Here is a 288,358-nt window from a genome sequence, read left to right on the forward strand (position 1 = left end):
GAAAGAGAAATTAAGGAGTCAATCCCATTTACAATTGCACCCAAAACCATAAGATACCTAGGAATAAACCTAACCAAAGAGGCACAGAATCTATACTCAGAAAACTATAAAGTACTCATGAAAGAAATTGAGGAAGACACAAAGAAATGGAAAAATGTTCCATGCTCCTGGATTGGAAGAATAAATATTGTGAAAATGTCTATGCTAACTAAAGCAATCTACACATTTAATGCAATTCCTATCAAAGTACCATCCATCTTTTTCAAAGAAATGGAACAAATAATTCTAAAATTTATATGGAACCAGAAAAGACCTCAAATAGCCAAAGGGATATTGAAAAAGAAAGCCAACGTTGGTGGCATCACAATTCCGGACTTCAAGCTCTAATACAAAGCTGTCATCATCAAGACAGCATGGTACTGGCACAAAAACAGACACATAGATCAATGGAACAGAATAGAGAGCCCAGAAATAGACCCTCAACTCTACAGTCAACTAATCTTCGACAAAGCAGGAAAGAATGTCCAATGGAAAAAAGACAGCCTCTTCAATAAATGGTGCTGGGAAAATTGGACAGCCACATGCAGAAAAATGAAACTGGACCATTTCCTTACACCACACACAAAAATAGACTCAAAATGGATGAAGGACCTCAATGTGCGAAAGGAATCCATCAAAATCCTTGAGGAGAACACAGGCAGCAACCTCTTCGACCTCAGCCGCAGCAACATCTTCCTAGGAACAACGCAAAAGGCAAGGGAAGCAAGGGAAAAAATGAACTATTGGGATTTCATCAAGATCAAAAGCTTTTGCACAGCAAAGGAAACAGTCAACAAAATCAAAAGACAACTGACAGAATGGGAGAAGATATTTGCAAACGACATATCAGATAAAGGACTGGTGTCCAGAATCTATAAAGAACTTAGCAAACTCAACACCCAAAGAGCAAATAATCCAATCAAGAAATGGGCAGAGGACATGAACAGACATTTCTGCAAAAAGACATCCAGATGGCCAAGAGACACATGAAAAAGTGCTCCATATCACTCGGCATCAGGGAAATACAAATCAAAACCACAATGAGATATCACCTCACACCAGTCAGAATGGCTAAAATCAACAAGTCAGGAAATGACAGATGCTGGCGAGGATGCGGAGAAAGGGGAACCCTCCTCCACTGTTGGTGGGAATGCAAGCTGGTGCAGCCACTCTGGAAAACAGCCTGGAGGTTCCTCAAAATGTTGAAAATAGAACTGCCCTATGACCCAGCAATTGCACTACTGGGTATTTACCCTAAAGATACAAACGTAGTGATCCAAAGGGGCACGTGCACCTGGATGTTTATAGCAGCAATGTCCACAATAGCCAAACTATGGAAAGAACCTAGATGTCCATCAACAGATGAATGGATCAAGAAGATGTGGTATATATACACAATGGAATACTATGCAGCCATCAAAAGAAATGAAATCTCGCCATTTGCGACAATATGGATGGAACTAGAGCGTATCATGCTTAGTGAAATAAGTCAAGCAGAGAAAGACAACTATCATATGATCTCCCTGATATGAGGAAGTGGTGATGCAACATGGGGGCTTAAGTGGGTAGGAGAAGAATAAATGAAACAAGATGGGATTGGGAGGGAGACAAACTATAAGTGACTCTTAATCTCACAAAACAAACTGAGGGTTGCTGGGGGGAGGGGATTTGGGAGAAGGGGGTGGGATTTTGGACATTGGGGAGGGTGTGTGCTTTGGTGAGTGCTGTGAAGTGTGTAAACCTGGTGATTCACAGACCTGTACCCCTGGGGATAAAAATATATGTTTATAAAAAATAAAAAATTTAAAAAAAACAGTGTTCGGTATTCAGCATTCTCAATATGTCTACTTTCACATTCATTTTTCCCATTTGTGACAACATGGATGGACCTTGAGAGCATTATGCTAAGTGAAATAAGTCAGAGAGAGAAAGACAAATGCTGTATGATCTCAATTCTATGTGGAATCTAGAAAAAAAAAAAGAGCCAAACTCAGACACAGAGTAGAATGGTGGTTGTCAGGGACTGAGGGGTGGGGGAAATGGGTAGATGTTGGTTAAAGTGTACAAACTTCCAGTTATAAGATGAACAAGTTCTGAGTGTGTATTGTACATCATGGTGACTCTAGTTAATGATATCATATGATATACTTGAAAGTAGCTCTTGAATGTTCTTACCACATAGAAAAATTTGTAATTATGTGAGGGGACAGATGTGTTAACATTATTATGATAATCACTTCAGAATATATAAATATATCAAATTCTCCTCTTCCCCACCTTAAACTTATACAGTGTTATATGTCAATTATATCTCAATAAAGCTAGAAAAAATCAAATGAGTACAAATTCTGCAATACACAGTACTGTGACACAAGAGACAGGCAATTGCATTAACATACACTAGCGACAAATGCTGGAAACCAAAATCAAAACACAATAACATTATGTTATACACCTGAAAATCATGTGACATTTTCTGTCAACTCTACTTCAATCAAGAAATTTTAAAAAACCACAATAACATTTCTGATTGTTCCAAAGAAAATAAAATAGGTAGGTATGAACCAAACAAAACATGTATAGGGTCTATATGCTCGAAACTACAAAGCATGATGGATGAAATCAAAGAAGAACTAAGAAATGGAAAGACATACTGTGTCCATGGATTGGAAAGATGGAACACATGGAAGTTGTCAGTTCTCACCAAATTCATCTATGAATATAATGCAATTTTGATCCAAATATGAACACATTTTTATAGACATATATAAGCTTATTCTAAAATTATACAGGAAGGTACAGGACTCAGAAGAGCTAAAACAGTCTTCACAAAGAAGAAAAAAGTGGAAGAAACCACTCTAGTTGATATTTAAGCCTCTATGTGACTACAATAATTAAGGCCATGTGTTGTTGGTGGAGCACAGATGCATAGATCAATGGAACAGAATAGAGAAACCAGAAATAAAGCCACACCAATATGCCAAACTGATGTTCGACTAAGGTATAAAAGTAATTCAATGGCAGGAAGATATATTTTCAACAAATCATGCTAGAGGAATTGGCAAAAGAGTGAACCTTGATCTAAGTCTCACACCTGTGTAAAAATTAACACAAAAAAGATTGTAGATTTAAATGTAAAACTTAAGGGGCACCTGGCTGGCTCAGGCAGAAGGGCATGCACCTCTTGATCTGGGGGTTGTGAGTTCGAGTCCTACGTTAAGAGTAGAGATTAAAGGAATAAACTTTTTTAAAAAAATGTAAAACTTAAAACAATAACACTTTTAGAAGAAAAATATTTTTGTTTGAGATATAGGGCTGTGCAAAGAGTTCTTAGACTTCACATCAAAACACGATTTCATAAAAAGAAAAATTAATAAATTGAACCTCATTGAAATTAAAACCTCTTCTATGAAAGCCCACTGGAGGAGAATGAGAAGAGTAACTGTAGACTGGGAAATAGTTTCACATCATGTATGCAAGAAAGAACTAGTATCTAGAATATATAAAGAACTTTCAAAATTCAATTGTGAGAGAACATTCCAATGAAAAATGTGTAAAATGCAACAAAAAGACAATTCCCTGAAGAGGATACATAAATGTCAAATAAATAAATGAAAAAACGAGAGATACCATTAGATATCAGGACAATGTGAAATGCAACCACAATGAGATATCTCTATAAACCTATTGGAAAGGCTAAAATTAAAAAATAATGGCAACAATAAATGTTGACAAGAATGCAGGGAAACTGGATTTCTCATACTCATAAATACAAGATTACAGAGATGGAGAACAGCTTAGAGGTTGCCCGTGAGTAGATGGGGAGAGAAACTAGGAGGGACAGAAAAGAGGAATACTGGGAATCTTTATGGTGCTGGCATTATTTAGTATTCTGACTGTGACAGTGGCCACATGAACCAACACATGATAAAATTTCATAGAAATATACACACAGGCAAATGGGTGGTGTAAAACTGATAAAATTGGAATAAGGTGGATGGGTTGTCTAGGTATTGTACTACAGCTATGTGTGATGTTACCATTGAGGGGGGTGAAGGGTATTTGGGATCCCTCCAAATTATTAAGATTGTAAATCTACAATTACCTTCAAATAAAAAAGTTTAAGAAGGGAGTATGACATGCTCTGTGCTCTAATCCCCACTTAATAGGAAAAAATAAGGCATGGAAATAATCCTTGGTTTAGTTTAAATAAGACCTGATAGGAAGTCTAGGTTTGACTCACCCAAATTGGAGTTTGCAATTCAGAAATCAAGACCAACTAATACAAGGACCACCAGCATTTACGCGAATGAAGAACCTTTCAGAAAATTCTGGCAGTTTTCTTATATAGTTTCTAAGCATAGAAGAGATCCTGAGCAAAAACTGCCCAGTTGAAAAGAGCCATTTGATCGCAATAAGTTGTTTTAAGCTTTTAAAGAAAATTGTTTTAAGTTTTTAAGCCACTAGGTTTTGGGATGGTTTATTACACTGTAATCAGAATACTACATCAAGCACAGGGAGTGAGTAGTTGTAGCCAAACAGACAAGTTGTAAATTTCAGCGAGTCTACTGATTTTCCATGTTAGGATCCATGTTTGTTGTTCCTGAAACCCATTTTCCTGAATATATACTCTCTAGGCATGTTGGCATTGATGATGGGAGTTGGGGAACACAGCTACAAAGGAAATTGAACAACCAGTCCTTGCCTTGAAGAACTCAGTCTCCTGAGACAAAACACCAGCACATTAAATGGCATGAGAACAGTTATAAGGCAACAAATCAGCAAGTTCAAACTAATATACTATGGCACAAATTGAATGCATGTGGCAATGTATGGCTACCCAAACAGCGGGATGGAGCTAGACATTTTGGACCCTGAAGGCAACACTTTAGAAAGGGCCCTTTTCCCTTTGTTAACAGTGAAATAAACATCTCCAGCAAATGCAGGGTTGGTTGGATGATATTAACACTTCTGAAGAAAGAAAAAGGAGGTAATTTCCAGGGACAATTTTTCTGGTTTTACTTTCCTGATATATGATTTTGGGGCAAGCTACAATTTCCCTGAGCATCCATTTCCTCTTCTCTAGGCTGGAGGTTAACAATCAGAGAGTAGTGGGTCGAAAGTCAGGAAACCTGACATGGAATCTCAAATCTGTCATTTACTAGCTGCATTACCTTGGACATATCACTTCCCTCCACCCTATCCATTTCCTCTTCTGTGACATGAAGATGTTGAGCTCCATGATCCAGAAGATCCCTACTGACTCTTTGACACTTGAGGCCACAGATAGTTCAAAGTTGGTAGTAAGGGGTTAAAAAGTAATGATGAAGTATACAAAAGTACTCTGCAAGCCATAAGGATATATAGATGTTAGTAATATCAATATGGTCCAGTTCCATGTTTTTTTTTAAAAAAAAAAAATCCCTGTAGCTCTCCTCCAAATTTACGGGCTTAAAATATAAATGGGTACTGTCTGCCAAGGCAGCACTTTGGGGCTCTTAGAGGATTCTGAGAATTCTTTGTAACTGCTGTCCATCGAATAAACACCTTTGCACTAGCCGCAGTGCTATTGTGATTTTAAGCCTGAGTTCCTGGCCCAACTCAGAATCCCAGAGACTGCTAGAACAGTGGCGTCTGTGGTGGGGCACTCCAAGTTTTCTTCAAGACCCTTCAAGGTAAATACCCTTTTCATGGGGGCACAGGGAGGAAGCAGATTTCTAAATCACCCCTTCTCCCTTCATACAGACACCCATGTCCCCCCCAACCCCCCGCGTGTAAGGACACCAACACTTTGCCACTTTTCTAGCCCCGGTGTAGATTTGGGAAACGTCCCCGAAATTATAAGCAGCTTGCTGGGGCATAGTTTTAGAGACCAGCTCCTCCTGCGTTCAGCGCAGCGGCTCAGGACCGGACCAGGTGCACTCAGAGGGGCCCTGCGCAGGAGGAAAAGGGTTGCGGGCTTCCAGACAGGGAGGTCAGAGGGTAGCCAGGGTCTCCAGCGCCCGCCCGAGGGATGGGGAGCTCCTAGGTGCATTCCAGCGCTGAGGAGGAGGAGGGGCTGGAGGAGAGGTGCGGTCCCTTTAAGACCCCAACGCCGGCTTAGCCAGAGGAGGGGGGTGCAGTGGGGGCGCTGCGTGATGGGAAAGTCGCCGGCTGAGCCTCACACTTTCTCCGGATTTCTTAACTTTGGGGTCCGCAGAGCAGGAGGAAAGCCGCTGTGCCGGTGCGGAGACCGGGCTGCGGGCTGGCGGCTGCTGCGTGCCCGCGGACTTCCCGCCTGCGCCGGGCGGCTGGCCTCTCCGGCCAAGTGGGGAGCGGACGGCGGGCGGCGGGCAGCGGGCGGGCAGGTGGCCCCGGGCCGCCGCGCCCGCGCCTAAGCTCTGCCCCCGGGAGCTTAGCGAGCCACTGCTCCCTCGTGGTGTGAGGGCGGTGATGTTTTTCCTCCCACCCACTTTTGAGTCCTCCCTCCCCCCCTCGCGCGCACTCTAGCTCTCGCCACAACCTGCGAGCCCCAGACCTCGGAGGAGCGCCCCGGGGAGCTTGGAGCGCGTGCACGCGTGGAAGACGGAGCGGGCCAGTGGCCAGGTCAGTGAGCAGTGCCTGATGTCCGATCCCCCTACCTTCCTTTCCAGCTTTTGCACAGGTGGGGTGTCTTCTGTTGGCTCCAGCCGCCCCTGAACGCCGCCCCCCCCCCGCGCGCCCCGCTCTCCCCAGACCTGCCACCCCAACTCGCTGCTCTCGGGTCCAGCTGCCAGGGGCCAGGTTGGAGGTGGGCTGCCAGGCGCCCTACCCGGGCAGGTTAGGGACCTTGGATTTGAACTCACCACTTGCCACTCCCTGCTGGGCTTGCTTATCTCCAGGCTCTAGCGCCCGGGGGAGGCCACTTGGCTAGCTTCTGCAGTCCCCTTAGTTACTGCCTGTGTCCCGAGAGGCTTTTATTTCTCGCTTGCTGAAGTGCCCTGGACCTGCGGGTGATTAATCTGTGCTAAGTTAATGAAACAGGGTAGCCAAGGCAAGAGGCTCCTCTACCCTCTGGACATCTGTCTCATTTTCCAGCCCAGACCACTGGGGTCAGAGCTTGTGATGCTGGACTCAGGAAGCAGCACCGTACTGCCAGAGCTTAGGGCCTGGAAAGCCTGCCTTTCAGACCCTCCGAGCTGGCCCTGCCACTATGAGAATGGGCAGTTGAGTTCTCGAGGCTCCAGGGTGCCCGTTTTGAAGGTGGAGTTGTGGGGAATAAAACGAAATGATGGCTAGCAAGGTGTTTTGTAAGCCAAATGTAAGGCATTGTTTGTCACTCATAAGCGGCAGTGAAAGCACTGACTCTGATTAGAGACACCCCTGGCTAGAACTGCCATTTTCTCAGTAGCCACCCACCACCAGTGAACTGAGCTTTTCTTGTTGGGTGGTGGAGTGGGGAGTGGATCTCAGTGGATGGGCGTGTGCCTGAGACCCCAGTGTCTTCTTGTTGTTTGGCCCAGAGAGAATCACTACCCCAGGGGCTGACCCACAGAAGACAGCAAATGTGAGTTTACAAGGGCAGTCAAGCCTCTTGGGAGGATTAAAGAGACATTGTGGGCAGTGAAGAACTGGCTGCCGTGCTCATCCCTTAGCCAGCCTTTGGGAATGTCTCTTTGGTTCTCTTCTACCCAGGAGACCTCTTCTGAGAAGGTCCGGACTTCTGACACTTGATGGCCCAGATTACCTTGTGATTCCAGCCGGGCAAGGAGACTTCAGTCCCTTTGCTTGCTGCAAATGAACTCTGTGAATGCTTGTTTCATAGAGGTTCCTTAATGGATATACTTCTTTAGGTTCTGACATGTTTCTTGTTCTTCTGTAAGGCCCCCCGGCTCCCTCCCAGTGTTAGTTGCAGGATTTTGTGTTCTTACTTGCTTTCTTGGGTGGGGGCTAGATCCCCCAAAACATGTCTGTGGGCTACTTTTCTAAGTAACCTGTAAGAGAGTCAGTGCAAGTTCAATAGCACAACAGCCTGAGTGAAGCAGAGAGTTAATGCAGAAATAACTCCAGTTAACTGGGTCAAAGTATAATTTGAAAAATTAAGGACAGTTTGGCTCTTTGCAAGTATAAGAGTCGGCATGTTTGCTGAGCAATGCTTGCTTAGGTTTTTTGATGCCGTCGGAACAAATGCTTTGAAACCACCTCCCTCCCCCAAAAGAAAAAGTTACAGGGATCAGGCGACATTGAACGGGGAGGAGTCCTGGGGAGGGAATTCTTCTCAGTTTATATTTCTGCACAGAATACAAAGACAGGACTTCAGATCTTGTAAATCAAAAGTGAATATTTGTAAAGCGATTCATTTTCTGATGTTCTCCATCACAGCCTGGGAGGCCACGCAGACGACAGAAACGCCAAAAGAGATTAATTGCTCTCTCGTCACCAACTTTTCTATTTGCTCATAACATCAGTTGGGACCCAAGAAAAGCAAAAAAATTCTGAGAGCCGTTTTCTTGCCAGCTTGAGTTATGAAGCATTGCTACTGTTCACCGAATCGCCCAACCATTGTACAAGAAAAACAGCCCTGTTGGTTCTTGCATGGGGAGACCCGAAAACTGTGGTTTCAAAAAATACCCCCTGAGATCCGTTTGTGATTGTGATAAATTGGATTTCAGCAGTTAGAAAGTCTTTCTCACTCGAAGGCTTGGGGGATAAGCTTATTAAAGTAGGCTCAGATAGAACCTCGCTGGGGTGAGTAGCTCTGTTGGTTTGCTTCAGGGGGACCTGGTAGCTCTCAGAGGACAGAGACGTGCTGAGCGATTAAAGCTGGACCACAAGCTTACAGCGGGGACCAAGATGTCAGAACGATGCTTTCAGGAGGCTAGGAACGTGTCCTATGAAATTTGGCCCTTGTTTAAGGAGCAGGAAGGATCATCTTGCCTTTTTGGCAGCTCTTTATACTCAATATTTAGGTTGGCCCTTCAGAAACCATCAATGTGCTCAGTTCCCATTTGGGGTTAACCCTAGATTGAAATTTGAAGTGTCTTGAACATTTAAATGTTTTCTAGCCATCCACTGGATGGGTTTTACAAATTCTAAAGTCTATGGAAATGACCTGCGGCTGGTCCTGAGCGATAGCAAACCTTCTGTGTTCTAAGGCTCAAACAGCTTAAGATTTCCACTCCTTAGACAAGAAATGCAAGTCTCACACTTTAAAGAATTGTAGTTGCTTTGATGGTCTTCTGCATGGTGGTGCAGTGCGAACACATTGTCTATATAAATTGGCCTAATGTCCCTTATGTTTTGCAGTGGACTTCATGTGAGAGCAATATGTCTGACCCTTCAAGGTGTTTAATTGTATCCATTTGCTAATTACATCCATGTTTTCCAACAAAAGTAACTGAACTGTAGATCTTTATAGATCTCTTAGAAGATGCAGGAGAAACATTGACTGATTTACCCCTCCTCCCTGAAGGATTAATAGTAGCAGTAGTCTTGAAGCTAAGATGAGTTAACTTGCATTTCAGAAATTGTTTGGGGGCGCCTGGGTGGCTCAGTGGGTTAAAGCCTCCGCCTTTGGCTCAGGTCATGATCTCAGGGTCCTGGGATTGAGCCTCTCTGCTCGGCGGGGAGCCTGCTTCCTCCTCTGTCTCTGCCTGCCTCTCTGCCTCCTTGTGATCTCTGTCTGTCAAATAAATAAGTAAAATCTTTAAAAAAGAAAGAAAGAAATTGTTTGGGTCCCATGCCTATTATTTTTATCTTTGTTGTCAAAGGACCCATTTTGCAAACCCATTTCCCTTTTCTCCTGAAGAAAAATCTCTTGAGAAATCAACTCTAATTCTGTTAGAAAGGATGATTTCAAAATTTTTTATTTTCCTATGATATGTCTATAAGAATTTTGGCCTTAGCATTGGATAGGAATGCATGCTCATCTGCTTGAATTCCCACCCACCCCCCCGCCACCGCAATCTTTGCAAGACAGGAGAGGCAAGTGCTCTTTCTCACACAGGAAAACAGTGCCTACACTTACCATAAATTCTCCAGCATTTTTCCCCCCTGGTGAGTCAAAAGTTTAGGCATGGGTGATCTCCATCAGTTTCTGAGAACCTATGTCTTTTTTTTTCTGCTTTCTTCTCAGCAGCTTCAATACACCAGGCCCTGAAAGTTTTGAGTGGCCTTTTGCAGTGGCGAAGATGAGAAAGAAGTGGAAAATGGGAGGTGTGAAATATATCTTCTCCTTGTTGCTGTTCTTTCTTTTCCTAGAAGGAAGCAAAACAGAGCAAGTAAAACGTAAGTGTCTTGAGATTAAAAAACATGATACTTTCTTGTAATTTCTTTGAAAATGTGCTTATAATCTGTAGGGATTGTGATTTAGTCCAAATGTGGCCATACAGTTATTCTAAGAGAAGAAAGTGAATGTTACTGACTTATGCATGAGTTGATAAAAGAATGGGAGCTCTGCATCGGGCCAACTAAATTTAGGGTTGTTTTTCTGATTTTCATATAGTTTTCATCTCCTAGAACACATGACACATTAGCCTATTTTCCTTTTCCTGTTCTAAACTGTACAAATCTCATTCCATTTTACGTAACTCTAGAAATATCTGACAGATGAGCTGGATTTTTTCCCAAATTTCAGACTCTTCAGCAGAGGTTTTCAGTTTATGAAAAAGAATAACACAGAAAAGAAAAAAAAAAAAGAAAAAGAAAAAGTAAGGCAGGCTCTGCCTATTCCCTTATGCCACAAAACGAAGAAGGAAAAAACCTTCACATGAACTGGATTCAGATGAAAAATCCTTTGAGGAAATTGAGATTCCAGGGACCGTGAGCAAATTGGATGCTGTTTATTGAAAGAACGTCCCCGCAAAGCCAGGGAATATTTCTAGAAAGTCAGCGATCCGTGTGATGGACTAACACATTGGAGAAAGCCGAGTGACAGGAAGGGGGTATAATTACCCACGTTTGGGAGATTGATGTGTAACTGTTGACATCGCTGCTCTTGTTAGGAGCTTTCTGCTGAAAGTACGAGCCTCACCTTCTTGGGGCCACTTGTAGGCCTCTCTGGGATGCACGCTTACTCTGAATTGGAAGGAAAAGCCATTGCTCGGGTTCCCCTCTTTGGCTGCATCAAAAGAAGCACAAAATGGAGACAGGCCAAGAAGGGCATTCTCTGCTCCACTGAACTTATTCATGAGGAGGAACTGTGAAAATCTTCTTGGTAGGAGCTGCAGCAGCATCTGAAGCACATCACGGAAACATTTATCTCCTTGATCAGCGGAAGTCGACTATAGCCGGCGTGAGGCTTGCTGACAGGGAGAACGGTGCCAAATCCATTCCACCATGACGTGTGTTTCTGTCCCCCTGTGCTTTTCATAGTACTCTCTGTCTTCTTCCCGGGAGAAAGGGTGCTTTTGATTAGGCTTCTGAGCACAAGTGACCTGTGGTGATATCTAGCTTGATGGGGACATGAGAAGAAGTCTAATGTCTAGCAGGGCCCAGGTTTCAGCAAGGAAACTCTGAATCAGTCTCTCTCTCTCTCTCCTGTTTCCCTCAAATGACCTCCTTCTGCCAGAAAACTCTCCTTTGAGTGGCTGTGATAGGAAAGTTGTCCATTCATCCTCAGCTCCGGTTACAACCCAGCTGGGCCCAAGATCTCTTAGGAAGAAACTGTTACTGATGGCTTGATAAGGGAAAGCTTGCAACTCTTGGAAGACCATCTCTTCTGGGAAGTCTTCCATAGGTATGAAGACTGGAAGATTACTGTCCACGCAATCTTGAGCTTAATTGACAAACCAAAGAAAAATAGGACTTCAAAAATATTTATAGGCCCCTCCTGCCCATGAATTTGTCCCAAGCCCTTTTAATATTCTGTTGGTGTCAAAATGATTATATAGTAGATGGCCTAGACCCCCCCAGTTCTCTTCTAGTGTTTCTGGGATATAGTCAGATGATGAGGCTAAGGGTATGGTTGTTCCCCGAATGAGCGGTTCAGGGTCATTCCGTGTGGCCATGCCCAAGCTAACTGTCTTGAGGACGTGTGCTAAGTTATTTCCACTCAAGGGGAAATCTCAAAGCATATGCCCTCTGTATGTTGCCTTGATACATACAGATGCACACACACACATGCATACATACAAGGTATGCACGGAGATGTATACTGCAGCTCTAATAGGGAGAAGTCAGAAGCAGTAGAAATGCCCGTCCACTTGGGGTTGGTTACATAAACGATGTATGTAACATACTCTTATGCTACCTTTAAAAACAGTGCATATCATAAGTTTGAGAGCCCCATGAAATGCTTAATTAAGTCCTTTTTAATTTTCTTAAATTTTAAAATTTATTATACTCGTGGTCCAAAATGATCTGAAAGTATCTGGGCTTTATAAAGAAAGTTCGTCCCTCAGCTACCCATCCCCTTCCCAGGGGCAGTAGCCATTACTAATAGTTTGCTATGTGATCTTCTAAACTCTTTTCTCTGTGTCCAAAAACACACGTATTTTTTTTTTCTTTTACGAAGATGGGGTACGACATGTATTTTCTATAACTTTTATTCAGATATGTGTCTGGGGCCTCCTTCATGTCACAGCCCTGCTGTATAACTGTGCCATATTCTTTCTCATGCCTGTATAGTTTCCCATCGTATAAGTGTGCCATGACTTAATTAACCGGTCGCTAGTTATTTATATTGAGGTTGTTTCCAGTTTTTGCTATTAAAAATAAGGTGTTGACGAATACCTTTTGGGCAATTAGGCAAGTATTTTTGAGGAATCATTTGGTCAGAGTGGATGTTGGGTTTTCACCTTGGTGAGCACTGTCAAATTATCCTCCAGAATGTGTTGCATCCATTTATACTTCCACTGTCTGAGGGTCCTTCTCAACCTCCTTTACTAAAAGTATAATTAATCTTTTATCTTGTGGCCCATTTAATGGGGGGAAATCATGCTACAGCTTTGCTGTGGTATTTTCCTACTACTGGCATATCTTTGCAATTCGTTTTGATCCAATTGAATTTCTTCAGTGACTGGCCCATTTTGCAGTTAGGTTGCTTGTCTTTGTGGTCGGTAAGAACTTACTTATGAACATTTTGTTATATCGAAACTTGATGGCGAACTTTTGTATTTAAAATACTATTTTTCCCATCTGCGCTTTGCTTTAAACTTTAAGATGGATTTGCCCATGGGGAGGTTTTAAGTGTTGGTGTCGTCAGATCAGTTATTTATTTCCCTTATGGCTCCGAAATTTCTTCTTCCCAGGGAGGTCCTTACCACTCACTCTGTAATATTTTTTTCTACTGCTTCCATAATGTGGGGTTTTACCCAGAGTTCTCTATTCCATCTAAAATTTATAGTCATGAATAGTGTTCTCCATCTAAAATTTATAGTCATGAATAGTGTTCATTGGGGAGCTAATTTTTTTTTTATCTGTGGGTGATAGGCTCATGACTTCTTTTTGCTCATCTCTGTGCTTGTTTATTCTGGAGTTTCCACATTTGGCTAGTATGACTTTTATGACGGGGATAAAAATCTGGGAAAACTCCAGGAAACCTAGAAGTGTAAAGGTAATACACTGTCATGTCTCTCCTTGCTGTCTGATGCCATTTTACACAAGGGTTTTGACCCATTATGGGTTGATTTCAGTAGAAGCTCCTCTATCAATGCACACACTGCAGTCTGTTCGCTCTCCTGTCTTGGGCGTCAGGGTAGAAGGAGGTGGGCGTGCCATTTGGTCAAAGAGGCTCAATCAGTTGGTGTGGTATATGCAGAGGTCTGGAGAAAGGGCCATATTTGCAGAAGGCTGTTTTCACAAGGAAAGGAAAGGCTGCCACTTGCTAGTAGCCAGTTAGCTGTTAGTTATGTTGCTCTCCCAGGAGACAGGTGGGCTTCTGGAACCTAGGGAGTCCTGATGGCACATTACAATGGATGACAGAGCCATGTGTGGCTTATAGAAAAGTCTGTTACTGTCCAGAAGCAACAAGGTTTGAAGTCCGAAGCGGAGGCAGCTGGGGGGTTGGGGAGGAGGGGGATTCTTTCAGGAACTCCATTATGCTTTGTTGTTGAAGTTGTAGTCAAAGAGGCCAGGAAGCTCTTTTGAAGTTCAAAGGAGCGTAACATTCAGTGCATGATAATTCATGCAAATATGGGACAGGCACACTGAAGAGTTTGCCTCTTTTGGCAGTTCTAACGTGGTTAATGAACGATGGATTAAAGTGAGGTGGAACAAGTGAGTTGTGAGCAATATTCAGTTATGTATTTCTAAAGGACCAGGCTGGGCCAGGTCTGGAAAAGGTTCTGGGGAGAGGGATTGTTCATGTATTTCGTGGAATCCGTTCCTGCTGGACAACGTGTTAGCTGGATCTTCCAGGAGACTAGAATCTCACTCATTTTTTTCTCTTCAGGAGAAAAGCTTCCAATATCTGGCTGAAAACAAACCTGTTACGGAGCCTACACTGAGCTTCTGTCACGCAAACAAACCAGACAGGCTTGAGTTTTCCTCTTCTAGCTTCTTGCTTGGACATTTGAGGTGATTATTGGATGGCAGAAAGAATTGCAAACAAAAGAATAGATTGCTTTAGGGTGCCTGGGTGGCTCAGTGGGTTAAGCCGCTGCCTTCGGTTCAGGTCATGATCTCAGGGTCTGGGGATCGAGTCCCACATCGGGCTCTCTGCTTAGCAGGGAGCCTGCTTCCTCCTCTCTCTCTCTGCCTGCCTCTCTGCCTACTTGTGATCTCTCTCTGTCAAATAAATAAATAAAATCTTTAAAAAAAAAGAATAGATTGCTTTACGTCTTAGAGGCTCTTGTAGGTGGAAGTAGATGAAAGGGAGAACACCTCAACTTTGGATACCTTTATGTTTTGTAAAGTACATTCTTCTTTTTTAAAAAGATTTTATTTATTTGAGAGAGAGTATGAGCGGGGAGAGCAGCAGAGGGAGAGGGAGAAGCAGGCTCTCTGCTGAATGGGGAACCGGATACAGGACTCAATCCCAGGACCCTGAGATCATGACCTGAGCTAAAGCAGACATTTAACCCACTAGCCACCCAGGTGCCCCACAAAGTCAATCTTAATGATTTTTTTTTTATGTGGGGTTGGGAGTGGAGGCTCTGGAGTCAGCTTAGATCCAAACCCCAGGTCCTCAAATTCAGTGTTCTGTTCATGACACTAGTTTGCTTCTAGCAGTTCTCTAAGGGAAGCAAGTTCATGCTCTTGAATGGGCCCTAAGCCCATTCCTTTGCTTAGGGCAGCCACTTACCACATAAGGGATGATCCAAGTGAATGAATAAAGAACTTTGTAACCAGAATTCCTAGGAGAGGCGGTATACTACTGGGGAGTTAAAAGGGACTAGCATGAACGTTATTCAAGAACCTGAAGAAGCTAAGCCAAAGGAAATTTGTGAGGAAGGTTAAAAATATGTGCCTCTGTGTCCATGCTTCTTAGATTTCCCTGACTTCTCAGTAGGATTGGAATGTCCTCAGAGTCTAATGGAAAGAGGACTGTGCTTTAAGGCATGAGACCTGGTTTCTGGTCAGTTCTGTTGCTTGCTATGTGGTATCGGTTGAGTCATTCATGCTCTCTGAATGAAGGATTCTCTCTATATCAGCTGAGAATTCTTGCTCACTGGACGGCAAAGTGAAGGATGCCAGAGTAGGCGGGACGAAGGAAAACGAGGTTCTGGCTTGGGGACCTTGGAGCACACCTGGACTTTTATCACTGTCCCAAGGTCACTGAAAAGAGTGTTATTCCTTTAAGATTTATAGCCTGGCTTCTTCTAAAAAAAGATTAGGTACAGGCTATATAAGAAAGAATAGCTGCAAGCTAACATTTTTAAAGATGAAATGAAATAGAGCACCTCTGAAGAAAGTAGGAAGCAGAGATGTTTTGAAAACCTGCTTTGGTGCACTGCAGCATTCCCCCTCCGAATTTGGCTTGTGCTTCTGAAAAAATAAAAAGAGGGAGTCTGGAGAGGCTGGCAAGAGAAAATTCCAGTTTCATTTACAGATATCATTCTTACCTCCTGCCCATTTGGTCAGTATTGATCATGGGATGCTTGAATAAGGCACATTTGGGTGGCATACAAGGATACCATCTGTAACCTGGGTTTCAGAGAAGAAAGAAGAATAGCCTTTCTTTATTGACTCTGTAAAAGAAGAGCGCAAGTAATAAAGTATGACTCAATAAAAGTCTTTCTGTAAGTGTGAAGGCAGTGTGGTCTAGTTCCTTTTGACTTCGGATGGTCTAGACGTAGATTAGATCGTCAGTACAATCTAATTTACATTAACATGTTTTTTTTTCTGATTTTAAAATAGATGCCAAAATAAAAAGCTAAGGTGCCTCCAAAAAATAATAATAAAATAAAATAGATGCTCATTTAAACATTCAGAAGACACATAAAATATAAAGAAAATGGGGACACCTGGGTGGCTCAGTGGGTTAAGCATCTGCCTTCCGCTCAGGTCATGATCCCAGGGTCCTGGGATTGAGTCCCGCATCCGGCTCCCTGCTCAGCGGGGACATGCTTCTCTCTCTCTCTGTTTCTGTCTCTCTAGCTCTGCCCTTCCTCCTGCTCTTGCTCCCTAGTGCTTTTTTTTTTTTCCCCATGCTCGGCTATGAATATGTAGTATCATACATATACATTATTTCACAAAAATGAAGCCCTGCCTCATAACCAGTTTAGTTTATTGTGTCAGTTCACAATAGATTCTTGAAAATGCACCTGCAATGGTGATAGATCCCATGTTGTTTGAAGTGAAAGCTGGATTTTTTTTATATATATTTATCTGTCGCAGGGCATGCAAAGGTGATCTCACTGTGAAAAAAGCTCAAGAGCACATCTTGAGCTCTTTTTTTTAAGATTTTATTTATTTATTTGACAGACAAAGATCACAAGCAGGCAGAGAGGCAGGCAGAGAGAGAGGGGGAAACAGGCTCCCCGCTGAGCAGAGAGCCCAGTGTGGGGTTTGAACCCAGGACTCTGGGATCATGACCTGAGCCAAAGGCAGAGGCTTAACCCACTGAGCCACCCAGGCGCCCCACATCTTGAGCTCTTGACCAAATGGAAAGCAAAACTCCTTTAGCAGAGACTTGTGCTGCCGAGGTGCTGATAGGAAGAACAACTTGTTTGTTCAAACAAAAGCTTTGATTTTTACCCAAAGTCCTGTGCCAGATGACAAGAGATGATTTTAGCCAGAAAAATACTCAGGTCAGGTCTCACCAGCCAAGCAGCCTTTCTGTGACAGGATCTCCATGTGGCCTCATAGTAAGGACTGATGAGAATACCACCAACTACCAGTTACCTGTGCTAGTGGGGGGCTAGAAAAGCACAATAAATTGAGATTTCTCCAGTTCTTCTCTGAGTCAGTGGTGTGGCTTTACTCACTGTCAAAATGCTTTGAAATATGGACTCTTTTCTTCTCATTGTGTTTGCCCACCTGCTAGTAGAAAATGGAAATAGCCACCAAGGCTCAGGTAGTGAAAAGGCCATGATGGTAGAGGCTGCTCAATATATATGAATCTGAGTTAATTTGGGGCAAATGATCTAAGTAGGAATAAGGTAACTAACCCCAGATGCACAGTAATAAGCTGAATATGCGAGATGGAGACTTTGGCTTTTTCCTGGCTTCCCTAACCTGGAAGTGAAGTCTTAAAGCCCGGAGGAAATCTGATAGAGACTTCAATTGCCAGAGAAATAGGACACTTTTTCATGTGTAACTACTATATCTTGTTTTGCCCTTTCTGCACTTGGCTTCAAGTTTGATAAACGACTGAAGTATTTATGCTTTTTTTTCCCCCTCTGCTTTATTATAGTCTAAAGTAGCCTTTTAAAAAATAATTAAAAAGGAACTTGTGTACTTGATTTGTCCACTCATATAATGAACAGAAAAGATTCATTGCTCTTTTCACTGACTGTATGTGTTATAATAAAATAAATATTATTGTAATACTTGCAGGATGATGTGTCTACAGTAATAGCTCTTATCAAAAACAGTTCCTAAGAATGTTTTCTTGCTTTTAGACTGACGATTAAGTTATTGACCTTTTGACCCAGTCCTGGGTGCTAGATGGTAATGATTGGGCAAAACATCAATGGCATAGTCACATATCTCTGTTGTTTACTTTACTTTTATCTTTTTTTAAAGATTTTATTTATTTATTTGACAGAGAGTGGCACAACAAGAGAGGGAACAAATGCAGGGAGAGTGGGAGAAGGAGAAGCAGGTTTCCCGCTGAACAGGGAGCCTGATTCGGGGCTCGATCCCAGGACACTGGGATCCTGACCTGAGCTGAAGGCAGACACTCAAGGACTGAGTCACCCAGGTGCTCCCGTTGTTTACTTTTAATTATCATTATTTTTGTTAACAGGGGCCCCTAAAGTAGCAGGGATCGCCACTTTTAATTAGGGCCAGATGCACCATTTGAAAATTAGCTATGACAATGCAGGTTGAATGTCCATCTCAAATGTCAGTTGCAGTTACTTTGGGAGCAAGTTCTGCTCACAGATAGCATTAGTTAGTGGTAAGCCATGCATTCTCCAGCTGGTATCTGTCAGCTACTGGCAAGTGATAAGCTTACTTTTTCTTGCCTATATCTTCTAAAAGTTGGCGAGTCATCGTTGTTTTAATAAAATCAGCTCACATATGCTTCTTGTCCAAGATGATATACTGGGCTTTAGGTGTGGTTGATTATGCTGTGCAACTCATTAAATTCTCCCTTTTTGGTTAATGCCAAAAACTTTGTAAAAGTTAAGACTTCTAAACGTGCTAAAATTGACTTTGCCATAGTTTCTTAAAATTGATCATTGTTCAGTGTACTCATCGAGCCATCAGTGGTAATTGTGTTAATCCCAGACTCCCATGGTAAAACGAGTCTTAAGGTTTATAGTGTTTACTTTTGTTATGTGCTTGAAAAAAATTAGAGTCAGTAATTGTAGAACTTTGTTTAGTAACTCTAGTGGCATTACTGTTCCATTCCATGTCTGCCTCCAGTTCCAGGGGTTTGTGGATTTCTATCTGGGGCATAATTGGCCAAATCCTATATTGTTGAGATGATGATACACTATTATGTTTGCAGTTTCCATCAGAAGTTAGTGTTTGAGTAAGATTTTCATCAAGAAGCATAGTTTGCCAGACTCTGGTACCATAATATAGAAGAAATGCTGTGTGAGTATTATTAAGTTTAGAGAGAATGAAAAAGAACTTCCAGCTTGGCTAATCTAGCTTCGCAATTAGATTTTAAACCCCTTGACAGCATGGGTACTATTTTTTTTTGTCTTGTAAACACATTTTAAAAATTACATTATAAAGATTTTTATTTATCTGTTTGTCAGAGAGGAAGAGAGAGAGAGAGAGAGAGAGAGAGAGACAGGCAGGGGGAGATGCAGGCTCCCTGCTGAGCCTGATTCAGGACTCAATCTCAGGACCCTGGGATCATGACTTGAGCTGAAGGCAGACGTTTAACCTACTGAGCATCCCAGGCATCCCCATTTAAAAATTATTGAAGAATAATTCACATACTATGTTTTGTTTCTGTTGTATAACATATTTATTTAATAACCACTGTCAAAAAAATTATGAATTTTCCTCAAAAAATTAAAAATAGAATTACCCTATGATTCAGTAATTTCGCTACTGGATATTTATCCAAAGAAAATGATAACATTAACTCAAAAAGATATATGTATGCTTATGTTTATTGCAGCATTATTTACAATTGTCAAGATATGGAAGCAACCCAAGTGTAGATGTATAGATAAAGAAGAAGTGGGATACACACACGCACGCACACACACATGCTTGCATGCACAAGCATACACAGTGGAATATTACTCATCCATAAAAAGGAATGAGATCTTGCCATTTGCAACAACGTGTATGGAATTAGAGGATATTATACTAAGTGAAATAAGTCAGACAGAGAAAGACAAACATCATGTGATTTCACTCTTATGTGCTAAAAAACAAAACAAGGGTGGATATTATTTTATACTTTGTGCCTTTATCATAGTGATAGGCACTAAAATGCAGAATGAAGCTTTCCAGATGTACCATTTTATACAGTCTGTTAGGTTATGACTTGACTTTATTGTGGACAACACCTGATTCTTTAGAAGGTGATCAAAGCTGTTTCAAAGGTCTTATGGAAGAGTAACTTGAGAAATAGGCAAGAATGTGCGAAGCCTTTTCTTTTCCAGTTTCTTCAAGTAGGTGATGTGTACCTTGCAACTGTGTAGCTGGAAAAGCTAGAATCCTCTAGTGGTTACAGCCCTTGGGTCTGAAGTCAGGGTACTTAGGTTTGAATCCCAGCTCTATAGCCTTACCAGTCACATCAACTTGGGTGTGGTACCAAATCTTCCTTTACCTCAGATTCCTTATCTGTAAAATGGGACTAATAATAGAACCTACCTTATGTGGCTGTTGTGGGCATTTAGTAAATTCGTGTATGTGAAACCTTAGAACCTAGCCTGGCAAATACTAGTGGTGGTTTTGTTATTGTTGCGAATGCTATGACCATTCTCATCTGGCTGTTGTTTAGGCCCTAGTCGCTTTCTACGTTTACCAGCTACGTTAAACTTTAAGCCACATTTAGAGCAGGAAAATCCAGATTGTTTAGTTTTCATATGCTGTCCAACAACACTCTTAGAGACTGACTTTGGGGGAAATGGAATCTATTGACTGAAACAAGTTATTTTTGGTAGATGTGTGGATTTCATGAATACGGGGTGCTCAGTTGTATCGAAAAGACCCATTTAATAATAGTGCCTGTGAAATAACCTACCTTTAAGTTATTTCAGAAATGAGGTGGCAATTTCCTTAATATCAATATGTAAATGATACCCTCCTTGTGGCATAAATGTATATTGTTTCTTTTCTTGCAAGTTAAAACCTTTTAGTAATTTGGATGTGAGTATAAAAAATATGTAAAGGCATTTGAAACCTACACTTTGACAGCTTGTCTTATTTTCGTGGTTCCTTAGTCTTTCAGGGGTCTTAATCTTGGACTTATCACATTTTTTTTCATCTGGTAAGAAGTAAATCACCTGACCATGCAGACGGCAGAGCTGATAGTGAAAGCTCATCCAACTTCATATTTTAAGTAAGTAGATTTAATGTCAAAGTCTGAGGGAGCTAATTCAAGCAAGTACAGTAATCTGTAGTCAAATGCATAATACACAAGGTTCCATTTTTTTAATGTGGATTTAAATCAGCAAACTAACTTTTAGCTTAGCTACATTTATGTCTTAGTGGCTGCAGACTTAGACGAGTAGAATTATTTATGTTAGCCTAATAATGACACTTGAATAGCCCCCTTCATGGATTTGCTTCTAAGTATATACCCAGATTCTTTCTGAAGTGTCTAGATAAGTCATATATGTGAAATGCAAATCACCTAGGTATTTGAGAGTGAGATTATAAATTTACCGTAGAAAAACAGTCACTCCCCTTTCGAAAGTAACAAAAGGTGCCTCATTTAAATGTTTGTTTTGGGAAGTTTAGGATCATTCCTTATCGGTTAAAGATCCTGGGATTGTTAAAATATTTAAAATATTTCCTACTCCCTTCTAGACTATTGTGGATCAAGAGTCTTAACTGGTGTCTATACCAAGAAAATTGTATTTCTAAGACTTGGCTGAGAAGCACACAAGTTCTGCCTGGAAAGTAATTTTGATTTTCTGAGTTCTTTCAGATAACACATGATTTTGAGCACCTACTCTGAGCTTAGAAGTATAGATTAATACAACAATGATATCAAAAATAGGAATATCACAAGTGGGGAAATAAAAATACTTATTAAAATTGAATATATATTCAACCTTCCTGATAAAGAAAAAGACTGGTTCTGTTTTCCACTAACAAATTGGCAGTTTTATTTTATTTTTTTATCAAATTTTTATTTATAATTCCAATATAGTTACGTACAGTATTAGTTTCAGGTATGTAATATAGTGATTCAACAATTCTGTACATTACTCAGTGCTCATCATGATACGTTTAATCCCCTTCGCCCATTTCACCCATTCCCCTCTGGTGACCATCAGCTTCTTCTCTATAGTAACAGTGTTTCTTGGTGTGACTCACTCTCTCTTTTTTCCCCCTTTTCTCATTGTTTTGTTTCTTAAATTTCAGGTATTAGTGAAATCACATGGTAATTGTCTTTCTCTGATTGACTTATTTTGCTTAGCATTACACTTTCTAGCTCCATACATGTTGTTGTAAATGGCAAAATTTCATTCTTCGTTATGGCTGAAAATAAATCCAAATTCTTGGACCTACACCAAATAAAAATCTTCTGCACAGTGAAGGAAACAATCAGCAAAACTAAAGACAACCTACTGAATGGGGGAAGACATTTGCAAATGACATATCTGATAAAGGCTTAGTTTTCGAAATATATAAAGAACTGATATAACTGAATACCCGAAAAACAAATAATTTAATTAAAAAGTGGGCAGAAGACATGAACAGACATTTCTTCAGAGAAGACATCCACATGGTCAACAGACACATGAAATAATGCTCAGCATCACTTGGCATCAAGAAAATACAAATCAGAACTACAATGGCACCTCATACTTGTCAGAATGGCAAAAATCAAAAACACAAGAAACAACTCTTGGCAAGGATGTGGAAAAAAGGAACCCTCATGTGTTGTTGTTGGGAATGCAAACTCGTGCAGCCACTGTGGAAAACAATATGGAGGTTCCTCAAAAAGTTAAAAATAGAACTACCCTACCATCTGGTAATCACACTACTGGGTATTTACCCAAATAGTATAACAACACTAGTTCATAGGGATACATGCACCCATTAGTTTATTTCAGAGTTACTTACAGTAGCCACATTATGGAAGCATCCCGAGTGTCCAAATTGGCAAAGTTTTATACAATTGAATTATCCAGTGTTGGGCATTCTCACCTACTGCAAATGGGAAGGTAAATTAGTATAGCTTTTCTGGAAGGCTGTTTGACAGTACAGGTCAAGAATTTGAATGCATTCAAAACCTTTGACTAATCAATCTACTTCTAAGAATTTATATTAAGAAAATAACCCCTGTTGCTTATAAAAATTTATTTAACAGGTATTTATCATGGAATTTGTTTTAAGAAAAGGAAATGCAAAATCCGAATACCCCCCAAATGGGTGATTGGTTAATGAATTATGGTTCCACAGCGTTGGTTTAGAATCACGACACTAAGCATGGAGTATAAGGGAATATTTAATGGCACAAAAACATCCATGATATGTTAAGTTTAGAATATAGTTTATAAAACATATGACCTATATGTTGTTAATTTTGTGATAAAACTTTTATACATACAATGCACAGAAAAAAACTGGAAAGAGTTTCTGGTTTCTGGTCTGACATGTAAAGAGCTTAGAAGGTGTCACTCCCGTTGTCACACACAAAAAAGCTGAAGGAATGAATCAGTTAGAATCCTCTTGAATCAGTTAGAAAATTGAGGTCACAGGGCAAACTGCCTTATATTCTTTGCTCTGAAATCTGGAAAGCTTGGTGAATATAATCACCACTTCTGAGTCCTGGTAGGAGCAAGGGTATTGCTGGACAAGGAGTATGTCTAGCTTGAGAGAGAACTTTTTTTGTGTGAGTTTTATGAGGTTCTCAGGATGAAGATTGGAGAGAAATTTCTTCCGGCTCCAGGCATAGGAGGGGAAAAGTATCCTGAAATAAGCCCAAAGCTCTTTGTTCTCCTAAATTAAGGCCTTCCCTCAAGGGAGATGATTTTACCAGAGCCTCCCTGATTTGCATTTTATCCGAGTCTAATGAACTGGAAAGAAGGGAAATACCCAACTCCACTAGCCTTCTTGTCTTATCTATACAGGTGGAGGAGAGCAGATGCAATTAGCACGTTTGAAGGTCACAGCTCAGAGGCAAAGACTCACTAAAAGGCTGAGAACTAATCGCATGATTTATAGAATGCTTCTCCCTCCAACCCCTGCCACGATTTACTACGACATCGATAGGGCCCTTGTGTAATAACAGGAGATTACAGGTGAGAAAACTACACACCTCAGACACTATTAAATCTAGGAAAGCCCAGAACAATAGGCAGGGAAATAAACAAGGACATTAGAGCAAATTTTAGCTCTGACATCACAGCTACGGCAAAGAGTACAAGTAGCCTAAATTCCAGGTAGGTTAACATAAAACCTCATGCTAAAAGCTTATTTACCTTAGTTTCTTTTATCCAGTGCCTCATGTCCAACTTTCAACAAAAAATAAAAGGTAGGCTGAAAGGCAAAAAAACAGAGTCTGAAGACACAAATCAAGCATCAACCAGATTCCGTTATAGAAAATATTTTGGAATTATCGGACTGGGAATTTGGAATAACAGTGAGTAGTCTGATTAGGACTTTACTAGGGAAAGTGGATAATATTCAAAATTAGATGGAACAGGAGATGGAAACTCTTAAGAAAGGAACAAAGGAAATGTGAGAAGTCAGAAACACCATAACAGAGGGGTGCCTGGGTGGCTCAGTCATTAAGCATCTGCTTTTGGCTTGGTCATGATCCCAGTGTCCTGGGATCAAACCCCGCATCTGGCTTCCTGCTTGGCAGGAAACCTGCTTTTCCCTCTCCCACTCTCCCTGTTTGTGTTCCCTCCCTCGCTGTGTGTCTCTCTGTGTCAAATAAATAAATAAATAAGGTCATTTAAAAGAATACAAAAGTCCATATAGATTAGAAGTAAAGGGACAGAGAAAGTTATAGCATGCTGACACTAATCAAAAGTAAGTGGGAGTAGCTAGATTAATTTCAGACAAAGCAGACTTTCAGAGCAAGGAAACATGTGTATGCATCCAACAGGGTATCCCAAAGTATGTGAGGCAAAAACTATTAGAGCTACAAGGAGAAACAGACAAATCTACTATTATAGTTGGAACTTTTATACCTCTCTATTAATAATTAACAGGTCCTGAAGACAGAAAATCAGTAAGGATGTAATTAAACTGAACAGCATCATCCATCAACCAAATCTCATTGACTTCTATAGAATATTTTATCCAACAACAGTAGAATACACATTCTTCTCAAGCTCACATGAACCATCTACCAAGGTGGACCACATTCATGGGTCATAAAACACACCTTACAAAATTAAAAGTAATAAACATTATGCAAAATATCCTCTTAGTTCACACTGGAATGAAACTAGAATTCAATAACAGAAAGATAGCTGTAAAATCCCCAAATATTTAAAGATTAAATAATACAGTTTGAAAAAGCACATGGATCAGGGTGCCTGGGTGGCTCAGTCAGTCGAGCTTCTGACTCTTGGGTTTGGTTCAGGTCATGATTTCCTGGTCATGGGATTGAGCCCCGTGTCAGGCTCTGTGTTCAAAGCAGTCTACTTCAGATTCTCTCTCCACCATTCCCCCAACCTCTGCTCCTCTTTGCGTGTGTACTCTTTCTCTCTCAAATAGATAAATAAATAAAATCTTTAAAAAATAACATATGAGTCAAAGAAATAAGAGAAATTTTAAAATATTTTGAATTATATGAAAGTCAAGATAGAACTTATCAAAATTCACAGGGTGCAGAAAAAGCAGTGCTTAGGGGAAATTTATAGCATAGTATTAGTATATTAGAAAAATAAAGATCTAATGGCAATAATTTGACTTTCACCTTAAGAAACTAGAAAAATAGGGGCGCCTGGGTGGCTCAGTGGGTTAAAGCCTCTGTCTTCGGCTCAGGTCATGATGTCAGGGTCCTGGGATCAAGCCCCACATCGCAGAAGCAGAGAGCCTGCTTCCGCCTTTCTCTTTGCCTGCTTTTCTGCCTACTTGTGATCTCCGTCTGTCAAATAAATAAATAAAATCTTTAAAAAAAAAAAAGAAACTAGAAAAATAGGGACACCTGGGTGGCTCAGTTGGTTAAGGGTCTGCTTTCGGTTCAGGTCATGATTCCACGGTCCTGGGATGGAGCCCTGCATCTGGCTCCCTGCTCAGCAGAAATCTTGCTTCTCCTTCTTCCTCACTACTCCCCCTGCTTGTGTTCCCTCTCTCTCTCTGTCAAATAAATAATATTAAAAAAAAGAAATCAGAAAAATAGGAGCAAATCAAATCCAAAGTAATCAAAAGAAAATAAATTTTTTAAAATTAAAGCAGAAATCAATGAAAGTAAAACCAGGGAAATAATAGAGAAAAATAAATGACACCAAAACTGGTTCTTTGAAGAGACCCATAAAACAAACCTCTAACCAGGTTAATTAAGAAAAAAGGGAGAAGAGACAAACTACTAACATCAGAAATGGAAGAAAGGCCATCATCACTATTGATGCATTGATATCAAAAGGATAATAAAGGAATATAATGAACAACTCTGTGTCCGCAAATTTGATGACTTAGAAACGGTGGACCAATACCTTAGAAGATACAGTTCAATGAAACTCACTAAAGAAGGAATAGTCTGAATAGCTCATATCTATTAAAGAAATTGAATCAATAATTCATAATCTTCCAAAACAGAAAGTACCAGGCCGAGATGATAAACTGGGGAACTTGACCAAACATTTAAGGAAGAAGTAATACTGACACTCGTCAGTCTGTTTTAGAACATAGAAGCAGGGGCGCCTGGGTGGCTCAGTGGGTTAAAGCCTCTGCCTTCAGCTCAGGTCATGATTCCAGGGTCCTGGGATCGAGCCCCGCATCGGGCTCTCTGCTCACCGGGGAGCCTGCTTCCCTCTCTCTCTCCATCTGCCTGCCTCTCTGCCTGCTTGTGATCTCTGTCTGTCAAATGAATAAATAAAATATTTTAAAAAAATCAATTAATGTAATCCATCACACCAACAGGCTAAAGAAGAAAAATCACATGATTATAGCACTAGATGCATAGAAACATTTGACAAAATCCACCACCATCCATCAAACTAGGAATAGAGGGGAATTTCATCAACTTCATAAAGAATATCTACAAAAAAAAAACTATAGTTAACTCCACACTCAATGGAGAGAAACTAGGTGTTTTCCCCCTAAGATCAGGAACAAGGCAATGATGTCTCCTTTGATCACTCTAATTAAACATTGTACTTACAGTCATAGCTAATGCATTAAAATGGGAAATGGAAACAAAGGGTGTAAAGGTTTGAAAGGAAGAAATAAAACTGCCTTTGTTTACAGATGACATGATTACCTGTGTAAAAAGTCCTAAAGAATCGATTTTAAAAACCCCTCCCCAAATTAATAAGCGATTATAGCAAGGTTGAAGGACACAAGGTTAATATATAAAAATCAATTGCTTTCTTATATACCAACAATGAACAATTAGAATTTGTAATTAAAAAACAGTGCCATTTACATTAATACCAAGAAATGAAAGTACTTAGGTATAAATTTGGCAAAATGTGTACAAGATCTAAGGAAAACTTCAAAATTCTCAGGAAAGGAATCAAATAAATGGAAAGATATTCCATGCTCATGGATAAGAAGACCCAATATTATCAAGATACCAGTATGTCCAACTTGATCCATAGATTCAGTATAATACCTATCAAAATCCCAGCAACTTACTCCATGGAAATAAAGTGACTCTAAATTTTCCTTGAAAGGCAAAAGACCCGGAATTTCTAACACAACACTGAAGAACAATAAAGTTGGAGGACTGCCACTACCCAACTTTGAGACTTGCTATAAATCTACAATAATTATGACAGCATCATGTTGTTGAAAGAAGAGACAAATAGATCAATGGAACATAATAGAGAGCCCAGAAAAAGACCCACACAAGCATAGCAAACCGATCTCTCATGAAAGGAGCAGTGACATTTCATTGGAAAAAGGACAATCTTTTCAACAAATTGTGTCAGGACAACAAGACATCCACATGCAAAAAAAAAAAAAAAAAAAAAAAGAACGTAGACACTGACCTTAAACCTTTCACAAAAATAACTTGAAATGGATCAAAGGTCTAAATATAAAATACATTAAGTATAAAACTTCTAAAAGATAACATAGGAGAAAATCTCGGTGACCTCAGGTTTGGTAGTGTGCTTTTAGATACAACAGAAAAAACATACTCCATGAAAGAAAAAATTGATAAATTGGACTTCATTAAAAGTAAAAACTTCTGCTCTGCAAGAGACACTGTTGAGGGCTTGAAATGCCAAGCCGCAGACTAAGGGAAAATATTTGCAAAACACGTATCTGATAGAGGACTTGTATCCAAAATATACAAAGAACTCTTTAAATCTCACACAAGAAAGAAAAGGAAATGACCTACGCAATTAACAGATAGGCCAAGAGTTAACCAGACACCTCACCAAAGAAGACATACAGGTGGCAAATAAGTGCGTGAATAGATGCTCCACATGGTATGTCATTAGGAAATTACCAATTAAATCAACCTACCTATTAGAATGGCTGATCCCAGACATACAGAGGACACCAAATCCTCGTGAAGGTGTGGAACAACAGGAACTATCTTTTGCTGCTGGTGGGAATGTAAAATGGTATAGTCATGTTGGGAGACCATTGGGAAGTTTCCTACAAAGCTAAACATTGCCATACTATGTGATCCAGCAGCCATACTCCTAGGCGTTATTTAAGTGAGTTGAAAACATGTCCACATGAAACTTGCACACAAGCATTTATAGCAGATTTATTCACCATTTCCAATAATGGGAAGCCACCAAGATGTCCTCCAATAGGTGTATTGATAAATAAGCTGTACGTTCATATAACAGAATATTGGTCAGTGACAGAATAAATGAGCTATCAAGTAATGAAAAGATAGGGAGGAACTTTAAATGCATAGTTCTAAGTGAAAGAAGCAAGTTTAAAGAGACATCACACCCTATGATTCCAACTATATGACATCTTGAAAAGACAAAACTATAAAGACAGTAAAAAAAAAAAAAAAAAGAATTGGTGATTTTTCAGGACGGGGGGCAGAAGAGGGAGGAGATGAGAAAGCAAAATACAGGGGATATTTAGGGTGCTGAAATTATTCCTTTGTGGATATGTATTATTATACATTTGTCATAACACATAACATGGTGCAAAACAAAGTACATGTTCATGTGCTTTAGTTAATGTTAATATCTCACTAGCGGTCCATTAATTGTAACAAATGTACCAGTTCTTCATTAACTGAAGATGTCAATAACAAGATATTTGGGGGTGGGGTAAAGAGAGCATATGTGGGAACCCTGTACTTCCTGCTCAGTGTTTTGATAAACCTCAAACAGCTATAAGAAACAAAGTCTGTTAATTTGAAAAAGGAAAAAAATGGGCATGACCTTTTTGGAATGTTAAAAGTGGTTATCTTCTGGTAGGGGAATTATATGTGATTTTTCTTTTCTCTATTTTTTAAATTGTTTTATTAAGGTATAGTTTACATGCAACAAAACTCACCCTTTCTGTAGGGTACAGTTTTGTGAGTTTTGACACAAGCATTCTGCCATGTAAGTACCACTGTAATCAAGATAGAAAAATGACTGCATCACCCAACAGATGTCCTCTGTGTCCCTTTGAAGTTAAAATTCTTCCCCCACCCTAGTCCTTGGTAACTATGGATCTGTTTTCTGTCCCTATAGTTTTGCCTTTTCCAGAATGAAAAGAAGTGGAATTATACCACATAGGGACTTTGAGTCTGGCACAATGCCTTTGAGATTCATCTATGTTCATTTCTTTTTATTGCTAATATTCCATTGTGTGGATATTTATAAATTCATCAGTTGGAGGACATTTGAGGTGGTTTTAGGTTTGGGGGACCATGAAAAGAGCCATTCTAAACATGTAGGAACGGGGTTTTGTGTGAATATGTTTTTTTATTCAGTTATGATGAACATTTTATTGATGTAGATGTTAGCAGGGTTTGGGGACAATTTACATGCAGGGTAATGACAGTTGATCAATAATATTTCACCAACAACTTTATTAAACCTGCATCAGCAGATGAAAGGGCCAGAGTTCTCGTGAACTGCATGTAGGTTCTCATTTCACTTGGAAAAACACCTAGGAGTGAGATTGTTGGGTTGTATAGTAAGCATACTGTGTAACTTTATAAGAAACTGTCAACTTGTTTCCAGCATGGCTGTATTCTTTTGTGTTTCCACCAAAGGGGAATTCCAGTTGCTTTACATCCTCACCAGCACTTATTATGGTTAGGTTTTCTTGAGTTTAGCCATTGTGATGGCTTCATGATGAAACCATGAAAATGGTTTCAATTTGCATTTTTCTGCTGGTTAATTATATGTTTGATACCTGTAAATCTTCTTTGGTAAAGTGTCTGTTCAAATTATATTCCCATTTTGTAAAAATTGGATTTTTCTTTATCTTCAAGTTTTGAGATTTCTTTATGTATTCTGGATAAAAGTCTTTTATCAGAAATATGATTTATAAATAATTTCTCTCATCCCATGGCTTTACTTTCTGTTCTCTACACTGTTTTTTAAAAGATTTTTTAAAAAGATTTTATTTATTTATTTGACAGAGAGACAGATCACAAGTAGGCAGAGAGGCAGGCAGTGAGAGAGAGGGAAGCAGGCAACCTGCTGAGCAGAGAGCTGGATGTCGGACTTGATCCCAGGACCCTGGGATCATGACCTGAGCCGAAGGCAGAGGCTTTAACCCACTGAGCCCCTAGGTGCCCCATAAAAGATTTTATTTGAGAGAGAGAGAGAGAGAGAGAGAGCACAATCAGGGGGAGGGACAGAGAGAAAAGGACAAGCAGATTCCCTGCTGAGCAGGGAGCCTACATGGCACTGGATCCCATGACCCTGAGGTCATGACCTGAGCCAAAGTCAGACGCTTAACCGATTGAGCCACCCAAGCATCCCTTACCACTCTTTCAAAGGCAGAAGTTCTTAATTTTGATGAGGTCCTATTTTAAATTTCTTTTATGGATTATGGTTTATGGTGTCATTTCTCAGAAGTCTTTGCCTAACCCAATTACACCAAGATAGCCTTCAACATTTTCTTCTAGATGTTTAAAGATATTAAAGTTTACATGGAAGTCTATGATCCATCCGGGATTAATTTTTGTATATGGTCTGAGTTACAGATTTATTTTAGTTCTTGTTTTGTATATGACTGTCCAAATGTTCCACAAGCATTTGTTGAAAAGAATATTTTTTCTTCATTGAATGGTCTTTGCACCTTTGTTGAAAATCAATTGACTGTGTTAAGTGTGGGTCTATTTTTTGACTCATCATTCTATTCTATTGATATGTTTGTCTAAAATTTGTCGAAAACATATTGCTTTGAAAAATATAATTTTACGTTAAGTCATGAAATCACACCATATATATCCTCCCAAATCTTACTTTGTCAGAATTGTTTTGGCTATTCTACTACTTTACCTTTCCATATAAACTTTTGAATGAGAGTACGAATTTTTACAAAAATATCCTGATAATATTTGGTTTGGAGTTTCATTAAATCTATGTCACTTTGGGGGGAATTGACATTTCCACAATATTGTGACTTCCAGTCCATAAACAAGGCATTTTTTAAGGCCTTCTTTTGTTTCTTTTATCATTGTTTTTTAGGTTTCTGAATAGGGATCTGGCACACATTTTATTAGATACTTTGGTATTTCTATGTTTAGGGGGAGCTATTGCAAATGGTACTTTTTCAAATTTCAATTTGTAATTGTTCTTTATAGAATATATACATGTGACAGGCTTTTTTATATTGGCCTTGTAATCTGTAATCTTGCTTAAATTCTGTTACTATTTATAGTAGCTCTAAATCTATTCTTTGGGATTTTTCTTTGTAGACAGTCATACCATCTATAACAGTTTTGTGTTTTATTCTCTAATATGTATGCCTTTTCCTTCTCTTGCTTACCTAATTTCACTGAGTAGGATCTCCAAAGTGGTGGAAGATATCCTTCCATAACTCCTGATCTTAGGGAGAAAGCATTGTCTTTTTCCATTAAGTATGGTGCTAACTGTAGGGCTTTTAAAAAAAAATGTCCTTATTAGGTTAAGGAAGGTCCTTTTCTGCTTTGTTGAGAGTTTCTGTCACAAATGGATGTAGAATTTTGTCAGATGCTTTTTTGGCATCTCTTGTAATGATTATATGATTCTTCTTGTCCAGTTTGTTGATATATGAGTTCAGTTGACTGAACTGTGAATGTTGAATTAACCTTTAACTTTCAGGATAAATCCCACTTGCCCATAAAGTATCATACTTTTTAATTTTTTTTTATTTTTTAAATTTCTTTTTAGTGTTCCAGAATTCATTGTTTATGCACCACACCCAGTGCTCCATACAGTATGTGCCCTCCACAATACCCACCACTAGGCTCACCCAACCTTCTACTCCCCTGCCCTCCAAAACCCTCAGTTAGTTCCTCAGAGTTCACAGTCTCTCATGGTTCAACTCCCCTTCCACATCCCCCAGTTCCCAACAGTGAACCCTCTTACACTGTTGGTAGGAATGCAAGTTGGCACAGCCACTTTGGAAAACAGTGGGGAGATTCCTTGAGAAATTTAAAATAGAGCTACCCTATGACCCTGCAATTGCACTTCTGGGTATTTACCCCAAAGATACAGATGTAGTGAAAAGAATGGCCTTCTGTACCCCAATGTTCATAGCAGCAATGGCCAGGGTCACCAAACTGTGGAAAGAACCAAGATGCCCTTCAATGGATAAATGGATAAAGAAGATGTGATCCATATATTCTATGGAGTATTATGCCTCCATCAGAAAGGATGAATACCCAACATTTGTATCAACATGGACAGATCATATATATATATATATATATATATATATATATATATATATAGTTGGGTTTAATTAACTGGAATTTTATCGAGAATGTTTGCATCTATGTTCAGGTGAGATTTTGGTCTATAGTACTATTTTTGTCTTTGTAATAACTTTTATCTTGTTTTCATGTCAGTGTCATGCCTAAATTAATAATTTAGTTGGGAAGTAATCCCTCCTCTTGATTTTTTTTTTCTGAAATGTATGGTAGAATGTTTGATAGAATTGACCAGTGAAGCCATCTGGCTCTGGAGTTTTCTTTGTGACCAAATTTTAACTACAAATTCAAGTTATTTAAAAGATATAAAAGGGGCACCAGGATGGCTTAGTCATTTAGCCTCTAACCCTTGATTTCAGCTCAGGTCATGATCTCTGGGTCATGAGATCGAGCCTCATTTTGGGCTATGCACTCAGTAGGGAGTCTGCTTTAGATTCTTTCTCTCTGCTCCTCTCTCTGTGTGGTCTCTCTCTCTCAAACAAACAAACAAACAAACAAATAAATAAATGTATATAGGAATAGTCAGGTTATCTATATCTTCTATACTGAGCTTTGGTAATTTGTGTCATTCAAAGAATTCATCTGTTTCATCTAGGTTGCTAACTTAAGTGGCATAAAGTTATTCATAATATTCCTTTGTTGTTATTCTTTAAAATGCTCTCTGTTGTCTCTAATATTGGGAGCTTGCATCTTCTCTCTTTTTATCCTTGCTACTTTTGTAAGAAGTTAATCAATTTTATTGGTTTTTATTGAAAACAGATTTGGTCTCACTGATTTTTTTCCATTGATTTTCTATCTTCAATTTCACTGACTTCTTTATTATTCCTTTCTTCTGTTTGCTTTTGGTTCATTTTGCTCTACATTTTCTAGTTTCTTGGTTTGAGACTTTCCATCCTTTCTAACATAGGTACTTTAGTAATAAAAATTTCCCTTTAAGTACTTCTTTAGCTGAATCCCAATGGTTTTGATATGCTGTGTTTTTATTTTCATTAAATCAAACTATTTTTTAATTTCCCTTTTGATTTTTTTCTTCAGGCTATTTGTAAGTTACCAGTACATTACAAGTGGTTGTCTCCTGCTGGAATTGTGTATAATGATTTTCATATACATATACATTTATATTTTTATTTTGTTCTTTTTGGAACTTTGTGAATGTTTTCCAGTTTTCTACATTAAGTATGTATTTCTTTTCTAAAAAGAAAATAATTAATACAAAATAATGCTCTACATTTTACAGTACTTTATTTTTTTAAAGATTTTATTTAGTTAGCTGACAAAGAGTGACACACAGAGAGAGGGAACATAAGCAGGGACAGTGGGAGAGGTAGAAGCAGGCTTTCCACTGAGCAGGGAGCCTGATGTGGGGCTCGATCCCATGACCCAATCTGAAAGCAGATGCTTAATGATTGAACCACGTAGGTTCCCCTTTGCAGTACTCTATAATTTACGGAGAATTTAATTTAATCCTCCAAACTCTCCTTGAGAAATAGATAATCTGTATTTCACAGGAATTGAAAGTTAAGGTTAACAGTTTATTTTTTTATTTTTATTTATTATGTTTTAATTTTTTTAGTATGGTTTTTTGAAGTGGGGGGAAGGCTGAGGGAGAAGGAGAGAGAGAATCTTAAGCAGACTCCATGCTGAGTGCAGAGCTCGATGTGGGGCTTGATACTATGACCTTGAGATCATGACCTGAGCCAAAATTAGGAGTCGGTTTCTTAACCAACTGAGCCACTCTGCACCCCTATTTTTATTTTATTTTATTTTTTAAGATTGACAGTTTCAATGACTTGCCCAATGTCACACAGCTAGAGCTGGTTAGAGTTTCACTTATTTGTGGTACATGAAGAATAACATAGAGGACATTAGGAGAAGGGAAAAATGAAGCGGGAGAAATCAGAGTGGGAGACGAACCATGAGAGACCAAGGACACTGGGAAACCAACTAAGGGTTTTAGAAGGGAGGGTGGTGGGGGATGGGGTGAGCCTGGTGGTGGGTATTAAGGAGGGCACAGACTGCACGGAGCACTGGGTAATATATGCAACCCATGAATCATGGAGCACTATGTCCAAAACTAATGATATACTATATGGTGACTAACATAACACAATAAAAAAAAAAGGGAATTCAAATCCAGATTTTCTGACTCCCAGCTCATCATTCTGAAGAAGTTGGAAATCAAGATTTGAAAAGTAAATTGGAATTTATCTTGTAGGTAGCTGAAAAAAAAAATCATTGAGGGTCTTTAAAGCAGTAAGTGACTTGAGACAATGACCTTAATGCAGTTTTAATCTGAATCTCTGATTACTAGTGAGGTTGAACATCTTTTCATGTTTATTGCCTGCTTGCCATTTCTTCTTCCCCCAAATTGTTATTCTTGTCCTGGAGGAATAGATCATTTTTCTGCTGGATTGGTTGGTCCTTTACTTATTAATTTAAATGATGAGAAAGTGTTCCCAATATTAATTCTTTATTTTTTGGAAATATCTTCTCCCTTTGGGCGCCTGGGTGGTTCAATCAGTTAAGTGTCAGCCTTTGGCTGGGATCATGATCCCAGAGTCCTACATCAGGCTCCCTCCTTAGTGGGGAGTCTGCTTCTCCCTCTGCCCCTCCCACTCCCATTCTCTCTCTCTCAGATAAATAAATAAAATCTTTAAAAAATACATCTTCTTCCAGTTTCTTACTTAGCTGCCTTTTCTTTATTTTAAAATTTTGGTCATCAGAGAAATGTGCACTGGAGAGTGGAGAGAACGAACTCGTTTGCTACAAGATGAGTCTTAGTTTGCTTAGACCTTGTGTGATGGGAAGCAGGTGAGATGCAGATGGGATTCGAAGGCAAATCACATAGTTTGGAAATTCATTGACCAGTCATTTGCTAATTGATTACATTTATTGGTTACGGTGTGCTGAACTGAGTGATAAGCTGAGATTTTGAGGAACTTTTACTTTAATGGAGAAATAAGATGTGTAAAGACATGCAAGTAACATAGTGTGCTCAATGAATTTTAGCACAAGATAAGCTGTGCCTATCAACATTGCTCCTTATCAAAGGGGCAGGAGGCATTGCTTTTGAGTAAATTGAAAGTAGTTTAAGTAAGAAAAATCTGTAAGTTGAAGGAGAGCAAAGACTGTGGGTCTTTTAGCTCACCATTCTATTCCCAGCAGTCAGCGGAGGGCCTGACCAAGAGTTGGGTGCCCCAACATTTGCTTCATGATTGGATGATATTAGCATGCATGGACAAAAGCCATTTATAAGAACTTAATACAATATGCTTAGTTCATGACTCCTACACCATCTCCGGGCTGCTCTGAGAAAGTTAGATCAGCATTTCAGACCTGAGCTTGCTTTTCCTCAGCAAGGGAGCACAGCCTTTTCCAGAAGGACACACAGCATGCTCCCTTATCTTACCATTGTAACAGAGAAGTAACCCAGATCTTGGCTTCACATGGGCAAAGCTGGGTTTTGAATCTCCTGTCAGTTACTTACTGGTTGTGTGACTTGATTTCCCTCATCTGTGAAACGAGACTAACAGTGGTGCCTAACCGTACCAGATTATCGTAGGATTTAATAAGAGCAGCATGTGAAACACTGAGCCCATAGGAGGGGTTCTGGAAACATTCTCTATGCCTCTGCTCTTGACGTAACACAAAAACAGATGGAAAGTGTGATTGCCTCTGGATTTTATGACTTTGTCCATGGTGTCTAACAGGCATATTCTCCATCTCCTTCCTCACAGATTCAGAGACATACTGTGTGTTTCAAGACAAGAAGTACAGAGTGGGCGAGAGATGGCATCCTTACCTGGAACCTTATGGGTTGGTTTACTGTGTCAACTGCATCTGCTCAGAGGTACAGTGTGATACCCAGTTTGCTCCTCAGCATGAAGAGGTCCTTCCAGTGCCTGGATGGCCAGGAATCAGGGGTGGTGAAAGCCTAAAAGAAGTTAGGGAGAAGCAGCTCGTAAGGATAAATAAAGGTCTCCTGACTTTTTCCTCTTGTTGCCGATTGGCTGGATTTTTTGTGGGATCTCTAGGTATTTGCTATGGACAGATATTTATGGTCTCCTAGCCAAAAGATATGGGCCGTGGTGGGGGAAGATAGATGATAGCATGAAAGGGGAAATAGAACTCAATGTAATGCCTGGGTTATATGACAAAATCATTTTTGAAGATCATTTTCAAGGCTTGTCTTTAGAAAAGAGATTAGGACAGATCATATACCAGTTCATTGGGAGAGCGTATTTGATGTTGTCTGGGCCAGTAGCGGTAATTAGGATCGAGGCTGCAGAACATTGGCTTGTACCTAGTGACCATTAGCGTTCTCTTGACTTGGCCTTGGCTCCTGACTAGACAGTCAGAAGGGTGTTTGGACACTTATTGTCATCTTTGCAATAGGCAAAAGGAAGTGCTCTTATCTTCTTTCCATGGCCTTGATTTAGGAACACAGCTGTGGTCCATCTTTCTGAAAAAGCCTCTACCATCTTGTATTAGGCCAGGGTTTTTCAGCCTTCGCTCTATTGACATTCAGGAACAGATTATTCCTTGTTGTGGGAGCTGTCACATACATTGTAGGATCTTTAGCAGCACCCCTGGCCTCTGCCCTCTAGAAACCAATAGCACCTGTCCCAGTTGTGATGACCAAAAATGTCCCAAGACATGGCCAAAGTTGCTTGGGGAACAAATGAACCCCTGGTAGAGAACCAATTGAGTAAGGAAGGCTTGTACCAGGCCTTGAGAATAGAGAACTCCCAGCATATAGAAAGAATCTTCAAGACCAGCCTCTCACTTGAGACCTTGTGGAAGAATTGTAACTCTTCCTGAGTGCCCAGGTAGTACAGAAGCAGTCACTTGCATGCCAGATTCTTTTGCCAGTTAAGTAAAAATTAGGACTTTTCGAATTTGAAGCATGTGGAAACCTAACCTTCAGGCAGTAGGAAGTAATGTTAAAAGGCTACTGGGCTCTGGAGTCAAGGCAGACCATGTTTCTGACCCTGGATCTGCTGCCTAGGAGCCATGTTACTCTGGACAAGTTACCTAAATTCTCTGAGATCTCTTCAGCTTCTTTTTCTTTAAAATGGGATAATGATACTATGTATTTCATAGGATTGTGGTAAGGATTAAATTCACTAATACGTTTCAGTCACCAAAAGCTGTGCTTGGTCACAGCCACCCTTCAAGAGATATTAACTGCTGTCCGCAGCTTCATCTGTGCTATGATTACAGCTATATTTTTATTCATCTGTTAAGTCTAGAACAGAATTCAGTTTAAGGCACTAAGGAGGCATCAGGGTAGGCCTCAGCCAGAAGGAGTGGTTTCTCATATGCTTGGTGATTTCACTTCAAGATGATACCACTTGGCTCTGAGGAGGGTGACAAAGAAGGAGGCTTTGTGGTGTTTCCAAATGCAACACTCTGAAAACATATTCTAGAAAGTCCATGAGAAAAGAAAGAGGTTTATGGTAAGGTTATTCAGCCTTGGATAAAAGAAGCCTGCATCTTTAAATGGCTAGGGCAGGTATTAAATAGAGCGTCTGGGGACTGATTAGCTGTCTGGTATGACATGGTTTTGTCAGATTCTTGAGCCAACACATTGGAAATGGAGAGCTAATCCTTGGGGGCTAAGTTTTGCTGTCTTCAGGGCAATGAGAATGTTAATAAGATCCCAAGGTCGACAGTTCCATTGTTAAGCATCTTCTCTTTCCCCATCCTCTTTGTCACCCTCTTCCCCCACAAAAGCATGATAGATACAAGTCACTCTTGCTTGGAATGAATTATGCATGGAAATGCTAATGCAACGTTGATTTCCAAAGCTTTCCTTTGATCTAGCCATGGTTGAGAGCTGTCAGAGCTAGGATTCTTTTAATTGTAAGTTGGGCAGGGACCCAGTCATCCCACCCAGGCATGCTAGGTAATCAGCTCAATTCCAAAGCCAAGCTTGTGTTTCAGAAAGCCTAGACAGAAACAGGAAGTGAAGAGAGAAGGCACCCAGCCTGATGGACCAAGGCAGAGTTATATGGAATCCAGGACCCATGTGCCAGCGATGTCTTCTTGCCCAGGAGTGGCTAGCAGCTCAGGGGACCCATTGCTCATTATCTCTTCCCTTCTGTGGCCTTGGGCAGGTGATCCTGTAATTAGACCAGGCTCCTTTGGATGTGTGGCTGGAGCCAGAAATGGTGGAAACACCACAAAGGTGGGCCAGGAAGGGCCTTCCACAGTTGGAGGGAGGCTTTGAAAACTGGAGCAAGAGTGACCCCAGGTTTAGAAAAATATGCCAGTAAGCTATCAACCAACCCAGCAGAGGTCCTAGTGATGAGAAAAGGGAAGAAAATGCTGATTTCTTTCAGCTTGTTGGGAATGCATCATTTACTGTCTGGGGAAGTCTCTGCATGACTGTTCCCCAAACTGGCAAGGGTGCAGGTAACTTCTGAAAGAACTTAATTTTTTTTTTTCATAGTTTGCCTTCTCTTCCAGAATGGGAATGTGCTCTGCAGCCGAGTCAGATGTCCAAGCCTCCATTGCCTTTCCCCCGTGCATATTCCTCATCTGTGCTGCCCGCGCTGCCCAGGTAAACCAGATCGCCTCTTTCTTTCCTAGCTGGGGCTTTCCTTCCTCCCTCTTCCCCCCAACACACTCCATCTGCCTAATTCCCCAGAAGGGAAACTTCCAGACAGGAATAACAATAGGACACTTTCAGGCAGCCCACACTGGCCCCTAAATACTGTTTATAGCCCAAGCGAGGCCCATTCTAGGCTCTAATAAGTTACTGGGTACCCAGTAACAGGTTTTCATTGGGCTTTTAATCATTTGAAGGTGGCTGTCAGTTGGGGGAAGGGCATCGTGGCCCAGAGAGTTTGTGCCATAAACAGCCTCTTCATACCATGGGCAGTGGGCACCAGGGGAGTTGTAGCATGGCGGCACGTGTCTCAAGCAATTAGTGCTGGGATTGCACAAATCAAAGGAGCTGAACCAGTGAGGTTTATGACAATATAAAGCTGCCTGCCCGCTAAAAAGTCACCTCCTCCAGACTGCACAGTTATTATGTACACATTATTAAGAGCTAATCTAAGGTGAAGGCGGGCAGAGACTGTTTCACGAGGCTGTTAGGATGTCTACTTTGAGGGTTTGCAGCTAGGGTGTTTTTCTGAGGCAGGGGCTCCCTCAGTGACACTTTGTTCACGTCTGACTGGGGCCTGGCTCCCACACCAGAGGCACACAAGCATGGAATGATTAAGAGAATGCCTGTGGGCTGGACAGCAGTCCTAGAGAAAGCTAAGTGACAGCCTCGGGTTCTGGGCATTAGAAGCTTCATAGTCCTATAAGCTGATCCTATTTCCCTCTAGGATGGACGTTCTGGAGTACGAGTCTGTGGGTGGGCTTTATGTTTTCTTTCTGGTGTAACTATGTATACATGTAAATTCCTTTAGAGAGAATCCATAGTTTTATTGATATTTGTAAAGGGGGCATACATGACCCCCAAAACATGAAAAGCCACTAGTCTAGGGCATAGGTGGTGCTTTTTTTTAAGTAGTAAGGAACCTTCGGAATTTCGAAAAGAGTAACCAAAAGTGTCCGGGCAGCAATGGTAAGAATGGAGCTAGGAATGTGGTTCAGTGAAAATTCAGTTAACACTTCAGTTACAGGAATGGAGGTATTTAATGAAGAAGCCCCAAACCATTTTGGTCACTACCTTTGTGAACTATACTTTCCTACCTCAGTATATACACTCTGATGAACACAGGGGAGTCTTTCCCAGATGACAAAAGATCATGTCATGTCACACGTTTATCATTTTGAATGTTGGTAATGATAATATATGCTTCAGATGTAAGAGGCTGATGTGGCACAAGATTTAACTGAAAGTTGGCTTCTGGAATAAATCCCCAGATGAGGCTGACTATTGTTATATGTGTTTCTTTGCTTCTTCTACTTAAACTGGATTATAAAGGAAGGGTTTGGTAGGTGGGAGAGAAATTTCTGGTTTAAAAGGCCAATCTGGAGATTTTTTCCACTTCTTTACCCCCTGGAAGTATCCAACAGTGGTCTAATGGCATAGGAATTTATCTAAACTATGTAGACATTGTTGTTGCATGTGGAGGAAGTTGAGGCATGACCCAGACGCAAAGCACAGAATGGAAGAGTGTAGAGTGCAATACAGCCATCACCTATACCAGCTACAGAATAGGAAGCAAGTATTGAGAAAAAGAGAAATTATAAGCCAGCAGTTCCTTTGAGTGAAAAAAAATAAGTGTTAAAGGAATTGAGATCAGAAATAGCAGAAAAGAGAAAATTGTAAGACTTAGAAACCCCATTTTATGGAGTATAGAAATAACCATTCATTTTCTTCTCCTTCTTGTTCTTGAAAGTGACTTCCTTGTGAGTTCATTTTCCTTCTTGTTAACTATAACTTTTGCCAGTTCTTTCTGTGAGAAATGGTACTAAAGTTTCCTAATCCTTATATGCAAAATGTCTTTATTTTGCCCCCATCCTTGAGTGATAATTTGGCTGGGTATAAAATTATAGGTACATGCTTGTTTGCCCTTAGCACTTAGAAGAAACTAACAAATAAGTCTGTGGACTTCCTCCATTTGCGGATAAGAAATCTACTGTTTGATGGTAGTTCCTTTGTAGGTAACTTGTTTTCTCCTTCTTCTAGCTTTTAACTTTTCCTCTTTTTCTTTGGTGCACATGATGAAGTAAATAGATGTGTAATTTATTTTCATTTAGCCTGCTTAGTACATGATTTTTTCAGCCAATGGACTAATTTCTCTTCAGTTTTACTCATTTTTTTTCTGAAAACTAAATCTTACCCCTCTTTTTTCTTCGTTCTTAAAGTTGCCTTTGGTATACGTTTTTGCAGCTCATTTAATTTATCCTCTGTGTCTCTCTTTTTTTAAAGATCTATTTTAGAAAGAGAGAGAGAGAGAGAGCATGGCAGGGAGGGGCATAGAGAGAGGGAGAGAGAAACTTAAGCAGATTCCATGCTGAATATGAACCTGATGTAGGGCTTGATCTCCTGACCTGAGCTGAAACCAAGCATCAGATGCTTAGCTGATGGCCACCCAGGCACCTATATCCTGTGTCTCTAAATGCCTCCTTTGTATTTTCCATCTTGGTACACTCCCCATAATGATATATTACTTTAGTTCTGTCCTCCATTTCATAAGCTCTTTCTCAAGCTTTTTCACACCTCCTATTTAGGCCATCTGTTTTGTTCTGTTTCTTCTTTTATTTTCAATAACTGTATTTCCCCCCATGTTTTTTGATACATTTTTAAATCTCTATATTTATATTTTATAAACCTTTTCTTTATTTCTTTAAGGTATTGAATTATTTATTTAGAGTCCATTTTAGATTGTTTCCATGTCTATATATTTTTCAGGTGTGAATTCTCACTTTTACTGGTTTCTTGACAGCTTTTCTAGTTGTTAATTTCTCCTTCTTTTCTAAAATCTTTGTTTAAAAGCTCATTGTGTGTGTGTGTAGTGGGGGGCTCTCTTGCATATGTCCTTCCTTCTTGGGGGGAAATTTGTTCCAAGCCATTTAGATCACTTAGCTCTTATCCAGGTTATGTATTAGTGTCTCAGCTTGGGCTCCCTCTTGCTTGGATGGTCAATTTCTACCTCTGTTTTCTTGTACAGTGTTAGTCCCTGATAATGGTCTTGGACTGGGATCTCAGCTGCAGGTGGGCAGAGTTATGTCAGCCCCTATTTACATGTGAGGAGTGTGGTCCTAGTCCTCACCTTTACATGAGAAGCCACTTGGAGTCCATAGTTCTTGCCCGGCTATCTGTATCCAGTCCCAGGTGCCAGTGGACCACATGGCTTTGGCCCCTGTTTATCTCTTTATTTTTCCTTCTGTGTTTTATTTTTCAAGGAGTTTCCTTTTTTTTCTGAGCCTGATTTTGTAGTTTTAAAGTTGTATTTATTTATTTACTCACTCACCCACTTGTTTATTTACTTATTTTTTTTTAAATAAAACTTTGAGTTTTCCATTTCTCCCCTTACTCTTTGGTGGGAAAAGAGCAAGGAGTTCTCACCTGGTCTCTCCCTGCCATATTGAACTGGAATGCAGATCAGCTTTTTATATTGAAGATAAAACAAGAGTAAATAGGTTGAAGGTTAAAACTTCAACCATAGCAGAGAAGAATGGAGTTTGGTAAAATAATGAACTTTGGGACACATTAGCTGTTCAATCCTAGTATAAAGCACTAAAAAGAATTTTAGCCTCTATACAGCATATTTCTGTAAGTAAAAAAGTCCCCAACCATCTGAGAGTTGTCACAGTTGTGCTTTGAGACTGGGCAATGGCTGTGATGACTCCTCTGTACTCCTTCCACCCCAGTGATTATTAGGCATGAGGAAGCTCATGCCTTCAGGGCCACCGGAATGTTTGGTCGAAGGAAGGGGCTTTGATTTTCTGTCTTAACCCAAGGGGAGACACCATGATGAAAATGTCCTCATTTAAAAATAGGAGATCTATAGCCAAGATGATGAGCGGGTTCTATATCAAAAAGAGAAAACAGGCAAGGAAGCCATATGCCCAAGATGTGGGCTCTCGATACTGTCCTATATCAGGGTTGACTTCAGGGAGAATTCACATGGCTAGAGATGGATTCAGTGGGAGGATCCTGTGGGACATACCTACAGCTCATCTTCCATTGGAAGAGATAGAGGACCCCCCCCCCGCCCGCCGTTTACTTCTGTGTTTCCCCTGGTTTTGTTCTCTAAACTTACCACTCCAAAAATTTACAAAGTTCCCACTTGTAACTGAGGTTGTCTCCTATAGCTCCTGTTGAACTATGGCAATTAAAGTTTGCAGACTACTTTTCCAGAATTACCAGAGAGAAATCCATACTGACTCCCATTAGGAGAAAATGAAAATTTCTTCATCAGCACTTCCTTGAGTTTCATGGCAGAAGTAGGGTCTTGGTCCCATATGACAGGGTGCTCTACTAAGCCCAAAGAGGCTTGTGCTCCATAAAGGTTAGAACATTCTTAATGGCAAAGTCAAGACTGCACAGAAGTTAGAAGGGTCACTAAATCCATCCCAATCTATGAGCAGGATCCTCTAAAGTTGTGATAAGGGGAGATTTATGGAATGAAATTCCATATCTTTGTTTGGGAAGCGGAGTGAAAGAAGGGTGGAGAAGAGAAAACATGACTGCTTTCCTTTTGTTCTTTATATATAATTTTATGAAAAGAAGACTCATAGTGACCAGGAGCTTAAATCATGATATTACCTAAGTTTTTTTTTAAGTAGGCTCCACATCCAGCATGGAGCCCAACATGGGGCTCAAACTCATAACCCCAAGATCAAGAACTGAGCTGAGATCAAGAGTGAGATCAACTGAGCCAATTAGGTGCCCCTACCTACCTAAGATTTTTTTAATGGCCATTCGTAATGAATTTGTTACTCAGAATTCATAAATTTGAGTTCCCTTGGGGGTATTCCAGCATTCTTGGGTCATTAAAGTGCTGTTATAAAATTGCCAAAATATCTGATTTGGTCTCTTACCAGCAACCTAATCCACAGCATTCCCTTTTGGCTAGGTGTGAACAAATTTAGTTCTATGAAATGGTTTTAAGGGACAGTGATGGTGTGGTTTTGCCAAGAGAGGCACCCTTTACCATAGTCTTTTAAATTCAAGGGAAGTTAAAGAAACGACCTCTCCAGTGATGCACCCTAGTCTGTATGTTCCTATAGGGAGAAGCTGGAAGCTCAATGCCATTTGTGTCTGGACAGAAGTTGGGTTGTGAGCTAGCTGGCAAATACACACATGTCTGCTCTAATACTCTATATGCATTTCTTAATTTCAAAGAATTTTTTTTGTAAATTTTTATTTAAATTCCAGTTAGTTGACACATGGTATAATATGAGTTTCAGGTGTACAATATGGTGATTTAACAAATAAAGCACCCCATGCTTATCAAAAGTTTCCTCCTTGTGATGTTTTCAGCAGCACATATACAAAAGTGTCCTCCTCCATCCTCATCACCCATTTAAATGATACTCCCACCCACCTCCCCTCTGGTGACCATCAGTTTGTTCTCTGTAGCTAAGAGTCTGTTTCTTGGTCTGCCTCTCTTCCATTTGGGCTTTTTCCATAGTTTGGCTATTGTTGATAGTGTGGCTATAAACATCAGGGTGCATATTGCCCCCTCAATTCTCTATTTTCATAACCTTTGGGTAAATACATAATAGTACAATTGCTGCATGGTAGGGAAGTTCTGTTTTTAACTTTTCAAGGAAACTTCATACTGTTTTCCAGAATGGCTACTATATATTCATTTCTGAAAATCTTCACGTTCTGTAAAACTAGACACTGAAAAATAACAAGGCTTAAGGAACAAATGAGATTGGAGAAAATAACTGGAAACTTACACAACTTTGTAACCAGAGTACTAACAAAAGAACTATCCTAATAAAAGGGCATGTGGGTGACTCAGTCGGTTAAGCATCTGCCCTCAGCTCAGGTCATGATCCCCAGGTCCTGGGATGGAGCCTGAGTCTGGCTTCCTGCTCAGCAAGGAGCCTGTTGCTCCCTCTTCCTCTGCTCCTCCCAACTCGTGCTCTCTCTTGCTCTGTTCTCTCATTTAAAATAAATAATAAAATCTTTTTAAAAAAAGAACTATACTAATAAAAAACTAGCATGATTTAAAAAGGCACATTAGATTCCTAATAAATAAAAGAAAATTACAGTAAGTACAGACTTCACCTTTTTAAGTGATGACACTAGCTTGAGGGAAGAGGGACTAAGGAGGGGTTGAAGCTGCTGAGTTATAGAGAGAGGAGAAAAATGCCCAGAGATCAGAGAGAATCATGTTACAAGCACTTAGAGGCAGAGCATATGGCCAAACTGAGCCAAGTTGGAGAATGTGGGATGAATGGGAATTGGAGAAAGTATTGTATTTTTTCATGGTTTGCTGATTTCAGCTGTGTTCACGTACTTGGCCATCAGCTGCTGTCCCTCTGTGGTGCAGTGTATTAATGTGCAGAGAAACTCATGTAGGAACCAGTGCAGTTTCTACTTTATGCCAATAACATTCTCTTATTTACCACATGCATCCAAACAAGCTAGGATTACACAAATCTATACCACAGTGGAAATAGCCTTTATAAGATGAGGTAAGTTTATGGCATTTAGCCTTTGACAGTTCCCAGTGATTGTTGCTGGTCACTCGATCACTCCAATTCTGGGTTTATTTGTTTTTTTTTTTTTTTTTTTTTTTTTGGTCTTTAGTTGTTGACCTACCTACATGTTGTGTACCTCTTCCTGTTCTATGACTTTTTGTCCATGTCTATGACTTCCACTGTTACAACAATCAAGTTAACGGTCCTGTTTTGCTCTCTCTGAATTTTTTTAAGAGCAAAAATTCAGGAGGGGTAAGATTTCTTTAATTTCTATGGTGGTAAAGTACACATAACCTAACATTTCTGATTTTAGAGTGTACGCCTCTGTGGCATTAAGAACATTCACAGTGTTGTGCAATCATCTCCACTAATGTAGTTCTTGAAGTTTTTCACCACCCCAAAAGGAAACACTCTAAACTGTCAGTATCCCCTCCCTCCAGCAGCCCTTGCTTACCACTAATCTGCTTTCTGTTTCTATGGATCTACCCTCTTCTGGACTTTTCACGGAAATGGAATCATATGGTGTATGGCCTTTTGCATTTGGCTGCTTTCACTCAGCATAATGTTTTTAAGATTTAGTCATGGTGTAGCATGTATGAGTACCTCATTCTTTTTTTTCTTTTTTGGGGCTGCGTAATATTCCAGTGTGTGGATCTGCCACAGTTTGTTTATTCATTCAGCAGCTCACAGACATTTGGGTTGCTTCCACCCTTTGGCCATTGGTAATAGCGTTGCTGTGAACATCACTCCACAGGTTTTTCTGTGGCATAAGTTTTTAGGTATTTGGGGCATATACCCAGGAGTGGCATTTCTGAGTCATGTGGTAATTATGCATGTACTTTATTATTTTATTGTTGTACTTTATTATTTTATTGTTCGTATTCTCACACCAGGTTTTTCTGTGGCATAAGTTTTTAGGTATTTGGGGCATATACCCAGGAGTGGCATTTCTGAGTCATGTGGTAATTATGCATGTACTTTATTATTTTATTGTTGTACTTTATTATTTTATTGTTCGTATTCTCACACCAGCTGTGAGGAATCTTGGCCTGAGTTTAGAGCCACCCCGTTGTCTTTTGGTTCATCTCTTTGAGTAACTGCTGATGGCCGTCCTCATAGCTATTGAGTGAGGCTCGTGCCATCTGTGTCTGATCTCCATTGTTCTCTCTTCTCTCTCTTTTTAAAAAGATTTTATTGATTTATTTGATAGTGTGCATGCATGGGGGAGGGGTGGAGGGAGAGGGAGAAGCAGGTTCCCAACAGTGTGGGGTGCCCCACTCAGGGCTTGATCCCAAGACCCTGGGATCACACCCTGAGCCCAAGGCAGACCCTTGACTGACTGAGCCACCCAGGTGCCCCTCTCTCTTCACTTTTGTTCTTTTATGAATTCTCTATTCACCTCTCCCTTCGATTTTATTGAAAAGGGTCAGTTCCTTTTAAACAATAAAGTTCATGGCCAACTATCATGCTCTTTCTCCTTAACCACAGCTATGATGATGATAGTGTGCAAGGTGAGCAGTGGGGGGCCATCTCAAAATTGATGCATTTTCAAAAAACTCTTTTTGGCTCCAGAGCTATCCAAAACACTGAGGATTCTAGAACATTGGCCTCCAGATAGCAGGAGTTGTACTTTATTATTTTATTGTTCGTATTTTCACACCAGCTGTTAAGAGTTATCCATAGAAATATTCACTGTGGATCACTAACCCCTCCATGTCTATACTGTCTGCTCTCTTACATCTTAGACCCTTTCACTATGTTTCATGCTTTATTTCTATTATTCTCCATGTACACTTGGTCCTTGAACACTCAACAGTATGGCATCTGGGTGGCTCAGTCGGTTAAGCACCCAACTTTTGATTTCAGCTCAGGTCATGATCTCAGGGTCGTGAGATTGAGCCCCAAACTGGGCTCTGCGCTTATACAGAGTCTGTCTGTCCATCTCCTTCTGCTCCTCTCCCCACTCCCATGCTCTATGTCTCTCTTTTTCTCTCAAATAAATAAATATATAAATAAATAGAAAAAGAATGTGATTTCCTGTTAGCATGTAAGAACAAGACTTTTAGGAAAACTATGCCTTTGCTTCATGGTAGGGTAGAACCCCTCTATTTTTTTTTCAATGGACATTAAGCAATGCTGGCCCCACATAAAGGTAAAGAAGGTGACACTTCATCGAGGGATACCAAGAAGCCCCACTGTCCCAAATAAATTTTCATTTATTTTCTATATTTAAGAAACATCCACCATTGGAGCTCCTGGGTGGCTCAGTTTGTTAAGCATCTGCCTTTGGCTCAGGTCATGATTCCAGGGTCCTGGGATCGAGCCTGCATCAGACTCCTCCTGCTTGGCAGAGAATCTGCTTCTCCCCTTCCTTCCTACTCATGCTTTCTCTCACTATGTCTGTTTCTCTCAAGAAATAAATAAATAAGAAAAGAAAAGAAAAGAAAAGAAGAAGAAAGAAACCTCCATGATTATAATCACTCCTCTGGATTAAAGCAGTGTTTTCCAAAGTTTGTTGCAAAGAACACAGTTTAATGGGATGATAATAGAGTTTACTAAGGAAAACATTGATATAGGCAGATAAATGAGAGTTCATGAATGAGGGAAAGTTAAATAGCTTGCTTGTAATGCAGGACTTCTCAGAACCTTTAATATGTTAATATATATTATGACTCTATAAGACAGGTGTATGGGATGCAATATTTTTCAAACTCATTCAGCTTTATTTCTGTAAGGCACTTTTAAGGGTTAGTGTTTTTTAGTATGTTTTAAGAAGTCTTGGATTATGCCATTTAGTTTATAGAAGGTATTTGTATTCTAGCAATAAGTTATTAGTATATAGAGTATCTCAGTTTGGAGTTCATTAAAGGTATCAAACCCTTTTAGAACAAGACCCCAAGCTAGTGTTACTCAAACTTTTGTGTAAAGGACTACCTTGGGAGATTTGATAAAATGCAGATTCCCAGGCCTTACACTAAAAATTCTGATTCAGTTGGTATTCTGCACTTTAAATAAGCACCTTAGTTCATTCTGATGCAGATGGACTAGGGATTGCCCTTAGGTCCCAGGGAAGGTCTTGATAAAGGAGATCAAGAGCACTGCCTACAGAGAGCAGTGCTGGGCAAGATCTTGGAAGAGAGTACTCTATTAATAGGCACAGGGCCAGGAGCAATACAACATTGTCTTTGATAATGGGGAGCACGAGTACCCCAGAAATGTACTTTGTCTGCATGACACTTTCCCACGACCAGCCCTAAAGTTACATGTGCATACTGTTCCGCCTGGCCAGCCCCCCTGCTTTCCCAGAGCTCCCACCTAAAGCCTTCCTCTTCTGCAGCCTTCCACATTCAGAGCCCCTGGCTCTTCCGTCCAGCAAGAAGGACCCTCCGTAGGGAGCTATCCCCCCCACCCCACCCATTGTCCATGACTTATTGTTGGCAAGAAATGAATGGCATTTCTCGGAATTAGCCCAGGAATTTCTGCTGATAAACAAATGAAACTCTCAAAGGGAAAAGCAATCAACATAGTTTGAAATAAAATCAGTGTTTTCAAGCTTAGTCTGTTTTCAACTTCGTTCGAAATCAGAGTCACATCCAGGGTATTTTAAGGGAAGGCTTAGGGAAATGCCCTTTAGTGAGCCCTCTTCCTGGTGGCAGGGCTGTCTTCTTAAACCAGAGCATGCTTTCTGAGTGATTATTACTTCAGTTTCCTGTCACCTGCAATTCCAAGTCCTGTCTGGCCAGTGCAGCGACAGCCTCTGCCTCTCCTTCCCCATTTCCTTGCCAAGTTGCCTGACACCAAAAATGCTATCATTGTTACAGCTTCATCTTCTTAATTTTTTTAAGTTTTTTTTAAAGTTTAATTTATGTTTTTAGAGAGAGAGAGAAAGAGGTGGGGTGGTACAGAGGGGGAGAGAGAGAGAATCTTAAGCAGGCCGCAAGCCTAGTGTGGAGCCTGACATGGGGTTCAAACTCTCAACCCTGAGATCATGATCTGAGCTGAATTCAAGAGTCAGATGCTTAATGGGATGAATCACCCAGGTGCCCCGTTTCATCTTCTTAATTCAGGCTTTGATCCCTGCTAAGTTTTTCAGTCTTTGAAAGTGGTGACTTAACTCTTACTAACCTTTTCAACTTCATCTGCACAGAGGAACTAGAGGGCAGAATTTGATGGTAAAGAGTGGGGGAGGGTTGGGGGGAGATTCCCGAGGCCACTAGCCTAGGCACCCAGACGAATTTTGGGGTGTGGAGGTCGAAGCGAGAGGCTAACGAGTCAGCCTCTATGTTTTCCACAGTCCCGTGGGATGCCAAGCCTCTCTGTAATATCAAGGATAAATTCTTTATTTGTGGCAGAGGACACAGTAGTTTCTAGGATGAGTTGCCAGCTCTCAAGCTTTTCACTTTAGGGTTGTTAATGTAAAACCAATATGTTCTAGAAGTAACCAAATATCCTTGCTATCTGTTGCCTAGAGCCAAAGGGTTTCACTCCAGGGTTTTGGATGCAAAATAACTATAACCCAGAAGGTTTACCAGATTATTTGCAGCCACTAAGATAAATAACAGTCTTTATAGGAATGATTTTCATCTGATTTTTGTATTTAAAGTTTTACACTGTCAGCTATTCCCTAAAAGTGATTTAAGAAACTGGCAAACTTAGGGTGTCAGTTATTGAAATCCATTCCAAAATCCACCTCCTCACAGGACTCCATTTTTGGCCATCAAAACAGGCTATTGTATAAATGTCTTGATGTGTCGTCTCTTGTATTTGCCACCTATATGCTGAGACCCAGAGAGTGGGAGGTGGTTCAGCAATGGATATGTGGCTGCTGAGACAGGTTTTTTGTTTTGTTTTGTTTTGTTTTGTTTTTAGGGTTGTGCTCCCTGAACAAGAGAGAAACTATGAAGTATATGTACTGTGTCTTTAAAGAAAGGGATAAATAAAGTTGTGGACAGGACAGGGTGGAAGAAGGTCGGTTAGATTTTTTTTTTTAATTGGAGAGAAAGGGTAAAACATCAAACTTGGGAGTAGAGATTATTTTTAAAACATCAAGATAAGGTAAATGTCCTCGCAAGCCTGATTTTTCTTTCCTGTAGCAAATTCCTGCAGCTTTGATTTTATTTCACATTCCCAAGATCATGCCCTCAGGGGTCTAAGGCCAAATCAGAGTCCACACTCACTTTTCTCTGGTGTATTCCTTTATTCTAATAGGACAAAAATGGGGGTTGAGAAAGAGGAGCAGGGAAATTTGGCTTGCTTTCTTCCTAGCTTTTTCTTTATTTCCCTCTCTCTTCCCTGCTTCTCTCCCTCCTTCCCTTCTTTCCTTTCTTCTTTCTTAATGTCTTTTTATTTTTTAAAATTTTATTATAGCCTGGTTGACTCAGTCAGTTAAGTTAAGGTTGCCTGATTTTGGCTCAGGTCATGATCTCAGGGTCCTGGGATTGAGCCCTGTGTTGGGGTCTGCCTGCCTCTGCCCCCTCCCTTCCCCGCTCATGGTCTCAATTGCTATCTCTGTCTCTCTGTCTCTCTCTCTCTCAAATCTCTCTCTCTCTCTCTCAAATAAATAATCTTTAAAAATTTTGTTGTAGTAAAATATACATAACAATTTACCATTTTAACCACTTCTTTAAGATTTATTTATTTTGGGGGCACCTGGGTGGCTCAGTGGGTTAAGCCTCTGCCTTGGGCTCAGGTCATGATCTCAGGGTCCTGGGATCAAGCCCCTCATCGGGCTCTCTGCTCAGCAGGGAGCCTGCTTCCCCCTCCCTCTCTCTGCCTGCCTCTCTGCCTACTTGTAATCTGTCCATAAATAAATAATTTTTTTAAAAAAAAGCTTTATTTATTTTTGAGAGAGAGAGAGAACAAGTAGGGGGAGGGGGCAGAGGAAGACAGAGAGGGAGAATCTCAAGGAGACTCCCCTGCTGAGCACAGAAACTCAATTTGGGCCTTGATCTCAGGACCTTGAGATCATGACCTGAGCTGAAATCCAGAGTCGGACACTGAACCAACTGAGCCACCCAAGTCCCCCTACTATTTTAACCACTTTCAAGTGTACGGTTTTGTGGCATTATGTACATTTATGTTGCTATGCATCCATCATCCTATCCATCTCAGGGATGTTTCTGTCTTCCTGGATGGAAACTCTGTCGGCATGAAACCAATCTGCATTTCCCCCTCCCTCAGTCCCTGGCAACCATCATTCTCTTGTCTGTCTCTGTGAATTCAGCTGCTCCAGGTAGCTCCTGTAAGTGGAATCATACAGTGTATTTCCTCCTGGGATTGTCGCTTTTCACTTAGGGCAGTGTCTTCAGGGTCCATCCATATTGCGGTGTGTCTCCTTTTCCAAATGGGGAAGTAGGCTGAGAAGAAATTTCAGAAGTGGCTGGTGGTACAGAGGAGCAGCTGAAGTCAGGAGACAACCAAGAAGCATCCAGCAGATGTCAGTTTTCAGAGTACTTTTCCTCGGCTGAGGAAGACTCCAGAGACCACACAGTCTTGAGCAATGACAGCCATGACAAGCAGGAACTGGCGGTAATGACTCTGTGAATGCCTGGGGTTTTGAAAGACAGAAGTATTCCTTATTAACGTTTCCTAGGGAACACTTCAGAGCATGTTATCTGTTAGCAGCTGAAGACAGGCAATTTTTGTCATCTTTTGGAGAAATCCATAGGGGTAGAACTGTGTCCCTGTTTCTCTTTATCTGGAGAAGAAGTGCCTTTCCAAAAGGATGTCCTCTGAGATTGCTCTCTTAGGGAAATCACGTTTGGAGCCATTCAGTATGATTTTATTAGAAAGATTATTAAAGGATCAGAGCATCAAACCTGAGAGGCAATGTTGGAGAAAAAGGGTAATTACTGAGCCCCATGAAAGAAAGAAAGACCGAAGGGACTTCAACAATCTTCTGAAAGAGAAATGGGTCCTAAGGATGCTGATCAGCTTTCTCCTTCTACCTCCAAAGGTGGGGAGTGGGCAGAAATGGGCTTTAGCATAAGAAAGTCAAGTCCCAAGAAGTACAGCTGACTATGGAACAATGAACTTGAACATGGGCTAGAGGTGCTGATGCCCCACAGTTGAAAATCTGTGTATAACTTTCGACTCCCTGCAAGACTGAACTACAAAGAGCCTACTGTTGACTGGAAGCCTTACTGAGAACAGAACAGTCAACTGATATATATTTGTGTGTCACATGTATTATATACTGTATTCTTGCAATACAGGAAGCCAGAGAAAAGAAAACATTTATTAAGAAAATCATAAGGGGACACCTGAGTATTTCAGTTGGTTAAGCATCCGGCACTTGATCTCAGCTCGGGCCTTGATCTCAGGGATGTGAGTTCAAGCCCCATGTTGGGCTCCATGCTGGGTGTGGAGTCTACTTCACAAAAAATCAGAAGGAAAAGAAAATGCATGTATGGTGCTCTACCATATTTATTAGAAAAATATCTGTGGATAAGTGGACCTCATAGTTTGAACCAGTGTTGTTCAAAGGTCAACTCTACTTCTAGGCATGGATAAGGGGAGCCTCCAGAAGTATTTTTTTTAAGATTTTATTTATTTATTCGAGAGAGAGAGCGCATGAGCAAGAGAGTGGGAGTACAAGCAAGAAGGAATTGCAGAGGGCAAGGGAGAATCAGACTCCCTGCTGAGCAGGGAGCCCAACCTGGGGCTTGATCTCAGGGCCCCAGAATCATGACCAGAGGCGAAGGCAGGGCTCCAGTTACCCCAGGAGCAGAAGTCTTTTAAAAGTCAACATAGAACAACTCAAGCTTAACATTGAGTAAAAGCCATACACATGTACATATACTAGTGCGTACAATGCATTTCGATTAATATGAAGTTCAAAACAGGGAAAATTAAACTATATTCCTTAAGGAGGTACATACATGTGATAAAACTATCACCAACAACAAGGCAATGATTGTCCCAAAATTCAGGACTGTGGTTACTGCCAGTGGGGAGAGAACGGGCTTTCTAGTGTGTTCCCAATACTGTCTTTCTTGACCTGCATGGTAGTTACAAGGTTGTTTGCCTTATAAGCCACCAATTCAACTGTATACTTAGGTTTTAGCAACAGAAGTTATATTTCCTAGCATCTTGTATTTTTAAATGACATTACCATTTCATTTTCTTTTGGATGATTATGATTGGAGGCAAACAGTGACCCAAAAACCTTTAAATGTTACAGTTAAGCATAGGATTGTGTTTACGCATATGACTATTTGGGATCTGTGATTTTTGTTCCATTATGTACATTATTTTGATCTGCTTGGTGTTGGGTTTGGTTTCCTTTGGTCCGGTCCAGTCTTTTCTCCTCCCCCCGCCCCCAAAGTAGTTCAGTCCTGAAGCCTGGACAAAGAGTGTGCTCTCTGTCCTCTCGGTAGGCCCTTGGAATTAATCAGAAGGGATTTGCGGGCATTTGGGACTTTGTCTTCTGAACCGTGTAGTGTAGCGGTATGGAGGCATCTACATGAAGCCATCTGGCTTCAGGTCTGTGTCACTGACCAGAGGACCCATCTGGCTTTCAGAATCAAAACCATATTTGGGAAGGAGGAAGAGCTTTGGTTTTGTGGGGTCCACGTTCCCTTCCCCCCACCCCATGAGGCTGTTTTGTGCTATCATGGGGGGAGGAAGGCACAGGGCCAGAAAGGAGATGGGGTCTTACCCTGCCTTTTCCCCAGTTCACTGTGGAACGTGCACAGGGGTGACTGACCTCTTGGCGCCCATTTACTTAACTTGTAAAATGAGAGTGATAATTCCTCCCTTCCACTAAGGTTCACATTGACAGTGAAGACAAAGTTGATGTGGGAGACTACTTTGGAAAGTATAGAGAGCTGAGAGAGGTGCATGTATAAGCAAGGTGGTGTCTGGCAGGGAAAAGAAGGAATTTGAACCCCAGGTCCCCAGATTGTATCAGGAAGTGGCATAAGCAGTGACAGCAGTGGCATAAGCAGGCACTGACTATATGTCTCCAGCCTTAGGGAAAAGTTGTGGGGAGTCTAAGGGAAATTGGTGATAGGTTTAATGAGTGTCTGGCAGAAGTGTAAAATAAATGGCACCGTTTCTGCTATTTTTTTTTCAAAGATTTTATTTATTTGACAGAGCGTGAGATCACAAGTAGGCAGAGAGGGAGAGAGGGAAGCAGGCTCCGCATGAGTAGAGAGCCCGATGTGGGGCTTGATCCCAGAACCCTGAGACCATGACCCGAGCTGAGGGCAGAGGCTTAACCTACTGAGTCACAGGGGCTAGGGGCAGAGGGAGAGGCAGAGAATCTTCAAGCTCTAATGTAGGGCTTGATCCCAGGACCCCGGGATCGCAACCGAAACCCAAATCCAGAGTTGGCCTCTTAACCAACCTAGGTGCCCCTCTGCTTTTCCTTTCTATTTCCTTCTGATTCTCTTTTCAGAGGTGCCCCGAGTGAGTGTGCTGCTTAGTAATGCTGGTGTTCTCAAGGCAGAGTGGGCATTTAGCAGAAACATGTGGTCAGGCCCAGAATGCATTGAGAGACAAGGTAACAATCCCTGGGCTGCCCTGAAAGCTTGACTAGGTTGTTTCTTTTTTGTTTGTTTTTCTTTTGGCTAGGCCTGACCTTGCCCCCTGCCTTCAGTTGTAAACTACATAGAGGAGGTTTCTTTGCTCTGTACTATCTAGTGCTGATTAGACTATCATAATTCTTGTTAGCAGGCCATGGGTGCTCCAGTCCCTACTCTTTTATAAATTCATGTTCTGGCTGGAGCACAGCACGACCTTATTGCAGGGGGCCTCTCAGACCACCAGAATCAGAGAAGAGACCAATCACCATAGTGTTGCTTCCCAACCCAGGAGGATCAGCGCCTCCCTGCCCTTCTCCCAGAGCTTTGGAAACCTTGGGGAACTATTTTGGTCATGAGAGTGATTGGGGAATGTCCTTGGCATTTAGTAGGCAGGAACCAGGCATGCTAAATGTTCCACAGTGTGCCGGAACACAGTACAGCGGAGACATGTCCCGTCTGAATTGCAGTGGTGACCCCATCGAGAAACACTGGACAGTAGCCTTATTCAGAGAAGCCCAGGGAAGGGAAACTCCTCCCAGTCAGAAGCTGGTGGTTTGTGTCCACTCACTCACTGGTATCTTCCTTTCACAAACGTTTACTGAATACAGGCTTTGGGCCAGGTCCTATGAATGGTGCTGAGGTTTCAGTCCCTGCCTCCAAGAACCCACAGGCTAGTTGAGGAGACAGGCCTACTGAGTTGCCTACAACACAATGTGATGAGTACTTGCGTGGAGGTGTGGACAGGACTGGGCGGCAGAGAGGGGAGGAAGAGAGACACTCTCCAAGAGCCAGCAGGCATGCTCCTCAGAGAGAAGTCAGTACTCAGGCTAAGTTCTGACAGACAAATGGAGGTCTTCCAGATGGAGAAAAAGGAAGGGAAGGGCATGTGTGAAGGCACATGTGGGACAGGGTCTGGAGTGGGTGTGGGCCATGAGGGAGGGAGGAGGCTTAAAAGGTCAGGTTGGTGGTGACCCAGTCTCCAAGGGCTTCGCATGTCTTCTAGTTAGACACCAGCCCACTGCAAACATCAGGGGTAGATGAAGTTTGTCTCTAGTGTCCCCAGGCATCTTTTTCCACCCCCTTTCCTCTCTCTCTCAGTTCCCCACCTCCTCACATCTGTCCCCACCCCTCGGCTGTCATAGAGCTCAGAGAGTCACTAACACCTGAGGAGAACAAGGCTGAGTGACCCTTTCCAGGGGCACTCGCCCTGCAGCAGCAGAGAGGCTCATAGTTCTGTAAAATAACTCACGAGTCATAGAATTCCAGATGTCGGGGAGAAACTTCTGGGAAGGACTTTGAAGAGGGAAGCCCTGAAGAGATAGTGCAGCGGGCCTTCACTCGGTGGACACACACTCGTGATGAATGTGAAAGCGTATGAGGAGCGTGTGTGAGCGGGTGAGATGATATGTGCGTGAGCAGGTGTGAGGGTCATGGTTCTCGAAGGACCCGCGCGAGGATTAAGTGCCTTAGCTCCGAGCTAGGCCCATAGCCCGCTCTCAACAAATGCCAGCTTCTTTTGTTATTTTTGAGTGCAGGCAGGGCCGCACCGTTCAGTCTGGGGAGGGGAGAACGTGCTGGCCAGGATGGAGACGAGAATTTGATGTGAACCTTAGTGGCTCTATCCAGCTGGTTTCAAAGTTGTGCCTTAGCTAGGCTATGTCCTTGCCCCAGGCACCGGGTAATGTCTTAGGACAGGGCTTCCCAAAATGTAAATTTTCTCCAGGGAAGCCATAGCGTTATTCTGTGTATGTTTGGATTTACCTTCTTCATCTCCCCTCTTTGCACAGGCAGGTGGGAAACTGGCCTTTCACAGGTGGTGCAGACCTGCCTTGGAGGCCCGGGGCCCCGGTCTGTCCTCATGTGTGGGAGCACAAAATGGAAGAACCACAGCACTTAGGGGCAGAGCCAGAGAGATGCATTAGAAAGAAATTAACTTGGGAGGGGCTGGATGAAGAAACAAAAGTCTTAGCTGGAGAAGGGAAGCAGCAAAAGGGGGGAAAAAAACCGAGACAGGATACATAAAGATCATCCAGCTGCCCCCAAACTGAACGTGCAACGTTTTCTGTGTTCTCTTTTGAAGATGGGTTGGCTTGTCCAGCGTTCAGTGGAAATTTGTTGATTGTCACCGCGTTGGGCACAAGTTCAATGCAAGTGTGCCTTCAGCTATTTATTTGATTTTTTTTTTAATTGCACCCTTTGCAGTTAAGACGGTTCCATTTTTTCCTGGCACCCTGGTGCGGGGTGGGGGCGGGCAGCAAATATGATTGTTAAAATAGCAGCTGTTCCCACTATCTGTGTGAGGACACTGTCCTCCCTGCCCCTCTTTTAGGGGAATGGGGCATGAGGTTGTTGGAAAAAAGTTAAATTCTCCTCTCTCCACCAACAGAAGTGGAGACTCCTCCTCTGAGTCAGAGGATTGCCGAAGAGCCCTCAATCTGCAAGCCTCCAAGCCAGCCCAGCCCCCCACCTCCCCAACCATCCCCACTCACACACATGTGACCCTCACAACCATAGTCTCACCACCCTTGCACTCATACCCACACCCATCCCATGCGCCAGAGGATGACCCTGGGGAGCCCTTGTGCCTGTCTTGCTCTTCTTTTGTTTTGCTTTCCTTCATTTGCTTTGTTTTGATTTGAAATCAGTCTTTGGGATTACATGGGATAATTTTTTTTTTCATGTTATTAATAGTGCTGTGGAGGGAGCATGTAAGGACTTTATCTTCCATCCTGGCCAAATAATAAATACAAATAATAAATACAATTCTGATGGATCAATCAAACTGGTCCTTGTCAGGCTTTTCACCCCATCCCTCTTGGGCCCATAGCCCAGGGACCTCTAAAAGATGCACACATTGTTGAATTGTCTAGATTATTCATAGGTCTGTTTGAAAGGGAATTTTTCATGAAAGGACTGGATGGCTATTGGCTTTCCTAAAGGCCCTGGGAAAAGATCAAAGGAGTGGAGTCAGGGGAGGAAGCATGAAGCAGCTGAGTTCTCTGAACAAGGCAATAATGGGGGCCAGAGCACAGCCCGCCATCTAGGAATGACAGCTTCAGTCACAGCTAGATGGCCATGATGAGCTCAGGCCTAGAAGGCGCAGAGGGGAAGTCCTGTGTTCTCTGGTTATCTTTGCCTCAAAGTTGTCTATACTGGTGCTGTCCAGTAGAACTTGCTGCGATGATGGAACTTAGTCTCTATCTGCCCTGTCCAGGATGGCAGCCCATGTGGCCTTTGGGCTCTTGAAGTGTGACTGGTATGATTGAGGAACTGCATTGAAAATTTTCTGTAATGTCCATTAATTTTAAATGCACACAGGCACACAGAATTAGTGGCTACTGTTGTGGATAGCATGGCTCTGTATCTTTCACTGGATACTTTCCTGTTGCACTGAATTTTAATTTTGTCCCTTAACCCATCAGCTCAGTGTCTTGCATTTAGGTCATAAACTTCTTGAGGACAACAATGATATACTCTACAACCACAGAAAATCATGTCTTGAACAGATTTTTTTTTTGTCCTGTTCCTTCCGCTCACATTTGTCAAATGGAGAGATGGAGAAAGACTCTATAATTTACCTGAAACCACAGCGTAGGTTCCAAGTAGACGAGCCTGGAACCCGGGGCTCCCTGCTTCCTGGGCTGTGCTTCTGCCTCATCTCCCTTGCAGATGAGTTTCAAAAATAGGAAATATCCCTCTTCCTTTCCACTCTCTTCACTGTTGATGACAGATTAATGCCCTGATATTTGGACATCATTTGAACCCTGAGTCTATATTTCCTGATTTGCCAAGGCACAATGTAGGCTCTGGACAAATCAAATGTTGATGGAACAACTTAATTCTCTAGGCCTTCCTGGTGTCTGTTCTTTTTCAAGTTGTATTTTCCAAGAAAAATCTGTTTCTCTCTCCTTCAGGGTGTTGAAGTCAGCTAGTGCTCATGCAGTTTTAGCCCAGGGAGGCGGGGCCTCTGCTCTGTGGACTTGGCCATGGCCCATGCAGGTACTCCCTTATAGACCAGAGAACCTTTGGAACATGCCTGGCAGGCCGATGAAAATCCTGTAGCACTTGTGCTCTGGGACCCATCTGCTTTCCAAATTCGCTAGACCTGATGGTAACCAGGAACATCAGGCCCATAACTCTCTCCCTTCTCCACTTTTCTCTGGCAAAACACAATCACCTAGAACTCCAGGGACCACTAGCAGGACTTGGGAACTGTATCTTAACTGGTCACCTTAGAAACTGAGAGGAGAGAGCCAGTCCACAGTGCTGACTTCAGAATCGACGGCTACAAGGAGAAAGTTCAACTCATAGGTCCAAGAAGAGTGTGCATTTTCCTCTTTCTTTTCCTCTCTCTCTGTTTCCCACCCCAGGCCTTTGTCCCCAACCCAGAGCCAACCAACAATAACCCAGAAATAGCTGAATTGAAGCAAAACCTGTTAACAGCCACCAAAGGCTGAGTTGTGGCCAAGCAGCTGGTTCCTCCAGGCAGACCTGCCAAGAGCCAGGCCGAAGCAAGGAAGCAAATGGCCTGTGTCCCATCTGCAGGGGAATGGCCAGCCTGTTTGTTGGTACCCACTAATGAAGGAGCAATCTGGTATTGAGATAGAAGGCTTCCAAGGACCCGCCCAACCCTAAAATCTTAAGCCCAAGTATAGTCATTGGATGCCAAGGACACTGGAGAAAATCTTTGGAGCATGTAGAAGGGCCAAGCCAATTGGAGTCCCTGCTAAGCCCGTCCAGGATTCCTAGCATTCCAGCCACGCCATATACACCCTCACCCCCCCAGAGGGCAGCCAGTGGCCACGGCAGAGGCTAACATTCATCCAGCAGGCTGAGACCCTCATCAGACCCTCTGAGGGCCTGCTCCCCTGCATAGGGCCGGCCTGCTTGCTCTGTGCTAAGTTCAGGGATGTGGATGGACCGTACCACCCCGTTTAGCCTAAAAATCTCATTTGCCATGGAATCTCCAGGCAGTGAATCATTTTGAGCAAGCACTTAAGCAACTTTCCACTGAGTCATCCTGAGGACTGTCAGGTTCACTAATCCTGAAATATACTGTGTATATCCTTTGTTCAGATCCTGTCCTCTTCCTAATACTGAGAGAGAGCGGTTGTTAAACAACAGAGCTTTAAAGCAGTGCTTACTGAAATTCATTGGTGGCAGGGCTCCCTCTGCCTATCTCTGAAAAGGCCTGAAGCACCGAATCAGTCCTTCTAGGACCAACTCTTGATTGGTGTGTGCCCTTGGCTACAGAGCTACCAGGCATGGGTACTCTTTACTCTGAGTGGCAGTGTGAAGGATTTCTTTTCCAGACACTCCATGGATCTCTTTCCAGTTGGCTTCTTCCAGACCAGGGATTAGGAATTTTCTTTTTTCTGTAAAGGTCCAAGGAGCAGATATTTTAGGCTTTGCAAGCCTCTGTTCCAACAACTCCTCCATTGTTGTGTTGAAAGCAGCCATAGACAAGATGTCAATGAGCAGTCATGTCTGCGTTCTAATAAAACTTTATTTATAGAAACAAACTGCAGGTCAGATTCAGCCCATGAACCCTCTTCTAGACATAACAGGCCGAGTCAAACTGGTAGGTAAGACATGTTAGGGTGTTTGACCATCACTTTGAGGAAGGGACGACTCTTCCCCCCAGTTCATTTTGCGGGAAGAGATGTTAAAAATTGTGGGAGTATATTTCATCTTTCCCATTTTGAATATGAAAGCCCATTCTTTGTCAAATATCGGACACCCTATAACAATCAGAATAGGCTACATTATGATGCCATCACTACCTACAATCTCAGTGGCTTCAAAGTGCATGTGCACCTCAGATTGGCACATATCTTTCTCATCTGGGGACCTGGGGCTGACCGAGCATTACCATCTGGAATTTAGTTCCAATGGCATGGGAAGGGAACATAGAAAATTTGGCCCTGGCTCTTAAAGACTTCTGCCCAGAAGTGACACAGATTACTTCTGCTCATGTGTCACTGGCTGGAGCAAGTCACACAGCCATGTTTTGACTTTCAGGGGACAGGGAAGCACAGTGTTTTTTCATGTGTCTGAAAGGAGCAGAACGAGAATATTGATGAATAGCCCTAATGACTACCACACGTTCTTTTTATTTTATTTTATTTTTTTATTACCACACATTCTAAGAACTTTTTTTTTCAGGTTTCTTCTTCATATCCATTATTGCCCAGCCCTTAGGTTTCTGGCTGGTTTGCCAGTTTGCCCAAGCCTGACTGGCTTTCTTATTCTTGCTGGTAGTTGACATTGACACATAAGGGTATATCCTAGGAACTAGAAGTATTGGGACAGTACTTATTCCTTAAAATGCTATGTTGACCAACTCTGAACATAAAGACAGGCCTTCCAACTAGATCCTACATGCCATTGGATACAAGGATCGACTGTCACTGAGCAGCAGGCCAGAGAACAGCTGGACTTCCCATGCTTTTGGGTTTGATTTCACTTTGGTTTGCTTTTAATGGGAATTTGAATCAGAGTGGAAGTTTGAAGCACATTGACTCTAAGAGGTTCCTGCCCTTAGAGTTATGGAGGGAAGTTGTCGAGATGGAAGTGGGAAGTAAAAAGTGAATGGTAGAGAGTGATATTAATGCAATAATTTAGGGTAAAGCAAAACTTACAGCCCATAGCTTTGGAGGAAGGAATGTATTTGTGAGGACCAAAAAATTAGTCAGGATGAGCTAAGTCCTCTCAAATCCCAACATCTCAGTGGCTAAACACCACAGAGGCAGGCTGTGGGAGGGAGGGCTCTGCTCCATATAGTCCTTCAGGGATCTAGGCCCTTTTCAGGGTAGGGGACTGGCCATCCTTTAGGATCTTGGAGTCTTCCATGGGATCGTCTGTATGTGACCCTCAGCCCAGGGGAAAAAAAGGGAGGGTTGTGAACTAGGCTTGCAGGTCAGGCGTCAACGACAGGTGTGTCATTTCTCACCACATTCTGTTGACTAGAGTGCATTCCATTCACCCCACTATCCGCACACGAGGCTGCGAAATGAAGTGTAGCTGGGTGTTGGGGGCAGGGATGGGGTGGAGAGAAAGAATGTGGGTTTGATGAGCACAATATGTGTATACACAACCTGTGTATATTACGATATACTTGTCTTAAGCAAGGGTGTATACACAACATGTGTCTGCTACTGTGTACTTACCTTAAGCATATGTATACACAACATGTGTTATACTACTGTATACTTGTCTTAAGCAAGGGTGACTTTTCCTAGGAAGGGCTTGAGCTGCCAAGTATCCGATTGGAGTCTTGACTAACACCCTGCTTGTAATGAAATGCTGGCCACTCACAGAGCATCACAGGCTTTGGTGGAGTGGGAGAATAATGTTGCCCTCAGAGAATGTATTATAAATAAAGGTAAAGGCCAACCGCCCCCCCCCCAGATCTCATATTTTGTACTGTATTTCACATGGCCTCAACTTGTAGGTGAAGGTAGTTATATTCTTGCTGGTACAGAGGTTTGGAATGTGTGTCCTAGTGGAAGAAAGGTTAAAAAAAATGATATTCAGTGAAATGATGATCAGTGACTTCAGGCAAATCCTTCTGACTGGTCATAAATCACTTTAAAAAAACTAAAAGGCAGACATTAAAAGGGGGACTTTTTGCCCTGGCTACCAGGGTACTCAATCCTTTTAATGCTCACATTAAATAATTATATTAACTCTATGGCTTGGTGTTTCTTTTTTTAAAAGACGTTTTAAGTTTATTTATTTATTTGATTAAGTGAGAAAGAGAGAGAGAGAGAGAGCATGAGCAGAGGGAGAGGAAGAGGCAGAATCCCTGCTGAGCAGGGAGCATGACATGGAGCTCAATCCCAAGACCCCAGGATCATGACCTGAGCCAAAGGCAGACACTTAAATGACTGAGTCACCCAGCTGACCCTGGTTGGTATTTCTTATAGTTACTTCTTGGTTCATGTTTTTTCTATTTGAGTTTTTTAACTATTTCATGGTATTTGCCTTTTCTTGTAGAAAGAAAATAGGTAAAGGTATTTTTTTTTTCATTTCCTTTAATGTTGAGTTTGAAGAGTAATATTTGTGAAAGAGATTTTCAGCCTTGGAGCTGTTGCTATTACATGGTGGTTTTGGAGAAGAACCTCTGGTTGAAAAAGGGGTCAACTCTGTAAGCCAAAGGAGGACATCACTCTTTCGAGGGCAGCTAGAGCTTTTGGGTCCAACCCACAGCTCTTGGTCAGAATGTAAAAAGCCCTTTCAAGTTCCAATTTTTCCTGGCTTTATATTGAATATTTATGGGTCAGATCATTTGTTTTTATGATTTCCTCCAATCCAGAGATCCTCAACTTCTTCGGGGGTCAGGGAATTTTGTTGTCAGTCACTGTCCTGTGCACTGGAGGTTGGTTAGTGGCACCCCTGACTTTCACCCACTAGAAGCTTATGGCACTGTCCCCTATTCGTAACAACAACAATAACAACAACAAAAATGTCTCTAGACACTTCCAGATAGGTAGGTCCTCTGGGGGAAACTGCCCTTGGTTGAGAATCATTGCTGTAGTCTGAAAGTATTGGTGACCTTGCATGCATACCCAAACTTCCCCCAGGTTTAATACCCAAACTTTCCTGGTGTTTAATTAAATGTATTTTGCCATTTATCATAGAGAGGGCAGTTAGAGACAAAGATTTGGGGTGGCAGGGAGCACAGTTTTAAGATCACCTGCACTTCTGCTGCCATGGGGCAGAGAATGAAACAGTGTGGAACGAACGTCACGTGTATATGTCCAGAACTGGAAGAGAAAAAGCCTTCTCAGTCCTCATGAACCTGTGAGCAGCTGACTCCATTCTAGGGTATTATCAAAAGTTCAAAAGAAGATGGATTCTAGAGCCTGAAGCCCTGCAGCAGTGCCTCTCCAACTTTCACATGCTTGGGAATCACTGGCCCTCTTGTTGAAACATAAATGCAGAGTTGATAGGGCTGGGTGGGGGCCTGAGATTCTGCATTTCTAACGGGCTACCCGGTGACCCTAATGCTGCTGGTCCCCCGCCACAATTTGAGTAGAGGGTGGGTGGTCTCTGAGAAGCAGAGCTGGCCATTGATGCCATTTTCCGATTTTGTAGAAGGAACTGTTCTGTTCCCAGATTATTTCATTGGCCAGGTGACTAAGAAAGTAATCAGTCTGCAGTTTTTTAAAATTTTTCTACCATTCTTAAGAAAGCACAACCCAGGGTTGTAGCCTTCCCCACCGACTTCTGCACACCGGCCCTAACCCTTTGAGGTTCGCTGGAGATGAGGTGGTCATGTGCTTCCTTTCAATCCTTATATTTTGTTAGACCTCCTCTGTGCCAGAGAGAGTGTGTGAGAGCCAGCATGAGTGAGGCAAGGGGTTCTTTTCAGACAGGGGAACTTCAGAGAAGCAATTCAAGCATCAGACAGGGTTTTGTGTGGGTGGCTATTTTAGCCAAGCTGTGCTTTCAAACAATGCAGCATGGATCTGGAAAGCAATAGAGTGTAGCTCCACTTCTGGGGCCAGACACCACCTTACTTCCAGTTCCAGTTCAATCACTTCCTTACTTTAGCATCCTCACCTGTTCCAGTTCAATCACTTCCTTACTTTAGCATCCTCACCTGTAAAGGGAGATAATACCAACACCTACCTCCTCCTGGGGTGGCATTCCAGAGAACAGAGTTAAATGCACAAAAACCTATATGGTGCTGAACACAGAGCCTGATCAGGGGAAGCATGCGTCAGTAAATTTCCAGTTGTGAATGATACTGATGCTATAGTTATTGGAACCATGGCTGGTAGGTCTGTTTCCACCTCTGAAGTGTCTGCTCATACCACACTCCCATTGGTGACATCTGTCGTGATGCTGAGTGGTTCCCAAGTTGGGCTGGGCCAGGCTGTGAACCTTGAAACCACTCCTACCAGAGACCCTGATCCTCTTGAGAATGAAGGGACTCACCCCCCTCCCCCGCACTTTTGAGAATCAGTGACTCAAAGCAGTGATCCAATCTGGTAAATAACTTTCCAGTCCTGGTAAATGCAAAGATGGCAGCAAACCTTAACTTGCTTAGCCTCTGACCCCTACAACCACCATTGCCCATAATCACTTCACTCAAAAATGGGGTGGGGGCAGGGCACATCCTGTGGACATCTGGCTGTCAAGAGTTTCCAACTGGAAATTTGCAAGGGATCTTTGACATTTCTTCACCATTCACACATCCATTTCCTGAGGAAGAGTTGTCAACCCATGGTAAGCAGGAGTGCAGTTCTTTTGAACATAGGTTCCCTAAACACTTCCTTTTCATTCTCCATATTGTACACTCTTACCTATGTTACCCTTGGCCCAATAGGGACTTCAGCTTCCATACTGAAAGGGTCTCCTTTGAAGGGGGAAACAGGATACCCTGTCTTTTCCTCTGGTAGTTCCACGACAAGGCGGATGAACTGCCTCTTTTGGTTTTCATGAAGAGGTGGACTGACTTTTCCTCAGAGCATTCCGACTTTCTCCAGCAGCCTGGAACCTTCGTCTGCCACCACCTTCCCTCAGCCTCTGCCAATGGCCTCCAGGGACCACTTTCTGAAGCCTGCCACTAACACTTTTCCAAACACAACAAACGCATGTTTGGGGATACGTTTTCTCAGTTAATCCTCAAGTACTGAATGCCTCTTTTCTTCCCTGGGTATGTAATGTGATAACAATGGGTCCTTTCTCTAGCCTCCTGACATGTTCTGCCTCCCACCCTAAGGTCTCTCCTCCAGTCATCCTAGACCGGCCTCTCAGAAATATTAATCTCACCAGCTCACTTCATTGCTGAAATCACTTCACTGGCTTCTTTTCCTCTACAAGAAAAAATCCAAACTCTTGGGCTTGACTTCCATCCTCCCTGGTGCCCGAGCCAGGGAGGATGTCACTGGGCCATTGTCACAAGTGCCAAACTGTATGGTTCAAGTTAACAGTATTTCATTAGGGGGCATTTTCTCTTGTTTTACAGGACTCACTAATGAAAGAAAGGAAGGAAAGGGAAGGAAAAAGAAAAGGCTTAGGGAATGTGACACAGCTGCCTAGGGAGAAACACATTAGGTCTTAGCCAAAGGTTGAGAGACTGAGTGGGAGCAGGGTCCTGAATTCAGTGGTGTCTGGTGTCCACAAGATGGCAGATATCCAGATCCCCAAAATAACTAGTTATGAGTCTTCCCAGGATGTTCATAGCTATTCCATCGAGGAAAAAATAATATTGAAGTGTTTCGGTAAATTCAGTTAGAGACAATGTAGTTTTGTAAGGAAACAGGGTCCTTTACTATGGGACTTGGGATATCCATCAATGCGCTGAAAGGGATATTGTGAACCTAGACTATGAATCTTTTCTCAACTTTATTGAAGCACAGAATTTTGTTTGCACAGGACATCTTGCGGACTAGGAGTGCTCTGCAGAGCGGACTTGGGAAATGCTGGTGTAGGCAATACAAAGGAATGCTTGACTACGCTCCCCACTGTCTCAGCCAGATGCCTCACATTGTTTCTGTAAATGCTGCTTGAGGGTAGTGACTAATTTGTTCATTTCAAAGGGTCATTGACCTTCAAAAAAAAAAAAAGACTTATTCCCAAAGGATTAGAACTAACAGAGACTAACAGAGTAATAGTAGAACTCGTTCTTAATTTATTTAGGGGAAAGAGGGGGACGGCAGGGAGTGACGTGTTACCACAAAACCTGTCATTAACAATTAGGTGTCATGTGGCCTAGTTGATTTCCTATTCCCATTTCAACTATGAGTCCACTTATTACACCATTGGGTAATTAGAAAAAAAATGTAAAAATCCATAGTAGAGTAGCATAGGAATGATAACAACTTATCAGAGCCACTGAAGAAGGGGCTTCTTATTGTTGGACTGCATAATCCCAAATTCAGATGAAGACTTGGGATTTGAGAGTTAGCCCCTGAAAATAGAAGAACTTGTTTTCCCTTTCCCCCAGTTGGACTGGATTTTAGCAGGCTTCTTTTGCCTTCACATTTTGTGGCTCAAGGTAAAATTAAGCCTGAGTCCTTGCTTTGGCTCTACTTAACAGGGAGGGTCCCTTTGGCAACTCTGGGCTTCATCAGCATCTGTTGAGAGAGGAGGCCATTTCCGCTTGCCTCGTGGTGATACACACAGGCAACTCCAGAAGGCTTATGTAATGAGACTGGAATGGTCCATGAGCTGAATAATGGAGCTGATAATAAAGCTGTTCAGTAAAGCAGAAGACATTTTGACAGGACAGAACATAGTGGTTCCTTCTAAAGATTGGATTATGGGAAGCTTTCCACAGCGCACAGAAAGCTAAAAATGAGCATGTGGAGCTCTGGAACCCAAGAACGGGGACTGAATTGGCAACAGAGTTCCCATGCTGCTGAGGTGAACCCCAAAGGCTCTTCCCTTTATCTTAAACTAACAGAGGCGCCTCTTAGGGGTCAGAGAAGCTGATGGAACCCATGGACCCTCTTCTTGATAGAATACACATACCCTCATACACAAAATTTTGTAACTCCCTTCAGAAGCCCTTTCAAGAGTCCTGCTTCTAGCTCTATGGTTCTCTGGGACTTAAATGAAGAATAAACTTGCTCCTGGTTGGATGCATATATGTCTTAAGGGAATTAAGAATAGACTCGCAACCTGTGAGCTTATATTACTATGTGAACTTTTGTTCTGCTGTTCCAGCGCTGGAGCCAGCAGGAGACAGAGAAGTCAAGACGTAAGGCTTGCCTCCTTTATCCTTCTGGATCACTTAGCAAACAGTACCCTTGTTAGCAGGGGTTAGACTGTAAAGTACAGACAAACCACTGGAGCTGCTACAGGAAATCAGAGCATGTGGGATGAACAGCAAGGGCTAGATAAAATATGAGGAAGCAAAGTGTAGTCCGGGGGAGGTGGTGGGGTCTAGTGTGAGCCAGTGCACATTTGCTGAGGAGCACAGCGGGGCCAAGACCCAGGTGGTCTGAAGTAGAGCGCTCTTGAGCCAAGGGGATGGATCTTTGAGATGTGCTTCATTCCCCGGGCTAGGTCCTTGCCACGGGGCTGCTGCCCATGTAGAGCTTGTCAACAGGCAGGTGACTGACACCTCAAGGCTAGAATTGCTATCTGAGAGGCGGCAAATCACACACCGAGGGACCTTTTTGGAGTTGGCCAAACCATTATGAGCTATAGTAAGCTCTGGACCCTGGACCATGGGAGCAGACTCAGGGATAATTGTCTTTTTGCCTTCCGTGGAATGCTCTTGGTAAACCAGAGATAATCTTCATCGATGGGCCGTGTTGGGTATAGCTTCTTGTCTCCCTGGGCCGTTTCAAAAAAATGTAATCTTGTGTATTTTGACTCCTGCCCTGTGAAGTAGAAGCGACTGAAATGCTTGCCCCTGATGAATATTTACACCTACTCACAAATGCAAGCAGGTTCTTTCAAAACTGAGGCCCAGAGAAGCAGACTGAGTGGAGCAAGTCAGTGGTACCAGCCAGCCAAGAAAGCATGTTCCCCCCCCCCCAACATCCCCCCCGATCTGGTGCCCAGGCCCAGACCCTCTCCTCAAGCCATCCTTCCTGGCATCTGTCTGATAAGAGGGCATATCCAGGCAGGGTCAGCTACTGACTGCCAACAGCTGAAACATTAAGGGAAGTGGGATGAAAAACAGCCCACAGATGGGTTCCGGGTGAGGAGGAAAGCCGCGGATTATACCAGGGCGTGAGCTTTCAGCACTTTCTTCCACTCTGCTCTCCAGCTGGACCAGCAGATGACTGTTTCTTCTCACTCGGCACCTTCTTGCTTGGGACAGGGTGTTGTGTCTGTGTGTTGAGCTGCAAAGTGATCTGAATCTGCAGCAAGAATTTCCTGGCCTGGGCCCCCACGGGGTTGGGGGGTGGGTGTTGGGGTTTGGGCTGGGGAGAGTGAGTAGGGAGGCCACTAATCTTGCATAAGTTGGGGGTCTGAACCCAGTCTTCTTGAAGATTCCGAGCAGGGAAATCCTCCCTGGCATCACCCCACCCCTCCTTTCGCTCGGCGGTCTGGCAGACCTGCCCGGTCTCCCAAGGTGGGTACCCTGTGGCATGGCCACGGAACACCAGACAAAACTAAGATTTGGGATTGAGCTCGCCACCCCACCGCACGCCAGCCCTGCCCCCTTGTGGGCTCTCCTTCCCTTTTTCATTTACCTTTCCCTCTTTGCCTGCCTCCCTGTCACCTTGAGCAGCACCTTCATTTTGTCCAGGCCCCGCCCCACTCCCATACTTAGCCCTGGTGTCCGTGTTGTAGGCTGTTTAGTGGTTTCGTTTTGTTGCTAACAACTTTATTGAGATATAATTCACATACCATTTATGCTCTTAAAGTGTACGGTTTAGTTGGGTTTAGTGTCATCACAAGGTACCACTGTCACCACTGTCCAGTTCCAGAATATTTTCTTCATCCCCAAAAGAAACCTCATACCCACTGGCAGTCACCCCCCCCCCCAACCCTCCCCATAGCTCCTGGCATCCACTGATCTACTTTCTGTCTCTCTGGATTTGCTTGTTCTGGCCTTTTCATATAAGCAGAAACAGACATTATGTGACTAGCTTTATTCCTCAGCCTAATGTTTTCGAGAGTGATCTATTCTAACTGAATAGTATTGCACTGTTGTGGATATACTGATCGTTTATGTATTGATAGACACTTGTGTTCTTTTCACTTTTCGGCCGTTGTGAATATCGCTGCTGTGAAGATTTGCATACCTTATCTGAGTCCCAACTTTGACTCCTCTTGGGTACATGCCCAGCAGTGAAATTACTGGTTCAGGTGGTAACTCTGTATTGAACTTGGAGGAACTGCCAGACTGTTTTCCATTTTACACCACTTTATACTGTTATGCTCCCACCAGCAGTGGATGAGGCTTCTGATTTCTCCATGTCCTCGCTAACAATTGATGTTTTTTCTTTTTTTAATGATAGCCATCCTTGGTGGGTGTGAAGTGGTAGCACACTGTGGGTGTGATGATGGTGTGCTCTTCATCAGGGGACTCCTTTCCAGTCTTTGGTACTCTCTAGTGTGAACTCATTAAACCTCTGGAAAAGGTAAAGCCCTTTTTTGACTAATGCTTGAACCTGGGGCCATGTCAGGCATTCTGGTGGAGCAAAGTGGAAGAGAGTTTACGGACAGAGTGGGCTTGCCACCTTTGGGAGCTCTGCCTTAGCGGGAAGGGCCAGTCAGCCCAGAGCATGGGCATAAGAGGATTCTTGGTGAATGTGATGGCTCAGAGGTGACTTTCTAGTCACCACGCAGAATCTGGCCATTTTCAAGAAGTTCTAAGGGGCAGTGGAAAACAACTGTATTAGCTTGGGCCTCTGGAACAAAAATACCAGAGATTGAGTAGCTTCAACATAAACATTTAGTTCTCCCAGTTCTGGTGGCTAGGAAGTCTAAGATCAAATGGCCAGCATATGTGGTATCTGGTGAGACCCAAGTTCATGGCTTACAGGTAGCCACCTTCATGCTGAAAACAGAGATCACCTCCCTTCCTTCTGGTCTCTTCTGATAAGGGCACTAATCCCATTTGGGAGGGTTCTGCCATCTTGACCTAATTCCGTCCCAAAGGTCCCACCTCCTTTTTTGTCTTCTCTTTCAAGTTTGTATTTAAATTCCAGTTAGTTAACACGCAGTGTATTATTAGCTTCACATATACAATTTACTGATTCAACACTTCCATACAGCACCTAGTGCTCATCACAACAAGTGTACTCCTTCCTCCTCATCACCTATTCCCCCCTTACCCCCATCCACCTCCCTTCTGGAAACCATCAGCAGGCTCCCTGTAGTTAAGACTCTGTTTCTTGGTTTTCCTCTCTCACTCTTTTGTTTTGTTTCTGAAATTTCACATCGGAATGAAATCATATGATACTTGTCTCTGACTAACTGATATCACTTAACATTATATTCTCTAGCTCCATCCACATCGTTGCAAATGGGAAGATTTTGTTCATTTTGGTAGCTGAGTAGTATTCCACTGCATATACGTACCACTTCTTTATCCCTTCATCAGTTGATGGACATTGGGGTTCTTTCCATAGTTTGGTTATTGTGGACATTGCTGCTATAAACATCAGGGTTCATGTATCCCTTTGAATCAGTATTTTTGTATCCTTTGGTAAATATCTAGTGGCGCAATTGCCAGATCATGGGGTAGCTCTATTTTTAATTTTGTGAGGAACCTCCATACCATTTTTCAGAGTGGCTACACCAGCTTGCATTACCACCAACAGTGTAGGAGGGTTCCATTTTCTCTGGATCTTTGCCAACATCTGTTGTTTTCCGTGTTGTTCAATCTAGCCGTTCTGACTGGTGTGAGGTGATTATCTCATTGTAGTTTTGATTGGTATTTCCCTGATGATGTGTGATGTTGAGCATTTAGCATTTATCTGTTAGCCATCTGTAGGTCTTCTTTTTTTTAAAGATTTTATTTATTTAAGAGATCACACACATGAGCAGGGGAAGGAGAAGAGGAAGAGGAGGAAGCAGACTCCCCGCTGAGCAGGGAGCCCAACGTGGGGGCTCCTGAGCCTAAGGCAGACACTTAACCAACTGAGCCACCCAGGTGCCCCATCTTCTTTTTTTTTTAAGATTTTATTTTTTTTATTAGAGAGAGGGACAGAGAGGAGGAGAGTGCAAGGAGGGGGAGAGCGAGAGAGAGAATCTCAAGAAGATTCCATGCTGAGCACAGAGCCTAATGTGGGGTTCAGTCTCACGACTCTAAGATCATGACCTGAGTCAAAATCAAGAGTCAGATGCTTAACTGACTGAGCCACGCAGGCACCTTCTTCTTCGGAAAAGTGTCTATTCCTGTCCTCTGCAAAGGCCCCACCTCCATCATACTGGAGATTAGGTTTTTAACATATGAATCTGTGGGGCAGGGAGAACATAGACATTCAGTCTAATGCAAACACCTGCCGTAAAGATTAGGCAGCCCCACATCTCTTCTCTTAGCAACCTACTTCCTGCCTTCCAGAAATTCTATCTTTTATAGCTAATAGTAATATAACAGTAGCAGCATTTACTAAGCATTAATACTCACCCAGTTCTATGGCTAGCACATTATCTTGTTGGTGTTTCACAACGTTTGAAGTAGATCTTATTATCAGTTCCATTTTCTAGATGAGGGAACTGAGACTCAGTAACATGAAATGATTTGCTCAGCTTATCTGTGGCAACTAATTAATAGTGGAGCTGGAATTTGGGCCCAAATGGGAAACTGAAGTCAGGCCTCTCCTCCTAGTAGGACAGACCTTGCAGGCTGTATTCAGTCATCTCCTCCACATAAGCCCTAAGTTCTGGAAGGTTCCATATCTCTTGCCTCATGCTCTACAGCTTCATTTTGGATAAAGCACCAGAAGCCCACATAATGATTTCATTATCTAGAAAAATAACGTGTTTCCAAAAGTTGTTTTCCCTTGGCACCTTGGTATGAATTAAGAAGATGAGTCCCCATCCTCCCTACCAAGACCTCAATGTGATGGGCCAGAGAAGAGTTGGGTTTCCACAGAGGACAGTTGAAGAAAGATCTGGAAATCTTAAGTCTCTGCCCCAGGAAAGCAGGTGCAGTTAAGCTGCCCCTTGGAGAGGCCAAGGGCAAAGAGAGGTAAGAGGGGTTGGAGCAATGAAAGGAAGAAATCTAAATAGTAGGCATCGCAGTTGTGGCTGATGGACCCATTTGAAGCAGTACCTTTGCTCTTAGCATTCCAGAGAACAACTCACCTGAACCCACATGGCCTCAGAGGCTGAACACCTGTTCCTATTTTGAAGGGGACTAGACACAGCCACTGTTTGGGATGCATTCATTCTGCAGGGTTTATTTTGTCCTTGCTTTATGCAGCACCCAGCTGTCCCTCCGTCAGCTATGGCAGCACTTCTTGCAGGAGCTTAGTGGTTTCCCATGGCACCCTTAGTCATCTGCTTTCTTCCCATCTGGGCCAAGGCCAAAAGGCAACCCAAATTTATACACTTTAAAATAATTTGTTTTAGAAAGTGCTGTACTAGCTACCACTGTCCAGAGGTGTTGAATAGTGTTGGGAGGAGAAAACCATCTCATAGTGTTCAGACTGGGAACACAGAGTCCTAGCTAGGCTCTGTCCCACAAGTAGGAGTAGAGAACTGTGACCAGCTTGGTAGGATTGATTTTCTATGGTTGGAAGGGGCTCAAAATATTCACCTAGTCTAGCCTTTGGCCTTCAAGTAGAATTATTATTTTCCAACAGAAACTCCCCAAACTGAATTTTGGAATGAGAAATATGGTTAAGGATTACTTTCTAGTGTCCAACCTAAATTGTTCATGATGCAGGTGACATTTTTTCCCATTTGACATAGTTTGGCAATTGGTTCTAATCTGGCCTCCCAGCCTCAATGTTTATGAGTTATCATAAAGTATGTTAGCAACTAACATCTTTTAATGCCAGCCCCTCCAATGAAAGCAGGATTCTCCTTGAAGTCGGGGTCAAGTCTTATTTACCTCTGCAGCTCCAACCCAGCAAGGTACCAATTATTTTCATGGTAAGCTTGAGGACCTGTTTGTGCTGGGTATAGTCAAATCCCCCATAAGCAGATGTTAAATGAAGAAGTGGGGAGAAAAGGAAACTTGTCTCTTAACTGTTGTTAACCCCAGAGCACTTACCGTACACGTAAGCACAAAGCAATCGCCATTTAATTAACTGTCCAGTTATCCATGGAAGCAAGGAAATCCTTCTATGTTCTTCTGTGGTCCTTATTTCTATACCAACACCACTTACCATTTATGGGCATTTGTGGGCATTATTATGTACTGGATACTTTGGGGCTTTTTAAAATAAGTGATCTCTTATCTTCATAGTCTTATAAGGTAGAGGACATTCTCATTTTGAAGACAAAGAAACCAAGGCACAAAGAGATCAAGCAACCTTCCCAAGGTCACAGATCAAAGACATGCCAAAGCTGGGTTTTGTGCCCACCAATGTTCGCAGACCCCAGAGACCAGGTTCGATTCTTTTTGTTTGCACTGATGTGAGATAGAGCAGAAAACACTGCCTACAAACAACACCCTATTTCAGGACTTTCCTTGCCCCTTCCTTTGGCCTGTTCCTTCTCATGTTTCTCAGATCTAAGGTCAAACCCTTTGAACTATATGGTTCTATGTTGTGTGTGTGTATCATCATAATTAAAGGGAAGACAAACTCTTACTTCAAGCCTTCTATCATCATCTCTAAATTCCCTCTCTACCACACCTCCAACATGGTCTGCAGATGTGCTGGGACCACACCAGTAGAATGACAGAGAACCAGACTGGAAACATTAGCACCAGGCTCAGCCATCAAGTATCAAGTAGGAACCCAAGTAACAGTAGTGATGGGCAAGAGAAGGGAGGGACTTGGAGTCCAGGAGATTGGCAACTGATCCCTTGAAGCTCTGGAGAGGTTTGCATTTCTCTCATAAACACTGGGAGCTGATTTGTCTCCTGACATACAAGCAGCCTTCCTGACTTGCCAAGAAGTGGCCTGCTAAGAAAATAGAAATTTGAGGGTAGAGAGAGTAGAGAAGTCAGCAGCCAGCATGAGGATTTTGGGTTCTGGAGGGTGGGAAGAAGGCCAGTGCCAGGAGGGGAGAGAATGGTGTACCAAAGGAAGTGGGATAGGACCACAGACTTCTTGGTAAAATTTGCCAGTTTCTCTGAAGAGCAAAAAAACAAAACAAAACAAACTTGTGGCAAAGTTATTCATACTGAGATGTTCTGGACCATGTGTAACCTCTCACAGAAATACTGGGATTATAAAAATCTGATTGCAAAAGGCAACGATTTATCCCAAAGGAATGGACTTCCAGTGATGGCATTTTAGGCACCAGTGAGTTCAAAGGAAGGGAGAGATACAGAGGATAGGGGAGCATTTTTCCAAGCCCCACAGAAGCCATAGTTCTGCTACATGTGAGACCATCCCTAATGAGGAGGGGGAGCATTGAAGGAACAGTTTTTTTCCCAGCACAACTGTAGTCACATGGCTTCGCCCTTGTCTGCTGACCCCATCATGTCCTCGTCCCACTCCTCCTCAGAGTACCATTGCCACGAGGGGCCCTGAGGTTAGCTTTTCTTGGACTGATTTTCTTCCAGTATTTGGCCAGGAACATCGAATGTGTTCCAGGAATAGTTGGTTAGAAGCCCAGCCACCTTGGAAAATCTAGGAAGGGAGAGTGGAGAGTACCAGGTGGCCTTCTTTGCTTTGATGGCACCCGGCATGCTGTGTTGGCCCATTCTAAAGATGCAAGAGGAGATTTGAGTCCCATTTTTATTCAGTAAAACTGCAGATTACAAGTCACTTCTCCAATTTAATTACTTATTTCTTATTTATTTCCAGGAGTGTGCATTCTTTACTTTGTGTTCTAAATTAGGAATGGAAGGGCCTTGCTGTTCGACTTTACTGTACAGCTAGCATTTGTGTCCCTGCCCATTTAATTAATTTATTATTATGGTGATTTGGGGGTTTTATGGTTTTTATCCACTAGGTTTGGGGGTGCCTTTTTTCATGTATGTGTATGTTTAATTCTACTATAATTAACATACAGTGCTATATTAGTTTCAGGTGTACAATATAATGATTCAACAATTCCATACATCCCATTCTTAGATAGAAAAACTGGGGCCCAAAGGGGTAAAGTAACTTGGCAAGGTTAGAGAAAGTGGTTACCCACCCTGGGGTTTTTGACTCCATGATCCTACCTCCAAGTTTAAGAAAACAATCTTTTCTTTAGTAAAAATTGTATATGTCTAAGGTATAAAACATACTGATTTGATATACATATTTATATATATTGAGATGATTATTAAAGTCAAGCTAATTAGCATCATCTCTTCACGTAGTTACCATTTACTTTGTAGGGAGAACACCTGAAATCTCTCTTAGCAAATGTCCGGGATACAATCTAGTATTATTAATTATACTCATCATGCTATACATTAGATCTCTAGACGTATTCATCTTATGTAACTGCAACTTTATACACTTTGACCAATATCTCCCCCATTTCCCCCACCCCCAGTGTAACCACCGTTCTACGCTTTGCTTCTATTTTTTTTAATATAATCTTTTTTATTTTTCATTAACATATAATGAATTACTAGCCTCAGGGGTACAGGTCTGTGAATCGCCAGGTTTACACACTTCACAGCACTCACCAAAGCACATACCCTCCCCAATGTCCATAACCCCACCCCCCTTCTCCCAACCCCCCTCCCCCCAGCAACCCTCAGTTTGTTTTGTGAGATTAAGAGTCACTTATGGTTTGTCCCCCTCCCAATTCCATCTTGTTTCATTGATTCTTCTTCTACCCACTTAACCCCCCATTGTTGCATCTCCACTTCCTCATATCAGGGAGATCATATGATAGTTGTCTTTCTCTGATTGACTTATTTTGCTAAGCGTAATACCCTCTAGTTCCAACCATGTCGTTGCAAATGACAAGATTTCATTTCTTTTAATGGCTGCATAGTATTCCATTGTATATATATACCCCATCTTCTTTATCCGTTCATCTGTTGATGGACATCTAGGTCCTTTCCATAGTTTGGCTATTGTGGACATTGCTGCTATAAACATTCGGGTGTACGTGCCGCTTCAGATCACTACACTTGTATCTTTAGGGTAAGTACCCAGTAGTGTGATTGCTGGGTTGTAGGGTAGCTTTTCAACTATTTTCAACATTTTGAGGAACCTCCATGCTGTTTTCCAGAGTGGTTGCACCAGCTTGCATTCCCACCAACAGTGTAGGAGGGATCCCCTTTCTTCGCATCCTCGCCAGCATCTGTCATTTCCTGACTTATTGATTTTAGCCATTCTGACTGGTGTGAGGTGGTATTTCATTGTGGTTTTGATTTGTAGTTCCCTGATACCAAGTGATGTGGGGCACTTTTTCATGTGTCTATTGGCCATCTGGATGTCTTCTTTGCAGAAACTTCTGTTCATGTCCTCTGCCCATTTCTTGATTGGATTATTTGTTCTTTGGGTGTTGAGTTTGATAAGTTCTTTATAGATTTTGGATACTAGCCCTTTATCTGATATGTTGTTTGCAAATATCTTCTCCCATTCTGTCAGTTGTCTTTTGGTTTTATTAAAGATCAAAAGCTTTTGCACAGCAAAGGAAATAATCTACTCTCTGCTTCTATATATTCAACGTGTTTTTAGATTTCACAAAAAATGTGACCATACAATTTTTTTCCTTTCTGTATCTGCCTTATTTCACTTAGCATAATGTCCTCCAGGTTCAGTCATGTTGTTGTAAGTGGTGAGATGTCTTTTTAAAGGTTGAATAATATTCTCTTGTATGTATGTACCGCTTTTTCTTTATCTACTCATTGACTGACTGACACTTAGGCTGTTTCTTTACTTTGGCTATTGTGAATAATGCTGCAATGAGCATGGGATGTAATAAACATGGAAACACAGATCTCTCTTCCAGGTATGGATTTCATTTCCTTTCCATCTGCCAGTGTTTAACACCCACTCTATAAAAAGAGCACAAACTTCAAGACAGGAAAACTATTTCTGAGTTGGCTTTCCTGTTAATATCTGGGTGACATGGGCCAAATCTTTTGGGATATCAATAGCCTCATTTCTGTAATTCTCTCACCACTCTATTAGGGTTATTAAAAATATGAAATAAGAGTAAATGGAAAGATATTAAGATAAATGTATTGTGTAAAACTAGCAGTAAGCATGCTCATAATTGGTTTCTTTTTCTTTGATTCTGTTTTGTGTTTCTCTCTTTTGCTTTCTCCCCATCTCTTGTTGGGTAGATTAATAGACTCTATGCCAGGCTACTCTGAAGACTGTTGCAAGAAAGACTCTCAAGGTCATGATTCCACTGGAAAACCTCACCCTGCAGTTGCTTCCCCATCAATCCCTTGGTAGAAGGCCCATTTCAAAAATCAATCCACATTCTTCTGTAGCAAAATAATTCCAACCTTCTTTTTTTCTTTTGGCATTCCAAAGATCTGTCAACTCCTGTAAGAGTCATGGTTGATATTCTTTTGTAGGTCATCCCAGTTTTCCTTCACCACAAAATATTGAGATTTGGTATAATTAGAGCCCAGAGGGGTGAATGGGCCTGCCTCTGTCTTTTTTCCAGTGAATTTTACTCCTGTGTACCAGCTGCAGCTGTCTGGTTGTGTGTACCTGTGGGCTGGAGCAGGCACTTAGGGTCAACTGGTATGAGTTAAGCATGCTCTAGAAGCTAAGACTTCTTTTTTTCTTTTGTTTAGGATTTATTTATTTGAGAGAGAACATGCAAGTGAGGGGAGTGGCAGAGGGAGAGAGAGAGGGAGAGAGAGAGAATCTCAAGCAGACTTCCTGCTGAGTGTGGGGCTAGATCTCACCACCCTGAGATCATAACCTGAGCTGAAATCAAGAGTCAGACTCTTAACCGATGGAACCACCCAGGTGCCCCTAAGTCTTCTTTTTAAGGAACTACTTTTGTATTCTGTGAGGAGTCATTAATAATTAGTTAACACCCAAGGAATGAGTTACTCAGAACTCATAGGTCAAGTTACATAGCAAAGTATAGAATTGAGTTAGTTACGCAAATTGCTGGAGCCAGAGTAAATGTGATATCAGTTTCCTGGGTATTGTAGACCAAAACATTCTAGGGGGACAACTCAGCCTTCATGTTCCATTGGTTTTGGTTTTTATTTTTTATTATTTTTTTTAAGATTTTATTTATTTATTTGACAGAGAGAAATCACAAGTAGGTCGAGAGGCAGGCAGAGAGAGGAAGGGAAGCAGGCCTCCTGCTGAGCAGAGAGCCCGATGTGGAACTCGATCCCAGGACCCTGAGATCATGACCTGAGCCGAAGGCAGCGGCTTAACCCACTGAACCACCCAGGCGCCCCAGTTTTGGTTTTTAAATTAAACGGTCCCTCCCTTGTTACAGGTTTGATATGATTAACACCCTCCTTGGTAGTAGAAAGGATGGAAGATTCTAGAATCAGTCAGACATCAGTTCATATGTTGGTGTTACCAAAGCTCGCTAATTGTGAGACCTGGGGCAAGACAGTTAGTTTCTTAAGCTTTAGTTTCCCCATCAGCAAAATGGGCATAATCATGTCCATTTCAGAATGGTACTAGTAAAAACCAATGTAATCACGTATGGAAAAGCATTCACCATTGTACCCTGTATATTAATTAGGGCTCAGTAAATCTGAGCTATTATTATTATTATTACTGCTATTACCATTAGCCTTTATAATTTTCACCTATATCCTAACAATAATTTCATTCTGTTTTTTCAAAAAATGAAAGATTCATATGATCTCAAGAGGAACCAGAGCATCATTCTGTTGTTTTAAATGGTTGTATTGAGTTATGACTAACCCATAAGATGGACTCATTTGCATTATACTTTCGACTGATGGGAAAGAAAGGATGGTCTAACTGTCTAAGCCTTCCCCTAATGAAACACACAACTCCCTTGATTTCTCTTTTTGTGGTATTCTACAGAGGGCACTTTCCAAGCCCCATTTACATCTATTGTTAGTTTGTACATCAGCTATGAGTTTAATCTGGGGGCTTGTTCATTGCTGGGTGTGTGTGTGTGCACACGTGAGTGTGTAAAAAGACATCTTGAGACCATTGATTAGAATCAACTCATCAAATGCATTGGTGCATTAATATTTTGCTCCATGACAACCCTGCTTTAGACACCACAGAGAACAGGAACTCTATAAGGCAGCAACCCAGTCCTTAAAAAGCAGGACACACACATGTGTACCTAGGTTGACAGAAGAAGATGGAATTTGGAGTCATCACTTACTACATCTGGGACTTCAGAAAAGTCAACCTCTGAGTCTTGTTATCCTCAAGTGAAAAATGGAGTTAAGGATATGATTTACTTGGTTGATAGGGTTATTATGAGGCTCCCTTATAAAAATGTATGTGAAATCTCTTCATAAATTGTTGGCTAGGTGACTCTAAGTCACAAATGGGAGTTAGAGTAACACTCGAGTGCTTGATTGTGTATTTCAGAAATCACATGTTTGGAGAGGGCCAGGTCGTGGGCTGGAGCTGTTAGAGAATACATCATAGAGGAAAAGGGACTTTCCCTGAGCCTTCAAAATCAGACAGGACTTCAGCAGGTGGAAAAGAGTGGAAGGAGAGGGTGAGCTTAGTGATGGAATTAAAAATAAGCAAAGACTATGTATGTCAACTATATTTCATTTAAAAAAAAAAAAAGCAAGGACTCCAGAGGCCAGAATAAGCATACAAGCACATGCCAAGCGATATGAAACATGACAGGGGGTAAAGTTACAAAGGCTGTTATAATAGATGTTTCCTCTTCTGAAAGGACTCCGTCCTTGCGGGCAAGTTAACATGTCATTCACCTGGTCTCTTAGCTCTGTGAATGCAGGGTCCTTGTCCTTCTCTGATTTCTCTCTCATGTCTATCACAGTACCTGGAACACAATAGATGCTCAGCAAATGAAAGAATAGATGGATGGTCATGCCCATTGCCATTTAGCACTGAATCAGGGATTATCTTTTAACTCCCTCTGTGTGATACAGCCCCATCTGCTGTTGGGATTTATGAAATTCTTTGCAGTGAAGCCAATACTTGGTATGGTTTTTCTCCACCCTGTCCCAGAAGATTCCCTACCACCAACGAACAATAAGGTGACCAGCAAGTCGTGTGAGTACAACGGGACCACTTACCAACATGGTGAGCTGTTCGTGGCTGAAGGGCTCTTTCAGAACCGGCAACCCAATCAGTGTACCCAGTGCAGCTGTTCGGTAAGACCTGGTGTCTTAATGTCCCTGCTAGCCCTAGCCCCTTCTGTACTTACACCTGTACTTGGAGGCTACACTATAAGGTGTTTGGAAGGAAGAGGAATTGCATTTTTTTAAAAGATTAACTGATTTATTTGAGAGAGAGAGAGAGAGAAAGAGAGCAAGTGGGGGCAGAGGCAGAGGGAGAAGGACAGAATTTCAAGCCGACTCCCCGGTGAGCATGGAGCCCAACTCAGGGCTTGATCTCACAAACTGTGAGATCATGACCTGAGCCGAAAGCAAGAGTTGGACGCTCAACTGACTCAGCCACCCAGGACACCCCAAGGTGAATTGCATTTAAATCCTAATCCTGTCAGTCCAGACTCCCTGATTTTCAAGAGCCCTGAACAATCCTGACCTATGTGAAAGAAATCAGACATAGTCATATCCTGGTCTTTACTAAAACATTAGGATTGTTTAAATGCACAAACATGAGCTGATGGTCTTGCTCTGTCCTCCTTTTAACAAGGGTGACCCCAGCAAAGCCTTCATCAGAAGAACTCAACTGTTTGAAGCCTTGGGAATGCTAGGGGCAGAAAAGTCATTGGTGCCATCCAAGGCCACTCAGTCCAGTTCACAAAAAAATTGAGCTATCTCTTGGTTCCCATCTGATGTATTCTCCCAATCAGTTTGCCCCTGATACCCTGCAGTGAGAACTCTCTCAGCAAAACATTATTATTCCTCTGACCTAATCTGTCAGAAGAACCTTATATACCTTAGGAATAAAGTATATTGATTATATCTTCATGGAATTGTGCAGTCCAGAAAATGTAAGAGGTGGAACCAGAAAATGGAAGACAATGGCTGTTTCAACTGAAGTGTGAGGAAATGAAGTTCAATGTAGGAACTTTTTTGCTTGTAAAGGCATTAAACACTGAATTTCATGCAGAGGGAAGTTCTAGAATCTCTTCCCTTGGTGACTTTTAGTAAAAAATATGGTATCTCGGTAGTTTGGGAGAATTTGGTTGTGGCCTTCCCTTACTAATGACTTTTCAGGGACCTTTCTAGCCCCAGATAATATCTTTCTAAGAACAAGGTTTAGGGGCATCTGGGTGGCTTTGATGGTTAAGCATCTGCATTTGGCTCAGGTCCTGATCTCAGGGTCCTGGCATCGAGCCCCATGGCATTGGGATCCCTGCTCAGCCTGCTTTTTCCTCTCCTTCTGCCCTTCTGCCTGATAGTGCTCTCTCTCTCTCTCTCTCTATCTCTCTCTCTCAAATAAATGAACAAGATATTAAAAAAACAAGGTTTAAGGAATGATGTTTGGAACATAGAACTTTAGGGAGTGGAAACTATGTAAAGACAGACATAGCAGGTAGATTTGCTCTTCTCCCTTGCCTTATGCTCAATGGAACTGTCCATTCAGATCATCTTGTATAGTTTTGTATTACCCCAGAGAGCTCATCTCCCTGGTTTGGAGCATTATAAAAGGTGGCTCTCATGCAGATCTGCATTCCCTGAGATCCCAATATCCAGTTGGGGTGTGTTGGGGACTAGGGGATACAATGAACAGAAAAGAGAGGAAAAAGACCTTTTGGGGGGGTTGGCAGGCCAATGGTGGCCCTTACATGGACCGCTTTGTACCATCTTAGATGAGGAGGCCCAACAAGGAGGGCCAGCTCTTCAGTAACATAGTCTCTGGCATGAAGAAATAGTAAACAGAAGAAAATAAAGCATAATAACATTTAGGAAGTGTCTAGAACTAACCATGGGAGAACACTGGGAAGGAGTGCCATGTTTCAAGTCCCTACTCATCCCAGGTCCCGAGCTAAGAAGCCTTTACGCTTATTCGCATGTCCCCCTGACCTTTGATTCTGTTTCTCCTTGGCAGGAGGGGAATGTGTACTGTGGTCTCAAGACTTGCCCCAAGTTAACCTGTGCATTCCCAGTCTCCGTTCCTGATTCCTGTTGCCGGCTATGCAGAGGTATGTGTCTCAGATCCCACGACACAGGGATGTTGCCATACTGGATAGTAGGACTTAAAGGAGAAGGAAATGCCTGGCCAGTCTCATAAGCAAGGGAATTTTCCCATGGTCACCTTAGATTTTAGCCAGAGTTGGGGGGAAGCTAAGTCCATTCACCAAAGGGAGGAAGGAAACACTGATTTTAAGGGCCACTATCTGAAAGAAATTGCCCTGGTGTGTGGCAGGAGAGAAAGAGTGAGCATCATTTATGGAGAAAAGTGAGTGCCTGTGTCGCTTCTGCCTTAATCCCTTCTAGCCAGGCCTCCATGTTACGTCATGTGAAACACAAGCCATTTCCATGCACAGCCTTAACAGGAAGAGCAGGTTTTGCAAAGCCCTGACGTTTTGGAGACTGCGCAGGGCAAATTAGGTAAAGTCTTTAAAACCTCAAATTTAGATAGATTCTTTAAAGCCCCACAGTCAAACAGTGACAAACTCAGGAAAAGCAAAATGCAAGGCAAAGGCATCATCTTCTCAAATTATAGCCAAAATGTCACCGATGTTTTCTCAAGTTAGTGTTCTCTTATTTAGTTTCCCTTATCTTTAATTATGGTGCCATTTGTTTTCTCTCTAAGATCAAGCATAATCACCTTTCATTTCTCTTTTATTTCTTCTTCTCAAATTACTAAATCTATCAGTTGTCTTCTATATCCCTCTCCTTTCTGGCTTGCCCTCTAGCAGTATTCTAATTTCGTCTTCTTTCCTTCCATCCAATCAACATATTTATTGAGCATCTACTCTAAGTTCAGCTCTGTGCCAGAAGCTAGATACATACTGGCAAGTAGAGTAAAGATACAGGGCACTGTCAAAGATATATTCAGGGCACTAAATGAGAAGAACATGCAGCCAAGAATACTTTATCCAGCAAGACTGACATTCAAAATGGATGGAGAGATAAAGAGTTTCCAAGACCGGCAAGGCTTAAAAGATTATGCAACCACCAAGCCGACACTGCAGGAAATATTAAGGGGGGTTCTATAAAAGAGGAAAAATCCTAAGAATAGCATTGAACAGAAATATAGAGACAATCTACAGAAAGAAAGACTTCAAAGGTAACTCGATGTCAATAAAAATGTATCTATCAATAATTACTCTCAATGTGAATGGCCAAAATGTGCCCATAAAATGGCACAGTGCAGATTGGATAAAATGACAGGACCCATCCATATGTTGTCTTCAAGAGACCCATTTTGAACCTAAAGATACACCCAGACTGAAAGTGAAGGGATGGAGAAGCATTTTTCATGCCAATGGGCCTCAAAAGAAGGCTGGGGTAGAGTTCTCATATCAGAAAAGTTAGATTTTAAACTAAAGACTGTAGTCAGAGATAGAGAAGGACACTACATAATCCTTAAAGGGACTATCCACCAAGATGATCTAACAATTGTAAATATCTAGCTCCCAATATGGGAGCAGCCATTTACTTAAGAAAACTGTTAATCAAGATAAAGAGTCATATTGATATGAATACACTAATCGTAGGAGATCTTAACACGTCTCTCTCAGAAATAGACAGATCATCGAAGCAGAAAATCAATAATGAAACAAGAGCATTGAATGACACATTGGACCAGATGGACCTCATAGATATATACAGAACATTCCACCCTAAAACAACACAATACTCATTCTTCTCAAGTGCACACGGAACCTTCTCAAGAATAGACCACATACTGGGTCACAAATCAGGACTCAACAGATACCAAAAGACTGAGATTATTCCCTGCATATTCTCGGATCACAATGCCTTGAAACTGGAGCTCAATCACAAGGAAAAGTTCAGAAGGAACTCAAACACCTGGATGCTAAAGGCCACCTTGCTTAAGAATGCTTGGATCAACCAGGAGATCAAAGAAGAACTGAAACAATTCATGGAAACCAATGAGAATAAAGACACTTCAGTCCAAAACCTATGGGATACAGCAAAGGTGGTCCTAAGGGGGAAATACATAGCCATCCAAGCCTCCCTCAAAAAAATTGAAAAATCCAGAACACAGAAGCTGTCTCTACACCTTAAAGAACTGGAGAATCAACAACAAATCAAACAAACTCCACACATAAGAAGGGAAATCATCAAGATTAGAGCTGAGATCAATGAGGTAGAAACCAGAGATACAGTAGAGCGTATCAATGAAACTAGAAGCCGGTTTTTTGAAAGAATCAATAAGATCGATAAACCATTGGCCACACTAATCCAAAAGAAGAGAGAAAGCCCAAATTCATAAAATTATGAATGAAAAGGGAGAGATCACAACTAACACCAAGGAAGTAAAAACAATCATCAGAAGTTATTATCAACAGTTATATGCCAATAAGCTTAGCAACCTAGATGAAATGGATGCATTCCTGGGAAACTATAAACTCCCAAAATTGAACCAGGAAGAAATCGACAACCTGAATAGACCAATATCTAGTAACGAGATTGAAGCAGTGATCAAAAACTTCCCAAAAAACAAGAGCCCAGGACCTGACGGATTCCCTGGGGAATTCTACCAAACTTTCAAAGAAGAAATAACACCCATTCTTCTAAAGCTGTTTCAAAAAATTGAAGCAGAAGGAAAACTTCCAGACTCTTTCTATGAAGCCAGCGTTACCCTGATCCCCAAACCAGGCAAAGACCCTACCAAAAAGGAGAATTTCAGACCAATATCACTGATGAATATGGATGCTAAGATTCTCAACAAGATCCTAGCAAACAGGATCCAACAGCACATTAAAAAGATTATCCACCATGACAAGGTGGGATTCATCCCTGGGCTACAAGGATGGTTCAACATTTGCAAATCAATCAATGTGATACAACAAATTAATATGAGAAGAGAGAAGAACCACATGCTCCTCTCAATTGATGCAGAAAAAGCATTTGACAAAATCCAGCATCCGTTCCTTATTAAAACGCTTCAAAGTATAGGGATAGAGGGAACATTCCTGAACTTAATAAAATCTATCTATGAAAGACCCACAGCAAATATCATCCTCAATGGGAAAAAGCTTGCAGCCTTCCCGTTGAGATCAGGAACAAGACAAGGATGCCCACTTTCACTACTCTTGTTCAACATAGTATTAGAAGTCCTAGCAACAGCAATCAGACAACAAAGAGAAAGAAAAGGTATCGAAATTGGCAATGAAGAAGTCAAACTCTATTCGCAGATGACATGATTCTTTATATGGAAAACCGAAAAGACTCCACCCCCAAACTACTAGAACTCATACAGCAATTCAGCAACGTGGCAGGATACAAAGTCAATGTGCAGAAATCAGTGGCTTTCTTATACACTAACAATGAAAATACAGAAAGGGAAATTAGAGAATTGATTCCATTTACTATAGCACCAAGAACCATAAGATACCTGGGAATAAACCTAACCAAAGAGGTAAAGGATCTGTACTTGAGGAACTACAGAGCATTCATGAAAGAAATTGAAGAAGACACAAAAAGATGGAAGACCATTCCATGCTCTTGGATCGGAAGAATAAACATTGTTCAAATGTCTATACTGCCTAGAGCAATCTATACTTTTAACGCCATTACGATCAAAATTCCACTGGTATTCTTCAAAGAGCTGGAGCAAATAATCCAAAAATTTGTATGGAATCAGAAGAGACCCCGAATCACTAAGGGAATGTTGAAAAACAAAACTAAAACTGGGGGCATTACGTTACCAGATTTCAAGCTTTATTACAAAGCTGTGATCACCAAGACAGCATGGTACTGGCATAAAAACAGGCACATAGACCAGTGGAACAGAGTAGAGAGCCCAGATATGGACCCTCAACTCTATGGTCAATTAATCTTTGACAAAACAGGAAAAAATATACAGTGGAAAAAAGTCTCTTCAATAAATGGTGCTGGGAAAACTGGACAGCTATATGTAGAAGAATAAACTCGAGCATTCTCTTACGCCGTACACAAAGATAAACTCAAAATGGATAAAAGACCTCAAAGTGAGACAGGAATCCATCAGAATCCTAGAGGAGAACATAGGCAGTAACTTCTTCGATATCAGCCACAGCAACTTCTTTCAAGATATGTCTCCAAAGGCAAAGGAAACAAAAGCAAAAATAAACTTTTGGGACTTCATCAAAATCAAAAGCTTCTGAACAGCAAAGGAAACAGTCAAAAAAACAAAGAGGCAACCCACAGAATGGGAGAAGATATTTGCAAAGGACAGTACAGACAAAAGTTTGATATCCAGGATCTGTAATGAACTCCTCAAACTCAACATACACAAAACAGGCAATCATATCAAAAAATGGGCAGAAGATATGAACAGACACTTCTCTAATCAAGACATATAAATGGCTATCAGACACATGAAAAAATGTTCATCATCACTAGCCCTCAGGGAGATTCAAATTAAAACCACATTGAGATATCACCTTACACCAGTTAGAGTGGCCAAAATTAGCAAGACAGGCAACAACATGTGTTGGAGGGGATGTGGAGAAAGGGGAACCCTCTTCCACTGTTGGTGGGAATGCAAGTTGGTGCAGCCTCTTTGGAGAACAGTGTGGATGGAGATTCCTCAAGAAATTAAAAATAGAACTTCCCTATGACCCTGCAATTGCACTCCTGGGTATTTACCCCAAAGATACAGATGTCGTGAAAAGAAGGTCCATCTGTACTCCAGTGTTTATAGCAGCAATGTTCGCCAAACTATGGAAAGAACCAAGGTGCCCTTCAACGGACGAATGGATAAGGAAAATGTGGTCCATATACACTATGGAGTATTATGCCTCCATCAGAAAGGATGAATACCCAACTGTTGTAGCAACATGTACGGGACTCGAAGAGATTATGCTGAGTGAAATAAGTCAAGCAGAGAGAGTCAATTATCATATGGTTTCACTTATTTTTGGAGCATAACAAATAGCATGGAAGACATGGGGAGTTAGAGAGGAGAAGGGTGTTGGGGTAAATTGGAAGGGGAGGTGAATCATGAGAAACTATGGATTCTGAAAAGCAATCTGAGGGGTTTGAAGTGGTGGGGGGGTGGGAGGTTGGGGTACCAGGTGGTGGGTATTCTAGAGGGCACGGATTGCATGGAGCATTGGGTGTGGCGAAAAAATAATGAATACTGTTATGCTGAAAATAAATAAATTAATAAAAAAAAGGATACAGGGTGGGGCACCTGGGTGGCTCAGTGGGTTGAAGCCTCTGCCTTCGGCTCGGGTCATGATCCCAGAGTCCTGGGATCAAGCCCCATATTGGGCTCTCTCCTCAGCAGGGAGCCTGCTTCCTCCTCTCTCTGCCTGCCTCTCTGCCTCCCTGTGATCTCTGTCTGTCAAATCAATAAATGAAATCTTTATCTTAAAAAAAAAAAGGATACAGGGCACTGTCAGACTATATTGCATCTTTATGCAAGTTACAAAGAGAATCCTTTTACTTAAGAGACTTTACCACCATTTGCCAGAAAATCCTTGTGAACGCACTCCTTTCGGTGCAGCAAATTTGTGCAGTACCCTCTACAACCGTACATGGCATGCATAGCAGCAAAGATTGTTTCTTTGCTCTTATGGAACTTAAATTCTACCAGAGAAGGCCAATGATAAACAAAGAAATAAAAATTGTTACAATGTCAGTACTATGAAGAAAATAAAAGACTAAGATAAGAAACAAGATAGGGTGCGCCTGGGTGGCTCAGTGGGTTAAGCCACTGCCTTCGGCTCAGGTCATGATCTCAGGGTTCTGGGATCGAGCCCCACATCGGGCTCTCTGCTCAGCAGGGATCCTGCTTCCCTCTCTCTCTCTCTGCCTGCCTCTCCATCTACTTGTGATTTCTCTCTGTCAATAAATAAATAAAATCTTAAAAAAAAAAAAAGAAACAAGATAGGAAATAAGGACAGCATTTAGATCAGGTGGTTGGGAAGGCCTCTCTGAGTGACATTTATGCTCAGACTTGGAAGATGAAAAAGAGCCATCCATGCAAAACTCCTGAAGGGAGAGCATTCTGGACAGAAGAAAAAATTCAGGGGCCTTACACAAGGAAGAGCTCAGAACATTCGAGGCATCTGAGGATCTGTAGCTGGCCTGTAGTGATAGTAGTCAACCCTGGCTGGAGATGAGGCTGGAGAAGGGAACCGGGCTCAGACCATATAGGACCTTCAAAGCTGTGGGCTGGAGTTTGTATTCAGTTTCTAAGTACCTTGGGAAACCGCTGGAAAGTTGTGAGCTGGGCATAACATGAACCAGTGGATGTTTTAAAAGACCTCATTGGCTGTTGCATCTATACTTGATTGGAGGGAGGCAGCAAAGCAAGGGGAGAGGCCAGGCAGAAGGGGAGTGCAGTAGCCTGTCTTAATGTGAGAGGGCAGGTGCCTGTTTTGGGGACAAAGTAGAGAATAGTGGTTCAGACAGGAGCCTCTGGAACCAGGTTGCCTTGGCTCTAAGCCCAGTCCTGCTACTTTCTAGCTGGATAATCATGAGCAGTGCATTCAGTCTTTCTAACAATCTTTACAGGGAGAATGTTGTTAGCACCTACTTCCAAGTGCTTATGAGGTTTCAATGAGATCGTGCAGGAAAATGACCTAGCACCACGTCTTGTATAGGGTTAGGACTCCAGAATGAGAAACAGACCAATCTGAAATATATTTAGGGCATTGTTTTTTGACCATGGGTGCTTATTGGAATTACCTTGATAGGTTTATGTTCAGGCTGGGGGTGGAGGGTGAGGGAGGTGATTTCAATGTGCAGCCAAAGTTGAGAAGCACTGAGTTAGAGGTGGCGGGGGGAAATGATAGGATTTACTGAGAGGGGATTGGTAGATGACTCCTGTACACTACTACTAGCTTCATCTTGCAGAAAGATAACCTTAGCCATACTATACCTCTACTCAGAAGTCTTTGTGCTGGGGCACCTGGCTGACTCAGTTGCTAGAGCATGTGACTCTTGATCTTGGGGTCATGAGTTCAATCCCCATGTTGGGATAGAGCTTATTTTAAAAAAAAAGTATTTGTGCTGATACATACTGTACTAACTAAGGCCAGTCATTTTTTTTTTTTCTTGAAAGAGAGAGAGAGTGTGTGAGCATGCAAGTGGGATAGGTACAGGGAGGGGCAGAGGGGGAGAGAGAGGGAATCCTAAGCAGGCTCCATGCTCAGTGTGGAGCCCAATGTGGAGCTTGATCTCATGACACTGAGATCATGACCTGAGCCGAAATCAAGATTAGGGCATTCAGCCGACTGAGCCACCTGGGCACCCCACCAGTCACAGTTCTAAATACTTTATTGACATTAACTCATTTACTCCCATAATGACCCTATGTGATGAGTATGATGAGTATTCCCATTTAATGGATGATGAAACTGAGGCAGAGAGAAGTTAATAGCCTTGTTTAAGGTTATGTAGCTAGTGAGTCCAGATGCCAGGCTCTTCCCCACTTTATTCTGCTGCTGAAAAGAATGGCTCCCTGTTGCCAGGGGTACACACCAACCCCTGCCTCAGACAGTGAAGGCCTTCTATCCAGTAGCTTCAACTTAGCTTTCTAGGTCCACATTCTTCAATTCACACACCTTGGGTTCCACTCCCAGTGTCCCTGTGCTCTTTGTGTCTTTGTGTCTTCACTCTACCCCCTCAAGATTTCTCCAACTGTAGTGTGCTTCAAAATCACCTGGAGAACTTTCAGATCCTCAGACAACAGTTGCGTGATTCAACAGCTTTGGGGTAGGGTCCTGGGATGTGCATGTCAGCAGGCCCCACTGTCTACTCAGAGGCTGGTGGTCCATAGATTCCTCTTTGAGAATCCATTCCTGAGACCAAATGGATGACTGGAGGTGACCCCGAATAGTGGTTTCTGTTTGATTTTAGTGCACTTAAATTTAGCATATTAAAAGTCTGAATCCTGGAAGCAATAGAAAAGTAACAAATGTCACTCTCTGAAGGGTCAGAGTATCTACTTCCAACCATTGGGTAACCAACTTTGAGACAAATGTATGACAGCCATTTCATGGGAAGGAACTGGGAGGTCAAGAGAACAAAATGGCTGCCTATTTAAGAACTGCACATGTACAGCTAGACCTTAGAGGAGAGAAGATTGCCTCTTTCTGGAAAAGCCTTTCCCTTCCATCTCTGCCTTTGGAAATCCTACAGGTTTCTCAAGACGTAGCTCAAACACTGCCTCCATAGATTCTGACACAGGTGGTCCTCTGGGTGCATTATGATAAATACTAGATGGAAGGCCTTTCTCTCTTCTCTGCCTTCTGTCTGCCATCCCTCGTTTCTCTAGCCCAAATTCCTGTTTATCCTGCTTATCCAAAGACTAGCCCATCTGCCACCTCCTCCGAAAGTGTTTTGTTTTTTTAATCCTATAAGTTAGGAGTAAACCTCCTTCCTTTCCGAGACTCCTCAGCCTTTACTGGGTGCTGCTCCTGTAGCATTAATCACTTTGTTACCTTTTTTAAAAATTTATTATGTGTACTCATGTCTTACTCTCCATAGCAATTCTGAGCTCCTTAAGGCAGGAACTATTCCTGGTTCATCTTTTCTTCCCCCTCCCTGCTCTAGGTACAGAGTAAGCACTCTTTGAATGAATGCATGCTAGCTTGGAAATACTGCCAAAGTTATAGTTTGAATTAGATACAACTAACATATGATATTTTTCCTGTGTTTTCTGCCTCTGAATTACCAATAGATTGTGGTAGGGGTGGTACTTGCTGTCCATTGGTTCATGGTCAGTAGGAAATTACACTGTGTCATTTCTGATCCCCAACTGGTTTTTCCTCCCCCATTGCCCTTCAGGACACTGGGAGGTGTCCTGGGATCGAGCCCCACATTGGACTCGCTGCTCAGCAGGAAGCCTTCTTCCCCCTCTCTGTCTGCCTACTGCTCCCTTTGCTTGCGTGTGCCAGCGCTCGCTCTCTCTCTCTCTCCTTGCCAAATAAATAAAATCTTTAAAAAAAAAAAAAAAGGAAGAAATGACCTTGTTCTGAGTACCATTGTATGCTCATCCCTTTTCCTATGCTCTTTCCAGAGGTCCTCACAAGCCAGTGTGGATTTAGCCACAGCCTGATTTGGTTTGTGCTCCAAGAAGACCCTGGATCTTTCTCTCGGGCTTTCTCACAGTGTGTGTGTCTGTACACCAGTACAGCTATGACATTTAAGCCAGAAAAGATGGGTATTTTGTTCCTCATCTCCCTACCCATCTTTGCCCCAATGTCATTTGAGTCTGCTCCGAAGGGAAGAGAGTCTGTATGGAGCCGAGGTGTTCATAGTTGCTTGCATAACAATCCAGTTCCTATAATCCAGTTGTCGGGCTGAGGTTACTTTGTTTGGGGAAAAGGATACGGTGCGAAATCTAAACTGAAGAACAATTCGTAAGAGAAAGGAAACTACCAAAAAGACATGTTATTGCCTCTGGGAGACATGTGTGGGGCAGCAGACATAGACCCTGAAGCCATAAGGACTCAGATTTGATGTTATGGAGCTCCAGACTACTAGTGATATTACCTTGGGCGATCTGCTTGTCCCCATAGAACTTTGGGTTTTTGCTTCTTTTCAGCCCTGAAAATGGAGATTATAATAAGTGTCACCCATGGAAAGGTTGTAAAAATTAACCGAGATGATGTGGAGACAGTGGAAAGTCTTATACAGACTTACTGCTTCATTTGAGACAATGATCATATTTCATATATAATATTATTGTATTTATTAGCCCAGGGTTAATACGATTGCACGCTCTCCTCTATGTCTGAGAGTCTTGCCTTTTTTTCTTTACTTAATCTCCACACATAGAATTTCATTTCTCATCCCTCTTGTGTTAACAGATCCTGGGACTCGCCATCTTCTCAACACGACCCTTGTCACAGTTTAAATTTCTTTCCTTTTATGATGCCCTCAGAAGTGACAGATAAAAGCAAGCTCCGGCCGATCATGCGCGGTCCCTTCACACACCTGCCAATTCGCGAAGTTCTTTCTCCGCGATCTCTCCTCCAGCCGAAATAAATCCTTCACTTTCATCTTTCCCTGTGAAGGCTCAGTCCTCCGCTTTCATAAAACTGATGCTTTTCTCTCTGCCCCTAATTTCTTTACATCTTTCAGTTGTGTAGAATGTGATTGAATGTCCTTTGAAGTGCTAATTTTGGAAGCACCTCGTTATTTTTTTTTCCTGCTGAAATGATGTTTTTACAAAGGTCTGTCTTGCATAAGCATATTACTCACACAGCAGGGAATGCAGACACCCTTCTCCCCTATGCTGACCACCCTAACTGCAGAAAAAATACTGCAGAAGAAATAACCTTTTGAGTGCTGAATTTGCAGATGTTCACATAAAGGGCCGCATGAAAACAGCTCTCTGTGCCTTCCCCAGACACGGTACATGTCTCTCTTCCTGGGTCATGTGGCAACATTAGCTGCAAACTGGATCTCAACCCCAGCCTCAGGGATATCGGCCTGTCCTTGAGGCTTGAGGCAGGTCAAGAGGACATTGACAAGGGGCATGTCCTTGCTGGAACTTGAGCAAATCTCATCTGGACTGGAAGTGGCATGCAAACAGCCGCTGGAACCTGAAGGGAAACTTGATCAGAAGAAAAATCTTGTATGACTGCCACATTCTGGGCAGGCAGGCCTCAAACCCAAACCCACCCCCCTCCTGCTTCCCTCTACTACTTATCATTTCTGTTTCCTGTCTCCTGCCTATCTTGCCAAAGCAAAGGGAAAAGCTATGTACTTGGACTCTAGACAAAGGAGAGGTTTTGGGGGGAGGTAGGCTTTTGGCTGTATTAAGAGCCAAACCTGATTAGACGGTGTACATACATAGTACTTACTCTGTGGCAGGCAGTGGTCTAAGCACTGATGTGTGTGATAACCTCACTTAATCCTCCCAACAAAGTTAGAACAATTATTAACCCCATTTTACAGATAAGGAGACTGAGGCAGGGAAGTTACGTGATTGGCCCAAGGATATGTGGCAGTGAGTGGCAGAGCTAGAATTTGAACCTTGTCAACCTAGCTCTAGAGTCCCAAACCCTTACACTCCCTGGTGGGAGCCATTCATGGGAACGCAACAAGGGACCTTTCCTAAGGCAAGGGAGTAGAGGGGGAGAGACAACATGCTTGACATGTTGGCACTTAATCTTAGAAGAGTAACCACACTGCCCAGCTCCTCCCATTATGGCCTCAGCCTACCCGCTCAGAACCAGCAGGGGACATCTTTGTCCAGAAATACCTACCTTCTTTCACCCTTCTTCACCCTTCTGGGGCACCCACCAAGTACCCAGTGCTGTGTGGGTGCTGGAGATACAGTGGTGAACGAAACAGTGGTGAACGAAACGAACAGGGGACCTCGCCTAGTGGATTGTAGTGCAGAAGACACATTTATCAAATAGATAATATCAAATAATATCAAATATCAAGTAGATACAAAACGGCAACTGTGCCACGTGCTATAGAGAAAGGGGTTGGAAAAGCTAGTAATGAAAAGGGGTCGACCTTGTGAGGGAGGTGAAAGAAGACTCCTCGGACTGTCTCTCCAGCCTCAACACACACCACATTCCTTTTCACTGCCTGTGAGAGAGGAGGGACTCGAAGTTTAGGGACATAGCTAATGGCAGTCTTAAACTCCCAGGATCCTTGACTTCTGCTTTCCCTGTGAAACTGGCCACCTCGGGCTGTAGGAGTGTCTGTAACTGTCTTTCCTCCATTGTACATGTGCATACTACTCTAGTCCAGGCTTTTCTTCTTACAGAACTACTTGGTCGTGTTGGTCAGTGCCCACCGTGTCTTAGCACATTATCCAATGTCCGCAGATTGTTTTTAAAGACACTCTATTAGGCAAGCTGACGCTCCCTGAACCTACTACTCATCCTTGTTTCTCTGACACCAACCCACACACACCTTCTGCTCCAGGCTGGCTATTCTCTTTGTCCTAAAATATGCCAAGTTCCTTCCCGCTTTCATTCCTGTTATGTGCCTCTATTAGCTCTCACAAGCTTGGAATAGCTTCCCTCCTCTCTTCTTATGGATTTTGACCCTACCCATCTTTCAAGAGCCCGGGCTGAGTTGTACCCCTTCCAAAGAGCCTGACCCAATAACTCGAGTCCTCCTTGAGCTCCTTCTTGGACCACTTTCAGGGCTTAGTCTGGTTTATAGAGTCCAACATTTAAATATTTTCTTATATTTTCCATTGTTTCATGGATCTTGCTTCCTTAACTGGAAAAGGAACACCTTCTTCCTCTGTGTCCTGTAGCACAGAGTTAAGCATTTCTTGTGGTTGATTTATTAAATAGAAAAAGCTACAGCCATGAAAAGCTCTTGACAGCACTCCATGTGTAGTCCTAGCTAGGGAGGCAGGAGAGATGACTGAACTCCCAACATACTCAACCCAAGCTCATTTATCCAACACATTTGCAAAGAGCCAAAGGAGAAAACTGAATCTCATTTCATGAAATTGAGGTATTTCTATGAACTTCCACAAGGTAACTGAAAGCAGAAGCAACTGTTTAAAAGCAGTTTGTCAGTACTCAAGAGAAGTGCCATTGTACCTAAGACTTGTGATTTATCTTTGCAAAACAGCAAAATTACACCTGTGATGCTATCTTGGCTGGAATGCAGAGATTATGAGGGAAGTGATGCACAAGGTAGTTCATTTTATTTTTAACATCATAAAAATCTACCCAAGTTTTCAAAGTTCTCAAAATCAAACAAAACTGGAGAAAATAACAGCACCTCCAAATATAGACACTCATGTATTGGTCTAGCGTTGTTTTTGGTTTGGTCCACATTTTCTGCAGAAACACTACCATCAGTGGGTCATAATGATAAGGAAGGAAATATCATTAATGAGACACATTTCTCAAAAAAAAAAAATGAACTCCATCGTTTATGGTTTTTGAGTTGCTGTGCTCCTCCCTAAACTTCAAACTGTGCTGAAACACTCTGATCTTTTCAGAGTGACAGAAGAGTCTGACCACTGTTAATGAGCCCTGTTCTTGGGTGAACCATTCATGTTCATGAAGAAAGGATCATCTGAGAGATATCCCACCCTTGGCCTTCCTCTCTTCTTCTAAATCCCCACTAAGGGCTGTCTTTTTCCATGGAAACTTTCCAGCTTGTTTTTGTTCTCTCTCCCCTGTGCTCAGAATTCATCTGCACGTGCTTGCTAATACTCCCAGAACTCCCAACCTTGGTGGTCATTGTGTTCCTTCTGGGCATGTCTCTTATATCTAACATGTTTCTTCATAGAAAGCCCTTCAGACCATGGATGAGACAGCATTGACTTTCATACTGAGTTTAACAAATGAATAAACCCAAATCTTAACTGGCCGTGTGGAATAAATGCCCCCATCCTGTTCTGGGATTGGAGCATTTTTCATGTTTATAGGCGTCTGGTTCTACCATAAAAATAAGGAATTTCCAGCGAGCACGTCAGAGCAAATATTTCTTCACAGGTTAAAGTCACTCTTCCTTCAGCCCTGTCCTTCTAACTACTCCAAGGGGTGCCATGACTGCCCAGAAACACTGCCTGTGTCCATTATTCTCATTGGAATAGTCTTCATGAGCCTAGACCCCAGTATTTCTAGAACTTAGTCCCAATTGTCAACTGACAGCATAAAGAGAGAGAAAAGAAATGCGAGCAAAAGGAGCTATGTTATGCAGGGGAAGTCAGATTTCAATATTACCTACATTATAACTTTGAGAACTTACCAATTCCAAGTCTCCATAGCCTGGGCAAGCAGACAGTGGATACCAGGATCCAGTTATTCTAGCAAATTACTGGAATGACTATATCCATTTACACCTTGGCTTTAGCCATTAAAACCAGCCCCATGTTCCCTACTCCCGCCAGACATCCAGGTCTTTTTTTGGATATAAGGCCAGGTAGCTAATGCAGTATCTGTGGATAGAAGGACCTTAAACTGCTTTCTGACTGCTTGCCATTCATTCCTAGGTTGACCAGCAGTAAACGTTGCTAGATTTCTGAGCTCCTCTTCTCCATCCGCTTGTTATTTTTCCATGTATGGATGTGGTAGCTCAGGATTCTCTCTTTTTTTGGGGGGGGGAGGGGGTACTTGGACTTTGACCACTCCACGTTAGGACCATAAAATTGCACTCTCTCCCAATGAAGCAGATATCTGTCCTCATTTTAAGCCAAGAAAAAATAACGGATTTCGTTAAAACTCAAATGCCTCTTTGACAAAGAGGAAAATAAGGAGATGACTAGGAGAGAATCTTAGCCAGTTCAGAAGGAACGAGCTGAAAACATCCTTGTGGCCTTTTTTTTTTTCCTGCATCCAAGATCCTGGCTTTCAAAATGGAATGATTTCGAAATGAAAGGATTCCCTTTCCTACGTGCAGGCATAAATGTTTTTGTTACTGCTGGGCTTCGTTTGTTTGTTTAATCCAGAGCCTTTCCTTGATAGCTACCACGCATGCTCATGGAACTCCTTAAGTTGGGTTTTCCCCAGCTACTCTTGAGGAGAAGGAGGAAGAAGCAGAGGGAAAGGATGGGAAGTAGAGGGGGAATAACACTTGGTGGGCCAGGCCCTGTTCTAAGCTCTTTGCGCACACTAATCCATTTCCTCCCCACCGCTCTCCGGGCTAGGTTGTATTGTCCCCATTTTAGCAATAAGGAAACTGAGGCTCAGAGAGGTTCATCACTTGCCCGAAGTCACACAGGCAAAAAGGGACAGAGTCAGGTTTTGGACCCAGGCAGTCTGGCTGGTGTGGGCTGTTCTCTTAGCCATGACTGTTCTGTTGCCTCTCAACTTGGGGATGTGGAGCAACTGTGAGGACTCTGAACTCTGAGGCTACTGGAAGGAGCAGACTTCGTGACAACTCTGCTCCCCAGGGCCGGATATGGTAATGCTTCCATTAGAGTTATTGGGATGACTCAAAGACCCCATTTATAACTATCAGCTTGGATCTCCATAGCCATTGAAAGAGCAGAGTGTGGCTTGTGGGTATCATCCAGCTAATAGCTTCTCTTTGGCCTCCCTCATGATTGGCTCTCACAAGCACTGGCCACTCCCATAATGCTCTTTTTAAAAAGTATGTATTTCTGACTTTCCTGGATAAATGCTTTTGTACTCCTCTTCAGATTTGGCTAGCTACTCTTGGCAGGAGTTCCCCCTTGTCTGTGTCTCTGTGTTTCTCAAGCAGATAGTTTGTTGAAAATGCTAAGAGCTTGTATTGACAGCCCAAACAATAAAGTGCTTTATTTGACAGCAGAGTATTTTCTAGAACACATGACCATCTACAAAACACTGGAGTACTTCTTGTAGTACTATATATCGTTGATAGCTGAAAGGGCTACTAGTGGGGAATCATTTTACCAGAGTTCTTCAAAGCTTCACTCAAATTTCAGCATGCCTGCTCCCTCTCAACAGTATTTAGAGAATTAGATGTTTGGCAGAGGACCCCCATCGAGTCATCTGCTTCTACTCTGTCTTTCATCTCCAGCTTGGGTATTCTGTCCCAGCTATCAAGTGGCCCATCCCAGAACCTGGCACGTAGTAGGTGGAGATGTCACGATCACTTTCTTCCTCTCCACTCTCCCCTGATTTCCCTCAAAAGCCCTTTAACTATTTGCCCTGATTCTGCTGATTTCGACACGTTTCTCTCAAAGTATAGAGATCACTTTCCCTTGTCACAGGGATCATGTCCCCGCCCGCCCTGGTCTCAGGGATTCATTTCATTGCCATGTGCCTTACGATTAGAGTGACTACATATCTTCCCATCCAAACCAAGACACTTTTGAAAGTGAGAGGGCCATCTTAGTAATTATGTCTGCCAGAAAAAGGCATGAAAGTGGGCTGTCCCACATGCATCAGGACCTATGGGACATGTTATGTATGATGTTGTGTGTGGTTCAGATGTGACCACATGCTGGCGTAGTTTTGCTTTCTGAGGCTTATCTTCATGGGTTTCTAATAATCTCATTGTACACTTAGTCCTCTCGAAAGGAGAGGGTTTACTTCTGTGACCTACTCAGGCTAACCAGAGATTAATGGAAGCAATGGGAGTTATAAACAGTCTGAATTGTAGCCCAGCTTTTGACCATTTTTCAAATGCTTGTTCTTCATTTCTTTCATTACCAGAAAGCCAAGCCATTTTAGCTCCATAGGGTACCACTCAGAATATAATTGAGGTTTGAATAAACAACACATGTGGCTTTTAAGGTTAAATGAATATTGTTTGACATACAGTACACTAGAGTTGTTTTTCATTTTGGTTTTAAAAATTGGTTAAAATTACATCTTGTTGCTTCTCGGAATTAACTAGAATCCATCTGTCTCCATTAGAATCAGTGTGTTTTTTGTTTTGTTTTGTTTTTTCTTTTCTTTTCTTTCTTTCTTTCTTTCTTTTTTTTTTTTTAGATAAAGCCCTGGCTGAAAAAAAAGTTTCCTCTTACTCAAGACAATTTGCCCAGCAAATCAGGGAGAAAGAAAAAAAAAGCAACAGAATAGGTTTTAGGGCACTGCTGCTAATATTTTCTTTGATGTATTTTGTCCCATAGATATATCTGAGATATATCTAAACTATAGTACCTAAGATGCTAAACAGACAGACCTATTATCAGCAATCCAGACGGATTTGGCCCAGGTCACAGCTGAACAAAATGTGAATACCAAAGAAGATTCTTCCAATTTAACTATGGTTTAAATGATAAAGAATGACTCCTTACATACAGAACACTCCAGCTTAGAGAATGCCATTTCGATGGCATCAGAAGCTCAGTCATTTCTACTTGAGAGGATATGTACACGAGTAATGGTTCCAGGAGCTTTTAACTGAAGTGAAATGATTTCAACTGAGGCACGCACGTGTGCCTGCAAATGCTTAGGTGTTGTGACACATTTCTCTGAACTTGGGTTATAGGACATTAGTCCTCTGCTCCCATGCCATCTGATCTCTCTGTTCACTTAACAGGGACTACTTGCTTCAGAGTTCTACGTGGAAAAAAAAAAAAGTAAAGTATTTCAGGACACTATCTAAAAGCCCTTTCAAGACTCTAGGGTCTTAATGCAATAAATGGAACTTCTCAAAAGGTCATGCTAAGTAAACCTTCCATGTCAGTACCAACCATTAAATCTATGTTTGTGAAGGACGTGTTTGGTGATGAGAGCTCTTCTCTTATCTTTCCTTTGTGATTTATTCTCTTTGGGCTACTTAGATTGGGCCCCAAAACACATTCCATGGCTTTTCCATTTTGTTCTGCCATTTGCTGGTGAATCTCTTCTGGTTTCCAGTCTTCTCTTGGGTCCCCTATTTTCATCTGGCTCATGACAAAGCTTGGACTCGCCACACTGCCAGTGAAAAGGGACCAAGTACATTTAAGTTCATCCCTATTCATTCACTTCAAGGGCAGTGCCATTTCCCAGCTGTTTAGATTTGCAAGCCTAGCATCTTTTGATTTAAAATTTTTTTTTTTAATATTTATGTATTTACTTTAGAGAGAGAGAACAGGGAAGGGGCAGAAAGAGAGGGAGAGAGGATCCTCAAGCAAACTCCCCTCTGAGCATGGAGCCTGACAGATGCAGGGCTCAATTCCCGGAACCTGAGATCGTGACCTGAGCTGAAATCAAGAGGCAGACATTTAACCAACTGCACCACCCAGGCATCCTCCCCTCCACCCATGACCATGGCATCCTTTTACACTATTTTCTCTTTTGCCATCCTCATCTTTTATCAGATCACCCATCAGGATCATATCATTGCCTTTTTATCTGAAGTAGTCTGATTTGCCCCTTCCCCATGATTTCAGAGATTCTCAGGGCTTGTCACATATTACTACAAACAACCTCCCAGATTCCGGTTGCCCCCCAGGTAGGAGACACTCCATCTTCAGGAGAAGCTGCCATAAATCACCATCTTTTACTGTAGGAACTGCTACATAAAAATTGGTTACAGGATAAAATGTGAATTCTTCAGCCTCTTTCTGAAGTCACACAGCAATTATTTACCACCTTTATTTACCTTTATTTACATCAGCGACCAGGCTTCTCCCCTCCCTCTCTCCTTCCTTGACTCCCTTTCCTCTTCACCCCTCCTCCTTTCTTTCCACCATCCCCATTTCTCTTGTTTCACACCTGAACTCTCTACTCCAGCCACACCTTGCAGGCTGTCTTCAGTGTGTTCCTTGCCATTTCCAAAGCTCTCAGAGAACATGAGAGGGGGGAGGGCCCGAGGGAGAAGCAGACTCCACACTGAGTGGGGAGCCCAATGTGGGGCTCGATCTGGCAACTCCAGGATCATGACCTGAGCAGAAGGCAGATGCTTAGCCGAATGAGCCACCCAGGTGCCTCTCTCCCAAGCGCATCTTGATGATTCATAATTTTTTTCCCATGAGATGATCTTTAAATCATGAAGGGTTAAAGCCATAACACCATTATATATCACTACCTTATAACATTGCTATCAAAGGAATTTTGAGGTCCTTTGTAAGTCCTAAAAGCCAATGATATCACCTAATTTTCCCTCAGTACTACAATCCCCTTGAACCAGTAACATGTTACTATGTCCAAGTGGGTTTTGAAAGCTCATGGGGTAAATTCAAATAGAAAATTCTTCATGCTGCTACTTTCTGATATTTCCTGCTATCCTGTGAAATACATGTCTTAACTGATACTGAGAGTAAGACCCAGCTCTTCCCATCGACTCACTTGGTCATCAGTAACACAAGGTAATATCCTTGGAAATTGTCCTGTGGTTTGTGATCTTTAATTGATTGAGGAATATCTCTGTCTGTGGTATGTTGTTCTCAAGGCTAAAGGTAGGATCTTCTTCCCAAAAGAAGCTACTCTGGCAATGAGGCAATGATAAGTGTTCACTCTTCAGAGAATGGACACACAGACCCAGAAGGAGGTATCTCGGGCAAAAACAGAGGAGTACAACTTGGATATTGGTTAGGTAAACATTCCAGCCACCACGAGATTAACCTTAACTTTCAGACCAGGTCATAACTTCTCAGAGACATCAGGGTGAATTTAACAAATTATGACAGACCAAATCCTTGAAATTCTCATTTTAGAAGGGTAGTTTAAACACAAGTTAAGTACGAACTGCAAGATACTGAACTGACACTGGAATAAAGGAAGCAAAAGTGAGGGTGATGGCTATATCACAATGGAAAGTGATTATTCTCCCTTTTGTTTCCCAAATTTTGTACAGTGTGAATGGATGGGGCTCCTGGGTGGTTTACTCAGCTAAGTGACAGCCTTCAGCTCGGGTCATGATCCTGGGGTTCTGGGATCGAGTCCCACATCCGGCTCTCTGCTCAGTGGACAACATGCTTCTCCCTCTCCCTCTGCCCCTTCCTGTTGCTTGTGCTTGCTCCCTCTATCTCTTTCTCTCTCTCTCTCTCTCTCTCTCAAATAAGTAAATAAAAATCTTAAAAAATAAAATTTAAAAAAGTGACTTTCTTCAGAGTTGTTTTTAAAAATTGAGACAGATACAGAGAGAAATCTTTTCAGGTCACTTTATAAAGGACAGCCATTTTTTTTTTCAGAAAGGAGAGAGAGACAGAGACAGAGAGAGATGGGGGAAGTGGCAGAGAGACAGACTCTTAAGCAAGCTTCATACCCAGCATGGAGCCTGATGCGGGGCTTAATCCCGTGACCCTGAGATCATGACCTGTGCCAAAATCAAGAATCAGACCCCCAACTGACTGAGACACCAGGGTGCCCGGAAGGATGGCCATTTTAACTACATTTAAAATGTCTGGAGAAATTTGGGATCATAGAACCAAAAATGTGGCTAGGTCACAAGGGTGATGGTTTTCCCTTCTAAGTATGTATGACTCTGTCTTTATTTTGTAATAAACAGGGGATGGAGAATTGTCGTGGGAACATTCTGATGGTGATATCTTCCGGCAACCTGCCAACAGAGAAGCAGTAAGTGTGAATAGCTCAAATAATTCAACCCTCCCCAGCACCAGGCCAAACTTTCCTCTCTCCATGGCTATTATCCCAGCAACTCCATAAAAGGGCCCATTTCTAACACCACTGCTCTTTCCCTTTCCTCGGAAAATTAGACAGCATTATCACCAAACTCTAGCCATTTAAGTACACTGTATAGTTGGTTACTAGGGCCAGGACGTGAACACACAGAAATCACAGCCCCAGCCCTTAAGTACTTGCCATCTAGATCCAAAGTTGGTAGCCTTTCAGGATGGTTTGCCAAATTTTTGTCTTCTGGAAGGAAAGCAGGTGACTATGTCTGTCCTCAGTAGTGAGGACCCTCTGTAGGACTGTAAGGTAGGTCTGTCCATCCTTTTGGCAGAGGTACTATGATCGCTTCTCGGCCTTTTGGCTAAGATCAAGTGTGACAGAGGTACCATGGACATGTCTCCATAAAGCCTTTCCTAAGCCTTAGGCTCTCAGTCACACAGCTGCAAGAGAGAAAAGGAAGCAGGTCGCATACTCCTTCTCCACTCTGCAGCATCTCATTTCCATTGTTAGTGCTAACCTCATAGAAAGCCTCTCTGTGTATACAACAGCATCTCTCGTCCCTGTGTATTTCAAAGTAATTGACAAAATGCCATCCTTTTATCAAAAACATATGTCAAAATACAGCCATACCTCAAACTTCTTAAAATCTGAAAAGGAGATGTTCCAGTTCAGGGAATCTATCATACAGAAGGATTTATGAAAGTGTACAAAATGTATGAAGGTGCTTATGGTACATACATGGACATTCATTGGACCCTGGTACCAAAAAAAAAAAAGTGTATAGGGCATTCAATGCAGCATTATTTTCCTAAGAGCAAAACAAATGGAAGGAACCCAAACGTAAGCAATAGGGACTTGGTTGAACACACCCAATTTGTGGGACATGGTGCTGTTGTTAAAAAGAATGCAAAACATTGAAGGGAACTTGAGTGGAGGGATCCCCAAGATTTATTATTTAAACAAAGCAAGGTGCAAGAGACAACTTCTACTATCATTTACTTATGTAAAAATTGTAAGTGTGTGCGTGTGCATGAATGAGTACTTATGGAAAGATCTGGAAGATCATATAACAACACATTACGAGTGGTAATCTCAAAGGGGTGGAAATGGGCAGGGGAAGGAGAGAGCGTGATTTTTTACTCTATCTATTCTGTATCATTGGATATTTTTCTTTAAAAAAAATATTTTATTTATTTGAGAGAAAGAGCACAAATGGGGTGAGGATCAGAGGGAGAAGCAGAGCCTGATGTAGGACTCGATCCTGGGACTCCAGGACCGTGACCTGACCTGAAGGCAGATTCTTAACGACTAAACCACCCAGGTACCTCCATCGGATGTTTTTCAATGAGCATCGATTAATTTTGCAGTACATAACATTTAAAATTTTTTTTAACTTCTGGAATTACTTCTCGACAAGCATTGTGTAGAAATCCAGAGCCTAAGGAATTATGGGGCAAACTCAAGGATAAGAAAGTGTGAGGAAGGTGTTTGTGGGAACCTAATAAAATGGCCAATATAAACTTCCCAGTGTTTCTTCTGCCTTCTGTGCAAGTTGAAGCAATATCTATGTGCTTTCTTCTCTGGTCCTGTCATTTTGACACTGCTGTTTCTGTTTCTCTACCTGTGGGTCAGGTAGAGAACAACACTATGGATATCTCAAAACAAGCAGCACTCCTGCAAGTTCATATGGATCCCAAGGATGGGGAAAATAAGTGGTGGGGATTCAGGAGGGCATGAGTGCCAGGTGTTGTATGGACGTGTGGAATCACTACATTGTACACCTGTAACTCATATGTCACTGTAGGTTCATCCACTGGAATTTGAATACAAATGTAAACAAATTTTAAGAAGCTTTTCTCCATCTACCTCTATCTGCTTTATAGGAAGTGAGATTCCTTCCAGATCTTAACAGATGATGCCAGTCTCCATCTTCTGTGTTGTCAATTTCCTCCTTTAATCCACCCTCATTTTTTATTGAGGGAGGACATTGAGAATGACTAAATTCATGGCCACCAACCACATGCCATTCTCCCTGAATTTGGGTCTCAGACACCTTAAGCTGGGTGCTTGGATCCCAATGTTAAGTGTTGCGGCCAGCTCGGAGGTCCTGCTGGTAAGGCTATTAATGCGCCTTTCTTCTTGACTTCATTTTATCTGCCTCCAACCCCACCTTTGTCCTTCCATCTTGTCCTTCTTCCAAAACTGCTGGAGATTGGGCTGAACTTAATCCCATACTTCCTGTAGCAAAAGAGGTCAAATTCAGAATGCCTTGAAATAGTTATTGATTTTCAAAGGAATTCAAGACCTATCTTTAGAAACAAACATTGGGGCCCGGTAGACAAAAATATCCAGATGGTTCCACTTTATGATAAATAAATATTTTCCTTTGTTCCAAAAGGGGTAGATGTTGTGGGATGTGATTTGAATAATAAATAGTATCTGTAGTAATAGAAAAATATGTACCTGGCACATAGTAGGCACCCAAGAAATACGTGTTGAAGAAAGGGATGTGGAAGGTGGAGTGAAATGTGTGTGAGGGGTTTCTCATGAATGTTAATGTGCTTTGGGAATTTGTCCCATATAAGAGAGAGGTAGTTCGAACTCATTGCTGCCTCTTGACCAGCCAAAAATTAGAAGGTAGGAGAAGCCCTTCTGGATATCCTTTGCAGGCCCAACTGTCTGTATGGGATCAAAAAAGGCAACCGTAACAACACATTGCCAATTCCGTAGCCTGTCACTTTAATAGAGCATTCCTACTTACAGGGAACCATGGAAAACCTCAGTTCGATAGGAACACAGGTAATGGCTCTATTTCGGCAAGTGGGTTGAAAACCATCCATTTCACCAAGTTTTATGAAGTGTACACGAAGGAGAACCAGTGGCTTAATTATGGCTCCTTTGGAAAATCCTAAACAGGTTTCTGTTCGGTTTCCAGATCATAATTTCACATTTACAGGTCCTGGTACCATGGGTGTGTGTGTGTGTGTGTGTGTGTGTGTGTGTGTGTGTTGTAGGGAGGGAGAAGTAGACACAGGGTGGAAAGCCAAAACATGAAAGCAAGCAGAATTTTGTTTTGGATGACAGCCAAACTCTGATTTTGTCCCCAAAAGATTACTCAGAGATTAACCATTAGAAAAGTGAAAGCTTTAAGGATTGAAACAATAGGAAACAGATAGAAATCCATGTCTCATTCACATTGTCAGAACAATAGTTTGGGAAGGAAACTGGCCCAAGTGTCTCCCAGACAGGAATGGTCCCAGGGGGCCAGTGATGAAGCTATAACAGGCTTATGGCCGTGTGAATTACTACACATTCTGAAGACATTTTTTTAAAGGTTTTATTTATTTGTTTGACAGAGAGAGAGAGAGTACAAGCAGGGGGAGCAGCCAAGGGCTGAGCAGGGAGCCCGATTCAGGGCTCGATCCCAGGACCCCAGGATCATGACCTGGGCTGAAGATAGGAACTTAAGTGACCTGGGTGCCTCTCTGAAGACATTTTTTTTTAAATTTTTTATTTTTTATAAACATATATTTTTATCCCCAGGGGTACAGGTCTGTGAATCTCCAGGTTCACACACTTCACAGCACTCACCAAAGCACACACCCTCCCCAATGTCCATAACCCCACCCCCCTTCTCCCATCTCCCCCCAGCATCCCTCAGTTTGTTTTGTGAGATTAAGAGTCACCTATGGTTTGTCTCCCTCCCAATCCTATCCTGTTTCATTGATTCTTCTCCTACCCACCTAAGCCCCCATGTCATATGATCTCCCTGATATGAGGAAGTGGTGAAGACATTTTTTAATTAAATTTTTTTAATTTTATTTTGTGATAACTTCAAATTCACAGCCATGAAGTCACTTCGAAGACTATTCCTGAACTGTCCTGTTTTCCTGTCTCTGCCAATATAACCCTTCCCTCTTAGGACAAGTAAGGAAGAAATTCCTGGAGAACTTTCTGCAGTAATGGGGGCTGTCCAACCATCAGAAAAAAAATGTGTGAGAACCACCTAAAAATCCTGAGAGAAGGGCGACTGGCTAGTTCAATTGGAGGAGCTTGTGACTCTTGATCTCCGGGTTGTGAGTTTGAGCCCCACATTGTGTGTAGAAAGGTCTTCAGTAAGATAGATAGACAGACAGAGAGACAAACAAACCAATCTTTAAAAAAAAAAAAAAAAGCCTGAGAGAATTATCAGCACTTCAAGTCGGGAAATCAAATAATGCCAAAATACAGAACAGAATAAAACAAAGCCTAGCTACATGGCCACTTCTACCTGACTACACTTGACCTGCTCTCTCAAGCAGGCTCTTCACAGCTGGGTTTGAAGATAAGCTCCAGTTTGTTAATGTCTTTTTCTCTTTCTCCCTGAAAAAGGTCAGAATGGTCTCTGGTAACCTCTTCCGTTCCTTTGTTTAGGAGAACAACTTTTAAAAGAGCCATTACCCTCAAATCCACATCACACATTGCCACCCCCACCCCCAGGTTGTGAACACTGTAGTGGACTTTTTATCTTTTTTTTAAAGATTTTATGTATTTATTTCAGAGAGAAAAAGGGAGAGAGAGAAAGCACAAGGAGGGGCAGAGGGAGAGAGAGAAGCAGGCTCCCCACTGAGCAGAGAGCCCAACACAGGGCTCTATCCCAAGACTGTCACAAGTTGGCAGAGAGGCAGGAAGAGAGACAGGAAGGGAAGCCGGCTCCCTGCTAAGCAGAGAGCCCAATGCGGGACTCGATCCCAGGATCCTGGGATCAGGACTCGAGCTGAAGGCAGATGCTTAACCAACCGAGCCACCCAGGCACTCCTGGATTTTGTTCTTTTCACAGACTTTTTTTTTTTTTAAGTTTTATTTCTTTGAGGTGGGGAGGGGCAGAAGTAGAAACTCTCAGGCAGACTCCCCGCTGAGTGCAGAGCCTGACCTGGGGCTCGATCCCAGAACTCCGAGTTCATGACCTGAGCTGAAACCAAGAGTTGGATGCTTAGCCGACTGAGCCACCCAGGTACCCCCGTCTTAGCAGACTTTGATATTTTCTTCAGAGCAGCTGTTTGCAGCCCGCTGAGCTTGACCACACATTCCCTCTCCCACTCTCTCCTTCCTTTTTCCTCCTGTTCATCTTCCTCTCCACTCTGCACCCCCATTCCTACTCCCCTGCCATCTCCAAAAACTCCATCTTCACTGTCACCCTAAATAAAACCCTGCTCCTCTTTGGCCTTGGTTTCTCTTTCTATAAAACAAAAGGCTTAAACAAGGTGAGATTCTGGCAGACAATCAAAATCCTTGAGGGTTTTGTTTGTTTGTTTGTTTGGGTTTTGAATCTTTTTTTTCTCTGCCTTACCCTATGTCCAGGGTCTCAGGCCTGGTACCAAAGAAGAGCTTTTCACTTCGTTCTCACCCTCACGAATCAGAGAACTTCTTGTACTTGCTGCTCATCCTGGGTCAGCGACCTTTTCTCTTGCAATTTCTAGCCCCGTTGAACTCCCACCCTTTAGTATCATCGGTAGGACACCCACCAGCCAAACTGTCGTCTCTGTGTTCCTTTGGCAAAACTGTGCCAGACTCCAGAAAGGACAGAACAATCTGTAATGGTCTTTGTGGAATGTGAGTGAAAAGGACATATAAGCCATTGTGGGAATGAAAAATATTTGCACTGAGAATCCCATCTGTGTACATGATAATAAATTGATGCAAAGTCTTATTTGTGTGAGATTTTCTAGCGATGTACCAGCATGGACTCTTCTTAGATTTAGAGTTATGTTCTTTTTCTCTTACTCCAGCTCCTGTTCTCTCTCCCCTTCTCCCACCAACACCTCCCCCACCAATAGAATAATACTGATTCCCAAAGCTCAATTTGCAACATGTGTGTCCAAGATCCCCTGTCATTTCTAACACTGAATATAAGGATCTAACAGCCTGCAAAAGATTTTTTAGTGGGTCACCCTTCCTTTACCCCAACAGTCGCCCCCAAAACACAGTGTTATTTATTTGGCTTTTCGCTTTAAGGTCTAGTCTTCATTCATTCCAACTTCCTCTGCCTTCATGTTCCCTCAGCTCCTGGGAGATGGGTGGATAAGAGCTTGGTGGGTTCATCATGTATAGAACCCTTGCTGAGAGAGCAGTGGTTCTATAATTTAGACTACAGGACTCTAAGCATTCATTAGGGACCACAGCATTCATTCATTCATTCATTCATTCATCCGATGAGTGTTTAATGAGCCCCTTCTACATGCTGGCCACTGTTTCGGGCTGGAGATCTAGCAGTGACAGCAAAACAAAACCCTCACCTCTAGCTAACATCCTGGCACTCTCATACACTGTCAGTTATCCTATAAAATGTCCAGGGTATCTGTACTCTGCCCTATGATCTCGTGCCATTGGCTGCATTGAGAGTCTCAGTGCATTTTATCTGGACTATCCTTAGGTCCCATCTCTTCCTTTCCAGTCCACCGTATACATGATTAGGGATCAATGTTTGGAAACACAGTTCTGATTATTTCCCTGCTTTACAAAAAAAAAAAAAAACCCTCAAAGTCTTCCACACTTTCTCCTCTGTCACCTACTGAATAAAGTCCCCTTATTAGCCTGTCATTTTAAGTGCTTCATGATCTGGCTGCAACCCACTTTTGGAATGTTATCCTTCAACTGTTCCCTTTTATGGACTCTATGTTCTCTGCTACATATTCTCAACTTGGAAATGGCTGCCTGGAATATTCCCCACCAATTCTGCCTGTAAAAAAAATTCTGTCCAGCCTTCATGGCCCAGGTCACAAACCCTCCCCCACCAGTTCTCTTTCTCTTCTTACTTTGCACAGCAATTGATACTTTTCCTCTGTCCCACCTTGTGTTGCAGGCTAGTACCTTACTTGTTACACATAAGATTCTTGGGGACAAGAAGAACACTTTATTTCCCTTTAATTGGCTGTTTGCTCCCTCCTGGCTGTTTGTCAGTGATGCTCACCCAGTCTCCTGGAAGAAGAGAGAAAAATCTCAGCGTGTCGTCAAAGCTACTCCTCCCTCATATCCTCATGTGGCTACTGGTGTGGGTGGACACATAGTTAATTTAGGATCAGAGCTCAGGTCATCACTACAGTTCATGAAAGGGCTGCAGCCGTGTGTGTCAGGCCCTTCCTGCCTTCTCTCTGGTGGCATTGGGGGACTGAGTTTGTCCTTGTCGTTTTACAGAGACATTCCTACCACCGCTCTCACTATGACTCTCCACCAAGCCGACAGGCTGGAGGGCTGCCCCGCTTTCCTGGGGCCAGAAGCCACCGAGGAGCTCTTATGGATTCTCAGCAAGCATCGGGCACCATCGTGCAGATTGTCATCAACAACAAACACAAGCACGGACAGGGTAAGGAACACACTCCCTCAGTACCATATCCACAGCAGGATTTCCATGCCTTACCTCCACCTCCCCACCTCCCCTCTCCCCACCATCTTTGGAGGGCTGGACCTAGAAAGGGCACTGTGTCCCAAGCATATCAGACAGTCACAAGAGCATCACTTATCATCAAGCCTCCAAGCGACTGTGGACAAGCGACCCTAAGAAACTGTCAGGATTTCCTTAAACACAGCCCGGAAGAGCTTAGTTTTTACTTCTGGTGTATCTGTCTTTGTTTAGATCAAAAGGCAAGAAAGCAGTGAGCCTGACGTTGCCCCCAGCCTTTTTGCAGTTGCCCTAGGGGGTTGCAGGTCTTTGGGGGAAGTTGATTGGATCCTTAAAGGAAGGAGAGATTGTTTTCCCATTAGGCATTTTTAATGAGATTGTTTTAATGAGAGATTGTTTTCCCATTAGGTACCGATATTCACAGGTACTCAGCGCCAGACGCTTTGGAAGCCCGTAGCTCCGCATCTTAGAAATAGTGATTCTCATTCCTCAGGGTACCCAGGATTCTTCCCGGACCCCTTGCTAAAGATACCTGTTCTCGGACCCCACGCTTAGAGATTCTAATTCACATGAGGCGATTGTCATTAGAAATGAGTAACCCAGTAAGAAATCCAGAAACATCCTGGCCAAGCACCAGAAGGACTGATCAAGTTAACACGGACATGCAGTCCCACTCAGCCAACCAGCTGGTTGAAACAGGCACCCACACATGTCCGTGGCCCCAGACCTTCCTGCGCAGAGCTCCCCGGCCTCCACCCCCACCCCAGTAGCGGGGGTTGGAGTGGGGAAGAGAAATTCAATCAAACAATTGACCGCTTCTTACTTTTTTAGGCATCATGTCAACCAGCTCTTCACAGCAAGAGCTCAGCTGGTTCCTTTTACGAAACCACAAACATGTTTTGTTTCCTTTAAAGGAGAAACAAATCAAAGCCAGTTCCCTGAACGGGTTAAAAGTAATAAATTATTAAACCAAATGATTGAATAACACGGGTGAAAAACAATCCGTTACAAAGAGCTCCTACTATAAATCTCAACAAAGCTGGTCAAACCAAAGCTGGCTGATCACATCTGTTACGAGTTAGATGTAAATTTCAGATTACAGATAAAAAACATTGAATCGCTTTTGAAACTAACAGGCTTAAAAGAAGAACATGCAAAATAAAACTCTTAATAGAAAATGGTGATATATTAGAAGAATTGGAAATATTTACTATCGATCTGGCTTTGATTTGAAATGTATTATTTTTAAAGTCCAAGGCATTCCAACATGAATTTATGAAATGTGGGGGAGAAGGGGGTAAAGATGCAGTTTGATTGTCAATCCAAAATTGTCTCCAGTAGATTCCATTTGCTCTGAAAGTATTTCAAAGCCTTAAAAAAAAAAAAAAAAAAAGAAAAGAAAAAAGAAAAAAACCTGTGGGGTAATGGACTTTGAAAATCCTAAATCCCATGATTTCCACAGGCCTCTTCATTTTAGGGCAGAGGCTCATCCCTTGATTTATTCTGTGTCCTACAAAAGGCCGAGCTGGTTTACATTTTTTCATTGCTCCCATTGATTTGGATGCAGTGGTTCTTTCCTGACCTTTCTATTATAGTTCACTGCAGAATCACTTGTGCCCAGCCCCCACTCTCAATGCCCCAGCTGGATGATTTAAAATCATATCAAGAGTTCGTTGTTGGGGAGAAGGCTGCATTTCCCTCTAGAGCACTGACCTCCCACTCCTGCATCTTAGAGTGTAGGCTCTCACCTTGTCTAGATTGTTCCCTTAGTCGAAATGCTTAGGGGAGAGGGAAGCTGGTAATATAACACTGGAGGTCCTGCTTGTCCTTCTCCTTAGCTTTCCTGCTAACAGATGTGCTCCTCTGGGACACATCTGCTTGGTCCCCTGCCTAAGTCAAAGAGGAGAAGTGATAGGACTCAGCTATTTTGAACTTGACTCCAGCCTAAATTTGCTTGAAGCAGACTACGTGCCTACCTTGATCAGATTGTCTAGGAGGGAGGGTCGCTGTCTTCCATGGAGAGAGGAGTGGTGGAGACAGGAGAAAGAAAACATATCTGGCCAGCTGTCAGGTGATTCCATCCCCAGCCCTGAGCCTCACAGTTCATGTGTCAACTCCCTGTCCTATCTCCATATAATAAGTTTGGGAGCTTCTCTTGTTTAGGTTCTCAGGTTCTTGAAAATCTTCACATGGATTGACGGGCTAGAGTGCCTAGGACTCTAGCAGTACTTGCAAAGGACAGGAAAAGACAGCCAACATCATCCATATTTCCAAATGTGACCCAGTGGACTTGATGAGAAAGAAATAGCCCAATGATTCATCCTTCTGAGGCCATTGTCTTGCGGCCAAATCAGTCAGTTCCTAGAAACGCCCCAAGTGGGGCTCTTTCTCCCAGCCTAGCCCCGCCTCAAGTGATACAACCCACACTAGAGATGTTGTTGATCAGGATGCCGACAGGTCTCCCTGGGTATAATGAGGTGATGGGAATAATGAGAAACACACCCAGTCCCAGTCATGGCTTAAAATCTCCAGAATGTCTCAGCACTTTTAAAAAGAGAGAGGACTTATTCTCAGCCCTCCCCGTTTAAGCCCAGTAGAGTTCTTATATTGGAGCCTAGCTCCCTGCCTTACAGTGGGAGCCGGACTAGTTTTCGTTGGTTTGCATGGAAGGATGTTCCTGTGGCCCCTTTCCTTCATCAGCCCCTCAGCCTACAGCTCTCCCAAGGCACCTAGAAAACATGGAGCCTGTGACTTCACTTCCCGCCCAACAAATGTGAGACCACCAAAGGCTATCTCTAGGCTAGGCAGTGATTCACTGCCATGGAATCTCTACAGCCACTGTGAGGTGGAGACCAGAGGATATTGCTGAAGATTAGAGGCACAGAAGGCTCTTTCTTTCATGATCCTTTCCCTCTTTTATTAGTGCCTTCCTTCTCATGCCAGATGGGAGGCCAGTGCCATTAGCTCCATACCCATCTGTGTTGGTGGATCAGACTCTCATAGCCTGGGATATTTTGGAAGGATTTGCTTTGGGATCTGGAAATACTGGCCCTTTGAGAAGAGCAATAGTTTCTGCATTTAGCCTTTCTGGGCAGCCAACATCTCTGGGAAATTTTCATGCCAGGAAGCCTATCTACTTGGGCCATAGAGATCTTTTGTAAAACTGCGGGTATTAAGGCTAAATTCTACTACAGTTTCTTCATCAGGTACCCAGGGCAGATGGAATTCTCCTTTCATCCATTGATACATTCCTCCAGTTTCAGAAATATTTCTTGATGGCTCACCATGGGCCGGGCACTTGTGAGGATCAGAGGCTACTGCTGAAGGACCGGAATAGTCACTAACAGGAGAACAGGAACTGAGCTGGGGTTTTTTGTTTGTTTATTTTGGAGGGTTTTTGTTTTTGTTTTGTTTTTTTGTTACAGAAGCTGCTCTGTCAACATACATCGTTGAGCCACGAAAAGGACAAAGGATGACTGATGTCTTAAGGGGTTCAGATCTTGGGTTCTGAGCACAGGGACCTGTTTCAGCTCCCTAGCCTTTAATTTCCAGTCCTGTGTTCTCTTCCAGTGTGTGTTTCCAATGGAAAGACCTACTCCCATGGCGAGTCCTGGCACCCAAACCTCCGAGCATTTGGCATTGTGGAGTGTGTGCTGTGCACTTGTAATGTCACCAAGCAAGAGTGTAAGAAAATCCACTGCCCCAATCGATACCCCTGCAAATATCCTCAAAAAATAGATGGGAAGTGCTGCAAGGTGTGTCCAGGTAAAAAGGCAAAAGGTGCGTTGGTTGGAAGCCCTGCCTTTGGTTGACTGAGATCCCCATAGAGTCCTTCTCAGTGTTCTTGGAGCACCAGAAACCTAATCAATCTGCCACAACATCGTAATGATACCAGCTCTAACAATGAACCTATCCTCCCCTCTCTTGAAGGGCTGATAAGATGGTTCCTTGGAAGAAACTTACTACTCAGAAGTAGACTGGGGGTGTGCCTGTGTCTACCACACCTTTGGGCCCACAAAGCCCTAAGTGCCAGACTTCAGCCTGGCTTTTCTAAATTGCAGAGAAATTGGATTATGAGGATTATACAGAAGAACAGTAGAGCTGTAGTAGTAGTAGTACTACACTATTCATAATAGTAGTTTATGAGGATTGTACAGAAGAATAGTAGAACCTGTCACTGATGTCACTGTTTAACCCATCAAACACAATTGCATCCATGAGCATTTTGAGACAGGGTTGGAGACAGGTGAGTTAGAGTGGAAGGAGCGTGGGTTCTGGGCCTGAGCGAAGTTGCTGTGTGACCTTGGAAATGTGACAAATCTACCCTGACCTTCATCAGCCATCTGTTCAATGGAAAGCTTGGAACAATTAATCTCAAAGCTCCCATCCCAACACTACAATTTTATAATGATATTATTGCTCTATTAAAGATAAAACTGAAGCATATTGAGTGACCGGCCCTGAGTCACACAAATTGATAATAAAACCAAGGTTTCGAATTCAGGTCATTTACAGTCCATTGTCTTTTCCAGGCCAGTAGAAAATATTGGACTGATAAGAAAAAAAGTAAATTAAATAGTGGTTTAATGCCTATGACGTAGATAAAAATGTAGTCTGTAGTGTTGCGATTGACAACATTGGGGATTGGTAATCAAGCAGTCTAATCTTTGCTCTGCCAGTGGTTTCCTATGTAACCTAGAAAAAGTCCCTGCACCTTTCTGAGCTTCAGTTTCCTCCTTTGCAAAACAAGAGGGTTAGAGGAGATGATTTCTTAGGGCCTTTCCAGTTCCAATATTCTAGGCGAGAATGACTGAGTCTGTTCCTTGCACATGAATTTATCTACCATTTCTTACACCTATGTGTGGTTTTGTAAACACAGATGAAAAGCCAAACTTTTTCAAAGTAGGCAGAGAACTAAATTCCTTGAGCTGACACAATTCCTCATGATCAGCAGGCAACCATGAACTTAGCCAACATATATTTTTTTGAGCATCCCCACTTTATAATATTCCAATTTTGATCTTGGCCCTTCAGACCAAATCCCATTTCATTCTATGCTTAGGCCTTTGGTGATACAGGTGATTCAATTAAGAAGTGAGCAGTTCAACTGAACTTAAATAAATGATGGTCCAGCCATAACGTGCCATATTATATAGCCAGCAAAAATCATTGTAGACCAAGATTTAATGGCATGGAAAGATGTTTGTAACAGATTGGTTAAGTACAAAGAGCATGCTAAAAAACAACATTATGATTTCACTTGTGTTTTAGAAAGTGTTTATAATACACTTAGGCCAAAATAAAAGGCTGGAAAGGCATATGGCAGACTATTAATAATGACTGTCTTTGGATGATTGAACCATAGGTGGTTCTCATTTTCTTCTTTTGGTTTATCTGCATTTTTCAAATTTTTGACAACATGTATTATTTAAGTAATTAGAAGAAGAAGTTATTATTTAAAGAACTGTCCTCCAGAATGCCAACAGACAATACGTTGAAGAATCTGATTGACCAAACCAGTCTCTCTAGAAGAGCTGCTTTGCCACTCCACTTGGGGATGTGGAGCAACTTGCAGAGCAGCATGGCAGGAGACAGTCTCTGGCCCATTCTCTGTACCAGTCTCAGTGAGGCAAACAGGTGTGTCTGCAAATTGAGTGATGCCTGATAGTCACTTTGCCTACTGAGAGTCACTAGCCACAGATGCCAGGGCACCTGCTCCAGCTCCTCAGAAACCTCAGTGCATCAGGAAACATGTACTCACTCAGGCATTCGATCTGGAAATATGTATTACATGCCTATCGTCTGCAAGACACGGTTACAGACACTCCAAGAGATGAACAAGCTAGACTAAGGCCACTTGCCAGCATCATCCTTACAACCTAGTGGAAGAGGAAAGACAATGAACACAAGCAATGAGGTGATTTTAGGTTGGGATGGGTATTGTGAAGAAAGACCAAGCAGGATCAAGGACCAGTGAAGGGGAAGGGTGGTGACTTTCAAAAAAGTGGTCGGAGGGGCGCCTGGGTGGTTCAGTGGGTTAAAGCCTCTGCCTTCGGCTCAGGTCATGATCCCAGGGTCCTGGGATCAAGCCCCACATCCGGCTCTCTGCTCGGCGGGGAGCCTGCTTCCTCCTCTCTTTCTGCCTGCCTCTCTGCCTACTTGTGATCTCTGTCAAATAAATAAAAATTTAAAAAACTTAAAAAAAAGTGGCCAGGGGAGGCTTCTCTGAAGAAGTGATATTTGAGTAGAGCCCTGAAGGAATGAGAAAGGGGAAGATCACGACACCCTCAGCCTCTTAGAAAACACCACATGACAGAGAAAAAAGGGACAAAGAGTGAGGAGGGAAGAAGATGGTTGGAAAAAAGAACAGTAACTTCAGTTACTTGTGTTGAGAAGGGAAGAAAGATAAATAGAATTCACTGATGATCCAGCCAAAAGCTTCATTCTGACAAATGATTGCAGACTCCTCCAGTCATACTTAAGGGCCAAAATAAAGGATGAGGGTTTTCTTTCTCTCACTTGCCCTTGTTCTGGTAGAGATTGGCCTAGCTTTGTGTACCAGTGGCCACCTACAGGATTGTGGAGAACTTCTACTTCCTGAAGGCTCCCCAACTCCTCTCCACCCTCACTGCACCTCCCCAATATCTGGAATTCCCATAATTACACACTCCGTTTGGTTTACAGCAGAAAATGCCCCTGTCGAGACTTAAAAGTTATCTGGTTGGGAATAATATGTCACCAGTCATTTCCACCTCCATAAGGAAATGCTTTTTCAATTTCTTGGTTCTGGAGATCTCTGTATACGAGCATTCTCAAGGGAAGCGGAAATGGACAGAAATGATTTGGAGCACAGAAGGCTTCCTTGGAAGGAAATGAAACGAGGGGAACCTGAAGCAAATGGAAGATCAGAAAGTACCTTGAAGTGGAGGGTGTGGAATGAGGAGGATGTTGTCCACTGTGTAGCATGAAAGTCATACTTTGTTTACTCTTAGTATTTTCAAACGCCAACCAGGGTTGAGTCACTGATGGATTTTGTTGTTTGTAGAGCCCTTCTGCTGAGTAAATTAAGCTCTTGGGGAGGGGAGTGGTGCAAGACGACTCTTTGGGACACTGGGAGAACTTTTAGCACATCACAGGTATTTACAGTGCCATCATGGAGATCACATGGCTGTTAGAGATGTAGTCAGTATTAACTTGATGCAAACAAATTTTTTTAAGGTTTTATTTATTTATTTGAGAGAGAGAGAAAGAGAGAGCATGAGCAGGGGGAGCAGCAGAGGGAGAGGGACAAGCAGACTCTGTGCTTGGACTCCATCCCGTGACCCTAAGATCATGACGTGAGCCAAAATCAAGAGTCAGGTGCTTAGCAGACTCAGCCATCCAGGCACCCCCAGTGCAAAAAATGTAACAACTGAACTCAGCTCTCATTTTAAAGGTGAAAAAAACATAGAGGTCTCTGTACACCCAGAGACCCACTTCTCCCACTTGAAAAATGCTAGCACACATCCCTTAATTACTAATATATCCCCCAAAAAAGACTGGCCCCACTGAGAATTAAATAATGACAAAGGGACAAAAGGAGAAAGGAAACTTGATTCTAGAAGGACCTGCAAACTGAAAAGTCCAACCTGGAATCATCAAGAAAAGATTGGTTTTGTCCTTATACTGCCAAAGTGGTGGTGGGGGTGGGAAACTAATCAGGTCAGCAAGGGACACACAATAGCAATTTGATTCCAACCTCTGGATAACATGCATCCATTTGGCTAACAACGAGTCTCCCTAATTGTAGTCACAGATCCAAAGCACCTGGCACTCAGTGCTCTCATCAGAGAATCTTACAGATGAACCTCTGCACATACTCCTGAGTTTTGGGGCTGTCCCTGGCTTCTCTTTGTTGTTCCTGATTTGGATGTACACTTTAAAGACCCAGATGAGGAGGGTGCTGATCACGAAGCCAGCAAGGAAACCTAACTCAAGGATAACCAACTAGGAGAGAAACTTTTTTTGTTGTTTTGTTCTGTTTGTTTGTTTTTTTCTTTTTGTGTGTTTTTTGTTTGTTTGTTTGCTTATTGGGAGTTGAGGAAAGAGGAGGGCAGAGCAGAATAGGAAGTATGAGGAGGCTGGTATATTTATGCCTGGAAGCCGAAATACAACAGTTTAGTTTATACAGTAAATGATCCATAGTTGAGGGATTTGACCAGTTTTTTTGTGTGTATGTCTCCCAACCGTTCATTTGGCACAATGTACATATGACTAATCTGACATCTAGGTTTTGGCACTGGTGTTGATTTGGTATTATCGTTCCCCTTACAAACAAATCAAAGAGCATTCAGAAATGTCAAGCCAATTTGGATAGATCCTTTGGGCAAGTATATGCACATAAGTGAGTGTCATGAATGTTTTCTAAGTATACCTAAATGATGTCAGAGAAGTTAACCAAGGTGCTCTGTCAGCCCCAGGTGCTCCTGGGTCTCTGTTGGTAACATGAGCTCCTGGGTCTCTGTTGGTAACATGAGCTAAACAGACCATGATCTGGACCCAACCCGGAAAATCCTATGTACCCTGAAGTGCCTCAGAGATTTGTACCTGGCGACATTCTTCCTCCTCATGAGGTCTGCTCCTCTGTGGCAGTGGGGGGATCTTGTTTGCTTGGTGGGTCAGTGTTCTGTGAAACTATGCATTCTGTCACCATGTGGACTTACCTAAAAGGTCATGTGTCCTTTTGTGACATTGTGGCTGTTACAGGGCAGCCTAAACTGAGCTGAGGAGATATGGATGGGATTTTTATCTCTGTGAGAATGTTCTTGTTGACTGTACACATTTGATGAGTGTGAAGTATTATGAATAACGAGATATCTGAATGCCTAGAAGTTCACTTCTGGTGTTGGAAAGCCATGGAAAACCTCTGCTTGCTTCCTGATTCCAGAAGAACTTCCAGGCCAGAACTTTGACAGCAAGGGCTACTTTTGTGGAGAAGAAACAATGCCTGTCTATGAGTCTGTGTTCATGGAGGATGGGGAGACCACCAGAAAAATAGCCCTGGAAACAGAGAGACCACCTCAGGTAGAGGTCCACGTTTGGACCATTCGAAAGGGTGAGCAAGATAATATTGATTCTTTGTTAATTTCTTTTGTAAGGGGTGGGGGAACAGGGAAGGAGGGGAAGACTCACCTTAGTTTTGCTTCAACTTTTTCCTCTGTTTGGCTCAGTTCTCCTGATTGCTCAGAAACATGACTAACACATCTGTGATTATGGCCTTTAAATTTGTCATGACCTGTCCAAAAAACTAAGCATTGACCTTAGGGCTTGTTGTCTTTCTCACACCAACAAAGGCTGAAGGAGTGTTTCTCCACCCCAGCTGCACATCAGAATCTTCTGGGAGAGGTTTCTGTAAATACCAAAAGCCTGGGCCTTACCCTCAGAGATGTTGATGGATCGGCCAGGAATGGGGCCTTGGTGTGAGTGTATTGAAGGCTCCACAGGTGATTCTAATGTGCAGTTAAGGTCACGACCAACCAGACTATAGCCTATCATTCTTTCCAACATGAAGCTCAACCAACATGAAAATCCATTCATGTGGTGCGAAGCTACATCTCTGAAATCATGGTCCGTACTCTGGGGTAAGACACATTGAAAACATTGTCCCCACCCTCAAGAAGATTTAGAGTCTCACTGAAGGGACAATCCCAGTCATAATGTTCATCCAGTTCCTTTCCTGATTACTCACACTGACTGCCATAGTGGGCTGTGTTGTGTTCCTTGTGATCATATAGCTCTTCAGGCCATCCCGCAGGTACAAGGCTAGTGTTGATCTAGTCTGGTCAGCTTTTCTAGAAATCTGAGTGAAGAGGTAAGATTTCAGTTGGGAAATAATGCACATCCTTTTTCTGCTCTCTCCTGCCTAAGGCTCCAGAGCACTCAAACTGTACTCTGCTTTTGCATCATACAAAGGATCTGGTCTACAATGTAGCTACCCAGCCCCACCCAAGAGATGTTACTTCAGTAGTCCTTAGGTAGCACCTTAGCGTGTCCCAAACAGCCAGTGATTCTAATTCGGCACTTGGACCATTCTTTGAAAAACAATTGCCCGAGTGTTAGTGGGGCTTCTTCCTCTTCCTTTTCCCAACTTTTCTTGCCTGAAAGTGTGAATTCCTCCCCACCCCTGAAAAAATGCTGAACACACGTTTCTCACCCGTGTTTATTTTTGGTCTATACCAAGGAATGTTGGTTTTCCAGCTCTAACTCCCTAACTCCTCTAGAATTGGTCACCTAGGTCTAAATCCCTGTTCTGTTGGCTTTCCTTGCAGTGGACCCACTATTTTTTCTCCACACCTCTCACTCCCTGGAGGCATGTGGATGTTTTTCAGCATGCTGGTATAGTGTCTCAGTGACCACTTGTTCAGTGCTGGGAAGCCAAAGGCTGTGCTTAGTGAGTAGAGAAACACCCAGACTACAATTTCGTGTGGCCTCTCTAGACCTCTTGAGGATTATGTAGGCTGGTAACTTGTTGCTCCTTCATTGCGAGGCCATTTTCCTTTTGGGTGTTATTCCAGTAAACGCTTTTCAGGCAAAGTTGAAACTGTGGGTACCTGCTACCCCCGCCTCTTATTTTTACTTTCCTCATTTTCTGCAAGGAAACCTAAAGGAGCTCTGAATATTTCCCAAAGGAAAATATGCTTTTCAGTGAGTTCGGGAACAGGGATGGCTTCTCCGTTTACACAAACAACCTGTCTACAGTCCCACTGCTGGCTCTTGCTGCTTGGCCAGAAGGGCAGCCCAGTGGTTTGGCAGGGACATAATCTACCTGGACGTGGGGGCAAGGGCAGAATTTCTCATTCCACCTTTGGTGGTAGAGGCTACCACCAGCACCCATGCTCAATTCATGTGGCTTTCCCTAGGAGGGGGGCCCATGGTCAGCAACACTATCTTCAATATCTCTATTCTCTGGAGAACCTAGGAGAGGCCAGTGAGCCAAGGAAACAGATGGAGTCAATTATAACCCTTGAGCCATCCAAGTTCCTGGTTAAGCACATTACACAGCCCAGCTCGATACTCCTAAGCCCCAGTAATGAGATGATATGCTCAACCCAAGCAGAGGAAGGGGGTGGTAGCTCCAGATAGAGAGGGCCTGACCACCTGCCCCACTTTTTCACTTGGCCCCAGGCATCCTCCAGCACTTCCATATTGAAAAGATCTCCAAAAGGATGTTTGAGGAACTCCATCACTTCAAGCTGGTGACCAGGACGACCCTGAGTAAGTGGTAACCCTGTGTTTCTTTACTCCCCCCTGGAAAATGCCTCCAGACCTCCATGGAGCAGAGCCCCCAGTAAAGTCTCTTTTCATTCTCAGTGACTATCAGCAGGCTCAGGGTCAATGTCAGAAGATGTTCTGTCTCTTCTCTGGGGGACTTATCAGCAGAGGGGGTCTCTGAATGTGAGCTGAAAAGCTTGGACCTGGTGAAGACAAATCCAGATGTGGTCTGAGCATAAGCTTCCTTGAGTTCAGGTTACCTGACTCTCTTTAATGAACACTGCTAACCCTGGACTCTCCAAAGGGTCAGAGAAAGCTCACGAGATTCCAGAGTTGGTTGGTTCATTAGTGGAGATGTACCATCTGGAAGGATGAATCCTCTGGTGGTGGGGATGAGAGACAGAGAGAAAGAGAACACATCCCAGTGCAGCAAAGCGCTGTTCAGCTCTTTAGTACTGCCCCCTGAGTTGTCCTGTTTCTTTAAAAGCATCCAGGCACTCACTGGGGCATACCTGCAGCTCTCCCCCTTTCTATGCAGGATGGAGCCTGAGGACTAGATATTGCTAGGGACTGGGAAGGGGGGAGTACTTCTGAAGGAATAAAAGACCCAGAATTCCTATCCAAAGGGAATGCCAATGAGCAAGACAGAACATGAAAATGCCTTCTCTATGAATCAGTCTAGTTCTGAAGAGTTAAATACTTAAGTACTCAGGGAAATCTGTGAGGAAGCCAGAGGGGCTTAGTCAAGGAAGGCTTCGGGGAGGAGGTGTGTTTTGAAAGAGAAAGGTGTGATGGGGCGACAGGTCAGGAAATTCATTCAGGGAGAGGGTTGAGCCTAAGAGAAGACTCGGACAGGAGTGAACAAGAAACGTGGTGAGGGGGCGGCCCTGGAAGAGGCCAGGGAGAGGTACACAGAGAAGGCAAGTGGCTCTCTCTGTAGACTCACAAATGGCCTAGCGAGATGAAAATGGTGCTTCAGGAAGATGTCTCTTGGTTAGACAGATTTATCTGTCTGATACTTATACTTTGATGAAGCCATGTTCTGAAGAGCCCAACATACCATGCTGAGAAGTTGGACTTGCTTTCCAGATGTGAGAACCCCAAGGGAGGGTTTTAAGCAAGTGTGCAATGCATGCAGGTCTGTTTTTTAGAATGGAGTGCCCACTGTGTGGAGTGAAAAGTGAACTCTCAGTGATTAAGTAGTTGGTGGTACTCTGAATTAGGAAGCCCTTATACCATAAAACAACAACAACAACAAACAAACAACTCTTACATTATATTAGGTTGGTCAGCAGGGAAAGAGAGGTCACCGTGAGGGACACCTCTGAGGTTAAATTGTGAGCATCCCTACAAAGAAGTAAGTTTGGAATGACTCCCAACAATAACAGCTTTATAGACAGGGTGAATAGTGTTAATTCACTAATGGGAAACAATGGAGAATAAGCAGGTAGTAGGGGGAAAATACGTTTCACTTGGAACATGTTTAGCTGAAGATGCTTAAAGGCCATTTGAGCAGAGTTTATCCTATGGGCAGCTGGAAATAGGGTTGATGAGGTCACTTGTTTATTAACGTAGGAAACTTACAGATGATAAACTGAACAGGAAGCAGGAGGATTCAGACTGAGGAGGGTTGGGAGTCCGTACATGTGAGTTAGGAATAAAAGGGGCAGAGACTAGGATCTGGTACCAGTGATGTGACTTTTGAAATTACCAATTAATTTCAAAGAACACATTTTTGTTTCACCATGAGCAAGCACTGTGCTGGGGTGAGGGGGGTGGGGCTTGAAAGATGATTGAAATGAACTCTCTGTCCACAACAGGATTTGGGGTGTATAGCAGAAGTAGACAGTGTGTGCCTCCAGCTGTGTGCAACTGAAGGAAGTGGGCACTGAGATGATCCAGCAGGGGATCACCAAAAAGAGGCCTGACCCTTTCTGTCATGTGACCATCAGATCCTGGCACACAGCAGGACTTTGGGGGAAGCAGGTTCCTTGCCTGACCCTTCTCTCCTTTCCCACTGAGTTGGAGAGAACAGAGAAAAGTGAGGGATCCAGGGGAGAAAGGGAACAGAGACATTGAGTCTGTAAGGAAAGAGGGACATGATCTCCTGTGGCCAGGAAAAGAAAAGAGGTTGAAAATAGATTCTGGATGAAGAGAAGCTCACTGACCTTGGACCACGAGTTCCCTAGGTTGTAACACCACAAGAACAGGAATCGAAAGACCAAGGAGGATATCCAGTGTGGGCAGTTTGTTACGAAAATTATTTGCCATGGCAAAGCGACAGCGGAAGAAGGAAAATCTTGACACTTGAGGATCAGGAGAGTCAGAGAAGGACTGGTCCAGAAGAGGGATGATCTAGAGTAATTACCAGTGGTCAGCACAGGGTGTGAACTCAAAAATATTTGCTCAACTAGCATGATGGATTGGGGAAGGGGCAAGTTGTTAAGGACAGCCTGGAAGTAGAGGCACATCCGTGGAGAGAGAGGAGAAAGCAGGGAATGGGAGGGATAGCCACAGGAGGGGACAGAGGGGTGCTAAAGGGGGTGTAAGGACAGCATGTGAGCATAGAATAAAACAGAGGTGGGCAGTTGTTAGCAAAAGGTGGTGTGAACAGAGAAAAAAGCAGTAAATAATCAAGTTCCCTAAACCAGTATCTGCCCCCCGAAAAGCAAAACCTCAGTAACATACAGGTACTGCTTTATTTGACGTGGTGCCAAGTAAGCCACCTAATTAGCTCACAACCTAATAGTGGGGCATTTCTCAAATGCTAGATATACTGCAAAAACTCCAAGAATAATACTTGGGTTTGACTCTTGAGGCCGTTAGGTATTATTCTTGGGATTCTTACAAATCCTGCATGTTGAAATGAATGCTCCATGGCCCTTTTTCGTATCTGTCCCAGAAACATGTTTTGGGGGATTGCTCTGTTGAAACCACCTGACGTTTGTATTCTGATCCCCCCCGCACTGGGGACAAAGTGGGTAAGGATAAGCTAGATTGGTTACACTCTTCATTGGCTCTGTCCTCCTCTTACATTTCTGGGCCACTCTGTGTTTGCTTTGTAGGCCAGTGGAAGATCTTCACCGAAGGAGAAGCTCAGATCAGCCAGATGTGTTCAAGTCGTGTGTGCAGAACAGAGCTTGAAGATTTGGTCAAGGTTTTATACCTGGAGAGGTCTGAAAAGGGCCACTGTTAGATGAAACAAACAGTATTGGAGAGGGTAAAGCAAGAAAACTCAAGCTGCAGCTGGACTGTGGGCTGATTTTGCTTAAGTCAACAGTGTCCTAAAACCCCAGACTCAAATGCAGTTCATTATTCACGCCATGCACAGCATAACTCGCTCCTCTGTGTGGAGTGGTGCGTCAGTCCTCAGACACCTCCTGCCAGACTAGAAGAGTCTTGAATTGTTTGTGGGAGAAAGAGGGGTAGAACACCACAGCACTGCTCTAGTTTCCGGGAGAATCACATTTCTTTACAGGTTAAAGAGTAAACAGAACCCTAGGGTTTCTATCTAGGAAGTTACTCCAATGAAAGAGAAAAGACTTAGTAGAAGTTGTGTAGTACAGAGAAAATATTATACTCTTTGAATTTTAAGATGTCTTGTGTTTTTAAGAAAAAAATTAACTCCCTATCCTCATTGACACAGACGCATGCATACGCGCAAGGGTGCGCATGTGCGCACACACACACACATACACAGACTAAATTGCTGCCTTTCTTCGGAGTCAAAGCCAGCATAGTCTCTCCCCTCCTTTCCTTCATCTGGCTCCCAAGTAGCTTTGAAGTTGTGGGTACCCAGGAGGATAAAGAAGGAATTGCGAGCAGAAACTTCTGCTCTTGGGTCAGTGGTGTGTTTGCTGAAGTCACGAACTATGGTGGCAGGGTGAAGAGTAAGAGCACCATTTCATGACCACATTGACTTTGAAGCTGTAAATAACTTTTCCCTAGTGATAGCACTTCTCTTTTCTCCCTGAGCCCTCGTAAAGAAGTTAGAACTGGGTAAAATCTTCCAAAACTGACTCCGCAGAAGAAAAATAATTGTTGAAAAAAATGGTGACTGAAAGTCAACAAGGCAACCTTCTGTGTTTTCAAGTCAATAGGAGTCACCGACGAATAGCTCAATATTCACTAATTTTCTTGAGGTCAGAGTTCTATAGTCCAAAAATTTAGGCTAAATGATTACATTCTAGAAGCTCCTTAAAGAGGCAGTTTTCCTTCTTCTCCAATTACAGGAGTTGGTTTTGACTTTGCAAAGGGGCTCAGTCCCCACAAGCTTCTGAAGGTTGGCTGTTCAGTTAGGAGAATTATTGCGCATTTGGGGAAGCGGACATTCTGACAAAGATCTTTGTTCTAAACCTTCCTGCCATTCTCATCTCACCCAGCGAGTGGGGATCTGAGTCATGAATCCTGGAGAAGGCTGCTCAGAAAATGTCTATTTGCAGCTTGATACCAGAGCAGAACTTCTCTGTTCATAGGCCTAGCTTTAGACATCATCTTTGTGGCAAAACTATAAATTCTCCACAAGGATCTCAAGCCTGCCTTCTAGATTCATCCCTTGTGCTGGGCATGAATGAACTCTAATGAGTACTCAGAAGTATCAAGGACGCAGACGTCATGTATTTCCCACTCCATGATCATAAGAGAGAGGAACATTGTTTTCCTTACAGTCGATGACACCAATAGGGAAAAATGTAAAAATCTTTATGGCAACCTGGCATAAAGGAGTCTGTTCTCGAAGAGATACAGGGGTGCCTCGTGGCCAGGCCTTTTTGGGACCAACGCTTCATACATATGCTCTACGGGAAAGGGAGGGAGAACATCCAGGGCCCAGATGCCAGAGAGCATTACTGGGCATGAGGCTGCTGAGTAGCTGCTGCCTCCCTCCCAGAGGTGGCAGCATTTCCATAGTGTGGAAACAAGTAACTGGATCCTCAGGCCAAGTGGTGATTTCCCCTTTGGAATGACTCACCCCAAAGCCTTCCCACCCAGGTGTTCTCTGAAAGCTCAACCATAAGGGAACACCCAGAGAGCTTCCCTAGATAGACTTCTGCCCCCAGGGGCTGGGACACACCTTTCCAAAGTGCTTTCTGAAGCAGGAGCTATGGAACTGAGCTAGGCCAACACAGAAACCTTCCAGTGTTTGGTGTGGTGTAGGCAATAGAGCATAAGGAGAAGAGGCCAAGCCACCTGTAGTTAGGAGAGGAATGGATGCGGTTCTTCTTGTGTATTTATTTGTATCATAAACACTTGGAACAACAAAGACCATAAGCACCATTTAGCAGTTGTAGCCATTTTATAGTTAACTCGTGTAAACAAGTAAGAGTAAACTTAATGTAACAGTATTAGCCTTTCATTCTTCTCACAAGACATGTACCTAAATAGGGTACTTATTTATGTAGTTGGCGTATTTTGCGTATTTTTGATTTTTAAATTAATAAAAAAGTTAATTTTGAAAAACCATCTGCAGGAATGCTGTGTGAGTAATTGAGTCCCTGGTCGGTGTTGACCTTGGACCCTGTAGCAGGCAATCAGGGGGTTGTTTCACACTCAGCTCAATGCTCTCTCTCTCCCACTGTGGCAATGAGACTAAGAGTGGGGACTTTGCGGTCAAACTGCCTATGCTTTTAATCCCAGCCCTATACGTCCCAGCTGTGTCGGTCTCCCCATCTATAAAACAGAGATAATTATGATACTATTGCCTTTTGCCTGCAATCCTGCAGTGAGGCTTAATTTAGCCAGTGCATGTCAAGGGATTAGTGAACGTTCATTTATGACCATGGATGTTCAGGAAAGCCATGGCCCAGACAACTGAAGAGATTGGGGACAGAAGGCCACTGACTTGGGTTTCAGGAGGGCCTCAATTTCAGTCTGCTGCACAGGGAGCAAGGTGAGAGTTTTGTCATCTATGTTGATCCAAACCAAGTTGCCTCAAACCCCTAAAGCAGTTAGGTGTGTGCTGTAGCAGAAGCCAAGAAAGCTGAAGTATCAGATAATATAAGGACACAAAAGTGTGCCCTGGGGTGAGCAACACAGAAGTCATTGGTGGTGATGTGCTGGGGGAACGATAGGAGCAGAAGCCAGAAGTGAATAAGGAGATGGGGAATTGGAGACAGAAGTTAGAGTCACTCTTTGGAGAAGCTTCATTGTAGACAGTGGAGAGATTACATGAAGGAAGTAGCTGGAGGAGGATATGGGGTCAAAGGAAAATTTTGGGTTTTCGTTTTTGTTTTTGTTTTTTAAAGATTTATATCTGTATTTCAGGGAGAGAGAGATAAAGTGGGTGCACGGGCAAGAGGAGGGGCAGAGGGAGAGGGTAAGTAGACTTCCCACTGAGCACGGAGCCCAATGCGGGGACACGATCCCACCTTAAGATCAGGATCTGATTGGAAACCAAGAGTAAATGCTCACCTGACTGAGCCACCCAGGCATCCCTGGAAAGTTTTTGTTTTGAATATGGGAGATATGTAGCCATGTCTGAGTACTGAAGGGAGAGACCCTATAGAAAGGAAAACACTAAAGGTAATGGGGAAAGCAGTGTTATCCTGGTGTAGGAGGTGCTTGGGAAACCATTTCCCCATGCCAAGCCTGGAAACCCAAATCCTTGACCTACTGCTTGGTCTGAATTTTGGCCTCTAGTTGCCCACCCCGTACTGTGTGCATTAGCTGTACCTAGTTCCCCTCATCTCTGTCAGCTTGCTCCACCCCACCATTACCTTACAATGGACTCTAAATCCCCACATTACTCCACCTCCAGTGGGGGAACCACACAGAACTCAGACCAGACACTCTGACTCCCTTTGGTCCTCTTCCCCTGCCCTGATCACCTGCATCAGAATTTCAGTCCTAGCAATTTGATCTTCTAGGTGTGGCCCATGTTTCTTGGTGTTTGTCCTTCTCTCCTCCTACAGGATCTTTTCTTCTTTGTAGTCTCCACACCTGGGTGATTCCCAGGAAGTCCCAGTCATTTCATGTGGGCCACCCACTGCTTCCACCACCATAAGTCTTCTGATAGGCCCCACCACTGCCTGCAGGGATATGACTGGTGGGGGCTCCTTCTGCAGGCCTAGACATGCGGTGTGGTGGTGGTGCTTTGGAATCCTCAGTCTTCCGCAGTGGCACCTTGTCCTGGGCACAAGTGGAGAGAATGCCCCTCTCTCTCTCCCCACCCGTGTTTTATGTTGCCACCTTCCATGAAACCAGTTTAACACATAGCTCTTGAGTATGTATTATGTGGGCCAAGGCAGGGGTCTTCTTGTGCCTCAGGGTCTCCTGGATTTTTGCATGCAAATGAATCCTTCAAGTTCCATTTCCAGCCTTTTAGTTGCCAGGACGTGGAGGCTGTACTGAGCATAAGCCTCTAAGACTGACGTGAGATTGTCCTCTTAGTCGCTCTTCCTTATGGTTCCGTGTACAGCCTCCATTCCCCACTGAATCCCTCCTACAGACTGACTTCAGGAGGCCCACCCCACTGGTCAGCCAAACAAGCTCAGATACCCATGAAACCTTTCCGTGGCGGACAGGAGTCCTTAAATGCAGAGCTTCAGTGACAGTACACAGTCTCCCAAATTGTTCATACATGTGTACAGTGTTGTGCTTTTGTATATGCCCTTTCACCGGTAGAATGTTCTTCCCTCTTCTTTGCCCGGCAGACTCCTACTCATCCTTCAAGACCCAGTCGAAATGTCACCTCCTCTGTGGAGCATTACCTGCTCCCTTCCTAATTTGCTACCATTTATCCTTTCTCCTTGTGTACTGTATCCTCCCGCCATACGTACTCCATTCTCTAGAACTTAGTACTTAGTATAAAGTCCTTAGTACTAAGAAGTACTAACAAAAACTTAGTACTTAGAAGTCCTTAGTACTTCTGTGCCTTTGCACCCAGCTCCCTCTGATGTCTCTATTCAATGAACACCTACTCATCTTTTAAGACGCAAATTGCTCATCTCAGACCTTATCCACCTCTTTCAGGCACAGTTGGTTGTGGTTTTTTTTTTTTTTTTTAGATTTTATTTGTTTATTTGACAGAGATCACAAGTAGACAGAGAGGCAGGCAGAGAGAGAGAGAGGGAAGCAGGCTCCCCGCCGAGCAGAGAGCCCGATGTGGGACTCGATCCCAGGACCCTGAGATCATGACCTGAGCCACCCAGGCGCCCCCCCATGCTCTTATAAAATAACAACCAAAGCACTTAGTTCATACCAATCTCTGTGGAGTACGATCTGTTGACATGTATATTTTCTTACTTAATCCTCTGTGTGGTAGGTCACATTACTGGCCCTATTTTAGAGATAAGGACATTAAGGGCATTCACCTTTTCTATGCAGTTACAGTGGACCCTTTAATAACTTGGGGTTACAGAGGACAGCCCCCCACTACAGTCAAAAATTGGCATATAACTTAACTACTAAGAGCCTACTGTTGACCAGAAGCCTTACCAATAACATCAAGAGTCGATTAACACATAGTTTGTATGTTATATGTAAGATATACTGGATTGTTACAAGAAAGGAAGCTAAGGAAAAGGAAATGATATTAAGAAAAGCCTAAGGAGGAGAAAATACATCCACAGTACTGTACAATGCAAAATTTGTATGTTGAAGCAGACCTGCACAGTTCAGACACATGTTGTTCAAGAGTCAACTGTGTGCATAAAAATATCACATTTCTCAGCCCCAGTCTCCCTGATTAGAGGAGAGAGCACCGAGAGGCCAGAGACCCAGTGGCCAGCACTTTCAGACATTCAATCAGTGTTTGCCAAGTGCATGGCCAATCTAGTGAGTTTCTTTCTCTGGTTGAGAAAGAAAGCAGTCCAGAGATTACTTAAATATCCAGGGGCTACGCAATCCTTCAGAACATCTTCTCTGTCACCCGGTCTAAGAAAAACGAATAAAATGTTGGCTAACAGATGCAAATGGAAAAGTGCTTGTTTGCCTTGAAAAATGATTTGCCATAAGGTGTCTCTTAAAATAACTCACAGATAACAGATTTACATATAGGGTTTTTTGTTTTTGTTTTTGGTTTTTAGTGCTTCAATCAATATGTCCACATTTGTGGACAGCTGTGAAGGATTCTTGCTAAGGTTTCAATGTTGTGCATGACAAATAGTATCTTTATTTCTACAAAGACTATCTATATTGAAATATAATATTTGGAATAGCCATCGTGCATATTACAATACTTATATCTCTATCCATGTCTGTGTGTGTGTGTGTGTGTGTGAGAGAGAGAGAGAGAGAGAGAGAATAATTAGTCTCCAATGTGGTGTGTATGGAGCTTTGGCAAAATGGACTATACAAGAAACCCAAGGCCCGGCTTCAAGTTATCTAGACAAGAGTTCTGAACTGCCTCCTGGTTGTTTAAGCAGTTTCCAATCTGGCAGTGAAGTGTTGGCCCACAGGTTAGAATCCAACATTTTCTTATAGAAACATCATTTTATTTGACGCTTAGATTCCAGGGCCAGTCCACACAAGCCTCTTGAACCCTGAACATAAGCAAGTTATATATATAGTACTAATTAGTACCTGCTTAAGCTCAGTCCTGGGGGCAAGGGTGGGTGGTGAGGCGTGGAGAAGAGGGAGCAAGGAGTTTCACCTGTCTGGGTGGGGCAGGGGAGAGGGGGCGAGGAACCGGCTGGAGGCAAAATATCAGACACTGTTTGTACTGACAGCCCCCTGTTTCATCACACACTCTCTCTCCAGTCTGGCGCTGTTATTTGGCCCTTTGTGTCCGGCTATCCCAGACCCAGGCCCACCTGGCCCTAGCGAGGAGCACTCCCCACCCCAGGCTCCACCATTAAGGACCTCCCTCGACAATCAGACCTGAATCCCTTCAGGGCAGCTGTCTGGGCCTTAGAGAGGAAACACTGAGTGAAGTGAGTGAGAGAGAGAGATGCTCAACCCTCAGATACCTTCTCACTTTTAAAGACTTTATTACTCTTTATTGCCCACAAAATAAATTCCTCAATTATAAAATTATAAGCAGAGGGCTGGAGTCAGTGAAAACCTCCCAGCAATGGAGACAGTAGGAGGGAGGGTTGTGTGTGTGTGTGTTGGGGGTGAGGGGGCGAGAGGACGTAAGCAGGATCAAATAAGCCATACACAGGTTTCCACCGAAGTCTCTACAGTCCCTATCTCCTCCCCTTGATAATAACCCTATGTCATTTCTCCTGCTTTCCAGCTTTCTCCTTTTACTTCTATTATTATTAATTATTATTATTATTATTATTATTAGTTTCAGGGGTAGGATTTAGCAATTCATCAATTGCATCTCACACCCAGTCCTCATTCCATCAAGTGTGATCCTTCTTGCCCATTGCCCAGGTATCCCCTCCCCCCACTCTGCCCCCTCCAGCGACCCTCAGTTTGTTTCCTGGAGTTAAGAGTCTCTTATGGTTTGCCTCCCTCTCTATTTTAATCTCCTTTTTACTTCTGAACTTGTTACTTCTCTAAAATGCCCAGGTTTGGGTTTGTTTATGATGGAAAGTGGCAGCTTCCAAGCTTCCATGGGGAGGAGTGAGGGGCTGCTCCTCTAAAAGCATTGTTGACAACTCCCTGTGATGCAGCCTGTGCATTAGCACTGCAGGGCTGTGGCCATATGCTGCTCCAAAGAGGGGGCACTTAGAAGTGAATTTTGAAATTCAGGAATGTATCTGAGGAGAGCGATTGCTTCATCAGGAGGGAGGGGTGGGGGAGGAAACACTGCAGAAGGGCTCAAGCCATCTGCAGTCTTGTAGTCAAGAGGCTCACCTCTGTTCAAAGAATCACCACAGTTAATAATAAAATCACAGAAGTTTGGAGTCAAACCTATTGAGGAGTCCACTCCCGTCAGGGAACCAAGAGAACACAGGGAATTAGCATATGCAAACAATTCACATTTCTTTCTCTTTCTCCCTATTCCCTACATCTCTCTCTCTCTTTTAAGATGTATTTATTTTACAGAGAGGGGTGGGCAGAGGGAGAGAATCTTTCAGACTCCCCACTAAGCATGGAGCCCCCCCCCCCAACCCGGGGCTCAATCTCAAAACCCATAAGATCATGACCTGAGCTGAAATCAAGAGTCAGATGCTTAACCAACTGAGCCACCAGGTGCCCCCCCATTACATCTCTCAATCTCTGATTCTCTGTCTGTAAAATGGGTAAGAATAGTCCTAGCTTCGAAGGGTTTGTGTGGGACTTAAATGAGATAATGTACTGTGTTCATGATCGTGATAGGCACAAAGCAAGTACACAGTAAAGTCCATTTTTAAAAATTCAGTGAGACATTTGTCCTTGAACTCCAGTCGTTCAAAGAAAAGGGAAAGCAGCCAAGGCTTGACTTACTTCAGGCAGAAAGTAGATCCTGAGCCTGGTTTTGAAATAAGTGCCAACCTGTGATAACCCAAAAGGAGACTTATGTGGGCCTTAGTATAGAAAAGGAGAGGGGATATCCTCACAGGACTTCCACCAGGCTTTAGTTAAGAGCAAGAATCTGATTTTAGTGCCAAGGAAAGGAGGAAGAAATCTTCCCACCGGAATCTGGGAGTGGTGGCCACGGCTATTCGTTCTAAAATGTCACCACATGACCACAGGGTAGGAAAACGTGACTGACCCCTTTTCTGTTGTTCTGAAAAAATGACCTGGAGGGGGGTAGTTGACCATAATTTCACTAAAATCCCACAGTGTGACATGTGACACGGCTATTTCCAATGTTCATTTACTCACACGCTGTAGTAACAGAAACACTTCTGGGTATTCACTCATGTCTGGCACACCCAGAGAGGGCCATGTACTACACTTGGTTCTGGGGTTCTAGCAGTAGACAAGGTAGAGCTGGCATTTGCCTGTACAGAGTTCATCATCTACCAGAGAATAATCCCAAGGATGGTAAGAAAGGGCAAGACCAAGGGGGCCATAACAGTGTAAGTCATCAAGAATCTTCCTTATCATGGAAGGACAAGGAAGAAATCCCCAAGGAAATGACATTAAAGGAGAGGCTTGAAGAAGACTTGGGAGTTGGGATTCCACACTATATTTTGTTGGCAAACAGGGCATCCCTGCTTCGAAAGGGTTTGAATAAGCATTGGACTGAAGCATGGATTCTGCAAGTGATTCCCCTTACCACGCTAGGTACTCCTGGAAGGGAGAGCTGGGTACCCACTGCATGTCCTCCCCTATAAAAAAATTCCTTCAAATTCCAAATTCCTCTCTAAGAAGGTTGAGAGCAAAGTCCTGAGAGGATGGAACGCAAAGTGGAAATACTGATGGGGGAAATGAGTATGAATCTGAAGCCTTTCCTGAAAGCTCAGCCTGAGATGTGACCCTCCCAAAGGGATGAGGGACCCACAGAGGGCCACCCAAGGGATTAATTTGATTACTGCCACCGTTCAGAAGTACTGGAAAATGGTGATAATAAAGGTCTGACTAATCTGTAGTTAGTTCTATGATTTTACATTCCCTGGGAACACCATACCTGTTTACCTGACTATAGCCTGGGGACCTCAGCATCCCCCTCCCCGCTGCCTATGCCATTAAGTGGCCCTCAGAAAAATGTTGGATAGATGCAGACAATGAAGTTTGCAGCCCAGTTCTCAGGAGCCTTTTCTCTTGCAATTCTAAGAAAATTCACTGTAAGAAAATTAGCTCTCTCTTGGGACATGGCCTCTTCTCAAGCAACTGAAGTCATTGTGCACTGACCATATTAGTGCCAAGGAAAGCAGCCACTTATGGCCCCGAGGTCATGTCAGGTAGAGAGGAGAATTGAGGCAATCGGCCGGTTTTCAGACAACCCAAAACCCCCTTCTGCAGGGACAGGCCAATTGTTTCCTCAAATGTCTTTTTTGCTTTGGCTAGTAGAGACCCAGTCTGAGTGTGATTACTCTCCTGGATCTGAAACAAAGACACAATCACATGGGGTGGGATTGGAAAGGACCAGATATTAACCCCAAGCCACAGGCTGGGGGATGCCTGAAGCAATACAACAAGCTCTAGAAGGCTCTGATGCAATGCAGTGGGGAAGGGGGAGGGTGTTTGGTTGAAAGGAAAAGGTCAGTGTGCATTTGAAATCAGAACTGTGGCTGATGGGACGCCCTAAAGTTTTGGAAACTGAGGACAAGCTCCAAGAATATTGAGACATTCTGGCAACTTTGGAGAGGGAACCCCTCCAGAAAAACAGAAGACAATTCGAGCTGATTGAATGGCTTTGGATAGAAAGTGGGACTCGGGGTTGGATGGGATGGGGAAGGTTTGCAACCAAGTGTCAGGGGAGGAGTTTCTGGGAAGGAACAAAGGGAAGAGAGAAGCTCCAAAGAAAAGGAAGTCTAAAGTCATCTGCTAACATTTGGGGGTAGATACTACCATCTCCTTGACCTCTCAACAGATGAAGAAATGTGGTCTTGATCACACGTTTGGGATCCCTCTCCTTCATTTTAGACCCCATCCCTGATGCTCAGCACCCTCTTTTTTTCCCCCTCAAGTGTCTTCCAACACGCAAGAACATTTAGGGTTTGGCTTTTTGGAGTGGTACCAACCAAACACTAATCTGTCAGACTCTGACTACTGTCATCAATACAAAAAACATTGATTTCCCCCAAGCACACGTGGCCCTCCAAATGCTGAACTTCTTAGCCCCCTTAACCTGTGTGGGGCCATTTCTGACCCCCACTCTGTTTTTAGAATGGAATTATTTCATGGGCTACCCGGAAGCAATCTGGTGAATTAAGACCATTGTTGTTAATGAACAGTTGACACCCTACCGAGTGAAAATTTGATACCCTGTGAAGAAGATTCTGTATTTAACTCACTGGTCCCTCTACTTTCTTGAGTCAACATGACTTCTTTGGTCCATCAAAACTGTCTCTGATTATCCCATGAGAGTAGTTGTACTTTTTCTTATCTTCTAATTAAGAAAATACATAATGAAAAAAAAAAAGCTACTAGGAATTTAGCCAAGCGGTTAGAAGGCTTTGTGCTTTATCCATCACATCAACCATGTTTTAGTAGCGGTAGTGACTGTATGTGTAGGACAGAGTACCTCATTCATAGTGAATTGTTGGTTAACCTGGCTGTGACCTCAGAGGAGGAACTACTGTTTTATCCAGAAGAAATGATTGAAACAGAAAGTTGAATCTCTTTGCAAGTTCCATACTGAAGATACTTTAGTGCCCGCAGGATAGGGCGGAGCCTCTTCCGTGTGCCTCCCAGACGTATTTTCTGTAGGAGGTCTGGGCAGGGCTAGTTAATAGCTGACAAAAGAAAAATGAAAAAATGCTCATGTTTCAGGGAACCACCCTAAATGCTCCTTTGAATGACTTCCACAAAGACCAAGGCTGGAGGAAGCTGGTGGAACATTCAGGGTTTGACTCTGCAGAGGAGATGGCTGAACAATAGGTCATTAATCAAAATTTGACCAATGTCTCAAATACCAAAGAATCCATTTCCCCAACCAGGGCTTAAGGAGAAGTGCTACACAACTCCGAATATCCTAAAAACCACCTAATCACACACTTTAAAAGGATAAATTTTATGGTATGTAAATGATATCTCAATAAAGGTGTTATTAAAAAAAAACTCAACCACAAGTGTCATCAGGTTGCCATATTAAGCTATCTATAACTGAGCCCCCACACCTCTAATATCCAGGAATGTAAATTTAACCTGTCCTCAGATCCACAGAAGGCTGATTCCTATTGATATCATCTGTCCAACTTTGTATATTCTGAGGAGATGATTAAAACATCAGGTAGTTGGGGGGCTCCTGGGTTGCTGGGTTGGTGAAGCATCAACTCTTGGTTTTGGCTCAGGTCATGATCTCAGGGCTGTGAGTTTGAGCCCTGCATCAGGCTCTGTGCTCAGCCCAGCATCTGCTTGTCCCTCTCCCACCCACTCTGCCCATCACCCTGCTCATGCGTGCGTTCTCTCTCTCGCTCTCTCTCGCTCTGGCTCTCATAAATAAATGAATAAATAAATAAATAGAATTTGAACAAAACAGCAGGTAGTGGAATGGAGTGGAGTGATTAAAACATGAGCCCTGAAATCAGACAGCCTAGGTCCCTGACCTTGCTGTATAATTTTGGGTAAGTCATTTCATCTTTCTGAGCCTTACCTTACTCACCTTACCATTTTATCATATGACTTGTTCCCATCCCCTGGCATCACTTTTAGGAATAAATGAGTTACAAAACACAAAATGCTTAGCATAATATCGAGCTAATACTGACCTAAGTCAGTTGGTAATGTACATGTATGATTTGGTATATAGTGATGGCAGGTAAAGAACCGAGGCCGTGAGCTCCAGCTACTCCTCTGTATTCTCACTACAAGATTACCATAAAAACAAGGGCTTATATAAAATTCTGCCTTCGGGGCATCTGGGTATCTCCCTCATTTAAGAGTTGGCCTTTGGGCCTTCCGCTTGGTTCTTGATCTAGGAGTCCTGGGATTCAGCCCCACATAGGGCTCCCTGCTCAAGGGGTGCCTCCTCCCCTGCCTCTCCCCTTGCCTGTTCTCTCTTGCTTCCTTGCTTTCTCTCAAAAAAATAAAATCTTTAAAAAGTTAAAAAATAATAAAATTAAATAAAATTCTGTCTCATACAGACATTATTCATTAGTGTAGTAAGTACAGCTCATCATAAAACCTCTTCTATAAGCTTGATGAAGTCCCAGATCTCTGTCCTTTTAAGTGCTCTGAGCACATCCTTATGGAAGATATAGTATGTAGTTTTCTCATTGACTTCATACAGTCAGAAATCCTCCTAAACTAATAGCAGAGCACAGGACCCATTAGGGATCAAGTCACTAGTGTTATTCTATGGAGTATAGGGTAAAACCCTTGGGGTATTCTTACAACCTGTTCATGTGAAGATATGGAATGTCTTCTATTTTAGCTAATCCACTTATATTGAATACTATTTTATTTTATTTTATTTTATTTATTTGAGTGAGAGAGAGCACAAGCAGGGAGAGGGGCAGATGGAGAAGGAGAAGCAGATTCCCTACTGAACAAGAAGCCTGATGCAGGCTTCAATCCCAGGACGCCTGAGATCATGACCTGAGCTGAAGGCACCTGTCCAACCAACTCAGCCCCACCTGGCACCCCTGAATAAATTTATTTTAGAGACAGAGAGATCGTGTAAGTGGTGGCAGGGAAAGGGAGAGGGAGAGAGAGAATCCTAAGCAGACTCCATGCCCAGCTCAAAGCCCAACTTGGGACTCGATCTCACAACCCTGAGATCATGACCTGAACTAAAATCACGAGTCTGATGCTTAACTAGCTGAGCCACCCAGGTGCCCCTATATTTAATACTTTTAATTTTACAAATAAAATCCCATTTCTAGCATTCATCCTAAATGTATGGCATTAATTTCACCAATAAAAAAGATTTAATGTATAACCTGCTAGTTAACAAAATGTCAGTTCTTGAATAAGAGAGGAATAGCGAAAGGACTTGTAGTAGTCACCTCTGTAGTGTAATCCTTTCTAATAAATTCCCTCTGACCAGCCTAGATTATGCACTAACTATATACTCAATTCTTTAATGAATATAGGACTACTCAAGGTCCATTTTATCTATGTTGCAGAATCAAAAGCACAAAGTCCTTTACAGTATTCATTTTCTTTTTCATGCCTGTAGGTCCTGTAGTGAGATTCTCTTGTTCATGACTGGTATTGTCCATTTGTGTCTTTTGTCTTTCTGTATTGGTCAATATGGTCAGAGGTTTGTCAATTTTATTGATCTTTTCAATGAATTAGCTTTGGTTTAATTGATTTTCTCGTGTTTTTCTGTTAATTTCATTGATTTCTGGCCTACTTTTTTGATCATTTCATTCTTGTGCTTCCTTTGGGTTTAATTTGATTTTTTTTTCCTAGTTTCATAAAGTGGAAGTTGGAATTACTGATTTTAGTTCTTACCTATTTCTAGGATAAGCATTAACTGCCATGAATTTCCCTCTAAGTGATGCTTCACTGGCATCCCACAGCTATGATGTATTTTTATTTTCACTCATTCAGTTCAAAATATTTTTAAAAATTTCTCTTGAAAGTTCCTTTTCCACCCATCAATTATATAGTAGTATTTTCTGTCATTTTTGAATATTTGGAAATTTTCTAGATATTGTTGTTACTGAATTTTACCATGATTCTGTTGGGATCATTGCATTATTTCTATTCTATTAAAGTTCTTAAGGTTTGTTTTGTGCTCCATAATATGTTCTCTTTTGGTGTATGTTCCACATGCACTTGAAAAGAATGTATTAACCTGTTGTTGGGTGAAGTGTTCTATAAGTGGAAATTAGATCAAATTGTTGATAATGTATCCTGGTCTTTTGTGTCCTTATAGATTTTCTGTATAATTGTTCTACTGGCTGCTGGGTGAGGAGTGTTGAAGTGTTCAACAGTAACTATGGATCTGTCAATTTCTCCTTATTTTTATCAGTTTTTGATCAAATATTTGAAGCTTTTTTGCTAGACACACACTTAATTTTTTTAATTTTTAAGAATTCATTTATTTTAATTTAAATTCAACTAGACAACATACAGTACATCATTAGTTTTTGATGTACTGTTCAATGGTTCATTAGTTGTGTATAATTGGGTATTTACCTAAGAAAACAAATACACTAATTCTAAAAGACTTATGCACTTATGTTTATTGTAGTATTATTTACAATAAACAAGACATGGAAGCAACCCAAGTGTCCATCAATAGAGGAATGTATAAAGATGTTGTGCTATACACACACACACACACACACACACACACACAGGAATATTACTCAGCCATTTAAAAGGATAAAGTCTTGTCATTTGCAACAACATGGATGGACCTAGAGGGTATTAGGCTAAGTGAAATAAATCAGACAGAGAAAGACAAATAGCATATGCTTTCACTTATATGTGAAATCTAATCAAAGCAAATGGTTAAACAACAAAAGCAGAAACATACCCATAATTACAGAGAACAAACTGATGGCTGCCAGAGGGGAGGGAAGTGGGGGACAGTTAAAATCAGTGAAGGAGAGTGGGAAATGTAGACTTCCAGTTTTGGAATGAATAAGTCACAAGAATAAAAGAAACAACATAAGGAATATAGTCTATGGTATTGTAATAGTGTTTTGTGGTGGAAGAGCTTATCTATACTTGTAGTGAGCATAGCATAACATACAGAGTTGTTGAGTCACTATATTATATACGAGAAACTAATGGATTCTTGTGTGTCAGCTGTACTTCAATTAAAATAAATAAATAAAATGTTCCAAGTTCAGCAATAAGGCAGGGGGAAAAAAGAATATTCTTCCTTTCTCCACTTTTTGTTCTATTCAGGCCCTTATCAGATTGGATGATGCCCACCCACACTGGGAAGGACGATTTACCTTACTGAGTCCCTAGATTCAAAGACTAAGCTCAGGTGGAAACACCCTCACAGACACATCCAGAAATAAATGTTTGATCTGGACCCTCTCTGGCCAATCAAATAAACACAAAAAATTAACCATCACAGTTGAGGTTTGTGTTAAATTTTATGTGATCTGTCAATCTCCGTCTTTTGGACCACTTACATTTAATTTAATTATTGGTGTACATGGATTTAAGTCTGCAATTTTATTAGCTTTTTATGTTTGCTTCCATATTTTTTCCTCTCCTGCTTTCTTTTGTATCATTTGAGTATTTTTAGTGTTACACTATAACTTACCTATTGAATTTTCAGTAGATTTCTAAATAATTTCAAGTGGTTGCTCTAGGGATTAAAATAAATATCTTTAACCATGAGAGACTATGGACTCTAGAAAACAATCTTAGGGGTTTGAATTGGCGGGGGAGTGAGAGGTTGGGGTACCAGGTGGTGGGTATTATAGAGGGCACGGATTGCATGGAGCACTGGGTGTGGTGAAAAAATAATGAATACTGTTATGCTGAAAATAAATAAAAAATAAATTTAAAAAATAAACATCTTTTTGTTGTTGTTTTTTGTTTTTTGCTTTTTCCAAGTCATTCTTTTTTTTTTAATTTTTTATTTTTTATAAACATATATTTTTATCCCCAGGGGTACAGGTCTGTGAATCACCAGGCCCACACACTTCACAGCACTCACCAAAGCACATACCCTCCCCAATGTCCACAACCCCACCTCCCTTCTCCCACCTCCCTCCCCCCCAGCAACCCTCAATTTGTTTTGTGAGATTAAGAGTCACTTATGGTTTGTCTCCCTCCCAATCCCATCTTGTTTCATTGATTCTTCTCCTACTTAAGCCCCCATGTTGCATCACCACTTCCATTATGTTTTTAAAGATAATGATGTACTATATGTTGGCTAACTGAACATAATAAAAAAGATAATGATATATATTTTCTGTTGATATTTTCTATCATTTTGATCACAAGCATATTTTTCTTCACTTCATTAAGCATAGTTGAGATAGCTGTTTTATAATCCTTGTCCACTATTTCTGACATTATGGTAATCTCTTGGTTGTTTTCCTGTATCTTTTTTCTTGAGACTGGGTGACATTTTCCTGTTTCTTCACTTGCTAAACAGTTTTTTATTATGATCGGAATATTTGGAATGTTAGGTTGTGCAGCCTCTGAGATTCTCATATTTTCTCCTGAAGAATATTGATATTTTTGTTTTAGTATTTTATGGCCAATTCTGACCATTTAGATGGGCTGGTTTGCATCTCTCTCATAAATGCATGGTTCAGTGGTAAGCTAGAAACTTGGGCAGAATTTAATTCTCTTTATCTCCAGGGCTGTCCTTTCTGGAATTCCCCCCTCACTTCCTAGTGGCTATGGTTACCAAAACCTTTGTTCTCAAATTCCTTAGGCCAGAAGGACTGCTAACTTTCTGTCAGAATATTAACTGCCTCACAGTGCCAGGGAAGATGGTGAAGTAGGAAGATCCTATGCTCTCCTCTTCCCATAGATACAGGTAGGTAACACTCACATAGTGTAAATAACCAGAAAATGAACCAAAGATTGTCAGAACAGACTCCCCACAGTTAAATATAGAGGGGAGTCAAAGAGGTAGGAAGGGCAGAGACACAGTTGGGAGTTAAACAGACCAGTGGGACCTTCCTCAGGAGGGAGAGGGGCCATAAGCACAGAGAGAGGGGGAAAAACAGACCCTCACACCAGGTACCCAAGAGACAAAGAATTCACATGGGGAAGATGAATCCCTGTAACATTTGGCTTTGAAAACTAGAGGGGCTTAATTTCACAAGTACTTACAATCAGCATGGCTTAATACCTGGAACTTTAAAAATCAGCAGGCTTGGCCCTGAAAGAGCCATGAGGAACATAAGAAACTGAAACCTGATCCTTAAAAAGACAACACAACAAACAGCCCCATGGAGATACAGCATAGAAACAGCAGTTTGAAAAATGCCTGGGATATAGGGGAGAAAGTTATTTATTAATCTCAGAACATATGCTGGGAGGGCAGGGATCTTTGGGAGACTTCTCCAAGAACAAAAGAACTGGCAGGTGTCATTTCCCTACCCTGCTGTCCAGCCTAGATACATGGACCCCTGTGGGAACTAGCATACTGACAACACTCTCTACTCTCCAAGCAGGAAGGGGCAGAGGGAGAGAGAGAGAGAAACAGACTCCTGGCTGAGCAGGGACCCCAATACAGGGCTCAATCACAGGACCCTGAGATCATGACCTGAGCTGAAGGCAGATGTTTAACTGAATGAGCCACCCAGATACCCCAACTAATTGGAATTTTAATAAAAACTTGAAAAAATTACTTTGAATGTAAATAGGCTAAATGCTCAAATCAAAAGACATAAGATGATTAAATGGATTTTAAAAAAGCAAGATCCATCTATATTCTATTTACAAGAGACTAATTTCAGACCTAAAAGCACATGCAGGTTGAAAGTGAAGGGATGAAAAAGCATTTATCATGCAAATGGAAGTAAAAAGGAAACCAGGGTAACAATATTTATATTGAATGAAATAGACCTTTTTAAAAGATTTTATTTGTTTATTTATTTGACAGACAGAGGTCACAAGTAGGCAGAAGCAGGCAGAGAGAGAAGGGGGGAAGCAGGCTCTCCACTGAGCAGAGAGCCTGATGCGGGATTCAATCTCAGGACCCTGAGATCATGACCTGAGCTGAAGGCAGAGGCTTAACCCAATGAGCCACCCAGGCGCCCCGAACAAAATAGAATTTAAAACAAGACTGTAACAAGAGACAAAGAAGGACACTATATTATCATAAAAGGAAAAATCCAACAAGAAGATATGCACCCAACATGGGAGCAGCCATATATATAAGGCAGCTAATAACAAATATAAATGATATTATCGATAGTAATACAATAATAGTATGGTGAATCTAGCATTTCACTTACACCAATGGATAGATCCTCCAAACAGAAAATCAACAAGAAAGTGGCTCTGAATGACACACAGGTCCATATGGACTTAGTGGATATATGCAGAAAATTCTATCCTAAAACAGCAGAATACACATTCTTTTCAAGCGCACATGGAAAATTTTTTCAGAGTAGATCACATGCTAGCCCACAAAACAAGTTTCAACAAATTAAAAAAGAATGAAGTCATACCATACATCTTTTCTGACCACAATGCTATAAAACTAGAAGTCAGCCACAAGAAAAAATCTGGGAAAAAACACAAAAACATCGAGGTAAAATAACATGCTACTAAACTATAAATGGGTCAACCAAGAAATCAAAGAAAAAACTAAAAAATACATGGAGTAAAGGGAATATGAAAACACAATGTTCCAAAATCTTTGGGATACAGCAAAAGCTGTTCTAAGAGGGAAGTTTATAGCAATACAAGCCTACCTCACGAAACAACAAAATCTCAAATAAACAACCTAATCTTGTGCCTAAAACAACTAGAAAAGGAAAAAGAAACAAAAAAAAGTAGAAGGAAGGATATAATAAAGATTAGACCAGAAATAAATAAAAGAGAATCTTAAAAAACAATAGAAGAGATCAATGAAACTAGGAGCTGTTTCTTTGAAAAGATCAAGAAAATCTTTGCCAGACTCATCAAGAAAAAGAGAGAGAGGACCTAAATAAATGGTATCAAGCCAATGAGGAGAAATACCAACACCACAGAAATAAAAAAGATTACAAGATAATATTATGATAAATTATATGCAAACAAATTGGACAATGTAGAAGAGATGGATAAATTCCTAGAAACATATAACCTCCCAAAATTCAATCAGGAAGAAATACAAAATTTGAGCAGATCAATTACCACCAATGAAATTGAATCAGTAATCAAAAACTCCCAAAAAACAAAAGTCAAGGACCAGAAAGCTTCACAGGTGAATTCTACCACATTTTTAAAGAAAAGTTAATACCTACTTTTCTCAAAGTATCACAAAAAATAGAAAAGGAAAGAAAACTTCCAAATTCATTCTATGAGGCCAACATTACTTTGATACCAAAACCAGACAAAGAAACTCCCCCTGAAAGAGAACTATAGAATATGTCTGATGAACATAGGAGGCAAAAAATCTCAGCAAAACATTAGAAACCTAATCCAATAATACATTTTAAAAAATCATTCACCACGATCATGTGGGAATTATTCCTGGGTTGCAAGGATGGTTTGATATTCACAAATCAGGCACTGTGATATATGATGTTAATAAATGAAAGGTTAATTACTATATGATCCTTTCAATAGATACAAAAAGAATTTGACAAAGTATGACATCCATTTATGGTTCAGAGGGAACATACCTCAACATCACAAAGGCCATTTATGAAAATATCACAGCTAACATCATACTCCACGGTGACAAATTGGGAGCTTTTCTTCAAAGATCAGCAACAAGATAGAATGTCCACTCCCACCACTTTTATTCAACACAGTACTGGAAGTCCTAGCCACAACAATCAGACAACAAAAAGTAATAGAAGGCATCCAACTGGTAAGGAAAAGTAAAACTTTCACTATTTGAAGATGACATGATAAGACATAGAGAAAACATGAAAGACTCCACAAAAAAAAAACTAGTAGAACTGATAATGAATTCTTTAAGGTTGCAGAATATGAAATCAATATGCAGAAATCTATTGCATTTCTATACACTAATAATGAAGCAGCAGAAAGAGAAAACAATCCTATTTACAATTGCACCAAAAATAATAAAATACCCAGGAATAAACCTAAACAAGGAGATGGGAGACCTAAACTCTGAATACTATAACACACTGATGAAAGAAATTGAAGACAACACAAACAAATGGAAAGATAGTCCATGCTCATGGATTGGAGGAACAAATATAGTTAAAATATCCATACTACTCAAAGCAATCTTCAGAGTTAATGCAATCCCTATCAAAATACAAATAGTGTTTTTCAGAGAACTAGAAGAAATAACTCTTAAATTTGTATAGAACCACAAAAGACCCCAAATAGCTAAAGCAATGATAAAAAAGAACAAAACTAGAGGTATGGCAATCCCAGATTTTAAGATATACTACAAAGCTGTAGTACTCAAACCAGTATGGTATTGGCACAAGAATAGACACAGAGATCAATAAAACAGAATAGAGAACTCAGAAATAAACCCATGATTATTTGGTCCATTAACCTTCCACAAAGGATGTAAGAATATGCAATGGGAAAAAGACAGTCTTTTCAACAAATGATGTTGGGAAAACTGAACAGCTACATGCAAAAGAATGAAACTAGACCACTTTCTTACACCATATATAAAAATAAACCCCAAATGGTTTAAGGAGCTCTATGTGAGTCATGAAACCATAAACGTCCTAGAAGAGAGCACAGGCAGTCATTTCCCTGACATCGACCATAGAAACTTTTTTCTAACAATGCCTCCTGAGGCAAGGGAAACAAAAACAAAAATAAAGTATTGGGACCTCATCAAAATAAAAACTTCTCCACAGGAAAGGAAACACTCAACAAAACTAAAAGACAACCTACTGAATAGGAGAAGATGCTGCAAATGACGTATCTCTGATAAAGGGTTAGTATCCAAAATATGGGGAAAAAAAACTTATGCTGGGGCGCCCGGGTGACTCAGTCAGTTAAGTGTCTGATTCCTGATTCAGCTCGGGTCATGATCTCGTGGTTGTGAGATCAAGCCCCATGTCAGGCTCTGAGCCAGGCATGGAGTCTGCTTAAGATCCTCTCTCTCTCTTTCTAAAGAAAAAAAAAAAGGAAAACACTTATGCAGCTCAACACACACACACACACACACAAACACACACACACACACACACACGCCCCACCCAAATAATACAATCAAAATACTGGCAGAAGAGATAAACAGACATCTCTCCAAAGAAGACATCCAGATGGCCAACAGACACATGAAAAGATGTACAACATCATTCATCATCGGAGAAATACAAATCAAAACCGCAATAAAATATCAACTTACACTTGTCAGATTGGCTAAAATCAACAACACAAGAAACAACAGGTGTTGGCAAGGATGTGGAGAAAAAGGGACCCTCTTACACTGTTGATGGGAAGGAAACTGGTACAGCCACCCTGGAAAACAGTATAGAGGTTCCTCAAAAAATAAAAAATAGAGCTACAATATAATCCAATAATTCTACTGCTGGGTATTTACTCAAAGAATACAAAAGCACTAGTTCAAAGGGATATATGCACCCCTATGTTTATTGCAGGATTATTTACAATAACCAATTTATGGAATAATAAATACAATATTATTTACAATAGCCAAATTATGGAAGCAGTCCCAATGTCCTTCAATAGGTGAATGCAGAAGAAGATACATATACATATATATGTATATATCTATATATGTATTATATGTATAATTATAATATCCCATATACATATATGGAATATTAGCCATAGGAAAGACTGAAATCTTGCCTTTTGCAACAACAGGGATAGATCTGGAGGGTATAATGCGTTGGTCAGAGAAAGAGAAATACCATACAATTTCATTCATATGTGGAATTTAATAAACAAAACAAATAAAGGAAAAAAGAGACAAAGTAAGAAACATACTCTTAATTATAGAGAACAAACTGATGGTTGCCAGAAGGGAAGGGGACTGGAGATGGGTGAAATAGATGTTGGGAATTAAGAGTACAATTATCATTATGAGCACTGAGTAATGTATAGAATAGTTGAATCACTATATTGTACACATGAAACTAATTTAACACTGCATGTTAACTCTACTGGAGTTAAAAAATTTTTTTAATAAAATAAAAATTAGAAAAAGGACATTAACTGCCTCACACACTCTCATCTTTGGCCTACCCTCAAGTTAAAAGGAATAAAAAGTAGGAAACACATCCCCTACTTTTCCTTTTTCCAAGTGCCAACATGCTTTGTTCACTCGCCAATGCCTTGGTGTCATTATTTTTTTGTCTAGAGCAGATGATGGCAAGCTTTTTCTATAAAGGGCCAGATAATAACTATTTTGAGCTTTGCAGATCATATAGCTCGTCACAACTAATCAATTCTGCCATTATAGCCTGAAAGCAGAAATAGAGACTATATAAGCAAATTGCAGTGGCTGTGTTCCAATAAACTATCTGCAAAGACAGGTGGCTGGCTAGAATTGGACTATGGGCCATAGTTTGCCAAACCTTAGCCTATTATTTGCAAGAGGGTCAAATCCAACAGGAGCTTACTTGGCTACACCAGTAGCTGAAATTTTCTATAAAATATTTTCTGTACTAGCAAATTCATTTTAGGATAATTCCATGTTAATTGTCTAAATAGAAAGATATTCAAAGTAATAAAATTTAAAGTGGGTGTGGGTGTGGGTGACATGGGCCAAAGTGGTCAAAAGGTACAAACTTTAAGTTATAAGATAAGTCGTGAGGAAGAAATATATAGCATGGTGACTATAGTTAATAATACCGAGTTATAATACCATATGGTATACCTAAAGGTTGCTAAAACTTCTTGCTGCAAGAGAGGAAACTGTAGTTTTGGTGATGGACATTAACTAGATTTACTGTAATGAATATATATATATATATAATATAAATATATATATATAATCATTTTGCTGTACACTGACACTAATATAATGTAAGTCAATTATATCTCAATTTAAAAAGTTAAAGTAGAAGGAAGTGAAAAAAACCTACAAGAATATAAAAAAACAAAGATTATAATGATTTTATTATAAATGATGTGTAAATTTAATGACATGATTTATAAGTCAAAGTGCGATTATTACACTAACTTTTTGCTTGACTTAACATTAGAAGGGACAATATCCATTAATTCATCCAAAAAATGTTTAGTGAGTATAGATTACGTGGTCAGGCATTGTGGTATGTTCTGGAGATACAATGGTGAGCAAAACCTCAGAGCATAATGGTTGCCAGCATGGCCTGGAACCAGCCTCTCTGGGTTTGAATCCTGACTAAACCATGTTTTAGTTTTGTGAGTTTGAGCAAGCTATTCTGTCTCTCTGGGTCTCACTTTCTTCTAGATGAATGGCAATAATAATGTCTCATGGAATTGCTATGAGAATTAGATGACTTAATATTCGTAAACTACTGAGAAAATTGCCCAAGGCATAGTGAAAGTTATATATGTGTTTGTTAAATGACAAAGACTTTGACCATTTCTAGCCCTAAGAAACCTAGAGTCCAGTGGGAGAACTGACCTTAACCCAAAAAGCATGCAAGTAAATGTAAACTACAAAAGAGGCTTACAAGGAGTTGTGAGTGTTTGGGGATTTGACCAGAGAAGGCATCTCTGAAGAAATGATATCTGACCTGAGGATAAGTAGGAGTAAATTAGGCAAGAACCATATTTTTGGAGGAGGATGATGAGTGATTCTGCTTCCTGTCTTGCTAAGTACTCTGTTTGAGGAGGGCGTGACCCAAGTCTTAAACTTCCGTAGTCTCCATCATGCCCAGTAAGCATGATCAGCGCACACAAGTCTGATAATGTTTGTGACAAACAAGTGCTGCCATTCTGGAGGCTTATTCTTCCTTCCTGCTCAGCCCCCTCCAATCTGGGAAAATCTTCACAACCCAACTGTGCAAAGAATGTTTGGAAGGGAGGTTGTTAAGACAGTCTTTCTAGAAAGAAGTCAAAGGCACTGAAGGGAAGCAGCAGTTTGAATGACGAATGCAGACTCTGTTTGTTAGCATTTTGGCTGCTGTATTATTTCCCAAGCATTTACTCCACAGACTCAGTCCTGGGAATCTAAGTAGTTGTGCTGATCAGAGGAGACTGTAGGCTGAGGCTCCTCTTGCTTCCCTGTGGTGTTCAATTCTGAAGCCTACGATCCTCTAGGGGGGCATTCTTTACAAACCGAAATCTCCATTTTATCACATGTGGCTACAGGATCGGAGTCATCAGGCACCTGCAACAATTTTATTTCCAGGATTCTTTCTCTTGTCAACGACAGATCAGGAAACAAATGTATGAAAGCAGATATCTTTTTTCCTCATCCAAAAGTGGAGCAGCTGACATCATTTGCAGTCTGCAACTGTTGAAAACCTTGAACAATCCATTTCCATCCGGTATATAGATTGTACCCATCCAACCTCAGGACCCACCCGTTGTGCTTACAGCTTTGCAGTATTTTAAGAGATTTTGGTGTCTACTTGTTAAAAAAATGAACAGATAAAAATAAACAACAACATCAGTTAGGACTGGACTCTGTTTACAAGCCACTGAAGACGTAATCTGAATGGTCTTAGACCCCCAAAAAGGGAAAGTATTGGTCAATGTCACCATACAGTTCAAGGGTAAACCCAGCTTTAGGTGAGCTTTTTTCTGCTCAGTTGCTTTCTCACTCCCCTCTCTCCATTTCTCAGCTCCACTTTCTTGGTTAGAGCTCTATTTTCAGGTACAGTCTCCCTTCTCAGTCCAAAGAGGGACTTAGCTGCTATTTCTAGAGTTATCTACTACCCCATTCACATCAAACAAGAAAGTAGCTTACTTTCCTCAGTTCTGCTAGCCAATGTCTTGAGATTTAGGTCTGATCAGAACAGCTTGGATCATGTCTCCACCCCAAAATAATCACTGTGGACAGGGGATGAAATGAGTGACTTAGCTTAGGTCATGTGTTCTCCCTTGGATAGTCTGCTGCCTCAAAACTGCATGTATCCCCAATCCCCCAGGACAGGTGGGAAGGGACAAAATGGAAATGCACAGCGGGAAGGCAAACAATATACACCCACTCTGTGCAACAATAACTATTGCTTATATTAGATAAGTGCTTTCACTTTAAACTTTTGGAAGTCCTTTTCTGTTCATTAACACACTGGAGCCTTGCAACAATCCTTGAAGGGAGCTAACACTGGATATATTATTCTCATATAGCAGAGGAAACTGAAGCCCAGATCTGTCAAGTGAATTGGGTAAGTCTGCACAATTGCCTAGTGTTAGAGACACTTGACTCTCAGGCTGTAGAAATCTGGATTTTCAGAACATCAAATCCATATGTCGGGTTGTGTTTATTTCATCTTACGCCACATCCCCAAGGCCATTCTAGTGTGTTTAACATGTAACTTTTTTTCTTAAACTGTGTTTTCAAACTCTGTATTGTTGTTTTGTGTGCATATATCCTCAATCTATATAAATAGTACTATGCTGTGTATTTCATTCTGTTTCTTACTTTTTTCATTCCGCGTTATGTTTTGAGATCACTCCATGTTGCTGTGTGTATATTTAATCTGTTACTTCCAACTGTTGGATAATACTCTATGGCACACATCCACCACATTTTATCTAGCCAATCTCTCAAGTCAAGGATTACCACTGGAATTCTGCTAAACTTCTACCAGCACAAGTAACACTTCCATGAACATCTTCATACATGCCCCCTATGGACTTGTTTTCAGATATTCCCACACATTCAGGGGCAGAACCATTGGATGAAAGTACATGTGTATATTTAATGTGATTATGTTAATTGTGTAACCCTCGGAACAATGAGCATCCCTAGGCCACTCTTTCTTCAATTTCAACCCCTATGGCGCATGTTATAGTTCCCTTTCCTGCAATAGTTTCTCTATTTAGTACTTATCACTATTGAATAAATGAAATATCTATATATTATCTTTGTTATCTTATTATAATTATCACAAGATGAGTCCAACAGATTTGTGTCTGCTTCATTCACTGCTTATATCCCAAGCACCTAGAACAGTTCTTGATGCATGAATGGTGTGCCATAAATATTCACCAAGTGAATGGAGTAGTGTCAAATTGTTCTCCAGAATAGCTGATCCCATCTACATCACGCAGAATATAAGGTTTCTTATATCCCCATATCCTCATCAGCACATTATCAACTTTTAAATTTTTACTCATCTGAGATCTGCTTACTGAAACTTGTGTTTCTGTAATTATTAATGAGCTTTAGCACTTTCTCATGGATGTCATTCTATCTATGCGCTGCCTTTGGTAGTAAGCTCCTTGTTACTAAAGAGGCAAATCAAGTACTAGTAAAGATTCCTAGAGAAATGCCCTGAGCTCTGCACCTATATCCTTAGCTAAAAGCAAGCAGTCAGGATGTTTAACATCCAATTTGCAAAGAGTACTCTAAAACCCCAAACAATAAGCATCTGGAACATCAATTTCAACTTTACTTCCCAAATCATGGATCTTTTTGCTGCTGGATTCTCATCAATAGAACCTGTGGAAGAAGTCAAAATTCCATGGCATGCTTCACTTAATGAACATAAAACTGTTGGGATAGCCATTTTTTTTTCTCTCATTCACACCCAAGGAAGTGGTATCCTAGGATTAATTCATATATGAAGCTCAACTTGCAGATGCCATACCCTCCTTTCTCAGTCTGTTCCAGATTCTCTCAGCCCACAGTGGAGAGCAGGTTTTAGCTTCATCTTTTTTTCTGTGGTCTAAGAAGCTTGGTGTGCCAAATGGGCCAAGGCTTTGGGTCAAGGAGACAAAGTTCTAAATGTTCACTTGTTTCACCTTTATTAAGACTCTGCAATGTGCCAGAGAGCTGTCTAGGCCCTGGGGATCCAGTCTCTGACCTCAGGCAATGTGCAATCTTGTGGGCCAAGAGTCATATTGTATAAGCAACTACATTCAGAGACTATGATAAGGTTTATGCTGGAAGGAAGAACAGGGTATTGGAGTCCACAACAGAAGGTCACTTGACCTGGTCCAGGAAAGGAGAAACAGAAGTGGATAAGATAGAAGAAAGGTTCTGCAGAAGCATACTGGTTGAACTGAAAGTAGAAGATCAAGTAGAAGCTTACCAGAAGGATTAGGTGGGTGAGACTCGAAAAGAACATTCCAAGAACTTACAGGTAGTTCACTGTGGCTTAAAATGAGGAGAGAAAGGTATGGTAGACAGTAGCCATTTTTGCTAATTATTCCAGTTCTCAGTCACCCCATTGTTCTGAGTCCATTGTAAGATAGCAAATCCTGCCCCCTCCTTGCACCCAAGGATGGTCAATGAATTGTGAACAGCAGTGATGCCTGTCATTTCCAGTATGATCATTTCACAGCCAGAGTAAGAGCCACTGGGCTTTTCTTCCTCTGCCATGGTGATAGGCAGTGGTCCAGATGATGGAGACTCCATGAATCTTTGTCTGTGAATGAAGATGAAGTGGCACCAAGTTTCTGCTGACTTGCAACTGGCAAGGAGCTGAGCGAGAAATAAACTTTTGTTATTGTATATCACTAAGATTTGGGGTTAGTTTGTTATCACAACATAACATAGCCTATCCTGACTAATACAGAAGGGAAGGGTAGCAGGAGTGAGGAATGGCGCCATGGAGGTAAACACAGGCCTAATCATGATTTGCTTCTTAAGCCATGCTAAGAAGTTTAACTTGTGGCATGAGTGGTTGTTATTCCCTGTTCTGCAGAACCCTTGGTGCCTCATGGAAGATAAGAAACAGAATATTCAGGGATCCAGCCTTTGACCCTCACTTAAATAAGACACATTTGCTTTTATCCATCCTTTATTAGGTTTTATTTAAATATTCCATTTTTAAAACAAGGCTTCACTAGCAACAACAAAAATGAACAGAACCCCTGGATGAATCATGATTGGACTTGGTTTTAGAAAGATTGCTCTAGATCCAGAGACTGGATTGTCAACAGGAAAGACCGGAGGGAAAGAAATAACTTTGGAAGCTACTGCAGGAATCCAGATGAGAGATGAGCTAGACAGGTGGCAGTGAGGATAGAGAGAAGTGAATATACTTAACAAAATATTTGGGAGATAGAATCCACAGACTTGGTGGCAGATGGTCTCTGAGGGGCTGGTGAGAGAGTGAAAGGCATCAGTGATGACTCCAGGATTTCTGTCTTGGACTGAAGGTCAGTGCCATCCACTGAGATGGGAATCACAGGAGGAGAAGCAGGTTCAGGGAGAATCTGATTAACTCATTTCTGAATATGTGGATTGACCCAGGCTCCTGAAAGAGTCAAGTTGGGAGGACTCACAGGAAAGAGGTCTGCAGTTGAAGAAGTCCCAGTTCCACTGCTTAGCAGTTCCACCTCCGTGAGCCTGTTTTCTCATCTGTAAAATGGGCTAAAAATATTCAGCTTCATCATGTTGTTGGTTCACATCAAATATAAGAATTTGTGCCAGAAAGTGGTATGGACATTCTAAAATGCCACATAAATCATAAAAAGTATGCGCCCCACCATTTCCATTCCTCAGGTCCTGCCCTGCTTCTTGTTGGCAGAGGTATGAGCTCTGGCTCTGACCTCAGCTGTACTCCCTGAGGGATGGTGAGACCCGTGCCATTGCAGACGTGACTGAGGCTGCTCTAAATCCGAAGGCCTACCCCCAACAGACACCCACCTCACCAAGAAACCACTGGACCTTGTCCAGCAGTCATGCAATTACAAGCACCTTCAAAGCACCACCAAACTCCCCAACGGAGCCATCTCTGAGTTGGTGATGACGGCTGCAGGTGCTGAGCCCCTGGAGATCATCCTGCGCCATCAGAGAAGGCTCCCACCTGAAGCAGCAGATCCCATCCACTCAACAGTCCATTGAAAGGCTCTTAGGCTAACCAGGTGACCTCTGCCGACGTGGCCTTGAGTTCTCCCCCTGGGTTGTGTGTTATATTATTGGCATGTAGTTTCTTCAGCTACTGTCTCTGCATAAATTCTAGTACTGAATCTGGTTTCTGCACGTTTGTATTGTTTTCATTTGGTTTTACAGGCTGTTATCCATACAGTACTTCCCAAACCTACCCCAATCTCTCATCCTCCTCTCCCTCGGCCATCCTATCTCTCTTTTGAAACAACGAATTCAGGACCCAACAAGTGGAGGCCTATTGAATGGTGACACCATTCAAAGGCAGGGGAGAGCCAGCCAGGATGGAGATCAAGTTCCAGGTTTCAGGAACTAACTTCCTGCTTTGTGGAGGGTATGAAGTGAGTCAACAACATTCACTTTGTAGCCGTTGTGCCTCCCTTCCAAATTCATTCCATACGTGTCTACTAGCCAGGGGATTATGTATCACTGAGGGAGAAAGCAGGTATTCAGTAAGGTTATGAGGTATATGTCCAAGGGTCATTTGCCATTATACCCCTGCTGTTTGCTTTGATGATGGGATGTTATTCCCCCCACAATCCCCAAATCCCAACCATGCCTCTGAGGGGGGCAGGATAGTGCAGCAGCAAAGGGATGTGCTGTACAATTCTAGAGGCTGTCTGGACGAGTTAGACATGAGGTTGTTGACCTAGGTCTTGAAGGAGTCCAAAGTGGCAAGAAAAAAGAGGGTCAACTGATGCTGTAATGAAGAAGTCTGGGCAAGTCATGGAGACCTGACTGGAAGCGAGGGCAGAGATGCCAGAATCTGAGAAGACATCCTCTCTGGTGAATGGAGATGTCTTCAGCAGATACTTGGTATCAGCTCTGAGAGCCCATAACCCCGTTTCCTGCCACAATATGCGTCAGATGTATATATTCTTTATCACATCAGAAGAACAGTGCTAGTGTGTCATTCTTGTGAGCACCTTAATCCAGAAATATATTCATAATCCCCCCAAAATGGTAATAAGTATTTTCATGGGGAACAAAATAAATGTAAGGAGGAGGGGAGAGTTGTCAGGGGACATTCAGGAATTCTTTGGCCTGAAGAAAAAGTACAGAGCTTTGTCTGATTCATGGTGGCATCACCCAGGGACTTTCCAATTTCTGGGAAACTTATCCCTACAAAGAAATTATTTCCAGTGGCTTGGTGTCATGGCGATTTAACTGACTTGAGCCAAAAGTAGGGGATTTGGAGGAAGTCTGCCTAATCACGGGCAGTGGGAAATTGGGCTGGAGCCAATGTAAATGTGGCAGGCTGGGAAATATTTTTGCAGACAGGGAGCATTTAAACAATTTTTTATTGTGGTAAAATATACATAACATAAAATTTACCATTTTAGCCATTTTTAAGTATACATTTCAGTGGCATTAAGTACATTCACATTGCTGGGTAACCATCACCAATATCCAACTCCAGAACTTTTTCATTATCCTAAACTGAAACCCTGTATTCATTAAATAATTAACTCTTCATTGCCTCCTCTCCCCTGCCTCTGAAAACCACTATCCTACTTTCTGTATCTATGAATTTGACTATTCTAAGAACCTCACATAAGTGGAATCAAATAGCATTTGTCCTTTTGTATCTTGTTTATTTCACTCAGTATAATGTCTTCAAGGTTCATCCATTTCATAACATGTGTCCAATTCTCATTCCCTTTTAAGGCTGAAAAAAATCCCATTGTATGTATCTACCACATTTTACTTATCCATTCATCCACTGATTGACACTTGAGCACTTTCCACATTTTGCCTGCTGTGAACATTGATGTACATATATCTGATCAGATTCTTGCTTTCAATTCTTTGGGGGTATATACATAGAAGTGGAATTGTGGAATCATACAATAATACTATTTTTTTTTTTGAGGAACCACTATACTATTTTCCACAATGGCTGCCATTTTACATTTTCACCACCAGTACACAGTGGTTGCACTCTCTCCACATCCTTGCCAACACTTGTCATTTTCTGTTTTTTTTTTTTTTCTTTTACATAGTCATTCTAATAAATGTGAAGTGGAATCTCATTGTGATTTGGCTCACATTTCCCTAATGATTAGTGATATTGGGAATCTTTTCATGTGCTTATTGGACATCTGTATAAATTCTTTAGAGAAATACCCATTGAATTCCTTTCCTGTTTTTTTTTTAAAGATCTGTTTTATTTATTTTTTTTAAAGATTTTATTTATTTATTTATTTAACAGACAGAGATCACAAGTAGGCAGAGAGGCAGGCAGAGAGAAAGAGGAGGAAGGAGGCTCCCTGCCAAGCAGAGAGCCGGATGTAGGACTCGAACCCAGGACCCTGAGATCATGACCTGAGCCGAAGGCAGAGGCTTAACCCACTGAGCCACCCAAGCACCCAAAATTTGTTTTATTTATAAGAGAAAAGGAGGAGAGAGAGAACAAGCAGGAGGGGAAGACAGAGAGGGAGGCAGAGTTTCAAGCAGACCCCACACTGAGTGTGGAGCCTGATGCAGGGCTCAATCTCATGACCTAAGCTGAAACCAAGAGTCAGACATTTAACCAATGGAACCACCCAGGCGCCTCTCCTTTGCCTGATTTTGAGTTGGGTTCCTTATTTTTTGTTGTTGAGTTGGGGATGTTTTTTATATGTTCTGAATAATAACATCTTTTCAGATATAAAATTTGCAAATATTTTCTCTCTATTCATAAGTTACTTTCTTATTCTGTTTAGTATACTTTGTAGCACAAAATTTTTAATTTGGTGAAATCCAATTTATCTAGTTTTTCTTTTGTTGTCTGTGCTTTTGATGTTATAGCCAAGAAATCATTGTCATATCCAATGTCCTGAAGCTATTTCCCTATGTATTCGAAGAGTTTTATAGGTTTAGCTCTTAAGTCTAGTTTTTGATACATTTCAGTTTTTGTATATGGTGTAAGGTAAACCTTCATCTTCATTTTTCAGCATATGGATGTCCAGTTTTAGCAGCACCATTAGTTGAAGAGACCATCCTTTCCCCATTAAATGGTCTTGATACCTTTGTCAAAAATCATTTGATCACAGGGGAGCCCGGGTGGCTCAGTTGGTTAAGCGGCTGCCTTTGGCTCGGGTCATGATTCCAGGGTCCTGGGATCGAGCCCCGCATCAGGCTCTCAGCAGAGAGCCTGCTTCTCTCTCTCCCCATCTCCCTGCCACTCTGCTTACTTGTGCTCTGTCTCTAGCTGTCAAATAAACAAATAAAATATTAAAAAAAAATCATTTGATCACATATCCCAAGGTTTACTTCTGAGCTATTGGATGGTATTGGTCTGTATGTTCATTCTTGTTCTAGTACCACATTGATAAATCACCATAGCTTTGTAGTAAGTTTTGAAATCAAGTATGAGACATCTAACTTTGTCTTTTTAAAAATTATTTTGACTGTTTGGGATCTCTTGAGATTCTATATGAATTTTAGGATGGGATTTTCTATTTATGGACACACATACAATATTGTTGGGATTGCATTGAAACTTTATATTGCTTTTGAAGAAAGTATTTTTTAAAATCATTTTTAACAGTGATTTTATATTATTAAACCAACCTTGTGTTTTATTTCCTACTAGTTTAAGATACACTTAGAATTTTTTTTATTTACTTTTAATTGAAGTATAGCTAACATACAATATTATATTAGTTTCAGGTGTACAACATAGTGATTTTAAATTTATATACATTGTGCAGTGCTTGCAATAAGTGTAGTTACCACCTGTCATCATACAAAACTATTACAATATTATTGACTATATTCTGTATATATACTGACTATTGTATATATGTATATATATTGACTATATATGCTGTACTTTATACTGCTGTGACTTATTTTATAACTGGAAGTTTGCATTTCTTAATCCACTTTACCTATTCCACCCACCTCCCCAACACCCCACTTTCTGGTAACCACCGGTTTGTTCTTTGCTTTTATGAATTTGTTTCTTTTTTGTTTGCCTTTTGTTTTATTTTTTACCTTTCACACATAAATGAAATCATATGGTATTTTTCTTTTGCTATCTGATTGATTTCACTTAGCCATAATACTTACTAGGTCTATCCTTGTTGTCACAAATGGCAAGATTTCTTTTTTTTAACAGCTGAGTACTAAGTGATAGATAGATATAGATATAGATAGATCACATTTTCTTTATCCATCCATTTATCAATAGACAGAGGTTGCAGAGTGGCTGCAGCAATTTACATTCCCATCAACAGTGCGCAAGGATTTACTTTCCTCACATCCTCACTAACACTTGTTTTGTCTTTTTGATATCAGCCATTCTGACAGGCGTGAGGTGTATCTCATTGTCGTTTTGATTCTTATTTCCCTGGTGATGAGTGTTTTTTTGGCCATCCGCATGTCTTTTTTTTTTTAATTGTTATTTATTTATTTGATAGAAATCACAAGTAGGCGGAGAGGCAGGCAGAGAGAGAGGGGGAAGCAGGCTCCCCGCTGAGCAGAGAGCCCCACGTGGGGCTCGATCCCAGGACCGACCCTGAGATCATGACCTGAGCCGAAGGCAGAGGCCCAAACCACTGAGCCACCCAGGCGCCCCGGCCATCCACATGTCTTAAAGTATACTCTTTGGTAAAGAATTTAGAAGAAGCAGAGAAAATAACAATGATAAGAATAAGAAGAACAGAGTTCTGGGTAGGGAGAGAATTATAGTTTTGCAATATGGTTATGGATGTGGTCTGTGTCCCTTTGCAAGTCATTTTCATGTTCTGTGCCTTGGTTTCCATCTCCTCTCAGACCCAAAGGATGTTAAAGTTACCTCAGAATGGCCTAAAGCAAGAACCTTGATATGAAATGTAGAGCTATATGGCTATACACAGATTTCATAGAAAGGCTTTACTAATTATTTTATTTTATTTTTTCTTATTAATTTAATTATCTTATTTAATTGAAATAAAAGGAAATCAAATAACCATGTGTTTATTTAAAAGATGATATGTCTGCCTTATCTGATGAAGACATCTACAAAGCTTGAGGACTATCCAGAAGGAATAGTTTAAAAGTCTAAGAAGTGGGAGCCTGTGTGGCTCAGTTGGCTCAGCGACTGCCTTCGGCTCAGGTCATGATCCCTGAGTCCCGCATTGGGCTCCCTGCTCAGCAGGGTGTATACTTCTCCCTCTGACCCTCTCTTCTCTTGTGTGCTCTCTCTCTCTCAAATAAAGAAAAAAAGAACTTTTTTAAAAAAAAGTCTGAGAAGTTTGGAACAATGTGCTGCCCTCCCAAACCTAACACACACATTCCAAGTTTCCTGTGCCTAGACGAGCTATTGCCTCTTGACCATATGACTTCCTATTGATACTACAAATATTTACTATACCAACCTAAAGTCAAGAGGAGCCAGAACATAGATGATACCCCCACCTTACTATCAGCCAAATTTGGACATTCCTTATTTAGGAACCAGAGGCAATACTTACAACCTTATCTCTAGATAACAACTTCTTATCATTACCTATATGAGACCTTGCCTGTTGAACTCCTGTATTAGTTACCTATTGCTAGGTAACACCTTATTACAAAACTTAAGGGCTGCAAACAAACATGTATTGCATCACAATCTCTGGGGGTCAGGAGTCCAGGAGAAGCTTATCTGGGTGATTCTGGCGCGGGGTCCCTCATGAGACAACAATTAGAATGTGAGAAAATATTGACAAGTCATATATCTAACAAGAGATTTATAGGCAAAATATATGAGGAAGCCATACAACTCAGTAGCAAAAAACAAATAACCCAATTTTAAAATGGGCAAATGATCTGAATAGACATTTTTCCAAAGTGGACATCCAGATGATCAATAGATACATGAAAAGGTGCTCATCATCAAGGAAATGCACATCAAAACAATGAGGTATTGCCTCAAATGGCTGTCATCAAAAGACAAGAGACAAGTGTTGGCAAGGATATGGAGAAAAGAGAACTCTTAAGCAGCATTGGTGGGAATGTAAATGGGTGCAGCCTCTCTGAGCAACAGTTTGGAGGATCCTCAAAAAATATTAAAACTAGAACTACAATGTGATCTGGCAATTCCATTTCTGGGTATATTTCTAAAGGAAATGAAACCACTACCCTAAAGAGATACCTGCACCTCCATGTTCACAGTAGCATGATGTACAATAGCCATGATATAGAAACAACCTAAGTGCCCATCAACAGATGGATGGATAAACAAAATGTGACATGTATGTGATGTATATAGTATCTACATATGAATATTATTCAGCCATAGGAAGAAGGGGATGTTGCCATTTGTGACAACATGGATGAACTCAGGGAGCATCATGCTAAATGAAACAAGTCAGACAGAGAAAGACAAATACTGTGTGATCTCAGTTATATGTAGAATCTCAAAAAACCAAACTTATCAAAACAGAGAAGAGATTAGTGATTGCCAGAGGTGGCAAAAGGAAATAGGTGAAGTTGGTCAAGCGGTAAAAACTTTCAGTCAGAGACTATAAGCTCTGGGGATATAATGTACACCATGGTGACTATGGTAAACAAATACTAGATTACATATTTGAAAGTTGTTGAGAAAATAGATCTTTAAAATAGAAGAAAAATAAAAGAAAAAATGTGTAATCCTGTGAGGTAATACATGTTAACTAAATTTATTGTGGTGATCATTTTGTAATATATAAATATATCAAATAACTATGGTGTACACCTTAAACTTGTACAATGTTACATGTCCATTCTATCTCAATTAAGCTGGGAGGAAATAATAAATAATAAATTTCATTAGGGAAAAAAAAGGTGTTCACATGCTTGAAAGTGATGTTACACTTGACTTTGTTTGTGAAGCGTGGACAGTGAAATTGACAAACTTATCTAAGGAACTTAAAATTCTTGTTCATGGAGAGAAACATCATTTTGATGCTCAACACAGATGTAAGTTATACAAACACTATTTTTTTAAAGATTTTATTTATTATTTGACACAGAAAGAGAGAGATCACAAGTAGGCAGAGAGGCAGGCAGAGAGAGGGTGGAAGCAGGCTCTCCAATGAGCAGAGAGCCCAACACAGGGTTCGATCCCAGGACCCTGAGATCATGACCTGAGCCAAATGCAGTGGCTTAACCCACTGAGCCACCCAGGTACCCCAATCACTATTTTTGAAACATTTTCTTTTTAATACTAAGTAGCAGACATTCTTACCCCCTCTGTCTTGCCTTGGTCTAGAAGCAGGAGAATGGTCAGCGTGGCATCTTTTTTTAAAATTTAGATTCAATTAACCAACTTATAAGATACAGCATTCAATAATTTATCAGTTTCATATGACAGCGATTGCTCATCACATCACATGTCCTCCTTAATGCCCATCACTGAATTACCCCTTCTCCCCACCCACCTCTGCTCCAGCAACCCTCAGTTCATTTCGTATAGTTAAGAGCCTCTCATGGTTTTCCTCCTCTCTGATGACTTCCCATTCTGTTTTCCCTCCCTTCCCCTATGTTCCTCTTCCCTGTTTCTTATATTCCACATATGAGTGAAGCCATATGGTAACTGTCTTTCTCTGATGGACTTATTTCGCTCAGCATAATACCCTCCAGTTCCAACCACATGGATTTAAATGGTAAGTATCCATCCTTTCTGGTGGCTGAGTAATGTTCTATTGTATATATGAACCACATTTTCTTTATCCATGCATCTGTCAATGGACATCTGGGCTCTTTCCACAGTTTGGCTATTGTGGACATTGCTGCTATGAACATTGAGGTACAGGTGCCCCTTCAAGTCACTACACCTGTATCCTTGGTGTGCAGTTGCTGGGTTAGAGTGTAGCTCTATTTTTAACTTCTTGAGGAAATTCCATACTGTTTTCCAGAGTTGCTGTACCAGCTGGCATTCTCACCAACAGTGTAAGAGGGTTCCCCTTTCTCTGCATCCTCAACACTTGTTTCCTGTCTTGCTAATTTTAGCCATTCTGATTGGTATGAGGTGGCATCTTGGAAAATTGGAGAGCCACATGTAGAAGAATGAAACTGGACCATTTTCTTACAGCATATGCACAAAAAAACCTCGAAATGAAAGAAAGACCTAAATCTGAGACAAGAATCCATCAAAATCCTAGAGGAGAATATAAGCAGCAATGTTTTCGACCTTGGTCGTAGCAACTTCTTGCTAGACACATCTCCAAAAGCAAGGGAAACAAAAGCAAAAATGAACTATTGGGACTTCATCAAGATAAAAACTTCGGCACAGCAAAGGAAACATTCAACAATACTAAAAGGTAACCTACAGAATGGGAGAAGGTATTTGCAAATGACATATTAGATAAAGACCTTGTATCCAAAATCTATAAAAAATTTATCAAAGTCAACACTCAAAAGACAAATAATCCAGTCAAGAAATGGGCAGAAGACAGAAACAACATTTCTCCAAAGAAGACATGCAAATGGCCTACAGACACATGAAAAAATGTTCCACATCATTTGGCATCAGGAAAATGCAAATTAAAACCACACTGAGATACCACTTCACACTGGTCAGCATGGCATTTTGATGTCTCCTTTGGTTCCCAGGGTTCTAAGATAGCAGTCTTCTTAACCTGTCTCTGAGGCAAGTGGCAGCGATAAGGCTGGAGGTAGAAAAGCTCAGTGGAGAGAGACCAGTGCCTCTGGAGAATCTCCTGAGCAGAGCGTCTTGGAAATCAATCATCCCTGAATAGCAAGGCCAGCTCTGAGGTGGAAAAGAGCAAGTGTACCCTTTGTGTCCATCTGGCCTACTCATTCTCTGAAGAGCCTTATAAAGGGAGGAAATAGTGAAAGGACCCACTTGCCACAGCATAATTTTCCAGGCTGATAAGGAACAAAGAGACCACTGTAGGTGGGGTTGGCAACCAATGAACAGGGGCTTGGAGCTGGATTTTCTCCAGTGTCCCAGAGCTGCTGAGAGATGGGATCATTAAGAGTTTATGGCCTCATGGATCTATTTTAAGCCTGTTCCATTGCTTGATGCTGGCCTCAAATTCAAGCGGCCACAGATTCTTTTATCCCCCAGGAACTGTGGCTTGGGCTGAACAAAAGAGGCTGCTCCTTTAGAGGGAGGAGGGCCTGGGGATGAGAGATGAGTTTAGAAGGGGGAGGGATTGAAGGGTTTGTTGGGCCTAATAAGCCTAATGAGCTGCCTGTGGTGCTGTTGTCACTGACTGCCTCTCCTGTTCTCAGGCAGCTGACTGGATGGGGCATTCTCCCATGGAATCAAAAAGAAAACAAGTGCCCTTACTACTCTGAGTAAGGTGAAGTAAGAAAACTATGCCCTAATCTCCTTGTTCGGAGGGAAGAAGAGTGGAGAGTGAGAAAGACAGGGCCCCTCTAGGGGCTAATGGATCATTCCAGAATAAAGGTAAGCAAAGCATCACATTTGACCAAGAGAACACCATGCCTTATGCTCAGAGACGTAAAGTCCTAGGTTTTTCTTCTTAGACGCTCCTTTTTAGAGGTGTGTAGAACAAGTAGCTACCTTGGGAAAAAACGTGGTAATTACATCAGTGAGGCTTCAAAGAGATTTTCAAGGACCAGTGGTCACCACTAGAACCTAGCTTCTAATAAGTCATTTGGCAATAATTCTCTGAATGTCTACTATATCCCAGGAGCTGTCCTAGATCAATTTGATATAACAGTGAACAAATCAGACAGACATCTTTACCCTCACAGAGCTTATACCCTAATAAGGGTGACAGTCCATAAACAAGATAATTTATTAAATAGTGTCAAATGATGATGAATGCTATGAAGAAAAGAAAATCAGAGTTGGAAAGAATGGGAAGTACAAGCTTGGTGGTAGGGATTCAGAAATTTAATAGGTCAAGGAAGATCTCATGGAGATGGGGATATTCGAGCAGAGGCTTAAAGGAAGTGAAGGATCAGGATAAAAACCTTTTGCACACCACAGGAAACAGTCAACAAAACTAAAAGGCAACATGTGGGATGGGAGAAGATATTCACATTGGACATAACCAATAAAGGGCTAGTATCTAAAATCTATAAAGAACTTATCAAACTGAACACCCAAAAAAAACAAAAAATTCAGTTAAGAAATAGGCAGAAGACATGAACAACATTTCTCCAAAGAAGACATGCAAATGGCCAACAAACAAATAAAAAAATGCTCCACATCACTCAGAATCAGGGAAATACAAATCAAAACCACAATGAGATACCACCTCACACCAGTCAGAATGGCTAAAATTGACAAGACAGGAAACAACAGATGTTGGTGAGGACACGGAAAAAGGGGAACACTCTTACACTGTTGGTGGGAATGCAAACTGGCGCAGCCACTCTGAAAGACAGTATGGACGTTCCTCAAAAAGTTAAAAATAGAGCTACCCTATGACTCAGCAATTACAGTATTAGGTATTTATCCAAAAGATACAAACATAGTAATTGGAAGGAGCACATGCACCCCCAGTGTTTATAGCAGTAATTTCCACAATAGCCAAACTATGGAAAGACATGTCCATCAACAGATGAATGGATATTCATCTGTGATAATGGATGTGATAATGGAATATTACTCAACCATCAAAAACTGAGATCTTGCCATTTGCAATATGAATAGAACCAGAGGGTATTATCCTAAGCAAAATAAGTCAGTCAGAGAAAGACAATTATCATACAGTTTCATTCATATGTGGAATTTAAGAAACAAAACAGATGAACATAGGGGAAGGGAAGGAAAAATAAAACAAGATGAAAACAAGAGAGGGAGACAAGCCATAAGAGACCCTTAACTCTAGGAAACAAACTGAGGGTTGCCGGAGGGGAGTTGAGGGGACAGGGAAATTGGGTGATGGGCATTAAGGAGGGCACGTGATGTGATGAGCACTGGGTCTTATATGGAACTGATAAATCACTAAATTCTACCCCAAAGTAATATACTATATGTTAGCTAAATTGAATTTAAATAAAAAAAATTTTAAAGGAAGTGAAAGAAAGATTCATGAGAATATCTGTGGGAAGATTGTTCCAGGCAGAGGGAAGATCATGTGCTCTAAGAGGTCTGGCATAGTTGAAGAACAACAAGGAGGCTAGTGTGGTTGAACTGATACAAGGGAGGAATGAAATGATAAGAGCTGTGGTTCAAGAGATAGCAGGGCCAAATAGTAGATGCAATGCAATGCAATGCCTTGTAAATTAAGAATTTTAATTTTATTATGGGTGAGATGGGAGGTCATTAGAAGGTTTTCAGTAAAGAAGTAACACAATCTTATTTCTGGTTTAAAAAAAAAAACTCATTCTGGCTGCTGTTCGGAGGATAGACTATAAGGAAGGAAGGGTGGAAATGGGAAGACCTTTTTGAAAGGAATGTAGTCATCTGGGCAAGAGAGTATGGTGATTTGGGCCAGTGAGGCAGTGGTAGAAAGATGAGAAGTGGTTAAACACTGATTTACTTGAAAAGTAGAGCTGACTGAATTTGCTGATGGATTGGATATGGATGATGTAAAGAAAGTTAGAGGTCAAGAAGGACTGCAAGGATTTTGACCTAACCCATTGGAAGGATCAAATTGTCAGCAACAAGATGGGATGGACAAGTAGAGGAACAGATTTGAGAGGTGAAAGAACATCTGAGTTTGTTAATTAACAGACTTGAGTTTGCACAGATCTAAAGGTACTAGAAAAAAGGTAGCCACTGGCAGCCAAACTGGATGAGTCACAGTGAAAAATGGATTGAAACAAACCTCATTATAGCTTCAGGTAGAGCTAGTTGGTGGAGATTTGGGGAAACGGACCCAGCTGGACACGAGCTGCTCTTCTTCCACCTCTCCCTTCTCCTGCCTGGAATCTGGTGCTTCCACAGGCTCACTCAGCTCCATCCTGCTTGGTCAGTCCCTCATGTCTAGTCTTGGGGATGATAAGTTTTCTGTAAAGATACAGAGAGTAAAGACTTTAGGCTTTGAGAGCCAGTTGGGCACCACTGTAGTTACTCAACTCTGCCACTGCAATGCAAAAGCACTCATAGACAATATGTATGTCAATGAGTATGGCTGTAGCCCAATAAAATCCTATTTTCAAAAGCAGCCCATGACCTGCTTTGACTCATGAGCTGTAGTTTGTAATCCCCTGCCCTAGACCTGTGAAGAGCTACCCACAAAAATATAGGTCTCACTTGCCCACTCAGCCTTGTAACACACTCACAACCAAACTTCAGGATGAAATATCAGGAGAGGTATCTCTCAGAGATACCCAGAGGTATCTCTGGGGGGCTATCTCTCAAATATGGCTGTATATTAATGTTTTAGTGGCAGAACCAATGGTCTCATTGGCATTTTTTTTTTTTTTACTCTATAAAGGGACTAATCCAAGTTGGGACTCAAAACTCCCATCACTTCAAATAAGGGGAAGGAAAGGTGATTTGTAAGCATTTTAATTTTTCCTGAATTTACCCTTAGGACCTTAGGAGAAAATGTTACTGGCCACTGCTCTAGAATTGTCTTCTGTCCCCCACAAGGCAACTAACACAACCCAGGTCCTATTCTTCTCAGGATCCTGCCGGGTGACTACCTAATCCAGTTATAAATTGTTAAAGGTTTCCAATTTATAAATGTATACATATGAATGCATCCCTAAACAATATATAGTATTGCTTTGAATGCTGACAACTTTTGTATCAGTGATATAATAGTGCAAATACGTTTTCAAGTTTGATCCATAATTGATACATACACTTAAAGTGCATTCATTGGCACTAAGTTAAACTCTTCTATTGTAAGAATATACCATTCGCCCATCAATGATTTCTTAGGCTGACTCCAGTTTTATACTATTTCAAAAAATGCCACAGTGAACATTTTGGTTTAATCTCCTGATACCATATTTGAGAGATGAAGTGCTGTTATTTTTCTGAGTTCTCCCCCCAATGTCCATGGAACCTCATTCTGTGTAACAATGGCATATGTAGAAAGATAATGTGCCCTCCGGAAACAAAACTTGAAAAGGCCTTCTGAACCTCTTATCTCACTGCAGTTGGGTAAAGAGTTTCAACCTAAATGAAAATGACCCCAGATGGCCAACAGACACATGAAAAAGTACTCCATATCACTCGGCATCAGGGAAATACAAATCAAAACCACAATGAGATATCACCTCACACCAGTCAGAATGGCTAAAATCAACAAGTCAGGAAATGACAAATGCTGGCGAGGATGCTGAGAAAGGGGAACCCTCCTACACTGTTGGTGGGAATGCAAGCTGGTGCAGCCACTCTGGAAAACAGCATGGAGGTTCCTCAAAATGTTGAAAATAGAACTGCCCTATGACCCAGCAATTGCACTATTGGGTATTTACCCTAAAGATACAAACGTAGTGATCCAAAGGGGCACATGCACCCGAATGTTTATAGCAGCAATGTCCACAATAGCCAAACTATGGAAAGAACCTAGATGTTCATCAACAGATGAATGGATCAAGAAGATGTGGTATATATACACAATGGAATACTATGCAGCCATCAAAAGAAATGAAATCTTGCCATTTGCGACAACATGGATGGAACTAGAGCATATCATGCTGAGCGAAATAAGTCAAGCAGAGAAAGACAACTATCATATGATCTCCCTGATATGAGGAAGTGGTGATGCAACATGAGGGCTTAAGTGGGTAGGAGAAGAATCAATGAAACAAGATGGGATTGGGAGGGAGAAGAATCAATGAAACAAGATGGGATTGGGAGGGAGACAAACCATAAGTGACTCTTAATCTCACAAAACAAACTGAGGGTTGCTGGGGGGAGGGGGTTTGGGAGAAGGAGGTGGGATTATGGACATTGGGGAGGGTATGTGCTTTGGTGAGTGCTGTGAAGTGTGTAAACCTGGTGATTCACAGACCTGTACCCCTGGGGATAAAAATATATGTTTATAAAAAATAAAAAATTAATTAAAAAAAAAAAGTAAAAAGAAAATGACCAAGCCAGGAGAAGCGAAAGTGACAAAGTCAAGGTCACCTTCTCCTTTGACTCTCAGTTCAGAATCTTGGATCTGGAGTGTCAAAGCAAAATATTTTTGTTTGGTCACAGACTCTTCGGGCCTGGATTCACGTGTGTCCATGATGGAGGGAGACTTCAGTGGCCAAGAAGAATCAGGTTGCAATGTCTTCTGTCAAGTATCACATGTGGCAGGAGGCTTCCAGATTGTGGAGTCAAACCTAGAACGTCTTAGGGTACAAAGGCAGAAGGTAACTGAATAGCCAGCCACCCCCTGGATTTCCAAGTTGTTCTCCAGGTGTTTCCTGCTATTGCTCCACAGAGCTGGACAAAAAAGTATCTGATGTTTATGGTTATCTACCAAAAGGACTCACGTTATAAGTCAGTGAGAATCTCAACAGTTTTGACATTAATGTGGATTGTTGTTGTTGTTGTTGTTTTTTGTAGAACATTTCCTGAAGATTTTCTGTTCCTCAGTGTGTTCACATTTACTCCCTTCATAGAGCTGCTGATAGAGACTGTCAATTGTCAGGGTCTGATAGAAAAAGGGAAAAAGAGTTTTGAAACATCAATTGACATTATCACTTTATTATCAGGATATAATAGAGATACTTTCTACCCTTTTGCTTCTGTTCATGTTCTGTTTGCCCTTACCTGTAAGCTCCACGGCAAAGAAGCATGGACCATGTCTGAACCTCTGTTCGTGACACCCATTATTTCATAAGTGTCTGATGCCATTGTCCATAAAAACCCAAAGAACCACCACAATTCTTTTGTCTACATATGGCATCCCTGGATCCCTGGATGCAACATATGCATCTGAAAAACCTACAATTTAAACTCTTACAGACATCTTTACGTTCTTAGATTAAGTACTACCTGTTAATAAGTCACATTCCTGCTACCTACATACTTTCTCTGTGAATTGCTTGTAGGTATGTAGCCTGAAACCAAGCAGGCATCCTCAGTTACCCTAACAAGTTACATGCCCCATTCCACACACAAAATCTATTTCCTGCTCCACAGTCCAGTTCTTTCTCAGAGAAAGTTAAGCTGTTTCTACATGATACAAAATCAAGTATTGTTTGTAAAAATTGTCACATAATCATACCAAAAAAAAAAAATGGTTGAAAGGGATTACTGGACTGTGTTCAACAATTCTCGTAAGTGTGATGTTTATTATGAACAACAAATGCAAAATTAGAGCTGGTAAACAAACTCACTTTAAATTTTTTGTTTAAAAAAATGTATGTATTTAGTGGTGTCTGGATGGCTCAGTCGGTTAAGCATCTGCCTTTGGCTCAGGTCACGCCCCCAGGGTCCTAGGATCTAGCCCTGCATTGGGCTTTCTGCTTAGAGGAGACCCTGTTTCTCCCTCTCCCTCTGCTTCTCCCCCTGCTTGTGCCCTCTCCATCAAATAAATAAAATCTTTTTCTTAAAAGTATGTATTTATTTTAACACATATTAGAAAAATGTAATTATTATATCAAATTCATTATTTCAGAAATATCATTGCTTAGGATGAGTCAATTTAATGAAAAAGTGAGTCAATTTGATGAAAAATATTAGATGACAAGTACTAAGTGAATAGGACAGGTGGTTTTCAGATACAGCAAAAATAGTGAAGGTCATATGTAAATGAGCAATACTTGGAAAATACTGATGTAATTAGATGTTTTTGTTTCCTTCCCAAGGTCATTTCTTAAGAAATGACCCAGGAGTTCTACATCTAATTTGATTATTATTTAAAGATACTTGGAAATGGCTTAACATTTATAACTAAAAAAAGTAACTAAAAACAATGCATACACTAAAGAATGTTATACATGCCAAATTTTTACATATTGAAGGCCAACGATGCATTAACTTGAGCAGCTCCATAGATTCATTTTTCATGTACAAATGAACTTTCCATGTACAAGTCAAGATAAACTTCGTTTGCCATTCAGTTTAATCAAAGAATATAATGTAACCCAACAGCATGTGGTTGGATAAGAGAATAAAAACTATTACCATTTGTAGGCACTTGGCTGGCTCAGTCAGTGGAGCATGCAACTCTTGATCTTGGGTTTGTTGAGTTTGAGCCCCACATCAGGTATGGAGATTAGCTAAAAAGCAACTCTAAAAAAATACTACTACTGTTTGCAAATACTTAACTTTGTGGGTCAAAATATTCTCACTACTATGCAACCAAAACCAATTACAGATATGGATTGATACAACTGCATCATAACTTTTAATTTCAAATGTTTGTGTTTATCATAACAGTGTTAGCTTGATTAATTTTTCCTTATAAAAGTAAGTGTGTGTTTGGTTTATCAAATACATTTATGTTAATAAAATACTGCTTTTATCTGTTTTAATATATTGAAGACCTGTATAAAATTTTATTTGTAAAGGTAGCTTCCTTTTTTAAAAAAATTATTTAATATCAATTTAATTAATTTAACTAATTTTTAATTTTGTTTCAGAGCGAAAGCTTCATTAATAAAAAGGTTTGAAAACCATTGGTGGAAATGAGGTAGCTAGTTGAATTACTAAATTTGTCAGTATCATAATGTGTTGAGATTTTATGTAAATGAAAGAGAGGAAGATTCTGCTTAATAATAAGAGTTAACATTTATTTAGCCCTTCTTACATCAGTCAGAATAGAGGAGGTTTATTGCAGTAACAGATAATTCCACAATCTTAGTTGTTAACCACAAAGGGTTATTTTTCATTCATGCTATGTGCCCATTATGGCTCAGTTGAGTCTGCTCCATATTATTTTCATTCTTGGGACCCAAGCTAATAGATCAGCCTCTATCTGGAGCGTTGCAGTTAACAGCACAGAGTAAAGGCAATATGTATGATAAAGCGTACCCTGGCTCTTCAAATATCTGCCTGTATGTGACTCATGCTGTTTTTACTCATATTTTATCAGCCAAAGTAAGCCATATGGCCATGCCTGAATTCAACTGGACAGAGATGTATAATCATTCCACAGAGAGAGGCACTTCAAGAAGGGGTAAGAAATATAGGCGAACAGTACTATAATCTACCATGCTTACTATGTGCAAGGCTCTCTTTATGTTTACAACCTTATAAGGTAGGTACTATAATTACCCCATTTTAGAGATGAAGAAATGAAGGCTCAGAGTTCATGACTTTCTTGAAGGTCACACAGTTGAGTAGTAGCCAAGTTGGGATTTAGAACCCAGCCAGTCTGACTCCAGAGCCTTTGCTTTTAAACACCATACTACTGCATTTACATTGGGCTTCTCACCAAACCCATGGGCACTCCTCTTTAGCCCTAGCCCAAAGTGAGTGTTTTTAATAGGTTATTAAACTATACCAAAGGCTATGACATGACATATATATATATGGCATATATATAATATACTTATTATATATATATATATATATATATATATAAAACATGTATATAAATATATATTTATATTTATAAAAATTGCTGCCAGTCTTGGAATTAAGCACAGCACGTAATCTAACTTTCCCCTTTCCTAGGCTAGAAATAAGCCCCCAACTGCGTGGGCTCACCTAAGCCTGCCTTCAGGGTGTGTCCTATTTATACTCAAGAAAGAGGAGACCCTAAAGCAAGAATGCTCACCAGGCAAACCCTAAATTGAACTCTAAGGAAAGACCCATAGGCCTTAGGAGCAGAATATGCATACTCTTAGGAATAATACCACTAATATTAACTTCTTGGGAAAGCCAGGACCTGAGTTTCTGGATAGACAGGATGCCCCCAAGGACAAAAGTTAATCAGGAAATAAACAACTAACTGTGAAAAAGTAGCTGTAGTTGTGAAATTCAGGCCCTCTCACAAAGCCAGGCAATAAATCCTTGGTCGGCAGCTGACGAATTCACAGGTAAATTCCTATGGATAGATTCCAAATTCTGTCTTTTCCTAGAACATTTATAAACTTTTAAGCAGGTAAGTGAACAGAGAAAAAAAATCTCTCTTTAATATGAAATCCACAAAATATTTCAGTTGAGCATACCCGGGCTTTAACTCCTTTTGTACCTTGTACCATCCCCATGAGGGAGCTACTCCGATTAACCTGGCTTTATAAAGGAGTGAACTAATACTTACTGTATTAGTAAGTACTGTAGTGTACTTATTATTAGTAGTATTATAGTATTATTATTAATAGTAGTAGTACTGTATTAGCTACTGTAACTTGCCCCTGCTCCAGTAAGGCAGACTTTGTCTGTGTCTCTGCATCTCTAGCACTCACAGGGAACCTGACACACAGCTGATGTTCAGGAATTAGTTGAATGAACGAAAAAAATGAGCAAACAATAGCTTCTTGTCACAGGACATGTAAGCCATCATGATTCACCTCTGTCCGGTCCTCACCTGTCTCATCCCTCACCACTCAAACTGGGCCACCATCCCTGTCTGACCTTTTAAGGCTTAGGGTGGGATGGCTGTGGAAGGAAGAGGTTACTTAGAATTCGAATTGCTTAAAATTGAATTCAAATTCTTTGTTCCCACATTTGCCTTGTGGAGAGAACAAGATAATGCAATCCTGGAGGAAGCAGCTCTTGGGAAAATGTTTTCCCACCACGTGCCTCAAATGTTTCCAAACACAGTCTCCACAGGCCCCATATGTTTTGCAATTTGCACTCCCCATCCGAGCAAGGCAGCCTAAAAAGGGCACCATTCTGTATTAAAAATTTTGGTCTTGATTTTCAGCCATCAATGGAATTAACCACACTTTGGCCTTGGAAAGGTTGCATTCCTGATTCTCTCTGCCATCTCACTTATAAAGGCTGAGAAAGGAAGTGGGGTGCCACGGAGAAGGCATCAGCTTGGCGTCTGTGGCATGAATACTCCAGAAATTCCATCTCTGAAAAGTCTACATCTCCTTCCTATAGGTCTTGTGGCTGGGGCCCACAGAGAGAGACAGAGGCCACACAGCCCCTTTCCTTTTAGCCCCTCTCCCTACCTTATCAAAGGCAGAAAGGTACTGATGCCCGGATATCCAAGGGGACAGAGACTCGCCTTCTAGAATCTCCTTCCCTGAAGACTTTAAGGATGAGAAAAACTTTACTAGGGCAGTGGTTTTTAAATATTTCTTAGCTGGGAAATGGTTTCTAAAAGTGAACCTCAATATATAAAATAGAAAGTATAGTCACTCTGGATAAAGTAGGAAGGGGGACCTAGATAGAAGCTCTGACAGCTTTGTCTCTCTACCTCAGACTCTGAGGACTACCCATGAACCCAAGAGGGTGAAGAACGTAATTCAAAGGTCACTGTGCTTAACTGTAAGCTCCATGGTGGAGGAGTGTGGACCATCTCTGGCTTACTTGCCTCTCTATCCCCCAGCTCTGTGTTCTCTGCCTGGTGCATAGTAAGGGTATCATAATCATATGTGGAATGAATAGGAGGTACCAGTCTTGTGAAAATTGCTGTTGGTTGAGGGACTCATCCAGCTCCTGTGATGTGTGTGCCTGCCTGTGCATGACCATTGAAGGGAAGACAGACCAAGATCTGAGTATTGGGAGTGCCCTGGGATTGAGATGAGTGACCAAGTCTTTGATGGTGAGCTTGCAACAGTTAGAGTGTGAAGGATGAATGGCTAAGCAGGCTGCTAGGTCCTGCAGATTTGCCAGCAGAGCTAGTTAGTCTGTTAGACAGTGATCTCCAGTCATGTGTCAGGTGAGCTCCTAGGAGACAACAATGACTAAAACACAGTCCCCACTCTCACAGGACTTACGGTCCTGGTGAAGGAGATATGAAAACAAATCCGTGCCAATAAAATAGTTTAAAGGCTATAGCCATTTTAAAAGTGTTGCCCAGACATATCTTTCATTCTCTGTAAATCTTGATGCCCTGGGGGTCACCAAATCTGTGCGTGAGGGGGATACCAGCTGGAACAAGAAGTCGTTATTTAGCTCTGACTGTCAGTTTAGGCTTCAGATTTTCAGGCTATAGACAAGGCTTTTTTTTTTTTTTTTTTTTTTTTTTTTTTAAACATGAGATCCCCAGCTAAATAAAGTATCCAAAGGACAAAGTCTATCTTAATTTTTACTAATCTCCTGCCACAAATTAGCTTTAACTTTCATGATGGATGCCAGCAACAGACCACACTAATATTAGCCAGACCTGTGACTTGGCTGTCAGTAGCTATCACGGACATTTTCCTGTCACAATAATACTGCCACAGTTCTCTCAAAACATTATTTACTCTCATGATTAGTTTGAAATTGTGGTTGTTACTTGATCTGCCACAAGACCTTATCATTTAAGCAATTAAGTTTTAAGCCATTAACAAAGAGGCACAGGTACTATTCTGTCATGATTTTTAAAAAATATTTTTGTAGGGGCACCTGGGTGGCTCAGTGGCTTGAGCCTCTGCCTTCCGCTCTGGTCATGGTCTCAGGGTCCTGGGATTGAGCCCCGAGTTGGGCTCTCTGCACAGCAGGGAGCCTGCTTCCCCCTCTCCCTCCACCTGCCTCTCTGCCTACTTGTGACCTCTGTCTGTCTGTCAAATAAGTAAATAAAATCTTAAAAAAAATATTTTTGTGACTATGTTGCAGTATGGTTGGCTTTAATTGGAATCCTTTGTAGTTCATTTTATCTAGTGAAGCATATTATTCTGAGAAGGGGTCCATAAGGGGCCATCAGACAGCTAAGGTCACAAAACGGTGGAGAAGCTCTGATTGATAATCATCTTGAGGGTGAGGTTTCTACAGGGAAGAAAAGAAGTTTCAAATACCAGCAGCTCCCTTTACATATTCAAAGCAAACCATGGGATTATGCTATAAGCCACAGTGAGTAAAGAGAATGCAGTCTAAGATGCAAGGGACATTTTCACCTGCCTGGCAAATGAAGAGATACAGAACTGTTAAAGTAGGCAAGGAGAGGAGCAAGTAGGCAGACACCAGAAGGACCTGTTAGAAACCACCAAAGCAGTGAACGGTGGGGGCGGTGGGGGGTGGTGTTCCTCAGCTGGAGCAAACTGCAAAGATGTGGATCCCCTCGGAGAAGACCTGCGTTTCCCCTGGTGCTGGAAGAATCTGGCCTCCTGATGGGAGGACAGCCACAGGGGAGGGAGATCTCTCAGTTCAGGGGCCTGATGTACAGCTAGGACTCTGGATTTAACAACAGGTACAACCAGTGAAGTCCCTAAAAGACCAGAAGGGACCCACTGCACTTCAGGAGACATATGAGCACAGCGGTGTAGGGACTGTTCGACGAGCCAATCTGTAGCAGAAAACACTAAGCACCCGCAAGAATGAGCGTGGATCCAAGGCTCTCTTCTCCTCAGCCCCCACTGCTCCCAGACACCATGAGTTTTGTAAGAGGAGGGAAAATGAAGTTAAAATATGCAAGACTCAGCATTCATCCAGAGGCAGATTCTTTCAACTGACACAATGAATTGTGTGTCTGCAATCCCCCCGACCCCGCGACCCCACCCAGCAGGATGGGAAGCTCCTGGGGGTAGTTTAGCTCAGTTCTAGAGAACATTTTTGCACATCTGAGTTGCTGGGTATGCATTCCAACTCTGCTGTATGTGTTTTGGCACTATGAGATAGAATCAGTTTGGAGTCAAGGAGAGGACAAAGGGAGAAGTGTTCGGTTCCAGGAGGGCGTGGGTGGTAGGATAGGTGGGTCAGGCAGGCTGCACTGAGGAAATGCTTGAGCTGTGCCTTGACAGATGAACAAGTTTTCCACACAAGGGGTACCAGGAAACACATCCAGCACCTCGCAAACAGCTTCTAGAATGCCACTATTAAAGATCGATTCTTTTAGTCTGGCGTGTCTTCCAAAGCAGTGTTTCTCAAACTGTCATGTGGATAGGAATCATCTGCGAATGTCGTGAAGGTACAGATTCTGATGATGTCGGTCTGTAGTTGGGCCTGGGATTCTGCATTTCTAACATGCTCCCAGAGAATGCTGGTGGTGTTTTTCTATGGACCACACACACTTTATAATTTTTTTTTTACATATGAAATACTTCATGAATTTGAATGCCATCCTTACAAAGGAGCCGTGCTGATCCTCCCTGTATTGGTCTAGTTTTAGTACACATGCTGCTGAAGCAAACTCTGGACCACACTTTGAGTAGCAAAGTTCTAGAAGACCTTAATAAATGTAGCTAGTAAGAACTAACATTAACCTTGTCCTTTTTATATGGCAGGGATAGTACAAAGCCCTTCATATACTACCACTGAATTTGATCGTCATGACAGCCTTAGGAGGCAACGAGGATTTTCTTGTATTTGAAAATTGCTGAAATCTCAAATCCAGAGAATAAGCAGCCATCTGCCCAAGGCCACTGCTGTGATGAAATTGGAATTATATGCAGGCTGCCTCATCCCGGATCCTAAATTGTAGCTCTTAGACTCCATTCCCTCCCAGAAGGAGTGACACATTAGGGTGACAGTTTTAATTAATTTTTGTGTTGTGTTTTTTTTTTTTTCTAAGAAGCTGGGCCAGGGCCCTGGGTGGCTCAGTTGGTTAGGCATCGACTCTTGATTTCAGCTCAGGTCGTGATCTCAGGGTCGTGAGATTGAGACCCATGTCAAGCTGGGAGCTCAGTGAGGCTGCTGAAGTTTCACTCTCCTTCTCCCTCTGCCCCTCCCTGCCCTCACTCTCATGGTCTCTCTCTCTCTCCATCTCTCTCTAAAATAAATAAATAAATCTTTAAAAAATAAAGAACCTAGACCTTCTCATAGCAGCCTGTGTGTATAACAGATAGGAATAGAATTTATGTGTTTAGCAAAACCAGGGAGCCCAAAGCCCACCTGCTTAGCCTTCCCTACTCATCTTTCACAGTGGCCCCCAAAGTACCATCCCAGAACCCTGGGACTCTGGGAAACTCAGTTTACAATACAGTGCTTAGAGATGTTTTAAATTACTCTTTCTGGTGATATTAGTAGACCGTTGATTAAGAAAAAACTAAGCATCTGGGTGGAAGCTAAATCAGGGGTGCCAGAAACAAAGGGGGTACCAAAAGGAAAGATGGGAGGTTACAAACACAGTCACTGTTGACATCCCTGTTTGCTCAAAGCTAGTTCTATCTTGGTACTATCTTCCCTGGTTTTACCTAGTTTCTCTCCCTTTCTTCCCACCACTGGCTTGTGCCTTGGCTCTCAAGAGCAGAAATGGCCTTCTGCTTTCCTCCTCCCATCCGCTCCTTTAGATGTTCCTTCAATGCCCTGGCAACCTTCCTGGAGCAGGCTTTTGAAAGTCTCTCGTCTAGATGGTTTTAAAATGTTGTTCTGTGTAACCTGGAGCTCCTCCAGACACTTCTATCACTGCACTGGGTGGGTGGGGTGAGGGTAAGAAGGAAGAGTAGAGGAGGTTTCCATCACAGATGCAGAAAGCCTGAAAGCCAAAGGAGTTGAGTTCTAATGCTGATTTTTTGTTCCTGACTCAGGCCATCTTGGTATGGGCATTCTGAATTCTCATCTGTTAACTGTGGCCTGAGTAATGTTCTGATGCTTAGATTCTGGTACAGACTGTGAAAAGCTTCCTGTTGCTTGCCTAAATCCGGTCATCTCTCCTTCTGGAGTCCGGGGAAACTTTCTGCCATGAGTCGTAACAAATTCTGGAAATAAATACTAGATAACTATTTAAAACACATTTCAGTCCTAGGATTGGCTCTGATCATGCTCTAGTCTCTTCCATTCAGTTACCTGCTTACATGTCAACTTCTGGTGTTAGAGTAGGCAGTTAGTTAGGTTGTAATAGAATACCTGGAGGTCAGCAAAAAGGAAGTCATGGCCAGGTATCAAGAAAGTCAGAGTCCGGGGTGCCTGGGTGGCTCAGTGGGTTAAGCCGCTGCCTTCGGCTCAGGTCATGATCTCGGGGTCCTGGGATCGAGTCCCACATAGGGCTCTCTGCTCGGCGGGGAGCCTGCTTCTCTCTCTCTCTCTCTCTCTCTGCCAGCCTCTCTACCTACCTGTGATCTCTCTCTGTCAAATAAATGAATAAAATCTTAAAAAAAAAAAAAAAGAAAGTCAGAGTCCTCTTTAGACAACACTTCACAAGAAGCTGGAGCAAAACAAGATGGAGGATGCCATGATGGGAAAACCTTGACCAAATAAGGAAGAAAAGATGGGAAAGCCTGCTTCCAAGAAATCTCCACCCCAAGGAATGAGTATTTCAATTCCTAGTTAACAACTGTCAGTAAAAGAGAGAAACCCATCCCCAGGGCATACAGTATTCTCTCCTGCTCTCACATCTCGAGAGTATACTTTCATTTTAATAAACTTCCCCTCTTGGGTTACTCATCCACTCTGTTGTGTCTGTCCTTGAATTCTTTCTCCTGACAAGACCAAGAACCTTCATCAATATCTTTAGGACAGGCTGGTTTGAGGCCCCAGAGCTTGGGGTCTCGCCAGTCCACCCAGCAACACTGAGAAAACCCTTCCCCAACGACCCATCTAAAGAAGCATCCCACACCCTGCTCTGTTTTCTTCATAGTACTTATCACTGCCTGGCTTTATATTATTCATTTATTGCCTCTCTCTCCACTAGAATGTAAGCTCCAGCTCACTATAAGTACCTGTAGAAACTAGGGCATTGCTGGGACATAATGGATGCTCAATGAGTATTTGTTCAATGAATGGATGGATGGATGGATGGATGGATGGACAAATCTAATTCACAATGAACCACAGACTTAATTCATCATATCTGTAGAGCTTCTCTTTTCACAGGAGGGTATGTAAGTTTGCACATTCCCTGGAACATGGTAGTGACTAAATAATGAACTGAATGAGAGGGATGGCTACGGGAAAGGAGGCATGGCTTAAACCAATGATTCCTGTTACATGTGATGGCATTGTGGACAATCCCTGAGCACATACACCAGGGTGAAACATTTTTAACGTTATAAATATGGGGTTCAAGTTTTAAAATCATGTACAAATTTTAGAAAATTATAAAGAAGGATGCTTGTGTGGTTCAGTCAGTTAAGCATCTGCCTTCTGCTCAGGTCATGATTCTGGGGTCCTGGGATCCAGTCCCACATTGGGGTCCAGGATCACTGGGGAGCCTGCTTCTCCTCCTGCTTGTGCTCTCTCTCTGACAAATAAATAAGATCTTAAAAAAAAAAAGAAAATTATAAAGAGAAAACAAGACAAAGAAAGATTGCTTAATGATGTAAAATACAAAAAGGACATGTACTTTTGGTTTCTTGTGTAGGAGGAACTGAAGACAGGTTGCCCCAAGATGGGCACGAACTCCAGCATGAACACTATTTTGAGTTAAAAGCAATCAAAACCCAGTGTGTGCAAGAAAGCCTCTTTTCCTGGTCCTCAAATTCACATTAGAAAGGAATGTCTATGCTAGGAAGAGAGCTATTAACAGAGTCTCCCTTCACCCTCCTCCCTTTTGTATCCTCAGACCCTTACCCTTCTCCTTAGCTCACATAGAACTTCCTGTTGCCTCACCGTCTTTGGACTTTCCTGTCTGTGTGGATTCCCTGTAAGTACACCATTAAATCTGATGTTCTCCTGTTAATCTGTCTCATATCTATTTGATTCTTAGTCCATCTAGAATGACCTTGAAGGGCAGAGGAAGGTCTTCCTGACACTCAAAATGTCAGCATGGACTTATAATGGTTGCAGGCAATACCTGAGTGCCCCTTGGGCAGCACTTTCTTGAAAATTCTGCCATTCTAAGCCTAGGCACATCCCACGGCACGTGATCCGGCTATATGACATCTCTTTTCCTAAGGACTGTCTCTCATGAAAGAAGCTGCTGCTCAAATTGTTTCCTACATCATAACAAACAAAACAAAACAAAACATGGAAATTACCAAACCACAACTGAGCAGTGGTCAAAGCAGTCTCGAATGAGCATTAACAAGAAGAGGGTGTGATAAAACAAAGGCAAATTTTCCCTTTCTTTCCCTCCCCCATGCTGATCACATTCCATTTTTCAAGACAATGGCAACTATCCAGCGAGCTTTAAACTATGCAAATCCATAGCAGCTCATAGGTGGAACCCACACAGCAAGGGGTCACAGAAGGCAGACCTTGATGTTTTAATTGAGATTCTGTCCCTGGAAGGCTGTGGAGAGTGTAAAGTGCCTCATATACAGTCTGGGCTGAATCCATTAGTGTCTAAGCTCGCTGCTAGGTGAGGACGAGCAGACACTGGCAGGCTTCAACAGTTTAAAATGACTGTTTAAAATTACACAAATAATACCTGCTCATTGAGAACAAAATGAATAGAATATAAATAACCAGGAGGGCATAAAAATGATCAACAACCCAGAGAAAGCTAATGTTCATAAACTGATATTCCAGGCCTTTCTTCAAGCATAAATATACACATCTTTTTCAAAACAAGAAATTATAATGTACTATTTTATGGCCTGAGTTTTTTCACACAACCATACACTGTACGGATTATTCCTTGTTGAGACATGCAGGCCAACAGTATTTATGGCTTCCAGTTTTTCGTTATGTAAACATAGTTGCAGTGAACATACTTGTAATTGAAAATGTAATTGTTTATTTAAGATAATTATCTAAAAGTGGGGTTTCAGGGTAGGTACATTTTAATACTTATGATGTTATCTCTTCCCTGACAACATTCAGTATTACTGTATCATGATTTTTATTATTACTACAGCTACTACTAGACAAGCAGCAAGCACTTATTTAGATCTTACTACATGCCAGAAACAGCTTTAAGCATTTTATACATATTCACCTATTACAATCCTCTGTACAAGTCTATGTGCTAGGTATTATGATGCCCATTTTATAAATGGGGAAACTGAGATAGAAAAATTAAGTAACTTGATTAAAGCTAACAAGTGTCAAGGTCCAGAATGAATCCATAAAGATGATATCCTATAATCTTAACCACCACATAGACTTTGTTAATTTGATAAAGCAAAAGTCAATGTTAAGATTTGAAGTTCTAGTCTACAGCCATAGTTGTAAAGTATTTCCCAATTTTTATCTAAATCCATTCTCACCGTTTCATTCATCAAAGCAAGCACATTTTCCAAGGAGTCTTTCATTTATTTTTTACCTGAAAAATACAAAATATCAAATGTAACTGTTGACTTTTTTAATGTTTTTTGGAGAGAGAGGGGCAGAGGGAGTGGAAGAAAGAATCCCAAGCAGACTCTATGCATCGCGTGGAGTCCGATGCAGAGCTCAGTCTCAGGATTCTGGGATCATGACCTGAGCCGAATCAAGAGTCGGATGTTTGACTGACTGAGCTGTAACTGTTAGCTTTTTAAAACAATAGTGTAATTGGAAACCATTTTCAAAGTGAACCATTCCTTCTGCTTTAACACCAGTGACAGCTGATGACAATTCAGTGGAAATGCATTCTTATTTGGACAATGTTCCACTTATCTACCAAAAAAGCCCATCCCCCATGTCATTGAGTTCCACCTAAACCTCTCAGCTAATTTTATTTTTTAATTGCAAATATTTGCCAGCATCGCTGAGAATTCGGTAGGGTCAAGATGATTCTGTTTCCTACACCTTTTATCTCTAAGTGTGCAGACTACTTATAAGTATTGTTTGCCTTTCTACATTTACCACTAAAGTTGCTTGAGCTTCAGCTCTGTTCCAAAGAACAAAGGGGCAAAGCATGCTTGATCTGGATTTGCATCTTTGTTTCACAAATACAAACCATGTGACCTTGAGTAAGTACTTAACCTCTCTATGGCTTAGTCACTTCATCTACGGGATAGGAGGTGAAAAAACAGTACCAAATTCATTGGCATTTTGTGAGATGAAGTGAGAAAATGGGTATAAAGCCCTTAGAATGTAACCTATTATCTATTACTAAAGAGGCCTGTTGTCTCTGTGTCAAGAGTACAAATTTGGGGTCAAAATTCCTGGATTCAAGTCTTGGCTCTGACACTCTTTAATTGTGTGAACTTATGCAATTTACTTCCCTGGGTCTCAATTTATTCATCTGAAATAAGAGTTCCTATGTCATAGCGTTCCTATGAAGAGTCAATAACTTCATTTATGTAAAATGCTTGGAAGAGTATCTGACACAAAGTAGATGTTGGCTACTAATGCCATTGTTGTTCTTAAAGTGCTATAAAGGCTACTTGAAATGGGCTTATGAAATGGTGAGAATGTGGAGGAACTTGAACCTTCATACATGGTGGCTGGGAATGTAAAATGGTGGAGCCCCTGGAAAAGGAGTCTGATGTTCATGAATATTTTCAGCATAAAATTAACATAAATCAAGCAATTCCTCTCCTAAACATATACTCAAAACTGCGAATTAAAATACTCTCCCAACAAAAACTGGTACACAAATGCTCACAACAGCATTATTAACAATAGGTGGAAATAACCCCATGTCTATCAGCTGATGAATGGATAGATAAAATGTGGTCACTCAGACAGTGGAATTTTATTTGGCCATAAAACAGAATGAAGTACGATATATGCTGCAGTGTGGATAAATGTTGCAAGCATTATGCTAAGTCAAACTAGCTAGTCACAAAGCATATTGCATGATTCCATTTATGTAAAAGGCCCAGAATAGGCAAATCCATAGAGGCAGACAATAGATGAATAGTTTCCTGGGACTGGAGCAGAAAGGGGAAAACAACAGGAACAGAGAGTGATTGATAATGTTTATATGGTTTCTTTCAGAGGTGATGGAAGTATTCTGAAATTGGGTTGTGGTGATAGTTGTGCAACCCTGGAAATATACTAAAAACCATTGGGTTATATATTTTAAATGGGTGAATTTTATGGTATGTATATTATAACACAATTAGGTTTTTCTTAAAGGCATGAACACGTGAGAAGGGTTAAGCTCCTCCCATAACACTTTGATGTTAGTTTTGGTCAAAATGTGATGGAGTATTTTGGGAGTCCTAAGAAGAGGATGAACGGATCAAAGGATTAGTTCTTCTCCTGACCAATGTTAACCAGATCTTGCCTTCTGTTCTCCAGGATCTTTAAAACCAAGTCATCTGTTTCAATCTTACTGTAGCCTTGCTTATTGTCCTGTGGTCTACCTTATTCAAGAAAATTTAATACTGTTTAAAAAAAAAAACAACCTGGTAGACAGAAAGGATCTTGTCTATGCTATTCCCCATTGTATCCACAGAGCCTACCTGATACATAGTAGGTGCTCAATAACTATATTATGAGAAATAAACTGATGGATGGATAGATGGGTAGCATGAGCTGTGGAAGAACTTGGAAACCAGAAAGACTTTGATTCAAATCTCACCTCCACTGCTTACTAGATAAGCAGTATCGAGCAAGTTATCTTCATTCTATCAATCTCATTTTCTTATAAAAGGGAGAAATAGCATCTTCTTGATAAGTAATACTTTTTTTGTTTTTTTTTAATTTTATTTATTTATTTGACAGACAGAGATCACAAGTAGGCAGAGATGCAGGCAGAGAGAGAGGGGAAAGCAGGCTCCCTACTGAACAGAGATCCCGATGTAGGGCTCAATCCCAGAACCCTGGAATCATGGCCTGAGCCAAAGGCAGAGGCTTTAATCCACTGAGCCACCCAGGCGTCCCAATAAGTAGTAAGTTTTAACTGAGACAATGCATGTTATATAATAACTCAGTAAATGTTAGCTTCCTTCCCTTTTCTTCCACCAATAGGAAAAGCTCTGGGGTACTGTGAGTTCTCTACTGATAAATAACTGTGTTAAGTCCTGTTGTAGCAATAAACATGAGCATTGATACTTTCCTAAGCACAAACTTAATGTCATGTGATATCTGCCCTCAATCATGGAAACTGGCAGTGAAATATGAGCCCATTAAATGCCAGAATTGGGAGGGCTCTTAGTAAGAGATCATCTAGTCTAAGCCTATATGTGATAGAGAATCCTCAAATATCACAATATTAGTGGCCCATTTGGAGACTCTGGCTTAATAAAAGAGTGGGCAAAGAAATAGCTGGCAAGGTAGATGGCAGACATCTGGGGGACCATAAGTGAGAAATTCCAGGAGTGATTCATTGTCCTCACCCCTGAAAAAGTCCCCTATGGTATCTGACAGCTTAATTACCATGTGTGTATTTATATGGGTGAGGCAAAGGTCACTGTACAAAAGAGAACCACTAGAGGAACAGGTGTTGATCTTCAATCTTCTAAATATATTAGTCAAAGCAAAATGTCCATAGCAGGAAAAAACAGTCAGCATATCTATATAGAATCCTGCTTACACTACAATTTTAAGAGCCAAATTTTAGTTTCTTTATCAAACTTTAGGCTTTATTTTTGTAAGAAGGAATTGTCTCAGTTTGGACCCCTGGTGTCCAGTGAAAGGTGATTTAGAACTAAAAGAGGGAAATGTCTTTATTTATTAAGGTCTTGAATAAAAAACCAAAGTGTTAGCTAATGAAGGGAATAATTGGCTCATTTGGAAAGTAAACAAAGGATAATTAATTTGCTGACTTGTTCTCCATACTTGATAACTTCAAATGTGACAGATATGTCTATTTATATTATATGGAGAAAGTGCATCTCACAAATTGTTTCTCTATTTATAAAATGTAAAGAAGCATTAAGGATAATACTGGAAGCCTAAGAGGAAAAACAACACTGGGAGGCAGTAGAGTCTAGTGGTTAAGAGCGTAGGCTTGTTTTTCAATCAAGATCAAAGCCTAGGCTGATGTAGGAAGTAATCCAATATCTCACCAATACACACAAACACAGACATACACACATGCACTACAAACTAATAAATTTCAGATATGTAAAAATGCCAGATATGAAACTATAAATGCATACATGATCTTGAAAAGAAGAGAGGAAATCACCACCTCGAGATCTTTGTATCAGAAACAAAGAAAACACCCAAAGTAGTAGGTAGGATTTGAAGACTTGTGTCTCAAGGGGATGAGGGAACCAGATATAGTTCTTAGACTCTGGAATTTTAATACTCAAAAGAAGATAGAAGTCAAGGTTGCAAGTTCTGGGTATAGCTGAGTTAGATGTGATATAATACTGGGGAAGATGAAAATCAAAGAAATGGAAAAAGTACATTCTTTGAAAGAAAACCTAATCACTGGCCTGAGGATAGCAATTATGTGGTCCCTGTTCCAACTCATAGAGAAAAGTAGATAGAAAAAAAAGTCAACCTGAAAAACTCAATGTCCCTGGACAATGTGACATGAAAGAGAAGGAAAAAAGTGAAGGAAAGATATGGAAACCAGAAAACACAAAAGTAGTGTATCAATAGTCACAATAAATATAAATGGACTAGAAACACCTATTTGAGAACAGAGACACTTAGATTAGATACTAAAGATTCAGCTATATGTTGTCTATATGAAATGCAACTAAAACATCATGAATTGGAGAAGTTAAAATAAAAATGGGGGGGTGGAAAAGGACACAATATGCAAAATGGAATTTAAGATGAAAATCACTAATGAAGACAAAGAGACACATCACTTAATGATTAACAAATAGTCATCCACTAAAAGAAAACAATTTCGGTGCATCTAAAAATAAAGCTCCAAAATGTATGAAGTGAAAGTTGACAGAACTCAAATGAGAAATAACCAAATCTACAATCATCATGAGAGATTTTAACACATCTCATTCAGGAACTGACAAAGTAGACAAAAGTTACCAGGGATCCGAACATAAAATTTGAATAAGACAGTAAAATTCAGCTATTAGGTAGATATATAAAAAACACTGGCCAGTCTGATAAGGCCACATACTGTATGATTTCAACCATAACGTCCTAGAAAAGACAAAACTCTGGAGACCATAAAAAGATCAGTGGTTGCCAGGGGATTGAGGAAAAGGAGGAATGAATAGGTGGAGCTCAAGGGATTTTTATGACAGGGAAACTTTTGTGTACAATACTATAATGGTGAACACATGTCATTACACATTGTCAAAACCCATAGAAACTGTGACACCAAGAGTGACCACTAATATAAACTATGGACTTTGGGTGCTAATGCGTCAAAGTCAATTCACTGATTGTAACAAATTTAACACTCTGGTGCAGGTTGTTGATGTTGGGGGAGGCTGTGTGTGTCAGCAGGAGGCAGTATATGGAACTCGCTGTACATTCTATTTAAATTGCTGTGAACCTAAAACTTCTATAAAACATAAAAGCTATATTTAAAAAAAAAATCCTGCATCTACAAATGAAAAACAAATACTATTTAAGCACATAAGGGAAACTTGCAAAAACTGAACACATTCTAGGCCAAAAAAAAAAATCAAAAAACAAAATGTGAATACCATACCTCATTCATCAACCATAATGCAATAAAATGAGAAATTAATAACCAGAAGAAACCCCTAAAAAAGGCATAGACTTCAAAACTATAAATATCCACTTCTAAATTTTCATATGTTAGCAAATAAACATTTTTGAAAATTATCAGTATTTATAATTGATTGATAGAAGAAATACCATGTATCAGAAGCTGTGGCAAATAGCTTATTAGCAGTTGACTAAAACTGCTTTATATGAGCTCCTAAACCTTGATTTTAAGTATTCAGGAATTTTGCCAGACAGTTGTTACATTGCTTGAAATCAAACATGGTGGGAGCATTTATACTATGAAAATCAGCAAATGTTACAAATCAGGGCTTCTCTCTTTTTTTTCCCTTCTCTCTTTTTTTTTTTTTTTCAGAGTCTGTTTACCAGCACACCACTGGCTAAAGTTGTAATTTGAAAGAAATATAAAGATACAAAAACAAGAAACCCTGAAAATTAATAAGTAAAATGTTCAACTCAAGAAGGTAAAAGAATAAGAGAATAAAGCAGACCTATACTGATAAATGTTAAACAATCAGATTTTTTAGAGTGGTTCCACCATGAATGTTGGTTGATATTTTCATCTGTTGTTAGTGAGACAAAAATGAAACAACAGAAACTGATATAGGAACCTCACTCACTTGTCAGTAATATGAGTAACTTATTTGCTGACTCAGAGAATAGTTTTCAAATACTGGAAGAATATTTCCATCATATTTTATGCAATTCGGAAATGCAATAGCTACAGACACAGCACAAATTTAATTTCAACCTGCATTATTAATATTTTCTTCATTACTTTTTTTCAGTCTAGACGATCACCAACACAATAAGTCAAACTCTGATTTACAGAATATACAAATTTCTGTGTTTTAAATTGTGGCCAATTTCAAACTGGCAATATAACATCACTGGGAAAAAATGCATAGTAGTAGCACACCATTATACAACATTTCCTTCATTCCCATAGGATAGAAGTGAATAATCTCAAGAGCATAAATAATAGTAAAATGTAGTAAAATTAAGAAGTGACAAGTTTTGAATGTTTATTAACTTTATTTTAATATAATTTATTTAATTGTAATTTTATATAATTTAATTTTTTAAATGGCTATTTTTAACAACCAGATAGCAAATTTCCTGAAAATGTAACAATTAGTTCTCATTAGCTGATATGAGCTGCTCCTGAACACCACTGGTAAATTCAAAGAATGTAGAAGGAAAAAAAATAATGAAGGTGAAAGCAGAAATTAATAAAATGTCAAATAGACAAACTATCGAGATGATTAACAAAACAAAAAGCTGGTTCTTGGCAAAGGTTAAAGTAATAGTCAAAAAAATTTTTTAAGATTTTATTTATTTGACAGAAAGAAACACAGAAAGAGGGAGAACACAAGCAGAGGGGATGGGAGAAGGAAAAGCAGGCTTCCCACTGAGCAGGGAGCCCGATGTAGGCCAAAACCCAGGACCTTGGGATCATGACCTGAGCCAAAGGCAGATGCTTAACAACTGAGCCACCCAGGCACCTCAATGGTCAAGTATTTGGTAAGACTGATAAAGAAAAAAGAAAAGGTACAAATAGACAGTATTAGGATGTAAAATTGGACAAATGCATACATATGGAGAGTTTTTAATCATTAAAGAATAATATGTATGCTAATGATTTATGCCATTGATTAGAAGGAATGGATAACTTTTCTAGAAAAATATAATCTAACACGACTGACTCCAGAATAAATAAAAAATATAAACGAAAAATATAAATACACCAACAATCATGAAAGCAATTGTAGTTGTAATTGAAAATATACCTCAGGAAAAAAAAATCTGTCCAGTTTTTGTAGGTGAGTTTTACTAAATCCTTAAGGAACTGATAATCCCATCTTTTAGAAACTCTTCTATGGAATAGAAAAAGAGGGAAAGATACCCATTTCATTTTATTAGTTGGTATAACCTTGATACCAAAAATGAACAAAAATGAGTAAGGAAAGTGTAGATCAGTCTCATGTACAGAAGTAAAAAGCAAAATCTTAAATTTAAAAAAATGTACAAATCAAATCTCCCAATAGAAACACACAACAAGTGCAGAAATAGACCCTCAACTCTATGGTCACCTAATCTTCGACAAAGCAGGAAAGAATATCCAATGGAAAAAAGACAGCCTCTTCAATAAATGGTGTTGGGAAAATTGGACAGCCACATGCAGAAAAATGAAACTGGACCATTTCCTTACACCACACATGAAAATAGACTCAAAATGGATCAAGGACCTTAATGTGCGAAAGGAATCCATCAAAATCCTTGAGGAGAACACAGGCAGCAACCTCTTCAACCTCAGCCGCAGCAACATCTTCCTAGGAACATCGCCAAAGGCAAGGGAAGCAAGGGCAAAAATGAACTATTGGGATTTCATCAAGATCAAAAACTTTTGCACAGCAAAGGAAACAGTTAACAAAATCAAAAGACAACTGACAGAATGGGAGAAGATATTTGCAAACGACATATCAGATAAAGGACTAGTGTCCAAAATCTATAAAGAACTTAGCAAACTCAACACCCAAAGAACAAATAATCCAATCAAGAAATGGGCAGAGGACATGAACAGACATTTCTGCAAAGAAGGGAAATACAAATCAAAACCACAATGAGATATCACCTCACACCAGTCAGAATGGCTAAAATCAAAAACTCAGGAAATGACAGATGCTGGCGAGGATGTGGAGAAAGTGAAACCCTCCTACACTGTTGGTGGGAATGCAAGCTGGTGCAGCCACTCTGGAAAACAGCATGGAGGTTCCTCAAAATGTTGAAAATAGAACTGCCCTATGACCCAGCAATTGCACTACTGGGTATTTACCCTAAAGATACAAACGTAGTGATCCAAAGGGGCACGTGCACCCAAATGTTTATAGCAGCAATGTCCACAATAGCCAAACTATGGAAAGAACCTAGATGTCCATCAACAGATGAATGGATCAAGAAGATGTGGTATATATACACAATGGAATACTATGCAGCCATCAAAAGAAATGAAATCTTGCCATTTGCGACAACATGGATGGAACTAGAGCGTATCATGCTTAGTGAAATAAGTCAAGCAGAGAAAGACAACTATCATATGATCTCCCTGATATGAGGAAGTGGTGATGCAACATGGGGGCTTAAGTGGGTAGAAGAAGAATCAATAAAACAAGATGGAAATGGGAGGGAGACAAACCACAAGTGACTCTTAATCTCACAAAACAAACTGAGGGTTGCTGGGGGGAGGGGGGTTGGGAGAAGGGGGTGGGATTATGGACATTGGGGAGGGTGTGTGCTTTGGTGAGTGCTGTGAAGTGTGTAAACCTGGTGATTCGCAGACCTGTACCCCTGGGGATAAAAATATATGTTTATAAAAAATAAAAAATTAAAAAAAAAGAAACACACAACAACAGTCATCGTGACCAGGTTTATCCAGGAATACAAGGATAATTTGACATTAGCACACCTATCAAGTCTCTGCATTAACAAATGCACTGAGCACTTACCATTGCAGTTCCCATGTTGGTCAGCTATCTCTAGTAGAGCAGATTAATGTGGCCTCAGGTATAAATTATGTGGCCAATAATTTAGAAAATGTGGTTTTTTTCCCTGTTCCATTCAGAAAAGAGTATCAGAAAGAGAACATTCATGTAGAATGGACAAAAACATATATTTATAGCACATATATATTTACAGGTTTATGTGAACTCTTTTGGTCTCTGTCCTAAGACAATTTGAAGATACTTGGAGTGTACGCACCTTTCAGGACATCACACAGAAATATGGCATTGTGGACATCATGCTGATTAGGCAACCTAAACAAAGAGGAGACTAATACACTCAAGGACTTGTCAGGACACATGTACTGCATTCCATGAAAGACAAATCCTAGAAAGATTCAGAGACTTGTCAATTTGTTACAGTTTTTAGGGGTTCAGTGGTAAAGAACATGCCAAGACATCCCTTCCATAGCAGAAGAGAATATGTAATACTTTGCCTTCTTTATCATAAAAATGGAAGTACAACACTTGATAGTTTTTTTGGTGGGGGGGAGCTCTAGAGTTAACACATTCCACAGTGGCCCATACAGTTGGTGACATAAAAGGCTGATAGCTTTGAGGGGAGCTAGGAAAAAAAATTGGGCTCTGCAACAGGTCAAGGCTGAAAGACCCTATGTTACTGGAGATGTCAATGGTGGAAAAAGTTAATGGCAAAACCACAGTGCATGGCTCTAATGTTCTGGAGGAAGACCACACTACCCGCATTAATTAAATATTTTGAGAAACATCTGTTAGAATTTTGCTGGAGCCTGGTAGAGATGGAAAGCTAAACTATGGGACATTAAGTGACAATGTATTCAGAACTGCTCAGGAGCTGACTGAGTTCTGTCATGTTCACCAAGTCATAAAGTCAGTAAGATCCAGTAGTCATCCATCATAAAGACAAATTGTATTCTGGGATGGAGACAAAACAAAACCAGAGGATACAATTAAGCTTCATTAGCAGGCAGAGCAGACCCCTATGTCAACAACCAGGATTGTGTCATTACTCCTCCTTCAGCTTGTGCCCATCAGAGGCTGGGCATAGATATCCTAAAAATAAATATATCACAGTATGTATGTAGAACATCTCTATGCAAAATCTTAAAAAACTTTTTTGAAAGACATAAAGGATCTAAATAAATCAGGGTATACATGACAGTCTTCTCAAGACTCATCCATGAATATAAATCAATGCCAAACAAAATTCCAACAGTACTTTTTGGTATCACTTGACAAATTTATTCTAAAATGTGTATGGAAAGATAAATGTCCAAAAACAGCCAAGAAAATCCTAGACTACCAAAGACATTGTCAACAAAATAGCATGAATTTTTGTAAAACCAAAGTAGTTTGGCACAGAATTAGTCAAATAGATCAATAGGACAGAAAAGAAAGTCCAGTAATACATTCATGTGTATACTAGAATTTTCTGTATGATACAGATGGTTTTACAGACCTGAGAAAGGACAAACTTTAAATGGGATTCAGATAATTGGCTTTACATATGGAAAAAATCAACTAGACTCCTTTCACCATACAGGGAAGTAAATTCTAGATATATTTAAAATCCACATATGAAAGACAAAATTTTAATGTTAACTAACTGGGACTAAAATAAAAACTTTAAAAAAAAGAAAAACAAAATTTAATTTATTAAAATAAAATATAAGTGGATGAAAAGATGAATATTGTTATGACCTCAGGATTACTTAAAACACAAAAACCTCCAAAGATTAAGGAAATATTGATAGGTTTGACCAAACTTAAAACTTCTATATAGTAATAGGTAGTGCATACTAAATAAAATGTAACAAACAGGAAAGCAAAAAACAGGAAAAGGTATCTGCAACATATGTAATGAACAAATTAGTATCCATAATATATAAAGAATTTCTGATCAACAGGAAAATTACAAGTATCACAAGAGAAAGAAAGGATGAACAAATGTTATGAATAGGTAGTTCATGTGAGAGAAAATCTGGCAAGAAAGAAGAGAGAGATTCAAATTTATTTGTAATCAGATAAAATAAACTTAAAAAAGCATAAATTGGATGTCATTTAACACCCATCAGATTGATAAAGCTTTAAAAATCTGGTAATATAAAGAAGATGAGAATGTAAGGCAGTATAGCTACTTTGAAGTACAACTTGGCATTGTCTAGTAAAATTTTAAAATATGCGTGCCATACAAATCAGCAATTCCTTTTCTGCATACATAACCTAGAGAAACTCTGGTACATATGCACCAGAAAAAAATGTAAAAGGATGTCTACTTCAGCACCTTTTTTTTTTTTAAAAGATTTTATTTATTTATTTATTTGACAGACAGAGATCACAAGTAGGCAGAGAAGCAGGCAGAGAGAAAGGAGGAAGCAGAGCAGAGCAGAGAGCCCAATATGGGGCTTGATCCCAGAACCCCGGGATCATGACCTGAGCCGAAGACAGAGGCCCTAACCCACTGAGCCACCCAGGCACCCCTCAGCACCTTTTTAAATAGTGAAAAATAAGGAAAAAATCTTATCAGATATCAATATAGGAATATATGTATGATTTGTGGTATAGTCATACAATAAAATGAATGAGTTAGATCTGTGTATATCGACGTGTACACATCTCAAAAACAATGAAGAAACTAACAATATCACTATTATGTCAATTACAGTATTTTTTTAAATTTTAAAGTAAAATATACATAACATAAAACAATCATTTTTAAAAATATGTTATGTGTTTATGTGAGAGAGAGAGAGCATGAGCAGGGGAAGTGGCAGAGAGAGGAAGAAGCAGGCTCCCCACTGAGCAGGGAGCCTGGCACAGGGCTTGATCCCAGAACACTGAGGCATATATTTAACCAACTGAGCGACCCAGAGCCCCAAAACCAATCAGTTTTAAGTGTACAAATAACATTTAGTATATTCTCAAAGTTGTGCAATTATAACCTCATTCTAGCTCCAAAATATTTTCATAACCCTAAAGGAAACCCATACCCATTAAGCTGTCACTCTTATTCCCACCAGACCCCTGAGAACCACTTACTGACTTTCTGACTCCATGTATTTACCTATTCTGGACATTTCATATATATGGAATCATGTAATCTATGACATTTTGTGTCTAGTTTCTTTCAATCCACATAATGTTTTCAAGGTTCATCCATGGTATAGCATGTATCAATTTGATTCCTTTTTATGGATGAATACTATTGCATTGTGTAGGTATACCACTTTTGCTTATCCATTCATTAGTTGATGGTTGTTTCCATCTTTGGGCTATTTCAAATAGTGCTCTTATGAACATTCATAACTGTACAACTGATTGAGTACCTATTATAAATTCTTTTCAATATATACCTAGGAATGGAATTTCTGAATCATGTGGTAATTCTGTGTTGGACTTTGTAAGGAACCAAACTGATTTCCACAGTGGATGCACCATTTTGCATTCCCACTAGCAATATGAAAGGGTTCCAGATTTCTCCAAAGTCTTGTTAACACTTGCTATTCCTCCCTCCTTTTTTCTTATTATAGACTTCAGTAGGTGTTAAGAGAGAGCTCATAGTGTTGTTTTTTTTTTAAGATTTTATTTTTATTTATTTGACAGACAGAGATCACAAGTAGGCAGAGAGGCAGGTAGAGAGAGAGGGGGGGGGGAAGCAGGCTCCCTGCTGAGCAGAGAGTCCAATGCGGGGCTCAATCTCAGGACCCTGAGATCATGACCTGAGCCGAAGGCAGAGGCTTTAACCCACTGAGCCACCCAGGCGCCCCGCTCATAGTGTTTTCAATTTGTGTTTTTCTAATGGCTAATGATATTAACTTTTCATATGGTTTTTGGCCATTTGTATATCTACTTTGGAGAAATGTCTATTCAAATCTTTTACCCAGTTTTTAAGTGAGTTGTTTGGGATTTTTGCTGTTGCTCAAATATATTTCTTCATATATTCTAGATCTTAAACCCTCATCAGATGTATGACTTAAAAAATTTTCTAACATTCCATAGATTGTCTTTTCATGTTTTTTTAATGCTCAGTTAGCCATCGTATAGCACATCATTAGTTTTTGATGTAGTGTTCAATGATTCATTAGTTGAGTATAATACCCAGTGCTCATCACAACACGTGCCCTTCTTAATACCCATCACCATGTTACCCCACCACAGCACCCACTCTCTTCAGAAACCCTCAGTTTGTTTCCCCAGATCCATAGTTTCTCATGGTTTGTCTCCCTCTCTGATTTCTCCCCCTTCAGATTTCACTCCTTTCCCTTAGAGTCCTCCATGCTATTGCTATGTTCCACATACGACTGAAACCATATAATTGTCTTTCTGTACTTGACTTACTTCACTTAGCATAATCCCTTCCAGTTCCATCCATGTTGATACAAATGGTGCACCTTTCTGATGGCTGAGTAATAGTCCCTTGTATATATATACCACATCTTCTTTATCTTTTCATCTGTTGAAGGGCATCTCAGCTCCTTCCACAGTTTGACTCTTGTGGACGTTGATGCTATGAACATTGGGTTCATGTGCCCCTTCAGATCACTACAGTTCTATCTTTGGTGTAAATACCCAGTAGTGCAATTGCTGGGCCATATGGTAGCTCTATTTTTAACATCTTGAGGAACCTCCATACTGTTTTCCAGAGTGGCTGTACCAGCTTGCATTCCCACCAGCAGTGTAAGAGTGTAAGAGAGTTACCCTTTCTCCACATCCTCACCAACATTTGTTTTCTGTTTTGTTAATTTTCACCATTCTAACTAGTGTAATGTGGTATCTCATTATGGTTTTGATTTGTGTTTCCCTGATGGCTAGTGTTGTTGAGCATTTCTTCGTGTGTCTGTTAAACATTTGTATGTCTTCTTTGGAGAAGTGTTTGTTCATGTCTTCTGCCCATTTTTTGACTGGATTATTTGTTTTTTAAGTATTGAGTTTGAGAAGTTCTTGATAGATCTTGGATATCAGCTCTTTTTACTTTCTTGCTAATGTCCTTTGATGCACAAAAATGTTTAATTTTACCAAGTAAAATTTATCTACTTTTTTGTCATATCTTCTGTTGTTTGTGCTTTGGAGGTCATCTAATAATCTAATAATCCATTGGTAAATCTAAGGTCATAAAATTTTGTTTTCTTCTAACAGTTTTTAAGTTTTAGTTCTTGTACTTAGGCTGCTATGTTGAGTTACTTTTGTATGTATTTTGAAGTAGGGATCCAACTTTATTATTTTGCATGTGGATATCCAATTGTCACAGCACCATTTGTTCAAAAAGCAATTACTGATATGAAATGTAACAACTATAACAATATACTCTAGTAAAAGTTGTGTACATATGGTCTCTCTCTCTCAAAACATCTTATTGTACTGTACTCACCCTTCTTGTGTTGATATGAGATGGTAACATGCCTATGTGATAAGAGAAGTGAATGGCATAGGCATTGTGATATAGCATTAGGCTACTATTGACCTTCTGACAACACATCAGAAACAGGATCATCTCCCTGTTACCTTAGTAAACTTGACCATGGGTAACTAAAACCACAGAAAGCAAAACCACAGGTAGGGGGTGGGACTAATATATTTGATTATAATCCATTTTAGTGTGGATCTCTTTGAATTTACCCTGTCTGGAGTTCACTGAGCTCTTCCATATGTGTCTTCATGTATTTGATTAAATGTGGGAAGTTTTTGGCCTTTATTTCTTTAAATATTCTTTCTGCCTAGTTCTCTATATCTTTTCCTTCTAGGGCTTCTATTATGCACGCATTGGTATACTTTATAGCATTCCAGTGGTCTCTTAGACTCTAGTCATTGTTCTTCATTTTTTTCCTCAGACTGTATAATCTTAATTGGCCTATCTTCAAGTTGGCTGATTCTTTCTTCTGTCTTTTCAAAATTTCTGTTGAAATCCTGTAATAAAATTTTCATGTCTTTTATTGAACCTTTTAGCTTTTAAATGTTGATTTGGTTGATTTATTTATTTTTTTTAATGAGAATTTTTAGGTGTACTTTTTCAAAAATTTCTTTTCAATGTACCAGAAGTCATTGTTTATGCACCACACCCAGTGCTCCATGCAATACATGCCCTCCATAATACTCATGACCAGGCTGACCCAACTTCCCACCCCCTGCCCCTTCAAAACCCTCAGATTGTTTTTCAGAGTCCATAGTCTCTCATGGTTCATCTCTCCCTCCAATTTCCCTGAACTCCCTTCTCCTCTCCATCTCCCCATGTCTATATAATTTCTATCTCTATCTATATTCTCTATTTGGTGAGACATTGTTCTCCTGGTTTTCTTTAGTGCTTTTTCTTTTATTTCCTCTAGCTCTTTAAACTTAATCAAACTTTAAACTTAAAAAAAGTTGATTTGAGGTCTTTGTCTATTAAGTTTTTTTTTGCATGGGCCTCCTCTGGGACTGTTTCTATTATTTTCTTTATTTTTCCTATAAATGGGCATATTTTCTTGTTTCTTTGCATGCTTCATAATTTGTTGTTGTTGTTGTTGAAACCTGGAAAATGTTTATGCTGGTAACAATGTGAATCAACAGGAACACTCATCCATTGCTGAAAGGAATACAAAATGATGCAGCCATTTTGGAAGACAGTGTGTCTGTTTCTTACAAAACTAAACATACTCTTACAATTCAATCCAGCAGTCATTCTTCTTGGTATTTATCCAAATGGGTTGAAAGCTTATATCCACATAAAAACCTACACATAGATGCTTATAGCAACTTTATTCATAATTACCAAAATAAGGAAGCAACCAAGATGCCCCTCAATATGGGTGTGGATAAATAAACTGTGGTACACCCAGACAATAGAATATTATTTAGCACTAAAAAGAAATGAGGGACCAACCCATGAAAAGACATGGATAAACCTCAAATGCACATTACTAAATGAAAGAAGCCAATCTGAAAAGACTACATACCATGTGATTCTAACTATATCACATTCTAGAAAAGGCAAAACTGTGGTCACAGTAAAAGGATCCATGATTGCCAGTGGCTGTAGAGAGTGAGGGTGAATTGGTATAGAATAGAGTATTCTTTGGGCAGTAGAACTATTCTTTATAATATTGTAATGGTGTGTTCATAACATTTATCCAAACCCACAGAATGCACAACAAACCATAGAGTCATAGAATCCAAGTCATAGAGTTTGGACTTTGGGTGATAATGATACATCAATGTAGAGTTATTGATCATAACAAATATACCACTCTGGTGGAAAAAGTTAATACTGAAAGAAGCTATGTGTACGTGGGAGAAGGAGATATATGAGAACTCTCTGTTCCTAACACTAAATTTTGGTGTGAACCTAAAGTTGCTCTAAAAAATAAAGTCTATTTTTTAAAAACTTTAAAAATACAGAGAAAAGAATGAACAGCATTCAAGTCAGATAGACCTAGAATTTCAGCTATGTTAAATACTAGCTGTGTAACCTTGGACAATTTGCTTAAGTTCCTTGAGCTTCAGTTTTCTTATTTTGTAAATGAAGATATCTCATAGGGCTTCTGCAAGAATTAAATAAGATGGCATCTGCACATAGCTATATTAGCAGTTATTGTTATCATCAGAGACCTATGGAACTAAATGTGTCCTCAAATAATTCAAGGACCTAGAACTACAACTTCTCCTAGTAACTTAATCCAGGATCTAGTTTCTTATCCAATTCAGTGCTTTCTCTTTATATGATGAAGCTTATTTACTAGGTTGGACCATCACAGAACTTAGGAACAAGTTTACCATCCTTGTACTAATGCCTCAAGAAAAGTGGGCTAGGTGTCCTTTAGTAATTTTTTTTTTTTTAGTAATTTGTGTCTTCTGAAAGAGGATAATTCCTACCCTACCTACCCACCTCCCAAGATTGCTGTAAGGATTGCATAAAATGATGTGCCTTATCATTGTTTGATTGCTTAAAGGGCTTTATAAATATAAGGGATTCATAGTTATTTGAAGAAATATATGAAACTATCTCTTCACTGTCGCCCTTCAAGCCTACTTGGTCTCTAACCTTGTCCATATTCCTCAGAAAATGTGGAGATTGGTAAAATATTATTTAATAAAGATGATATCAGTAAAATATTATTTAATAAATTCCCTTATTTCACAAACATGAATTGAGGGCTGACTTTGTGTCAGGCACACTATGAGGCACTAGGGGAACAAAGATTAGTAAAGCATGGTCTCTGCCACCAAGAAACTTCAAGTCTAATAGGAAGACAAACATGAAAAATAAATGTGTTATAATATGTTGGGTGTTTGGGGACAGATGTGATATGGCAAAGGAACACAGATGAATAGATAATTTATTCTAAGGGATGTTGTGAAAGACTTCACAGAGAAACAACATTACTGCTGGACATGGAATGAGATGGAGAAAAGAAGAGTATTTTAGACAGAGGAAACCCTATTAAGTAAATTCATGGAGGCATAAAATCACATGGCATGTATGGTGAAAATAATATTCAGGCTTGGTCAGAACTAACGCGAATGAAATAGACTAAAAAGGGGAAGTGATGAATTATATTTGGAAGATATTGACTTTAAGATGCCTATGAAACTTCTCTTTGAGTGTTATAAACCAGTGGGAACATAAATATAGAGAGATTTGACAGTCACCAGTATATAGGTATTAGCTAGATATGATGGGAGAGAGAGAGTGATCATGAATAATATTTGTGTTCTTCTTTGGGCAACTGGGTAGATTATGGTGCCTTCAGTGAGGTGGTAAGTAACATACAGGAGAAGGAGCAGAGTTAGCAGGAGATCATATAGTCTTTTGGACATGTTGATTTTCAGATGCCCATGGGACACCCAAATGAGTATGTTCAGTAGGCATTTGGATATATAGATGTTGTTCTAGGAGGCAATTCTGGTTGGAGATATTGAGGTAGTAGATAGAGTAATGGAAAAGGGTGAAATTGTTCTGGGATAGTGTGAAGATTCAGAATAGGCACAAAGACAGAACCACTGTGATACCAACATTCAGCAACTAGGCAGAGGTGGAATATCCAGCAAAAGAGATCAAGGAAGAACTAGAGAGATATGGTGAGAACCAGGAGGAGTGTCAGAAACCAAGAGAAGAGGGTATTTCAAGGAGGGGAGGTCAACTGTGTGAAATGCCAAAGACTGAGAGATCAAGTAATATGAGGACTGACAAGTGCCCATTGAATATTTACTGAATATCTAATTTTCACTTGCAATTTTCTGGACACAAAAAACTCTGCAAATATCAAACCTGAAAACTAGAAAAAGCACTGACCACCAGTGCCCTGTTTTCACTCATGTGGTCACTAATATGCTTTCCCCAAGTTCATCAATTGCGATGTGTGCCTCAACAGCTTGGTTTCCCCCTTGCCCTTGAACTTTCCAGACAAGGAAATCACCTGACTACTTGTTGGAACACTTGTAATCAATTCAAGCAAAATAAAGAAAAATCAAAAGCTTAGGAACTGACCACATAGGCCTCCCCTGGGTACAGAGGTTTATGTGTGGTGCCTGGACTATGTTAAAAAAAAATTAAAACTGGGTTTGTAACAAAAGGGCTAAAGTGTCAAGTCACTAAAAGCAGAAAACTCCACTTGCAACACAGATGTCCACTCTCACACTGGTTTTATGATGAGAGAAAGTGAAAATTTATAATATGTTTTTATAACATCTTGACAGCCATTGAGCTGGGACCTCTGGGGGGCAGCTCAAAGGTTCTACCTCATTATCCAGGGAGAGAGGGCAAAGGGAGAGAGTGTTTAGTCACAGAACAGGCTTTGTCTTTAAGAATGCCACCTCTCACACCTGCACTCCTTGAGCTCTGTGACTTGGATTTTTTCAATATTTATACCATAACTGAAGCAAAAAGCAAATTGGTCTCTCAGCCCAAGTTCAACAATTGTTATGTACCAAAGGTGGATGAGTTGTTTATTGTCCCTCTTCTGGCATCCCTGGCAGTGAAACAAGCTAGGATAAACTAGATTATGCTGCAGTAAGAAGCAATCTCAAAATGTTAATGGCTTATAGTAAACATTTCTTTCTTGTTCACACTACATGTCCCAAACAGGTTTGTAGGAGAGCAGTGGGGAGAACTCTACTCATTAGCAGATCTTAGTTGTCCTCACTCTGGGATCCCAGCTGATAGAGAAGGAGCCATGTTAGATTGTGCCAATCAATACATCATATGGAAAAGGGAAAGTGACTGGTTCTCCACGTTTCTACCTAGAGGTAACACATACCCCTAATGTTCATATTTTATGCCTGATTTTAAAGGCATGGGGGAAACATAATTCTTCTGTAGGTAGAGAGAGTGCTGGGAGGGACACCAAATACAGGTGTGCAATATGAGAGTCTACCAGAGAAGCCACAATAAATATGTGTTCATCTTTGAATAAACTGCATAAAAGGTACTCTCTGAACACAAAGGTATTGGTAGCTGTCATGAAATTATCTACTGACCCAGCTGGCCACTGGGCCTTAGAATCTATGACTCAAGACTCGTTCCTTGGGGTTAAAGTATTATAGTTCCAGGAATCACAGGGTGGTCAAAGTGCAAATGCCTGAGGTGGGACAGCACACTGATTTCTATCAAATTAATATAGTATTCAGATTAGTTGTACCACAGCAAGCTGTTATTATTGGAAGCAGGGAGCACCAGAGTCCTGAGACATTTTACTTAATACCTCCTATATGGCAGGCACTATGCCAGGCTCTTTAACACACTATATCTCACTTTATTGCTATGCATATAGCAGTTTAAAGATAATGCCAAAGGTCATAACTGTTTGTCTAGAAAGCGATAATGAGTTCTGGGGGAAGGTCCAGAACTTAGGGTGCCACCTGGAGAGGACAATGAAGGGGGACAATAGCATGATACCAGGTGCTTGAGATGAAGGGATGATTTGTACCCCACAGGACAGGAGAAATCTACCTAAAAAAGAAATCCCAACCACAGGTTTGACCTACTTAACAATTATTCCTTGAGTCAACTCTTTATTATTCTGCACCTGAGATTGGGTGGTGTTCTTCTAAATGAGGGGAGGAAATAATCTGGTTTCCCAGAGCCATGTCCTGGGAGCTGGAGAGGTTTCTTCTAGAAGACACCTATTAGTGCAATCTGGCCTGCTAATCAATCAGCCTCCTGCCACGGGCTACTGGCACCCTTGTTTGATTATGGATTTATTGAATTATAAATCCTGCCAGGATGTATTACATGGGCTGACTTTTAGCTTTGTGTGCTGAATAGCTGATAAGTCAGTAAGAAAATGATGTCTAAGAGCCATAAAGACAGTGCACATGTGATTCTGGTGTGTGAGTGCATACACACGCATGCACGCTCGTACACACACACACACACACACCCAACATGGATTGTAAAGTAAGTAAAGATCAAGAGGAGAATTTCTCTTCAAAGGGCAGCACCGGTGAGATATACTAAGCTGTTTAACAAATCCCACACCATGCATGCTTCCATTTATTCATTCATGTGACATATATTTATTGAGCACCTACTGCATTCTTAGCACAAAAAGACTTGACCCGCACAATTAATGAGCTGGTGGAGGACAGACATTAACAAACACACAAATGATACATCATCACAAGTTAGGGTGAGTGCTGTGAAGAAAACAGAGGTGACACAAGAGCCAAAGGGGAGGGTTCAATTTAGATAAGGGTGGTCAAAGAAGGCATCTTTGAAGAGCTAACATTAGGTAGAGACTTGAAGGATATGAAAGAACCAACATGATAAATAATAAGATATTTATGTGGCCTTAAAATATCTCTCTGTAAGGGTGCCAGGGTGGTGCAACCAGCTAAGCATCTGCGTTCAGCTCGGGTCATGATCCCAGGGTCCTGGAATCGAGCCCCATGTCAGACTCTTTGGTCAGCGGGGAGCCTGCTTCTCCCTCTCCCTCTGCCCCCAACTTGTGCTCTCTCTCACATGCACACTCTCCCTCTCTCAAATAAATAAATAAAATTTTAAAAAAATCATGTCTCCACAGATTGCATATTTGTTGCTAAGGAAAAGGTAGTAACTTTACAGTGGAGAAACCAGACATTATTTTGATCAGGTGATAAAATCATCATCACCAATGAGGAGCAGGTTAACATTGTGTGTCCCCATATGTGGTATCCTAAGGACACAACATCATTTACATAGTATTCTGGTACATCTGAATTTGATTATGAAGAAATATCCAACAAGCTCCAGATGAGGCACATGTTATTTTTGAAAGGGAGTGTAATAGTCTCTTCAGACTACCATAACAAAGTGCCACAGACTTAGCAGCTTAAACAGCAGACACTTATTTCCTCACAGTTCTAGAGGCTAGAAGTTCAAGATCAAGGTGTCATCAGGGTTGATTTCTGGTGAGACCTTTCTCCCTGGCTTATAGATGGCCACTTTCTTGCTATGACCTCACCTTGGCTTTCTTCTGTGCTCATATAGAGACAGAACTCTCTGGTGTCTCTTCTTCTTCTTCTTTTTTTATTGTGTTATGTTAGTCACCATACAGTACAACATTAGTTTTTGATGTAGTGTTCCATGACTCATTGTTTGCATGTAACACCCAGCGCTCCATGCAATCTGTGCCCTCCTTGAGGGAGGCACTAGGCTCACCCATCCCTCCAACTGCCCTCCCTTCTAAAACCCTCCATTTGTTTCCTGGAGTCCAGAATCTCTCATGGTTTGTCTTCCACTCCTGTTTCTCCCCCTTCATTTTTCCCCTCCTTCTCCTAATGTCCTCCATGCTATTCTTTATGCTCCACAAATAAGTGAAACCATATGATAATTGACTCTCTCTGCTTGACTTATTTCACTCAGCATAATCTCCAGTCCCTTCCATGTTGTTGCAAAAGTTGGGTATTCGGGGTGCCTGGGTGGCTCAGTGGGTTAAGCCTTTGCCTTCAGCTCAGGTCATGATCTCAGGGTCCTGGGATCAAGCCCCGCATGGGGCTCTCTGCTCAGCGGTGAGCCTGCTTCCCCTTCTCTCTGCCTGCTTGTGATCTCTCTCTCTCTCTTTCTGTCAAATAAATAAATAAAATCTTAAAAAAAAAGTTGGGTATTCATCCTTTCTGATAACTGAGTAATATTCCATTGTATGTATGGACCACATCTTCTTTATCCATTCGTGTGTTGAAGGGCATCTTGGCTCTTCTTTAAAAAAAAAAAAACTGAGGTATAATGTAATCAATTATATATATTAACTTGAGTTGTATGACAAAATGATTTGATATTTGTATACACTGTGAAATGATCACCACAATAGGTCTAGGGACCATTATCACCATACATAGTCCCAAATTCTTTTCTTTTGAAGAGAACTTTTAAGATTTGTTCTTTTAGCAACTTTCAAATATGCAATACAGTATTGTTAACTCTAGTCACCATGCTGTATGTTATCTCCCCATGACTTATTTATTTACACCTGGAAATTTGTACCTTTTGATCCCCTTCACCCATTTCACCCTGCTCCACTCTCCATTCCCCTCTGGTAACCACCAATCTTTTCTCTGTATTTGTGAACTTGGTATTTTGTTTGTTTTGGTTTTAGATTCCCCATATGAGTGAAATCATATGGCATTTGTCTCTCTCTGTCTGACTTATTTTACTTAGTTCTCCAAGGGCCATCCATGTTGTTGTAAATGGCAAGATTCCGTTCTTTTTTGTGGCTGAGTAATATTCCTCTGTGTGTGTGCATGTGTGTGTGTGTGTGTTCTATCTTCTTTATCCATTTTTCCATCTATGGACACCTAGGTTGTTTACATACTTTGGCTATTATAAGTACTACTTACAATGAGTACTATTGTACTCATTGTACATGTATGAACATGCTCTTCCTCTTCTCATAAGTACACTAATTCTATTGGACTAGGGCTGTGCCTTTGTGCTCTTATTTAATCTTAATTACCTTGTTATAGGATACCTTCAAATACAATCACATTGGTGGTTTGGGCTTCAGTATATATGAATTTGTTGAGAGTGGGGCACAATTCGGTCCATGACAGGAGGCCTACATTCTTTAAAATTGTCAATATCACAAAAGACAGAGAAAGGTTGAGAAATGATTTCAGAGTATCAAAGAGGCATGGCAATGAATTCAGTGTGTGATTGTAGACTAGATCTTGTACTGAAGGAGGGAAAATCCTATAAAGGACATTTTTGGATCAACCGACAAATTTGAGTACAGAGAGCAGATTAATGAATAGCATCAATGTTAAATCCTTGTGATTAATAACTGTAATGTGGGGTCACCTGTATGGTTGAGCACCTGACTCTTGGTTTTGGCTCAGGTTGTGATCTCAGGGTCCTGAGAGCATGCATCACATCAGGGTCCACACTCGGCATGGAGTCTGCTTGAGATTCCCTCTCTCCTTCTCTCTCTGCCCCTCCCACTCCTGCACTGTCTCTCTCCCTCTCTCTCTCAAAGAAAGAAAGGAAGAAATCACATTAAAAAATAAGTGTAATGTGATTATATAAGAGAATATCCCAATAATTTGGAACTACATGCTAAAGTGTTTAGGGGTAAAGAGCTATAAAGTATACAACTTACTTTGCAATGATTTTTTTTAATTGAACATAAAGGAAGCAAATGATAAAATGGGGGTAAAATGGCAACATGAGGGGAATCTGAATAAAGGGCATATTATTCCATAAATCTGAAATTATTTTCATTTTTTTGTGGGATATATCTAGTGTTTATTTAAAAGATTAGTAAAATTGGCAAACTTTTAACTCTTAACAAGATTATTCAAGATATAAATAAAGGAAATATAAATGACCAATATGAGAAATAAAAAAGGATAGCAGACAGTATCAGTTCTATATTTAAAAAATCCCAAGGAACCTACCCAAAACTACTAGAATTAATCAGTGAATTTAGCAAGATCACAGCATCCAAGGTTAATATACCGAAATTTGATTTTATTTTATATTTATTAAATAAGCATTAGAAAGTAAAATGTTTCTTTTTTCTTTTTTTAAAATTGTGTTATGTTAGTAAAATATTTCAAAACACTGTAATAGCATCCAGCAACAGAAACTTTCAGAAATATATCTTATGAAGGATCTGCAAAACCACTAACATGAAAATTACATATACCAGGAGAAATGCAAAATTATCAAAATGAATACAGAATTATGCCATGCTTATTGCTTTTAAGACTGGATATTGGTAAAATATCCATTCTCCACAAAATGACATACAGATTGAATCTAATAGGTTGAAATTATTTTCAAATGAAAAGCTAAAAAAAGAAAAGAAGGAGCCAACCAGGTACAGTGGGGTTAAGAACCTTCTTACTTACAACATTCTTCCTTTTTCTTTGGGTACTTAAGATAATTTGTAATTAGATATTTATTAGTGATTGACTATTAGCTAACTGCTCTGTAAGACTTTAAACTTCATAATGGCTTCAGCAGCCTGAAGCACCACTGCATCTCCAGCACTCAACACAGTGAATTGCAAGCTGTCTTACCCTGTTCAGGCTGCTATAACAAAAATATGATAAACTGGGTGGATTATAAACAGAAAACACTCATTTCCCATGGTTCTGGAGGCTGGGAAGTACAAGATCAAAGGTACTGGCAAATTTGGTGTCTGGTGAGGAGGTGTTCCCTGAACAACATTTTGCCAGGTCCTTCTATGGTGGAAGGACCAAGGGAGCTCTGTGGGGTCTCTTTTATAAAAGCACCAGTCCTGCTCATAGGAGCTCCACCCTCATGATCAAAGTACCTTCCAAAACTCCACCTCTTAATACATCACCTCAGACATTATATTTCAACATACGAATCAGAAGGGGGGGAGGCACAAACATTCAGTCCATTGTAGAGGTAAAGAACACAGCAAGTGTGATGGCCCAGAAGGCAGGTAGGATGGGAGAAGTGTGGTATGCATTTACATTCTTAAAAGATGCTCTATCACAAAAAGAAAGAGATAAGAAACACTAGCTTTTTGAAGAAATTGTAGGTTACTCCTTCCTCCATCTAAAAATCACAGATTTTTTTCCATTTTATTTTATTTTATTTCTTTTCAGTGTTCCAGCATTCATTGTTTATGCACCATACCCAGTGCTCCATGCAATACGTAAAAATCAGATTTTTCTAAGCTAATTAGTATATGGAAAATATAAGAGGAGTTTCAGGCATTAGGAAAATAACACATCTAATGGCAACAATTTTTATACAAATAATTAATGCATCTCAACTGTCCAAAATATTCTCTAAACTTTTCCTAATCTTATCCACTCCTTACCTGTATTACAGTGGACGTTTTAATCTGAAAAACTGCAAATATTAGACTATAATAATAAAGTTGCAGTCAGAATGCTGAAAGGCACTGAGCAAAGTACTTACTTACCTTGTCAGAGGTTACTGCAACAGTCCAAGCAAGAAAGATTTGTGGTTTGGGTTAGGGTGGAGACAATGGAAATGGTGAGGGATTAGGAAGGAGAGGGATTTGAGAGTTGTTTGGAGGTATATTTGTTGTCCACCTAGATGTGCTCCCTTTCCTGCAGGGCAACTAAGGAAGTTTGTTAGCTTTGGGGGCTACAAGGAGAGGTTGCGTTGGCTAGGGCAGGAACTTCTTAAAATACCATCCTTCTTTCTCTCAACTTATTGAGTTTCTAGTTTATATCTTTGTGGGGTTGAAAGAGGTAATTAAGCATTTGGGGCTAGATTTAGTCCTCATGAGAGACTAAAGAAAAGCAAAAACTAGTAAATAGGGCACCTGAAGTGCTTCATTATCTACTAACTGTGCCTAATTATTTCACTGTCATTTGGATATTCCATCTGAGGGTAACTGAGAGTTGACTATACCTGCAATGAATGCATTAGCTCAACAATGTGGTGAAGGGCTTGTAGCCCTCTGCAAGATTTACCCACATAGACTCTAAAATGCACAGGGGAGAATGCCTCACCTTCACCTTCCAGTTACATCTCCCAGGGGGTCCAGGCTTGGGAATCACCCACTCATTTCCACAGCTAAGATCTTAGTGAAATTATGCCCATGCAAATAATTGTCTGGGTGTTGGGCAGAACACAGCAAACAAACCTACATTAGCTCTAGAGACAAACGATGAGATGAGCCCAAGGTATAGCCAAGAGAAAAAAAATCCATCAATCAAGCTGTTAGTCAAATATTTATTGGGCACCTACTGTATACTAGTGAGATACCTGCTGTGGTTCTCAACTAGGGAGCGAGCATGTTCCTCAAAGGGCAACCAGAAACATATAGACATTTGGTGCAAGGAAGGGGGATGGTAATGACACTACTGGAATTTAGTGGGTGGGAACCAGGAATGCTAAATATTCTGCAATGTGTGAGCTAGTCCCACACAATAGAACTATACTACATAAAATGTCCATAGTACTCCCAGGGAGAAATACTGTGCCAGGCTGGGGCATAGGGAGTATTCTGACGTGAATATTCCATTATTGCTCTCAAGAGCTAATTGGTGCCAGAGGGCAGCCAGTCCTTCTATGTTTACACTTGGCCTCCCTATTCTTTCTTTGGGAAGGAAAAAATTGTAACTTCCATTTTAATGATGAGGAAAAAGAGACAGATTGGCTAGAGGTCACACCAGTTAATAAGTGGCAAAGCTGAGACCCAGTGTTTTGACTCCACAATTTCATTATGGAGTTCCCCAATGGGCAACCATAAAACGGTTGAGTTTTATACTTACAGTCCAATTTAAATCGGCTCTCAACCCTCAGCACTGCAACAAATGAGCAATGTGGTTTTGGGTGACACTATATCCTAGAGAATAAATAATAACGTTAAGATTCATAAATGTTGATTTTTTAAAATGAAATTTTTGAGATAATTGTAGACTTACAGTTATAAGGCAGTTATAAGACATAATGTGGAGAGATCCCATGTACATTTTACCCAGTTTTCCTGAGTGTTAACATCTTGAAAACCTATAGTATAAAATCAAAACCAGGATATTGACATTGGCACAATCATCCAATATTATTCATATTTCCCCTCATTCTTATTTGTATATGTGTGTATGCAGGTGCATTAAGTTCTATACAATTTCAGCGTATGTATAAGGGTTGAGATAGTGCAAGTTTTAACACTTCAAGGATCCCTCCCAGTACCTATTTACAACCATGCCCAATATCTATCTTCAACACTCCCCATATCCTCAACCCCCAGAAACCTCCTATTTGTCCTCCATTTTAAAAGTTGTCACATCAAAATATTATGTAAGTGGAATCACATACTATGTAACTCTGGGGGATTGACTTTATTCATTCAGCACAATTCCCTGGAGATTCATCCAAGTTGTTGCACATAGTTCATTCCTTTATATTGCTGAGTAGTAGTAGTCCATGGTATGAATACACCACAGTTTGCTTAATCATTCACCTAATTAAAGACGTTTGAGATTATTTCAGTTTTTGGTGACTAAAAACAAAAGTTCTATTAAGATTCTTGTACAGGTTTTTATATTCACACGATTTTTTTATTTCCCTGGAATAAATACCTAATAGTGAAATTAGTAGGTCATTGGTAATTTTATGTTTGGTTTTGTAAGAAACTTTCAAACTGCTTTCAAGAGTGGCTGTACCATTTTTACATTTTCACCAGTACTGTACAAATGCTCCAGTTTCTCCACATCCTTCCACTATTTTTTTCACTGTTTTTTTTTTTAATTCTTGTAGGTTTTTGTAGTGACATCTCATTGTGGTTCTAATTGGCATTGCCCTATGGCTAATGGTATTGAACATACTTTAATGTACTTAGTTGACATCTGTATTTCTTCTTTGGTGAAATGTTTCTTCACGTCTTTTGCCCATTTTCCAATTGGATTGCCTGCTTTTAAATGTTGAGTTTTTAAAACTACTTTATATATTCTAGACACTAGTCCTTTGTGGCAACTGTGGTTTACAATTATTTTCTTCCAGTCTCTTGCTTGTCTTTTCATTCTCTTCATGTGTACTTCCACAGAACAAACACTTTTAATTTTGATGAGATCCAATTAATCAATTTTCCCTTTTATGGATCATGTTTTGGTGTCAAGTCTGAGAACACTTTGCCTAGCCCTAGATCCTAAAGGTTTTTTTCCCCTAAAAGTTTTATGTTTTATTTTTAAGACTATGATCCGTTTTAGGTTAATTTTTGTATAAGGAGTAAGTTTTAGGTCAAGGTGGGGTTTTTTGTTTGTTTTTTGTTTTGGGGTTTTTTTTTTTTTTTTTTTTTTTGCCTATGGATGTCCAGTTGCTCTGGCACCATTTGCCGAAAAGACTATTTATTCTTCTTCAGTTGAACTACTTTTGCACCTTTATTAACAGTATATTGAGCTTAATTGTGTTGGTTACTTATTCTGTTCCATTGGTCTATATTCCACATATATATGCATTGGCACCACACTATCTTGATTATTATGGCCATATAGAAAGTCTTAATTTTGGATAGAATTATTCCTCCAACTTTATTACACTTTTTAAAAATTGTTTTAACCACTCTAGGGCCTCTGCCTTTATATATAAATTTTAAAATAAGCTTGTTTATGTCTACAAAAAAATCTTGTTGGAATTTTGATAATATTTGCATAAAACATATGGATAAATCTGAAGGGGATTGACATTTTTACTCTGTTGAGTCTTTCAATCCCTGAATATACTATGTCTATTTATGCAGGTCTTCTTTTTTTCATTACTGTTTTGTAATTTTAGCATATGAATTTGTACATGTTTTAAGTTTATGCTAAGTATTTAATTTTATTTGGAGTGACTATAAATAGTTTTTATTTTTAATTTAACTTTCTACACACTCATTTGTTAATATATAGAAATGCAGTTGATATATAGGTGTTGATTTTGTATCCTGCAACCTTTCCAAACTTACATATTAGTTCTACAGTTTTTTTGCAGACTTGGGATTTTCTGCAAAGACAATTCTGTCATCTATAAATAAGGGCAATTTTATTTCTTCCTTCCCAATATGTATGCTCTTTATTTCTTGTTTTATTGCAGTGGCTAGGACTTCCAGTATGATGGTGAACAAGAGTGCTTATTGTGGAAAACTAGCTTCTGTTCTCCAGAGCCAAAATACATAATGCCAATACAGAGTTTTGGTATAAGGAAGAAAGGTAGTTTCTTACCTTGCCAGGCAAAGGAGGCTACAGCAGGCTAGTATCTCCAAGACTGCAAGCTGGCCTAGGGTAAAAAGCTAAATGGTTTTACAGTAAAATATAGAATCTGGACAGTTTCAACAAGAATCTGGTATGTGTTGCCAACTGAGTATGTCATGTCGTCAAGGTATTCCCATGACTGGCACTGGCACCAGCCATCTGAGCCTTGTTACTAAGTATACCTTGAGGTCAGCAAGATAGTGATATTGGTATGGAGTTCTTGGAACAAAAGACTCTGCAGAAAAACAAATGAAGGGAAGGGAGAGCTTCAAGAATGAGAAAAAGAAAAATTTGTAGTTTAAAGTTAAGGCTTGCTGAAACATCAGTGTGGTCATCTTAATTTCCATCCATGTTTATATTTCTATAAGCAATTTCATGCTGAGACTAAAAATCCTTGCTTTGTTTCCAATCGTAGAAAGAAAGCATTCAATCTTTCACCATTATGATGTTAGTTGTAGTTTTTATGTGTATGTGTAGCTTTTTTTATTTGTTTTTGTTTTGTTTTGTTTTATGGATGCTCCTTATCAGGCTGAGGTAATTCTCTTTCATTCTTAACTTGCTGAAAGTTTTTGCCATGAAATTTGTTGGACTTTGTCAAATGCTTTTTCTGCATCAATTGGCAGGATCGTATGATTTTTCTTCTTTGGGTTGCTGACATGGCGGACTGTACAGATTGATTTTGAATGTAGTTATTTTATAATTATTATGCCTAATAGCTATTGAACACTTACATCCTTATCTCATTTAAACCTTGCAACAGTCATGTGGAACAGATACTATTATTATCAGCCTGATTGTACACATAGAAAAATAAGCTCAGAGAGGTTAAATGACTTGGGGCAAATTGGGGAATTGAACCCAGGACTGGTTCATACCATTTCTTCTGTACTCTCAGTCTGCTCACTTCCCTATAGGTGTTGATCAGAAATTCCTTAGAATATGAGCTTCCACCATTGTGTAAATAAACAGGAGAACTTGACTATACTAAGTAGGCTTTTAAGATAAGGATCCTCTCTCTCCTTTCATGTTCTTAAATTTGAACAATGTTCTTTTTTCTGGAAGTCATCAAAACTAGTGTTGAATCAGGGCCAAAGTTCTTAGAAATGCCTTCTTGGGAACCATGGGGTGGGTGAGGGTAGCAGGAGATAATAATGATTAAGCCCAGTTTTTCTAAGTTCCAAGATCAGCATTGTAAGGGTGGCTGTCAGAGCCTCCCACCCCAGAAATGATACTGCCTATCAAGCTGCCCTTAAAAGTATTAATGTGTATGCAAAATCCATCTGATATTCTCCTTTAGTGACTTATGGGCTCTCTGGTGACTCAGACGGGATTTTCACAGCAGAGTGAGAAAAGCAACTTCATGCAATTTCTTTCTCCAAATGATTAAATTAAACATCTTTCCCTGGTTTGGGTTTTTTTTTTTTTTTTCATTTTTTTTTCTCGAGTAAACAACCCCAGGATTTTTTTTTTCTCTAATCTCGTTATTACTATACCACAGACAAGAAAGCCATTTGACACAAACACTTTGGGAACAGAATTTACAGTGTTTATTAGATTTCCTTTTGTTTTCTTGGTTAATCCAAATAAACATTTCTCTCCTCTTTTAAAGGAAAAAAGTGTCTGGGGCCAAAGTTTTTATACTCTCTCTCTCAATCTTTCTCTCTCTGTCCCTTTCAATCTCAGTCTCTCTTCCTCCTTCCCACTCCCTCTCCCTCTCTTTTTTCTCTCTTTTCCCAACCTCTGACCCCTACCTCCTGAATCTCACAAGTTCTGCTTCCTTAACTCAAGAGTTTTCTTTTTAACTTTTAGATAGAAACTTCAGAGAAAGACACATTTCAGCTTCTCCAGTTCTTCTTCTCCCAAAAATGCCTCTAATGACTATGATTTGTGCTATATTGCTCAGTAGCTTAAAATTTTGTACTTACCTTCCTTCTCCTCAAAAGCTCTGACCTCCACCAATTCAATAGCAGTATGTGGTCATTTCACCTTCAAGGGTCAGAAAAGGGGGGTCATTTTTTGTTTTTTCCCTTCAGTAAGCCCAAAGCCTGAGAGATTTTCCTTGAACTATCTGAGGGCCAAGGAAAATTTGCATCTGAGGGCCTTAGCCAGTTGAATAAGCTACCATATGTTTACCTAAAGGAGAAGTAAGAAAAATAAATAAATCATGCTCCAGTATCCAGTTGTCTGTGATCCAAATTCTATGGAAGAAAAAGGACCCTTTTCTGGAAAAAATAATTGGGGAAGGCCAGAGCTACCATTAAGCATTGGCAAAGCAAAGAGCTGCCTTTCAGAGACTAATAACCACCTCTCCTACTTACTCATCAAGTCAGAATTTAGATCCCCTTTTCTCCTACTTACTCATTGAGTCAGAATTTAGATCCTTTTTTTTTCTCAGTTACAAAGGGTGGACAAGGAAATTTGGGGGAAATGGAAAAGCACATTGACTGTCATTTTCCTAGGAGTGGAAACGACCTGAGCAGGTATGGCCAAGGGGAGTAGGGGAGAGATTTTAGGGGCACAGGATTTTGAGCCTATGAAAGGGATCCATCAAAAATCACCTTGTTAAAAAAAATCACCTTGTAGCAAGAGGAAGACCTCAGGAAAGGGAGCCTGAGGCCTTTCAAAGGCTACTGTGACCATATTACAAAATTGATTCAGGCTTACTTTAGGCAGTCTCTAATCCCAAATATTGTGTCCTCCTTGGTCAAATGCTACTGCTTGCCAGGTACAGATGATTCTCCAGACCTGTTTTTTTTTTCTTTAAGACAACAAGAGAGAGAACACTAGCAGGGGGAGGGGGAGTGGGAGAGGGAGAAGCAGGCTCCCATGGAGCAAGAAGCCTGACGTGGGGCTTGATCCCAGGACTCTGGGATCATGACCTGAGCCAAAGGCAGACACTTAACATCTGAGCCACCCAGGCACCCCTGATTCTCCAAACCTGTTTAGAAGTATTGGTATTTCCTGGCCTACATGACTACTATAGATTATCTTTCTATCACAGAGAAGAGGTCTCTATGGAACAGCAATATGTGATTGAGTGGACCTTTAACTGCCAGGACATTTTGAAAGACAAGAACACATTTCCCAGTCACCATTAGTCAATATCCTCTTTATTGCTGGGAGACACAGAAATTTATTGTTGGAGACACAGAAATGTGTCTCCAAGTGCTGATGCCTGAAGCACAATGACTAGTCTGGACTAGGCCGGGCTGGGCTGGATTAGATTAGACTAGAACAGAGATAAGCATTATAAGGTATTCATAACACTAACGTTGGCTAGGATATCATCATCTCCTTCATTCCATTCACCTCTATCCCTCCAATTATGAAAATAATGGGCAGAAGGTAGCTAAAATACACTTGGAGTTGGCCAAGAAAAAGATAAGATGCAAAAATGAAGTGTGTGTTTTTGGAAAAGGGGAAAAAATAGAGAGAATGACAGGCCATCAAACAGGAAGAGGCTCAGGGCTTAAGACATTGCCTTTTGCTAGAGACAGGAATTGACACCTAGTTTCCAAAAAGTTTGAGTAACAGATGAATTCGGTGATTGGAGAATGTTGGCTCAGAGATCAAGTGAAAAATAACCAACCTGATGAGGAACAATCTTCTACAGCATGAGTTGTCCTTAGGAGGTGAATTATACAAAAATTCTTCTAGAGCAGAAATACCCCTGGGATACTGCAATTTAAATAACGACCAGCCATTATTTATTGAGCTCCTACTATATGTCCATGCTTGATTGGGGTAATAAGATACTAGACCATGAAGTCATGATCCAGAGGTGGAATTTCAATCACAATCCAATGTAGTCACCAACCCCCAGTCACTGTGTTCAGTCCTGGGGATTTCGCAGTGAATAAAGTATTATGGTCTCTAAAGATAGCTATGTGTTTGCCAAAAGCCTTTCCTTCTTTTTCTCATGCACATAACTAGACTACATTCCCCTTCTTTATAGTTAGAGGTGGTGATATGATTGAGTTCCAGCAAACAGAAAGTGAACAGAAGTTAATATGTGCCACTTAACCAACTTAACCTATGAAAAGCACCTGAGGTGTATGATCTTCTTTCTTCTTTCTCCTCCACCATTAGTGGGCTGGATATGGACTCTCAAGAGGACATTGGAAGCCACATGTTAAAGATGCTAGCACCTCTGTCAGCCTGGGTCCTGAATGATTTCATGAAACAGAATACATAATACTAGTACCCACCCTACCAACATCAACTGGACTTTATATGAATGAGAAATGGACTACTTCCTTAAACTATTGAGACTGAGATTTGGGGATTTGTCTCTTACTGAAACTAGAATTATATCAATTCCCAAGTTTTTGCCTCTAGGGAGCTTGCAGCCTAGTGGGTATACAACAGAGGAATGTCCGGAGTCCTTGGGAAACAGAAGAAGGAATGATCAACTTGGTCAAGAATAATAGCAGAAGATATCACATAGACTCTAACATTCGAGCTGAGTACTGAAGGGGAAAAAGATTCCCCACAAGAGACAGTGAGTCACCTTGAGGGCAGTATATGCAAAGGCCCCCCAAATGAGAGAACTCAAGTTGAATATAGCTGAAGAACAGAAGGCAAAAAGGTTGGGGGAGGTCCATAGGGATTCAAGCACTGGTGAGATATGAAAAATTCCAGACCACTATGTGACCTATGTGATACCAGGCATCAGTATATTTGAAAAGGTTTGGAGTGGGCCAGCATGAGATAGTCTCCTTCATGATACCAGTCCCAGCCAATTCCCAGATAGAAAGACAAAGGGCCAAAAAATGAGGACTGTAACCTCAGTTCTTATTATTGGTAGGACTGCATTTCTTGACTCCTGTTCTGCACCCCATCCTGCAACATTCTTACCCCTATCCACCAGAGAAGAAGCCCAGTGAGTGGTCTTGCCTTCACCCCTCCCATTCACAGAAGTTGCTCTTCTGGGCAATAATCCACAGGCTGTCCTCTGCAGCTGTAAACCATGAACACCTTCCAGGAGGATAGATCCCAAGAGCCAGGAGTCGAAGGGGAAGAGCAGCCACCTGCATGTTTGGTTGTGTCTGATTAATTTCAAATGAATATTCCAATGCTTCATATGTTCCTGGACAGATCTCCAACATCCTGCAATTAGCCTTAAATGGATATGCTCCACACAGGAAGATGGAATGCAAGTGACTCTGATCTGAGGGTATAGACAAACAAGTGAAACTGTAGACTGAACTGCAAGGGAACTTTAAGATCACTCCGGTTCAAATGCCTTGTGTAACAGATGAGAAAACTGAGGTTCAAGGAGGGGTCATGGCTTGCCTTATGTCACAGAGTGAGTCAGTAGCACAGATAGGACCTCCAGGTCTCAACTCCCAGCCCAGTGCTCTTTCCAGAATACTCATCAAGCCTTCAGACCAGTTGGGAGAATGCTGAAAGTTACTGATTAAGGAAAGAGTGGGTGGATCCAAGGCAGGGAAGCTTAACATCCAGCCAAAATGTTACAGACAAGGGTCAGTCATATGTTTTCTTGTATAGTCTTTCCATTGGGTTGCAGGAGTCTGGGAACAACAGGCAGAGGAAAAATTAATTTGAACCTGTGCCTGCTCCACTTTGTAGAGGAAGGAGACCGTTGCCTCTGAGATCTGATTTGAAGGGTACTGAGGAGGCTCTTCTGTCCCAGATGATCTTCCTCCTCAGGCTGCTATTTCAGGTAAGTATCGCCCTTCTTGAAGGCTGCCTTTTAAAAACCCCTGAAGAGAAAATACTGGAGACTGTTTCCAACCCCTAAAATTTTAGTATGTATTGGGTATATATTTGATTTCCAGAGGGTCTATCAATTCATATTGCAAGTTCAGGAAGCTAGGCTGTGTGCACACCTCACTCCTAATCACTGCCATCAAAAGGTCTCACTAATCATGCCCTTGAACTTGACACACAAGGAGTCCTCCATTTACCTCTTTCTGCACCTGGCTTCAGGACAATCACTCCTGCTCCTGGTCCCTGAGGTTGGTATAGTGGGTGAAAGCTTATAAAGCTCCCTCCTTGTAACTTGTAAGGCAGGTAAAAACAGACAGTCTCATGCTCCTCATTGTACAAAGAGGTAACCTGCGGCCCAGAGAAATTAAATGGCTTGCTCAAAATCACATAAACAAGAGAGCTATCTGGAACTCGAGTGTTCTTTCTCAAAATCATGCCTTCTTTCTACATTGATATTTCCCAAAACGTTCTCCACAGAGCACAAGTTGATTGAGAATTATGTTAATAGAAAGAGGGATCTATGATCTAATAAATCATTTACTTCATTTTCTACTTCTTTTATGTTGATACACTAGGAACATCAGTATATTAGAGATTCAGAGATGTGATCTATATAACCCAGGTTTTCCAAAAGATATTTATGAATAAGAAGAGCGCACATTAATTGAGTATTTACAATATCAGGCCTCATGCTTAGTATTTTACCAATAGTAGCTTATTCTACCCACTAACCATTCTTATGATCTTTGTGTTGTGCTTGTCCCCATTTTATCAATGATGAGACCGAGGCTCAGGGAGATAAAATGACTTTCTGAAGTTTACATAGTAGACACACAACCAAGGAAGCTCTTAAATCCAGCTGTCTGACTCTATGCAATATTTATCTACTGAAATTTTCTCCCTACAAGCCCTCTTTACACCCCCACAGAACTAGCCTTTTGAAGAATCCATCTGGGGAATGTAATTTCCCCATTCACCAATCTCTTAACCATAACCTCACCTTATTCTTACTGCCTCAGCTCTCAACACCCAGAATCACCCAGAAAAGGTGTTACTTTCAGTCACTGTGCCAAGAACCTAGCTGGAAAATAAGACAGATATTTGGCTACAGGGAGAGAAAGAAAGGTATAGAGAGCATGAACACGGTGCCAGGAAAGTCACCAGAGGCACAGCCCTGAAAGATAAGACAGGGGGATATCAACAACCAAATAGACCTTTTTCACAGTTTTGCTCTACATGCTCTATATGCTCAGAGGAAGAATCATAACAGAATTCTCAATCAAACTCATCTCCTCTCTACCCACTGAGGTAACTGAAGTAGAATATATCCACCATGAGGCTGCTGATTGCAATGCCAGGGAAATGGACCAAGGAAGGCCAGTTTAAATGAAGGCAACAACTGGAACCACAGTGTAGTGATTCTGCTACTGCATGTGTGCACACACGTACCCATGCACACACAGGTGCACACACAGATTTATAGTGCCAAAAAGACTGGCTAACAAGGTCAATTCAGTGAACCAGTCAACATAACGGAAAGAAAAAAAGTAAGTCAAAGGATGTACTTGACTAAACTGGTCAGTCAATTCACTGCATTCTGTCAGGAGGAAAGCTCCAAAAGACACAGCTCAGTTGTCTTTGGGGACATGAAGAGCAATAATGAAGCACAGAACCCAGGGAAAGAGAGGTGAATTGCAACACAAAGAATGAGGTTAAAAGGGAAAGTTTTTCAACCATAAAGAGATGTCCAAATGGCTCCTTGAAAGCAATTTCACAAGCAGAAGACAATGGAAAATTTTCAGTAGAGAAACAAACTGGGAGAAAAATATTTGCAATGCATACAACAGGCTGAGTTGATATCCCTCTTATTTTTATTTTATTTTTTTTTTAATTTTTTATTTTTTATAAACATATATTTTTATCCCCAGGGGTACAGGTCTGTGAATCACCAGGTTTACACACTTCACAGCACTCACCAAATCACATACCCTCCCTCTTATTTTTAAAGGCTTTTACAACTTGATATGAAAAAGATGACTCATGTAATAGAAAAGGAGCAAAGATTATGAACAGGTGAATCATAGCAGAAAATCTTAACTTGCTTATTCAGATTATCAACAGAAAGTGTACCAGAATGCATATGGCAAAGCCACATGTGACAATGCAAAGTGCCTTCACTTAATATCACAAGGAAATACGTTTTACCTTTGAGTATAAAAATAAAAACTTAAGGGGCACCTGGGTGGCTCAGTGGGTTAAAGCCTCTGCCTTCGGCTCGGGCCGTGATCCCGGGGTCTTGGGATCGAGCCCCATATCGGGCTCTCTGCTCAGCAGGGAGCCTGCTTCCCTCTTTCTCTCTCTCTGCCTGCCTCTCTGCCTGCATGTGATCTCTGTCTGTCAAATAAATAAATAAATAAAAATAAAAACTTAAGAGATTGTTAGTATTCAATATTGGTGAGTACCCTCACACATTGCTGGTGGGAATGTGAATTGATCAAACTTTTTGTATTATGGCAGTGGTTCAAAAAATCTTAAATACACATGCCCTTTAGCTCAGCATTTTCATGGCAGGGAATATAATTTGTAGAATTGCAAGTACAAGCTTATATGGACTATAAAGCAGCATTATGTATAATGGCATAAAAGATGGAAACAACATAATATCCTTCAATAAGGTGATGGTAAAATAAAGTACATCCATTTAACAGAATACTCTGTAGATTTTTTTTAATGCATTATATCTATAGTACTGACCAGAGGAGAAATGTCCATAAGGTATTGGCAAGTAGACATTGATTGTTAGAATAATGTATATAGTGTGGTCTCATTTTTGCAAACCACAAAAGGGGGGAAGCCTGTGTGTTTATGTGTGTTTGTGCAGATAGAACAGTATGGAAATGCACACATCAAGCTGATAATACTGACCTCATTAGGAGGATAATTGGAAATTTGGAGGAAGAAGAAGATGGGAAATAACTCTTTTTTCCCCTCATATACCACTTTACTTTTTGTTACAATGAAACACATTATGTTTTTGAAGTAAAAAAAATCAGTGTTTCTATTTAATATGGAGGAAAGATCACCTTTTTTTGGTCAGCAGAAATTAAAAATACTTAAAGGCTTGTTCCACATTTAATACCCCAAGGTCTATTAGGAAACAACAGATGGCACTTACCCACTCTTAGAACCATTCTGTGCAAATCCAAGAGAAAGAATCCTTTCTCCCCACTGATTAGAAAGTCTGTCACAGTGGAAGCTGGGCTCTTGGGAAACTATGTTGTGGAATCCAGGTCAAAGGCCAGTGCTAATGTCCATGGACAGATGACAGGGTGTATGTTCATGGCACGGGTTGTGTGACTACAACTGAATGATTTAAAACACACACACACACACACACACAGAGAGACAAAAACTGGTTTCTTATGTGTCTCAAAACCAGCTCTAATGACATTTCCCAAAAAGGAAGTCTAAAATGTTTGAACAGTAGCAGCTACTCTGGTGTAGGTGGGTAAGCAAGTAAGGTCATGACTTAAAAGGCCAATACTCAACCACTTCAAAGTCGTTCTCATCTGTTGGTGTTAAAGTGTTCTGCTGTCTTGATATAAAAAGCACTAAATGCATTCTCATTTTATGGGCACACCAATTCTTCTCAGTGCAATAAATACCTAACCCTGGATATTTATACTTTTATCTCCACCTTGAAGGGAATGGCTTCAACTGTTTCTGGTGACATAATGGAGGGTTATCCCGTTGGTACCAGCATTCTCAGGGTCCTGAGCCCTGCACAGTGAAAATTGACCTTATACGGAAAGCTCAAAAGATGGTGTCATGCCTGTTTCTACTACCCACACTACTGAGAGAGGCCTTTTTGAGTGCCTCTTTACTATGTGCCAGACATTGTGTCAGGTGGCAACAAAATCATCTCACCAAGATCTTAAGTAAGTTGCCTAAGGCCACAAGGCTAGTATGATTTGGAGCTAGAGACTGAAACCAGTCTGATTCAAAAGCCCTTTGTTCTTAAGCTCTTTGTTATAAGCCCTAAAGAGCCAAAGTGGTTCTCCAGCTTCAGCTCTTGGTCCTCTTTATTTCTTGATTCATCCATTATTTCATAGAATAGTCCTACTGAATTTAATGAGCACCTACTATGTGTAAGGCACTGTGCTGAAGATACAGAGAAAAATGAGATAGCATTCTCATCCTTGAGAAACTTACATTACATTGTAGGATATAAATAGGCAGCCACGAGTGTAATGTAGCAGGACAACATAATATATACCAGGAGCCAGGGATGCTTGGGAGCATGTATGAGAAAACTCCAGTCCTGACTGGCAGCAAGGGAAGACAGCTGTTTTAGGTCCAGAGAAGACTTGATTGGAACGAGACCATCTCAACATGTCTAAAGGTCTGTCATAGATTCTGATTTATTTTTTAAAGATTTTAGTTATTTATTTGACAGAGAGGGATCACAAGTAGAACGAGAGGAAAGCAAGGGGGGCGGGGAAGCAGGCTCCCTGCTGAGCAGAGAGCCCATGCGGGACTCAATCCCAGGACTCTGATATCATGACCTGAGCTGAAGGCAGAGGCTTAACCCACTGAGCCCCCAGGTGCCCCACAGATCCTGATTTCTTAAGCACTTTAGTTAGATCTAGAAATTATAAGATATAGGAAAGTTCCTAAAGGAGGAAAAGATGAAGAAATCCATGTGAAAAGAGCACAGTCTTCCTTTTCTTAAGAAATAAAAAAAAAGGTGAGAAAATGTTAAGTTCCAGAAATTAGTATGATGTGGTCACTCACTAGAAACTTCCACTAACGCAATTAGAAATAAAAGCAAAGCACTTGATGAATTGCCAGCAGGACAAAACCATTAGAGCACAGAAGTTGCTCGAACTGCTTGAAATACACAAACAGGGAACTGGGGGGTCAGCTCTTTGACATCTGATGTGTGTGAGAAAGATTCTGTATAACACAGAGTAAGTACTATCTAGGGTAGATTATTTGCAGTTTATTGTGATAAAAGGAACTGAATATATCTCTGAATGTATGTTTCCTTAAACCCTACTTCATATTACCTCTTCTTAAGAAGACACAGAATATTGAAAGACAACAATTGATGCTGTTATTTCAAAAAAAGGTTTTCTTTCATAGGGTAAAGAGAGGTTAGGTCATGTTAATCTAGCTTCTTTTAGTTTCACCTCAGAAGATGACTGTGGGGAGGGTCTAAATGCACAAAGCCTTCAAGATGGCTTAGGTTAATGATTGTTACTGAGGAGACTAAGGGTGTGGGTGTGGGCTCATTAGACATAGCTAGGTATAGGGAAAAAAAAGAAAAAAGAACCAGCTACATCCTGCCATTAGCTCAGTGGATACCAGCTTTATGAAAATGGTGCACCATCAACCCCTAGACTAAGGATTCAAACAAGTGACAACTTGGATCCATAGCTCATGTGGAAAACTTTTTGTTCATCCACTGCATCAGGGGATCTTCTCTGGAGGAGCTAAACGACCTGATTGGATTTGCAGTTCAGTTCCTAGCAGGCTTGTTCTGTCATTCTAAACAAAACGGGGGGCGGGGGGTGGATGTTGGAAATAGTCAACATATACCAGTTATCTATTGCTGTGTAACAAATCATACAAAACCTTCATGATTTAAAACCACCAGCATTTATTTGGCTCATAATTCTGTGGGTCTCCTGGTGGCTCACTGGACTAGGATTAGAGTAAGGCAAGCAATGTGCCTAGGGCACAGAATTTAAGGAGCCACTCACTCTTGGGGTAATGCAACTGTCAAACCTGTACTTGTATGATTCTGAGAGTGAGTGCCTCCTTAAATTTTATGTCCTAGGCACTTGCCTTATCCTGGTGCTAGTTTTGATGATTCTTCTGAACTAAGCAATTGGGGTGATCTCTCTTGTGTTCTTTTATGCTATGCTATAGTGATGAGGTCATGAGTCAACTAACAGCTTAATGATCAAGGACAACCTCACTCACGTGTCTAACATTTTGTAGGCTCATGACTGGGGCAAAGCTGTGGGTGTACTGGGCTTCCATATACAACTTTATTCAGCAGGCTGACACAAGCTTCTTCATCTAGTGTTCTTGATAGATTGTTATAGGCAGTGAAAGCAAGCAAGCCCCACATGGGAAGAATTTTCAAGTCTCTGCTTGTATTGCATGTGCTACTGCCCAAATAGCCAAAGCAAATCATACAACCAACCCCAGAGTGAGTGTGGAAGGAGATTTTATGAGGGCATGCAACAGGAAGATATGAACAAATTAGGTGCCTTACTACACCACAACTCCCAGAGGTCAATTACAGAAATGGAAGAGAATGGTTGTAATGAACAGATGAACTGAGTAATTTGTAACCAGGAAAGGACAAGAGAAGGATTCTTTCCAAGCTGCCTCAGCCAGTCAGCAATGAACTTCCTCCCTGAATAAGTGAAATTGAATTGATGAAATATATGCATGTCTTAGAGTTTCAAAAATGGATTTCCCAAGGACATGTCTCACGTATGACTTGTTTCCAAAATATCTACCCGATAAGAACCCCGAGAAGGACACCTTCAACACTCCTATAGGCACAGAAGAGATTAAAGATTCTATCCATGTAATTCCTCCTCTGAAAGAAGTTGTGAATCCTTATTTTAGAGGAAAAGCAAGCTTAACTCCTATGCCTAAATACATAAATACCATTTTGCCATTGGATATAAGAACTACTTGTGTTTGAAACACAACTGCTCTCCAAATCCACATCTAATTGCATCAAGAAAGGTCACCATTTTCCTAATTGGCCATGGGTAGAATTAGGCAAATAAACTAATAAAAAGAAATATCTGGACATTTGCTACTCATTTGACCTCATCTCTTATTTAGCTAACCTATTCCAATATCTGTCTGGAACTTGGAGCCTGACACAGCCAACAACATTGCCCCAAATCTCTCTCCAAGCAACTTTACAGACATTTTTAAATGAGGGAAGATATTTTGTTCTGTCTTGGGATCTCTAAAGAGCAGAGTTCTGAGGAGCATGGTCCTTGCCTGCTAGGAGCTTTCATTCAAACACAAACACTGATGTGTGCAAACAGGAGGACAAGGAAACAGTTGGATCACCTTACATGGTGTGCAAGATTATCCCAAGACAAGTACATTGGAGCAAGTGTCAAAGTCATCAAGTGTTTGTTCTGAAAAGTGTCAGCAGTCTCAGTCACTCGTTCTTCCCTAGAAATCATTCCAGACACGAAGGATCTAAGAGGTTCATTTTAACTTGGTGGAATCCAGGAAGCGCATTATTCACTGGTGAGATGAGCTGACTGTGTTTTAGCCATTGACAATTATTCCCCAGGGATATCATCAAAATACAGCTGTTGGAGTAATTATGGGAAAATACATTTACACACAGGTGAGATGTGTCACCTTGAGGTGAAAGACCATGCAGCTGAGTTAGGGCTTTTTCGCGAGTAAGCACTGGAGGCTTGTTCGAAGAAACCCCCAAGCAGTTGGCATGACAAAGATCTGAAACAGTAATGGGAGCACTAGGGAATGTCTCAGACCTTACACCACACAGCTTGCTCAAGAGGTGGATCAGTTCCACCAAGAGCCAGCTAATTTTCTAAAAGACTGGGTATTTTCCTGCCATTATTTAGAAGCAACTTTTCCCTTTCACCGAATTTTTACTGTAAATGAGAAAGATAAATAGGCCCTTTCAAAACTGAAGGCGATTAATTCCAGCATACAAAGTTTCCAAAACTGTTTCCATGACCTTCCCTATCATCCCTAACAACATTGCTCATTCTAGGACAAAACATTCATTTAAGGAGCAATGTCCTACATCTGCTCTTTGGGTGCTCACACTGGTTTAATAGGCTTTGGTGGAGTTGCTACTCAGTTTTATTTATTTGACAGAGAGAGATTACATGTAGGCAGAGAGGAAAGCAGAGAGAGAAGAGGAGGAAGCAGGCTCCCTGTTGAGCAGAGAGCCCAATGTGGGGCTTGATCCCAGGACCCTGGGATCATGACCCGAGCCGAAGGCAGCAGTTCAACCCACTGAGCCACCCAGGCGCCCCGCTACTCAGTTTTGAAATGCAATTGGTTTTGGTACCAATTGGGTGTGGAGGAAGGTAAAACTACTAGGGCATTAGACTTTATCAAGATAATGTTCTTGGGGCGCTCTCAGTGGAGAGCCTGCTTCTGCCTCTCTCTCTCTCTCTCTGCCTGCCTCTCAGCCTACTTGTGATCTCTGTCAAACAAATGGATAAAATCTTTTAAAAAAAAAAAAAGATAATGTTCTTTTAGGCTATTCTTTGGGAAGAAGAAATGTCTCTGGGTTGTAGCATGACTGCATGAGGGCAGATGATGCAGGGTTTGAGGATTAGGCAAAGGAGTTTGGGCTGAGTTTACCCCTCCCAGACATACTCTCTACTCCATTTATACTGATTATCTTATTGTTGCCCCAACTCCAATGTTTCTCACCCTTATATTTTCTAGGCTATTTCTCTACCTGGATTTTGTCTATCAAAATCCTAATAAGGGGCATCTGGGTGGCTCAGTCGGTTAAGCATCTGCCTTTGGCTCAAGTCATGATCCCGGGGTCCTGGGATTGAGCCCCAAGTTTGGCTCTCTGCTCAGTAGGGAGCCTGCTTCTCCCTCCTTCTGCCGGCTGCTCTGCCAGCTTGTTCTCCCTCCCTCTTTTTCTCTCTCTGTCAAATAATTAAATAAAATCTTTTTAAAAAATTCAAAATCCTAATAAGTTTTTGAGGTCTAGATCAAGTCCCATATTCTCAGAAAATTTTTCACTGCACAGACTAAGGATATCTGTCCCTCTTCATAATCAGTAGCACCCACACCAGCATTTGGCTATATACCTCTTGTATTGCTCTATGTCTGTCTCTTAAGTATTAACCTTGCCTCCCTAACTGGATTGTAAGATCTTGTTGCTCATGAACTACTTTCCCTTCTATACACACACAGTGCCCAGAGGAGCATCTTGTACATAGCAGACAGTAAATATTAATTATCCATGTGCCAGTAGAGGTCATTGGAGAGTCTTAAGAAGGTAGGTAGGCTCTTAATGAGAACAAAGGCCTCAGAGTTGTTCTGAGGAAAACTGAAGGAAACAAAACATAACAGATTGCTTCTATCACTAATAAATCATATCCTAGCACAATTAGCTAAATTGGTTCACCCTACATGTAGAAATTGTAGAGAGGTGGATACTTTGAAGGAAGGTGAAGACTTCTGTTTTATTTGTCCATGTGTACATGCAGTCATTTTGGTCAGATAATCAACTAAGTGATTGGGGTTTATGGACTATTATTTCCTGATTTTCAGCCAGTGGTTATAACATCAGACACTTTTAATCCCAGTGGTTTGACCATAGAGCCAAGATATCCAAGAAGAATGATTAGTGTCACCACAGTCAAGATGATAAAGTGGGGGAGATTAAAAAAAAAAAAAAAAAAAAACCTGAACTGAGAAATCAGGAAAGCCAAGTTCAAGTTTAGTCCCAAGTCTTGCCTGGGCAGTTGATGAACTGGCCACTTCATCTCTTTGATTCTGAGTTTCCTTATCTATAAAAATATGATCAATAGCCCAAAAAGGCTGTAAGATGAGAAAGAATCATTGCATCCTAAAACTGGCTGAGACATGGTTTGAACATACAGCAGGGAAATTCCTCCACCAGTTCTGGCTGCACCACAGCTAGAGCCCACCAAGTGCAGCTGATAGGCATCAGGAACAGTCTGCTGCCATAGGGTTCATTAAGCTGACAAGGCCAGGCACACCATGCCTTATGAACCCAAGCTGTGTTGAAACCCAAGCCAGTGTTTAACTTCTCACTATCTTCAGTTCACCCTCATGTCATCCAAGTCTCATGGAAGGGGATGTTCTTTTCAAGCAAGGACTTTTATTGAATGTCATAAATATGAGCTCTTACCCCACCTCAGAGCTTTCAGGTTTGGTGTTGCTTAAAACACTTCTTTTTTAGGGAAAAATTCAGATGCTCTTCAATTGCACAAACTGTGTTTTATCACTGTTTATGTGCTGAGGAAACAGAGGGATGAAGATGAATTACTTTGGTCAGAGAAGAGTATACACACACACACACACGGGAAAACCACTATTAACAACCTACAGACAATGTTAACTGAATGAATGGGTTGAGCCAGCATTTTAAAAACTCACACTGTTGGGGTCCCTGGGTGGCTCAGTGGGTTAAGCCTCTGCCTTCACTCAGGTCATGATCTCAGGGTCCTGGGATCAAGCCCCACATCTGGCTCTCTGCCCAACAGGGAGCCTGCTTCCTCCTTCCCTCTATGCCTGTCTCTCTGCCTATCTATGATCTCTGTCTGTCAAATAAATAAATAAAATATTAAAAAAAAAACTCACCCTGTTATTCATTTAACAAATGCTTTCATGAGTAGATACTTTATCAGGAATTATGCTAAGTGCTTCTTGAGAAGGTAACAAAGTAGTGTTCTTTCATCCATCTCCATCTAGGACTCTCTCCCTCATTCAAACTGCCTCTGCCAGATGCCATGATGAAATGCTGGGGGAGGTTAGGGCTATAGTTTAACCTCCTTGGGCCTCTAAATCAAAACCTTACAATTAATGCCAGGGTAACACATCCTAGAGGGTAAATCATCACACTGCAGTCTTCCCACAATTTCTTAGTCATCAGAGGCAAGGTGCACAAATTTATGAAAAAGACACAGACTAAAAACAAATTGGGAAAAGTACATGAAAATGATACTAAGAATGTAAACAAGGGAGAACAAAAAATAGCCATGAAAATCACATTAGCCTCAAAAAGGTCAGATCAGTCAAATTTTCCATGAGCTTTCATTGACTATATGATACTACTTTTCCCAGCCAAGGTTGGTGTTATTGGATCTCCAAGGCTCTAAGCTACCTTGGGGAGGCCCAGAGGAACCATCAGGGAGGTAGAAACTCCCAAATGGAATCAATATTGGTTTCTAAGAATAAGAAAGGGAATCTTCAGCATGGATGCAGTAATTATTTGTTTAATGGTCCAACAGTAGGTACTGGGGGAATCTAAATAAATAATGTTTAATCTAATGAAATAATGTTTACCCCCAGACTGAATGGAATATAACAACTTGTTATCCAAAGGTAGGTAACACTTAGAAATCCAGATAAGAAGTCAATATCCAGGAAATATGTTGGCAGATATCAGGGCCCCATCCATTGGGTTTGGGATTTATGACAGGATTCCTGTCCCATGAAGATACAGACAAAGTAGAACTGGAGGTATGAGATTATAAAGCAAGACAAAATGAATAATTGGGAAATAAGGCCACAGGGCTGTAAGAGCTAGAACACAAGGTCAGGGCTTCCTTAAAACATGGTTAACCTAATGTCTTTTCCCAGAGTATGAGACAAGGAGACTATTCATCTTACTTGACCAAGGCTAGCTTTGGTCCTTGAGAGTAGTGGTAGCTGAAGCCTGCAAAGGGAATTAAGTAGCTTCAACTCTGGGAAAAGAATATCTAGGCTCAGAAGCAGACAGCCATTTGATATTTAGAGTCCTGCCCTCTGCTAGGAAACTAGTAAGAAGAATTAAACCAAGATTTTATTGGCTGCATTAATCTTTTCCATAACACATTTACATCTTAATCCCAACTAAGAAATAAGCAGAGTGTCCATGTAGATATGTTTCTGGGTGGAGTTGGGGGTACAGGTGTAGAGAACAAGAAGAAACCTAGTGTACCTAAATGTCACCCAGTCTATGGGTCCCAGAGATAAAAATTGCCTCTTTTGTATGAAGGAGGCACCTGAATTTTTCACCTGGATTGCATTTTGAGACTATAGGCTGAGAAGATAGACCTTCGTAGAGTTGAATGCACCTGCCTATCTCTGTAGCAGAAAGGGAAGGCATGAAGCAGAGGGTAATGTCCACCCACAAAGTGAAAAGCAATCACCTGAGGCCTATCTGGATTTGGATTTTTCACATTAGGAGTCAGAAACAATTGACCAGCAGCCGTTACATAAGAAGTCATAAATTTTACAACTTGGCTCCATATTTGCTATTTGTGCTCATTCTCCTGTAGTGATCAGCCTTTAAACCCCTAGAGTAGGGGTCAGATAACTTTTTTCTACAAAATACCAGATAGTAAATATCTCAGACATTACAGGCCATATACGGACTCTTGTAATAACTACTCACCTCTGCCATTAGAATGCAAAAGATGTCATAGAAAATATGCAAACCAATGGGTATGGCTAGCTTCCCAAAAAAACCTGTGCTTACAGAAACAGACAGGAGCCCCAGGTACAGGCAGAGAAATAGAGTTTGCCAACCCCCACTGTAGGCTGCTCTAGACCCTCAATGAACCATTGGGCTTATCATTAGAAACATCCACAGGGACAAGGGGCCAAGGGAGATCGCTATCAACTCTGCAACCAGGTTTAGGGAGAAAGAGTCCACGTTGGAAAAAGAAACAAGGACGTTGGGCCCAGCTACTGCAAGGAAAGACAGGATCTCAGAAGGCAGACCTGGCAAGTAGATGAGACACTAATGCTGAGTGGTGGAATTCCTTGTGTGGTTTTCTCTAGTAGCACCTTCCATGGTACCTCTCAATCACAATACACAACTCCATCCTCTACTTGTTCACATGGCCACTTCTAGAAAGGAAAAGAACGTAAACCAAAGCAAAGTGAAGGAAGAAAGTGAGCTCATGGGAACTTGGAAACAAAGAAGTCTGACTTCTCATTGAAACAACTCGGGCAAGGAAAAGTCTGAGAGTGCCTGGAATCCTGGTATAGAGCTTTTAGTCCTATAGAGAGATTTGAAAAAGCAGGTCACAGTTCTAGCAGTTAAAGGAGTAACTAACTCCCTTCTCCTCTCTAACTCCCCATGTCCTCCATGCTATTTGTTATGGGGAAAATTGGAAGGGGAGGTGAACCATGAGAGACTATGGACTCTAAAAAACAATCTGAGGGGTTTGAAGTGGCGGGGGGTGGGAGGTTGGGGTACCAGGTGGTGGGTATTATAGAGGACACAGATTGCATCGAGCACTGGGTATGGTGAAAAAATAATGAATACTGTTATGCTGAAAATAAATAAAAAATAAATTTTAAAAAACATTAAAAAAATAAAGGAGTAACTAACAGTCATTAAAAGAACTCTTTTGAGGTCTGAATTGGACCTTAAACTTTTCTGAGTGTACAAGTGTTACACTCTGTCCTTCAGGACTCTCAGGGACCAACAAGTGTGGGAACCAACTCTGAACTACACTTAAAATAGATATATGTGGGTGAAGCAACATATACATACGCTTAGAGATAGTCTATTAGGACATTTTTCTCAACTGTGCCCTGCAAATAACATCCGGATCCTAGACACATAGCCAAATTTTGTAGAAGCCAACAATAATTCCCACAGGAACAAAAAAGGTCTGTTTCTTACTGTGTCTTCTGACATCCTTACAGATACTTAAAGGTGAGGGCACTTAGAAGACAAAAGATTTGTTATCCCAAGGACCAAAGGTTACAATGGGATAACAACCCCAACCGTAGTCAGCTCCAGGTCAAAATGATCTGATCCCGCTTCTTCTGAACTCCCTCCAGACAGAGAAAGGCACACCCAGGAAGACTGTTCCAACTTAGTCACAACCATGGGGTAAGCCAACTAAGTAACTTCGAGAAGGGGGGAAGGGAGGTTTACAAAAACACACCCTCAAGCATGTGCGTTCACTCTAGAGCCAAAATGAATCTGAAGAAGAAACAACTCTTTATTTTCCATTTAGTTCTCATTAGGTTTTCTCTCTTTTGTTGTGTGAGCAGAAGACAGTCTCCTTGGTGAATAAGTCTTGAAACAGAATCTAGACAGAACTCATGAATCAGACATGATGGAAAATCAGTGACTCCAATTCATTAACCCAGGACCATGACCCCTCAGTGGCAGAGACCCAGAAATTCTGCTCTCTTGGTTTATGGGGCCATCTGATTAAGTTGGGACAATTTAGAAACTGAACCTTTTCAAATACACTCAGCTTGATCATGCTCCTGTAGATTTGTCCTCATTCTAAAGAGACTCCACCTACTGCAAGCTTGTTTGCACAATCAGAGTCATGCTTGTTTACATTATAAACTGTATTTTAAATATGGCTCTTCTTACACAAGACCATATCCACAAAAATAGTCAACTGTTTCAATTGAACTGACCAGAAACAATTTAGGTCTCTTCTACCTGCTAATTGAGATTTAACTTGTAGTACTGTTTGCACATTGAAATGACCTAAAGTAAAAAGTATTTAATGATAAGAACCAATTCAATGACAATTTACCATAAGGTCTGCATTTTAAGTCAAAATGAACATCTTCTCCTCCTTCTTCTCTTTCTACTTCTTCCCTCTGTCAAAAAACTAACAAATCAGAATCGGTAACCAGTTTTCAGACATTAATTTTGATAATTAATTACTTTGATATCAATTAAAAACTTGTGACTTTAATCAAAGAGAGTTCTAGTTTATTAGTGTAAATTATATTTGTAGTTGTAATTTCACTCTGTCATTTTGGCGGAGGGTCAGAATTGGGGCATGGCCTGTAACATGTGGTTGGGAAAAACAGGCAAATGTCTATCTCTTGGTTGATACATCATGGCTCCTCCATATAATGGCTGGTCTTCAGATTTCCTCAAGGAGAGTCAACCCTTTACCTTCTGGACTCACTGGTCAGGAAAAATTTGTTTGTCATTTTCTATTCAATGACCATCCTCAGAGCTGTTCTGGTGACTGATTCTATGGCAGCCTTCACTTGGCTTTGACCCCTTTACTGACTTTGGGTTCTCAGACTAAGTTTTAGATCATGGCCTAAAGAACTCTGACTCCTAACTGGGTGGGCCCCTGGACTGATTTCTCCTGGAAACTTCCTTGGATGTGCTAATTTCTAACCTGAAACTATGGCTCTAACATTGGCTCACAGATCTCTCTACCTTATCTCTGATATCTTCATTGGGGAAAAGATTTATCTTCTAAGACTTAGCATGAGAAAAGTGTTAGGTTCTATATTGAAATGTGGCCAATAGGTTAATTCTCAGTTTTTTTGTGCACAGAAGAAAACATCATGCTCTTAAGTTACTGTTAAAAGTATAGAGTGTTGTGGCACCTGGGTGGCTCAGTTGTTAAGCAACTGCCTTTGGCTCAGGTTATGATCCCAGGATCCTGGGATTGAGCCCTACATTGGGCTCCTTGTTCAGTGGGAAGCCTGCTTCTCCCTCTTCCACTCCCCCTGCTTATGTTCCCTCTTTAGCTGTGTCTCTCTCTGTCAAATAAATAAATAAAATCTTTTTTAAAAAAAATTATACAGTGTTTAACATTTTTTCATGTGTCTGCTAGCCATTTGTATGTCTTCTTTGGAGAAGTGTCTGTTCATGTCTTCTGCCTATTTTTTGACATGATTATCTGTTTTTGGGGTGTTGAATTTGAGGAGTTCTTTATAGATCTTGGATATCAGCCCTTTGTATGTAGTGTCATCTGTAAATATCTTCTCCCATTCTGTAGGTTGCCTCTTTGTTTTGTTGACTATTTCCTTTGCTGTGTGGAAGTTTTTATCTTGATGAATTCCCAAAAGTTCATTTTTGCTTTTGCTTCCTTTGCCTTTGGAGATGTGTCTTAAAAAGTTGCTGTGGCCAATGTTGAAGAGGTTACTGCCTATGTTCTTCTCTAGGATTTTGATGAATTCCTGTCTCACATTGAGGTCTTTCATCCATTGAGAGTTTATCTTTGTGTATGGTGTAAGAGAATGCCCAAGTTTCATTCTTCTATCATAGCTGTCCAATTTGCACTACTGGGTATTTACCCCAAAGATACAGATGTAGTGAAAATAGGGGCCATATGTACCCCAATATTCATTGCAGCAATGTCCACAATCACCAAACTGTGGAAAGAGCCAAGATGCCCTTCAACAGACAAATGGATAAAGAAGATATGGTCCATATACACAATGGAATATTACTCAGCCATCAGAAAGGATGAATATCCAACTTTTGTATCAACATGGACAGGACTGGAGGAGATTATGCTGAGTGAAATAAGTCAAACAGAGAAAGTCAATTATCATATGGTTTCACTTACTTGTGGAGTGTAGGAATAATATGGAGAGCATTAGGAGAAAGAAAGGAAAAGTGAATTGGGTCAAATTGGAGGGGGAAATGAACCATGAGAGACTGTGGACTCTGAGAAACAAACTGAGGTTTTTGGAGGGAGAGGGTGAGGGGATGGGTGAGCCTGGTGGTTGGTATTAAGGAGGGCATGTATTGCATGGAGCACTGGGTGTGGTACATCAACATGAATCTTGGAACACTGAAAAAATAAAATAAAATTTAAAAAGTAAATAAATTAATCAAAAATTTTTAAAAGTATACAGTGTTATAAGGTGTTACTCCAGAAGAAGAAGTAAGCTTAATTTGTGGCAAGAGAGATTTGGTCCTGACAACAAAAGTTCTTTCTTCTATAGTCTGGAGTTCCCTACTATAAAGTAGGGATTGGAATGCCAGTTTTGCTTGGTTGTGGTTAAGATTAAAGCCAAGTGAGACCACTGTATAGACTGTGGCTGAATACATGTTTCAATCCAATCAATATTTATTGAAAGCCTACCACGTGCCAGATACCAGGATTACAAAGATGTAAAGAAGAAATTTTCGGTTGGTCAGTAAAGTATTTACATACAGTATGGTCAACGGAATGCTGTGAGAGTTCAGAGGAGAAAGAACAACTAATAACTTGGAGAGTGGGAGGGGCTGGGATGCATATAATTTTGGCAGTCAGAGAGGAAATGGGGTAGGCTACTCTAAGAAGGTGGGGGGTTACCTCAGGAGTGTATTCCAAACACAAGAAATGCTTTGAAGCAGGGCAAGGCCTGATTAAAATCGTTAATGACACTAAGCACTTGAAAAATGTATAGCGTGTCCCTCCATATGTAATTCAAAATAAAAATGATGCATAAGGAAGTAAAACTAAATTCTGCATTTCCCCAAGAGATAATAAATAATAATAAACATTTACACGGTGCTTACTGTGTTCCAGGCACTGTTGTAATCACTTTACTTTTGACTCCTGTAATCTTTAGGACAATCCTGTGGGACAGATACCATTTTTACGCCCCATTTTATAGATGAAGAAACTGAAGCACATAGAGGTTAAGTTGCCCAAGGTTCCCACCGTTAATAAGCAACAGTCAGGATTTTGAACCTGGCTTATATCCTTAATTGTTATGCTATACAGCCTCTTCAAGATGACATGCCTCTCTTTCCCACTGTCCTTCTGCCTCTCTCCCTCCATCAGTCTTTCCTTTCTTCCTTCTCTCTTTCCTTCCTCTCTTTCTTCTGAGACATCAAATATCAGCAATCAAAAATCAGTAATACTGACCCTTATATTGGTTTTTCTTTTCCTAACATAACTTTAGACTTCGTACAAATGTATGCTTGCTTCTCAAACTGGAATGAGTGTCATTTAGCTACTGAGGGTATATGAATTTAGAAGCTACACAAGGTCCATCTTCTTGAAGCATCAATTTTAGTCAGGCATATATAATTATATGGAACTAGAATTTACTGAGCACTTAATAGGAGTCCAGCATTTAGGCCACAATACAACTACATGAGGGGAATAATATTTTTATCCTTACTTTAGTGATGAGGAAAGTGAGACTTACAGAGACAAAGTGACTTGTCCAAGGTCATAGCTAATAAGCAATAGAAATAGCCTAATTTGAAGGCTAAATTGAACCAATGCCGAGTGCTCATCACTACCATATCCCACTTCTTTAAAGCACAAATATAGTAGAAAGCACAATTCACCTACATATATAACATTTTTAAGAAGTGTCAAACTTGAAGCCAACTGTTTTAGGCTACAACAACTTTCGACACCTCTGCTAGGGTAAAAATTCAATGTCCTCAGCCAGCCACTGTGGCTGCTATGAAAATGAAAAGTCTTACCCCAAAGTTTACACAACTAGGATTGGATAAGACTGGCAGATCCAACGGGCCCCATTGGAGACTATCTCGTGAGCATCTAATCCTGGTTGCCTGTCTCAGTCAGGCTTTCAACAAGAAACAGATGGCACATTCAAATCAGGAGAATTGGAGAGAGGTTGAATTAAGGGGCTATCCCCAACCCCGGCATCACTGAGAGATAATTGACACATAAAAGGGGCTATTTATATAAAAGTGAATGGGATATAGGGGACCCATAATGGATAGCGCAGTAGTCCAGAGCTAGGAGTAACAAAGCTATCACTAACCCTAATCCTCTTCAGGCACAAGACAAACAGTGGTTTCTGGAAGGCAGAGGAGGGAGGTGTGGAGAAGGCCACTGGTGGAGGGATACAACCACCTCCAGGAAACTTCACAAGGAAAAGCCAAGGCAATCAAGACTCTGACCTCATGCTCCTCATTCCCTCTGACCTCCTGGGGGAGTTTCCTATTAGCCAAACCCTGTCACATGCCAGAGGGCAAGAGGGCTGCTTGATGTAATCCATACAGTTCAAATTACAGAGGGCAGAGAGCAGGGAGGAAAGGGGTGAAGAGGAGACTTGGAAAGGGCAAATAGAAGATATCCAGCTCAGTTCCCCAGTGACAGTGCTGTGGCCACAGAGAACTACCAGAAGGTCTTGTTACCCCTCTCTGCTGACACCATGCAGACTCCACAGAAGTGGCCTCCCAGAGATCAGTCTAGCCCTTAGATGTTAAAATTCACAGTGTATCAGTTAAGATATGTATAGCTGCTCTAACACATATTCTCCAGGCTCTGGGTAGCCTAGCAAAGTAAAAGTATTTCAAAGGCCAATGGGAGTGTTCCTGGATGTGCAAGTGTCCCATGGGGGGCCTCAGTTCCCTTTATCTCATGCTTGGTCCTTCAGAGTTCCCTGCATTCAGCCAATAGACAGGGAGGTAGACTAAAGTTGCTGCTTCTTAACCACTCTGGCCAGAAAATGACACAAAGCAATTCCTCTAACATTGAATTGGTGAGATGGGGCAGGAAATGCCATTCCTAGAGGAAAGCCACTACCCAACAGCAACCCTCCAACAAAGAATAGAAACAGGAGTCTTTGGGGACTGTGTATAGACACACTTTTGCAGACTGATGCAAACTTAAATCCTTTATACAGAACAGTCAACTATCCTACTGACCATTTGATCAAGTGGTCACTGTAGGCTCTTATATGGTAAGTGCTATGTGGAAGAGAAATGACGTATCAAGCATGGTAAGTGCCCTTAAAAGACTCAGAGTATTTGCAGAGGCATCCAGGTAAAAAAGCTAAATTGAATCCATCATTCAGCTGTTTCCCCCATTCCTCATGCTTGATGCCATGGAAACGTAAATGTATGGATGGTTGATTTGAGTTAGTCTTTTTTTTCCCCCCCTAGATTGTGCCCTCTCTAAACAGACTCCAATAATTCTGTCCTTCTGGTTAAAACGGGTCCATCACTTCTGTTAAACTGCCAGTAAACCATTTGACTCTTCAGAAAATATAGTCGAGCATTTTCTCTGTAACTGTGGCAACAGACTTGGGTCCCCTAATCACTACAGACTAGCCCTGTCTTCCCCTCTCAGTATCCTCGGGCCATTCATTTAATCCCAAGGAATAGTTATTAAGGAGCCTAATTTTATTATCTCATGAAAAGAAAAGAATTCCAATTAGTTATGTGTAATTTTACCCCAAGGTTCCAACCTCTTATTCAATTTCTATTGACTTAAGCTTTTTTTTTTTCCATCCATACGTCCTTTAAGGGCACCTTCATTATTTTATTTTTTGAGATTGAATTTTGTTAAAAAGGGCAGTGACACACAGGTCAGGTTTGTTTTGTAAAAGGCAAAAGCCTGCCTGGCAGAACAATTAGCAAAGGGACTGTGAGAAAGGCTGGAATCCGCAGATACAGACAAACATTTGCATTCCTGACATGCCAATCTCACGTTCTTTTTTTTTTTTTTCTGGGGGGAGAAAAAGTTACACTCCTAATGGTGTGATTATGTGAAATTTTTCTTTCTCCTTTAGATTGAGAACTGGCTGTAATGGTTTTTTGGCTGGTTGGTTGGTAGGTTTAGTTTAAATATTTTTTAATTTTTTTTCCTTTTCCAAATTTTCATTTCAAATGCAGTTAACATGCAGTGGAATATTAGTTTCAGGTGTAGAATCTAAGGATACAAAACTTTCATACAACACCCGGTACTCATCATGACAAGTGCTCACCTTCATATCCATCACCTGTACTGGGGGTGGGCAGGATGGGGTAGCCGGGTGATGAGTACTAAGGATGACACGTGTTGTGATGAGCACTGCGTGTTATACACAACTAGTGAATCGTTGAACACTACATCAAAAATTAATGATGTACTATATGTTGGCTAACTGAACACAATAAAAAGAAAGAAAGGAAGGAAGGAAGGAAGGAAGGAAGGAAGGAAGGAAGGAAGGAAAGAAAAGACATAAAGCATCTGCTACTGCCTGACTTGCCAGTGAAGACGTAGTGAAGAGCTGCATAAAGGGCCCAGATCATCAGAGTCCACCGTTATTTAAGACCTTATAAATCAGTCTGCCGCATTTTCAACCTCCTCCTCTACAGAAGCAAGAGCAGCTCTCAAGAAGCTGGATTGGCTCCTTTAAATTTCATCTCCTTTTCCTGGCCTACCCGTAAGAGATACTAAGGAGCAGTGAAAGGGTTGTACATTTATGATAGAAGGAAGAGGAGATTGAGAGAGCTACAAGCCCTAGATGTAGAGATAGGGTCCACAGTGGTCCAGCAGCCAGTCTTGGGCTTGCATAGAACGGTGGCCATTTAGGGAGTATTGTTTCAGTGTTCTGGGAAGATCCTTTTGTACAAATTAGCTAGTCTTCCCTATTTCTGTTCCTGAAATCTTCTCAGGAAAGCCAAAGATTTTTCTTACCCAAACAGATATAAAATGAAAATATGAGAGTGCCTGGAATGCAGATATCTGCCAGATCTCTGTGGAGGACGAGATTGAAAGAAAAAGAAACTTCTAGAAGCTCAGTGACCATGCTCTTCAGATTTCCCCTTCAACCTCATCAGTTTCTCTGAGGAGGAGACAGTCAAAAGAAGTTTCAGGTAGAGAGAAAGGCAACCTGGAAAAGAATCAGCAAGGGCACTTAAAATCCTAAAGGGCTGCCAGAGCCAATGTTTTGAAGCCTTATAGTGATGTGGCTAAAAGTTAATTTGTTTTTATTTCTCCTGCTTGGATTTCATTGGACATATTCACCTATGTCTGGGTTCAATTCTGGAAAATTATCAGCCACTAAAATTATGCCTCTTCATTACCTCCATTTTCTCTTCCTGGAACTCCCGTTAGACATAAACATTACAACCTCTTCCTTTACCTTTCATATTTTCTCTCTCTTTAGCTTTCTGTCCTGCATCTTGGGTGATTTCCCCATTGAGAGATCTCATTGAATAAAATCTCTTATTCAGTTCAGCAATTCTCCCTTCAGTGATGTCTAGTCTATTGCTGTATGTATCTACTGAAGTTTTATATTCAATATTTTTTACAAATTAACTTTATTGAGGTATAATGTCCATGGCAATAAAATGCACCTATTTGAATGTGTGATCTGCTGATAAATGTATATATTCACGTCACAATCCCACCAATTAAGCTTTGGAACATTTTCACCACACAGGAATGTTCCCTCGTGCTCCTTTGCAGTCCATCTCCCTCAAGACCAAAACAACTGGTGGTGTTATTTAGATATCATAGATTAGTTTGGGCTGAGTAGACTTTGTTATATTTGGAGGCATATAGTATGTATTCTTTTGTGTCTTGTTTCTTTAATTCAGCATACCAATTTTGAAATTCACCACTGCCATTCCCGTATCCAATAGTTATTTATTCCTTTTCATTACCAAGTAGTATTCCATATATGGATATGCCACATTTGTCGAATCACTAGTTTATGGACATTTAGATCATCTCCAGCTTCCAGCTGTTATGAATAAAGCTTCTATGAACATTTGTGCACAAGTCTTTGTGTGGACACATGTTTCCATTTCTGTTGGATAAATGCCTCCAAGTGGCACTGCTGAGTCATGGTAGATGTATGTTTAACTTCATAAGAAACTGCCAAACTGTTTTACAAAGTGGCAGGGCCATTTTATTTTATTTTTTTAATTATTATTTTTTTAATTTCTTTTCAGTGTAACAGTATTTATTGTTTTTGCACCACACCCAGGGCAGTGCCATTTTAATACCTACCAGTAATGTACGAGAGTTCCAGTTGTCCTACAACCTCATCTACCTGTGTTATTGCAGTCTCTCCAATATTATTCATTCTAGTGGCTGTGAAATGGTATCTCATTGTGATTTTAATTGATTTTAATTTGCATTTCCCTAGTGACTAATTACTTTAGACACCTTTTCAGGTATGTTTCGGCCAATTAGCCATTCATATATATTCTTTGATGAAGTATCCAAGTCATTTGCCCATTTTTAAAAATTGAGCAGTTTTGTTTCTTATTATTGAATTGTAAGAGCTCTTTATAATGCCAAGTAAAGATCTTTAACAATATTTTCTCCCAAAGTCTGTTATGTCTTCTCATTTTCTTAACAGTGTCAATTGAAAACCAGTTTTTGTTATTAAAATACTGTGATAGTTAATTTTACATGTCAACCTGGCTGGGCCATGGAGAGCCCAGACATTTGGTCAAACATTACTCCAGGTGTGTCTGCAAAGGTATTTTTTTAAAGATTCTATTTATTTATTTATTTGAGAGAGAGAGAGCACAAACAGGGGAGGATAGAGAAAAAGGAAGAAGCAAACTCCCCACTGAGCACCCAACCCAATGTAGGGCTCAATTCCAAGACCCTGCGATTATGACTTGAACCAAAATCAGATGCTTAACCAACTGACCCAGGCACCCCAAGGTATTTGAATAAGATTAGCATTTGAACCAGTAGACTGAGTAAACCAGTTTCCTTTCCCTGACCTGGATGAGCCTCATCCAATCAGTTGAAGATCTAAGAAGAACAGTAAGAATGACCTTCCCTTGAGTAAGAGGGAACTCCTCTTGCCTGACTGCCTTGAGTTTCTTCCCTCACTCTCAAACGGAAATATCAGCTCTTCCTGGATTTCAGCCTGCTGACCTTGAAGCTGGAACTATACTATCAACTCTCCTAGTTTTTCAGGTCCTCAGATTCAGACTGGAGCTACACAACTGGTTTCCCTGGATCTCCAGCTTGCTGACTACAGATATTGGGACTTGTCAGACTCCATAATTACATGAGCCAAATCCTTATAATAAATCCACATACACACACACACACACACACACACACACACCCCACACACATATCCTATTGGTTCTGTTTCTCTGAAAAACTTGACTAATGTAGATTTTGCTGCCAAGAGTGGCTGTAAGAGAACAGAATTTTAAGGATTTTTCTGAATTGGTTCTGGGGTTTCTGGAATTATCTCTCTGATCTGATTAGATTTAAAGATGCTAATGACATTATTCGCAGTAATAAGGAGAGCACAGATAACCTGTGGTGTGATCTGGCAATATAGATATGCAAAATACTACCATTGGATGTTTCTCATCATCCACTTATAAGAAGCAAGGATGTGATTGATTATGTGTATGCCAGTTTCAAACATTTTGGTCAAATTAATGAGTATAATGAGATTGGCTGGTTTGGCTCCATGTCATCAGACAAAGCAGGAAAACAAAAAGATGAGCTCAAGGGCTTGAATTCCCAGCTCAGTTCAGGTGCCACATAAATGCCCCAATGACTTCCATGTGGGCTGTGGGGTTGAAACTGTTGAAAATCAAACACAGAATCTATCTCACCCTGTGACAGACTGAACTACAATTCAAGTTGAATTCCCAGCCTCCTGGTGTGTCTACTGTTAACACACAGGCATTGATGAGAAGGAATGATATCCTGAAATTTGGAATGGGGATGTGTAGGAAGACACTGATGAAGCTAGAGACAAAAGTCCCTAAATATTGATGAGTCTCTTTTGTCGGTGGAAAAGGCTTCTTCACAATTTGTGGAAAGAGCCTCCTTGCTCCCTGTAAAAGTGGCTCTTCTACCCCTTTCGTGGGACTAACCTTGCATTGTCTGAGGGAAGTATAATGGCCTCCCCTGAGGCAGTTGCCATGCAAGACAATGCTAAATCTCCTCATGATACACTCCCTTACTCCCTTACTTCAATTTTGGACCCTATAACTAGATTTCAAGTTCCACCAATCGCCTAAAGGTGAGGTGCAGAGTGGCCCATGGGTAGGTACACTTTGTTCCAAAAGAACTACCTGAGTGTTCTAATGTATACAGAAAAAAACCTAGGGAACATGTGTGGGAATGGATATTAGGAGTGTGGGATAGCAGTGGAAGGAACATGAAGTTGGATCAAGCAAAATTTGGTATAGATTCACTAAGCAGAGATTCTGCATTTATTGTTGCAGCTTAGGGAGTCAGAAAGAGCTCTAACCATTTGTTTGGTTGGTTGGCTGAAACATGGACCAAAGGGTGGCTTGCTGTGAGCAAGTTAGGAATGCTGGATCTCCCTTGGCTTAATATAGAGGAAGGAATTCAAAGGCTTAGGGAGATTGGGATGTTAGCATGGATTTGTCATATGAAAACTACTCAGCTACCCTGAGGGGGTTGAGAAGACATACCTTTAACCAGTACTATGACAAATAAGTTTGTGAGGGGAGCTCTGGCATCCTTGGAAAGCTTTGTGATAACTATTCTCCATGCACCAGATCTTACAAGGGGAACTATGGTCACTGAACTGGGACACCTAAATAAAATGGAACTAGTTGAATCCCAGGGTGGAAGGGGTCAAATGGCAGCACTCAATCACAAAGGAAACATGAACATGTTGACCATAATGGATAGCAGAATCAAAGCAGCAATCAAAATAGTCTAGCTCATGTAGTGCTCTGGCACTGACTAATTGATCATGGTATTCCTAGAAGTGAAATAGAAAGTCCATTAAATTGTTACTTAATCTGTATAAGCAAAAATGTAAGTCAAGTGAACAAAAGTCTGACCTGAATCATAAAAACAAAGATCCATAGCCCTTCAATCAATTCCCAGACTTGAACTAGTTTACAGACCCAGAACACTTTGAATGAAAGGGAGACTGGGTACCCTTGAGGAAGGACCCTGGTATACTACCGAAAATGTATACTGTTAATCTTTCTCCCACCCTTCCCCAAAGGGACCCATAGTCTTTTAGCAGGGTAACTGTGCATTGAGGAATGGAAATAATCCAATGTTTTTAGGACTACCTGAACTGACACTAATTCCAGGAGACCCAAGACATCACTACGGACCACCAGTCAAAGTAGGGGCTTCTGGAGATCAGATGATCAATGGAAATATAGCTCCAGTCCATCTCATGGTGGGTACAGTGGGTTATTCATTCTGAGCTTATTTCCCCAGTTCCAGAATGCATAATTAGAATAGACATACTAAGCAGCTGGCAGAATCTCCACATTGATTCCCTGACTGGTGGAGTGAAAGCTATTATAGTAGGAAAGCCTAAGCAGAAGTCATTAGAACTGCCTATAGAGAGTTTTCAAAAAATAGTAAATCAAAAGCAATTCTGCATTCCTGTAGAAATTGCAGAGATTAGCACTACTATGAAGGTTTTGAAAGATGCAGGGGTGGTGATTCCCACGACATCCCCATTCAACTCCCCTATTTGGTTTATGCTGAAGACAGGTGGATCATTGAGAATGGCAGTGGATTATCGTGTACTTTACCAGTGACTATAATTTGCACCTGCTCTACCAGATATGGTTTTTTTGCTTGAGCAAATCAACATGTCCCCTGGAGCTTGGTATACAGCAATTATTTCACAAATGCCTTCTTCTTCATTCCTGTCAGTAAAGACCACCAGAAGCAGATATCAACTCTCTGACAATTATGTCATAATTTAGTTCATAAGGATCTTGATCAACTTGCACAAATTACCACATGGGTCCATTACATTGATGACATTAGGCTGACTCTACTTAGTAAACAAGAAGTATCAACTACACTAGCCTTATTGTATGACATTTGCATATCAGAGGGTAAGAAATATATCTAACAAAAATTCAGGGACCTTCTACTTCAGTGAAATTTCTAGGGATCAAGTGGTATGGGGCATTTTGAAATATCCCTTTCATTTTGTTTTTATTTTATTATTTTATAGCTTTCCAAGTCTTACTTGTCTTTTTTAAAAGATTTATTTGTTTATTTATTTGACAGAGAAAGAGAGCATGAGCACAAGCAGGGGAAGCTTCAGGCAGAGGGAGAAGCAGGGAGCAGGGAGCAGGCTCCCCACCGAGCAGGGAGCCTGATATGGGACTCAAAATATCCCTTTTAAAGTGAAAGATACACGTTGTCTCTGGCCCCTCCTACAACCAAGAAAAGGTCAAAACACCCTGTGGGAAATCCTTCCTGGATTTTGAAGGCAACATATTACCCCATTTGGATGTGTTACGCTAGCCTATTATGGAGTGATCCCTAAATCTGCCTTTTTGAGGGAGGCCCAGAGCAAGAAATGGGTCTACAAGTCCAGGCTGTTGTACAAACTGCTTTGCCAGTTGGGACATATAATCAAACAGATCCATTGGTACTTGATATTGTCAGTAACAGGCAGAGATGTTGCTTGGAGCATTTGGCAGGCCTCTATACACCATTTACCCTACCTCTGCCCTCCACAAGTGTGACATCCCTCCTCCGACCTAATCAGAGCTGATTTACATAATTTCTAACAAGTACTGAGTGCTTACTATGTGTCAAGCATTGAGATAGACACAGTGTTCTTAGTTTATTTAAATCATCACATCTACCATTTGACATAGATTCTAATACTATATATACATATATATAGAGAGAGAGAGAGAGAGAGAGATTCTACATATGATGACTTCAAGCATCAGAGAAATTAATTGACCTTCAGTCATATAGGTAATAAGTGGTAGAACCAGATTTGAAATCAGGTATGTCTAAGGCATCATGTATGTTTGTAACTATAATGCAATGTTGCCTCATTCAAATTGGCAAAGAAGAATTCAAACTCTCTCTCTTCGCAGATGACATGGTACTTTATATGGAAAGCACAAAATACTCCACACCCAAACTACTAGAACTCATACAGCAGTTTAGTAATATGGCAGGATACAAAATCAATGTACATAAATCAGTTGCTTTCTTATACACTAACAATGAAAACATAGAAAGGGAAATTAGAGAATCAATTCCATTTACTATAGCACCAAGAACCACAAGATACCTGGGAATAAACCTAACCAAAGAGATAAAGGTTCTGTACTTAAGGAACTACAGAACTCTCATTAAGAAAATGAAGAAGAGGGGCGCCTGGGTGGCTCAGTGGGTTAAAGCCTCTGCCTTCAGCTCAGGTCATGATCCCAGGGTTCATTTTTTTTTATAATTATTTGCTCTGCTTATGTTCACATTAGATATTCACAGTCTCAGCAGGCTAATTGCAGATCTTCCTGTAGTGTTGAGTAGGCCCAAGCCTAATGGCCTTTCTTATAACTCTGTCAACCTTGAGTCACTCACCACAAAGAGAGTATTTGGCTTGGAAGAATCAGAACAAAAGTAACATTTGAACAGTTCAAAAAGTTCTCAACCTAACCAAAATAAGACATCTACCTGAAAGGAGGTTTTGTGTGAATTAGATGAACCATATTTCTCTCCAGCTGTTCAAGAAATTGTTCCCAGTAGCCAGGCTGCATGTCTTTGCTTTCGAGTGTATCTAACTTAACGCTAAAAAGACACACGGGGAAATTTGAGGTCAGCATTTCCTAAGTCTTCTCAAGATTAGAAGTCTCACATAAGCAGGCTAGAGGAGTATGATTTTAAACACTGGCCATTTCTAAAAAGGCTCAAGGCTACTTGCAATTTTGCCTGCAGTGCCTCTTAACTAAAGGCTCCAATTTAAGCATGGTCATGAAGCTTTTCTTGACACTCAACTCTTAACTGTTTTATTTGGCTTTCTTGGTTCCTCTCAATTCACTTTGGTTGCTCTGAACTTCTGTGGCCTCAAAAATACAGCAAAATTGAATATACTCCAGTCTGTCTTTAGTTGCATTTGGCTGTCCTGAAAATTGGGTCTTTTTTCAAAAGTTGGGTCTAAAAGTGTCTCTTTTGTACCATCATGAAACCAGAATGTGGTGGTATTTTTTTGAATCTAGGTAAATAATTGGAATTATTTCAAATTGACAGAGTATCCAAAGAAGCAAAGGTGGGCTGCTTTTTCCACTTATTTTTAAAACTGATTCTACCTATGAAAGAATTTTTACTAAGTGAGTGTCTTGGACTCAATGGTAAGCTCTTGTCCACGTTCTCACATAGGGGAAATGTTGCCCATTTCTTCCCCACAGCACAGACCCTCCAAATCTGTGCCTATCTCATCTGTCTTGGAGCCAATCAGATGCTATTCTCTGCCAGACTTACTTAAATGCTTTGGCTTTGGTTTTCATGTCCATTCCTACTGCCACAATCCCAGTATAGTCCCAAATTCTCTTCTGTCCAGACAGCAGCAATTGTCTAAACTGGTTTTTCTGTCTCCGGTTAACAACTTTGAAAGCTACCCTCCAATTTGCTAACAAATTAATCTGTTCTAAGGCATAGCTCTAAGCAAGTTGTGCTTCTATGCTAAAACTTTGAACAGTTTCCTATTTTGAATTAATCCTAAAACTCTTCAGCTTGGTATTCAAACGATTCACAACATGGCCCCAACATACATTTCCAGCCTTGACCCACATCACTGAACTATTCCACCCTGACATTTCAGCCTCTCTGTGCTTTTTCAACTCCACTGCTTTGCCTACCTTATTCTCCTGGACTTGAATTCCTTTCTCCCCACAAACAATTCCACATGTTCTAATCATACCTTCAAGATCCTTATGTCACCAAATCAGATAATCATTCAAATACTCCCTTCATAGAGTGATCCTCCCTGATACTCTTGTATTTGTTCAAATTTTTCCCCAGGATCAGATCTCAGTAGGACCTAGGGCCTCCGCTGCATGTAAAGAGATCTACTTCATGATGACTAGTTGATTTTCAAGTACCACTCACCCTGACTACCCTGCCTGCACTGACCTAGTGAACAGACTTTGTGTTGGGTTCCAGCTCTCTCTCTTTCTTTGTCTGTCATGTGTAGTCACCAAGAAACTTCGTATCTTATGGTCAGAACCTAAAATGGTGATGATGGCCTTGACTTCATTTACCAATTCCACCATTTTTCTTCCCCTATGTCTTGCTCATTAGTTAGTTGCTAAAACCATTCTGTGTAAGGAATTATACTCAGCCATTTGTCTGTATAAAAGGAGAGTAGTAATGTATGTGGAGAGATGAACCTCAGTGCCAAAATTTAAAACTTCAGATGGACTGCCTTTCCCTACTCAACTCTGTCCATTGTTCTAGACTGTCCAGAATCCAGAAAACTTTCAAAAATCCACTGCATCCTGTAGTTACTTGTGTCAACATTTAATTGGGCAACCCTACAAAAGTAGTTCATGGTTTCTGCCCATAATTCTCATAGTGGCCCCCACCCCATGTTTTCAACCACAGATCTTGGTTTGGTCGTCTCCTAAAGCCACAACAGTTTTGAGTAGTAAATGTCAAATACTCATGATAAAATATGTAAAGACTCATAATATTATAATAGTAATGATGATGATGATGATGATGATGATTGTAACATCCACTGACTTTTATATGCCAAGTACTTTGGAGAAATGTTTGTTTATGTCTTCTGCCCATTTCTGGTTGGACTTTTTGGGTTTTGGGTGTTGAATTTGGTAAGTTCTTTATAGATTTTGGATACTATCCCTTCATCTGATATGTCATTTGCAAATATGTTGTCCCATGCTATCAGTTGCCTTTTAGTTTTGTTGACTGTTACTTTTGCTGTGCAGAAGCTTTTATCCTGATGAAGTCCCAATAGTACATTTTTGCTTTTGTTTCTCTTGTGTTTGGAGACATGTTTAGCAAGAAGTTGCTGCAACCAAGATCAAAGAGATTGTTGTCTGCATTGTCCTCTACAATTTGATGGATTCCTACCTCATGCTTAGATATTTTATCCATTTTTAGCTTATTTTTGTGTATGGTATAAGAAAGTGGTCCAGTTTCATTCTTCTGCATGTGGATATCCAATTTTCCCAACACCATCTGTTGAAGAGACTTTCTTTATTCCATTAGATATTCTTTCCTGCTTTCTCAAAGATTAGTTGACCACAGAGTTGAGGGTCCATTTCTAGGTTCTCTATTCTGTTCCATTCATCTATAAGTCTGTTTTTGTGCCAGTAGCATACTGTCTTGATGATTGCAACTTTATAATACAGCTTGAAGTCCAGAATTGTAATGCCACCAGCTTTGGTTTTCTTTTTCAACATTCCTCTGACTATATGGGGTCTCTTCTTGTTCCATACAAAGTTTAGGATTATTTGTTCCAGCTCTGTGAAAAATGTCAATGGTTTATTAATAGATTGCATTGAATGTGTAGACTTCTCTGGGTAGCATATACATTTTAACCTTATTTATTCTTCCAATCCGTGAGTATGGAAGGTTTTTCCATTTCTTTGTGTCTTCCTCAATTTCTTTCATGAGTGTTCTGTAGTTTTCAGAATACAGATCCTTTACCTCTTGGGTTAGGTTTATTCTTAAGTATCTTATGGTTTTTGGTGCAATTGTAAATGGGATTTATTCCTTAATTTCTCTTTCTTCTGTTTCATTGCTAGTGTATAGATTTACAACTAATTTCTGTGCATTGATTTTATATCCTGTCACATTGCTGGATTCCTGTTATGAGTTCTAGCAATTTTGGAGTTCTTTGGGTTTCCCACATAAAGTATCATGTATAAGACACAATTTTAGACACAATTTTTGGGACACTATAATGAGCAATTCTTGCCCCTGGAGGGGCTTACATCCTGGTTAGGAAATAACGAACAAAATAAACAGGTTAGTGCCATAGTATATTAGATGTCAGTGAGTGCTAAAGAGAAGATTAAATCAGTGAAGACAAATAGGGAGTATTGGGGGTAGGGGAATGGTGCTATTTTTAATACAGCAGGCAAGGTAGACTTCACTGTGAAGATGATATTTGACACAATTCTGATAAAGACCTGAATTGACCCACTTGGCATTTACTTCTAGATATATAATTAAGCAGCAAACTTGGGGTGGGGGCAAGGAGTAAAGTAAAATCTTGCAAACCAGTTTGACTCTTTGAATGTAAATAAACCCTCACAGTCAGAGAAAATATTTGAGATATCTTCATCACAGTTTCCACCATATTTTCTCCTTTTGAAAGTTATTTGGGATGTCTATAGTACAACATAACTTTGAGAAGAAATAGAGCAGCCAGGACCTTGGTATTAGATCAGCTTGTATTCCTGGCCCAACTCTGCCACTTGCCTTGTAACTTTGAAACAAATAACTTAAATCAGCTTCTTTTGCAAAATAGGAATGTAATAGTAATCATCTTGGTGGACCGTTGTAAGGATTCAATGAAACAAGGTAAGTGATGTATTTCCTATGGTGCTCACAACAGCTGGGTTGTTGTAGTGGTTGCTGTTTGGGTTTATCAGGAGAGTATAAAGGAATCGGTGGCCGCAACACCCTAAAACAGACATTGATTGGTTCCTGGTTTCTGAGCCTCTACCAGGAAAATTAATTCAGACATTTTTCCATGTTGAAAGCAGATTTTACAGTGGTTATTTGTTATGGTCAACTGTGCATAGTGACAAACAACTGTAGAGCAACAAATCAACCAAATAGCTGGAGAAAAACAATAAAAACACTGCCTCAACTGAAAGTGGTTGTTTCAGTGGATATCTACTGAAGTGGACAGAGATTCTCTTTAAAAGGAAGGCCTTCAGCAAAACGGGAATTGAGAGCTACACGATAAATGACTTTCTGCCAGAAATCCTCTGTATCAATAAGGATGCATTGCTTGCTTAACTTGAGTGTATATTTTTCTATTTAGATGGCAATTGCTCGTGAGTGGAAAATATATCAAAAATATGTGTTTGATCTGGGGAAAATGAGTCTTAATTTCAAACATATAAACAAACCTCTTTTGAATCTCAGTAAAAACAAATTCGTTTTGGAGTTAACACCTAATAGTCTATATTACAGCTTAAAGTCTAGTTTTTTACCCAAATAATACACCCATTAAGATAGAAGTACAGAAGAGAAACATTAACATACTCTTCACACTGAATAAGTATGTGACCCAAAATTAGTGCTGAGTCCTGATTTTCCATAAATCTTTCACATATTCTCGATGGTGTTAAAATACTTTTCAAAAGGATTAAAAAAATAAAGTGAGTCAAGAAGAAAAAGCAAGGGGCCTAGGCTTTAGATCCTAGTTCTAGCCAATTTGCTCTTTTTCACCAATACAGAATATATATATAAGTTGACTCTTAACCACATAGAGGTTAGGGGTACCAAACCCCCACACAGTTGAAAATCCACATAAAATTTTTGAGGCCCCCAGAACTTAACTACTAAGAACCTGCTGTTCACCAGAAGCCTTACTGATAACGTTAGCAGTTGATTATCACATATTTTGTATGTTCCATGTATTATATGCTATATTCCTACAATAAAGTAAGCTACAGAGAATAAAATGTTATTAAGAAAATCATAAGACATGGGGACTGCGTGGATAGCTCAGTCATTTAAGCATCCGACTCTTGGTTTTGGCTTAGGTCATGATTTCATGGGTCATGGGATTGAACCCTGTGTCCAGCTCTGGGCTCAGTGGAGAATCTGCTTGAAGGATTATCTCCCTCTGCTCCTCCCTCCACGTGCTGACTCTCTTTCTCTCTAAAAATAAATAAACAAATCTTTACGACCCAAAAAAGAAAATCATAAGGAAGGGGGGTGCCTGGTTGGTGGTCAGTTAAGCATCCGACTCCTGGTTTCAGCTCAGGTCATGATCTCAGAGTCATGAAACTGAGCCTTGTGTTGGGTTCCCCACTGCATGTGGAATTTGCTTAAAGCTCTCTCTCTCCATCCCCCTCTGCCTCTCCCTGTGCCTCCCCCACTCTCTCTCTCTCTCTCAAATATATAAACAAATAGATAAATAAATAAATATTTCTTAAAAAGAAACAAAATTATAAGGAAAAGAAATTACATTCACAGTACTGCACTGTATTTATTGGAAAAGAGCCACGTATAAGTGGACCTACACAGTTCAGACCCATGTTCAAAGGTCATCTGTGTATTGAAAGGTTGGATTATATCCTAATTACAACATTCTAGAAACATACAAGTAGAACAAAAGAAAACAAAACAAAACAAACCTTGCTTTTTAACATTTCCTTCATGAGACATAAACATTTCACTGTTTTTATACCATGTAGATCTCTTTTTTGGAAACATGTGTGGTAATGTGTCTTCTGGTAGAATCTCAATTTCCCTTGCTATGCTTTAGATCCAGGAACCCATGAAGGAATGGTTGGAGGGTAGTATACTTTAGAGGACAAGAATATATGCTTTTTGGTTTTGTTGCTTTCATTTTTTGTTTTGCTTTTGTCTGCACCATGGTATTTCTCTACCTGTATTATGTTCCCCAATATGTTCATTTGAATCTATGTAGTCTTCTTCAAGAAACTCTTCTCCCAGTTTTCTATCTGCTACATGACTCCTAACTCTGGCTCCAGCAGGAATCTCCCTGGAGCAATGGCCCTATTTCTCTAAATCCAAGCTCTACACTACCCATGTCAATGGTCCTTGGTCACTCCCAAACCAACCTTATTTCAATTTTAACCCACTATTTCTCCTAAATTTTCCCTTTTCTTCTGTCTCCCCAGTCATGTAAGCTTGAAATTTTGGAGTAAGACATTTTGGATTCTTACCTTTACCTCCTTGGGCCATAGTCACCCAGCAGCCAAGTCCTCTAGTCTTAGTGCCTAGTGTTGATCATATGACTTAGAGGACATGTCCACTTCCCTCCCTCATGTCTCATTGAATAAAATCCATCCTTATGACCTTGTTTGGCTTCACATGTTGATGTTATTGATACCTCTGATATGTACTCCTTACTTTCTATTATGCCAACTTTCTATTCTGCCACTTTCTATTATACCAACACTGTAGTATAGATTATCATCACATTAAGACAACATGATCACTTTGGGAACCTGTTGTGTCTTCTCTAAGTTAGATATGTTGCCTCCTCATTCTCTCTAAGGTTGAGCCGGAATGACTGTTCAAGTGACACAGTAGTGTTTAGTCTTAAATCTTATAATCAAATATTAAAGTACTGCAAAGAAATGACACATCCACAATGTTATTTACATAAGAATGATTCATATGATTTAACCATGATAAAAATGAAATGGTTAGCTGCTTTTATAACCATAATGAAATAAATAAAAAATAAAGGACAAAGAGAAACAAGAAGGAAGAAACATAATAATTTTATAAGTGCACTTGAAACATTGGTTCTGATCTCATTCTCACATGTCATTTAGAGCTTTTTAAGAAAGCAACTAAATTCTCCTGATAATTCTTGATCGATTTTGATTTTTGACTCCATTATTTTGTGGTGAGCTGTAGGTCTGGATTTCAGAATGACAATCACCACTTTAATGGGGAGTCAAAAACTAAGCTCAATCTAAACCCTACCTTTTGTGGCTCTTCCTGTTAAAAATAGGTCCTACTTTGAATTATTCTCTAGAGCAGGTCTGTACAGCAAGTCTTAAGCCAGAAAATAACAGTTGTCTTGTTTTCTGTCAGAATTAAATCTCTCTGAACTGCCTCTTTTTTTCCTGCATCCATAAACAACATGTGAAAGGAAGGAAGTGAAACCAAAGAATAATTTTACATTAAGGTGATTTTCTGAAAGGTTAGACTTGAACTGGATTACCCAATAAATAGCCAAAACAGACACACCAACAAAGATGCGCCCCCCCCCAAATTAGAATTAAAAGCTTCTGGGAAAAAAAAAAACTGAATTTTCTTTAAAAAGAATCAAAGCAGTCATCACGGAGGGAAAAACCCAAAACTTTTTTGAACTTCACTATACTTAATTTATAGTTTAGTGATACTTTTGTTTATTTTAAATTGTGTATGGGTGTTAGTACAATTATCTTTTTGCGGTTTCACTTAAAGCCTATAAAGGTCTTTATCTCACTTCTGGACTGATTTTTTTAAGAATAAAGAGCCAATGTGACACACAAAAATAGAATCAATGTCTTCTTTAAAAGAAATTATGGTTTCACTTATTTGTGGAGCATAACAAATAGCATGGAGGACAAGGGGAGATGGAGAGGAGAAGGGAGTTGAGGGAAACTGGAAGGGGAGGTGAACCATGAAAGACTATGGACTCTGAAAAACAATCTGAAGGTTTTGAAGGGGTGGGGGGCGGGGGGTTGGGGGAACCGGGTGGTGGGTATTGGAGAGGGCACGGATTGCATGGAGCACTGGGTGTCGTGCAAAAATAATGAATACTGTTACGCTGGAAAAAAATTAAAATAAAAAAAGAAACATCTTCATATGATTAAGTGATCATAACAAACTTATAGACTCTTCCCAGTAAATTCAAAGAAGAAGGAACAGTATATGTAAAGTTCAGGGAGGTGAAAATAAGTGGGGTATGTCAGAGAACAGAAAAGGTATTACTAATGTTGAGGCAAGTGTAGGAGCAGACTCCATTGCATTTAGGTGTGGCCATGTGACTGAGTACTAGCCAGTGAAATGTGAATAGGAGTAACGTATATGACTTCTTGGCCTGACCCATAAAAACCTCCTGTACACACTATTCCATTCTCTCTTTTCCCTTCCTCCAGCTGGATGGAAAGAATGCCAAGGACGTAGGGGAGCCAGAGTCATGAAATGGAAGGATCCTGGGTCCCTGTATGATGGCATAAGTGGAAAGCTACCCAACCAGGAACACCCCCAGAAGATTATGAGTTGAATGAGAAACAGTTATTATATTATAAACCACTGAGAATTGAAGGTTAATCTGTTATAGCAGTGGTAACTTTAAATAATACCAATGGGGCACCTGGGTGGCTCAGTGGGTTGAGCCTCTGCCTTCAGCTGAGGTCATGATCTCAGGGTCCTGGGATCGAGCCCCGTGTTGGGCTCTTTGCTTGGTGGGGAGCCTGCTTTCCCCTCTCTCTCTGTCTGCTTCTCTGCCTACTTGTGATCTGTCTGTCTCTCTCTCTCTCTCTGGCAAATAAATAAATAAAATATCAAATAAATAAATAAATAAATAAATAAATAAATGAATAAATAGTACCAATGGCCCTGGCAATCTGTCCCGGATCTGCTCCTACACTTGCCTCAACATTAGTAATACCTTTTCTGTTCTCTGACATACCTCACTTATTTTCACCTCCCTGAACTTTACATATACTGTTCCTTCTTCTTTGAATTTACTCATTCTTTCTCCAACTCCACAAATTATACTGTTTTTTTAAGATTTTATTTATTTTTGAGACAGAGAGAGAGAGTTTGTGCACAAGCATGGAGGGGGCAGAGGGGTAGAGAGCCTAGGGAGAGGGAGAGAGAATCTGAAGCAGATTCCAAGCCGAGTGTGGACCCCAATACAGGGCTCATCCCACGACCATGATACCATGACCTGAGCTGAAACCAAGAGTCAGAGGCCCAGCCAACTGGGCCACCCAGGCACTTCCACAAATTATACTTATTTTTCATGACCAAACTTAAATCCTAACTTTTTCATAACTACTCCAATCATTCTACACAACTGGGATTTCAGCTTTGCTCATCCCCTAAAACACTTAACTGTTCATTTGGGTACTACTGCCCACATTTTACAAGCATTTCATAGGCAATATCTCATTTAATCTTAACATTCCTGTGAGGTACATACTATAATTAGCCACATTTCAAGACTGAATCTTGGAGTGGTTAAGTAACTTGCCCAAGGTCACAAAGCTAGTAAATGAAAAATGGTATTTCTCTGCAGTAATAAAAATAACAATAGCAACAACTAACCTTAAGGAATAACTATATGCTTGGACTGTACATGAAAGACATTATCTTATTACCTGAAATGGAAGTAGCATTGTTACTATTGCATACTCATCTTAGAGATGAGAAACTGAGGCTCAGTGACATTATCATATCTCAAGTAAGTGACACATCTTGGTTCAAGGTGAGGTCAGACTGGCTTTGGAGCCCATAGTCTTCACCATTACATTAAACTAATAGGTAGAGGAAAGAGAAATAAGGATACTGTGGGTAGAAGTGATGACATGTAAGGAAGGACAAAAATAAGCCTAATATCATATCCAACAGTGATATCAGTAAGATCACAGACTAGGAAGCTGTAGGTCCACATTTCCCCAAAGAAACATATGAGAAACAACTAGAGGCTGGCTAAAATAATGTTATAGGAGCTCTGAAAAAGAGTCAAAGGTCTACAACAACAAAGTGAACACCCAATTAAAAAAAAAACACATGCATTCAAAGCAATAAGAAATTTCATGGCATTTTTTTAGAAAGAGAGAGCAATGTGGAAGGGCAGAGGGAAAAGGAGGGAGAGAATTTTAAGCAGGCTTCATGCCCAGCACAGAGCTCAAACTGACTACCCTGAGATCATGACCTGAGCCAAAATGAAGAGTCCGATATGCTTAACTGACTGAGCCACACAGGAGACCCTATGGCATTTTTATTTACCCTTGCCTCTACTTCATCCTTAATGCAGTATGGCAAGGTCTGAAGGAAGAGCTGGCCCAGTTCCTCATTTCCTTTCTTGAACTAGAGGGAACAGAGCACACATTATTTGCAACATTCTGACCTCTGATGGATACCTGAAAGAGGACACTCTGTTTCACCTAACTCAGATCTCAACGTGGGAAAAGTCATGGAAATACACAGTGGGCATAGCTCATGAAAGCCACAGGAGGACCACCGATCTTCCAATACCTGGGGCAAGAGAATATGGGTGGAAAAAATACAATAGAACATCTAGGGTCATGAGAAGAAGCTGGGGTAAGACTCTTTGAGAAATTAAGATGTTTAAAGTCATCCATGTATATGGAGGAATTGTAGAAAAAAACAAAAACTGGCCAGGCAAGACACATGTTCACAGAAGACCACAGAAGACCTTAAGTGTTCACACTGGGTGGATCCAAAGATTGACAAGGTGTCCTTCTAATTAGTGAAGGTCTGCATTAGTGCAGAACCAATTCACAAAGATTGGGAGAGCTGTGTGTTTTTTTTCAAATGTTCAATTTTCAGCAGAAAAATCAAAGGCATGTAAAGAAATAGGAAAACATGTCCCAATCAAAGGAAGAAAATAAAAGGGCAGAAATCATTCCTGAAGAAACACAGGTATTGGATATACCAAAGATTTTTAAAAATTTTTAAACAACTGTCTTAAATATGCCCAAAGAGTTAAAGGAAAACACAAAGAACTAAAGGAAATCCATAAAACAATATACAAACAAAATGAGATTAACAAGTAGAAATTTCTCAAAGAAAATGAACTGAAATCTGAGGGTCAAAAATATAATAACTGAATTGAAAAAATTCACTGGAGGGATTCAACAGTAGGTAGATGTGGTTCATATATACAATGGAATATTACTCAGCCATCAGAAAGGATGAATACCCACCACTTGCAATAGCATGGATGGAACTGGGAGGGGATTATGCTGAATGAAATAAGTCAAACAAAGAAAGGGAAGGGCATGGGGGGATAGGGTAACAGAATGATGGGTATTAAGGAGGACACGTGTTGTGATGAGCACTGGGTGTTCCATGCAACTAATGAATTGTTGAGCACTACATCAGAAACTAATGAGGTACTATATGTTAGCTAACTAAACATAATAAAAAATAAAATAAAATAAATTCCTATAACTTGAGGATGTTATATGTAAATCCCTGTGGTAACCACAAAGAATATATCTACAGCATATAAACGAAAGGAAATGAGAAAGGAATAAAAATGTGTCATTACAAAAAGACTCAACCAAATACAAAAGAGGACAATCACGAAAGGAATGAGGAACAACAACAACAAAAAAGATATAAGACATATAGAAAACAAATACCAGGGGCACCTGGGTGGCTCAGTCGATTAAGTATCTGCTTTTGGCTCAGGCCATGATCTCAGTGTCCTCGGATGGAGCTCTAGGTCAGTTCCCTGCTAAGCATGGAGTCTGCTTTTCCCTCTCTCTCTGCCCTTCCACCCTGCTCATGCTCTGTCTCTCTCTCTCTATCTCTCTCAAATAAATAAATAAAATATTTTTAAGAAAAAGAAAACAAATAACAAAATGGCAAAAGTAAGCTTCATTATCAGTAATTACTTCAAAGTTAGAATGGTAATATTTATGTATATTCTGCCACGATAAAAAAAAAAAAAATTACATCCAGGAGAGAATGACAGGCTGAACTGAAGTGGTCAGGATAGGAGTGGAATCAAAGTCTATAAAACAGCACAAGTGCTAAATAGAACACAAGCTCACATTGGTGCAGGGCTTTGGAGAATTGGGGAGGAATTTGGACTTTTTTTATTGTAGGCAAATAGAAATCACCTAGACATTCTTAAGCAGGAGAATACCTTGACAGAAGCAGTATTTCATGAAAACTTTTCTGAATGAGTTCTGTATATGGAGACAGTGTAGCAGAGGCCTCTTGGAGAGTACTGTAGTGATGGCCATTGAAGTCATGAGAGCAGGTGAATCCCCGAGTCAGTAAAGACAGAAGAAAGATTAGAATCAAGTTATCTTCTCCTGAAAGAAACGAAGCATGCTCCCACTTCAGGGCCTTAGTATATGCTGTTACTTCAGCCTAAAATTCCCTTCTTCTGCCCCCAAATAGCTACGTGGCTCACTCCACCATTTTAGGTTGGGTGTCTGAATAAACATCACCTTATAAATGAACACCTCCCTGAGTATCCCACCTAACATACCATTTGCTGGCCTCCATAATTTTCTAGCACCATTATTTTGTTTAAATGGCCCAGGGAACAGATGCTTCACAGTGAGTAAGCTCTGAGTGAGTTCAAATACAGACAAGCCCAGCAGGTCAAATTTCCAGGAAGGTGTTAAGGAGGTCAAGTATTGACAATTGCAATTTTCTGAAAATAAGGGAGCTCAATTTTCCCTCAAAAATGAGGGAGCTCAAAACACACTTTGCCTCCTCCAGGGGCTGCCAGGTTACCGATTCTCACAACTACTATAGTTGTAAAGCTGTTAGTTTGTAAGGCTCCCAGTGAGCTGGGGAGAGGGGAATGGGAACAGAGCGAGATAAAACATCACAAAGCTCGTTGCTTTTATTGAAATTCAGCCATTTTTCTTGAATAAATAGTTCTTGGATGGTTGAATGATTTGGGTCAATTTTCAGAGTTCTGAAAAGGCTCATTTTCACAATGTTTCTTTATGTTCTTGTTCATTTTATGGAAGAGCAGATTTTTTTTTTTTTGAAGTCCTTAGTCTGACAATCCAGAAATACTTTCTTATAACTCTGTTTTAATTCTAAACTGTTTGCTGTTCTAAACAAGGTCTAAGTATCACCAAACCCAGGGTACATATATACTACTTGCATCCACATATATCACATTAAGAGCTCTGTGTGTGCACACACATGTACACGCACACGCACACGCACACATACAAACACAGGATTTTCACTCCATTCTATCAAGTAGGTTGTGATAAAAGATGGAGATACTTGAAAATTCAGCTGCCTTTCTCCGTGTGAATACCTCAAGCATCCCATGCAGGTGGATAGCTATCCAAACCATGGAAACCAGTCCTTGGTCATGCGCCTCAGGGCTTCAAAAAATCACAATTGGTTTAATGAAAACAGACAGTGGACTAAAGAGAACCATGAGCTGCTGCTAGGAAAAGATGTTTAATCTAATAAAATTCCTCTGTTTCTTCTTGTGTTTATTTTTCATAGCTGCTATGTTTGATGTGACTGTGTAGAACATAGTATCAAGCAATGTAAATATGTAACTACTCTTTCCACTCTACTATAATTGTTTCCAATGCCTGCTTAATTTAATGTGAATTATTTTTCTCCTGGCTTAAGTAGAATGCTTATTTTAATTCATTTTGGGAAACACTTTTGGATAGTATTGTGCCTTCAGAAGCACATGGCAAAAAAAAAATAGATAATAGGTATCTTTCAGGCTTTCTTCAAAGATACATACAGGTAGCTGGTCAGAGGAAAAACCTTTACCAATATTAATCTAGAGAAAAGAAGACTGGGAGGTGAAGACCCTCCTACTCTGCTTGTGTTCCCATAAGGTACTGCCTTGAGGAAGAAAGAAGCCAGCCAGTTAGGAGGGAAATTATATAAATGGGTTTAGAAGCATTCTGTGAGCTATTGTGAAATACTTCCCCTTGTAATGGTTTTGAACTCTTATCAAGTTTTTAAGCCTCTATATGCTCACTTCCAGTGATGTGGAATGTCACTATCTCCCAAGATGAAGTTGTCTCCTTTGGAATGGTACTAAATATTAATGAATTCTTGGTTTTTATATCAAGTTGAATCCAGTCTCCATGGAATCCTCCCCCACATACACATACACACGTGCACACATGCACAGTAGTTCTGATTTATCCTTTAGAGAAATAAAGAAGGTATCTGATCCCTCTTCCCTTAGCAGCAGTTAGGTTCACTTAGGTCTTTTCTTCTCCAAACAAAACATTCCTCATCCTCTCACCAGACCTTTCAGACCCAGCCTGTTTTACTGTATTGCGAATATTGAACATCCAGGTCTTTGTAGGAGGAGGATTGTAACATTTGCCAAGATCTGTGGCATAATGTAGCCAATGTTAAGCTACCACTATGTCGGTATTAAATGTAGAGATGCATATAATCACTGATGATGAACTGGTGCAAGTCACCTCCTGTGTACCCCTAACCCTTGGCACTTCGCCCCTACTCAGGCTTTTCAAGTCGATTCTACAGAAAGCCTTTGATCTGCCTTCGACCAAACCCTAACCTAGGGAACAGTGGCTCATGGCAGCCTTATATACACATCCTACTTTTCTGGGCTAAAGCAGGCTTTCTGTATTCTCCATCCTTTGCTCTCCATGAAGAAAAAGAAATCTACCAGCCTCCTTGCCAGATCAGAAAATAGTCCATTGGAAAGCTTCGTTGTTAGACTGGCAACGGAATGGCATATTCTTTTGTAGCCAGAAAGATTTAATAGTACTGTCTGGGTTCATATTACCTGTATGTCATAGTCAAATTGCCATAATAAATTCTGCCTGAATCTCTAAGAGGAATCAGGTTCAGGATATATATAAATACTTACACACACACACACACACACACACACACACACACACATATATATATACACACATATATAATATATACATATATAATTTATATATACATATACATAGAAAATATATGAAATTAACTGTGTCATTAGAAAAAATGAATTAGATATATAAAAATTATATATATTATAATATATAATATACAATTATATATTATAATTTAATGATTTATATGATATATAATTTATATATCATATATAATATATATTATAATTTTATATATCTAATTAATTTTTGCTAACAACACAGTTAATTTCATATATATTTAATTCCTTAGTTCTCATTCTTCAAAAGCAACTCTCAGTTTTGCAAAGGCCAAGAACTCCAAACTCCTGCTCGCTGATGTCAGTAACATAGACATATGTCACACTTGTCTCTGGTAAGTGACAGGTCTATTTGGTCAGGCATGCAATTGACTTGTCTTTCTTACATGGAAGTCTTGAGAGGTCATCCTTGAAGATGAACTTGGCGGCTTGTGTCCATCTTCCAATGACTTTTATGTGCCTTACTGAAAAGAAAACAAATGGCATTTTGCAAATAGATACACATCCAGGCATTCAAAAAAGAATAGATCTACCAAAACAGAGGCTTGGTGAGAGTCTCTGCTCCTGCTTTACCTTCTATTTCAGCTCCTTGAGGGGATGTGTTAAACACTTCTCTTCTTGCTTTATATTCCAGGAATTCTGGACATTGAATCTCTTTTGACCTTTTTCTTGTCCTGCTGAAAAACAAACTGATAGAAAGAGGTAAGAAGAGACTGTGCTCAGCCAAGAAAGATTTTCACTATTAAAATATAGTGATACCAAGAATTATTTAGTTGAGCCAGTGGTTCTTAATCGGGCTATGCATTGGAATTACCTGGAAAGCTTAAAAAACTGATGCCTAAATATCACTTTGAGTTTCTGGTTGGTCTGAAGTGTGACCTGAACATTAAGATCTTTTTTTAAAAATTAAATTTATTTATTTTCAGCATAACAGTATTCATTATTTTTTCACCACACCCAGTGCTCCATGCAATCCGTGCCCTCTCTAATACCCACCACCTGGTACCCCAACCTCCCACCCCCCCCCGCCACTTCAAACCCCTCAGATTGTTTTTCAGAGTCCATAGTCTCTCATGATTCACCTCCCCTTAAAAGATCTACAAGTGATTGTATCATGCAATCAAGGTTGAGAATTACTGATTTAGACAATTTCTTGCTGTATTTGTTTTCCTGTTGCTGTTGTAACAAATTACCACCAACTTAGTCTTTAAAATAACACAAACTTATTATCTTATAGTCCCAGAAGTCAGAAGTCCAAAATTGGTCTCACTGGGCTAAAATGGAGGGATAGGCAGGACTACATTCTTTCTGGGAACTCCACAAGTAATCTACTTCCTTGCCTTTTCCAGCTTCTAGAAGTTTCCTCTGTTTCTTAGTTTTTGACTCCCCTCTTCCGTCTTTCAAAGCCAGCAACATAGGGCCAAGTCCTTCTCATGTTACATTACTCGGGTTCTTTCTCTTCTCCTTCCCTCCTCCTCTTTCAAATACCCCTGTGAATATATTGGCACACCTGGGTAATCCATAATAATCTCCTCATCTCAGGGTCGGCTAATTAGCAACCTTAATTCCATCTGCAAAATTTAATTTTCCTTTGCCATATAATCTATTTACAGTATCCAGTGAGTAGAATGCAGGCATCATTAGGGAGCCATTTATATGCCTACCAAAATTGGGTCTCTCCTGGATCATGTATAATTCTACATAGAAGGGGGAGTCATTAGATGATGGAAGAGGAATATGTGCCAGAAGGAAAAGGCCCATATCAGTTTTGTTCATCTTTAGGGCATTTGAAGAGAGTCATAGTGACACATTCATGGATAGGTGTTCATTTCAACCTATCTGTAGTCAATAAACACTTTGGACAGAGTCTAATATAACTTAGTCACTCTCCATAACTGTTCAATAAATGAATGAGCAGATAATGCTTCCATGTGTACATTTTCCTCAAGTTCTTCACACTTCTCTGTCCTGAATTACCTGTGCCCTAGTTAAAAAAAAAAATCATTACTGCCCTATCAAGCTCAAATCTTATCTGTGTCACAGTTTGAGTGAAGAGAGAAATTTAGAGGCTAGAGTGTCCAGATTAGAGGTAGAATCTTCGGTAGCAAGGCCAAGTAAAGGCAACAGATACAACAAGAATAGTGCGTCATGTCTCTCAGGCCACATCAGAGAAAACTATATTCAAGGAATAGATCTCCTTCTCCTGGTGTCAGAAATGAAGGTAGTACTGAATGTTCTCTGCTGTCTTGAAAGTGTAGTAGATCAATAAGCCAAAGGCTATACAACAAAATTTCTGAAAATCGGTAACATGAAGCAATCATTTCTGCAGATTAAGCCATCCCCATTTGGCTCTACTCAAGACCTACAGATCTAAGACCTTGTAATTGCATTTCTACTTGGGTCAGTTTTCATCTCACTTTGATCTTTCTAGCACAGAGATTTGGACTTCCCTACATGGTTCATATGCTCATGCTCTTTGGATCATGAGAAAGTGGCCATTTTATTTGGGGTCTAGAGACCCTGATACCAATTCAAATGCTGAGAAATGACCTTTGCCCCTGTCAGGGTTCCTAATTATGTGCCCATTTCAGGAGTTGGGGTTGAAGCAATGTCTTCAAAATCCTACTACAGTGCTAAGGGGGGAAATGGCAGGAACCAAATGCTTTTATGACTGTACTTCTTTGTGCCTACCTGAGAGACAACATCCAGAACTCTCAGAGATAACTTTGCAGGGATTAGGCTCTAAAGTCAGCAAAAACATGGGTCATTCTTTGGTGACAGTGATGACTCACTTTGCCATTCTGAGATTCGACCCTGCAGCCTCCATAACAGGCTTTTGCTGAGTGGCCAAGGTATCTGCTGGTTGCTGTCACTTCTTCCAGACAGAGCTTCTCCTTCTATTGGGACTGACACTTGGGAGTCCTCAAAGCACCAGAGCCGCATGGAGTTCTATGGCGAAGTAGAAGAAATGATTCTTCCATTTTATTCATACTTAACAAAAGGATGTTGAATTAGTGACACAGCCAAATCACAGATAACACAGTGGTCCCCCAAGTCAGTCCTCCTTTCCCATACTAGGGCTCTGTAATTGGACCAAGACTGTAGGCCTAACTCCTTCTCCAATAGGGATGAATTCTTTCCTAGGAAATTCCGAAATCCCTCATGCAAGTAGACTTACTTTGATGAATACTTGGATGAATACTATTCGTGGGTATAGTTTAAAGTCAGGGCGGGACCTCTTGCTACATAAGGTTGGTCTTTAGGGCCTTCCCAAGTATTAGCTAAGAAGTGAACAGTCTTCTCTCCAGACGGAAAATGAAAGCTTGCATCAAGGCCACAGTGGGAGTTGAGGTCTTGGCCTTGGTAACACTTGGGTCCCCACTTAGTAAAGCTTACACCTTTGTCTTCAGCCATCTCCAGGAGCTTCTCACAGATTCAAGCATTCTTAGCAAAGATCACATATCTCAATTATTTCAAGGCAGCCAGGGGATTTCCTAATCAGGGATTCTGGAAAGAAGTACTTGAATTGGGGTGAGTAAAATACAGGAAGGAAAATTACAGTTGACACTTGAACAACACAGAGTTTGAACTGTGCAGGTCCACTTATGTGTTGATTTTTTCCATAATACAGTACTGAAAAATGTGTTTTCTCTTTCTTATGATTTTTTTGATAACATTTTCTTTCCTGTAGCTTTATTTATTGTAAGAATATGGTATATAAATCATATAACACACAAAATACATGTTAATCAATAGTTTATGTTACTGGTAAGACTTCTGACCAACAGTAGGCTGTTAGTAGTTAAGTTTTTGAGGAGTCAGAAGTTATATACAGATTTTTGACCGCTGGGGTCAACTTGACAGTTGCTCAAAGGTCAACTGTATATCAGAGAACACAGATACATGGAAATGTAAATATTTCTTTTGGCTCCATCCACAGTTGGATCCAGAATCTCAAAGCACTTCTGAGGAGAGAAGAAATTGGTGGCAAGTCAAAGAACTGGTTTTAGAGTTTAAAACACTCAATTAATAATTTTACAATTAACCAGTTATTTGCATTGAGTTATTAGTTTTTAAAATACTTGAAGACATTCTACTACCATTTGTGCCTCCTCACCTCCAACTTGTTGGAGTAAATGTGAAAATGAAGGGCAAATTAGTTTCCTCATAGGTAGGACAAATTAGTGGATTCAGAGTGGTAGACTATAATGTGGAAATACCAGGAAAAGATCAGTTGGAAGGAGAGGATGGGAATCAAAGCTGCAAAAGTAAACTGTGAACATCATTATCATCATTTCAGAATTTCTGAGTATGAACCACATGTCCAAAAGTGCAGTCTGAAACAAGGGCATTTCCAGGACACAGATTTTCTTTCCTGGTATTTCTACCTTGCAGTGTGTGATTAGAGGTTATGAGATAGATCAGCTGAGTTCTTTTTTAAAGAAGAAAATAATTTTCTTATAAAAAGGCAGAAGGCAAGATAATTTAAAGGACAAATTGTAGATTTAGACAGACTTGGCTTCAAATCCCCTTCTCTACCGCTTAATAGCTGGGTGACCTTGCAACATTTCAGAGTTTGTGTGATAGAAAAGAATAGTGGTTTACTAATATTTGCACTGTCTCTTCCTGAGAGTACCACTGTTACAGGGAAGAGGCTGCCCTGTCAGGGACTATGATTTCCTGTTCCCCTTATAGCTGGATGAGGCCATGTGACTAGTGTTCACCAATGGAATGGAACCTCGGGTCATGGAGTATAGCCAAGACAAAATATGAAAGGACTCAGGGTTCCTGAAACACCCCGGGGCTGAAAGCTAGCCACTAAAAATACCCACACTGGTCTATTACATGAGTGAGAAATGAACTTCTATTGCATTAAGTCACTGACATTTTCTGGTTCATTTGTTGCTGTGGTTATAGTCTCCCTATACAGATTCAGATCCCCTACTTCTAAAATGAGACTACCTGCGTGTGCCTGCTGCTGGATTTAGTATCTAAGAGGTCATCAGAGAAAGCTATGCCAGTAAAATGGTGGCAGCAGGAGGAGGATATAGAGGACTTTGGTATGATGTTGAGGGCAAGTAGACAGGCGGGTGTTGATGATAAAAAAAAGGGGAGGGGGGATGGATGAGCTGCTTAGGGGAAAGACCAGATCAGCAAGCAGACTAACAGAGTCATTTCTGCAGCCAAACCTAAGCTGTAACTATGTCCTTGGACAAATCCTTTCACTTCTCTGCACCTCCATTTTATCATTGTAATTATTATCATTGTTATGATTTACGTAGAAAAAAAGTGGAGAAGCCAAGCAGACAGCATGCTCAACAGAAAGGAGACAAGGTTCAGAACCAAATGGTCCAATCACATCCAGACTCTGTCCCTGGACAGAGTCCTCAAAAGTAGGCCACTTAGCATCTCTGGGTCTCAGTTTCCGTGTCTCTAAATTGGAAATAGTACATATCCCATTGCTACAGGGTTGTTAGCAATATTTGAGAGAAACAACTTTGTAAGAAAAAGTTCTTAAAAGCATGAAGAGTTATTTTCAAGGTTGAGCCAGCCAGTAGTCAGACAGTTTTTAATGTACGTATAAAAACAACACTTGAGTTCCTCCACATGCAAATGAGCATGGTACATCAGAACCATCAGGGCTGAAGACCACCTGCTTAGTCCAGCAATGTTTGCTACTGCAATACACTTTCAGAACCTCTCCTGGAGCGATAATAAAGCTAGTGTCATTGCTTTCTCTTTGTCTCTCTCTCTCTCTGTCTTTCTCTTTTGCCAGACTTGGTATTACCCAGCTTGAGCTCACATCTCATTAGACTTGACTTTCAGTGATTTCTGACCATTGAAAAATCAAATCTACTTTGCTGCTGCTGAAAATATTTGTGTCCCTGCAATTAAGGCAGAACTGTAGGAAGTGTCGATGACTGCCTTTGCATTGTGGTCCAGTCTCTAAAATGACACTTTCTGTATGAAAGTGTTCATAGGAGTCCCAATTTAGAGATGTGCACAATGAGTCCCAGAAAAGCTGAGTGACAAGGCCTGTCCCCATGGATGATAAGTGGCAGAACCTGGATGTAACTGAAACCATCTTGCTTGGAGATAAATGTGTCTTCCCAAATGCTTTATCTTGAGGGAAAAGACAGTCTTTTGGGTTGTACATTACACTTGTTCAAAAGTCATCTGCCTGTGACAGCATAGCCCTAGCTGAGAGGACAGTAAGTGAAATAAAAGAATGATACATTGAGGATGGTGAAAAGTGGGTGGAGGTAGAATCAATAGAACTTGCTACATAATTGGTTATTGGAGCTTGAGGGTAAAAAAAGAGAGAAAGCATTTAGGATGATCCCAGATAAGAGAATATCTTCCACATTATCGATCTAGTAGCCCCTCCATGCTTCTGAGAATTGTCTATCTGGCTAAACCAACTTTATGTCCCAGCTGGACCTGCTGTGCCTCCACATGATCCTCCCCCTTGGGCCACCTAAGAATGCCTCTAGTGGGTATTTGGCCCAGCTTCATCGATAAGGCCTCTTTCTCTCATTTTTTGTGCTTCGTTCCAGAACTCAATCAATCACTTCCCAAGTAGCTGCAAGTTGCAGTGCTATAGAGCAGTGCTGTCCAATAGAAATATTATGTGAGCCAAATTTGTAATTTCAAGTGTTCTAATTACCACATTAAGAACGGAAATGGGTGGAATTCATTTTAATGTGTTTTATTTCACGTAATACATGTACTACGTTATCATTTTCCATATGCAACATTTTAAAGTTAATAAGATACTTCAATTCTTCTTTTTTTCTCATACTCAGTCTTCAGAATCTAAGCTCTAACTGTGTCCTTAACAGTTTATACTTAACAGCCATCACATCTCAATTCGGACTAGCCATCTTTCAAATGTTCAGTAGCCATGTGGGATGCATGGCTGCCATATTGGACACAGTTGTGCTAGAGGTTCCAGTCACCTACCATGTGGAGAAAGCCAGCCTATAGAGAGAAAAGAAGCAAGTCAATGTGTAGAGAGATGCAGAGCTGAGAAGCTGAGAGGAAAACCAAGAATACTGGTGGCATTCAAATCCCTGATTCTAGTTCTTGAAGATTAGCTGCACCTTCTCACCCAGGACCGGTCATAGTTTGGAAGTGTTTTGAGACACCCCAGTTCCCTTTCACTAATATCCTACTTTGCTACTAAAAATACTATTTTGTTTATTGTTATCGTTATTAATAATAAATCAAATCCATTTGCATAACTTTACCTTAAGGATAGCAATTTTCTTAATTTGTATACTCAGATCCCTGTTCTTAGCAGACATTACAAATTAATTGCTCATTTTCCTTGCATCAGCTGAAGGGGACACAGCCAGAAGTACATGGTTTGAACAGTTGTTGCAGCCACATATATTTTTTGCCTAGATGAGTGACTTGGGCTGCCACCTTGACATGGAGAAACTTAGCCATTGTGAAATGTGGCAAGTACTCAAAAGATTTAATGGGGAATTTCTGGATGATCATTTTTTTAAAGGCTTATTTATTTTAAAGGTAGCAGCAGAGAGGGAGAAGGAGAGGGAGAAAGAGACTCTAAAGCAGACTCTGCTGAGCACAGAGCCTGATGCAGGGCTCCATCTCACAACCCTGAGATCATGAACAAAGCTGAAATCAAGAAGCAGATGCTTAACTGACTGAGCGACCCGGGCGCCCCTGGATGATTCTTAAGCATTCTATTTTTTTGTTTGTAATAAATATAAGCCCAGGAAGGTGGAAACTGAATATAGTAAGCGTTCTAATGAGACATTCTGTCACTGAATCTGTGAGTCAAATCTCTAGGAGAGGTTGCAAATGAAATTTTTAAAAGATTTTTTATTTATTTATTTGACAGAGAGAGAGATCACAAGTAGGCAGAGAGGCAGAGGAAGCAGGCTCCCTGCAGAGCAGAGAGCCCGATGTGGGGCTCAATCCCAAGACCCCAAGATCATGACCTGAGCCAAAGGCAGAGGCTTAACCCACTGAACCACTCAGGCACCCCTGCAAATGAATTTAAACATTTCCATTATGGTGCTGGTGGGATCTCCAAGGAGGAAAAGGTATTTGTGCAGCTGTATCCAACTGGGACCAAAAACCAACAGGTTTAATTAGAAATTCTAATACACTATCTCTTTTGTAATCTTAAATTTGTTCAGGGACAATGAAACGTGAAGGGGGCCAGTTGTACTCCTCTCTGGTTTCTCTCTGAATTTCCAGAAATTATCTTCCTTTTGTGAAAACTCCATTTATGGGTAAGGAAAAGACTACATTTTTGAATGAGAATTCTGAAGAATTCAGAAAGAATTCTGAAGCGACCACACCTCAGACAGTGTCATTAGAATAATTATTGATACAATGCTGCCCTCTAGCAATGGCTCACACTGGGCTTCCATCGAGCAATCCTCTCCCCAGGCTGCTTAGACATCTTCCTACACCCAGAGCCTGTCCAAACAGAAAAGGAATTATCACCTCTAATAAGAATCGAACAATGATAAAGATGAGGATAGTGAGGCCCAGAATGGTCAAATGACTTGCCCAAGGTCACAGAGGTTGTCACTGGCACAGCTGGCATCAGAAGGGAGTTTTTCATCTTGTTTCATCCTCTCTCTCTATCTCTATCTCTATCTCTATCTCTCTCTCAGTGATTGGGTTATGGAGAAGCTCTGAGTAGTGCCTTAGCCCAGTAGAAGACCATAGCAATAAATGATTTGTTTGGGCTATTTTTGGTTTTAGTCAACAGAGGAAGACTCCACAAGAAAGATGCCAATGCCCCTGCAAATTTTCTTTTGAGCTAGAGCTCCTGGACCTCCAGCAAACTCCAAAATATAAGCCAACACTCACCTTTCTTCTGAGGCACTCTCTGTTGCAGAAAGTAGCAAGAGAAAGAAAGCTGCTATGGGTAAGGTTGGTGCCATGAGACTTTGCCCTTCTAAGCCCTTCCCCCCAATTCTGAGAAGGTTTAGGGCAAAGGCATAGTTGGAGGTGGGCTGGACAGCCAGGGAGCAGTAGCATCTTGCAGAATACTCTCAAAAGGTGAAGCTTTCAACCTTATGTATGGTAATACATTGCAAGATTGAGCTGCAAAGTTGAGTTTGTATCAAAAAGATCCTAGAGGGACACAGCATCATTAGCCATCAGGGAAATGGATTTCAAAACCACAATGGGATACTTACTAGGATGGCTATAATCCAAAAGAGATAATAACAAGTGTTGGCAAGGATGTGGAAAACTTGCATGCTTCATGTACTGCTGAAGGGAATACAAAATGATGCCACCACTTCAGAAAAGAGTCTGGCAGTTTCTCAAATGGTTAAACATAGAATTATCATATGCTCCAGCAATGTCACTCCCAGTTATGTTTGCACCAGCAATGTTTACACAAAAACTTGTAGAAAAATGTTCATAGCAACAGTATCCATAATAGTCAAAAGGTGGAAATAACCAAAATCCCCATCAAATGATGAATGGATAAATAAAGCATAGTATATACATACAATGGAATATTATTCAGCTGGAAAAAAGAACTACTGATATGTGTTACAACATGATTGAACCTTGAAAACATTATGTTAAGCAAAAGAAGCCAGCCCTAAGAGGCTACATGTAATATGATTCCTTTTATCTAAGATGTCCAGAAGGGGTAAATCTACAGATACAGAAAGTAGGTTAGTGGTTTCCGGGTGCTAGGGGAAGAGGGCCTGGGGAGTGATTGTGTAATGGGTACCGAATATTTTTTTGGGTTTATGGGAATGTTCTAAAATTAGATTACAGTGATGGTTACACAACTATGTGAATATACTAAAAGGAAAAAACAACAAAACCTTCCATTATACACTTTAAATGGCTGAAATAAGGGTGTATGAGTGACTCAGTTGGACATCTAACTCTTGATTTCGGCTCAGGTCATGATCTCAGGGTCGTGAGATTGAGCCCTATGTCAGGCTCCATGCTGGGTTAGAATATTCTTTCTCTCCCTCTTCCTCCACCCCTCTCCACCCCCACCACCCACTCGCACTCTCTTTCTTTCTCTCTCAAAAATAAAAATAAAAAATACATGGTGAAATATATGGTATATGAATTATATCTCAGTAAAAGTCTGACCCAAAAAAGAATCAAATTTTAAAGATATTAGAGGGTATCATGGGAAAGCCACAGTCAATTTGTTTCATACCTGTTTATACACTAGTGCTTAGACCAGTGAAATTTTCAGCAAAGGTTGTCAAGGGATAGGAGCTTTCTTCTTTTCTAAATCTTGCCAGCTTCCCCAAGCTTCGCCCAGCCCTAAGAGCAGCATTTTTTGTAGGAATGGTGAATTGACTCAGTCTTTGTTGGAAAATGTCTATATTTCACACTGACTCTTGAGTGATGGGTGAGCAGTGTGTAGGATCAGAGGTTCACAGTTTTGCTCCTGAAGGACTGTGTGAGATTTCCATTGTCAGCTAGGCTGTATCTCTTCTGCCCTGGAGGGCTCAAGAGTTTATTGGTTTAAAGAGGAAATCGGGGCCACTTTTTTCAGGCCCTCAGACTTTATGATCTTCAAATACATAGTGGAGTGTGGCTCTGGAGCCTAGTGGCTCGTGTTCAAATCACTACTCTGCTACTTTTTAGCTCTAGAGCCTTGAGCCAGTTACTTAACCTCTCTGTACCAGAGATTCTCACTCTGGACAATAAGGTTAATAAGAGTACCCTTCCTCTCACAGTTGTTTTGAAGAGGGCATGGGACAATGCAGGTAAAGAAATTAGTCCAGATCTCGGGACCCTGGTCAATGCTCAATAAATACTCAAATTAAAATGTGGCTTTTGCCAGTCTTCAGTCAAGAATTTTCTTTTAGATCTTTCTCCACAGTTTAAATAGAACCCCTGAAGAGACCAGATGCTGAAGAGGTCCCAACCAACCCTACCCTCCACTTGGCCCTGAGGACGTTGTAATTATTCTGGTTGGAGAATGAGGTTGAGAGGAAAAGGTCCTATATTTGGGCTGATCTGATCAAACTAGTCCAGTGCCACAGGATCTTGTCTGGGCCCAACGTGAGACTTGAAGTTCCAGAAACGGAAACATCCATCACTAAGTGGCAGTCCAAGTCTGTGTTTGCCTGGAGAAAGTGGTCTTTAAGAGAAGGCTTTATATGCTCTTAGTCCCTGTAGCAGAAACAGAGACCAGCTGGTGGTTAGGAGAATGGCAAGAAGGTAGAGCAACAGGACAGGGTGACACTGGCTTTCCCCACCACCTACCCGGCCGCCCAGAATTAGGTGTGTGGAGAGAGTTCCCGGTGTCTGTTCACAGGGAAGATAGTGGTTTTGAAGAGATCTGTGGACTTAACGGTGCCTCACAGGGCAGGGATAGAGACGTGGGGCTGGGAGCTGGAGGTTGGGTCTGATTAGAAGACTGGGTGGCTTTAGCATGCCAGCACTGAGCTGGACCAAGGAGGAGTGGTGTGTGGCCTCAGAGATATTAACATAGGAAGCCGCTGAAGCCACTCTTCTCCCATGGGCCTCACTGAGATACAGGGTTAAAAGCAATGCTTCAGTGTCCAGGTGACAAAGGGGAAGCGTGTGGCACAGACGGGAGAGGGGAATTACTACCACCACCCCACAACCCAATCCCCACCCCTGTGAACCATCAGTGACTTTGGCCGAAGCTGCCAGTAGGGAGGGCAGCCCCATTTCCTGCCCCACCTCAGCAGGGGCTTCTGTATTCCCACAGCCAGAGGCACCCACCAGCAGCTGGGGCAGAGGAGCCAACCTCATGTGGCAAAATGGACAGCTGAGAGCCATGAGGCAGGGTGGGAACTGGAGAACAGGAGCAGAGGACTACCTCGGAACGCGGGAAGCTGCCAGGGTCTTCCACAGATCCCTGGAGGAAACATTCAAGGGCTTGAAGTCATGTAGCACACAGGTGGGGACAGGGGCCAGTGCCATCTGAGTTTTTACTGCTCGTGTGACTTTATTTTTACCCACAGGCCAGCGAGGCCTGGAGAAACTTAAAACACCAGTTTACAGCAGACAAAACTGTCTCAAGTACTTGGGCATATGATAGCCCAGCTCTATGTAGAGGCTGAGTGGCTCTTGAAACATTTCTAAATATAAGCTTTGGGGTGGGTAGAGGAGCAGGCATTGGGCTCTGCCAGTGTCTGATTGGGCTTCTTTTGTTCCATTTATCTCTAGTGACATTCGCTTAAAGAAGAGGGGAGGCAAAAGGGAAGGGCAGAAACACAGGGAGGAAAATAAAGAAAAGAATCAGGGGATTTCCAATTAGAAAATAACTAGTCTCAGGGTTGAAAAGTATGGCCTAGGGACTGTAGTCAATAATATCATAACGATATTGTATGGTGAGTCCACTCACTGTGATGAGCCCTGAGTAATGTACAGAATCACTGAGTCGTTGTCATACACCCAAAAGTAATATTATAACACTATACATCAACTATACTTCAATGATAAAATGTTTTTTAAAAAATAATTGTTATTGTTCTCCGTGTTCATGGCTATAAGAAAATCAGTTTGGGGATGGCTGGGCGGCTCATTCAGTTCAGTGGACAGCTCTTAATTTCGGCTCAGGTCACGATCTCAGGGTCATGAGGTCGAGCCCCATGTCAGGGTCTACGCTGGGCAGGGAGCCTGCTTCAGATTCTCTCTCTCGGGGCGCCTGGGTGGCTCAGTGGGTTAAGCCTCTGCCTTCAGCTCAGGTCATGATCCCAGGGTCCTGGGATCGAGCCCCGCATTGGGCTCTGCTCGGCGGGGAGCCTGCTTCCTCCTCTCTCCGCCTGCTTCTCTGCCTACTTGTGATCTCTGTCTGTCCAATGAATAAATAAAATATTTTTAAAAAAAAAGATTCTCTCTCTCTCTCCCTCTCCCTCTGCCCCTCCTTCTCTCTCCCTCTCTTAAAAAAAAAAAAAAGTTTCAATTTTAAGACATTTTCTTTCCCACATACATTTTCCAGACACCAACTGTGATTCGGTACATTCATTTCTATTTCAGTAGAGAGTAAGCTTGACTGTGCTTTGCTGAGCTAAGAGCTGTGAGCCAACGGGACCAAAGAGGGGAAAGCTGGTTCTCCTGAGGCCTGCTGCCTCCCCACCCTCGAATTTAGGTTTCCCAACTCACTGTCCCCTCTTTTCTCCAGGGACAACAGCACTGGTGATTGACACATCCACAGGCAGCCCTGAGAGCCAGATTCTTATCTATATGACCATGGGGCTGCTAATTTGTCTGCCAATCTTCGTTTTTTCTGAGAATCATTTTCCTCTTCCTAGAATCAGACCCAACATTTAAGGTAATGGAGCAGCCAACTAGAGTCCTCAGAGAGTGTTTGATGCCTGTCCTCTCTTTCCATCCCTGCTGTCCCAGCCCTTGCCCGAGTCAGCCAGCAAGTCGGTCACCTGTACTATTATGACAGGGGACTCAGTACTGCTCTTAACCATTTCCCCTATTCTGCCTCCAAAGTGTCACCAAAGTAACTTTCTAAAATGTGTTTCTCATCATGCCACTCCTACTGTTTTTTTTAAAAGATCTTTGAGTAACCCAGTTACGTAGGCTATTATTAAATAAATAAATTAGTATCTGCTAGTATCAGAGTCCCCATTATCCCAATTTCTTGTCTTCATGGTCTTTACCATGATTTCAGTCTATCTTACTTACGGCTTTTCTTGCTTATCACTCCTTCCACTGGAACGGAGCTTTCATTCTGTCAGGGTTTTTATCTGCCTGTCCTTAAAACAGTGGCTGACACATGTCAGATAACCAATATCGATTGAATGAAGGACTCTGTAAATCAAATTCTGTCAGCCATGGCTTTTCCTTTTTTTTTTTTTCCAATAAATGAACTTTATTGACTTTTATGATTACAAATGTAATACATGCTTACTGCGAGAATCTGGAAAGTACAGAGAAGTAGAAAGAGGAAAATAAGAACACCCACAATCCCACCACCTGAAGGCAAACACTGCTCATAGAATGTTCTAACTATCTATGCCTGTTTAAAGACCAAGAACTTTATCAAGAGTGCTGGTCACAAAGCACAATAGCCAAGGGGAGCGGGGGGCACTTGATTACTGAGGGAGCCACCAAGATCAAAGCTAACAATTTGACACCGAGGAACAAAACAGGGGCCATAGACAAAAGATTAAGAAGTCAGAAGTTGACAACACAAGAACAAGTTGGGTTATGATAAGAGTGTAGTGAGATGGTGCTTGTCAATTAGCCCAGTACCAATCACATAATACATAATCAATACATGTTAGCCACTACTATGATTACTATTGTGGATTAAAGCGAAGAGTTTAAGATGGAGACTATAAACATGGCAAGGGCCCTGGAGACCCATCTTGGGTGCGTGAGTTGAGGCATATGAAAAGAGTGGTTTAGGAGCGGGCATCACTCTCTTTACAGGCTCCCCTGCCCGGTGAAATGGGACCAGGTCTTCCTCACGTTTGCCTGATGACACATGGCAAGACATTCTAAGGTGTTTTGGAGGTAGGACATGGTTTATCCTGCCTAGACTTTTCTCTCGACCAGGAATTAGGACTGGTCTTGATGGCAATAGGAGTTCAGAACCTCATACACCAAACACTCTCGAAGTCCACACTTCTGATTGTCAGGACAGGTCATAGGCATGTGGGGTAAAAGAGAAGGTGAAGTCAGACATCAGGGAGTTACGAGGGGGTGGGGGATTGTGCTTGGAGCAGGGAGGCTGAAGGAGGAAGGCCACAAGGTTTATGATGTAACTGAATAGAATGGGTCCAGGAACCAGTCCTCAAGTTAGCAGCGGAGTCAGACATCACAGGAGAAGATTCCAGAAAGCATTACTTGTTGTTGGGGGCCTTGTGATGGCCTGTGCTCTGTCGAAGGTGGTCATGCAGACCCTCTTGAGGGTCTCCATGCTCTTTCAGGTAGTAACAGCGTTTGGGAACATGCTGGTGCTGGGAGTGAGAAAAACAGACAGACAAAAACCAGCAGAGGTAAGAGCCACACTTACTATGATGCTAGGGGGGTTCTGCCTGGATAACGTCAGTAACTAAGCAGTTCAAGAAACTTGGCTAACGTACCACATGCACATAACGTGTGACTGAGGACTAGGCTGGCCAGATTCCCCAGTGACCTGGGTCCACAACACATGTGCTTGTAGGTAGGACTGAGCTCCCCAAAAAGATGATGCCTCCCTTGGGATAATTGGAGAGTTGGGCCCCAGGTGGTTCCCTCATAATCAGCCCCTCCCCGCCCCCAGGAACTTGGGCAGGGGCGTTGCTTCAAAGTGGTTAATATGCCCCCAATCACTGCATAGCCAGGCCACCTATGAAACTCCGGGTTGGGGGTTGGGGGCTAGAAGTTCAATGCCTCCCACTCACTCACCTCTTCCTTATTCTACCCAAAGGAGCAGGGTGCATTCCCCATCACCCCCCACCACTGCCCTTGAGTGTGTTTCCCCCATCATTACCTCCTCAGTCTGCTGATAGGAGTTCAGTTCATTCTCCATTGCCTCTTCATTATTCCGCTTACAGGCTGACAGCAGAACCTGGCCAGAGCTGCCTGGGGAATCCTTCTCTTCAGCCAGCTGGCACTCGGTATACAGGGACCTGTCTATCAGCTCCTTTAGGCTGCCAGCCACCTTCAGGAAGATCCGGCCCATTTTGGTGGTAACAGCTTCTGAGAGTCCTTCCAGAAACCTGGTCCGTAGAATGGCATCAGACCAAGACAAATGTCGGGCCAGCAGCAGGAAGTCAGTGGCGTACTGCCTGACTGACTTCTGGCCCTGCTTGGGATGGCAAAGAACGGCACTGAGGATGTCTATCTCGGACAGGGAGTCATATAAGCCCTGTGATCTGCTCAGGAAAGATCTGTTTTCATCGGAGAGGGGGTTGCCTACCTCCATCTGCAAGATGGACCACCTCTCTGCTGCCCCCAGATGAAGGGACACCAGAAACGCCATTTTCTCAGAGTCATTCAAAAAGCCCTTCATTTGCTTCTCCTCATCAACTTCCATCTCCTCCTCCACAGAGCATGAGCCCCGGGCTGCCTCCTGCTCATCTAAGAGGTAACAGAGTGCTGGGGTCAACATGCCAAAGGATGGGACTTCCTGTGGTGTTGGCTTCCTTGTTTCGGCTGTTGTGGCAGTTGTGTGGGGTATGGACTTTGATCCAGATGCTGTGACATTGATGTGAGAGGCAGAGGTTTCTCCAGAATCCATGGCTTTGATTTCCAAAGTGGACATCACTCCGGAGACTGTGGCTGCCATCTGGGGCGTGGACAGGGCTCCCGGGACTGGGCCCCTCACTGGTGGCACGGACATCCCTCCAGGCACCGTGGCTCTCAGAATTGGCGTGGACATCATTCCAGAACCTGAGGCTTTCATGGGCGGCACAGGCATCCCTCCGGAAGTTGCGTATGTGGTTTGTGGCAAGGACGTAGATCCAGAACTCGTGACTCTTGTTTGGAGTGTGAACACTGTCCCAGAGGCCATGCTTTTCATTAGCGGCACAGACATGTCTCCAGAAGCCATGGCTGACATCAGTGGCATGGGCATGGTTCCAGGGGCTGTGGCTCTCGTTAATGGCTTGGACATCCCTCCAGAGGCCATGGCTGTCATTTGTGCAGGGGCCATTTTTCCAGAGGCTGGACCTCTCAATATCTCTGCAGATACAGCTTCAGAGGCTGAAGGTCTCCTTAGTGGTACAGACACGATTCCAGAGACTGGGGCTCTTACCAGTGGCGGAGACATTACCCCAGAGGCTGGAGCTCTCATCGATAGTGTGCACATCTCTCCAGAATCTGCAGGCATTATTTGTGGTGCAGACATTGCTCCAGAGGTGGTGCTTCTCATCAGTGGCAGGGACACCCCTCCAGTGGCCGTGGCTATCATTTGAGGCATGGACATCGCTTCACAGGCTGTGGATCTCATCAGGGGTGTGGACATGGCTTCAGGGACTGGAGCCATCATTTGTGGCATGGGCATCATTCCAGGGGCTGAAGCTGTTATTTGTGGAGTAGACATTGCCCCATACGCTGGGACTCTCAGAGATGTGGCCATTTCTCCAGAAACTGGGGGTCTCATAAGTGGTGGGGACATCTCTCCAGAGGATGAAGCTTGGGTGAGCAGTGCAGACATCTCTCCAGGATCTGGGGCTCTCATTAGTGGTGTGGGCAGCACCCCAGAGGCTGGGGCTCTCATTTTGGGTGTGGACATCATTTCTGAGGCTCGGGTTTGCATCTGCAGTGGGGAGACCCCTCCAGAGGTCATGGTTCTCATGAAGGACATGGACATCCCTCCAGAGTCGTGGGGGCTCATTGGCTGACCGGGCATCTTTCCAGAGGCTGTGGCTCTCATTAATGCTGTGGGCATCACTCCAGGGCCTGGGGCTCCCATTAGAGGCATGGCCATAGTTCCAGAAGCTGCAGCTGTCATTTGTGGTGTGGACATGTCTCCAGAGGCCGGGGCTCTCATTAGTGGTGTGGGCATCCCCACAGAGGCCGTGTCTGTCATCTGCCGCATGGACCTAACTCCAGAAGTGGTGTCTCTCATTAGCACCGTGGAGATGTCTCCAGAAGCTGTGGTTGTCATTTGCTGCATGTACATTGCTTCTGAGGCTTTGGATGTCGTTAGTGGCTTGGACACTGTTCCTGAGGCTGTAGCTCTCATTTGTGGCAAGGACATCACTCCTGAGGCTGTGTCTCTCATTAGCAGTGGAGACATGGCTCCAGAGGCTTTGGCCGTCATCAACGTGGTGGACATTGCTCCAGAAGCTGAGGCTCTCATTTGTGTCACAGCTGTCACTCCCGAGGCTGTGGCTCTTCTCTGTGGCATAGATATCACTCCAGAGACAGGGGCTCTCATTGGCAGTGTGGACATGGGTCCAGAGGCTGGGGCAGACAGTTGTAGCATGGACATTGTTTCAGAGGCTTGGACTGTCATTGGCTGTGTGGGCATAGCCATAGAGGCTGGGGCTCTCCTTAGTGGCGTGGACATCATGGCAGAGGCTGGGGGTCTCATTCGTAGGGTGGACATTGCCTCACCAGCTGTGGCTTTTGTTAAGCCTGTAGACACCGCTCCAGAAGTTCTGGCCATGGTTAACTGTGTGGACATCACTCTAGAGGCTGCGGTTGACATTTGCTCCATGGACATGGCTCCAGAGGTTGTGGCTGTCATCAGTGGTGCAGACATGTCTGGAGAGTCTGGGACTGACTTTAGCGGTGTTGGCATATTGCCAGAGGCTAGAGCTTTCATTCGTGATATGGACCTCACTCTCGGGTCTGAGGCTCTCATTGGTCCCAGTTGGTCCAACTGGTCTCCAGTGGCTGCTGCTATCATTGCTGGAGTAGACATGATTTGAGGGTCTAGATTTTGTGTTAATTGTGGGGGCATCACTCCAGAGTCCTGGGCTGACACCAGCTGGCTGGGCATCACTCCCGAAGTTAAGGCTGTCATGAGCAGTGGGGACATGGCTTCAGTGTCTGGAGCTACCTTAGGCAATGTGGACACCTCTCCGGCATCTGGGACCGCCAGGACTGGTGCAGACATTGCTCCAGAACCTGGCGCTGACATTATCAGTGAAGACCCGACTCCAGGATCTGTGCCAGACATTAGCTGGGTGGAGATTTCCGCAGAGTCTTGGGTGCTCATTGGCTGGGTTGACGTTGTTTCCGAAGCAAGGGCTGACATTATCAGTGAGGATAAGGCTTCAGAGTCTGTGCCTGACATTAGCAGCGAAGATATCTCTCCAGAGGCCAGAGCAGTCATTAGGACTTTAGACATTGCTTCAGTGTCTTCATCAGTAATTTGCAATGGTGACATGACTTCAGAGCTTGGAGCTGGCATTGGCTGCTGCGTGGACATCACTCCAGGATTTATATCTGGCATTAGGAGCGAAGATATGTCTCCAGAATCTGGGGCCAGCATCAAGGGTGTGGACATCGCTTCAGAGGCTGGAGTGTTCATTATTGGTGCGGACAGCGCTCCAGAGGATGAAGCTGGCATCGCCAATGGTGATATCTCTGCAGAATGTGGTGTGGTCATTAGTGCTGTGGACATTGTTCCAAAGTCGGGAATTGTCATCAGCCCCGGGGACATTAATCCATAGTCTGAAGTGGACAGCAATGGGGAGAGTGTTCCAGAATCTGAGGCTGGCATGAGCAAGGGGGACAGCACTTCCGCATCAGAAGCTGGCATGAGCAATGGGGACAGTGCCCCAGAGTCCGAGGCTGGCATCAGTGGTGGGGACAGTGCTCCAGCATTTGATGCTCCCATTAGAGGTGCAGACATGGTGTCAAAGGCTGGGGATGTCATCAACTGTGCAGACATCCCTCCGGGGTCTGACACTGATGTAGAGACTGTAGGCTGTACTTGAGACTGTAAGATCTGGACCTCTGCTCTGGTCTCTATTATTGGTCCAGAGAAGGTCGTGCCCCTGTTCTGGGGCTCGACATTTTCCTCCCTCAGCATACTGTTGAATCGGAGTGAGCTTAAAGGTATGGACATGTCTGCCATGGCCACGAGATGAAGATCGTCTAGAGAGAGTCCCTAAAGTGATGAGATCAAGGAGTCGTGCTGAAGCCCAAATGGCAAGAAAATCTGTAAACAGGAAACAAGTTTGGTAGTCAAAAGCCAGTATCAAAAAGATTGGGAGGTAGACCAATGACTGGCGACGGGGACCTTTTCCGCGCGTTGCAAATACGTGGCACCAGAGATGGGCCTATCAAGTTAAAGGAGCTGTGCAACCGCGAACGGACTTAAAGCTGGAGCAAAGATCTCTTCCAGCCCTGTTCTTTTCAAACCAATCCACTCAGTCCCAGAGCCCAGCACAGCACAGCCTCTCCATTTCTAAACGCTATAAATGCCGGCTAGCTCCGGAGCCAGGAGCCTCGGCGTCCCAAAACAAATGAAGCGACAGCGCCACATTGTGGGAAACTGTGAGAAGTGCAGTCTCCCTCTCCCACCAGAGCACTCACAGCCAAGGCACTAGGGGACCTGCAGGAGAAAGCTTTTTGCCCCGGGGCTGATCATTAGTTCTTAGGACTCATTGAGTCCTGCCCAGGGGGTTAATCCCCATTTTGCTACTCTGATTGTCCTGAAGGTCCCTCTCAGGAAAAAGCAAGGCATTTATTTGATCCATGGGCTGAAAATCCTGTTTAATATCACAGCATTTTGTGAACCAAAAATCCTATTATCATTTTTATTACTGACAAACGCAGCAACCACTACGACTACCATGGGTTGCTCACTTAGTGTGTTCCAGGCACTACACTTAGGCAATTGCACACAAACTCCAAACTGTCTAGAAGGTACAGGGATTTGCAAGTGTTACTCCATTTGAATCTTTCACCCTGTGTGATAGTATTATTATTCCCATTTTCCAGCTTTCTCAGATTCGCCAGGGTTTGGGGCTAAGTAGGGTCACGGTGACAGTAAAAACTGTATGGTCCTTACGATCACCCCTTCCTCGGTGTTGTCTAGACTTTGGCATCCCTAACGCTGCATTAAGTTGCCGTTCTGACATCATTTGAATAGCACGTACAGATTTCAACTTTCTCCGATAACACACAGGTGGGCAATCTCCAGTCTGCCCCCATAAGCAGCCCCAAGAGGGGCTTCTTGGCACATAGCTTGGAAAGCAACACACACATTATACAATGTTGACGCACCCCCACAGCCTGCCCATGCCACAAACGGAACACTTGCTTATTTGGGACAATGTCACAAAAGTCATCAATCTCGTGGCATTGTGCCTCCATAATGATAACAAGAATACTAGCAACAGAAATACTAACAGTGAACATTTCCTAAGCATGTGCTGACTGGCAAGCACTCTGCTAGGCACTTTACACGCATCATCTCATTTGGTCCCCACAACGTCGCTAAGAGATTTCAGCACTCCATCTTCATCAGCGAGGTAACTAAGGCCCAGAGAAGCTTAATAACCTGCCTGCTGTCACACAGATTGCCGGGTACGTTCAATGCCAGAGCCCCCTACTATGGCATAATGTGCTATCTCACTGTGCTAGAATAAGCCACCTTGTCTGCCTTTTCTCCCTCTTAGTCACATCACCAACACAACCCCCACCACCCACCATCCCCACCACCAATCTCCAGCCTGGACAGCCCCAGAAGGGGGCATAGGAAGAAAAATATTAGCCTCTTACTGGCACTTTGGTTGCCCTAATAATTAGCACAATGGGAAAGATGAGTCAAAAGAGCATTCATAGATGTCCACTTCCCATCTTCAGAAAAATCCCTGAATATGCTACAGTTCCCCACCAGGCAAAACCCGGAAAGATCTTACCTTGCCAGTTAGGGAGAAGAGAGTATGTCCTCTGCGCCCCTGGCTCTTTGGGTCTGGCCAATTTACTTATGCCCCATGCCCAGCCAGTTCATTAAAGTAAGACCCAGTACCAGCAGCTGTTCCCTGCAATCTCCCTTAGCTATCCCCTGCCACGCCCCCCTCCTGCCCGCCAGCCAGCCAGCCAGCCTGCCCGCCCACCCGCCCCACTGCTCCTGACTTGCTAGTGCTTGCTCCGTCTCTCTGGTCCCAGATTCCTGCCTCTATATAGGCTCTGACATTTGCCTCTGGCCGCCTTTCATTTGACAGCCCTCCAGAAGCTCCGCTTTAGCACTTGGCCTATGCAACTCCACCCCTTTTCCCCCTCACCCCCAATAGTTGCGCCAGCCCCCTCTGCCCCCCTCTGGCTGTCCCAGAGAAAAGAGGAGATTCACGCAATTCCAGAGATGAGACAGAAATGAGACATATCCTCTGCAGCTGAGCAGACCCAGGAGTCTGGGGAGCTAGGCTGCGATGTGGAAGTGTGGGCAGAGGGGGAGGTGTTGGGGGGGGGGGTAAGGGGAACTGGGGCTGGAGGCTGAGTGCAATGATCAGGAGAGTTCCAAGGGTTTTGGGTGCAGGGAAACCAGGGTTTGAGAGGATGGGCCGTGGGTGCTATTAATAGAGGCCTGCCACTGTAATAATAAAAAGCCAATTTGCCCCCGTGTCAGATACCCGGAGGGAAATCTGACAACCCGTGTCCCCACCATGGGGCTAGAATTTGATGGCCAAGGCTCTGGAGTGTGCGGCCAGCTGGCACAAAAAGCACGCCAGTCCCGAGCCTACCAGGTGAGGGTTTACTCACAGAGGCAGTCTCCCACCTGCTTTCCACAACTGGGGCACAAGGTCAAGGTCAACTAGCAGAAAGGTTTACCAGAGCCCTCAAACTTTCCGAATCATGATCCTTTTAACCACCAGAGGCAGGGCAGAATTGGTCCCTGAGCCCCCCCACAAGGCAAAGCCTTCAGGTGAAGTTCAAGTAGCCCAGGTAGATAGGGATGCAGATCTGAGAGTTGGTGGCGGGAGGCATTCAGGTTATTTGTAAACCTTCCCATGCTCACCATTAGCCACCAACACTACCCAGACAGTCGGGCTAAGTTAAGAACACCTACGAGGCAGGCGCTGATGCTTAGAGAAATTGCTACCGAGTCCCAGAGCTAGTCAATGACAAAGCTCCGACTGGGGCCCTGGGTGGATGAGGACCCCAAAATCATTTCCTCTCTTTGGAATCAGACAAGTGGCTGGAAAGGCTCCAAGCATTCGACTCACTGCCACCTTCCTCCTCCCACCCCCACCAGTGGCTGACTTATGGTGAGAATAATCATAATAGTAATAGTAATACCACCAACTGACTTTGATTGAGCTCGTCCCGCATGCCAAGAACTGGGCTGAAGGCTTTACATTCTCTCATTTGACCCCGTGAGCTTGGTCCTATTAATTCCCATGTTACAAAGAAGAAAACTGAGCCCCAGTGGGGGAACTGCCATGACCACAAGCACACAGCTCTGTTGGACCCCAGATCTCCTCCCTTTCCCCTAAACCAAAAGATACTCCCAGAAAGCCGACAACAGCAACAACTATGTACCTCACCAGGAAAGCAAGCATTTACTGTGCCAGGCCCTGTGCCAAGCGCTTTGTGTACAGGGTCTCATTTGTTACTCATAACAACTTTATGAGGTCTATATGATCATCACCTTCATTTCTAGATGGGGAACCAGAGGCACAGAGAGGTTAACTAGCTTTCCCAATGTCACACAGCTAGAAAGCACCGTTGTTTAGGATCATAAAATTTGGGCAATGACCTCATATGCCGGTGTTAAAACACACTTCACTGAATTGTTAAGCAAATTGTGGTGGATCAGTAGCAGCCATTGAAACTGGTGAGCTGATTTTTATAAGATAACTACCTATATTTTTGCACTGAAAAAAAAAATACAGTCTGGAAGGACACAGAGCAAAATGTTAACAGCGACCGTACTTGAGTGGTGGAATTAAAGGGGATTTTTACTTGTCTTTTTCTTATCTGTGTTTTTTCGTTTGTCTATAACGGACCCATATTACTGGTGCTCTAGGGGAAAAATGTTTTCTTTTGCAAAAAGGTGTGTTCCCCTGGGGTTCTATGTCTAGCCCTCTCTCCTGCTCTTTCCACAGGCTCTCTCTAGGGATTCCCAACATCTCCCTGACCCAAGCAACTTTTCTCTCCCAACACACTTAAGGTTTCCACTACTTGGCTCCTCACTCAGCAGTGACCTCTGAGAAATATCTCCAATGGCTTGCATTTCCTCTGTATTTTGTTCTGCTCTGTTTTGTTTTGAAAAGCAATTTCTCATTTGCCCAACTTTTATTTCTACCTGATAATTATACAAATAATCTTGGAATAAAAACTGGAAATCCTACATGCAGATAAAGCGAGTCCCGATCCTACCCCACCCCCTATCCCCTCGAGTCTGTTCACAGTTGGGTGTGTCTCCTTCCAAACTTTTTCTAGCTGCAATGGCATTCAGAGTTCATATCATGCAATTGCTTGCAAAACCCAGTGTGTGCAAAGAGCTACAGTTGGAAAACCATTCTGGCACTGGCCACTCCAGGATTCCAAGTTCTGGTCTATGGTGACTGTTCGTCATCGACCTCCTTCGAAGGAGGCTAGTGAGAGAGACATGGCCCTCACTGCACGCTCTGTCCATTTGGGGCACGGACTTGCATTTTATTAATGCCAGTGTCTCTCCGAACACAGAGAGGGGAGGCCTTCTAAGGCAGGAAAAGCCCAGAAATTGCTTCTTAGCATCTCTGAGGTTCCTCACGTCCTGCCCAGTCTGCACTGATCAATACAGCTAGGAGGTGTCTTTCTCCTGCCGCCTCACAAAAGGTAATTGAGTTTGGGGGATTGCATGGCTAGCTGCTCGGGGAAATAAGAATAAACAAGAGACGGTTCAATATGTCAACAAACAGCTTTCCAGCTCTTGAAAATAAACCTTTCCCTAGATTCTCAACAATATGCTCTCCCCCAGCCCCAGCAAACAGGCGCCCGGATAACTGAAAATAGACCACCTCGGGATTAAGAAATACCTGGTTGACTTCAGAGTCTTTTGCCTTCCCTGGTCGCCCCGCCTTTCTCACCAACAGCCCTGACACTTGAAATGCCCACCCGGTTCTTTATAAATAGAGGAGTGGGAGTGGGGTGGAAATAGCCAGCATTTACAGAACGCTCACCCCGCCAGGCAATGTGTTAAGCACTTTGCAGACAATACATTATTTCTTGCCCCATAAGCCAATGAAGTGGGTTTTTTTTTTACCCCCTCCCCCTTTTATAAATCAGCTAAGGAACTGAAGTGGAGAGAAAATAAAATCAAGTAACTTACCTTAGCTCTCACAGCCGAGAGGGTGAAGCTGTGCTTGTCACTCGGGTCTGTCTGACTCAGCTGGTGCTCTTAACTCACAGGAGAGTCACAACACTGTCTTCAAGTCTGTGAAGGGCTGTCATATGGAAGAGAGGGTAGGTGTGTTCTGGGTAGCTCCAAAGAGAAGGATTTGACTGTTAGTTGGGAATTATGCTTTCGTTGCATGTGCGGCAAATTCCCCAAACAACATGTATATGCATGTCCAACTCTATAGGGAAAATTATAAGAAGAGCAAACGGAACTGTGGTCTTGAAGGGTCTGTGGAATTGGAGAGAACAGGAGGGATACTGGAGAACTGCAAATGGGCAGTGTCCCAATTTTCTTAAATAAGGGAACTAGAGACCGGTATACTGTAAACTCCAGAGCTGTAAGCTTGATGTCAACCCTCGGAGAGATTCTGCTGCAGATTATGGAGCAGGTAATTTATAAGCACTTAGGGCATAAGTGCTCATAGGACATACCCAGAGCAGCTTCTCAGACTCGCAGCCCTTGCAAAGCAACGAACTGGGAGACAGACCGTGGGCTGCCGGATTTTTATTTTTTATTTCCAAGGAAAGACATTAAGAATGAAAACCAAACAACACTAAGTTATCATTTCAGAAAAAAAAATAGCAAGGGCTTACTTTAAACATCAAAAGAGAAGGCAGTTCTCTCAGAATAAAGGACAGTTGTTGAAATAAAATAGATTTCACTTTACGAAATGTGGACTACATAGTCCTCGGGTTTTCTCTTTGCACAGAAGGCTGCTGCAATTTTCCTGGAAGGCGGGCACTTTTCCAGGGACCTGCTTTAGGGATTCACTCAGAGCTAAAATATCAACACGTGTAAGATCAGATATCTATATGACAGAAAGTCTCTCTGGCCAGAAGAGGAAAGAGCAGACAGAGTTTGACCTTAGCCTAAGCGAGGACACTACTGTTAGGTAAAGCGTGCGCAGGAACAAACGTGAGAGAAACAAAAGCTGCCAAGCACAGATTCAAGCCCAGCTGAGACGAGTCTTAGCCAATACATCTGACCTATGCCACCCCTTGGACAACACAGCCCTCATGTCTGATACGTGACTGATGCCATTAAGCCCTTGGACCACAAACCAGTTTCCGACTGAAGGCTCTCTATGCCACTTTCAGATTGTAACTTGTCTTACCGAGGCAGAGTTCCTAAAGGTGGATCAATTCAAAACCGGTTCAATACCACTACCAGAGTGGGGTTCTTTGCACAGCGACCTAGAAGGAGGTCAGCATTTTTATCAATGGCGTCAATAAGTGCACGAATGGAAATCTTACACAATTATTGGAGGGCTGAGAAGACCCGCCACGAGCAGCCTAAGAAGTTAGGTTTACATTTTAAATGTTGTGGTTTACAACCCATCTCTCCGTATTTGGTCATTTTCTCTCCTGTGCTCTGTTGCGCATGCACTAAGTTCTTGCAATTTGCGCTCCTCGTGGAAAATGCTTAGTGAACACATGTTAGCTGGGAACTCCGTACCTTGCAGAGCAGATAGGGTCCTCTGGACAAACTGCTGAGCATTCATCTCTTTCCTGTCAGTTGACATTGACCCTGTTCCTGAAGGTGAGGGCAGTGCAGTATACTTGACCTTGTTCCCATATTTTCCCAAACTGCATCTCTCCAAGTGTGGTCAGGGACCCTCTGTGTTAGCCGCCCCCTAAGAGGACTGTTAAAATGGAGATGCAGATTTGGGGGGCGGGGGGAGTGGAGGGGCAGAAGGGGGGAGGCGCATTCCACTTTCCCAGACTTAGTAGGTCTGGGGTGAAGCCAAGGAATCTGCATTTTGACCCAAGCGATTCTGCCCGACGCACCCTAGAGTTTTAGAATCATTGGCTTAGAGGCGTCGAGCAGCCTGATTTTTCCATCCGACAAGCCTGGGCTTCGACCCCAGCATTTAATGACTCCGCCTCAGTTTCCTTGTCTGTAAAGCAGGGAGAGTAACAGCACCTACCTCACAGGCTCTTGGAATGTTTTAAACAAAAAAACATGTGTCAAGTGTCTGGCATTTAGGTGAGGTTCAGTAATCTCTCCTGGTCCTGCTTTATTCGTGGGCCCTGTGTCTCTGAGTTCGGCTGCTGCTCCAGGTGCCAACTGTTCCCTCTTTCTAGGGCTCCTATTCAAACTCCCCAAGCGCTAGACTCTCATTGGCCCAAACTTCGTCACCACTGTGCTTGTCGGGCAAAGTTCTCATCCTGAGGTCCCTCATAGGCTGCTTGCCAGCCTATAGAGTGACGGCTCTCTCCTGGCTCAATAGGCTATTGCCGGGGGGCGGGGGGGGGGGTTGCGGGTCACGTGGTACCAAACATAGCCACCTATTCATAAGAAACTTCTACTTCCCCCAGCTAGGGTCTGTGGATGGAAACTTCTTAGAAGGGGCCCGTGGGTGTGGCAGGAATTCTGAGGCTTAGCCCGTCCAGTACACCTAGGCTTCTCATTTATCCAGCCTGCCAAAGGAACGAAGCGTTCAAGTTCACTGTAGTCTCTCTTGAATTCCGACTTTTCCTCTCCATCAGGCCAGGAATGCCAGTCTTCAAAAAACAACGAGACCACAGGCAAGGGGGAAAACAGCTACCGCTACCACCGCCACCGCCACCACAACAACCACACTAACCCTAAAATGAGACTGTCTGTTTCTAGAAGACGTCTTTCAGTTCTCAATGCACTTTTGTGTCTATTTCTTCATTGCAAACTGGCAGTCCCAGGCAGGATCCAGACTGCTGGCAGATTTTATTTGACCCGTACAATGTTTCTGAACATTGTGTAATTAGTTGCCAACATTGAAAAGTCAGGAGACTTCCTGTAAAGAGTGGTACCCACCCAGCTATCTTGGTTAGAACCCCAGCTCTGCCTCGTATCAGCTTTGGGACACTGGGCGAATGATTTGACCTTTCTAAGCCTAGGGATGATAACAATCATGTCCGTCTCACAGGGTTAAGGGTCTAACTAAATGAGTTTAGGCATATAAACTACTTAGAACAATACCTGGGGTGTGGCAAGTGGTAAATATTTGTTTCCTTTTTAAAAAAGACTTTATTTGAGAGAGAGGGCACTTGAGCAGGAGAGGAGAGGGGCAGAGGGAGAGGGAGAAGCAGACTCCCTGATGAACAGGGAGCCCGATGCGTGGCTCAAACCCAGACCACGAGATCATGACCTGAGCCAAAGGCAGATAGACGCTTACCCGACTGAGCCACCCAGGCACCCCTGTTTGTTTCTTTCATTCATCTACAGTGACTTGCTGGCCTTTCTAACAATCACAAGATTCCAAAAATAGAAATTTTATGGCAAGCTTATTTGGTAGCAAAATGGGGCCCAAATCGACAGGCTATTCACTTATCCCAGTTATAAATATTAATGTATTTGGGCACAAGAGACTGCCCCAAATCCCACTGGGGTGTTATATAATAGAAATGTACCCTAGCACTCTCCTTAATCCAAAATTCCTGAACTTTAAAAGACACCTAGCTGCAAGGGTTTCAGACAAGCTATTGTGTACCTATGCCATTATTTGTTGGTATACCTACTTGACAGATGAGAAAAATGGAGCTACTAAGCATTAAACAACCAGCCAAAAATCCCACAGCTTGGAGGCAGGAATGATACTGACCCTTAAGCGTAAAGCCACAGTGCCTAGTATGCATGTTGAGGCAGGATGCTAGTGCCTACTTGAAGGGTCCCCCGAAGAACCTTTACCAAGAGTGGGAAGCCTGGCCCAGAGTACCATTCTTCTGACTCTTTGCATTAATCTTTACTATACACCCTTGCGTTAGGGTTAGGGTGGGGGTTGTCATTATTTGCATTTTACAGAGGCGGGAGCTGAGTCCAGAGAAGAGAAGTGACTTCCCCCAAGTCACACAGCAAGTCAGGCGAGCTGGTACTAAACACTAACTTCTGTGCTTTATCTTCTTCGACCCGCGAGGCAGGTCCAAGAAAGACAGGTGCTGAACTTTCTACCGTGTTGTCTGCAGATCATCCTAAAATTCTTGACAGACCTGATGAAAGGAATGAGACCTCATTCTTCCCAGTACCATTGGCAACAATGTATAGACGATGCCACCTGCTAGGAAGCCAGAGATGGGAGATTTCCCAAATCCCAAGAAAGTCACAGAACCCCTACTATTTGCTCTTTTCTGTTGATTTTTAAGAAGCTGACACCTTAAAGAGACCTTTGCCCACTTATCAGTTCCCCCATTTGAAATGCAGAAAATAGAGCGTTGCTATTTTATACTGTTAGTGCATCAGAGTTCTGGCCTCAGCACAGGCAAGCCTTCTGACACTGCCACCAACTCAAGCAAGTTGGAAAAGAGAAGGCTAGGCTGTGCCCCCAGGTGACCTCGTGCCTCTCCTAAGCTCATGGCTGGAGTTCCTCCTCCCCCCCCCCCCAACAAATCTGCACTTTGATCACACACCCACAGCGGCCCAGATCTTTGAATTCAGCAATTCTTTTTCAGGTTTCAGCGAGGCATTGGCAGCCTGAGCTATTTTGGGACACTTTCTCTGCTGTGGATGCCACTTTCGGAATACGCCAGGAACATGTTAAGGACCTGGAGCTTGCAGTCCTGGACCCATTTTCAGGCTCGCTCACACTCTCTTTTTCTCCGGGCTGATCGTGTGGAGGACAGACGCTCTTGCCAACCTAATCCTGGGAGCCTGACTACCTGGCCCGGCCACAGGCTCCAAGAGGCATTGTAGCTGCCAGCACCCTCTCGGTAAGGGGGCACGGAGGCACCAGGCAGCCTAGAGAGACAGATGTCCTAGGGGGGGTGGTCTGAGTGCATATGGACTGAAAAGCCAAGGGCTGCAGGGGAGTTGGAGAACGACAAGATTTTGCAAGCATCTTCTGCTTCCAATCATCACTTCCTAATCTGATGCAAGTGACTCGGCAGGCATTCAGGAGCCTGTGGTCGCCATTTTCCTGCCCTAAAATCCTCTGCACCTGTAAGTACCGGGGCTCACTGCCGCTCACACTGGCTTTCGAGGGGGGGGGGGCAGGGCCTTGGGGAAGGTCATCCAAATCTGAATCAGGTATGGACAGGCCTGTGGCGTTGGAAGAATTCCTGACAACCCCCCCACACCCCCGGCCCTGAACTGCTTCTTTAGTTGGGAAAATGAAAATGCCTCTTTGTTCTTTCCCGAGCATACCAGAAACTTCACCCGTCCTTCCTTTGGGGTCTCCTGTTCATCGGTGTTGTACACACCTAATTCCTCTTGTTGGACTTAATGGGAGAAGCACACCCCGGGCATTTGAATTTCCTAAACGCCACCACAGCTACGACTGTGGGCACAGCCCCTGCTGGCTTCTCCATCTTTTATGCAGCAATTTGCTAAAATAGTGAAAGATGTGGTAAGCGAAAAGGGTATCAATGAGAATTTAGAAACTCTTGCATGGTGAAACGGAGGAGTGGTGGGGTGCCGCGCTGTTAGAAAGGCTGCCACAATGGGGACGCTCCATGCTCTGCGGTGAAATGGTCCCTTTCACTGCCTTCCTATTTTAATGGAAAGAGGCCAAAATCGCCTACAGGCTCCCCAAGAAAGGAGCATTTCTGATGCTTTTATTTACCACTTTCCTGAGAGGCTGGACTGTCTCTGACTAGCCTGTCAGTCCTGAAGCAGCTCCACAGGGGGGACATTCAGCCTTTCTTTGGGGGGACCACTGAAGTTGCCTCAAAATGGCCCAGGATAACAGAGCCAGGCCCTGTTACCTGATTCCACACACCCCCCCTCCCATCGGCCAATGCCAAAACTCAATCATGCTTTGGGTACAGCATTCATCTGGAGGTGAAGTGTGAGCGTCTCTGATAGGAAGACATTTGGAAAACAGGCCATGAACCTGGCTAGGCACAGTGTCCTTCTAGGCTTCTGTAATGACTTCTTCAGCCATGAAGAAGGACAGGCCAGGCTAGGCCAGGGATCTTGCCCTGTTATTTCCACATGGCACCATCAAAGGAACACTGTGTTTAGCATAAAATACTTAAAAGCATAAGATGTTCATTAGACCAAGACTGGCTACATTCAATTTCTCAGACCGTTAATTTTGGCACTGGAGGAATTAAAA

General features: G+C 41.4%; 2 protein-coding genes, 1 non-coding gene and 1 pseudogene across 7 annotated transcripts; 2 read left to right on the forward strand and 2 right to left on the reverse strand.

The window, feature by feature from the left end:
* Window positions 1-6,171: 6,171 nt before the first annotated feature.
* On the forward strand, window positions 6,172-127,120 carry CHRDL1 (chordin like 1). 5 transcript variants are annotated; one of them, XM_045068297.1, is made up of 12 exons: window positions 6,172-6,624; window positions 10,136-10,284; window positions 36,454-36,566; window positions 39,188-39,281; window positions 81,003-81,148; window positions 83,016-83,109; window positions 102,908-102,975; window positions 110,206-110,374; window positions 113,981-114,175; window positions 119,337-119,504; window positions 121,574-121,663; window positions 124,726-127,120. In XM_045068297.1, exons 2-12 carry the CDS (start codon window positions 10,188-10,190, stop codon window positions 124,854-124,856), a joined length of 1,365 nt encoding a protein of 454 aa, XP_044924232.1. In that variant the 5' UTR covers window positions 6,172-6,624; window positions 10,136-10,187; the 3' UTR covers window positions 124,857-127,120. The 5 variants fall into 5 exon arrangements, with proteins under 5 accessions (XP_044924232.1, XP_004769119.1, XP_004769120.1 ...); XM_004769062.3 differs by having other exon boundaries at window positions 6,173-6,624; window positions 10,133-10,284; window positions 113,981-114,190; XM_004769063.3 differs by having other exon boundaries at window positions 6,173-6,624; window positions 113,981-114,190.
* A 25,244-nt stretch (window positions 127,121-152,364) lies between these two features.
* LOC123388542 lies at window positions 152,365-153,621 on the forward strand (annotated as a pseudogene).
* Window positions 153,622-175,547: 21,926 nt separating this feature from the next.
* LOC123388573 lies at window positions 175,548-175,650 on the reverse strand. The gene has a single exon (XR_006603048.1). It is a non-coding gene; the product is annotated as a U6 spliceosomal RNA (small nuclear RNA).
* Window positions 175,651-271,461: 95,811 nt separating this feature from the next.
* RTL9 (retrotransposon Gag like 9) lies at window positions 271,462-277,143 on the reverse strand. The gene is made up of 2 exons (XM_004769061.2): window positions 273,031-277,143; window positions 271,462-272,515 (listed from the first exon to the last, which is right to left on the reverse strand). The coding sequence occupies exons 1-2, from the start codon at window positions 277,072-277,074 to the stop codon at window positions 272,399-272,401; spliced, it is 4,161 nt and encodes a 1,386-aa protein (XP_004769118.1). The 5' UTR covers window positions 277,075-277,143; the 3' UTR covers window positions 271,462-272,398.
* Window positions 277,144-288,358: the final 11,215 nt, after the last annotated feature.

This window comes from Mustela putorius, unplaced genomic scaffold (assembly GCF_011764305.1).
Source record: "Mustela putorius furo isolate JIRA1106 unplaced genomic scaffold, ASM1176430v1.1 tig00003901_pilon_pilon_pilon, whole genome shotgun sequence".
Classification (NCBI taxonomy): Eukaryota; Metazoa; Chordata; class Mammalia; order Carnivora; family Mustelidae; genus Mustela; species Mustela putorius.

Coding starts and splice junctions, on each gene's coding strand:
- CHRDL1 (XM_004769062.3), top strand. CDS start 10,188: ATGAGAAAGAAGTGGAAAATGGGAGGTGTGAAATATATCTTCTCCTTG. Junction 39,282..81,002: donor GTGCTGCCCGCGCTGCCCAG/GTAAACCAGATC, acceptor ACCCTGTCCCAG/AAGATTCCCTACCACCAACG. Junction 114,191..119,336: donor TCCAGGTAAAAAGGCAAAAG/GTGCGTTGGTTG, acceptor TCCTGATTCCAG/AAGAACTTCCAGGCCAGAAC.
- RTL9 (XM_004769061.2), bottom strand. CDS start 277,074: ATGGCAGACATGTCCATACCTTTAAGCTCACTCCGATTCAACAGTATG. Junction 272,516..273,030: donor CCTATCAGCAGACTGAGGAG/GTAATGATGGGG, acceptor TCTCACTCCCAG/CACCAGCATGTTCCCAAACG.